General features: G+C 41.7%; 1 protein-coding gene and 1 long non-coding RNA gene across 3 annotated transcripts in view; one reads left to right on the top strand and one right to left on the bottom strand.

The window, feature by feature from the left end:
• The window catches only part of LOC122563116 (plasma membrane calcium-transporting ATPase 1-like), a 391,378-nt gene extending 342,732 nt beyond the window's left edge, over positions 1–48,646 (bottom strand). The window contains exon 1 of the mRNA XM_087973527.1: positions 48,511–48,646. The gene's annotated coding sequence lies outside the window, so the exon portion shown is untranslated. The remainder of the gene's footprint in view (positions 1–48,510) is intronic.
• A 14,728-nt stretch (positions 48,647–63,374) lies between these two features.
• LOC122563118 (uncharacterized) lies at positions 63,375–228,095 on the top strand. Of its 2 annotated transcripts, XR_015750983.1 has the most exons (4): positions 123,668–123,780; positions 151,779–151,932; positions 225,154–225,227; positions 227,640–228,095. It is a non-coding gene; the product is annotated as an uncharacterized LOC122563118 (long non-coding RNA). The 2 variants fall into 2 exon arrangements; XR_015750984.1 differs by lacking the exons at positions 123,668–123,780; positions 151,779–151,932 and adding an exon at positions 63,375–63,544.
• The last annotated feature ends 60,263 nt before the right edge of the window (positions 228,096–288,358 follow it).

Consider the following 288,358-nt stretch of genomic DNA (forward strand, 5'->3'; position numbering starts at 1 on the left):
ACTGTGGCTCCACACAAAGGCCACCTTGCTGATCTTTGAGGGGCCCTATTCTCTCCCTCGTTACCCTGTTGTCCTTAATATATTTGTAAAAACCCTTGGATTCTCCTTAATTCTATTTGCCAAAGCTATCTCATGTCCCCATTTTGCCCTCCTGATTTCCCTCTTAAGTATACTCCTACTTTCTTTATACTGTTCTAAGGATTCACTCGATCTATCCTGTCTATACCTGACATATGCTTCCTTCTTTTTCTTAACCAAACCCTCAATTTCTTTAGCCATCCAGCATTCCCTATACCTACAACATTCCCTTTCACCCTGACAGGAATATACTTTCTCTGGATTCTTGTTATCTCATTTCTGAAGACTTCCCATTTTCCAGCCGTCCCTTTACCTGCGAACATCTGCCTCCAATCAGCTTTCGAAAGTTCTTGCCTAATACCGTCAAAATTGGCCTTTCTCCATTTAGAACTTCAACTTTTAGATCTAGTCTATCCTTTTCCATCACGATTTTAAAACGAATAGAATTATGGCCACTCGCCCCAAAGTGCTCCCCCACTGACACCTCAGTCACCTGCCCTGCCTTATTTCCCAAGAGTAGGTCAAGTTTTGCACCTTCTCTAGTAGGTACATCCACATACTGAATTAGAAAATTGTCTTGAACGCACTTAAGAAATTCCTCTCCATCTAAACCTTTAACACTATGGGCAGTCCCAGTCGATGTTTGGAAAGTTAAAATCCCCTACCATAACTACCCTATTATTTTTACAGATAGCTGAGATCTCCTTACAAGTTTGTTTCTAAATTTCCCTCTGACTATTAGGCGGTCTATAATACAATCCCAATAAGGTGATCATCCCTTTCTTATTTCTCAGTTCCACCCAAGTATCTTCCCTGGATGTATTTCCGGGAATATCCTCCCTCAGCAAAGCTGTAATGCTATCCCTTATCAAAAATGCCACTCCCCCTCCTCTCTTGCCTCCCTTTCTATCCTTCCTGTAGCATTTGTATCCTGGAACATTAAGCTGCCAGTCCTGCCCATCCCTGAGCCATGTTTCTGTATTGCTATGAGATCCCAGTCCCATATTCCTAATCATGCCCTGCGTTAATCTGCTTTCCCTGTTAGGCCCCTTGCATTGAAATAAATGCCGTTTAATTTATTAGTCCAACCTTGTCCCTGCCTGCCCTGACTGTTTGACTCACTTCTGTTCTCAACTGTACCAGTCTCAGACCGATCTCTTTCCTCACGATCTCCCTGGGTCCCACCCCCCACCTTACTAGTTTATATCCTCCCAAGCAGTTCTAGCAAATTTCCCTGCCAGTACATTAGTCCCCATCCAATTTAGGTGCAATCCGTCCTTCTTGTACAGGTCACTTCTACCCCAAAAGAGATTCCAATGATCCAAAAATGTGAATCCTTCGCCCATACACCAGCTCCTCAGCCATGCATTCACCTGCTCTATCCTCCTATTCCTGCCCTCACTAGCTCGTAGCACTGGGAGTAATCCAGATATTACTACCCTTAAGGACCTCCTTTTTAAATTTATGCCTAACTCTCTGTAATCTGCCTTCAGAATCTCAACCTTTTACCTTTCTATATCGTTGGTTTCAATGTGGACAATGACCTCTTGCTGGCCCCTCTCCCCTATGAGAACATTCTGCACCCTCTCTGAGACATCCTTGATCCTGGCACCAGGGAAACAACACACCATTCTGCTTTTTCTCTGCTGACCACAGAAACGTCTGTCTGTACCTCGGACTACAGAATCCCCTAACACAATTGATCTCTTGGAAGCTGACGTACCCCTCATTGCATTAGAGCCAGTCTCAATACCACTAACCTTCGTATCATCTGTGAACTTACTGATCAACCCAACATTCAAGTTGAAGTTACTTACTTACACCACAAACAGCAAGGGCTCCAAGATTAACCCCGTTGGGACCCCGTTGGACATATGTTTCCAGTTGGAAAAAACCATCCATCATCCATCGCCCTCTGCTTCCTGCCACTCAAGTATTGTGGCACCAATTTGTCAATTTTCTTGAATCCCATGGAATCCCAATCTCTTCTATCTCGTCTGCACATCATTTTGAAAACGTTCATCAGATCTCCTCTTAGTCTTCTTCTCTCCAACAGTCCCAACTTCAATCTATCTTCAGAACTGATGTTCCTCATCTCTGAGCTATTCTTGTAAATCACTTCTGCACTCTCTTCAAAATGTTCACATACTATAGTGTGGAGCCCAGATCTCTGGACATCCCTAATCCTGATAGCCACATGGGGAAGGCGGAAACTGAAGGCCTTGTTTACTTTGGAGTAAATTGTCAGTGTGTGACACTTTGACTTTATTGTTTTCTCAAAGAAGTATAAATTAAACTGCAACAAAACTCAAAATTTTAAAGGAAATTGTACAAGTTAAATTAAAATGTCTTGATGGGGACTGCCTCTTTGTATGCTTTTGAGTAAATGATAACTAATTAGCCAATCAGTAGTTCCTTCTGTGCTTCTTTCGTGCTCAATTAACCATCTGGGTGGCACAGTCGATCAATGGTTAGCATTGCTGCCTCACAGTGTCAGGGACCGGGGTTCGATTCCAGCCTCGGGCGACTGTCTATGTGGAGTTTGCACATTCTCCCCATGTCGGCATGGGTTTCCTCCCACAATCCAAAGATGTGCAGGTCAGGTGAATTGGCCATGCTAAATTGCCCCATAGTATTAGGTGCATTAGTCAGGAGTAAATGTGGGGAATGGGTCTGGGTGGGTTACCCTTCTGAGGGTCAGCATGGACTTGTTGGGCTGAAGGGGCTGTTTCCATACTGTAGGGAATTTAATCCCATTTAATCAATCAAGTCCTTCCAAATGGAATTCAATGTGAGGTGATGCTGTTGAGCAGGACAAACAAGGTAAACAAATACATGATAAACAGTAGGAAGAACCGAAGATCAGAGGGATCTTCTTTATACCCAGAAGTGCTCTTATACACAACTGAACAGCCGTTATCCCCATCAAGGGTTTGGGTGGGGGATATGGTATTCATTCATCTATTAAACAACACCAGTAAATTGCTCATGTTTTTCCATTGACGAATTTACAATGCAAATCCTGTTAAGAGCAATGCAGACCGTCAAAGATGAGGGACAAGTAGGGAGAGAGGGAGGAGATTAAATCAAAATGGAGGTGGAAGGGGAGAGAAATCACTCTATCCACTGTGACACCCCTCTCTCTCTCTAAAGGCATTGAAAGTATTGGTCAATACCATATGCTTCCTCTCTAAGAACACCTGGGCAAGGACGTAGCTGTGGAAGAGGGGAAGACAATCAATATCCTCCTACTTGTATATATGTAACCCTCAATGGTACAATTAACAACCTGCAGTAATATAATTTAATCATGTGGCTGGAATTTGGACAAGACCAATTCCAATGAATATCTTCCAAGTATTTTTAAGAATAAAACATTCAGATGCAGGTAGCATTCACTTCTTCCAGCTGCCAGAAGTAGTGTTGGGGTGACCTGATGTGCTATAAATTGTTCAACCTTCCCTGCTTCCGACATTTCAAAAGTTACTACACTTCAGAACCACTCGATGGGTTGCAAAACATCCTAGAACATTGTACCAAGTTCATGAAAGGCGCTTCACAAAGACAAATGCTGGATAATGGGGGGAAAACATACCCAATGCCACCCTCACTCTGATGGCCAACTTTGGGTGTGGCTGTGTCAAGCTGTAAGTAGACCTTCAGTACACAAACACCAAGTGTCACCACATACTGAGGTTCTACCTGTCCCTAGTGTTACAAAGGATTGGATTGGTCTTGTTGACTCAAAACATTTAAAGTAGGGGACCGTTCCGTATTACCTGTCCTTCATGGAGAAAGTTGCAAAGAAATACACCTTTGACCACAGGTCCATCAGGAAGTGGTCAGCAAGCAGTGTCCTTGAGACCCTGTGGGTAAAGAATAGGGTGAATCCTGTTGCGTGGTTCCCTGAGCAGACTGTCAAAGTTATTTGGCAGAATACCCCATCACAGAGTGTTCCAAGCAACTCCAAGGCATCGCTTTGCTGGTTGTGAGAAGGGCACTACCTGTGAGATCCTTTTTGTATGCCTGGTCGGTCTGTGCCATTGCAAGCTGCACTTGGAGTGGTTGAGGGGAGGGTTTGAGACTGTCACACATCTCCTTCTGAAATGTGCCTTTGCAAAGGAAGGCTGGAGGAAGCTGCAGTAGTTTCTGTTGAGATTCATCCCAAGTAGCTCTGTGATGCAGGACCTTGTGCTCCATGGTCTGTTCCCTGGGATGCACATTGAGCCAGATATCAACTGCACCTGATGGACTATCAACACAGTGAAACATGTTCTTTGGTCTGCCTGAAACTTGTTGGTCTTCCAGAACAAGGAGCTGACCCTGACTGAGTGTTGCAGACTGGCACATTCTGAGGTCCAGGACTATATGCGAAGGGACACGCTAAAGCTTGGGGCAGCTGCTGCCAAGGCACAGTGGGGAAAGACCATTGTCTGAAATTTCCCTGCTGAAGTTAAATGGGGTCCATTCAGTTATCAGATCCTCCTAGTGCTTCAAATGCATGTAAATATAGTCTTGTATGTGTAAGAGAGGTGTTTGGTTTGTTTGAATAAAGTCAAAGTCCAATGTTTGTTTGTTTCCCTGATGTGCTGCTGTGTTTGTGACTACGTATAAAGATTTTTTTATGAATAAAGTATATTTTTCAAATTAAAAAAATAAAAAACGAATGCTGGTTTTAATGGGGTACTGTAGTCCTTCATTCCTTGGCTAACGTTTTAGGGGTGGGACAAGCCCAGCTACCTTCCTGACTGAAGCCTGTCAGCAGCTTTACGCTGAGATCAGTGTTAGGTGCTTTAAGGCAGACCATTTGCTCCTACCTTGCAAAGAAGCTGAGACACGAACTCGAATCATGGGCCTCAGCACTGGTCCAGTGATTCAGCTCTAATGCTGGGTCGGATCATAGGAGGAAATCCTGGCTTGGAATTCTGTCATCCAATTAACTGATTAACAGCTCTGTCATCTCAGCTGTGCCAGCTGGGAGTGATGGCCACTGTTGGAACTTCAGGCAATCCCATCACGCTGAGGAGTCGAGTTAAACTGGGGGTTAAAGGTTTTAGTGAGATGGCTATGTTCAAGAGCTTGAGATTGGGGGAGAGAGGTTGAAGAAAGGGAAGACCTTGAGAAAGAAGGTGACTCCAATGGGCTCAGGTGACCAACCAAGTTAGAGCTGCCTGCATGGCTGGATGCCATTGGCCTCCCCCTTTGGCCACAGGTGGAAGAAGGATGAGACCCTTAATCATTGGCAATTTTAGGTTCTCAGTGGGTTCAAAATTAGTGGGCTGTCTGAATCCTTCCTTGCCCACTCTGGTTATCATTTGGTGAGGGTTAGTTAGTTGCTGGGAAGGATCTTTGCTGGAATTTGTGTGTCTCCTGACTTGCACACTGTGGAAGGGGAGTCATTAAACCCAGCTTAAAATCTTCTTTTTAAGTTTTAATTTGCAACTCACCATCTGACTGTACTGAAGTTACCAGGATATGATTGTTGTGGAACCCACAAACCTCATTTACTAATTGCAACCATTCATTGTGACTGACCTTTGTCATCGACTGTAATGTCCTCTTAGCCTTCCACCTGTGCCTTGAGTAAAGCAAGATGCTGCTTGGAAATTCCTCCAGGGCAGATGCAATTGGAGCTGTATGTCCAAATGCCCCTGCCCTCAGATGTTGGGTAATGGGTGAAGGCTGGTGCAAGTTGGCAGTTGTAACACCCACCATGCAACATCCAGAGGAGGAGCTGGCACTGGTGATTTACAGTCTCTACGTTTTCTGCTGTTAATGCTTTGGTTGTAAAATTTTAAAATCTTACAGCTAAACATCTACTGCAGCTCAGTCTCAAACCCCAACATCTCTGAGAGGCAATAATGTTGTTGTTTTTCATTTGAGGTGAAAATGAGCATGTTCATCATCTGAGATGTTTGGTAGGCCTCCAGTGACTACATTGGTGACTGCTAAGGAAGATCTGTGCCCATGCAAAAATATCAGATGATAGCTCAGGGGGCAAAGCTTTCCATCGGCAAATATTTCAATATCCTGGGAATGTCCCTTAGTCTTGTATATGCTCAAGTCTCATCCACTTCTTACAAAAGCACCAACAGTAAAATGCAACAGAACTCCACACAGCTTCATGACAAGAATCTGAACCCTTTATTTTGGGATATGGATTTCTCAAAGGAATTTGTGTATTGAAATTTGATCTCCTAATTCTGAAACCTCAAGTCATTTTTGAATAATTTCTTATCCATTTTCGAATGCACTATTCCGTTGTCAAGCATACAGTAGATGACCTGCTTTTAGGTTTCTGCAAAGTTGTTCTTGAGTCAAATGCTGGAATCGATTAACTGTTTATGCGCAATGGCAAAAGTGAGGACTGCAGATGCTGGAAACCAGAGTTTAGATCAGAGTGGTGCTGGAAAAGCACAGCAGGTCAGGCAGCATCCGAGGAGCAGGAAAATCGACGTTTTGGGTAAAAGCCCTTCATCAGGAATAGAGGCAGGAGGCCTCCAGAATGGAGAGGTAATTGGGCAATGGCTCCATATCCCAAAATAAAGGGTTCAGATTCTTGTCATGAAGCTGTGTGGAGTTCTGTTGCATTTTACTGTTGGTACTTTGAGGAAAGTGGCTCATCTCAATTTGTCATGTAGGTGGGGCAGTACAGTTGGCTTCTGTGATTACTTGTTTTTCAAGGGAGGAAAATTTGATCAGGCTTTTTGGATATTTTGTTCAGTTACTCTAAGCTGCTTTTTAAGAAAAAGAATCCCCTGTACTTCCTCTTCAAAGTCAATAGCCTACAATTTGTTTCCAACTGTCTTACATCTAAAGAAAGAAAGGTGGTAAGGACAAGCCGAGGAACTATAGACCGGTGAACCTGACGTAGGTGGTGGGCAGGTTACTGGAGGGAATTCTGAGGGACAGGATGTACACGTATTTGGAAAGGCAAGGGCAGATTAGGGATAGTCAACATAGCTTAGTGCATGGGAAATCATGTCTCATGGTCTTGATTGAGTTTTTTCAAGAAGTAACAAAGAAGATTGATGAGGGCAGAGTGGTGGACGTGATCTATATGGAGTTCAGTAATATGTTTGAAAAAGTTCCCCATGGGATACTGGTTAGCAAGGTTAGATCTCATGGAATACAGGGAGAACTAGTCATTTGGATACAGAACTGGCTCAAAGGTAGAAGACAGAGGGTGGTGGTGGAGGTTGTCTTTTAGAATGGAGGCCTGTGACCAGTGGAGTGTCACAAGGATTGGTGCTGTGTCCACTACTTTTTGTCATTTATATAAATGATACGGATATGAGCATAACAGGTACAGTTAGTAAGTTTGCGGGTGACACCAGTATTGGAGGTGTAGTGGACAGCGAAGAAGGTTACCTCAGATTACAACAGGATCTTGATCAGATGGGCCAATGGGCGAAGGAGTGACAGATGGAGTTTAATTCAGATAAATGCGAGGTACTGCATTTTTGGAAAGCAAATCTTATACACTTAATGGTAAGGCCCTAGGGAGTGTTGCCGAACAAGAAGACCTTGGACTATGTACTCATAATTCCTTGAAAGTAGGGTCACAGGTAGATGGGATAGTCAAGAAGGCGTTTGGTATGCTTTCCTTTATTGGTTAGAGTATTGAGTACAGGAGTTGGGAGGTCATATTGCGGTAGTACAGGACATTTGTTCAGTACAGGAAAAGTCTGGAATATCATGTGCAATTCTGGTCTCCTTCCTATTGGAAGGATGTTGTGAAACTTGAAAGGGTTCAGAAAGGATTTACAAGGATGCTGCCAGGGTTGGAGGATTTGAGCTATAGATAGAGGTTGAATAGGTTAGGGCTGTTGTCCCTGTAGCATCGGAGGCTGAGGTGTGACCTTATAGGGGTTTATAAAATTATGAGGGGCATGGATAGGATAAATAGACAAAGTCCTTTCCCTGGGGTGGGGGTGTCCAGAACTAGAGGACATAGGTTTAGGGTGAGAGGGGAAAGATATGAAAGGGACCTAATGGGCAACTTTTTCACGCAGAGGGTGGTACGTGAATGGAATGAGCTACCAGAGAAAGTGGTGGAGGCCGGTACACTTGTAACATTTAAAAGGCATCTGGATGGCCTTTTATATGAATAGGCATATGAATCAGAAAGATTTGGAGGGCTATGGGCTAAGTGCTGGCAAATGGAACTAGATTAGTATGGGATAGCTGGTTGGCATGGATGAGTTTGACTAAATGGTCTATTTACGTGCTGTACATCTCTATGAATCTACATGACCAACATAATAATGCCTTGGAACTGTGCCCTGAATGTTTCATGTATGGACTCTTGGTGACTGCAGCACAAAGAATGTTAATAGAAAGAAAGATTCATCAGACTATGTATGGTCAAAAGTGCTCAAACTTTCAAATTGGACCCTGTGGTTTTCAGGGTAAGTGATCCTCCCATGTATAAATGTTTGATCAGATGCAACAGTAGACTACAGTATTGTTCAAACCAGTTAATAGTCTCCTGATAATGAGCCTTAAGTTTATAATTTTTGTTGTTCTTACTGAGGCTTACTTTAATCACTGGGTCCTGACACATGGCTCTCAGATGTCCAGTGGTGACTCTAAGGTGGCTGGATAAGTTCAGGCTATTTTTAAAAGTTTATTTTATCATTACCACTGGATGCAATAGCTTGGGAGCTGGTTGTGTGCACACCAATGTAAAAGCAGATTAAAACATCTATTGAAATTAAAAAAGAAACCATTGCTTTAATTACTGAGATCAAAACCAAACCATAATCATAGCATGTTCTCCTTTGCTCCTGGATTGATGGTGGTTAGTAAGTCTGATTTAATTGAAGGTGTCCCCCTGCTTCTCATAAAAGACCAGGGAGAGCCATGCTCTAAAAATAGATTTGCTGTGGTTTGAGATAGTTAGTGAGCTCAGCTTGCTGCGTAGGGTGCTGTAGATAAAGCCGAGGAAGATTCATGGAGGCATCAGCATTTTCACTCAGGCAATCCACTGATGGAGCAATGGAATAATTATCCCAAGATTGATTGCTGTTATTTAAATTTTAAAAAAAAATCTCCATCTAAAGCAACACTATGAAATAATTATACAGTTTCCAGGCCGTCTACTCCATATTTTAAAATAAAGCCCTTTAACTTTGGTGGTTTAGTGTACAATTTCCATGTGATTTATGTTTTGATGACACTAATGTTTGAGCTTGTTTCCAAAAATTAATACTGATTTGTTGGAGAAGACAGAGTATCCAGAAAAATTCCTTTCAGGATTATTATGCCGAGCTTTCCATATGTAGTTTCTCCTATGATTCAAAATGTTTTTGAAATAAAAACCTCTTAACTCTATGGTCCAGGTATTGGTGGTAGACTTGCTCCAGACCTGAACTGTGCCCTCAGAGATGATCCTGGGGAAAGGCTGAGTATTCTGTAGCAAGTGACTCACATCAAGCCTCATTTCATCATTTATTAGAAGTGTGATTGAATAAACTTCACTTGCCTTGGCGAGTATCACTACAATAGCATTCAACAAACTTGAAGAATGCTGAAAAAACAGCTTGTTTGTTTGGCAACACATCTATCAACTTAAACATTCACTTCCTCCATCACCAGTTGCAGTGTGTACTGACCACAAGATGCATTGCAGTCACTTGTTATGGCATTTTCATTTATGACTTCTAAGCTCTTGATCTCTACCAGCAATAAGGTTGAATCTTAACTGCCCTCTGGGTGAAGGAGAACAAATGCTAACATAAACCGTTTAGCCCACACTCCATGAATGAATGAAATGAACTACAGCACTGACCACATTACCACATTTCAAAGGTATTTGATTGGCTGTAAAGCAATTGAAAAATTTAATGGTTATAAAAGGCCGTTTACCAATGCATGTCATGGAATCACAGAATTGGTTTCAGCACACAAGGAGGCATGAGGTCCAACTTCCCTTTTCCTTTTTAAACAACTTCTGTGAATCAACAATGCCATTCTTTCTCAATTAACAGTGGACAAAATACACAGCTGTTAAGTGACTTGAGGGGCATTGATAGGATAAATAGACAAGGTCTTTCCCCTGGGGTGGGTGAGTCCAGAACTAGAGGGCATAGGTTTAGGGTGAGAGGGGAAAGATATAAAAGAGACCTTAGGGGAAACTTTTTCATGCAGAGGGTGGTACGTGCATGGAATGAGCTGCCAGAGGAAGTGGTGGAGGCTGGTACAATTACAACATTTAAAATGCATCTGGATGGGTATATGAATAGGAAGGGTTTGGAGGGATATGGGTCAGGTGCTGGCAGGTGGGACTAGGTTGGGTTGAGATTTCTGGTCAGCATGGACAAGTTGGAGCGAAGGGTCTGTTTCTGTGCTGAACATCTCTATGACTCTATGACTTGCCCATTATAACTTCGTATCAAGGGGAACAATGCCTTTGACAGTTCTATGAGTGTGTCTTTATACATTGGATCACTACTTTGTGCTGATGCTTTTGCCAAGTATGCTCCATTAGAGCAGTTAACACATTTTAAGTGCGGACAAGATTGCACACTGGACTTTCCTTGACCTCAGAACCAATTGAACCAGAGCAGAAGCAATTCACTGTTGATCTTAATGGACTGTCTAAGAAGAAGGTAGGCTTCATTGACATTCTCATGCTTAGAATAATGTGAGCCAAACATTATTCCTTAAAAACCCCTGCTTCTGTTTCCTACTGTGGCTTTTCTCAAACCCGACAAGAAGGTACATCATTGTAAGAAGGTGCACTTCATATGTTACCCATTGAAAGGGCCACTTTGTTTACCAAAATGTATTTGTTCTTTAAAACACAACATCTCACTAAAATGCTGCTGTGGTTATGTGTATAAAACTAAAGTACAAATGCACATCAGCATCTGGAGGAGAAAAGATAGATTTATATTCAATCTATTGGCTCTTTACTTTTGAAGATTAACCGACAGAATATTTCCAGCATTTTCTATAATTAGAGTCATAGAGTCATAGAGATGTACAGCATGGAAACAGACCCTTCGGTCCAACCCGTCCATGCCGACCAGATATCCCAACACAATCTAGTCCCACCTGCCAACACCCGGCCCATATCCCTCCGAACCCTTCCTATTCATATACCCATCCAAATGCCTCTTAAATGTTGCAATTGTACCAGCCTCCACCACATCCTCTGGCAGCTCATTCTATACACATACCACCCTCTGCATGAAAAAGTTGCCCCTTAGGTCTCTTTTATATCTTTCCCCTCTCACCCTAAACCTATGCCCTCTAGTTCTGGACTCCCCAACCCCAGGGAAAAGACTTTGCCTATTTATCCTATCCATGCCCCTCATAATTTTGTAAACCTCTATAAGGTCACCCCTCAGCCGCCGACGCACCAGGAAAAACAGCCCCAGCCTGTTCAGCCTCTTTCTGTTGTTCAGATCGTCCAACCCTGGCAACATCCTTGCAAATCTTTTCTGAACCCTTTCAAGTTTCACAACATTTTTCCGAGAGGAAGGAGACCAGAATTGCACACAATATTCCAACAGTGGCCTAACCAATGTCCTGTACAGCCGCAACATGACCTCCCAACTTCTGTACTCAATACTCTGATCAATAAAGGAAATACCAAACGCCTTCTTCACTATCCTATCTACCTGCGACTCCACTTTCAAGGAGCTATGAACCTGCACTCCAAGGTCCCTTTGTTCAGCAACACTCCCTAGGACCTTACCATTAAGTGTATAAGTCCTGCTAAGATTTGCTTTCCCAAAATGCAGCACCTCACATTTATCTGAATTAAACTCCATCTGCCACTTCTCAGCCCGTTGGCCCATCTGGTCAAGATCCTGTTGTAATCTGAGGTAAGCCTCTTTGCTGTCCAATACACCTCCAATTTTGGTGCCATCTGCAAACTTACTAACTGAACCTCTTATGCTGGCATCCAAATCATTTATGTAAATGACAAAAAGTAGAGGACCCAGCACCGATCCTTGTGGCACTCCACTGGTCACAAGCCTCCAGTCTGAAAAACGACCCTCCACCACCACCCTCTGTCTTCTACCTTTGAGCCAGTTCTGTATCCAAATGGCTAGTTCTCCCTGTATTTGCTCCTACCTTGCGAAGAAGCTGAGATCTAACCTTGCTAATCAGTCTCCCATGGGGAACCTTGTCGAACGCCTTACTGGAGTCCATATAGATCACATCTATGCTCTGCCCTCATCAATCTTCTTTGTTACTCCATCAAAAAACTCAAACAAGTTTGTACTGTTGATTAAGAACATGCAGAATACTCAGGTAGAACCTTTATTTTCTGGTCTCAATATTAGGACTTAATGCTCTTATCTTTGGCTTAGCAAAGTGGAAAAAGTACTGTGAAAGTGCTATCAGCAGATATTCCTGTGATATAACCTGTAACCACATCTTCAAAATTAATACATAAGGTAAACAGCAAAATTCAAACGCTGAGCTGAGGAATGTTATATAAATACATTTATTTTCTTTCAGTATCAGCTTCAGTAAAGAAATGACTTGCATTGTTGTATCAACTTTCAACTCATCGGGTTGTACCTAGTATTTCACAATTAATGATTTTGAAATACAGCATCATTTCATATAGCACGCCCAACAGTCAATTTAAGTACAACAAAGCCCCACAAAGATCTACTGTCATAACTGCTAGTTAACTTGTTATGATGGGAGAGGACAGTTGGAAAATGTTGGGCAGAGCAATGGGAATCCCTTTGCTGACCTTCAAATATCATCATCTAACAAGAGTAACAACTTGCATTTTTATAGTGTCAATGTAATAAAACATTCTATACTGCTGCACAGAAGTGTTTGTGAGCACTGAGTCACAGATTGGTTCTTGGTTAAAAGGGAAGGTGATCAAAAGCTTGGTCAAAGGTATGTTTTAAGAAACAACTTAAAACAAGGAGAGACATTTCTGGAGGGACACCTAGAGCCTAGGCTGACTGAATATGGAATGGTTAAATTTGGTGATGCACCAAAGGTCAGTTTTTTTTATTCATTCATGGGATGAGGACATCTACGGCCAGTCTAGTATTTATTGCCCATCCCAAAGATCAGTTTAGAATCGACCATATTGCTGTGGGTCTGGAGTCACCTGCAGGCCAGACAAGATAAGAACAGTAGTTTCCTTCCCAAAAGGTGAACCAAATGGGTTTTTTCCAACAATCATGATCATTATTAGACCCTCAATTCCAGATTTTTATTGCATTTATCCAGCTGCTGTGGTGGTATTCAAATCCAGGTCACTAGATCATGACCCAGGGCTCTGGAGTAACAGTCCAGCTATAATACAGAGGAACCTCGATTACCCAAAGAATACGGGTATTTTGTTCTGTTAATCGAATTCTGGATATTCGAATGCTGGATAACATAGTTTGGTCAAGCATTGGGACCTTGTGATCTTGCTGGATAAGCCAATATTCGGATAATCGAGGTTCCTCTGTACCACTAGGCCATTGTCACAACATATAGAGATATGAAGGGACAAGACCATGGAGAAGTTTGTAAAAAAGACTGTTACTTTAAAATTGAAGTATTGATCAAACAGGACCCCAACATAGGTCAATGGGCAGAACGGTGTTGGGTGAATGGGACTTGATATGAGATAGCATCAGATCCTTTAGAGACAACTGAACATATATATGGGACTTTGGCTCAGTGGCATATGTGAAGAGCAATAATAGGGCATTTCCTCAACCCTATATGAAGTGACTCCATATGTATTTGAATGCTGAATTAGGGCTTGGACCCATTGTTTTCTGACTCAGGTGTGTCACAGTTAATTTGACATCTTAAGAGAAGAATAGGACTTTGTCACTTTTGTGATATAAGCAAAGTTAACAAGTAATTTAGTCATAACGAGAAATGACAAGAGATTCATGCCCAGAGTATCTATTTCAGTGGTACTGGTGGAAGAATAAATGCCAGCAAGATCATCGCCCTTGGTCTTTTTAAAATTTTACTATGGGACCTTCAATATCCACTCAACAGGAAAGATAGGATTTCAGTCTAACCTCTTAGCTGAATCGTATCCATCAGTGCGGCAATCTCCCAGAGATGCATTAAAATGTCTAAATTACTTGGCAAGTTCAATTTTTATGGGGAGTGGGATGGGGAGCTAAAACTCATTATTTGTGTCTCAGAAGTGATTATGCAATTGTTATGACATCTACTTTTAAATTTAGCAGATGCCATGTGCAATATATTATGAATTTTCAGTCAACGCTTTTAAAAAAACTGTATCAAACAAGCTATTGAAATAGCTGCCAAAATTGTGTGACCATTAACATTATGCTCGAGACACTACTAAGTCTCAAGTGAACAGCTAATCAAATACAGACATTTATAGCTATCTGAGGAATTCACACATCTTTTTGTGTAAGGATGAGTCAATATAAAAGAACAATGGAATCTCAAAAATAAAATGAAAAACTCCCGATGCCTAAAATCTTAAACAAAAACAGAAATTATTGGAGAAACTCAGCAGGTCTGGCAGCATCTGTGGAGAGAAAACAGAGTTAACATTTTTAAACCAGTGACAAATCTTCAGAACTCTTCTTCTGAATGTTAATTTCAGAACGTTAACTCTGCTTTCTCTCTACAAATCTGCCAGACTTGCTGAGTTTCTCCAGCAATTTCTGTTATTGTTATGGAAGTCTGCCTGTCTCCAGTATTGATTGAAAATTAGATCAAATTCCTGGGCAGATGGGAATGCTTGGGCATTAATAACCTTTCAATGTAGCATGACTTTTCCCATCTTAAAGACATTAAACCACAACACAGGATGCTGGAATCAACATGGAACACAACACTTTATTTAGAAAGGGCTTTGGAAATGTGAAAAGTTACATGGTGAGGTAACAATGTATAATATCAGTTTTTCAAAAAATAACAAAAAGATATTTGCAGACTATTCTAACAGAAAACTGTCGAATTGAAAGTTCATTGGTCAGAAAGTTAACTCATCAACTACCTGCAAGTCCTCAAATAATGAAGATAATTAACATCAATATTTTAATGGGAGATTTGAGATCATAACCCAGAGACTGAGAGTTGCCTGTATCTATTCTATCTGTGTCTGAGTATGTGAGAAATATTGTGCTCAATTTGGGTTAACTGCATGAGATTAAATAATCTTTCTTATTTTGAAACTCTCAAAAACATTTGGTTGAAGTTATTTATTTGAGAATAACACTCAGAGTGCAAGAAAAGAGCATGTCTTTCATTTAAAAATTGCAGTGATTATGGGAAGTAAGAGAATGATAAATTTTGCCGAGGAAAAATTAAATACAGTTTTAAAATTTATTTAAATATGTCAATAAATACAACTATTCAGTTAAAATTCACACAACACCAGGTTATAGTCTAACAGGTTTATTTGGATGCACTAGCTTTCAGAGTGCTGCTCCTTCACCAGCTGGACAACCATCTGATGAAGGAGCGGCGCTCCAAAAGCTAGTGCTTCCAAATCAACTTGTTGGACGAGAACCTGGTGGTGTGTGATTTTTAATTTTGTACACCCCAGTTCAATACCAGCATCTCCAAATCAAAATTACAACTCTTCAGTGAGTTTTACTCATAACTATACATTTCTGAATTAATATCCAATGCACATTGCCATTTTATGAATGCACAGATGCTTTGGCCAACATCATAAAGGCAATGAATTCTTGCAACGTAAGAAATTATGCATCTTTTACTGCTGAGCTGAACTTCTTTGGCTGAATTCTTTGTTTTCCTCTGTGGGAAAATAGGTCAGAGCCCTAAATCCAACAGCAGGGGTTTGGGGAACATTCACTGCCCTTGGAGTTTCACTGTCTTTCACCCTTCTAATTTGTACGGCGATAGACTCCATGTCTCGTTAAAGGTAGCAAGAAGGGTGTCAAACTTGGAGGTCCAATCAGAAGCCTTTCAGCTTTTAGAGGCTGCAGCAGTATTGGCTTAATACCTAAGGCCCTGCTTCAACAGGGAGGCATCCTCTCACCAGCTTTGTCCCTGATTAAACAAAACGTAGAAAGCTCACTTATGTTGAGTGAGGTTGGGTTGGTAGAAATATAGGGTGATTCCATCAAAACAGTGGCTTTTACTTCATTGCTACTCAGCCCAGGGAAGGTGGATCCGATGGCCTATGCTGGTTGTTCACTTTTAGGTCTCATTTTGGGTGACCTTAAGGGTATGTTGAGCTCTTATTTAGCTTAGTCTCCACATTGTGATGCGAGTAGACCAGCCAGTACCCAAACTTGCCCTTTCCCAAATGGGCAACTGGCAGCAGTAATTTTGAGCTCCATTTGTCAATCTGCTTCCAAGACGCCAAAATTCCAACCGTTGTTTCTGCCTCCTAAAATTCATACATGGAGAAAAAAAACATTTGAGTGAAAGCAAAGCAAAATACTGCAGATGCTGAAAATCTGAAATAAAATCAAAACAATGGATAAACTCAGTATTTGTGGAAAGTGAAACAGAGTTCATGCTTTGACTCTAGTGTGACTTCTCTCAAGTTTTTCCAATACATTATGTCTTTAAAGCATTTCTGTGACCCGATTAACAAAGAGAATGAGTAACCACACCAGTTGAAGATGTTCCAAATATTCAAGCAATCAAGCATTGTCAGTTCAGTTCAGGCATTAAAGACATGAGGATCAATACTCAAAGTTGAAGATAACAGAGGAAGTTGGGAATTGAATCTTCTTTGAATTGCTAGGAGCCAGCTACCACAGAAACAATCGGTCAAAGGGCCTCTTGCAGTGATGTCATTTTAAGTCATTTTAAAGTCATGGGAAGGGGACCGTGGTTGAGTGCACTGTGCTAGATCCAGTTGTGGTACTGATGTATTGCAATGTCTTGTAAAAGGAAATCTTATGTACTACAGGATCTCCCTGTTTACAGAGGATAACAATGAGAAAGATGCTCAGCTTGATCAAGTGAATGAGCAGTGGTCAATCTCCTTTCTCAACAAGCTGAACAGAAATGCTTTTACACCTACTGGACCCAGAGTGTTTGTGATGCTCTGTCATTATCTTGATATTTGAAGTGCATTTGGGTCTTTCATCATTGGCACAATTTTATATAAATATATGTGCTCGAATCATTTCATTGTTCAGTTGTTAGATGCCGAAACATTGCTTCACTGGTGTTTTCTAGTGTTATGTCAATACAAATGAAAAATGCTGGCCCTTGCTGCATGCAGCAACTAGGCACAGAAAAGCACTGCAAGATTCGAAAGGTTAATGAGGAATTGATCTTGAATCTCCCAGTGGCGCATACAACAGTATAAATCATGCCATGAATTGTTGTGGATATGAAAAATATGGAATGAATAGCTGCTGTACTCATGAAGATAGAAAGTGTTGCTTCTGAGTCACTATATCAGCTTGTTTTTTGCTCAAGATGTTTAGCAAATTTGTGGTTAAAATTTGCATAAACCTCAATTAGAATATCTTTAACTTAAGGTAAAAACAATGATAGCAGATGCTGGAAACCAGATTCTGGATTAGTGGTGCTGGAAGAGCACAGCAGTTCAGGCAGCATCCGAGGAGCAGTATCTTTAACTTAAACTGTGTTGATAGGAATGAAAGCCAAGATTGAATGGGTGAAGAGTTTATGATTAGCGTAGCATAAATCAGAAGGGGTGGCACGGTGGCTCAGTGGTTAGCACTGCTGTCTCACAGCACCAGGGACCCAGCTTCGATTCCAGCATACTGTAGGGAATCTAATCTAAAAAAAAATTCCACTATCAATACAATTTGGGCAGTGATCATGAAGTTTGGATGATAACATATTGATTTATTTCTACATTGACTCTGATTTCTTCCTTGTTGAGATGTTTTATCCATGAGCGATTTCACAGCTCCACTTGAAAACCTTTAATAGGAAAATGGAAAGGATCAGATCTTTTCTGGAATAGCGGTGATGTATTCATGAGGAATGTCGTTATCAAGATAGAAATTTGCCAGCAGGTTTCAGGTGTTTAGAAGATGTGATGTGAGTGGTGAGTTTTCATGAGTTGCTTGTCCATTTGGATCATTCCACCTTTTGCTTTGCAGCTTCAGTCTTCTCCATTATTTTGAATAAATCTCTGGTTCACTGTAGGTTAGCTGCTTACTAAGCACACAGCAGTAGGTTCGGATTAGAATTTAACAGTTTAAGTATCTTTTTAATAGAATTGATCATTGTTATGGCCAGAGTTTTCTAATGAGTGCCAATCACTCATTAATGTAAAGTAAAAGGTCCGCACTTCTGAAAGGAGATTGTGATCATGGCTCACCAACTGTAGAACCAATCTGATAGGTCCCTGTGGCACAGAACAGTCAGGGAAAGCTAAATCATAGCCCTTTCTCAAAATATTGAGCTGCCTTAATCTAGAATTTAAATGTCCAGCATCACAGACAGTCACAGTGATAGCTGCTGTTAAAGTATAAATCCCCGTGAGGTAAGTGTGAGGCTAGGGTGTTGGGAGCACAGATTCCCAAATGATTGTGTGTCTGCCAGTGTGTTGTGTGCCAAGTGGGTAGGGGTAGGATGTCAGGGGATGGGTCCCAAGTTATTAGGGTATCAGGGTGCAAGAGAGTGAAGTGGGCTCCTGAGGCAGACAGGACTGTCAGGTGTGGAGCAGGGAGTGGGATCGGACCTATTCATTAGATGCTTGGTAAGATATGGTTTAGAAAGCTCATCAGGTCTCATTGTGAGAAGCCCTCCAAGGAACTCCGTGCAGCTTGGAGTTAGCCAAAGAATCAGAAAAACCAACATTCCTGATGAAGGGCTTATGCTCGAAACATCGACTCTCCTGCTTCTCGGATATTGCCTGACCTGCTGTCCTTTTCAGGCACTGCGGTTTTTGACTCTGACTCTCCAGCATCTGCAGCCATCACTTTCTCCTTAGGTTTTTTAACAGCCTAACTTTTCCGCAGTAACTATTTCTTTAACTTCAGTATTTTCCTCTGAATTCTTTGATTCAAGTAGACATCTTGGGAGGATTCCAATGGAGAGGATTTGTCCAGCAGAGTCTTCAATTTCCCACATAATTTTGTCAGAGTCTGTTGTAATGGAGATTCTGCAGGATGTCACCTACACTTCAGAAATGATAACTGGGCCAAAAGTTGTGTCAATCAACCTCACAGGTGCAGTAAGGGAACAATTTAAGCATTTCAAACATATTCTGGTGTACAGTAAATAGCACTTAGACATTTAAAAAATTATATTGATTTTTATTCTTCTCAAACCAATCATTCACTCATTCATTTAACTTCTTTCAGTATCTGATTTAATTCCATTTTACCCTCTTTCTTGCTGATCCTCTGTTTTTCTCTCTCTCAATAAATATCATCTTCAATTCTCCTGGCAATTGACCTCTGTGTGTGCCACAAAACTATTCATAGTAGTGTAACATATCTGGTCTGACTGTGTCTACCTTCACCAACCATGTTCCAGATCCCTAAGGGAGTGCTTTCTCTACTTTTTTTCTGTTGTGACGGCCAGATTGAGGCTTGAAAATTATTGCATTCCATCACTGAGAACTGCAAGAGCAGAGGAGGTGCTGTGTGGGTAGGAATCTGTTAGAGTGGGATCATAGCTGTTATAACTTGGGCAGAACTCTATGGTGGCCATCTCTGCCTCAGATTACTAGGGCCCCATAATTTCCACTCGTGACCCCATTTGGGATCCCAAACTCCACTTTGGGAAGTCCCATGTGAAGGCCTCAGATGGTGGGAAATTCTGGAGTACTGAATTCCTGTCAGGGCTCTGCCCTCAACATTAAGTGAATGGGTTTAAAAATTATTATTTGGATTAGTGGTGCTGGAAGAGCACAGTGAAGGGCTTTTGCCCCGAAATGTCGATTTTGCTGTTCCTCGGATGCTGCCTGAACTGCTGTGCTCTTCCAGCACCACTAATCCAAAATCTGGTTTCCAGCATCTGCAGCCATTGTTTTTACTGGGTTTAAAAATTACGCATGTGTCAAGTCTCACTGGCGCTGTGCACTGGAAATCAAGCCCTGCTATTCCGAGATTTGATACAAAAGTTAAATATTTGATCAAAGTGTAAAAGTGTACAAAATTCCCCAATCTACCAGTCAGTCTTGACAAAGATTGACAAAACACACAAGCGGTATTTCAGTGCTATTTATCACAAATAAATAAATTCTAGCTACAGGTTTGCAACTATGGACTGTTGATATTTCACGCTGTTATTTGGGTTTCACAATTTACAAATGCTCATAATTATGAATGCAATCCCATACTGGGGTTTAATTTTAAAAGTCCAATATATAAACATTTCCTGTACTTATGAACTGCTACTTTACATTGCCCTACATTGTGTTCTGACTTTCGTGCAAATTGACTTGCAAACAGACTTCAAAACAGAACCCATTCACAACCTAGGGAGTGCTTGTAGTTAAAACTTAAATACCCCTACACAGAAACAGAACCAGACAAATAAAAATAAATGGTTTTGCAGATGAAGTGGTACAATGGCCTCTACACAGGGTTCACTGAGATGATCCTTTTGCTTGCCAGGACTTGCTGTGTTTCGATCTCTCTTCCCCAGATACTTGTTACTTCCTTGCATCAGAGACAGAGTGACAGGTTCATAAATTATAAAGTGTCAGACTTACTGGTCAAAAACAACAGCTCACAGTAACTGATGATGGAAAACAGACTGTCTTTATTCAGGCTTAAGGCATTTTATACTGTAGAGTGCCACACCAATTCCCCTTCCAGAGGTGCAAAGGCTTCTGGCCATATTATTCTCTCTCACAAGCTTTTCTGCTACCTAGAAACCAATTACTTAATTTTTGGAAGGGAGGTGACTTTTGTCATGCACACCTGGTCACAGCATCACAAACCAACTTATTGCCAGCCAATTCTCAATTTGTACACAGCCCCTGGTGCCAGTCCATTTGCACCCAACCTTCCCATTGTTTGTAAAATGCAGCAATGTAAACACCATTTTTGACGAGTTTTGGTATCTTATTTATACAAAAATCCTTTCCACAATTATTGGTTTTTAATACAATTTTTTCCCTTTTTAGTCCACAAACATAATACAGAAAAATACAAAGATAGTCTTTACAAAGGGACTTCTGATATCTCAGAAAGACCACCAGAATGACCTCAGGTTTCTAAGATTGATTTACTATAATATGAAAAATCCTTTGCATAATACTACTGATCGATTAGAGAAAATCTGTAATTTTCCCACAGATATCCCTTTTCTTTCTAATTAATTGTGGTTTGCTGGTAGTTATGGTACTGGATTAGCAACACTGAGGTTAAATCGCATCATGAATTAAAATCAAATTCATTAAAATCTAAAGATTTGTAGACTAGCACCAGAAAATTACTGATGAGAGTTTTAATATTTAACTGATGTCCTTTTGGAAAGGCAGCTGATATCTATTAGTCTAAACCATCACTTATTAATTGGCTCTTAATGTTTCTCTGGTAATCTCATAAGAAAGCAAACTAATTGCTAAAGTTCAGTAAAAAAGAAATCAGCAACAACTCAGGTATTCTGTCATTATAGGTTTTAGGAAATTATAAATCAATGATCAGTGTTTTGGGGCCTGGTGCCTCAGTAGTAAAGTTACCCCATAGACTGGTCGGGCAACTACTTGCCATTGTCATACTCACAGAATTAGATCAGTCAACACTCCAGATTTTTCATCAGCATCCTAAAATATGGTTTGTTCTAACCTTGGGATGACTCATAGTTTCACACCTTCAGATGGGAGTCATCACTTCAGACTTATGGCTTCAAGTCAAAGAAGTCTACCTTCCTTCACTAATGAACATGCAAACTAGTTGTCTTTGTTGAGCATCTCTTGCCCTATGCAGTTAAAAAATCATGCCATTTTCCTGTCCTATAGAGAATAAAGACCAAGGATTTGCCTTTGGGTAGAGAACTGAAGAGAAATTGTATTAGTGACATTTATGAAGAAGTCTGCACCTTCAATTATCCCATCCTCCTGAGAGGAGACTGTAAAGTGACAAACAGCTCACAAGACAACCTAAAGGGGAAACAAGCATAAACGTCTTTTTACAACTCCACTATAACAGAGACTTTAAGAGAATCTAATGTGACATCATTATCTTCTCTATGTCCTTCATTCCTTTCAAAGATTAAGGACTTAATTTTGTTGAGCAGATTGGCAACAGAATGGACAGAAAACATTTTGAACTGTTTTGAAGCCTAGTCATGAAGATAATTTGAAAATTATACTGATTGTAGTAACAAATTCTAGACACTAAACCCAGTCTGTTAATAATGGAAGGATTCAACGTTACTGCCCTAGGGGCTGCTTTGCTTCTCTGTGCACAGGATATAGTCTTGAGACTAAGGAGAATGGGATATTATTATATTAATGTTCTATTGCAAACTAAATGAATGAGGAATGGGGGTTCAAGGAGCAGTTTAATCTAATGGGTATGGATTCTGCTTTTATCTCAATGCATGCCAAGATGGATTTTAGGAAATTGCAGATGTTGTATTCATGATTTCATGCTTGTTTAGTTGAATAGATGTACCTGTGAATGACTCTGATGTGATGTTGAAAGAACTTAGAAAACTCCTTATCATCTTCTCATTGGTCATCTGTGCTGGAGAGGTAATACGAACATTGGTCCTTTGTATTCACCATATCTGCTGCTCATTTTGTAGTTCTCTTTCCTTTGCTACCAAAGAAAACCAATAGAAACCTTGAGGATTTATTTATTTCAGCCTTAAATCAACTAGTTGTTAATTACAGTTCAGTTAGACATGGAAAAATATATTGTGTTATTCCTGGCATGATTTCTTCAAATCTTCTAGTGGTCTTTGGAACTAACAAAATCAACTTCTTGACCTTCTTCCCTTATTACAAACTGTTTCTGTTGGTATCCTATTGGAATGTGATATCGCTCATGGAAGAAATGTTCATTAAATCATTGGGCTAATCAGCTGAAATATTGGCCCTGATATCCTGATGACCTGATCATTATTGGGGCAGACAGGAGTTGTGTCAGGATCTGATTGAATTCCAGATGCAGCAGACTGCTTGGGATTACTTGGGAATTTGATTATTCCAATGAGCAGTTCCCCTGAAGTTCCATACCCCACCAGTCCCAATCACTCCTCCTCCCTTTGACCCCCCAACCCTGACATGTCTCCATCCCCTCCCTGGTATTACCACATGCCAGTGGCTCTGGCATCTCTAGCTGCCCCCTAACCCTACCATAAGATCTCCATCACTTACCTGACACACTACCAACCATGTATCCAATTACCTGGTACCCTACCCACCATATACCTCACTTAGCTGGCACCCTGTTCACATGGAACTGTACACACCTTAACGACTTAATCACTGCAATGTTAACCCCATACTTATCCAATATTTTGCCATTCACAGTAACTGTCAAAGTTACTAGCTGTGCAGTTCGACATTTACATCTCAGAACATAGCACACTGCTGCAAACAGGAATGTGTTTCCCTCCCCTGACACTCCTGCACTGTGAGAAACTGTGTTCGTCTCAGCTACCCCTCTCCATTTCTGGAGGAGTTGGTTCAGAATTCCTGGCTTGAAATGTGGATCTCAGAAAAAATGTGAATAGAGTGGTGATCTGACTCTGATTGCTTTTCCTGGGCCATTATTTATGTTCATGCCCTTGGGGGAATTTTAGCCCTATTCAAAAACTCTTGGTTTTCAGAAGGAGCAGATGTATGTTGATTTTTCTATATTGCAGATCTGTGACAGCAAGATGCCAACAACAGAATTGTTCTGAGTATCATTAATACACAAACACCATAAAAGTCGTTGTGTCTGGGTTTTTAACCAGACAGCATTTGACATGTTCAATTAAGCATTGCTGAATAACACATTTCGCTAACTGGAGTTTGCGCGTTGCCTAATAAAGTGCAACATTTTTACTCCATGTCATTCACTGTTTTCTTTGTACTTTTAGTCTTCTGCAATTCGTTGCTGTCCTCTTCAATAACCTCCCCTTAGCATTGGTTAACTAACTGTCTTGGGAATATGCATGCTTCATTCTATTCTCGCCCAAAGCCAACTTTTTACAGCTTGCCTCAGGCACAGTGAATAGACGCACACATTCTGTAGATGGATAGCAAAGGATCAGTTATAATTCCCTAAAGCAAACAATCTTATGTTTTAGACTCAGTAAAATTGCTTATAATGTGAATTCCCAGTAGAGTTCACAAGAAAAGAGCTGGGAATTTTGCAGTTCCTCAGCATATTTCTATATTTGTGTAATGAGCAGTTATTCTGTGTGCTGTCTGTTGTTTGTCCCCTCTAGTCACATTTTGACAGTTATTCCCATATTGCTCGCATTGTAATTGTGGTATTACTTCTTATACTGTTTTATTTTCATGATGCATTTTATGCCTCTTACCATATTTGCAGATATCTGATTGCTGCAGTGTTTCTCTCCTGGATTCCAAATAAGTGTTATTGTGGAACATGAGCTCAATGCAGAAAATGCTCCACAACTCCTTATTCTCCATCAAATGCCTTGAGGATGGCTAGTGGATGAAATGTGAATTTTGCAGTAAGCAGATGCCTTTGTCTGGTTTGGGAATGCAATGGAGGAAGAAATGCTTTGGAAAAAGGGAGTTAAAGATGGTGGAGATAAAGAATAGGTGGGAGATCTCCAAAAGAGTTTGGACTATATGCTGATGAATCATAGCACTTCAAAACAGGAATATTGATAGATATGATTGCAGAGATAGGGAGAATCAAAGCAACAGACAGACTTGAAGAGATGAACAAGGATTTTAAACTACTAGAGTTGGGGAGCGAAAGGTGATCAGAGAAAACAGATGTGAAAAGTGTATGGGGCTAATCAGTGGTGAGTGACTGAGTTAAAATTGCAGTTTATATAGAAACAGCGACTGTTATTGGTGGTGCTGAAATGGTTAAGTCTTTAAGATTAAAGAATTGGCCACTTTCAGGATAATGTGTCGACATTGGTGGATAAAGCAACAGAGTTTTAAGTAATAGTCCAAAAGGTTTATTTGGAAACACTATCTTTTGGAGAGCCCCTCCTTCATCAGGTGATTGTGGAGAATAAGATCATGATGACAGAATTTATAGCCAATGGAGTCAAGTGTTATGGAGATATGTACGTGTGCAGCACACACTTATGTGCATACTCACTTTGCTCCTACACGTGCACATATATAAGTTTATGGGGTGAATTTGTTTTTGCAGAATTACATTTTAGTTTGCTCAAAAACTGCATGAATTCATGTAAAACCCTGTATGCAGAGGGCTTGTTGTTTAACAAGCTGAGCTATCTTGAGAATGTAATTTAAATGAAGTTCTGGGATTTACGCATTGAAGAACAGAAACTAGCATATCCCACTCTAAACGATGAAGATTTGATCTAAAATTGCTTAATGTATCACATCTCCAGGACACTGGACTCCTTTGGCTATAAACCCTGTGATTATGATATTATTCTCCCCAACCACCTGATGAAGGAGCGGTGCTCTGAAAGCTAATGTTCCAAATAAACCTGTTGAACTATAACCTGGTGTTGTGTGATTTTTAACTTTACCCACGCCAGTCCAACACTGGCACCTCCAAGTCATGAGTTTTAAGTATACATTGTTGCTAATAGACTTGATGAAATTTGAAGCTCAGTCTAGGGTTGAACCTGTCATTGATATTGTATGCCATCAGCTCACATGAAGAACTTGGGATGGGGATGTAATCAAAATCTGAAGTAAAAGTTTCAGTGGAAGCTAAACTGTTGCTGATAACTGTGACAAACTTCCTGGTTTTGTGTCTATGCTAAACAACAGCATTGATATGAGTCTGTTATCTCCATCTGAGGGGCAAAGTGCAAAAAGGCAAGTTAAGGGGGATCAATGCATGGGTGACCTGAGTATCCTGGTAGGTTCAGAACAAGTGAGTGCCTTGAGAGCAAGCGAAGAGTCTGGAGATCCAGCCTTCTCCAGTCCCTTAGCTGGGTATATGACCCTGAGCAAATAGTGTCCTTGCTGCAGCATTACAAGGGTAAATGCTCATTCATCTCGTGATACAGCATTGAGAAGCAGCAGCGACCTGTAAGCGAATTGGAGATGGGCCATGAAGGTATTGAGAGATTGGCACATCAGATGTCACTGACTGAGAAGGGCTTATGCCCGAAACATTGATTCTCTTTCTCCTTTGATGCTGCCTGACCTGCTGCGCTTTTCCAGCAACACATTTTTAAGCTCTGATCCCCAGCATCTGCAGTCCTCACTTTTTCCTGAGTGTGGATGGTGCCCAAGGAATGTGCTCTGAGATGTTGGTTACTGGCCTCGAAGATGGAGGTCCTTCAGAGCAAGCTGCAAGCTGAACCTGCAGGTTCTTCTTCTGGGTTCCTTGTTGAGTTTCCCCAATATCCAGCCTGTTTGGTGTATTTGATGAGATGGGAGTTTAGAATAAAAAAAATGGAATTGTAGTATTACTGACATGTTTACTGGCAAGCAATTGCGAGCCCTCTGATGCCAAGTGAGAATCTTGCAATGTTATTTGCAAAAAGCATAAAACATACTGTGAGATCATATTGATGCGTATCCACACACATCACCTGATTTTGCTACGTATCTCACCATGGCCCAAGTTGCTTAGTCCCTTATAAAATTCCTCCCTATATTTCCTAGGCTTCTGTTTCCTCCATGGATGCACTAAAAAGGTACCTACATTCAGTCACTGCCGTTCACAGATATCTGGTAAATTTGTTTGCAATTCTCAGTCTTTGCAGACAGATTTCAGTCCCACAAGAAATAGATAGGTCATGAGCACTGCATGAGTAGTTGTCACTATGTGGTCCTGCTTTAAATCAGCTTTGATTTTGATACCTGACTTCCATTCTCCTGAGGTTATCAGGTGCTGTATTTAAAGTTAATCCATGAAACGAAATCATTTTTATTGTTATTAGAAACTTAGGAACCTATTTCTAGTTTTGATGACCATATTAATTCGGTGATAAGGAACTCTTAATGTATGGTATTAGTAATCGAGGAGGCCGAGTTGACAGGCGATTGACTTTTCATTCAAATCCCTGCTTCAGAACAGCCAGCCATCCGTACTACCCACAATATCACTCACATCATGCATAACATTACACAGGGAAAGTTATAGCCCAGGCCTGAATATGCAACTATCCTCTGCTTTCTGTACATGCTCAGGAGATGAGATGGTTACACACAGAATATATTCCGTTAATGCATACATACACATGTTATGAATACATACACAGAATAGAATAACACCGGATAACAGTGGTTAAATATTCTATCCAATTTAAACCTATATTAAGTGTTTATTTTCTTTCTAGGTTTCTCAGAACCCTTTTTCCTGTCACTTTCATCTAGTCACTTCCCAGTCACATATCTCTCATGCATTGACCTTTCATAATCATCATCCAATCCATTAGTACTCTGAGGGCCTATTACCCCAGGCTTGATTCCCACGCCCACTCTCCCCCCACCACCCCCAACCCCCTTGATTAAACCCCCACATGTCCCCGTGTCTCTCTTGGCACTCCTTGGAGTTTACAAAGACTCACATAACTACCTCCTGCTGAAAAGCAGAGTCGAATGTGCCCTGCCCTCATTCACCCACCTTTACCCTTCCTTCAGCATGCGTTCTGAGGATAAATATTGCTAACTTCCTTTCTGTCCATTCATTGTCACTGCTCCTTTGGATTCTGGCAGCTGATCTTTGTCTATCTTGACATTTCCTCCTCACTGTGTCAATTTACTTGAGCAAGACTTAACACTATGAACTCATTGTGGACACTGGAGTTGGCTTATCAATGCAGCAGTTTGCATTTACTGAAGCTTCCACACATTAGCTATGTTTTCTATCATCTACTGCACACAAGCCACTAATACCTTCTTCTCTGATTGCCTTAGATGTTCCACTGCCTCGTATTTCCTTTAAAACTCATCATCCACTCACCGTAACAAATACAGCTGAATCCTTCTTTCTGTCAGCATTGCAAATGTAGTGGTCAGGCTTTGCAGAGCTGGGTAGATCCACTAACACCCATGTTTCTTATTGGTATTTGTTCATGTTATTGATACCAGGTGGGGACGGATGTCCACATCAAATCTTTGACAGAAGACAGACTCTGGCTTGGTAAATAGTGTAAGTTTATTACACCGTATTTAATAACTTGTTACATTACATCTGATGTACACCATAGTTTCTTGTGAGACCTCAAGCTTAATTCAAGAGTAAGTACACATTACTGTTGGTTGCATGGCCTTAGCACTAGAACAACCAATTACTGAAGTTGCAAAACACTGGTTAGCTCCTCATAGGAGCTTTAAATCCTTTAAATCATTATGGATGAAGCTTATCTCGGGATGTTAGTTTTCACTTTCAGCGACTGATTGATTGATTGTCTTATACAACAAACCACTCCCACACTCTACATTCATTGTCTTTCCTCCCAGTGATATCTTCCTACTGTTGCTCCTTTGAGGTAATGCTAAAAAAGGACCACTACAACACATGAGTATACCTTCTGGCTACCAAACAAATCTTTTCTCTATCATCAATTCATCCGGACTCTCCCTGGAATTTTCTTCTCAGTCCTTGTAAAGTGGCTCAGTTTCTCCAAAGAAACTTCTTCAAAGCCAGCAGCTTACACAAGTCTAATACTGAGGCCCAGCCAGTAAGATTGTGTTGACCCCTTGCTGGTGGCATTGGCAGATGGTTTGGCTGTTCCATCCTTTGTGGATTTAAACTGAAAACCATCTCCTGTCTCCATCTTTCATTCGCTCTTTCTTATTCACTTATGAGACATAGATATCACTGGCTGGCAGTGTTTGCCCATTCCTAGTTACCCTTGAGAATGTGATGGCTTTCAGTCATTGCCCTCTTACTGTTCTGCTGCAAGACTGGGTTGGTTGTCAATACTGTTCCACCTGTTCCAATGTAGGAGTTCCACTTCTTTGTTTATTGGATATAATTTTACATTTATAAGATCTGCAGCATCCAGAGGGAGATACCTTCATTCATATTGCACCAATGAATCTTGAGTTACAAATTAAGTAATTTCACAAGTGGATTACGTCAGCACTAGATCTAAAGTACTTAAGTGAATGCAATATGTAACTTAATTAAGTGTGCTTGGGCAAGAAAGGTGGGAAATACTTTGCTTTGTTTGTGTTATCATATGATGTAAAACCACAATTGCTTACTCTCCAGAAAGATCCATTCAGACCACTGTGCTGCACATTGTTTGGTAGAGTCATCTAGAACCAGACTTGCATTCACTTTGTAAGTATAGGAGAGTTATATTCTGTTCAACAAATACAAATGCAAAATGGACTATCCATTGAAATGACTTGCAATATTCCACTTTCAAGTATCATTTCTAAAAACTGATCAATGGATAGTCCATTTTGCACTTGCATTTGTTGAACAGAATGTAATTCTCCTATACTTACAAAGTGTCAAAGTCAACTGTTAGCCTCCTAATTGTTGAGTCTACAGAGTGCATGCTCCCCAATAATGTGCACCATTGTCCGTCCCTCCACAGCAGCTTACAGGCTTTACACTGAGGCCCTGCTGGTGGAGGTTGGCTGTTTGATGGCTTCTGAGATGGTTGATAAGTCTATTGGATAATATGTAGACTCTCCACATGCAGAGCATGTTATATTGTAGTACTGAGGGTGGGTTGTTCAGATGGTTGTGTGCTCCCTCCAATGCCTTCACCTGGCTTCTGCACATGCCTGACAACATCACTCACTCTGTTCAGTGCCTTCCTGAATGAAACTCTTTCACTTAGATCATTCAAAAGGCAGGTTTTTGTTTGTGTTGGTGAGGATCTCTTCAGGAATGTTGCCTCTGCAGTCTTCCTGGGAGTCTCCTGGTATGACCAAGTTCCAGGCCTGACATATTCGAATGAAGTTCTATTTCAAATATTTTCATTACATTTTCAAGATATATTTGAGAGCTGGAACATATCTCTCTCTCTCTCTCTCTCTCACTCACTTTCATCTGGAACATACCATCACTTGATTTGCTGACTAGCTGGAATGAACAATATTGAGAATTCTCTTTAGTCTTTTTCCTTCAGAAAACAAGATTAAATTTCATTCCTTTCAATTTTGTACATTACTTTCATTCCCCTAATGCTCTGCATTCTAATGGTACAAATATTCCTTCTAAAATGATTAGCAGAAAATGTGTTCAGTACTTAAGGAGCATATTTACTCCTTTAAAAATATGCTTCAGCGATCGCTATGAAAGAAATTAAACTTTTATAGGGTGACGTAATTGCTATTCTAATGAAATATTCAGAACTGTACTGCAAGGTTTGTGTCACAAGAAAATTCTCTCCCTCTGAGGGAAAGAGGTAATATCAATCTTCACTGGAAGGGAATATTCATCAAATTAATATGGCAATTTCTCACTCTCCCCATCATTAACCACTGCAAGTTGCAAATCAGTATTTTTGGAATTTATAATGGAAAATGTAAAAAGATTGATGGCCTGAGGTATTCAGAACTCATCTATACAGAGTTGGTCAAGCCAGAGCTGATGTAGGTACACTTTTATATCCATCTGTCTTCGAGAGAATAGTTCAATGACCAAAGACAATAATGATCAAAGTCCTCTCTCTCCCTGACAACTACACGTGCAGACTTGTACAAGAATCCTAGCAATTATTTATGTGCATATCAAAATTTTAAACACAAACAGATATAGTTAGGCCGCATTTCATTTGAATGCTGAAACATTCCTTTTGTGAATAATCATACATACACAGAATGTGTTTTGACATTTTAGCCTCTGTTCATTTTATTCTAGATTCCGAAACAAAAACCGGTATCTAAATGAAAAAGATAAATGCTGAAATGTTGAAGGTGAAAAAATGCATTGTAAACAGGAAAGTGAAGTACCAGCAAATTTTAAAATATTAAAGAATACATTCACTTCCTGTTGCAAACCCATTCAACTGCTGTCAAATATGACAGTTGTATCAGCTACAAACCAAGCTAAGGTGGGAAAAAACTGACACATTGTGATGAATTAGCACATTGGAAACATGACTTGCCCTCTACTTCTATTGAAAGAATCTGCTTTTGATTTCTTTGGAAAAACTGATGAAGTAAATATTATAATATTGTTAGTACACAGAGATCAGAGCAAATCTTTCCCAATCTTTTTCCCTCTTTTACTGTAGTGATTCCCATTCCAAATCTTTGATCAAGGTGTGCCATTGGTATATTTCCCAAAACAAAAATCATTGTAGGATTGTGCAGCACACCTTTGGATTCCTTCAGATTTCTTTTTAATATACCTTGCTGTATAAGGAACCGACACACAATAGCACTAGATGAACAAATGTTTGGTAAGCTATCTGATATTTTCATTGTAATACTTGAGATTGTTCCTTAGGAATCTGAGAACCATTTTTGCTTCGTTTGACTGGAGAGTGGGTTTTTGTTAATGGCTGGACCTCATTGTGAAAGAGAAACTGCAGCATTGGCGGAAAAGTGAATTTGTAACAATACCAAAGCATTGGAATTTTTATTCTGCAGAGTAGCAGAGTATTCTCAGGTAGTGTAGGCCATTGTATGATCACTGGTATTGCCATTGTAATAACATATAACTCTTACACCTTTTGTTAACAAGGAATTTTTCTTTAGTATTAGGAGGAAGGAAGAGAAAGTGAAGGTGCAATTGAGGAACAGAAAATAGACTGTCAGTTTTCTAACATATGGTCACCTTTTATGGTGTTCAATTATTCAGTGTTTGATTATGTGAGTCTGTTTATTTTTGATGCTCACTGTGCTAGAATAATTATGTCTGGATGTGGACTGAGAGGAAAGAAAACAAATGAAAAGAAAGACTTTTACAAATACATTAAGGACAAAAGGGTAACTAGGGAGAGAATAGGGCCCCTCAAAGATCAGCAAGGCGGCCTTTGTGTGGAGCCACAGAAAATGGGGGAGATACTAAATGAGTATTTTGCATCAGTATTTACTGTGGAAAAGGACGTAGAGATATAGAATGTAGGGAAATAGAGGGTGACACCTTGAAAAATGTCCATATTATAGAGGAGGAAGTGTTGGATGTCTTGAAATGCATAAGAGTGCATAAATCCCCAGGGGATTGCTGGGCCTCTTGCTGAGATATTTGCATCATCGATAGTCACAGGTGAGGTGCCGGAAGACTGGAGGTTTGCAAACGTGGTACCACTGTTTAAGAAGTGCGGTAAAGACAAGCTAGGGAACTATAGACCGGTGAGCCTGACCTCGGTGGTGGGCAAGTTGTTGGAGGGAATCCTGAAAGACAGGATGTGTATGTATTTGGAAAGGCAAGGACTGATTCGGGATAGTCAACATGGCTTTGTGCTTGGGAAATCATGTATCACAAACTTGATTGAGTTTTTTGAAGAAGTAACAAAGAGGATTGATGAGGGTAGAGCAGTAGATGTGATCTATATGGACTTCAGTAAGGCGTTCGACAAGGTTTCCCATGGGAGACTGATTAGCAAGGTTAGATCTCAAGGAATACAGGGAAAACTATCCATTTGGATACAGAACTGGCTCAAAGGTAGAAGACAGAGGATGGTGGTGGAGGGTTGTTTTTCAGACTGGAGGCTTGTGACCAGTGGAGTGCCACAAGGATCGGTGCTGGGCCCTCTACTTTTTGTCATTTACATAAATGATTTGGATGCGAGCATAAGAGGTACCGTTAGTAAGTTTGCAGATGACACTAAAATTGGAGGTGTAGTGGACAGCGAAGAGGGTTACCTCGGATTACAAAAGGATCTGGTCCAGATGGGCAAATGGACTGAGAAGTGGCAGATGGATTTTAATTCAGATAAATGCGAGGTGCTGCATTTTGTGAAAGCAAATCTTAGCAGGACTTATACACTTAATGGAAAGGTCCTAGGGAATGTTGCTGACCAAAGAGACCTTGGAGTGCAGGTTCATAGCTCCTTGAAAGTGGAGTCACAGGTAGATAGGATAGTGAAGAAGGCCTTTATATGCTTTCCTTTATTGGTCAGAGTATTGAGTACAGGAGTTGGGTAGTCATGTTGCGGCTGTACAGGACATTGGTTAGGTCACTGTTGGGATATTGTGTGCAATTCTGGTCTCCTTCCTATCGGAAAGATGTTGTGAAACTTTAAAAAGTTCAGAAAGATTTAAAAGGATTTTGCCAGGGTTGGAGGATCTGAGCTACAGGGATAGGCTGAACAGGCTAGGGCTGTTTTCACTGGAGCGTTGGAGGCTGAGGGGTGACCTTATAGAGGTTTACAAAATCATGAGGGGCATGGGTAGGGTAAATAGGAAAGTCTTTTCCCTGGTTTAGGGGAGTCCAGAGCTAGAGGGCATAGTTATAGGGTGAGAGGGGAAAGATATAAAAGAGACCTAAGGGGCAAATTTTTTACGCAGAGGGTGGTACGGGTATGGAATGAGCTGCCAGAGGAAGTGGTGGAGGCTGGTACAATTGCAACATTTAAGAGGCATTTGGATGGGTATATGAATAGGAAGGGTTTGGAGGGATATGGGCTGGGTGCTGGCAGGTGGGACTAGATTGTGTTGGGATATCTGGTCGGCATGGAAGGGTTGGACCGAAGGTCTGTTTCCATGCTGTACATCTCTATGACTCTATGACCTGATCAGGTGTCCTCTGGAATTCTGTGGGAAACTAGGGAAGTGATTGCTGGGCCTCTTACTGAGATAGGAGAAAGTGAGGTCTGCAGATGCTGGAGATCAGAGATGGAAATGTGTTGCTGGAAAAGCGCAGCAGGTCAGGCAGCATCTACGGAACAGGAGAATCGACGTTTCGGGCATTAGCCCTTCTTCAGGAATGAGGAAAGTTGGTCCAGCAGGCTAAGATAAAAGATAGGGAGGAGGGACTTGGGGGAGGGGCATCGGAAATGTGATAGGTGGAAAGAGGTCAAGGTGAGGGTGATAGGTCAGACTGGGGTGGGGGCGGAGAGGTCGGGAAGAAGATTGCAGGTTAGGAAGGCGGTGCTGAATTTGATGGATTTGACTGAGACAGGCTGGGGGGAGGGGAAATGAGGAAACTGGTGAAATCCGAGTTCATCCCTTGTGGTTGGAGGGTTCCTAGCCGGAAGATGAGGCGTTCTTCCTCCAACCGTCGTTTCGCTGTGGTCTGACGATGGAGGAGTCCAAAGACCTGCATATCCTTGGTGGAGTGGGAGGGGGAATTGAAATGTTGAGCTACAGGGTGGTTGGGTTGGTTGGTCCGGGTGTCCCAGAGGTGTTCCCTGAAACGCTCCGCAAGTAGGCGGCCCGTCTCCCCAATATAGAGGAGGCCACATCGGGTGCAAAGGATGCAATAGATGATATGTGTGGAGGTACAGGTAAATCTGTGGCGGATATGGAAGTTTCCTTTGGGGCCTTGGAGGGAGGTGAGGGGGGAGGTGTGGGCGCAAGTCTTGCACCTCCTGCGGTTGCAGGGGAAGGTGCCGGGAGTGAGATATTTGTATCATTGATAGTCACAGATGAGGTGCCGGAAGACTGGAGGTTGGCTAACGTGGTGCCACTGTTTAAGAAGGGTGGTAAGGACAAGCCAGGGAACTATAGACCCAGTGAGCCTGACGCCGGTGGTGGGCACGTTGTTTGAGGGAATCCTGAGGGACAAAATAAACATGTATTTGGAAAGGGAGGAACTGATTAGGGATACTCAACATGGCTTTGTGAATGAGAAATCATGTCTCACAAATTTGATTGAGTTTTTTGAAGAAGTATCAAAGAGGATTGAGGAGGGCAGAGCAGTGGATGTGATCTATATGGACTTCAGTAAGGCATTCGACAAGGTTCCCCATGGGAGACTGGTTAGCAAAGTTAGATCTCACGGAATTCAGGGAGAACTGGCTCAAAGGCAGAAGACAGAGGATGATGGTGGAGGGTTGTTTTTCAGACTGTGGAGTGTCACAAGGATCAGTGCTGGGTCCACTACTTTTCATCATTTATATAAATGATTTGGATGTGAGCATAAGAGGTATAGTTAGTAAGTTTGCAGATGACACCAAAGTTGGAAGTGTAGTGGACAGCAAAGAAGGTTATCTCCGATTGCAATGGGCCAATGGGCTGGGAAGTGGCAGGTGGAGTTTAATTTAGATAAATGTGAGGGGCTGCATTTGGGGAAAACAAATTTTAGCAGGACTTACATACTTAAAGGTAAGGTCCTAGGGAGTGTTGCAGAACAAAGAGACCTTGGAGTGCAGGTTCATAGCTCCTTGAAAGTGGACTTGCAGGTAGATAGGATAGTGAAGAAGACATTTGATATGGTTTCCTTTATTGGTCAGAGTATTGAGTACAGGAGTTGGGAGGTCATGCTGCAGCTGTACAGGACATTGGTGAGGCCACTGTTGGAATATTGCATGCAATTCTGGTCTCCTTCCTATCGGAAAGATGTTGTGAAACTTGAAAGGGTTCAGAAAAAATTTACAAGGATGTTGCCAGGGTTGGAGGATTTGAGCTATAGGGAGAGAGGTTGAATAGGCTGGGGCTGTTTTCCCTGGAGCGTCAGAGGCTGAGGGGTGGCCTTATATCGTTTTATAAAATCATGAAGGGCATGGATAGAATAAATAGACAAAGTCTTTTCCCTGGGGTGGAGGTGTCCAGAACTCAAGGGCATAGGTTTAGGGTGAAAGGGGAAAGATATAAGAGACCTAAGGGGCAACATTTTCACGCAGAGTGTGGTACGTGTGTGGAATGACCTGCCAGAGGAAGTGATGGAGGCTCGTACAATTGCAACATTTAAAAGGCATCTGGATTGGCATATGAATAGGAAGGGTTTGTAGGGATATAGGCTGGGTGCTGGCAGGTGGGACTAGATTGGGTTGGGATGGACGAGCTCGATCGAAGGGCCTGTTTCCATGCTGTACATCCCTAAGACTCTATGACCCGTTAAACTGAATTGTAAGCATGAGAATAGCATTTTTATGATTGTAGAATTACTTTCAATAAAGCTTTTACCTCAAATAGAAACAAATAACATTTTTGTGCATTTCAGTTTTGTTAGTGTCCTTGCAACCATGGATACAGAAGTTAGTCCTAAACATTCCCCATATATTTTCCTCAAAAATCAGTGAAGGAACCTTTAAGTGCCATATATTAAAAGCATATTCTAGGTAACAGAGTGATATCTATAACTGTGTTTATACAACAATGCAATACAGGAACAAGGCCTTTGGCCCACCAAGCCTGCACTGATTCATAATTCATTTTTAGACCCGCTACGTATTGGCCATGTGGAGGATCTGTCCCTGTTAGTCTCCCATTCATGTGTCTATCAAAGTACGCCTTAAGTGTTGCTCATGTGCCTGCTTCCACCACCTCCACTGGCAGTGTGTTCCAGGCACCCACCACTCTCTGTGTGAAACATTCTCCCCACACCTCTCTCCTAAACATTCCCCCTCTCACCTAGAACATATGCCCTCTTGTCATTGACCTTTCCAACCTGAGAAAAGCCTCTGCCCATCCACCCTATCTATGCCTCTCATAATTTTATAGACCTCTATCAGGTCGCCTCTCAGCCTCCATCTTCCCAGTGAAAATAATCTGAGTTTATCCAACTTCTCCTTATTACTAAAATTCTCCAAACCAGACAACAGCCTGGAAAATCTCCAATCTCTCTCCAAAACATCCACATCCTTCTGGTAGTGTAACGATCAGAACTGCACACAATATTTCAAGGTGGCCTAACTAAAGTTTTGTACAGTACTAACATAACTTGCCAACTTTTGTTTTCGATGCCCTAGCCTGTATGCCTTCTTGGCCACCTTATTCTCCTGTGTTGTCACTTTCAAGGATCTGTGGTCCTGTACGCACAGATCTCTCTGTATGTTCCTGAGAGTTCTGTCATCTATTGTATGATTCACACTTGAATTTGACCTTCCAATTTGCATCACATTGCATTTTTCTGAGTTAAACTGTATCTCACATTTCTCTGCCCATATCGGCAATCTATCTATATCCTGTTGTATCCTTTGACAATCCTCCTCTCTATCTGTAACTCTGTCATTTTTGGTGTCATCTGCAAAATTACTTATATCACTCATATTTTCCTCCAGATCGTTGATGTATTTTAGAAACAACAAAGGTCCCAGCACTGATCCCTGTGGAACATCACGAGTTACTGATCTCCATTTCAAAAAGCACCCTTCCATCTCTACTCTCTATGACCAAGCCAGTTTTGTATCCATCTAGACAGCTCACTCTGGATCTCATGAGACTTTACCTTCTGCACGTGCCTGTCATGAGGTACTGTGAAATGCCTTACTAAAGTCCATGCAGACAATGTCCACTGCTCTTCCCTCATCAATCATTCTCGTCGCCTCCTCAAAAAACTCACTCAAGTTGGTGAGACATGATTTTCCTTGCACACACCCATGCTCCCTATCACTAACAAGTCCATTCGCTTCCAAATGTGTTTAAATCCTGACTCTCAGTATCTCCTCTAACAGCTTCCCCATCACTGACGTCAGTCTCACCAGCCTTTAATTACTTGGATTATCTCTGTTTCCCTTCTTAACTAAATGAACAACATTAACTATTCTCCAGTCCTCTGAAACCTTGCCTGAGGCCAAAAAGGATGCAAAGATATCTTTTAAGCCCTCAGCTATTTCCTCCTTTGCCTCCCAGTATCATGGGGTAGATCCCATCAGGCCCTGGGAACTTGTCTACCTTAATGTACTTTAAGATACCCAACACTTCCACCTTCACTATGTTAACCTGCCTGAGAGTATTCACATACCTTTCCCTAACTTTAGCATCCGTCATGTTTTTCTCTTTGCTCTTTACTGATGTAAAGCACTCAAAAAAGATCTCACCCGTTTCTCCTGGCTCCCTCCTTTATCCTTGAGCGGGCCTACTCTTTCCCTAGCCACCCTCTTTTTTCTGGCATATGTATGAAATGTCTTGAATTCTCTTTAAACCTGCTCGCCAAGGACATTTTGTAGCGTATTTTAGCCATCCTAACTCCTTGTTCATGTAGACTTGGAATATGCAAAGCCAAGTGCCTGCATGGTCCAAATTATAACATTTTTTTATTCGAGGGCATTCTAACACCTTATGAAAACATTGCACACTTTGTCCAGTTGATTCGTCCTTCAAAGTAGAAAGTGATGAAGTTAAGAATAGACCAGTTGTGGGTGTACCACCATGCACCCATCAGATATGGATATATCAGAAATTGTTACACCAAACCTTGATATGACAACATGAAAATGCTAGCCATGGGTATGCCAAATATGGACACACCAGGATGGGCATGCCATACATGAATATACCAAACATAGATTCATTAATATGCTGTGCCATCTTATTATCTACCAGCAAAATCATTTTGAACTTGATCTCAATCCTACCCTAGTTTCAGATTTTTTTCAAAGTATGATGTTAAATTTCAGAATTTCAAATTAGTCCAATATTATTTAATTCAGTGGTGATATTCCCAGAACACCAGCTAAATAATTCTTTCTTTTCTTACTGCATCAAAAGAAGTAAAGGGAAGTAAAAACAAATCCTTTTCACCCCTATTGGTAATGCTGCAGGCAATGTTGTATTGCACAGTGACCCCAACAATATGCATTGTATATGTAATATTCATGATATGCAGAATTTTCTTTACAGTTTTTAAATATTAAATGACCTGCCAGTGTTATGAACCCTGCAATATAGTTTGCTTTCACACATTTAAAATAGGTTGCTATTCCATGAACAAAATCGATATTAGTAGAGATCAAGTATTTCACAAAACATGCACCTTTTGAATAGATAATGCATCTTTTTTGCTGAAGGGAAAATACCTAGGGTTGGCATGGTGGCTCAGTGGTTAGCACTGCTGCTTCACAGCACTAGGGACCCAGGTTCGATTCCTGCCTCGGGTGACTGTCTGTGTGAAGTTTGCACATTCCCCCTGTGTCTGTGTGGGTCCGCTCTAGTTTCCTCCCACAATCCAAAGATGTGTGGGTCAGGTGAATTGGCCATGCTAAATTGCCCATAGTGTTAGGTGAATTAGTCAGAGGTAAATATAGGATAGGGGAATGGGTCTGGGTGGGCTCCTCCCTGGAGGGTCAGTGTGAACTTGTTGGGCCGAAGGGAATCTACCTGGGCTATACAATTATCCAACAACATTGCCACTGTGTTTTTCTTCAAAAAAATTGATCTGGTCGGTAGTTATCTTTGGTTTAACATTGATTTGGAGATGGCATTCCAGTGACACTGGGCATTATAACACCAAAAGACCATAAGATATAGAGTCATAGAGTCACAGAAATGTACAGCACGGAAACAGACCCTTCAGTCCAACTCGTCCATGCCGACCAGATATCCCAACCCAATCTAGTCCCACATGCCAGCACCTGGCCCATATCCGTATAAACCCTTCCTACTCATATACCCATCCAGATGCCTTTTAAATGTTGCAATTGTACCAGCCTCCACCACTTCCTCTGGCAGCTCATTCCATACATGCACCACTCTCTGCGTGAAAACGTTGTCCCTTTAGGTCTCTTTTATATCTTTCCCCTATCACCCTAAACCTATGCCCTTGAGTTCTGGACTCCCTCAACCCAGAGAAAAGACTTTGTCTATTTATCCTATCACTGCCCCTCATGATTTTGTAAACCTCTATTCGGTCACCCCTTAGCATCTGATGCTCCAGAGAAAACAGCTCCAGCCTATTCAACCTCTCCCTGTAGCTCAATCCTCCAACCCTGGCAACATCCTTGTAAATCTTTTCTGAACCTTTTCAAGTTTCACAACATCTTTCTGATAGGAAGGAGACCAGGATTGCATGCAACATTCCAACACTGGCCTAATCAATGCCCTGTACAGCAGCAACATGACCTCCCAACTCCTGTATTCAATAAAGGAAAGCATACCCAAATGCCTTCATCACTATCCTATCTACCTGCGACTCCATTTTCAAGGAACTATGAACCTGCACTCCAAGGTCTCTTGGTTCAGCAACACTCTCAAGGACCTTACCATTAAGTGTATAAGTCCTGACCAATAAAGGAAAGCATCCCAAATGCCGCCTTCACTATCTTATCTACCTGTGACTCCACATTCAGGGAGCTGTGAATCTGCACTCCAAGGTCTCTTTCTTCAGCAACACTCTCGAAGACCTCACCATTAAGTGTATAAGTTCTGCTAAGATTTGTTTTCCCAAAATGCAGCATCTTAATTGTACTAGCCTCCACCACTCCCTCTGGCAGCTCATTCCATACACAGACCACCCTCTGTGTGAAAAAATTGCCCCTTTGGTCTCTTTTATATCTTTCTCCTTTCACCCTAAACCTATGCCCTCTAGTTCTGGACTTACTCTCACAGGTATAGTAAGTAAGTTTGCAGATGACATCAAAATTGGAGGTGTAGTGGACAGCGACAAAGGTTACCTCAGATTACAATGGGATCTTGATCAGATGGGCAAATGGCATGAGAAGTGGCAGATGGTGTTTAATTTAGATAAATGCGAGGTGCCGCACTTTGGGAAAGCCAAACTTAGCAGGACTTATATACTTAATGGTAAGGTCCTAGGGAGTGTTGTTGACCAAAGAGACTTTGGAGTCCAGGTGCATAGCTCCTTGAAAGTGGAGTTGCAGGTAGATAGGATAGTGAAGAAGGCGTTTGGTATGCATTCCTTTATTGGTCAGAGTATTGAGTACAAGAGTTGGGAGGTCGGTTGTGGCTCTACAGAATATTGGTCAGGCCACTTTTGGAAAATTGCATGAAATTCTTGTCTCCTTCCTATCAGAAGGATGTTGTGAAACTTGAAAGGGTTCAGAAAAGATTTACAAGGATGTTGCCAGGGTTGGAGAATTTGAGCTACAGGGAGAGAGGTTGAATAGGCTGGGGCTGTTTTCCCTGGAGCGTCAGAGGCTGAGGGGTGGCCTTATATCGTTTTATAAAATCATGAGGGGCATGGATAGAATAAATAGACAAAGTCTTTTCCCTGGGGTGGAGGAGTCCAGAATTTAAAAGTCATCTGGATGGCTAAATGAATAGGAAGGGTTTGGAGGGATATGGGCCTGATGCTGGCAAGTGGGACTAGATTTGGTTGGGACGATAGTGAGAAGGTTAGTGAGAAGTGACTGAAAATGGATTTGATATCACATTGATATTATATCCAGCTTTTTACATTTGATGTACAGTTTAGACTGGACATTATTGACCAATTTTGTAAATGTCTGGATCGTGCATGAATCTATCTGGAAGACTCAGATTGAATTGAACTGTTGGCATTTTATTCTATCTTATTGGAAAGAATCTCGCAGCATCACCTCACATTTGGTAACAGGATGAATTGACATTCTGTTAGACCTAAGCACAGGCTTTAAACTGACGCAATAGTTTTATATAAAATATTAAAAGATTAAACAGGTAAATGAACAATTGTCAAAGTAATGCAATATATTTGCGGATTGTACAACCTTGACTATTCTTCTGAAAAAAAAACATGTTAATGTTTGTCCTGCAGCAACTTTCATGAGACACTCACTCACTTTTTTATATAGAGAACCATTGCCATAAAATGAAAGCTAGCTTGGTCTCTTTTTGACATTAGATTGACTGACTTGTCAGTGGAAACCATGTGCAGATATGTTCAGTCACAGAAGAGTTTTGAATAAACAACGGTGAATAATCAATATGTTTTCCCTTTTTACAGATCCAACTCACAAATGTGCCCAAGCGCAGCTGTTAATTAAATCTACTGCCCAAGAATGCCATTCAGTAAGGACTTTTGAAATCAAGTGGGATAGTTTAATTTTCTTGAAAATGTTTTGAATTGTTGTCTGAACAAACTGGTAGGAAAAAATAAATCCTTTGTATCTGCAAAATCACAAATTCGCCAATCCTTGCCAAAAAATAAGTAATAACAAGAATTAACATCTGTGGTCAAAAATCACGCGTCTGCAATATTTTTAACCATTTTAGCCTCTTTATAACTGGGTCCACACTCATAAGCTTCATAATTTGCGGGAGTTTTCAGGAAAGGAACTCTTGCGGCTATGTTGGAATGACTGTACAGGTAATGTGGACATTGTGTACATCATCATAAGTCTACACATACATGCATATATAGCTATACCTTGAGGCCTAATCGTAATGAAAGTTATATCCAGTTTTAAAATTTACCCACTCCTTAACTTTAATATAGATTGGTGTCCAACAATAAAAATTTTTAATAAATAATCAAACAAAGACAAGATGCTTAATTGTTATCAAATTGGGAAAGATGACCAAAATCTGGTTAACTAGGATTTAAAAAGTTTGGAGAGGGGTATCAAGGTAAGAAGTTTGGAGGAGTGCCTATTATGTAGGACAAGGTGGGTGAAGTTCTGAATCAATTGTAGGACAGAGGATCAAAAGCTTATGATAAGGTTAGATTTAGGGTTAGGGTTAGGGTTAGGGTTAGGTTTAGGGTTAGGGTTAGAATTAGGATTATGTCAGATGTGCTCTTGAAAGTTCAAGACCAAACTAGTTGTACTGCTGTGGATACCCAACCTATTAGAGATAATAATCCAGATAATTGTTTACCAATTATTTACACCTATTGTTTATTGTTTTTGTAATTAAAACAATGTTAATTCTCTTACCAGTCTCATCAGACTTGCATTTTGACTAAATGAGATGAACTTCTCGTGTGAGGAATCCAAAAATCGATTATAACATATTTGAAACTTGACCTCAGTGATCGATCTGTCACTACAAGGAATGATTCATGGTATACAACCTCTGGCTAAAGTGTCATCTTGGCTCAGTAGCATTGTGGGTTGAGATCCCACTTCAGAAACAGAAGAAGATGAATCTAGCTAGTGAAGTAATGATGGATCGTAGTGTCACGTAAAGACTTTCGGACTCTGGAGAAACCTTGCAAAGATGTCACGGAGCTTCAACTCAATGGCACGGTATGGGCCAAGTTACAGAGAAAGTAAGCCTGATGTCTAGCCATGTGAACATTAGGAACATGTGCAGAGAAGCGGGTGGAGTAGACCTACTAGTATTAAATGATAACCAGGAAGGTTAGAGCCGAGTCAATCTCTGAATATTATGTAGTGTAACATTTCTTCTTGATATGTAATGAACAGTGTTATAAAGAAGCTCAAGCTTTAAGACAGTTCTTGAGCTTGCCAACTCCTTGATTGATCTGTATTAAATCTAAACTCATGGATGTGGGCATAAAGCTACACGACAAATATTGCTGGACTGTTTGAAATGAAACCCCTTAGCCCCATGTTGTTTCTCCATTGGGGGTGTCCCATGGAACTCACCAAAGAGGAGATGACTTCTTCCTATGTCCTGGTCAACCTTTATCCCTCAACATCACTACATTTAAAAAGTACAGATGATCAAGTCATTTATCTCATTTCTGTTTGTGGCTCCTAGTTATGTGCAATTTGAATGCTGCATTTGCCAGTGAGGACACTTTGGAACTCTTTAATGGACTGTGAAATGCTTTAGGTATTATGGAGGCATCATGTAAATATAATGCCTTTTGTTCCTCTTATTGGGTCATCATGTTTTATACTAGTTTAGTCTTCAAAGAAAGGAGTGGTTTGTTCTCACTTGGTTAAAAATCACACAACACCAGTTTATAGTCCAACTGATTTATTTGGAAGCATTAGCTTTCCAAATAAACCTGTTGGACTATAAACTAATGTTGTGTGAATTTTAACTTTGTCCACCCCAGTCACGAACACTGGCACCGCCACATCATGTTCTCACTTGACCATGGGTTAGAAGCTTTAGGGATTCTAGGAATTCTTTCTCACATTTAAGAAGGATAGACGGTCCAAGTTATGAATGTTACATGCAAATACTTGGCACTTATTGTTTTGGAACAGTTTTGAATTGCTGGTGAGAAAGCAGATTTTCTATTAGTGTCCCAATTTGCTGACTGATTCATTTCACTTCTGTTGCTATTTCTGTCTCTTGATAAACATTTAATTAGTCATTTTCAGCCTGATCCATGCAGGCTGTTACCATGGTGTGTTATGGCCGTTTAGGAGTATTCGGGAGGATTTTGGAGAAAGAGCAGTGACTGTTTCTAGTGTCAATTTGAATGGAGTAAAAGACTTTGTTACTGTGAGGATGTTCATATCCTAACACTTTGAGCAATGTTTGACCACAGAAACTAACTTTATGTGACCGTGAGTTTAAAAAGTATTGGAAAGCAGCCTGACTCACCCCAGCAAGGTCATGACTTGAAGTCTGATTCATTGCTCTTTGTTTTTATGAGAAAGGATTTTGTGGTTTAATTTTTTTTTGGTTTCACTGCTGTGAACTATCAATATAATTAATGCCTATAAAATAGACCTTGCTCAGCAGTGATCTTTCCTACTCATTGTACAGCTCACAACCTTCACAAGTATTGCCAGTGGGATGTTTTTGCAAGCCATTGCTTATGACATGTACAGTAACATTGTAGTTATGTTATTGGGCTCAAAACCAGAAGGCAAGACTAATGATCCAGAGTCGAGTTTAAATCCCATTGCAGCAGCTGGGGAATCTTAACACAGTTAATTGAATAAATCTGGGAAGATGTATCCATTAAAAATACTTGATTGTTACAAAGAAAAATCTTAAGAAAGGAAATCTGCTGCCCTTACCTTAATGAAGAGTTTTTACCCAAAATGTCGATTTTCCTGCTCCTCGGATGCTGCCTGACTTGCGGTGCTTTTCCAGCACCACTCTAATCTTGACTGTAATCTCCAGCATCTGCAGTACTCACTTCTGCCACTGTCTGGCTTATATGTGCCACTGATGGACCTACAGCTTGGTGCTGAACTGCACTCTATATGGCTGAAGAAGCTATTGAATTATATCAAAGTTGCTTCATAAAATGATGATAAGAAGATAACTGGATGGACTAGCCAGCACCACATTTAGCCCATTCAGCCCTACCTATTCCATCTTGCTTCCATTTGGGAACCTCTACCAAATGTTGGAGTGACCCAACACAAACCCGTGAAAAAAATGATCCTAATACTTGCAGAAACATCATTTCAATCAACAGCTTTAACTCAACCATCACCATCACACCAGCAGGACACCAGAGGTGAAAGAATGGTGGTAAACTGTCAGTGTTCAACATTGACTCCAGATCCCATGAAATTTTGACTAACAGAGCAATGAAATACCCCACTGATTACCACTGATTGCTTTTTGAAAGCTGGTGAGTGAGTACTCCTCTCTATTGAACACTACTTGTAAGGAGCAAAGGTGGCAGACTTCAATGCAACAGCAGCTTGTAATATCATTACTGAATGAAGTGTTTGAGTGTGGAGGAAGTGGCCCCTCCACCAACTACATCTTACTCTCCCCTTCCTTTCCAGAATTGTGAATGGAATATTTTCTCCATAATACCTCGGTCCACTCCTGAGCCAACCCTCGCCTCTTCCTAAGGTAACTTTCTGTGTAAGCACAAGATCTGCAGCATCTATCCTTTTAACTCCTCCCTTCTCAACATCAAAGGTTCCACACAGAGTTCCAAGTGAAAAGTTAAAGAATGAAAAGGAGAAGAAAACAAACACTCCCTCACATGAAATAGCAATTTGTATTTATTTTATGTTAGTATACACTGCCTTCTCTGCTCAGGATGCAGTCTAGTGTGACTGCAGGGTGATCGCCTTCTGGAATGACTTCTTTTACTCCACAAACCTGATTTGAAGCTTCTTGTTATTCCTCATTTTAATTGTTCACCTGGTTTCCATTGTAACCTTTTACTTCTTTTCTCTCATTTCTAGCTTTATTCCTTCAGATTGCATTCAGTTGGCTATTGTCTAGACATTCATATCTCATTAGACTTTATTTTATTTCTTTCCTATATCTATATCACTCACTTTGTTTTTTTGGATGATGAAACCGTTTGTCCTGTAATCTCTTCCACTATGACAGACCTTCTGACTTTCCTCTTCCCCTCCCTTTCTCAAAATCTATTAGTTGTCTGGGCAGAATTTTGCGTTCTCCCCCATGTTATGTTTGGTGGTGCTGTTGGGGTGGGAGGTTGCATTTATCAGCAAGACGGTAGGTAAGAGGGCCTTGCCACCTTCCTGCCTCCACCTGTGGAGGGAAGGCCTGTGGACTATCTGCTGAGAGCTAAGCCCCTGTCCTTCCTACTGATCACACCCACCCTCCACCTCACCATGACCACCACAACCCAAACCCCATGACTCACTTCCCATCCTGACACACCCATCAAGAAGAAATGTAACACTACATGGGGCTAAGGGGTTGCATCTTGAACAGTCCAGCAATATTTGTCGTGTAGCTTTATGCCCACATCCATGAGTTTAGATTTAATACAGATCAATCAAGGAGTTGGCAAGCTCAAGAACTGTCTTAAAGCTTGAGCTTCTTTATAACACTGTTCATTACATATCAAGAAGAAATGTTACACTACATAATATTCAGAGATTGACTCGGCTCTAACCTTCCTGGTTATCATTTAATACTAGTAGGTCTACTCCACCTGCTTCTCTGCACATGTTCCTAATGTTCACATGGCTAGACATCAGGCTTACTTTCTCTGTAACTTGGCCCTTACCGTGCCATTGAGTTGAAGTTCTAAGACATCATTGCAAGGTAAGAGGACCTTGCCACCTTCCTGCCTCCACCTGTGGAGGGAAGGCCTATGGACTATCTGCTGAGAGCTAAGCCCCTGTCCTTCCTACTGATCACACCCACCCTCCACTTCACCTCGACTACCACAACCCAAACCCCATGACTCACTTCTCATCCTGACACATCATGCCCGGTTCCCTCCTCAAACTAAGGTCTAGAAGTTGGGTGCATAGTCTTAAAATTAGAGCGAGTCCATCCAGGAGAGATGTCAGGAAGCACTTCCACACACAAATGGTGGTAGATATTTGGAACTCTCTTCCACAAATGGCATTGGATGTTGGTTCAGTTGTTAATTTTAAATCTGGGACAGATAGATTTTTAAATAAAAACTGAAAGAACTGCAGATGCTGGAAATCAGAAACACAAATAGTGGGCGGCACAGTGGTTAGCACTGCTGCCTCACAGCGCCAGAGACCCGGGTTCAATTCCCGCCTCAGGTGACTGACTATGTGGAGTTTGCACGTTCTCCCCGTGTCTGCATGGGTTTCCTTCGGGTGCTCCAGTTTCCTCCCACAGTCCAAAGATGTGCAGGTTAGGTGAATTGGCCTTGCTAAATTACCCGTAGTGTTAGATAAGGGGTAAATGTAGGGGTATGGGTGGGTTGCGCTTCGGCGGGTCGGTGTGGACTTGTTGGGCCGAAGGGCCTGTTTCCACACTGTAATCTAATCTAAATAGAGATTGCTGGAAAAGCTCAGCAGGTCTGGCAGCATCTGTAGACAGAAATCAGAGTCAATGTTTTGGATCCAGATAGATAGACAGAACAGATAGATTTTTGTTAAGTAATGGGATTAAAGGATATGGACCAAACGTGGAGTTTGACCACAGACCAACCATGATCTCATTGAATGGTGGGACAGGCTTGAGGGGCTGAATGGCCTACTGCTGGCAAATGGGACTGGATTAGGTTAGAATATCTGGTCGGCATGGATGAGTTAGACCGAAAGATCTGTTTCTGTGCTGTACATTGCTATGACTTGATGACTCCTGTTCCTACGTCTCTGAAGGGTGCAGTAACAGTAGCAGCCACTGCTTCCCTGTGGCACAGTTGAGTATAGAAGTGTTGCCAAGCTCTGATTTTTTTGGCAGCTCTCAGTGGTCAGACCTCTGCCTCCAGAGGATCAAGGGCCCCGGGGTATGGCCTGCTGATGGCCTGTTAAGTGTCTGAATGGCACCAAATGCCATTCTAAAAGGAACTTAAGGTTTCCAACCCCTCCACAAGATTCAACCTTTTCCAATTTCCTCAATTCTAATCACACATTACTGTTCTGAAACATTGAATCTATTCCCCTCTGCAGTGGTGACTACTGAATTGAGAAGGAACTTCCTCATCCAGAGGGTTGTAAATCTTTGGAATTTGTTGCCCAGTGAAGTAGTTGATGCTACTTCAGTAAACGTTTTTAAAGCTAAGATCCTTTATTTTTCAAAATAAAAACTAATTAAGGGATACGGTGAGAACGTGGCTAAGTGGAGTTGAGTCCATATTTCATTTTTGTTCTGTTTTAGTTTCATAAACACTGCGGCCACAAGAACAGTTCAGAGGCTGATTTTTACAGGATAAGTGATTGACTTTCTCACACCCCAAAGCGTTTTCACAATCTACAAGGAACAAATTAGGAGTGTGATGGAATACTCTTCATTTGCCAGGATCAGTGCAGATTCAATAACTCTTATGGTAATGCTCAGCACCATGTAGGATGGTGCAGCCTCCTTAATTAGAAATCCCTCCAACACCACAAACATTCACTGCCTTCATTACCAATACACTGTGTTTAATATACAGAAGAGGAACTGTAGCAACTTACCACTGCTCCTTCAATAGCACCTTCCAAACCTGCAACCCACACATTAGAAGGACACGGGTAGTAAATGCATGGGAACATCACTGTCTGCATGTTCCTTTCCATGTCAGATGTCATCCTGATTTGGAAATATACTGTTTTGTCATTTTTGTGTCAAAATCTTCCAGTTCTCTGCTTAACAGCACAGAGGGAGCACGTTCCCTGTACAGATTGGAGCGGTTCAAAAAAGCAGCTCAAAGTAGTTAGGGATGGATAGTAAGTGCTGGGCTTTTGAGCAACACCCACATCCTGCGACTGATTAAAGAAAATGATTTCATTTTCAATTCACCTTGCTGTCTTGTATTTTCTAATTCAGTCTGGCAGCTCCCACACTGATGTGTTAGAAGTGATGTCTTATTTCAGCAATGTGGTGCATGTTTCACATCTCTGGGACAGATGGCACTCCGAGTGAGACAATCATGCAATCACAAGGTAAGGCTGTCTTCACTCATTAATTTAGAAAGAACCAGTGTCCCACCAAATTACTGCAAGGCAATAGGTACAGATGAAAAAGATTGGAAGACACCAAAAGCTCCACATCACATTGCTAGGTATGATTAAACTTGAACTCAGGCCTCCTGTGTCAGAGGTAGGGGCATTGCCACAATACCATTAGAGCTCCCCCCACTTAATAATTTTTAAAACATTATTTTTGTTGCAATTTTAACCCATTTTAAATTAACAGATTTACAATTCCATGTGATTAGAAGAGACTTCCATGTGATGCATTAACCTGTTTGACAAAACTAAATTAAGCCACTTCATGGTTGATCAATTCCTTCTCATTTATCCAGTCTGCATTGTTATTTTTATGATGAACTTGGAAAGAGAGCATGTCATTGTGAAAGTTAATGAACAATCTTGTAGTTGCTTTCACTGACTGACACAAATTACATGATTCTATCACTAGTTGTAAAGGTCTGAACTGAAGGATCTTTACTTCAGTTCAAAAAATGCTCCCAAGTGCAAGGATATAGTCAAGAAAACTGGCAAGTTGAAATGACAGCTTAAAATGCAATTGCAACTTATAATCGCCTGGGTAGAGAGCGAAATGATCTAACTCTATTGTGTCTTGACACACTATCATCTTTTGCTGTGATGTCTGTAAACACTATTTTCAACATTACTAATGCAGAAAACACAGAGTTGGAGTTGGAACTACCATTTACATATTTAATGACTGTTATCCTTGATCTAAATTGCGTGATTGAAAATAATGATCAGAGTAAGCTCTTTTGGAATTGGAAGGTAATCTAATGAACGAAAGACATTGCATCAGTGATTGATGGATTCTTCTGAGGTGGCGGTGGAAGGTTTATGAATAGCTGTGTGTACGTGGCAGATGGCTGTTTTGAAAGACAAATTTCTCCCAAATTATTTTATCTTTGTAAAACAATACACTGTCACTCAAGGTGGTGACAATGAAAAGCAGCTGGCAAATACTCTCAGTAAAGTGGCAGGATAAGCATCTGTTTTTACTCTTTCTTCAATAAAACTAGGAGGGTAATGATTGTGAGTAGCTTGGATGTTTTGTATTATAATGAGTTAGTCTAATGTTTCAGGTCTGATGAGCTTCCAACATCTTTGGTGTGGAAATTAATTACTGCCACAAACAAATTAAACACTGCAGCCAGTCAGAGAAAAAAAGAGAATTAAGTTGTAACAGTTTGGCATCAGATTGTAACAATTTGGTTCAGTACCACACCCCATACTAGATGTAAAATGTCTGCACCTTTGGTCAAAACCAAAGAAATTCTGCATCATTCTTTTCTAAACATCACAACTGCCAGAACATCATGAATAGCAACCTGTAATGTAGTTTTATATCTCAGCTGAATTTTGTCTGCATTGATACCTTACATACATGAAGAAGAATGCACAATGGACCCAAGGAGAGGGATAAACTAAAGGATTATACAGATGATCCCTTCCTTTACTGATCCAGGTTTCCCTCATCATTGATGATCTTCATTACCTATTGTCTAATTATTGTTGATAGATTGAAATAATTGATATCAACAACGTGTAAAATTATTTTGCCCTGAAATTCTTGATTCAGTGAGAGTGGAAAAAGTTTCCAGTTGATGAGGTGAGGTTTGGGACTGAACATAATGCTAGCATTCTAATATATTAACAATACTTGCTTTAGCTCTCAGTAAAGTTGTGGGACAGTTCATCTTTCTGTATCTGTTATATCAAGGGGCTGTAGCTGTTTGAGAGTTCCCAGGCTACCCCAGCAAATTCCACTCAATCTGTTATTATGATAAGGTTCTCAGGGACGCTCATATCTTAATCACAAACTCTGTGATTCTAGAGACTGTCCTGACAACATTCACATGATTCAATGCAAACATCAGGTCATCATCAATGTCCAACCAATAAATATGTAGATGACCCCATTTTCACAATTGGTAATTGTAAGCCTTTGGGTAAGAGCAAGCAGAACTTATTGTGTTACTATTAGCACAGACATTAGAAGTAAGAACAGAAATAGTCTATTTGGCTTCTCAAGCCTGCTCTGTCATTCAGTAGGATCGTGGCTGATCTGATATTCCTCATGTCTATTTTTATGCCTATTCCCCATATCTCTAGATTCCCCTACTGTTCAAGAATCTATCTATCTCAGCCTTACTATACACAAAGACTCTGCCCTCGCAGCTCTCTGTGACAAGAGTTCCAAAGACACTCAACCATCTGAGAGAAGAAATTCCTCTCATCTCAGTCTTATATTGACATCACTTTATTCTGAGAGTGTGCTTTCTGGTCCAAGACCTCCCATGAGGGGAAACATCCTGTCAGCATTGGCCCTGTCAAGTGCCTTAAGAATCCCATATATTTCAATGAAATCACCTCTCATTCTTTTAAATTCCATTGAGTAGCATCACAACCTGCTTAGCTTTTGCTCATAAAAAAATCCATATGCACCAGATATTATCCTAGTGAACCTTCTATGAACTGCCTCCAATGTAATGATATCTTTCCCTAAGTAAGGGGACCAAAACTGCTCACAGTACTCCAAATATGGTCTCACCAGCACCTTGTACAGTTTTCGTAAGACTTCCCGACTGTTATACTCCAAATCCTCTTGAAATAAGGGTCAACATTTCATTAGCCATCCTGATTACCTGCTACACCTGTGTGCTAGCTTTCAGTGTTTTGAACACAAGTACTCCCAAGGTGTTGCAGCATTACTCCATATAATTAATAATCTATTCTTTTTTTTCTCCCTTCCAAAATGAACAACTTCACATTTTCCCATATTTCAAAACAGTTACATGGTTAATAGCTAATCCATCTCTCCAGACACTCGTTAGAAGATAATATGGCCTCTCTTCTGCAAGCAACTTTTTTACAATTGAGTACCTTAATGAAATAGATGTTAGTGCTTCAAGTAGTTGTGGTAATCTCCAATTGTCGCACAGATGACGGACATATTGAATTCAATTTTATGGATTATCATGATGAGATTTGACCTTAAATTTAAGGATTGTTGATCGGATACTCTTAAAGGAATTCATTGATCTAGCCTTTACTCTGTGCATTAAAGAATGACCTTTATTGTACTTACCTACAACTGCCTAGAGTCTTTTCAGTACAGATTTCTTCTATTCCACTATGTCGCTCTCTATGTATATCGTCTTTCATCAAAGAAAGAAACAGTGGACGCTCCTCAATCAATCAAATTGAAGAATTCCTAGTCAGTCAGCCTAAATCAAATCTCTAAATTATCACACTTTTTGTCCAGCATCCAATTCTGAGCAGAAATATTTCCCAGTTAAATATTGAGAAGACTGAAGCCATTGTCTCTGAGCTCTATTTCTTCATCACGACTCCATCCCTTTCCTAGCAACTGTCTGAGGGTTTCCCAGTCTGCTGCCATGATCCCAAGATGAGCTTTCAGCTATACACCTGCAGCATTATTAAGGTCTCAATTTCTACCTCTGTTACAATACTCAACATTGTCCATGTTTCAGCTCATCTGTTGCTGAAACTTTAAACTGTGGTGCTTTGTCATCTATAGACTTGACTATGCTAACATAGTTAAAAAGTGTGGCCCTGGAAAAGCACAGCTGGTTGGGTAGCATCCAAGGAGCAGGAGAGTCAATGTTTCAAACATAAGGTCTTCATCAGGAATGTGGGGATGGGCCCAAGAGAAAAATGGGAGGGGGTGGGGCTGGGGGGGGGAAGGTTGTTGGGAATGCAGTAGGTAGATGAAAGTGTGGGGTGATGGTATTAGGTCAGAAAGGAAGGTGGAGTGGATAGGTGGGAAGGAAGATGGACGGGTAAGACAGTTCAAGAGGGTGGTGCCAAGTTGGAGGATTGGATCTGGGATAAGGTGGGGGGAGGGGAAATGAGGAATCTGGTGAAATCAACATTAATTCTGTGTGGTTGGAGGGTCCCAAAGCAGAAGATGAGGTGTTCTTTCTCCAGTCGTCAGGTGGCTAGGATTTGGTGGTAGAGGAAGCCCAAGACTTGCATCTCCTTGGCAAAGTGGGAGGGAGAGTTTAAGTATTCGTCCACCAGGTTGTGGGGTAGTTTGGTGATTGTGTATCAGAGATATTCTCTGAAACGTTCACAAGTTGGCATCCTGTAGAGCAGACCACATTGAAAGCAACGGACACAGTAGATGAGGTGTTTGGATGTGCAGGAAAATCTCTGCTGGATGTGGAAGGATCCTTTGGGGCCTTGGATGGAGGTGAGGGGGAAGGTGTGGGTGCAGGTTTTACACCTCTTGCGGTGGCAAGGCAAGGTGCCGGGAGTGGAAGGTGGGTTGATGGGGGGCGTGGACCTAATGAGAGAGTCGTGGAGGGAATGGCCTCTGTGAAATGCTGAAAGGGGTAGGGAGGGAAATATAACTCTGGTGGTGGAATCTGACTGTAGGTGGCGGAAATGGTGGAGGTTGGTGGGGTGGAAAATGAGGACTGGGGGTTTATATCCTTGTTGTGGTTGGAGAGGTGTGGTTCAAAGGCGGAGGTGCAGGAAGTGAAGGAGATGCAATGGAGGGCATTGTTGATCATGTAGGAGGGGAAATTGCAGTCCTTGAAGTAGGAGGCCATCTGAGATGTTTTGGAGTGGATTTGGTCCTCCTGGGAGCAGATGCGGCAAGGCAGAGGAATTAGGAATAAGGGATAGTGTTTTAACTGGGGTTGGTAGAAGTAGGGGAGGCGGTGTTGGGAATTGGGCGAGTTGTAGTCCAGGTAGCTGTGGGAATCAGTGGCTTTGAAGTGGATGTCCGTGTTGAGTCGGTTGCTGGAAATTGAAACAGAGAGGTCTAGGAAGGGGAGGGAGATGCTCCAGGTGAACTTGAGGTCAGAATGGAAGGTTTTTGTGAAATTGATGAACTGTTCAACCTCCTTGTGGGAGCACAAGGTGGCACTGATACAGTCATCGATGTAGTGGAGGAAAAGATGGGGAATGGTGCTGGCGTAGCTGCGGAAGATGGACTGTTCCACATATCTGATGAAGAGGCAGGCATGTGTGGGGCCCATGTGCGTGCCCATGGCTACTCTTTTAATCTGAAAGAAGTGGGAGGATTTCAAGGAGAAATTGTTGCGGGTAAGGACCAGTTGTTATGCCATGCTAACACAATCCTGACTAAACTCCCTTCTAGATTCTACCCTCTGTAAACTCAGCTAATCCAAAACTTACTAGTACCAAGTCCAGTTCAGCTATCACCCTTCTGTATGCTGACTTACATTGGCTGCATGATTTTTCAGGATTTTATCCTTATTTTCAAATTCAGCCAAGAACTTGCCTCCTTCCTTTGTCTGTCATCTAATCCTGTCTCACAATCCTCTGAATCTACATTCCTCGAACTCTAGCTTCTTGAGCACCCCCAACTTTAATCACCCTGCCATTGGTGCATGTATTTTCAGCTCCCTGGAAATCCCTCCTTAAACCTTTCCACCTCTCCCTCTTTAAGATGCTCTATAAAACTGTCTGCTTGCATAAGGTGTGGATTATCGACCATAATATTTTCTTATAGGTGCGGATTTCAGATTTTACTTCATCACATTCCTGTGAACTTAGCTGGGGCATTTCTTTACATTAGAAGAGTTACATAAATAAACATCATTATTGGCTGGACAATAAATGCTGGCCCAGCCAGCAATGTCCAAATGCCACAAATGAATTTAGAAACCACATTCATGGTGGCCATAGAGCCATGGAGACATAGAGATGTACAGCATGATAACAGACCCTTTGGTCCAACTCATCCATGCCGACCAGATATCTTAACCTCATCTAGTCCCATTTGCCAGCACTTGGTCCCGATCCCTCTAAACCCTTCCTATTCATGTACCCATCCAGATGCCTTTTAAATGTTACAATTGTACCAGCCTCCACTTCCTCTGGCAGCTCATTCCATACACGCACCACCCTCTTTGTGAATGTTACCCCTTAGGTCTCTTTTAATTCTAGTTTTGGATTCTCCCACCCTAGGGAAATGACCAGGGAACTCTAGACTGGTGAGCCTGACCTCGGTGGTGGGCAAGTTGTTGGAGGGAATCCTGAGGGACAGGATGTACATGTATTTGGAAAGGCAAAGACTGATTCGGGATAGTCAACATGGCTTTGTGCATGGGAAATCATGTCTCACAAACTTGATTGAGTTCTTTGAAGAAGTAACAAAGAGGATTGATGAGGGAAGAGCAGCAGATGTGATCTATATGGACTTCAGTAAGGCGTTCGACAAGGTTCCCCATGGGAGACTGATTAGCCAGGTTAGATCTCATGGAATACAGGGAGAACTAGCCATTTGGATACAGAACTGGCTCAAAGGTAGAAGACAGAGGGTGGTGGTGGAGGGTTGTTTTTCAGACTGGAGGCCTGTGACCAGTGGAGTGCCACAAGGATCGGTGCTGGGTCCTCTCCTTTTTGTCATTTACATAAATGATTTGAATGCGAGCATAAGAGGTACAGTTAGTAAGTTTGCAGATGACACCAAAATTGGAGGTGTAGTGGACAGCGAAGAGGATTACCTCAGATTACAACAGGATCTGGACCAGATGGACCAATGGGCTGAGAAATGGCAGATGGAGTTTAATTCAGATAAATGTGAAGTACTGCATTTTGGGAAAGCAAATCTTAACATGACTTATACACTTAATGGTAAGGTCCTAGGGAGTGTTGCTGAATAAAGAGACCTTGGAGTACAGGTTCATAGCTACTTGAAAGTGGAGTTGCAGGTAGATAGGATAGTGAAAAAGGCGTTTGATATGATTTCCTTTATTGGTCAGAGTATTGAGTACAAGAGTTGGGAGGTCATGTTGTGGCTGTGCAGGACATTGCTTAGGCTACTATTGGAATATTGTGTGCAATTTTGGTCTCCTTCCTATCAGAAAGATGTTGTGAAACTTGAAAGGGTTCAGAAAAGGTTTACAAGGATTTTGCAAGGGTTGGAGGATTTGAGCTATAGGGAGAGGCTGAGCAGGCTAGGGCTGTTTTCCCTGGAGCGTTGGAGGCTGAGGGGTGACCTTATAGAGGTTTACAAAACTATGAGGGGCATGGATAGGATAAATAGGCAAAGTCTTTTCTCTGGGGTCAGGGAGTCCAGAACTAGAGGGCATAGGTTTAGGGTGAGAGGGGAAAGATATAAAAGAGACCTAAGGAGTAACCTTTTCACACAGAGTGTGGTACGTATATGGAATGAGCTGCCAGAGGAAGTGGTAGAGGCTGGTACAATTGCAACATTTAAGAGGTATTTGGATGGGTATATGAATAAGAAGGTTTTGGAGGTATATGGGCTGGGTGCTGGCAGGTGGGACTAGATTGGGTTGGGATATCTGGTCGGCATGGATGACTTGAACCGAAGGGTCTGTTTCCGTGCTGTACATCTCTATGACTCTATGACCTTGTCTATATTTAGCTAATCCATGCCTCTCATAATTTTATAAACCTCTATAATGTCACCCCTCAGCTTCCAATGCTCTAGTGAAAGCAGCCCCAGTCCATTCAGCCTCTCCATATAGCTCAAATCCTCCAACCCAGGCAACATCCTTGTAAATCTTTTCTGAACCCTTTCAAGTTTCACAACATCCTTCCTATAGATTTCATTATTAAGGGTACAACAAAATAGGATGAGTTTTGAATGGTGAGTTTCATATTTGGTGATGAGAATATTGCACACTATCATTTGATAAATCATTTCTCCTGACAATGTTTTTTCCATATCGTCTTTTTTCAAAAATGTCATTCACAGGATGTGGGTGTCACTGGCGAGGCCAGCATTAATTGCTCATCCCTCATTGCCCAGAGGCCAGTTGTTATGGATGTTGTGAAGATGTCTGTTACCACACAGGGTAAACTCTCCTGCTTCATTTCAAATCAGCAACACAGAACAGATTTATCCCATGCAGTATCTGTTGAAATTTCGAGAGGCCAAGAACTAGTTAAAGTAAAAATTAACAAGTTTATTTCTTAAAGTATAACAGAGAATAATTAAGTAACAACTATTTACAATCTGTTACCTTCCCTTCTATAATACTAGTCCGATAAAACCCCCCATTATGATTTACAAAACAAAATTTTTTATCTCAAAACCAGGCAGCTTTTCATTTTCTCTGAATTCTAGTCTTCTTTTCTTCTTCTTAGGGATTTCTAATTCATAAGTTACTGATTGGTAAAGGTACCTTTTAAGAGAGATATTTTCCAGGAGTCTTTTTACCTGCTGGGGCTTGGCAGTTTTCCTCTCAACTGTTCAATTTTCCCCATTCTTATACCCTCAAAGCATTGGATTGTGTCATTGGCTTTAAGATTGTCAATATATTCAATTCAAACTTAATTGGATTTTCATACTTTTCAGGGTATAATTTAAACTGATTGGTCTAATTTGAATCTGTTTTGTCATTTCCAGGCAACCAGCTAATTGAGTTGTTCGACAAAATGTTACATTATATTTCTTTTCAGAATACTTGATTCTGTCACTTTTAACTCTCTTAAAGGCACAGTACACTTACATCTTACTGCAGTCCAGATGAGACAGTTTCCTTCCCTAAAGGACATTAGTGAACCAGACAGGTTATTCCTGACAATCAGCAATGGTTTTCTGGTCATCATTCGACTTCTAATTCCAAATTTCTATCAAACTCAAACCCCAACAATTGTTATGGCAGGATTTGAAGGTGGCTCTCCAGAACATTACCCTAGTCTATGGATTAATAGTTTAGCGATAATACCACTAGGTGTCATCCTCTTTGTCTGATGGTCTGCCTAAGGGAGAGGAGGAGACCATTCAATGCCTTGTGTTCAAATGGGTGGCTTATTAGGCCAACATTTTAAGCTTTTAAGATGGAAGTAGTGAGTGAGTTTTGACTTTTCCATCCTGCTGTCTATTATAAACTCTTGAGGAGGATGTGATAGTGGAAGAAACACAGTTGTATAATCCAGTCATTATAATAGCATTAACAATGCAACTGGATTAGGACAATTTATTCTGTGCTAATGCAATAAAGTTATTGGTAGATGTATGTTTCTTTCCATATTGCAAACTTGTGAATCACTTTCCTGTAAAACTTTCTTTCAGTTCAATGCATGGGATATAAAATGAATATTTGTCTTTTTTATCCAGCAACACTCAAGAAACTGGACACTATCTGGATAAAGCAGTCTGCTTAATTGGCAACCCCATCCACCATCTTCAACATGCACATTCTTCATCATCAATGCATAGTAGCAGCAAAGGGTACCATCTACAAGATATACTGCAGTGAGACACTTTCCAAAATGTGACCTTTACCATCTAGATGGAAAAAGCCAAAAAATACACAGAACACACCACCTGCAAGTTTTCCTTCAAGTCACTTACTATCCTGACTTGGAAATACATCACTATTTCTTCACAATTGATGAGTCAAAATTCTGGAACTCCCTACGAGTACTCAGAGGCTGGTGCATGTATGGAGTGAAATGGTGCCAGAGGAAATGGTGGAGGCTGGTACAATTACAACATTTAAAGGGAATATAGCTGGGTATATGAATAGCAAGGGTTTACAGGGATTTGGGCCAAGGGCTGGCAAATGCGACTATGTCAGACTAAGATGTCTGGTTGACGTGGATGAGTTGGACCGAAGGGTCTGTTTCTGTGTGTATGACTCTATTACTCTCAATGTCAAGTCAACTGCAATTGAAGGACATTTCATAATCGTTAATTTTGTTGCAAGGTACCAGGAGATGTTTCCTTTGAAGATGTTTCTTTATCCGTTTTTGTAGATTCTGGTCACGTTAAGTTAAAAACATCAACCAAGTTAGATGAAACACTGAGAATTCTGTAGACAATTAGAATCTCAGAAGCTCTTTTATTTTTCATCATTACATTTAACACATGGTGAGGAAAATACATGAGAAAGATAGTTGAATACATGGTAACAGAAATGGAGTTCCAAAGAAATTACAAACAACAACATAACTAGTTAACAAAGCCTGCATTTGCTTAATGATGAGCTAGCATAATCATGTTTGACAGATTGCAGAGGAAACCCGTTGATCAGCACAATTTAGAATCACTTCAAGAGTTGCACTCCATCATCTAGAGAACTGCAGAGACATTATTGAGCTTTCAGTCTTCTGTGAGACAATGACCAATAATCATCTCAAGAGTTAACAACAGTTAAGAATGATTACCCCAGAAATATAAGAGCTAGTGCAGTTGCACCTCTTTGTTCCGCACTAACATTGAAAGGCAATTGCAGTAATTAAGCTGCACATGTTTTCTGCTGCACTGCCAGTGGATCTCGCCACCACAGTCTCCTATTACCCAAGATTCTGATTTCCGCACGCAGAACTCAATTAACATTTGTTGATGTAACTACAGCTATTATGTCTCAGAGTGAGTCAGAGAAACACTCCTCAACAGACTGTGACAACTGACCCAGAATTGAAGAGTCACTAGACTCAAACATAAACTCTGCTTTCTTCCCACAGATGCTTCCCCACCAGGTCTGCTGAGTTTCACCAGTCATTTCTGATTTTGCTCAAATTTTCTGGATTGTCTTAACCTGTATTCAAAAATTCCCATGTTAGAAGTTGCGTGCAGTTAATTCAGGAAGAATGTTGAACTGATCCCGATGTGCAAAGAAGGTGCCTGTTATAAATGAGACACTGTCAGAAACATAGGGGCAATAATCAAACACCTCTCTGCTCACACAAATGCATGCATAGACAAGGTTCTATTAAATTCTAATTGAATGAAAATTATTGGCCATTTACTCTAGTTTTTAACATGTTAGAAGTTTTACTCTGAGGTGAAGCTTACAATCACATACATGTACTACTGTGGAAGCTCATAGTTCTGAAAGAGTTAAATTTTGAAGCTGCATCAAGCTCCACCCAATTTGATAATGTCACACAGTCTTTGAGTGAAGAATATAGCAGACTAGCACAAAATCCTGAAAGAGACAGACATATTATCTCTGGCTCCTGATAGACTTTGTAATTATGTACAACTGTTCAATGTAACTTGTACCTATTGTTATGGTATAAACAATAACATCTTCTTGTCTAAAAGAAGTGTCTTTGCTCATGAAGACTCTGTAGTGGTTTATCCTCTATCATTGCTGAATAAACTCAGCAAAAGAAGGATTATTGCTCTTGGTACTCTTACTCCAAGCACAGACCATCATTGTTTGGTGAAACAACACATACACCATAAAAAGGAAGCTATTTAGCTCAATTTGATGCATGTTTGGATTCATGCCATTATCCTGACTCTTCAACACCACAACATTCACACCCAATTATTCCACTATCCAATTGCCACATCTTCCAATTGCCCTCCTTCCTGGATACCTTTAAGAACTGATCATGCAGAAGAACCATTTCTGAAGCTCTTCAACGAGCACCACTCTTTGTTTTGACAAAACCCTGAGCTACTTATTCAGGTGCAAAGAAACACTGTTAAAACATAATTCTTATTGGCAACAAATACGTGTTAGAAAGGTACTAATGGTTACTGTGTCACAACTCAATTGGAAAGAGTGCACCAATATTGGAGCCCGACTATACTACAAGTTATTATAAATTTGCAACCATCCAATGAAACAACCAAGATGGTCAATTTACCAGGCAAACTGCTATTCAGGACAAATTAACTTCTCACTTGGTTTTGTTCTTAACAGGATAACAACTACTTAGTATAAACAAACTTATTTATTAATAAAAGGCAAATAAAGATGAATTGTTCATTACTAATATGAAACTTAAGTTATACTCATTTAAAAACACCAAACACACATACACTCACAGATAGTTTTACAGATATGTTACGGAGAGAAACATGCAGAGAAGGATCATCAAATCCTGTAAGTCAAGAGACTAGACAACAAAGATTGGATGAGTTGTTTAAATCATAGAGTCCCTATAATGTGGAAACAGGCCATTCAGCCCATCAATCCACACCGATCCTCTGGAGACCATCCCACCCAGACTCTCCCAATCCCTGCATCCATGCATTTCCCATAACTAATCCACCTAACCTACACATCCTTGGACACTATGGGCAATTTAGCATGGCCAATCCACCCAACTAACACATCTTTGGACTGTGACAGGAAACCAGAGCAACTGGAGGAAACCCACAGAGACACATGAAGAATGTGCAAACTCCACACAAATAGTTGTCCAAGGTTGGAATTGAACCTGGGTTTCTGGTGCTGTGAGTCAGTAGCGCTAACCACTGAGCTGCTGTGCTGCCCCTGATGTTTCTCATAGTTTGATCTATTGTTTGTTGTGATGTTGACATATAATGTTGTCTGTAAAATGATGATTGACCTTCAAATCAATAGCTGATCGTGTGGACTTAGGTCTTTTCTTGTGTTAGAACTCTTTCTTTTAAGGATTCTCAGATTCTGTATTTTTGACTAACAGAGTGAGGTGGTGAGAGATGCTTGTAGTTTTCAAGCTTCTTGATGTCTCTCAGTGCACTGCATTCACAGTTCTGTAACAAACTGCAGATGGACCACTCCTTCTGCTGTCATTCGTCAGTTTCTTCTTAACTCAAAGGTCCTGGCACCACTCTGTCTCAACAGTGTCCACTTCATTAATCTGAAGCTAAATAATCTTGTGCAGCTAAAATGTATGCCATACAATTCAATTTGATCCAGAAGTTGTAAAACCTTTCTTTATATTTTTAGCTGGATAGCAGTCCACTTTCCATTCTCTAGTTAATAATAGTTAAAAAGAAACTAGGCATTGGTCGAATGGTATTATTGCTTGACTACTAATCCAGAAACTCAGCTTTTCTCCTAGGACCCAGGTTTGGATCCTGCCATGGCAGATGGCAGAATTTGAGTTTTAAACAAAAAGTCTGAAATTAATGACGATGAAGGTATTGTCAATTGTCATTAAAACCCATCTGATTCTCTAATGCCCTTTTAGAGTGGCATGGTGGCTCAGTGATTAACACTACTGCCTCACAGCGCCAGGGATCTGAGTTCACTTTCATCTTCGGGCGACTGTCTGTGTGGAGTTTGCAGATTCTCTCTGTGTCTGTGACCTTCCGCAGTCAAAAGATCCTTTATTGGTCAGAGTATTGAGTACAGGAGTTGGGAAGTCATGTTGCAGCTGTGCAGGACATTGGTTAGGCCACTGTTGGAATATAGCGTGCAACTCGGGTCTCTTTCCTATCAGAAAGATGTTGTGAAACTTGAAAGGGTTCAGAAAAGAATTACAAGGATGTTGCCAGGGTTGGAGGATTTGAGCTATAGGGAGACGTTGGATAGACTAGGCCTGTTTTCTCTGGAGTGTTGGAGGTTGAGGGTTGACCTTATAAAGGTTTATAAATAGACAAAGTCTTTTCCCTGGGGTGGGGAAGTCCAGAACTAGAGGGCATAGGTTTAGAGTGAGAGGGGAAAGATATAAAAGAGATTTAAGGGGCAACTTTTTCATGCAGAGGGTACATGTATAGAATGAGCTGCGAGAGGAAGTGGTGGACGCTAGTACAATTGCAACATTTAAAAGGCATCTGGATGGGTATATGACTAGGAAGGATATGGAGGGATATGGGCCAGATGCTGGGAGGTGGGAGTAGATTGGGTTAGGATATCTGTTGGCATGGGCGAGTTGGAACCAAGGGTCTGTTTCGGTTTTGTACATCGCTATGACTCTATGTGCAGATTTGGTGGATTGGCCAAGGTAGATTGGTCATAGTGTTCAGGGATATGCAGACTAGGTGAATTAGCCATGGGGAACGCAGGGTTGTAGGAGGAGGTGGGTCAGTGTCGGGATGGGATGCTGTTCAGAGGGTTGGTGTATACTCGATCAGCTGAATGGCCTGCTTCCATACTGTAGGAATTCTAAGATTCTATGAATCCAAAGGCAGGTAAGCGTTTGTCCATTATAAGTGTCAGATTGGAGAGAACAATATTAATATTTCAATGTCCAGACAGTTTTGTTTCATTACAATTACAGCGTGTTAATGGTTAAAAATATTTTACAAGTAAGAATCAATTCCAGACATTACATTTCACAGCACTCAGAGTGTTCCTTCGCATTTATCCACAGTGCGATTAAATTTGACAGGCTGAGGACTTTTAAAATAGTTTCAGTGTGTTGTTATCACAGATCAGTTTTCAGAACATTTGAAATCTAGATAGTGCCAAAGGTGTACCGACACAGGGTGTCAGATGCTACCAGGTTTGACATCCTCACAACAGTTAAAAAACATTTCTCATTGTCGAAATTGTTTTTTGGTGTGGACTTTTTTTTTGCCTTTTATAAGGAACAATAAATAATGGATAATAAATCTTTAAATAACTCGGGGTGGTGAGCTACCGAGACTGAACCTTTCATCATCTGTGTGCTATTGCTTTCTGCCTTCGTCTTTTGTTTCTGTCAAATGTATTTCATTGCAGTTTTATGTTGTAACTTTTATTATTTGGAATGGGTTTGCGTGTATACTGATATGGAACTGGGATGAATAGATGTTACTGTGTGGTGGGATATCCTACATCAAGCCAAGAAGCTCTCAGTTTGGATGAAGACTTTGTCATTGGCATATAATGTAAGAGAATTTTTAGAGTCTTCTTTTCAAATTGGGTAACAGTGCAATATTAAATACTATTAAAAATTATGTTGTCTGACAACAGGCTTTGCAGGATAATTGAGGCACTTGTTACCTTATAGGATTCAGATTGAAGACAGAAAGAAGATCAAATTTTGAAAAAAAGAATAAAAGGCCAAGTCTATAAGTTTAACCGAATTAAATCGGTGTAGGATGTAAAAGCTAAACATTGAATGCATTGTTCATTTTGCTGTTACCTCTTTGCAATCCTTAAAAAATAAGAACATCAGGTTTTTGGAAAAAATATATATGTTCAGACTCAGTATGTTCACTTTTCAAAAATTTAGTTATAGGAATCATCAGTGGGAGTTTTAAACTTTACTGTGAAATCTGAAGTGTTGTATCTAAAATTAAATTGGAATTAAATTGTAATGAATTTCCCAAAAGGAAAAACTTAATCATCTTGATGCACTTTGAAACAATTGATGCATGAAACAGTGTATTTTTTTCATGAAAATACTCTCAATTTATTCAGGTAGCATTTAAGAATTACTGTTATGGTCGTTTTCTTTGTGGTATGTTACCTGGGGAGTGTGACGATGAAGCACAGTTAAAGTGTGGGGAATAATTAGTTAGGATTGACGCAATTCAGTCACTGTTTTAAACTCATACAGTGTTATGTTTATATTTACGTTATGCTATCCTATTGCCACATGATAAGGTAAACCCCCCATGAAAACATACAAGTTGTTCTGCTATAATGCATGCTTAGTTAATGCAAATCCGCAATAACATGAATGATGAATTGGGAACACTGTTTCTAAAATGTAAACTTTTAAAGCTTGCATTGGTTATAATAAAATTCTGTTCCCATTAGTTTAAATGATGCCGCTATTCCACAATTTTCTTATAATAGGGGATTCCATGAGAATGGAAATACCGCATATTAGCAGAACTGACTGCATTGTATTACACCACCTCAATTTGGCAAGGGGATAAAATTAGATGCTTGAGGTTTGCTGTAAAGAGAGATGTTGCTGTAAATGTTTTGTATTATGCTCTCTAGGACAAACCCAAGAATGCCATATACCAAACAGTATTAGGTTTGATATTCTTGCATTTGTTCCAGTAAGTGGAAGATGAAATATTTCAGCAATCAGCCTTTTTCTCATTGACATTCCAGTTCTGTGTTACCAAGTGATGATTATAGTTTGACAAGTTTTCATGTGTCGTTCTCATTATCAATGTGGAAACAAGGAGTCATAAGGGGAAAAGTTGACAGAAAGTGCACACAGGCATGAGACTTTTAAAAATCTAATATAAATAATTTCAAATTGGAACTGATTTGCTGAAAACTCCAGGCATTCACACTTCAGTTCAAGTTGATGAAAAGGATTATCCCTCCCCCATATAAATCAGATAAACTTACACGTTTGGCCTTTTGTAGGAGCCAAATAACAGGTTGGTTGTTTACTTTAATTACAGCACTCTGCAATACTTAACAGAGGGCAGTGCATTTGTGTTTGAACAATTTAGGTACTGGTTGCAAAGCTGGTGGCATTGCATTGAAATTCAGGTTCTCTCGCAGTGAAGAAGCAAACACATATTACTTGCTGTGATGTTTCTAGCCAACTCAGTTAATTCTAAAAGGGAATTTGAATAACAATAGTAAGTGACTATAGTTGAAAAAGCTCAGAGACAGCACAATAGGTCCTGGAGTCCAAAGCTCCTCAGCCCTAGTTGTCTGTTATTTTCCTCATTTCACTCTTCATTGAGCTAAAGGAAATGGTACAAATTTATACCTTTGTCAATGGAACAGCGAAATGAAACTAGAGAAACTTCATTTGTTTTGAGCGGAAATCTAATTTCAGAAAAGTTATTTTTCTTTTGTGCTCGATAGAAATGATAGTTTCTTCTGGAAATCTGGTTCTTCACAATAATAGGTTCAGATTTCCCTGTGAAGAAATACTTAAACATGGATGGTCCTCCATAGATGATCAGGATGGGAAATAACAATGGCTCAAGAAATCAAATTGTGGATACTACTGTCCAGAACCTTCTCTTTTTATGCCATCCTGTTCAGTCCGGTTTACATTTGTTATGCAACTGAATGATTCTTACTACCCACAGAGAACCTTATCAGTGTCACTCATGTTCCAACAAAACCCGACATTGCTGCACACTACAGTACAATGGCTTAATGTGTTCATCCAAAAGCACTCTTTCCACTTTGTTGATGGAGATATTAACTGATTTGTTTTGATCACATAATTTGATATGAACCCAAATGCAAGCTTCATGTTGCCTGACCACTTGAGTGATTTCTGCGTGCAGCTAATCACATTGCTGAATGGCTGGATGTCTAAACAAGAGGTGCAAATGCACAAAGGGTTAACTCTACATAAAATTAACCTGCATCCCTGAGAAAGGGGTGGTGCGTTCTACATGTTTCAGTGAATATATAAAGCAGGAATATCCAATGGCAGAGTGTGGCTACCAAGTGTTGTCTTCTGAAGTTGTCAGTCTGGGACAAGAACTATTATATCTGTATAAGATAATGGTTCAGAAAGAGGTAATGTTGGAGACTGATTAGACTGCACCCAGTGTGATATTGTTCAGGCTTGGGTGGGGATGAGGCAGGGCATCTTATGATCTCATGAAATGCAGAGCTATACTTACATAACCTCAGCAACTATCTTTAATAAACCAATGCGTCTACTACCAGGTTGCAATAATACAATAAACTACCACTTCTGTAGATAAGTGCCACTTCTTGTTAAGACTCAGTATTGGTGGATCCTCTACCACAGTAAGCCACATAGGTCATTAGACCCAATGAAGGAAAGAGAATTGGTGGTAGCATCCTGTTATCCACAAATTCCACAGGAGCTACTTAAATTCATCCTACAAGGTCATCTGCAGTTTCTCCCACTGGAAGTCAGCAGTCATTCTTTTGCTTTGCTTTCGATGTTGGAGCAGCGCTACATAGGGGCCAAATGCTTAGCAAAGACAAGTGGAGCACAGACAATGTATACGGTTGATTGGCTAAGTCTGGTCTGAAACTTTGCATGGCTTGAGTGCAATTGATAAAGTTCATCTGGAATATTTGTTTGGTAGAGGCTTTTATTTCTGCACTGTGGCCAAGAGGATGTTGTAATGATCGGTAACAGAGGGAAGGTAAGGTAAGCTAAGTGTGACTGTGGAATTAGAGTTGCATTCACTAGCGCTGTAATTGGATAAGCCAGTTATGGTCAGCCTGGTCTGAAGAGGATTGTGGTCACCTCCCTTTTTCTGTTCCTCCTCAGCTGCTTTTGGCTCGGAATACGGCCTTTTGGCTAAGATCAAGTGTCTGTTCTTATCAGGACAGGGGTCATGTTGCGAGTCATCAGAGCTAGTGGAGATCATCGCTGGATCGTGATTGGACGTTGGAGGATTGTTTGGTTGTGCTGACCTGCTATTGGTGGATCTTCATGCTGGCTTCAGCCTAACGCCAATTCAGGGACCAGCCAACCTCAGAGCTATGGCCTCAACAGCTGCCCGCACCCCGGGCCAGGGGGGTTGAAACACCGTCCGGATGTCTGTCAAGAAGGTGGAAGAGCGTACACCAGTCGATCGGACGGTTTCGTCAAGAAGGTGTTGTTCGAGTGCTGTGGGTTCGCCGCAGCAGACGTGTACTGCCTGCAGGGTTTCCCTGGGGCAGGCTACTTTGACGTCACCTTCAGGAGCGTGAAGCAATGCGAGCAACTCCTGGAGGTCTTCAAGGAAAAGGAAGAGGAGCTGCTGTTCTCCATCTTGTCGGCGGTCCCCTTGTGTGTGCTTCCTGCACAGAGGAGTCGGGTTGTTACGATCCACATGTACAACCCCTACGTGCCAGCAACCGATGTCCTGACGTTCCTGGGAAGATATGTGCAGGGTCGAGGGACAAAGCACCGATGTGGTTGACCCTTTCGGGATCTGGACCAGCAAACGACAGGCCAAGGTAACCCTGAGGGTTGACGCCAGCGGGAATATCCTCCACCCACCCTCTAGCTTTGCTATCGGAGGGAGCAGAGGGTACCTGACTTATGCAGGGCAGCCGAAAGTGCGCCAAACCTGTGGGAGGTCAGGCCACATGGCGGCGGACTGCAAGGTCACGATCTGTCGGAATTGCAAGAAGGAGGGTCACCCGACCAAAGTGTGCAAGGAGGAAAAGAACTGCAATCTGTGCGGGGAGGCGGGCCACGTGTACAGGGCCTGCCCAAGACGAGGGGCTGCCACCTACGCGCAGATGGCCGGAGGTGGGCCACAAAAGGACGGCAAGGCACCGCAAACCGGCAAGGGAATGGTGTCTGGGGGCACGCAACAGGAAGGACAGGCCGGAGCAGAGCAGATGACAGCTACCGGAGAGGTACAGCTGCCGAGCGAAGCTCCGACAGGACAGGCAGAGGAGGAGGAGGTGGAGAAGGGAAAGAAGGAGGCAGAGGAATGGACCGTGGTGCAAAACAGGAGGAGGAAAACCCACCCGGCCGCCAAGACCTCCCAGAAAAAGGGGAAAAGGCAGCTGCATGAGGAAGACATGGACAGCTGTTCGGAGGGTGAGGACGGGCGTAAAGAGGGTCGTCACCAAAAGAAGAGGCAGAGCGCTGCGAGGAGAAAGGAGGGCAGCACCTGCCAACCAAGGGACAAACCTCGTGAGGAAATGGGAAACTACCACCCCCCACCAGGTGAAAGCCAGGAGGGCCCCGCCGCCACACAGCTCCAGGTCACTGGGAGCAGCGACCCTCTGACAGCCCCGCTGTCAGATATAGAAACAGACAACGTGGACCCTGGTCTCGGCCCGATGACACTGAAGCGGGGAAATGGGCCGAGTGGGGAGCTGGACAGCTACCTCAGCCCTGCGAGGGTCCAGCAGTTTGTGTTCTGCATGGGGATGCAGACAGCTACCCCAGAGGGGCAGGACCAGCGACAATCGGACATGGGTAACCTTACAACCTGTTAAAAAAATGGGGTTAAAAATTGCAACTATTAATGTGCGCCGCATAAAATCTGCTGCGCGATGTGTTTCAACACTGGCCTTCCTGGCCAACGTGAAAGCCGATGTCCTGTTTCTGCAGGAGTTTGCGATACCGCACCTCAGCAGCTACAGGAGATGGTCGAGCTTGTGGGCCCATGGGCCGTCAGTGTGGTCGGGGGGCAACGATAACCGCTCCTCGGGCCTGGCTATTCTGTTACGGGGAGGCAACTTCACCATCTCCGAGGTTAAGGAGGTGGTGGGCGGGCGCCTCCTCGTTGCTGATGTTACATACAGAAACGCTCCCGTAAGACTAAACAATGTGTACGCCCCAGCGGGTAAGAGGGAACGGTTGGCCGTCCTGCAACAGCTTCCACTGTTGCTGGCTACGTCCAGGCCGGTCATTCTGGCCGGAGACTTCAACTGCATCATTGATGCAGAAGGACGATCCGGCGGGGGGGACAGTAAACTGGACGCCACGTCCAGAACCCTGATGGACACGGTCAAAGATGCCAAGCTGCACGACGTCTTCAGCACCCCTGCAGACGGAGCGCAGCGTAGATATACATGGTCACGGGCAGACGGGTGTATCCGCTCAAGGATAGATTACCTGTTTGTGTCCTGAATGCTCCCGGTCAGATCCACCGGCGTCAAACCGGTGTTCTTCTCTGACCACTGCCTCCTGCTGGCCGACTGTCACCTACAGGACGAGCAGCGGGCTGGTAAGGGAACGTGGAAGCTGAACACCAAGCTGTTGACTCCGGGAAACATTGAGGAGTTCAAGAGGGATTACGCAGGTTGGAGAACCGTGAAGCACCTCTTTGAGTCTCCAGCGGACTGGTGGGAAACAGTAAAAGGGAACATCAAGAGGTTCTTCATCCTCAAAGGTGTTCAGGAGGTGAGAGAGAGACGGGGAAAACTGTCCCAGCTCAAGGAAAGTATGCAGAACCTGCTCCTGCTGCAGACGTTGGGGGTCGATGTCACGGAGGACCTCAAGGAGGTGAAGGGTCAGCAAGCCTCGCTCTTTGTCTCGGAGGCCTCCAAGATAATCTTCCGGTCCAGAGTCCGCTCCGAGGAGCAGGACGAGATGTGCTCACGTTTCTTCTTCCAGAAGGTGCACAAATAGAGCTCCGTGCTCAGCAGCCTGAAGGAAGAAGATGGCTTGGTAACGTCATCTCAGGCTGACATCATGAGGATCAGCAAATCCTTCTATGCCAGTCTGTATGACGAGAAGCCAACCGACAGTGCGGCCTCCCAGTTGTTCCTGTCCTCTATCACGGAGGTCCTAGACGACGGAACACGAGAGAGGCTGGACCAGCCGCTATCTCTGAATGAGCTGACCAAGGCCCTCGAGTCCTTTGAAAAGAATAAAACTCCCGGAAGCGACGGCTTACCGGTCGAGCTCTATTCCGCTCTGTGGGACTTGATTGGCCAGGACCTGCTGGAGGTCTATGTCAGTATGCTTCGGGCAGGTACCATGAGTGAATCCATGAGGAAAGGCATATCACCCTCATCTACAAGCAGAAGGGGGAGAGGGAGGAAATTAGAAATTGGAGACCGATCTCACTGTTAAACACAGACTACCAAATCTTGTCAAAGGTCATCGCCAACCGGGTCAGGTCTGCTCTGGGATCGGTGATCCACCCTGACCAAACCTGTGCTGTACCAGGCAGGAAGATCGCTGAGAATCTCGCACACCGAGACGAACATCAACTGTGTCTGGAGGATCATCAACTTGGTGAAGGACGCTCTCTGGGTGGTCCGAACCCTGCTGATCTTCCAGCTGAAGGAGTTGACCCCGACTGAGTGTTGCAGACTGGCACATTCCAAGGTCCAGGACTACGTGTTGATGGACGCGCTGAAGCTTGGGGCAGCTGCCGCCAAGGCGCGGTGGGGAAAGACCACCGTGTAACATCTGCCTGCCTAAGAAGAACAGGGGGCCCACGCAGTCATTTGGGCTCCGCTGGCGCCTCAGCTCAATGTAATCGTACCATAGGAATGATTACCCTGTTTCGATACGCAAAGAAATGGAATGTTTACAGAAGGATGGTATGTCCAGTTGTATAGATCAAATATTTATGAATAAAATTTATTTTTGAAATAAAAAAAAATGTGTAGCTCCTGAGGACCAGAGGAAGAGATTCTGCTCGAGTGCTGCAGGTTCGACACAGTGGACGTGTGCTGGCTGGGGAGAAACCACGGGGATCGTGTTGCGAGTCGTTGAAGCTGCTGGAGGCCATCGCTGGATCGTGATTGGACGTTGGAGGATCGTTTGGTTGTGCTGACCTGCTCTTGGTGGATCTTTATGCTGGCTTCTTTTTTTTTATTTCAAAATATACTTTATTCATAGAAATAAATCTTTGGTACTTGTACAATTTGTCATGTCGTTCATAGATATATACATTGCATGTCTTAAACATTACAAAGAACAGATTGAATTACTCGAATTTACAGTTATCCTATTTACAGTTCCCTTTATTAACTATCCAGTCTCTTATTATTTAGCTGTGGCTTCAGCAGGACCCACCTACTGAGTGGGTGCCCTATTATACTATAGCAAATGAACCTTTTTTAATCCCAGTTTATGGGGTTACCATTGTTCATTTGACTGTCCTGTCTCTGGGGTAGCTGTCTGCATCCCCATGGTGAGCACGAACTGCTGGACCCTCGCTGGGCTGAGGTAGCTATCCAGGCTCTCACTGTGGTCATTTACCTGCTCTGGAGTCATTGAGCCAAGGCAAGGGTCCGCACCGTCCAGTTCTGTGTCTGACAATGGGACTGTCAGAGGATCGCAGCTCTCAGTTGTCTGTAGTTGTGGGGCAGTGGGTACCCCCTGGTTCTCACTGGGTGGAGGGTGGACTTCAGGAGGTCCGTTGTTTCCTGGTTGGGAGGAAATGCCCTCCTCTTTATCTACGGCGCTCTGTCTCTTCTTCTGGTGGTGATGACATTCTGTGCGCACGTCTTCACCATCCGAAGAGCTGGCCGTCCCTCCCTCGTGCAGCTGTCTTTTCCCCCTTTGCTGGGAGGCTTTGGGGGCCTGGCCGGATTTTCTCTTCCTGTTTTTAACAGGTATCCACTCCTCTGTCTGCTTGATTACCTTCTCCTCCATTGCTTCCATCTGCCCAGCTAGAGCTAGGATCAGCTGCTGTGTCTCTCCGCTGGCTGCCGCCTCCTCTACTCCAGCCTGTTCTTCTTTCTGGGTGCCACCAGACTCTGTTTCCCTGCTGTCTGGGTGCACATTACTGGTCTTTGGGGGTTCACGGTTCACATTGCTACCTCCAGCCATCTGTGCGTAAGTGGGTCACCCCCCCCCACCCCTGTCTTGGGCAGGTCTTGTACATGTGGCCCACCTCTCCACACAGGTTGCAGTTCTTTGCTTCCTGACAGTCCTTAGTCAGGTGACCCTCCTATTTGGACGCGGGACTCTGTGCTCTATGGTCTGTTCCTCAGGACGCACACTGAGATGAACATTAACTTTGCCTGGAGGATCATCAACTCGGTCAAAGACGCTCTTTGGTCTGTCCAGTTCCTGCAGATGGTCACCTTGCAATCCGCCGCCACGTGTCCCGACTTCCCGCAGGTTCGGCACACTTTCGGCTGCCCTGCATATGTCAGGTAGCCTCTGTTCCCTCCAATTGCGAAGCTCGAGGGTGGGTGAAGAATGTTCCCATTGCCATCGACCCTCAGAGTCACCCTGACCTGCCGCTTACTGGTCCAGATCCCAAAGGGGTCGATCACATCGGTGGCTTCTCCCTCAACTTGGACGTACCTTCCCAGGAAGGTCAGGACATCAGCCGCTGGAACATAGGGGTTGTACATATGGATTGTGACAACCTGATTCCTCTGTGCAGGAAGCACACACAATGGGGTTGCCGACAAGATGGAAAAGAGCGGCTCCCCTTCCTTCTCCTTGAAGACCTTCAGGAGCTGTTCGCACTGCTTCACACTCCTGAAGGTCACATCAAAGTAGCCTGCCCCAGGGAAATCCTGCAGGCAGTATACATCCGCTGCAGCGAACCCACAGCATCCCAGCAGCACTTTCTTGATAAACAGCATGCGGTCAAGCGGCGTACGATCCTCTATCTTCTTCACAGTCACCCGGACGGTGTTTCGAACCCCCTGCCCAGGGCTGCGGGCAGCTGTTGAGACCATAGCTCTGAGGTTGGCTGGTCCCTGAATTGGCGTTAGGCCGAAGCCAGCATGAAGATCCACCAATAGCAGGTCAGCACAACCAAACGATCCTCCAACGTCCAATCACGATCCAGCGATGATCTCCACTAGCTCTGATGACTCGCAACTCGACCCCTGTACCCTAGGCACACCACATGGCAAAGAAATCTACACGTCCGCTGCTTCAAACCCGCAGCACTCCAGCCCAAGGAACAGAGGGCGGATCCTGAGGAGCACCAAGACATGGCTTGGCTGGTGGTGAGAAGGACTCTGCCTGTGAGATCCTTTATGTACGTCTGGACGCTCTGCCGCACCGTACGCTGCCCATGAAGCAGCTGCGGGGGTGACAAGACTATCACACACCTCCTTATGGAATGTGCCTACGCAGAGGAAATCTGGAGAGGAATGCAGTGGTGTTTGTTGAGGTTCGTCCCGAGCAGCTCTGTGACGCGGGACTCCGTGCTCTATGGTCTGTTCCCCAGGCCGCACACTGAGATGAACATTAACTTTGCCTGGAGGATCATCAACTCGGTCAAAGACGCTCTTTGGTCTGTCCAAAACCTGTTGATCTTCCAGCTGAAGGAGCTGACCCTAACTGAGTGTTGCGGACTGGCACATTCCAAGGTCCAGGACTACATGTTGAGGGATGCGCTGAAGCTTGGGGCAGCTACCGCCAAGGCGTGGTGGGGAAAGACCACCGTGTAATGTCTGCCTACCAAAGACGAACAGGGGGCCCACTCAGTAACTCAGCTCCGCTGACGCCCCAGCTAAATATATGGATGGTAAACATACAGACTTGTATATACGAATGATTAATTCCGATCTCTGTATGTAAAGAAAGGCAAGGTGCGCCTGTGAATGGCACCACCAATTGTACAGATCATCAAAATATTTTTTATGAATAAAGTATATTTTTGAAATTAAAAAAAACAAGGACCGTGACCTCATGGCAGCCGGATAAAGTTAGAGGGAGCAGATCTTGAAGAATCCTGGGCTGACGAGTATCCAGGGCTGATCCCAGCAATGGAAGCATTATGTAAGTAGTACAATTGTCTGTGGGATGACGTTTTATTTGGTGCCAAGACTTTACTGGCACCAGATGAGCTATTGGATTGTCTGTAGATATGTTTGTTGCTCGGTAGTCACACTGTCCTTCTGATGGCGATCCCAGCATAGTTCAGTGGACTGCAGCAGATTCACGATGGCTGCTGCTTTAATGAGGACCAACTTGCACTGAATGTGGTCACTGGGCATCCTGTCATTGAGGGAGTAGAATCCCTTTCAGTTGTGGTTCTTCTCCACAATTCCATGTAGTACCTGCTAAGTGACTCGTGTGAAGTCAGAGGCATCCTGTATTGTGTGCTTCCTTCATCTTCTCTCTGGCAAGACAGGATGGAAAATGTTCAGCTTTCTTTGTATACAGAGCTTCAGTAACATCCTTTAAACAGCAGACAACATCTGTGGCAAATATCACTTGCTCCAGCCTGGGAGGAGCTTGATGCACAATGGAACTTAGTCAAGGTCATCCTTGTAGCCATTGGTAACACTATCCTCACCCTGCTTTGTGATTGAAAATCAGGCGTGGGTAGCATATTCTGGTCAGTACCTTCTTAGTAAAACAAAGAAATCTAACCCACTATTACACACCAAGGTTGAGATAGGAGGACTCAAAACACTAATTCTGCTTTCTTCCTGCCAGACCTGCTGAGTTTCTGATTTAGATTCCCTACACTGTGGAAACAGGCCCTTTGGTCCAACAAGTCCACGCTGATACATTGAAGAGTAACCCATCCAGACGCATTTCCCTCTGACTAACGCACCTAACCCATCGGCAATTTAACATGGCCAATTCACCCGATCTGCACATTTTTGGACTAGCAATTTCTGTTTTTGTTTGAGACACGAGAATTGCTCTTTGAAGAGCCAAAGTGGATATGGCCTCTTGCTAAAGATCTGTCTTCCCACCACCTCCATCCCAACCTACTCCACCTTCGAGTAGCTAATTCTCCTCTGTGTCACCTCTACCTAACATACTGTAGGACAAGCTGGATAGAAGCAACTGCACCCTCAGAGCCAGTAACCTAAGCAGAGCCCTTGAGGTCAGAACCTTTGCCTACACCCACTTACATAGCAGTTCCTGTGGACTTCAACAACTTTAAAAATAACATTCCCAGCCACCAAACCCTTCCATTATCTTTAGAAATCTATCAGTAAATAACTTCAGAATAGATGTTGATATTGGGAAGCCCTTCCTGCAGCTGAGTTAAGAGAGGGTGTTTGTTCAAAAAATCAGGACAAATAGCAGCACAAAAATTAAATAAGCATTAGGCTCATATCTCCAGTGTCAATCTCTAGCCTGTGCAAGTGCCGTTACTAAAATTATATCTGGTAGGAGAAGGACCAGAATTGTGCAACTGCACCATGGATCCCATTTTACATCCTACATGATAATCACTGCAAAAACACACTGAATTGTGTTGCCTCCAAGCAAATTGACCACTATGCTGCTGGGAAGAAAGAAACATCAACATCAACATCTTCAACCAGGCCAATATCTCCAGCATTGAGGCACTGACCACCCTCGATCAACTACAACAGGCTGGGCATGTTGTCCGCTTGACCAACATGAGACCCCAACCCCTCCAAGCAGGTGCTCTGTTCCCATTTCAGAAATGGTAAGCGAGCCCCGGGTGGGCAGAGGAAGCACTTCAAGGATACCCACAAGACCTTACTGGTGGAGTGTGGCATTCCCTCAGACACCTGGGAATAACTGGTCCAAGACTGTCGAAGGTGGATGAGGAGCATTCATGAAGGCTCTGAATATCTTGAAACTTGCCGTCGAGAAAACGTGGCAGCCGGGCGAAAGCAGTGTAAGGAGTACACTGCCACACTAACAGCCTATCCACCCCTCCCCAGACTTGCCATCTGCCCCAAATGTAACAGAGCCTGTGGTCGCTGCATAAGTCTTACAACCACCTACAGACTCAGCCTGAGAGTGGAAGAGAGTCATCCTTGTCTGTAAGGGTCTGTCGATGATGATGATGATAACCTTCAAGATAAGACATTGTAAAGAAGAATTTCAAATTAATTTAAAATGTAAGTATTTCAATGTAATTTCAGGAGGCCAGTAAATCTTGTGAACAATGCCAGAAGTGCCCCTTTTGAAAGCAGAAATAAGTAAATTTTTGGCAGCAAAATGCATTAGAGTAATGGATACGAAATGAGGAAGAAATGATGGGTGACTTATTTAATCCCTTCCTGTAGTACAAATGAAAAAAATGAAATGATCCAACATTTCAAGGACTGATTGATAGAGAAAAGGAAGAAGAGAAAAGTTGTTGCTTACCCTCAAGGAAGTACATTTATAAAATCCAATATAGAAATAGATTGGTTTATGTACTGAAGCTGTTACATTGTTAACCTTCTCTGGATTTGATGTACTAAGAATTTCATTCTTTATCTCAAAATCAAAGACTTGAGCTCTCAGTCATTCACAGGGAAGTTCAAATTCTTCTGGCATTAAATAATTCAATTCATATTGTTTCCAATTTCTTTGACCTACTTAATAGCTTTTTACATAATTTTAATTATTTAATCACACTGTTAAATTCAGCAACACTTGACTGGCATTTCATTATCAGTTGAGGCAAGTAGACTTTTACCCAACTGTAAATGTACATAAGAATATATTAACATTAGAAATAGAAGCAGGAATGCCGAGGCCATTCATCTCCTCAAGCCTGCCCTACTGTCAATAAAATCATGGTTGATCTAACTCAAGCCTCTACTCTTCTGTGCTGGTTCCTCATAGCCCACAACTCCCAATACTTCTGAAAATCAACCTATCTCTTCTTTAAATGCTTTCAGTGATCCAGCCTCCACAAGCCTCTGAAGGAGAGAATTCTAAAGTCAAAACATATGGTGCTGGAAAAGCACAGCAGGTCAGGCAGCATCCAAAAAGCAGGAGAGTTGATTCTTTGGGCAAAAGTCCTTCATCAGAAATGTGCACATTCCTGATGAAGGGCTTCTGTCCGAAACTTCGACTCTCCTGCTCCTCGGATGCTGCCTGACCTACTGTGCTTTTCCAGCACCATACGTTTCGACTCTGATCTCCAGCATCTGCAGTCCTCACTTTCTCCCAGAGCTAGACACTCACTACTCTTTGAGAGAAGAAATTCATCTTCAACTCAGTTTTAAATGAGTATCCCTTTTATTCTGAAGCTATGTCTCCTAATTTGGGATTGCCCCAAGAGTGGAGATATCTTCTCAACATCTAACCTGACAAGCCTCCTCAGAATCGTAAACAAAAACAGAAACTGCTAGAAAAATTCATCAGGTTAGGCAGCATCTGTTAAGAGAGAGGAGAGTTAACATTTGAAGTCCAATCACCTTTATTCAGAACTTCAAGTCCTGAGGAAGGGTCACTGAACTCAAAATATTATGTCTGTTTTTCTCTCTCCACAGACCTAATGAGTTATTCCAAGCACTTCTGTCTTTGTTTCAAATCTTCAGCATCCACAGTTGTTTGTTTTAGTTTCATGTCCCCTCAGAATCTTGTATGCTTAAAGAAAACCACTCCTCATTCTTCTAAACTCTAGTGAATAAAAGTCAAATCTGTTTAACTATTCTTGATAAGCCGACACCTGATCCCAGGAATCAGCTAACTGAATCTCTTTTGAACTGCATCCAATGCCAATGCTTCCTTTTTTAAATATGGGGACCAAAACTGCACACAGTACTCCAAATGTCGACTCACCAACACCCTGCATAGTTGTAACAGAACTTTCCCATTCTTAAACTCCAATCTGTAGCAATAAAGACCAAACTTTTGTTTGTTTTAATAATTATGTTGAATCACAAGATCATCCAGGTCTCACTGTACTGCACATTTTGCTCTCTCTCTCCATTTAAATAATAATCTGCCTTTTGATTATTCCTATCAACCTCACATTTTTCTAAATTAATCTTCGTCTGCCAGGTTTTTGCCCACTCACTCAATTTATCCTATATCTCCTTGCAGATTCCATATATTTTCATCAGATGTCCTCCCATTTACTTTAGCATTGCCAGCAATTTGGATATATTACACTTTTCCCCTCCTCTAAATCATTAATGTACATAGATAATAAATTAGGACCAGGGCTGAACCTTGTGGCTATTTCTTTCTTAATAATGGACTCTTTCAATTTCCTACAGCAGATGTTTGACTAACTGGTCTACAGTTTCCTGATCTCCATCTCCCTCCCATCTTGAATAGGGGCATCACATTAGTGGTTTTAAAATTGACTGGCATCTTCCTTGAATCCAGTGAGTTTTGTAATATTTCAACCATTGTCTTCACTGTCTCAGTAACCTGATCCTGTAAAATCCTTGGATACAGGCCATCAAGTACTGGTGACTTGTTTGTTTTTAGTTCCATTAGTTTGTCAAATATTTTGTCAGTCATGATAAAGTCTGTTACAAGATCTTTCGTCCTATTTGCACCCTGTTTATTTGTTATTGTTTGGGTGTTTACAGTGTCCTCCACTGTGAAGACTGATGTAAAGTATAGGTTTATTTGCAATTTCCACATTCCTTAGTATTAAATCTCCATTGCAACCTCCAAGACTCCTACACTTGCTCTAGCTACTCTCACCTTTTCCATACTTGGAGAAGCTCTTGCTGTTTGTTTTTCTATATCTTGTCTGTTCACTTTCATAATCAATTTTCTCCCTTTGTTTTAGCTTTTTACTCATCAACTATTAGCTCCAAAAAATTCTAAATCCTCTGGCCTACCATTAGTTTTGCTACTTTTTATGACTTTGGACTTTCTCTCTGACCATCTTTGTAGACCATTAGCTGGTTCATTCTTTCCATTGAAAAGTCCATTTTTAAGTTTGGAATAAATTCTTGCTGAGCATTTTGATATAACTGTTTAAATATCTGCCACTGTTCATCCTTTGACTTTTGCTTAGTCTATTTCCCAGCCTATTTTAGACAGTTCTTTCTTCATACATCTCTAATTGCCCCTAATTAAGTTGAGGATAGTGGTTTGAGACCCAAGTTACTCTTGACAAACTGCTGGGATCTTTACCTCCTCGAGGATCCTTGATATGTGATTTCTTATTAATCCGAGCTCATTACATATGACTGGATCTAAAATAGCCCATTCCTGGGTAGGTTGTGTTACATACTGCCCTAAAAAACAATCTCTAATGCATGTTACAATTTTTTCTTCCATGTTACCCTTATCCATCTGATTTTGTCCAGTCATTATGCAGATTAAAAGCACCTATAACAATTTTAGTACCCTTCTTGCGCAGTCATCTTACTTCTTGTTAGAGTTTTTCAAAACTTTCCTTCAATTGAAACCCCCTCCCCCACATATATTAGTCTAAAGTCCTAGCTACAACTTAGTTATGCAAGTTGTTAGGACACTGGTGCCAGCATGATTCAAATGAACCCTCTCACATCAGTCTCTGAGCCATTAATTTATCTCTCTAACCTATTTAGACTTCACCGATTTGCATGTAGCTCAGACAGTTACCTGAAAATTTATTCCCTTTGTGGATCTACTTTTTAATTTGTCCTCAAAATCCTTGTAACCTTCAGCAGAGTCTCTTTCCTTATCCTAACTGTGTTGTTGGTACCTATGTGGACCATGACAACCAGATTCTTCCCCTTCCACTCCAAGTTCCTCCTAAGTCCAAAAACGATGCACTGAACCTGGGCACCAGGTAGGTAACAAAATCTTTGGGATTTTTTGTCTTTGCTGTAGAGAACAGTATTTGTTCCTGTCAATATTGCTGCTACATTTATCTTCCCTCCCACCCTCCCTTGAATGGTCCTATGGATCGTGGTGCCATGGTCAGTTCACTCAACCTCCTTGCAGCCTGTGCTATCATCCATCGTGCAAACTGAAATCTTATGCCAATTGGACAAGGGCGTTGCTGAGTCTCCTCCAGTCTCCTGTCTAAGTTCCCTCCAACTGTTATAATGTGGTTGCTGAAAGTTCAAGGCAACCATTCTGTTCAAAATAATTTTGAATTTCAGTCATTAACCTGTTTTAACATTTCATCCTTCATTAATTACTCATTAAAATGCTATTTAAAAAAGGATAATTGTCCCTTCAATTGATTCTAATCAGTCTGTGTAAGAGGGCAATTCAAGGTATAACTACATTGACCTATATCAACCTGAAGCCAATCACAGTAGAATGGATTGACAAATTGAAAACTTCCCCTTCACACTTTTTCAATCAATCCATTGAGATGTGCTTTCTGTACCTTAGAAATTTCTGTGTGAAGTTATGTTTTTTGGGTAGCAGAAAGAGAAACAAAGGCTATCAAAGACAATGTTACTTTGTGTGTGTCTTTAACTCTTTGATAGGATAAGAGTGTTGAGGGCTGGCCTAGCATTATTTGCCCAGAGGAAAATGAATTCAGAGTCGACTACATTGCTGTGGGACCAGAGTCAAATGTTAACTGGACCAAGTAAGGACAGTAGATTTCTTTCCCTAAAGGACATTCGTGAACCAGTTGGGTTTTTATGAGAATCAACAATGGTTACATGGCTGTTATTAGACTAGCACTTTCTTCCAGATAGTTTTTCATAGACTTAAGATTTCACCATCAAGCATGGGGGGACTTGAACTCAGGCCCAGATAAAAATTGACTGTGAATTCTGGATTCCCAGTCCAGTGGCAGTGTATGTGAAGCTTCACATTTCTAAACAAATATGCAGTTAGAAGAACAAAGACACCAATGCCCATTCTTCAATAGTATCTTATTATTAAAATGCATTGGCTATATAACACTAACATTTTCAGAATGCTGCATCTCACAAAACTAACTTCATTTTATGCTGACTCCTTGCATTGATCAAATTACCTTCCAGGCAAAGAATAATTGAACTTTACCTATTTGCCAGACAAACCTTTTTCTTGGAAAAGCACTCTTGATTGAAACTATGATAAAACAAATGGTGCCCATACCGTAAATCTGAAAGAAAAACAAAAAGAGCTGTAAGTCTAACAAGCCTGGCAGTATCTGTGAATGGAGAACTGTTCAGAAGAAGAAAAATATTTGACTCAAAACTTTAACTTTGTTTCCTCACAGAGGATGCCAGAGCTGTTTTGTTTCTCCAGATCTGGCTGTTTTTATTTCATTTAAATTGTTTGTTGTAGGTCAGTCATCTCAGCTCCAGGACATCTCTTCAGGAGTTTGACAGGGTAATGTCCGAGATCAAACAAATCTTTAGTTGCTTCTTCAATTACCTTCCTTCCATCATAAGGTCAGAAGTGAGGTGTTTGCCAATGATTACACAATTCAGCAACATTCACGACTCCTCAGATACTGAAGCAGTCCATGTTCAAATGCAACAAGATCTGGACACTATCCAGGTTTGGCCGACAAGTGGCAATTAACATTTGCATCACACAAATGTCAGGCAATGACCATGAGACAATGTAATCACCACTCTTTGATATTCAATGGTTCTAACATCACTGAATTCCCCACTATCAATGTCCTGGGGATTACCATTTATCAGAAACTCAATTGGACTTGCCACATAAATAAAAGAGCTACAAGAGCAGGTCAGACATTAGGAATATTGCGATGAGTAACTCCATTCCTGACTCCGCAAAGTCTACGCAAGACACACGGAGAAAGTGAGGACTGCAGAAGCTGGAGATCAGAGTCAATAAGTGTGGTGCTGGAAAAATACCAGCTGGTCAGGCAGCATCCAAGGAGCAGGAGAGTTGATATTTCGAGCATAAGCTCTTCATCAGGAATAATAATGAAGAACTTATGCTCGAAATGTTGACTCTCCTGCTCCTCAGGTGCTGCCTGATTGGCTGTGCTTTTCCAGCACCACACATCTAGAAGGCACAAGTCAGGAGTATGATGGTATGCTCCCCACTTGCCTGGATGGGTGCAGTTACAACAACACTCAAGAAGCTAGACATCATCCAGGATAAAGCAGCTGCTTAATTGAAACTACATCCACGAGCATCACTCCTTCTTCTATCAATATTCTGTCGCTGCAATCTGTACTGTCTACAAGATGCATTGCAGAAATTCACCAAAGATCCTCAGACAGTGCCTTCTAACCTAATGACTACTTCCATTGAGATGAACAGAGGCAGCAGGCATGTGGGCACAGCACATTCAGGGAGGTGGTGGCCTATTGGTATTATTGCTAGACAATTACATAGAACATAGAACAGTACAGCACAGAACAGGCCCTTCAGCCCACGATGTTGTGCCGACCACTGATCCTCATGTATGCACCCTCAAATTTCTGTGACCATATGCATGTCCAGTAGTCTCTTAAATGTCCCCAATGACCTTGCTTCCACAACTGCTGCTGGCAACACATTCCATGCTCTCACAACTCTCTGTGTAAAGAACCCGCCTCTGACATCCCCTCTATACTTTCCTCCAACCAGCTTAAAACTATGACCCCTCGTGTTAGTCATTTCTACCCTGGGAAATAGTCTCTGGCTATCAACTCTATCTATGCCTCTCATTATCTTGTATACCTCAATTAGGTCCCCTCTCCTCCTCCTTTTCTCCAATGAAAAAAGTCCAAGCTCAGTCAACCTCTCTTCATAAGATAAGTCCTCCAGTCCAGGCAGCATCCTGGTAAACCTCCTCTGAACCCTCTCCAAAGCATCCACATCTTTCCTATAATAGGGCGACCAGAACTGGACGCAGTATTCCAAGTGCAGTCGAACCAAAGTTTTATAGAGCTGCAACAAGATCTCATGACTCTTAAACTCAATCCCCCTGTTAATGAAAGCCAAAACACCATATGCTTTCTTAACAACCCTGTCCACTTGGGTGGCCATTTTAAGGGATCTATGCACCTGCACACCAAGATCCCTCTGTTCCTCCATACTGCCAACTATCCTATCCTTAATCCTATACTCAGCTTTCAAATTCGACCTTCCAAAATGCATCACCTTGCATTTATCCAGGTTGAACTCCATCTGCCACCTCTCAGTCCATCTCTGCATCCTGTCAATATCCCTCTGCAGCCTACAACAGCCCTCTATACTGTAAATGACACCTCCAACCTTTGTGTCGTTTGCAAACTTGCTGACCCATCCTTCAATCCCCTCATCCAAGTCATTAATAAAAATTACAAACAGTAGAGGCCCAAGGACAGAGCCCTGTGGAACACCACTCACCACAGACTTCCAGGCAGAATATTTTCCTTCTATTACCACTCGCTGTCTTCTGTTGGCCAGCCAATTCTGTATCCAGACAGCTAAGTTCCTCTGTATCCCATTCCTTCTGACCTTCTGAATGAGCCTACCATGGGGAACCTTATCAAATGCCTTGCTGAAGTCCATATACACCACATCCACAGCTCGACCTTCATCAACTTTTCTAGTCACATCCTCAAAGAACTCGATAAGGTTTGTGGGGCATGACCTGCCCCACACAAAGCCGTGTTGACTGCATTTAATCAAGCCATGCTCTTCCAGATGGTTATAAATCCTATCCCTCAGAATCCTTTCTAATACCTTGCAGACGACAGACGTGAGACTGACTGGTCTGTAATTGCCGGGGATTTCCCTGTTTCCTTTCTTGAAGAGAGGAATTACATTTGCCTCTCTCCAGTCCTCAGGTACGACTCCAGTGGAGAGCGAGGATGCAAAGATCTTCGCAAGTGGCAAAGCAATTGTATTTCTCATTTCCCAAAGCAGCCGAGGACAAATCTGGTCCGGGCCTGGCGACTTGTCAATCTTAATGTTTGACAAAATTTTCAGCACATCAGCTTCCTCTATTTCTATCCATTCCAGCATGCACATCTGCTCTTCAAAGGTTTCATTCATTACAAAGTTCATTTATTTTGTAAAGACAGAAGCAAAAAACTCATTTAGAGCTTCCCCAACCTCCTCAGACTCCACACACAAGTTCCCTATGCTATCCCTGATCAGCCCTACTCTTTCTTTGACCATTCTCTTATTCCTCACATAAGTGTAAAATGCCTTTGTGTTCTCCCTAATCCGTTCTGCCAAGCCTTTCTTGTGCCCCCTCCTGGCTCTCCTCAGACCATTTTTGAGCTCCTTCCTTGCCTGCCTGTAATCCTCTAGAGCTGAGCTTGACCCTAGCTTCCTCCACCTTATGTAAGCTACCTTCTTCCTTTTGACGAGAAGCTCCACCGCTCTCGTCATCCAAGGTTCCTTTATCTTACCCCTTCTTGCCTGTCTCGGAGGGACATATTTATTCATCACTTGCAACAACTGTTCCTTAAACAGTTTCCACATGTCTATAGTGCCTTTACCATGGAACAATCGCTCCCAATCCATGTTTCCTAACTCATTTCTAATCGCATCATAGTTTCCTCTTCCCCAATTAAATATCCTCCCATTTTGCCTAATCCTCTCCTTCTCCATAGCTATGTAGAATGTGAGGCAGTTGTGGTCACTATCACCAAAATGCTCTCCCACCACAAGATCTGATACCTGCCTCGGCTTGTTTCCGAGCACCAAGTCTAGAATGGCTTCTCCCCTTGTCGGCCTGTCAACGTACTGAGTTAGGAAACCCTCCTGAACACACCTTACAAAAACAGCTCCATTCAAATCTTCTGCTCGAAAGAGGTTCCAATCAATATTGGGAAAGATAAAGTCACCCATTACAACAACCCTACTACACTTTTCCAAAATCTGCCGACCTATGCTTTCTTCAATCTCCCTGCTGCTATTGGGGGGCTTGTAGTAAACTTTGAAGAGAAAATGAGGTCTGCAGATGCTGGAGATCAGAGATGGAAATGTGTTGCTGGAGAAGCGCAGCAGGTCAGGCAGCATCTAGGGAACAGGAGAATCGACATTTCGGGCATTCCTGAAGAAGGGCTAATGCCCGAAACGTCGATTCTCCTGTTCCCTAGATGCTGCCTGACCTGCTGCGCTTCTCCAGCAACACATTTCCATCTCGGCTTGTAGTAAACCCCTAACGAGGTGACTGCTCCCTTGCTGTTCCTAATTTCCACCCATACTGACTCAGTAGGCAGATCTTCCTTGACAATGGAAGCTTCTGTAGCTGTGATACCCTCTCTGATTAGTAGTGCTACACCCCCTCCTCTTTACCCCCCCCCCCTTCCTATTCTTTTTCAATGCTCTAAACCCTGGAACATCCAGCAACCATTCCTGTCCCTGAGAAACCCTTGTCTCCGTTATGGCCACAACATCATAGCACCAGGTACTGATCCATGCTCTAAGTTCATCACTTTTATCCCTGATACTCCTTGCATTAAAGCAAACACACTTTAACTGATCCCTTGGTTCCTTCCCAGGAAAATCCTTCCCACTAGCTGGTCTATCTCTTGCTATTGCCTCATCTGCATTAACTCTCACCTCCGGTATACAGCTCAGGTTCCCACCCCCCTGCCATACTAGTTTAAACCCTCTCGAACTACTCGAGCAAACCTTCCACCCAGGACATTGGTCCCCTTCCAGTTCAGATGCAACCCGTCCTTCTTGTACAGGTCCACCTTACCCAGAAGGCATCCCAATTATCTACATATCTGAAGCCCTCCCTCCTACACCAGCTGCGCAGCCACGTGTTAAGCTGCACCCGCTCCCTGTTCCAAGCCTCGCTATCTCGTGGCACCGGTAGTAAACTAGAGGACACTACTCTGTTCGTCCTGCTTTGCAGCTTCCATCCTAACTCCCTGAAATCACTTTTTATATCCTCAATCCTTTTTCCGGCTATATCATTAGTGCCAATATGTAACACGATTTCTGGCTGTTCGCCCTCCCCTTTTAGAACATTATACACCCAATTGGAGATGTCCCGGACCCTGGCACCAGGGAGGCAACATACCTTCTGGGAATCCCGATCCTGACCACAAAATCTCCTGTCGATTCCCCTAATTATCGAGTCCCCTACCACGAGTACTTTTCTATTCTGCCCCCTTCCCTTCTTTGCCACAGTGTCAGGCTCAGTGCCAGAGAACTGACCGCTATGACTTTCCTCTGGTAGGTCATCCCCCCAGCAGTATCCAAAACGGTATACTTATTACTGAGGGGAATGTCCACAGGGGATCTCTGCACTGTCTGACTGTCCCCTTTCCTCCCCCTAACTGTAACCCATCTATCCTTGTCCTGAACCTTAGGAGTGACCAACTCCCGGTAACTCCTCTCAATCACCCCCTCAGCCTCCCAAATGATCCGTAGTTCATCCAGCTCCAGCTCCAATTCCCTAACACGGTTTTCAAGGAGCTGGAGTTGGGTGCACTTCCTGCAGATGTAGCCAGCGGAGACATATGCCATGTCTCCCACCTGCCACATTCTGCAGGAGGAGCAAGCAACTGCCCTAGCCTCCATACCCGACTTATCTGAACACCCACTCAGTACTAAAGTAAAAAGCTTAGTTCAAGTTGCTATAAAATTAATAACAAATTTATATTCAATAGAGGAAGTTTAGAATGAACCCTACCTTATTAACTAGGTTAGAGGAGGAGGGCTTGTGGGAGACACAGTTGTAGAGTCTCGGGTTTAGCCGCCTTGCTGATATATATACTCACTGCTTTCCTTCCCGGCTGCCCCTCTGATCCTCGTCACTTCCTCCACTGCTCCCACTCCTTCTGTGATAGGGAAAACACCGCTGTCCACTACCGGTAAGTAAGTTTAAAAAAACTGCCTTACCTTAGCTGCAGTCTTCCGGGTTCGTGTTATCTCCGCTGCTGCTCGCACTCAAAAATCCAGAATTAATCCAGAAATCGTTAACTAAATTAATCCAGACTTCTGGGGACCCGGGTTCAAATCCCACCATGACAAATGTTGGAATTTGATTTCAGTAAAAATCTGGAATTAAGGGTTTAATGATGACCATGAAACTGCTGCCAATTGTCAGGAAAAAAAAATACCATCAGGTCTTCTAATGACCTTTAGGAAAGGAAACTGCCACCTTTACCTGGTCTGGACAATGAGTGACCTCAAACCCAAAGCAATGCATGGTTGACTCTTAACTTCCTTCTGAGCAATTAGGGATGGGCAACTAATGTTGGCCTCACCAGTGATATCCAAATCCTGTGAGTGAATTAAGAACAAAGATCTTAAGAGTGAATTAAGATCTCTGTTTAGTGACTCCTCAATGCCAAACTAAAATGAATTAAAAAGCAAAAACCTACTCTTTGCCACTCAATGTTATGCAATTATGTTGCATTATATGTAATTCTTCAAATAAGTGAGGCTCAGGCACTTCTTTTAATCCTTTTTTAATGATACTTTGTGAGTTCTGAGCAACTAATTCTTTGAGATCTGCTTTTGTCCAAGTATCAAATTAGGAACCAAAATAACTCATGTCACAACACAGTGTCACGGCTAACTACCAGCAGATGTAATAAACAATAATTAAGAAATTGACTTTGCTCGCCTCTAAAATTAGAAATGCAAATTTAGCAAAAAGACCGACAAAAGAATAGCTGCATACATCTCAGATACAAATCTGAGCAAAATGGGAAAAAAAAGTCTACAAATTAAGGCAGGAGATAAAAGTGATCCATTTCAGATTATTATTTTTAAACAAAATTGCATTACTGTTCATAATTAATCAACATTGGAGCCTTGTGCTAAAGGGAATAAAAAGAGATTTTTGTGATTCGTGCCAATTTTCCTCGAGAATTGCCGAGCAGGGAGCAAAGGGTTGGATTTGGGCTTTGTTTGAAGTCTTCTGATTTGGGTTACACGTGAAGAATCGCTGCTGTATTTAGTGAGGAGGACTGTTAGGTGCAGTGGAGTTACACTGTGATGCAGCTCCTTCAGGAATGAGAGAGACATTTTGAAAAATATATGAACCGTTAACACACACTGAAGGCATTGATCTGTATTTTTTATCCTTGGGGTAGATGGCAGGAGTTGCAATGATTCCCAGCTTGGCTCACTTGTATTGAGGGGAATGCCAGGAAAGCTGGGACTAACATTCCGGGGTTTTGGGGTACTGATATGGGCTGCAGTCAGGCCAATCAATCTCGGAAATAACTCAGGCAGCAACAGCTGAGGCCGGCTTTTATATATCTCAATCATATCCGTCCTCAATCTCCTCCTGTGCAAAGGCAACAAACTCAGTCTATCCAAAATAAAATAAAGAACAGCAGATGCTGGAGATTTCTGAAACAACAACAGAAACAGCTGAAGAAACTGAGCAGGTCCCATAGCATCCATGGAAAGAAAGCAGAGTCAACATCTCAGGTTTGGTGACTTAACCAAACTCATCACTACAAATCTTCAGCCAAGACAACTTGAAAGACCAACTCTGTTTCTCTGCCAGACATGTTGAGTTTGGCCAGCATTTCCCATGTTTGTTTCAGATTTCCAGCATCTGCAGCATTTTGTTTTATTTGTATTGTAGCAATATGTACAAGTTATACTCACAAATTAAACATAATTACTAAGACTACTCGGAACAAGGGATGTCACATCCGTCAGGATCTCAAATTAGATTTCACTTTCTCCATTTCAGAATGTAAATTGGGGCCACAGAGATGTTATTACTCACTGTCATGTATGAACAGTACATAGTGAACACTAAGGACCAAAGTGAAAAACAGTCCCTTGATAAATATATAACATTATTCACTCAGGTAATGTAAAAACCTGTCAATTTGTGTAATTAAAGGGTGAGTTATTTTGGAATAAGGGACCCAAAAGTGAAAACACACCTACTGAGAAAAGGCAAACTTACACTAAGGACAGCAATTGACCAGTGCAAAAAAGCCGAGGTTGTGAATCAACAGCGAGTGTATGTTTATGGCAGAATATAGACCAGGTCTTGCATGAGGCTGAGATAATCCAGACACACAGGGCAGAACAATAATAAAGGGTAGGATGCACAATTTGCAGAAGACATCATTGAAAAAGTTCTGATGAAGAGTCACCGAACTTAAAACACTAATCTGCGTTCATCCCACAGATGCTGTCAGATGTGCTGAGTTTCTCCAGCATTTTCTGCTCTGTTAAACAAGAAGGCATGTTCAGCTGAGAGAAAGCAGTGTTCTCAAAAAAAAAGCTGAATCATTTTGCAGTCAAGATTAGAGTGGTGCTGGAAAAACACAGCAGGTCAGGCAGCGTTCGAGGAGTAGGAAAATCGACGTTTTGAACAGGAGACCTTCATCAGGATGCTGCCTGACCTGCTGTGCCTTTCCAACACCACTCTAATCTTGACTCTAATCTCCAGCACCTGCAGTCCTCACTTTTGCCTGAATTATTTTGCATACAAGCCTATGATTAATAAAAACCACAGCAAACAGTACGGATGGCCACTGGAGAGATAACAGCTGAAGATTCTGAGGAATCACTGTGTGCCTTGCAACAGCTTGGTTCAGTCAAGTCGATAGGTGAGATGTGATTTGTGACTGTTGGAATGAGGAGTTAGAAGAAAGACATCAGGTCAACATAAAATGTCAGATAGACATTGACATATCATGCAACATCATGATCTTCACAGACCTATGCAAAGTAACTCAACATGTTGATTCAAAATTGAAGGCCTTGAGTGTAAGTTTACTGTTATATTAGATTAGATTACATTAGATTACATTACAGTGTGGAAACAGGCCCTTCGGCCCAACAAGTCCACACCGACCCGCCGAAGCGCAACCCACCCATACCCCTACATCTCCCCCTTACCTCACACTACGGGCAATTTAGCATGGCCAATTCACCTAACCTGCACATCTTTGGACTGTGGGAGGAAACCGGAGAACCCAGAGGAAACCCACGCAGACACAGGGAGAACGTGCAAACTCCACACAGTCAGAGGCGGGATCTGAACCCGGGTCTCCGGCGCTGTGAGGCAGCAGTACTAACCACTGTGCCACCGTGCCACCCACAGTGATGGTACCATGCTTGTGCTGAGAAGACAGATTATGCTGAGAGACCATTACAATAATATGAATGAAGATCTGGACTTCCAGATCCATAGATACCAAGCAAATATCACTTATCAAACTGAAGCAAGTATGATGTTTACACTTGTAACTATTAACATGCCGTAACAGGTCTGGAGTGTGTCACAGCACACTAACTCATTTGCTGTGGAATGTATCCCTGGTGAGTTCAAAGATGTACTAGCAGGAGTAGATGAGAATACAAAACCAACTCAGCATCTGCCAAGGAATGTCCCAGTTGCTCTCAAAGCCAGGCTAAAAGACAAGATTGAAGGGCTGGAAAAGGGGGCAGGAATCAGGTAAGTGGCAACTCCCACAGAATGGATTTGCAGCATGGTAGCAGTGAAACAGCCCAGAAAACAGAGAAAAAATATTTCTCTAAATTCATTCACAGAATGTGGGCGTCAATGGCTGGGCCAGAATTTATTGTCCACCTCTAATTGTCCAGAAGACAGTTAAGAGTTAACTACATTGTTGTGGGGTTGGGGTCACATGTAGGCCAGACCAGGTAAGGACAGTGGTTTTCTTCCCTTAAGGGTATTAGTAAACCAGATGGGCTTTTCCTGACAATTGACAAAAGTTTCATTGTTAGCATTGAACCCTTAATTACAGATTCACCATTGAATTCAGATTCTATCATCTGCCATGGCAGGATTTGAACCTAGAACAATACCTGCATCTCTAGATTAATAATCTAGTGATAATATGTGTTGATGCTGCCTCTTTAACAAGGTTACATTGTCCTTGCTTTTTTTTCCAAGAGAGGTTGCAAAGGCAAAGGTTCTGATATGTCTGGAAAAGATTATTTTAAAATAGTGGCAGGGGAGTGGTCACTTCTCCCAGTTCAGGTATTTTTGTCTAGTTTGGTCTGTTTGAGCAAGCAGTCAAAAACCGCTGGGGACCTAGAGAAGCAGCTACAGTGAAAAGAGGTTCCATGCTTCAACAGTGGTCTTGCCTGAAGTTTCTCTCTTCCTCCGTTTCCTCTCTCTCTTTCTCCCTTTCTTCTTTCTCCTTTTCTTTTTGTTCTGCTAAAGCAATTCTGCCCTTTTTGCTCTGCTTTTAATCTTAATTCTAACTGTTTAATTTCTTTTTCTCTTTCTTTCTCGTTTGCCTATAACTCAAGCTACTTCACTTTTAAATGAATTTTAGCCATTTCTAAAAATTCTGATGGTGTTGCTAGCAATTTTGAATGCTGAACTATTACTGTAATTATCTCTTCTTTTCTCACAGATGAAAGTAACCCGAACTCCAGCTTATCTGACAATTCTGGCAGCTTTGCCTTGTTCACCTTTTGTAAAGCCCCCAAAGTCACCTCTTCCACCCCCAGAAAACTCTGTGACTGTAAGAGCCATTGCTACACCAACATTCAACCAACCAATTGGACGCCTCCTAGCAGAGCGCTTTAGGGAACATCTCCGGGACACCCGCACCAATCAACCACACCGCCCTGTGGCCCAACATTTCAACTCCCCCTCCCACTCTGCCAAGGACATGGAGGTCCTGGGCCTCTTTCTCTGCCGCTCCCTCACCATCCGACGCCTGGAAGAAGAATGCCTCATCTTCCGCCTCGGAACACTTCAACCCCAGGGCATCAATGTGGACTTCACCAGTTTCCTCATTTCCCCTTCCCCCACCTCACCCCAGTTCCAAACTTCCAGCTCAACACTGTCCCCATGACCTGTCCTACGCCTATCTTCCTTTCCACCTATCCACTCCACCCTCCTCTCTGACCCAACACCTTCATCCACACTCCCATTCACTCATTGTACTCTTTGCTACCTTCCCCCACCCTCCTCCCTGAGCTATCACCTCCATCCCCACCCCCATTCACCTAGTATACTCTATGCTACTTTCTCCCCACCCCCACCCTCCTCTCATTTATCTCTCCACCCTGCAGGCACTCTGCTTCTATTCCTGATGAAAGGCTTTTGCCTGAAACGTCGATTTTCCTGCTCCTCGGATGCTGCCTGAACTGCTGTGCTTTTCCAGCACCACTGGAAAAGACACTAACACCTACCAATCACTGCCTTGGAGTCCAACAACCCTAATCCCAAAGTGGAACTATAGAATAAATTCTGCTAAGAACCCTCAACCTGTTATTGACCAAGCCAGATCCCCTCAAAACATTTTCAGAAGGTAGCCCAGGCCATAACTTTTTATTTGTTGTAATAGCAGATGCATAGTGGCTATTCCAGGAGCGATGTGGCTAGTCAAGTCATTCAACTTTAATCAAAACAGAATGTATTTAAACACTACCGATGAAACACAAATGAAAGAAAACAGAAATAATAATAACTTAATTTATTTGATAACCCAACCGACTCAATCACAACTTAAGGAATCTGTTCCAATCCCCATAACATCCCATTAACACAGCCCTTAGCATAAGGTAAATTCAAACACACATTCCTACAGGCAGGAAAGATTTCAGACAGAAAGTTCAGACAAGACCACTGTTGAAGCATGGAACCTCTTTTCACTGTAGCTGCTTTTCTAGGTTCCCAGCAGCTTTCGACTGCTTGCTAAAGCAGACCAAACTAGACATAAAAAACCTGAACTGGGAGAATTGGCCAGTCCCCTGCCACTCTTTTAAAATAGCTATCCAGACACACTGGAATCTCTGCCTTTATGACCCCTCTTGAAAAAGAAAGGACAACATGACCTTGTTTAATGGGCAAAATCATCACAAATACCAATTAGCCATTATCTCCCCTTACAGAAACAGCAAAAGATGGTTTCAATCCATCAACCTCTAGGTTTTGAGCCCAGCATGCGTCTGCCACACCACTCTGTTCCAGATATAAAAAAAATCATTACACCAGGACAACCATTGAAGAAGTTTTGACACAACCTACAAAAGCAAAAATCTTCACTCCCTAATGTAAAGAATGGTTAATCTCAAGTAAAGCTAAAGATGTTCTATACATTCCTCAGGAGATATAGATGGTTATGTGTGCTGGTCGGCATTTCTATCGTTTCTAGAAGAATAGCAGTGCAGACATGAAACAGTTAATGATCTTCTATCGTGGAAGTGATAGTGAAGTTCATAAATGTGGAGACACAGAGGGCGAAGCCATTGTTGACCACAATCAAAATCATATATGATTGCTCTACAAAGCTCACTAGTTGAAACTGAAGCTGGAAAAGGAAAGTTCACAGTTGAAGATGCTCAAAGCCAATTACATTCGGCATATACTGTCAGCAAAAGCTCTTCACTTAGATCCCGAAAAGGTGAGAGCTTTAGCAGCAATGCAACAACCAATTCAGGTAAAAGCAGTGCAGCAATTTGTTGGATTCATCAAATAGTTGTCAAGATATTTGCCTAATTTGTCATAGGTGCGTGAACCATTATGCCAACCCATATTCAAGGATGTACAATGTTCTAAGTGTGCAGAACACCATTCATTGAAACCAAAGAATTAGTCACAGCAACAAACCACACAAATTACTCCGTCAATGGCAAAAAGCTAATGACCCCCAGGTATGAGTGGAAAAAAATCAAGGTGAAACTGCCAGAGTGAACAACTCCATATTCTCTTACATCATATTCTATCTGCCAGATTTTTGCCCACTCACTCAACATATGTCTGTCTACAACTTCCTTATATCTTCTTCACACATACTTTTCTATCTATCTTGGTGTCATCTGCAAATTCAGATGTTTAACATAACGGCTAAACCATTGCCAGAGTTGAGTGTTGGAGAGCCAGTGAGGGTATAAGCATTCAACAGTTTCAACAAAAGCCATCCCAAGGGGCAACTTGTGACCTTTGCTGCAGCTGTCACCTCAGTTGTTTGCGGTGGAAGTGAACAATCTGATATACCGGCGCAAGCACTGGCATACATGCACAAATGCAGAAGCTGTTTCTCAACTGCTTACGACTGATCAGGAAGAGATGAATTCATCACCGAACAAATCATCAGCCATCAGACCCAGAGGTTTACAGCATCTGAAATAGAACAAAGACAGCCATCGCAGCATAAACAACTCACATAGGAATGACACTCCCAGGCAAAACAAAGTCACCCAGATGAACAGTCAATGACAACATGTGCTCATGTAAAATTGAAACCAGCATGATTTAAGCATTATGTGGGCAATGCATAGACTGATGGAAATAATGAATTGCTAAGACAGAAGAATAGAACAAAGAACCAAGAAAATTTACAGCCCAGGAACAGACCCTTCGGCCCTCCAAACCTAAGCTGATCCAAATCCACTGTCTAAACCTGTCGCCTAATTCCTAAGTATTTGTATCCCTCTGGTCCCAAACTACTCATGCATCTGTTCAGACGCATCTTAAATGAACCTACCATGCCTGCCTCTACTACCTCTGCTGGCAACGCGTTCCAGGTACCTACCATTCACGGTGGCTCAGTGGTTAGCACTGCCTCGGGCAACAGGTTCAATTCCTGCCTCGGGCAACTGTCTGTGTGGAGTTTGCACATTCTCCCCATGTCTATGTGGGTTTCCTCCGGGTGCTCCAGTTTCCTCCCATAGTCCAAAGGTTAGGTGAATTGGCTTTGCTGAATTGCCCATAGTGTTAGGTGCATTAGTCAGGGGTAAATGTAGGGGAATGGGTCTGGGTGGGTTGCTCTTTGGTGGGTTGGTGTGGACTTGTTGGGCCGAAGGGCCTGTTTCCACACTGTAGGGAATTCAATCTAAAGTACTTGCTGCATGTATCCCCCTTAAACTTTCCACCTCTCACCTTGAAAGCGTGACCTCTCATTATTGAATCCTTCACCCTGGCAAAAAGCTTATCTCTATCTACCCTGTCTATACCCTCAATCAGGTCCCCCCTCAATCTCCTTTTTTCTAATGAAAACAAACCTAACCTACTTAACCTCTCTTCATAGCTAGCACCTTCCATACCAGGCAACATCCTTGTAAACCTTCTCTGCACCCTCTCCAAAGTGTCCACATCCTTTTGGTAATGTGGCGACCAGGATTGTACATAGTACTCTAAATGCAGCTGAACCAATGTTGTGTACAATTTTAACATAACTTGCCAGCTCTTATGCTCAATACCCCGTCTGATGAAGGCAAGCATACTATATGCCTACTTGACCACTCTATCCACCTGTGCAACAACCTTCAGGGTAAAATGGACCTGAACTCCCAGATCTCTCTGCTCATGAACTTTTCCCAAGGCTCTTTCGTTTACTGCATAACTCTCTCTAGAATTAGACTTCCCAAAATGCATGACCTCACATTTGCCTGGATTGAACTCCATCTGCCACTTCTCTGCCCAACTCTCCAGTCTATCTATATTCTCCTGTATTCTTTGATAATCCCCTATGCTTTCTGCTACTCCACCAATCTTTGTGTCATCTGCAAATGTGCTGATCATACCAATAGTTCCCTTTTCCAGATCATTTATGTATATCACAAACAACAGTGGCCCCAGCACTGATCCCTGTGAAAGCCACTGGTCACCTTTCTCCATTTCGAGAAACTCCCTTCAACTACTACTCTCTGCCTCCTATTGCTCAACCAGTTCTTTATCCACCTAGCTAGAACACCCTGCACACCCTTCACCTTCTCTTTTGTTTACCATGGGAAATCTTATCTAATGCCTTACTAAGGTCCATGTATATGACATTTACAGACCATCCTTCATCTATCAACCTTCCTCAAAGAACTCCATTAAGTTGGTAAGGCACAATCTACCCCACACAAAACCATGTTGCCTATCACTGATAAGCCCATTCTTTTCCAAATATAAATAGATTTTATCCCTCAGTACCTTCTCCAGCAACTTTCCCACCACTGACATCAGGCTCACTGGTCTGTAGTTACCTGCAATACCCCTACTACCCTTCTTGTACAGGGGGACCACATGAGCTACACTCTAGTCCTTCGGTACCTTACCAGTGTTTAAGGATGCTACATAGATATCTGTCAGGGCCCCAGCTATTTCCTCTCTTGCCTCCCTCAGCAACCTTGGATAGATCCCATCCAGTCCTGGGTATTTGTCCACCTTAATAACTTCTAGCCTACCCAACACCCTACCCAACCTCTATCCTACTTATGTCAACGTGATCCAGAGTAATCAAACTTCTATCTTTAATCTCAACATTCATCATGTCCCTTTCCTCAGTCAACACTGATGCAAAGTAATCATTCAGAATCTCACCCATTTTCTCAGGTTTGACACACAACCTTCCTTCCTTATCCTTTAGTGGACCAAACTTTTCTCGAATTACCCACTTGCTTCTTATATGAGAATAAAAGGCTTTGGGATTCTGTTTAATTCTGCTCGCTAAAGCTATTTCATGGCCCCTTTTAACCCACTTGATTCCTCATTTAAGACAGGTCCTACTCTTTCAATACTCCTCCGCAGCTATTTCTGTCCTTAGCTGCCTGGATCTTATGTACGTTTCCCTTTCCCTCTTGGCTAGTCATATGATTTTTCCTGTCATCCACGGTTCACGAATCTTGCCTTTCCTATCCTTTGCTTTCAATGGATAATAATAGTGCATACAGTTGTTACTTTAGTGACTAAAAACTTATACAATAATGCATGTTATTTGTTTTATAATTAAAAATCAAAGACATACAACCTCTACCATGAGGAATGCACCCTGTAAACAGACCTCGCCAGTTTCATTTCAATAAAAACTGTGGGTTGAACGTACTGCTGCTTTGTCCCCTGAAGCAGTCCATATTCAAATGCAGCAAGATCTGGAAAATATCCAGGTTTGGGCTGACAAATGACAAATATCATTCATGCCACACAAATACCAGACAATGATTATCTTCAATAAGAAGCAATCTAATCACTGCCCCTTGACATTCAGTGGTTTGACCGTCACTGAATTCCCCCACTATCAATATCCTGGGGGATACCAATGATCACCACATAAGCTCTGTGGCTACAAGAGCAGGTCAGAATCTAGAAATACTGCAATGAATAACTCACTTCCTGACTCACCAAAGCCTGTACATCATCTATGAGGCACAAGTCAGGAGTCTGATGGAATACTCCCCACTTGCCTGGATGCATGCAGCCTCAACAACACTCAAGAAGCTTGACACAATCCAGAACAAAGCAGCTCACTTGATTGGCACCACATCCATATGCATTACTCCCTCTACCATCGATGCTCAGTAACAGCAGTGTATACTATTTACAAGATGCACTGTAGAAATTCGCTAAAGATCCTCAGACAGCAGCCTCCAAACACAGGACCCCTTCTGTCTTGAAGGATAAGGTCAGCAGATACATGGGAACATCACCACTTGCAAGTTCCCCTCCAAGCCACTCACCATCCTGACTTGGAAATATATCGCCATTCCTTCACTGTCGTTGAGTCAAAATCCTGGATTTCCCTCCCCAATGGCATTGTGGGTCAAGCTACAGCAGGTGGACAGCAGTGGTTCAAGAAGGCAGCTCACCACCACCTTCTCAATGGCAATTGGTGTTGGCCAATATTTACTGGCAAGCTGGTAAAATTGCCATTCCATGGATCAAGAAAAAAATGTAACACCAAGGACTTATGTTCTTGGTTCTACAGCCTTTCTGCTCTACCTCTTCATTTTACTCCTCTTTTCCATCAAAGTTTATGGAAGATAGAGACTGTAGGGAAATAGATGGTGGCATCTTGCAAAATCTCCAGATTACAGAGGAGGAAGTGCTGGATGTCTTGAAACGGTTAAAGGTGGATAAATCCCAAGGATTTGATCAGGTGTACCCGAGAACTCTGTGGGAAGCTAGAGAAGTGATTGCTGGGCATCTTGCTGAGATATTTGTATCACCGATAGTCACAGATGAGGTGCCGGAAGAGGTTGGGAAACGTGGTGCCACTGTTTAAGAAGGGTGGTAAAGACAAGCCAGGGAAATATAGACCTCGGTGGTGGTCAAGTTGTTGGAGGGAATCTTGAGGGACAGGATGTACATGTATTTGGAAAGGCAAGGACTGATTCAGAATAGTCAACATGGCTTTGTGCATGGGAAATCATGTCTCACAAACTTGATTGAGTTCTTTGAAGAAGTAACAAAGAAGATTGATGAGGGCAGAGCAGTAGATATGATCTATATGGACTTCAGTAAGGCGTTCAACAAGGTTTCCCATGGGAGACTGATTAGCAAGGTTAGATCTCATGGAATACAGGGAGAACTAGCCATTTGAATACAGAACTGGCTCAAAGGTAGAAGACAGAGGGTGGTGGTGGAGGGTTGTTTTTCAGACTGGAGGCCTGTGACCAGTGGAGTGCCACAAGGATCGGTGCTGGGCCCTTTACTTTTTGTCATTTACATAAATGATTTGGATGCAAGCATAAGAGGTACAGTTAGTAAGTTTGCAGATGACACCAAAATTGGAGGTGTAGTGGACAGCGAAGAGGGTTACCTCAGATTACAACAGGATGTGGACCAGATGGGCCAATGGGCTGAGAAGTGGCAGATGGAGTTTAATTCAGATAAATGCAAGGTGTTGCATTTTGGGAAAGCAAATCTTAGCAGGACTTATACACTTAATGGTAAGGTCCTTGGGCGTGTTGCTGAACAAAGAGACCTTGGAGTGCAGGTTCATAGCTCCTTGAAAGTGGAGTTGCAGGTAGATAGGATAGTGAAGAAGGCGTTTGGTATGCTTTCCTTTATTGGTCAGAGTATTGAGGGAGTTGGGAGGTCATGTTGCGGCTGTACAGGACATTGGTTAGGCTACTGTTGGAACACTTCAACCCCAGGGCATTAATGTGGACTTCAACAGTTTCCTCATTTCCCCTTCCCCCACCTCACCCCAGTTCCAAACTTACAGCTCAGCACTGTCCCCATGACTTGTCCTACCTACCTATCTTCTTTTCCACCTATCCACTCCACCCTCCTCCCTGACCTATCACCTTCATCCCCTCCCCCACTCACCTATTGTATTCTATGCTACTTTCTCCCCACCCCCACCCTCCTCTAGCTTATCTCTCCACGCTTCAGGCTCTCTGCCTTTATTCCTGATGAAGGGCTTTTGCCCGAAACGTCGATTTTACTGCTCCTCGGATGCTGCCTGAACTGCTGTGCTCTTCCAGCACCACTAATCCAGAATCTGGTTTTCAGCATCTGCAGTCAATGTTTTTACCACTGTTGGAATATCGCGTGCAATTGTGGTCTCCTTCGTATCAGAAAGATGTTGTGAAACTTGAAAGAGTTCAGAAAAGATTTACAAGGGTGTTGCCAGGGTTGGAGGATCTGAGCTACTTGGAGAAGCTGAACAGGCTGGAACTGTTTTCTCTGGAGCGTCGGAGGCTGAGGGGTGACCTTATAGAGGTTTACAAAGTTATGTGGGGCATGGATCGGATCAATAGACAAAGTCTTTTCCCTGGTGTTGGGGAGTCCAGAACTAGAGGGCATAGGTTTAGGGTGGGAGGGGAAAGATTTAAAAGAGACCTTAGCAGCAACGTTTTCACACAGAGGGTGGTACGTGTATGGAATGAGCTGCCAGAGGATGTGGTGGAGGCTGGTACAATTGCAACATTTAAGAGGCATTTGGATGGGTGTATGAATAGGAAGGGTTTGGAGGGATATGGGCCGGGTGCTGGCAGGTGGGACTAGATTGGGTTGGGATATCTGGTCGGCATGGACAGGTTGGACCGATGGGTCTGTTTCCGTGCTGTTTGTCTCTATGACTCTATAACTCTCTGCCCCTTCATCATAACCTTGAATTACAAAAAGACTTTGCAAATTCTCTCTTTTTTAGTCCAAATACTTCCACTTAGCTGTCTTCACACCACATACAAACATTTCTCGCATCCTAATGCCAGCTCCTCTGAGCATCGCTTCCTTACTTCACATTTCTCACACTTAGCTTTAAGTTTATCACTTCTTCATTCTGTTTCATTCTTCTTCTCCAGCTCTCAGTCCATGCACAATATACTCGAATCTTTACATTCCACGTCTCTTTTCAGTTACAACCTCGGCAAGTCAAGATATCACATAATATGTGAAATATCTGAACAATAACCCATCCCTCAGATATATCTTGGTAAAGGTTATTGAGCTGTGTCCTGTTTATCTGTTGCTTCCCTGTTTACTCCCAGTCTTTTTCATCTGACTACTGTTACTCTGTGCCTCATCCAAATAGAGACTTTTTTGTATACTGTACATAGATTGTCGAATACATAATAAGCTTCAGAGAATTGGTAGATTCTTTAAGGGGCATTATATCGGAAGATCCCAGATCTGTTACCATGCCTCAGTGTCTGCTTCAGTCAATAATGGAACGAGTTTTCTTTGGATTTATTTTGCTCAGATACAGTGAAAGATGTCATGAACATACTTCATACAATTTTCCTGGGTAAGTTAAATAATGGGTATCTTATTGACCATAGCAGGGTAAATGCATTATGCCTGCTATTAATGGAATCTTTTTTATTCATGATGGCTGCTGGCCAGGAGCTATGCTGTGAATATGTGCATAGTCAAGGGTGCAAGAGAAATCAGTAATGGCTGCAAATCCTCAAGCTCACTCATGCTAACTGTTGAGGTCTATAGGCCAGAGCTGAACTGACTAGACCTGGCCAATAGAGCAATAGTCAATCATTAAATGCAGACATGGCAGACTCTGATATGTGGAATAGTACCCCCATAACTCTCTGAAAAGAGTGAGCAAGGAAGAAATGAAGGTTGGGTCATGATGTCTTTCACAGCCAATGGCAAAATGTGGCTTTCTGCGTTCAGCAGGCTACTGGCTTTCTTGCAGAAGGCTGCATTGGTCTGCTTTCCTTTACACAATCATTATGTCATGACATCTGCTATAAAATGCATGTGTGTGGCATAACATTAGGATACAAACAAGCTTGGCTGTGATTCCATCCATGATAAAACAACATGCAATCATACTGTCTGTGCTCATGTGTGATAAATGACAGTGTGGACTGATGTGTCATGAAGTCAATGGAACCATATTTCAGCTTGAGCTGTTACCTTGAGGAAAGGAGGGCGAGCAAATGAAGAACTTAGTTTCAATGAGCTGCTCTCAAGTTGACGTCACTCCACTCCTGTATCTTTAATTGAAGTTATAAATTTCAAAACAGGATTGTGTCTCGGTTTAAAATAACCTTGCTATCGTCTGTCACAGTAAATGAAACAGGGCCACAGTTTGGAAAATTGCTTCTGTCAATGATATGGGATAAGCAACAAAACATACATTTTGTTAATTTATGGGTGCATTAGGTTATTCTAATTCTGTTTCCCTGAATATTTATGCCATTTCTGTCTGTACTCATTCATGGCACTCCCTGAGCCTGACGTTATAATTGAGTGGGCAATGGGCAGAGAGTTTAAATAATTATTGGGTGGCAAAAATATATACTTGTGCAGACTCCCAGAACCTCTTAACCATTCTGGATTCATTCTTTCAAGTTCATAATCTTGCTGAATTTACTAAAAAACAGTTAAAGTTTGTGGATGTTGGAAAGACTAGTCAGGTTAGGCAGCATTTATGGAGAGTTAATTAGAGTTAATGGTTAAACCAATGATTTTTAAATTCTCTTCCAGTATCTACTGTGACAGTGTTATTGCTTTCGTATTTGAGTTTGTGATATGCTTATCAATGGAACTTACAGATGAAGCAATTAAATACAAGATCACAATAAGCTGACATTACTGAGTGAGATAATTCCAACAATAAAACTTTCTGGTTAAATTGGCATCCTGATATACTTGAATGTTTCTGTTTTAGAGAGACCAATTTTAATTTGAATCAGAAATGGTGCATCATGGTCCCAGTATGTACATGCTTTTGTGATGCAAAGATCTAAAGTCTCCCACAGCCCATGTACTCCTTTAGCTTCTCAGTGGTTTGGCCAGTTTCAGTCAATGCACTTTTAAACCCAAAATTATTATAATCACCTTTATTTATTGCATCCATTCAAAAGCATGCATTGTTACTTGTAAGTTGGTTCACTTAACTACGTTTGATCAGTTCTTGTTACCCAATTTAAGTGTTTTAAGCAAATCTGAAAATAGTTTATTAGGTTGATCAATGCTTATTCCATCTCAGTTTTTGACATTATCTTCAGCTATCGATAGTGAAAGTAACCAGGAGAAAGGAAAACAAATCCCAGGGGGCCATGGCAAACAATGATTCATCATTGTAAGTGCTTATGCAGCTTATTTAATCTCTCATGTCCCTCAATACAAGCACGCATTCATGAACTTCATAAGTCTTAGCACTCCCTCCACTTTTATTACTGTTGGACGCATGCTTAGGATCATAGAATCCCTACAGATCGGAAGCAGGCCATTTGACCCATCGAGTCCGCCTCAACCCTCCACACCTACCCCACTACCCCATCCCTGTTATCTTGCATTTCTCATCACAAATGCACCTAATCTGCACATCTTTGGACTGTGGGAGGAAACCGAAGCACCTGGAGGAAACCGATGCAGACACAGGGAGAACATGCAAACTCCACACAGACAGTCACCTGAGGTTAGAATCAAACCTGGGTCCCTGGTGCTGTGATGCTAACCACTGAGTCATTGTGCTACCTGCCGCACTGCTTCACCCATACATTCACCACTCTGGGCATGAAGACATGGTTGGATGTCTGCCACATCCACCTAATGAGGTGAGCAAGAAGCATAAACCACTTGGGAACATCATTTCCTTCAGTGATTCACGTCGGTTGCTGGTAGCTTACTCACGGTTAGGTCAGGAATTTGGGTGGCAGTCAGACTATTTACAGGCAGCTTGCCCTTTTTAAAGGTGTGGTACACTTAAAATTGATTTAAAACAAAATCATTCTTGACATGTGAACATCACTGGCAAGACCAGCATTTATTGACTATCCTTATTTACCATTGAGTAGATGGTAGTGAGCTGCCTTCTTGAACTGATGCAGTCTATGTGGTGTAAATATTCCCACAACACTTCGGGAGAGTGCGTCAGGTCTTTGACCCAGTGACAGTGAAGGACCAGTGATAAAGTTCTAAATCAGGATGGTGTGTGATTGGAGAGGAATGTGTGTGTTTTCAACTAATTGCTACCCTTAAACTCTTAGGTGGTTGAGGTGATAGGCTTGGGACGCATTGCTGAAGGACTCTTGGTGAGTTGCTGCAGTGCATCTTGAATATGGGACTGAAGTACTACAGCTATAATGGCATCAGGGGTCTGTAACCTTTATTGTGGGTGGATTCTATCATACTCCTGACTGGCACATAATAGAATTTGGGCAGTCACTGGGAATCAGGGAGTGAGTTACTTATTGCACAATTCTCAACCTCTGCCCATTCTGTAACCATAGTATTTTTATGTTAGTCCAGTCTCTGGTCAATACTAACCCCCAGGATTCAACTTGAAACACAATGGATCTTGTATTGCTGGGATCAAAGAAAGGCCAAATAGGTTAGATATTCTATTCACTGTAGTGGTAGAGATTTCAGGATTGAATTATACTCTTGAATTTTATTTGTTTAGTCTCAGAGATCAGGGTAAAAATATATACAAGTTTTTTTTTCTAATGTTTATATTGTGTGGAGTATACAAAAGCATACATCAAACATGGATCTGTGGAGCAAAATGAGCTTAGTGGTGTTACATTATTTCACTTAATCAGAAAATACATACCTATGTTAAAAATGTAATCTTGCTCTGAGGTCACAGATTTGAATCTCAATCACAATTATTATTCAAAAGATGTCCTGCCTCTGTACACAATTTTGAATAGTTCTTTGTTGCAACATAAATGCTAGAGCATAAATTATAATAATATGGGATGACACAATGCTATGTTGAATAAGTGGGAGGAACAGATAATATAAGTGAAAATAGCCTTCTATTTTCTTTGAAAATACATCTCCGATTGCCTGTCTCAGATCTGCATTGAACTAATGAATAAATCTAGAGCTAAATAGCACAAGGCAGAAGCAAAGCACATTTTAATAAACCAATTGCGTAATTTAAATTAAATAGTTTAGCTTTTGCAAATGAAAATTGTCAGGTAAGATCTAAAATTTTAATAATGCAAGTTATCATGAACTAATTCCGTCTAAAATTTCGAAGTTCACAAGAATAATGGAATATGGATGGTTGCAGAGAACTAAGACTTGGGCTTTACAACTGAGAGTTGTAGATATGTGTACAACTCAAGACAAAGCAGATGAATTCAGGCCACATCTAGATTCTATCACATTCCTGACTGGTGCATAATGCTAATGGAGACTTCAATGTTCAAGGTCAAGAGAATTGTAGAAAATATAACTGTTGCATTCCTGTTAGGCTGGAAACTTGAATGTCATGACAGTTCAGAACCCTGAAGTTCTGTGGACAACTTTAACCCTCCATCCCAAAATGTGGGTTTTAAAAGAGAATTGCTACAGACAAAGAAAACAATTGCATAACTAAATTCAATGGTGTTTGGCAAACTGAGGGATTAACTATAGTGCCCCTGTTGTATACCAGCAGAACTTCAATCTCATAAAGAGATGTAACAGGAAATGATAACGAGAGAGTGATTATTACCCCTGTCTCAGCAGAAGTTTGTGGACTGAAGACTTTGTGTATTCTAGTCTGCGTTTGTGCATTAGTGTGCTGTGCATGTTAAGTGGGAGAACCACCCACTAGTCACCCCTGCAATTCAGTTAAAAAGAATCACTCACTCTGAGTGTCAGATATCATGTAGCTACAATCCAGTTAAAAGGCAACAGAGTGCTGTCAGCTAACTACCATCAAAAGGACAAAAGGATTTCAACTCACTGTAAAGCCAACAAACTCAGCATCGACTATTCAACTATCAATGTTCTATTTCCTAGTTTCATGAATGGTATAGAAAGACTGATCCGTGTATCTTTTAACATTTTTTGGACTAATGTCTTATTTCTAACTGTGTTGCATTATTAAATCTTTTTGCATTTAGTAACTAATAAACTCATTCTTTTTATAATTCAAGAAAATCTGGTTAAATTGGCTTCTTTGAAAACATAAATTTATTTGGTTTGAGAGAACTGCATTCACAAGGAGGGCTCCTTTTTAAACTAACCTTGCCATGACCAATTGACAGGGATGTGAATAAAGAAGGGGAGTAGGATTATCTGTGCTCACTCGGGAGCTGAAAGATTTGGTCTGTCTGTTTGGGACCATAATAACTTGAGGAAATGTGCCCGAGCTCATGTGTTGATAGAGGTCAATCAGTTTATATCATTGAAGTTGGAGCATCTGTTTCTGTAGAATTTCTACAAAAGTCTGAACGTGCCTTCACTTGAACTTTGTCACTTTATCTTTTTTGTTACTAAAATAATGTTGACTTTTCAATATATAAGACAAAAGCATATAAATAAAGCAGAACAGAATTTAATGTAATTCATGTATTCATATCTGTGACCTTTCATCAGGTGAACAATGTTCTCCAGTTACCCTTCACTATCATTGGTTTATAAATCTTAATTGATTTTCAAAATATATCATATTGCCACTTGATTTCACCTCAGTCACTTTCTATTGACTTCTCTTCCCTTCTGACAATGGTCACCCGATCACTCCCGCCCACAATGTCTGTCACCACACAAGTCCCTGATGAATTGCTTTAGAACATTTTGCTATTTTAAAGGCACAAGTTACTGTCCCATTACATCATGTCTTTTGCAAAAGACATGATGTAATGGGACAGTAACTTGTGCCTTTAAAATAGCAAAATGTTCTAAAGCAATTCATTTTCCATCCAGTGCAATTCACAGCAAATGCCCCATTTTCAGTTGCACCCTGATCTCACTTCTTTTTCATGAATATTTTACTTACAAGAATGCTACAGTATTTTTCTTCTTGTCACTGCTACCTTCTCCTACTTTTCCATGGTTGAATGGGTAAATTTAACCTAACCTGTTCAGAGGGGGGATGAGGGCATGTGATTTTCACTTCCCATTCACTGAATGTGCAATCCCATCCAAACACCTTTGAACTATGGATGATAGTCAGCAAATGCTTCATGACCTTTTGCAGTGACAAGTTAGCTGCCTCAGTAAATTATATTTAAGAAAACACTCAACTCCTGATAGTATTACATCACTTGTTTTTAGAATATCAATGATTGTGTTCAAGGTAAGCAATTTTAATAGCAGAGGAAAGTTTTCTTTTTATCAAAGCATTTTAATCATAACGTAATTGGAACTAAACAATATTTTTGATTTGGGCGGAATATGAATATATCCATGCAAATCGAAATTATACCCTGAAATTGTTGAGTTCTGAAAGTGTTGCAGTTGTTTGGTGCTGAGATTGTGATTTATATATTCCTGAAATAACTCCACAGAGGCTAGTATACTGTCACTAAGTCACCCTATATTTACGCGTGGATAGTCCTTGACACTGATCCAACTCAAATGCCAGATCTCAGAGAGACAGGATGGCTGACACTCAGTTTTACATCTGTCAGCCAGGGCTCCCTGATTGGAACAGATTAACAGCCCCAATCAGGCAACTCACTCTATGAGGTCCACCTGGCTGACCTCATTACATTCACTACATCCCTTTCCATCTGAGTCTGAAGACAGGCCGGTTCATTTATTTGTAGCTTTTCCTGGGGCATTTTTGCACCAGGTCAGGTTCCTCCAACTCTGCCTCTGATACGAGTGGTGTATAATGCACAGTAGCTCGCTTCTTGGGCAATATCTGCTGTGTCCATTTCAGATTCCATGGTATCTTCAATGTTAACAAAGAGGGAGAACCACGGATTAACAGTTAGACAGGCTGATGAGCAGCTGGCCACGTTTTGCTCCCATTCTGTTTGCAGGTTTGCAGCTTTCATATAGTCCACATGCTTGTTCAGGACTCTCACACCTATCCAAACCTTTTACATCACAGAACCTGACCTCGCATCCACCATGGCTCTTACCCATGCAGGGCCTTTCATGTGGTTCCTACATCAAACTTTGGCCTTTGAAGTAGAGTCTCTCTCTCTCGCTCTCTCGCTCCCTCTCACTTAGCAGAGGTTGGTGTTCATGATGTCATTTCATCCTCCCCTCCAGGTCTGGGAAGATCAGATTTAACCTGGTTTGGAGGCTTGTCCCCATCAACAACTCTACTGGAGCTATCCCTGTAGTTACCTGAGTAATGATCCTATAATCAGACAGGAAATATAGACAGTTTGTTATCTAGTGAAGCTGTAGGCTGTTTCTTTAAGCCTGCTTACAAAGTTTGGACTGGTCTTTCTGCCAGGCCATTGGACGATGGATGGTATGGAGCTATCCTTATATGACAAATACCATTTGACTGTAGGAAATACTTAAATTACCTGCTGGTAAACAATGGCCCATTATCTGTGTCCAACACTACTGAGAGTCCATGTATTGCAAATAATGTGTGCAGTTTTTCTATAGTCGTCCCCATTTGTGACAAATGAACTCTATGCACGTTCATCCACTTTGTATGGGTGTCCACAATGACTAAGAACATTAATAGACAATAGACAATAGGTGCAGGAGTAGGCTATTCTGCCCTTCGGGCCTGCACCACCATTCAATATGATCATGGCTGATCATCCTTAATCAGTATCCTGTTCCTGCCTTATCTCCATAATCCTTGATTCCACTATCCTTGAGAGCTCTATCCAACTCTTTCTTAAATGAATACAGAGACTGGGCCTCCACTGCCCTCTGGGGCAGAGCATTCCACACAGACACCACTCTCTGGGTGAAGAAGTTTCTCCTCATCTCTGTCCTAAATGGTCTACCCCGTATTTTTAAGCTGTGTCCTCTGGTTCGGCACTCACTCATCAGCGGAAACATGTTTCCTGCCTCCAGAGTGTCCAATCCTTTAATAATCTTATATGTCTCAATCAGATCCCCTCTCAGTCTTCTAAACTCAAGGGTATGCAAGCCCAGTCGCTCCAGTCTTTCAGCGTAAGGTAGTCCCGCCATTCCAGGAATTGACCTTGTGAACCTATGCTGTACTCCCTCAATAGCCAGAATCTCTTTCCTTAAATTTGGAGACCAGATTAAGCCTATGCAAGGACCTGCATAGTCAATGCATCACCGAGTCTGGTGTTTACCCGCTATTCCCACAAAGATGGTGGTAATTTTTGTCCTGGCCACTAGACATAACATCTCAACTACATCTTCATTTTAGAAACCTCTGGATGACCCTGGCAGAGTTCAGCCAGTATCTGGCAGCGACCTTTCCTCAGGACCATAACTCTTGCTCCCCATAATAATATGCCATCCTCTACTGTGATCTGGTCTCTCCAGATCCAAAATGGTTTCAATTCTGGTTGCGATGACTCTTTAGTTTCCCCCATCACCACCAGCTGTTTCAGTTTTGCTAGGACCTAATCATTCTGCGTCCAAAGTCTGGTATTTTCAGCTGTCACTGGAAGTGTAAAACCATTACAGGCTCTTCCAGTGGTGGAACCACCAGTGATGCATCTGCCAACAGGAGGTGACTCAAAGCATCCACGTTTGGTCTCCCAGATGGTGTTCCAACTTATAATTTTATGCAGTTACTGTTAGAGTCTACCGTTGAATTCAGCCTGAAGCTGTGGGCAACACTGCCTTGTCCACTTTAAGTTGACCTAGCAGGTATTTGTGTGCCATTATTATTACAAATTTACATGCATAAAGCTATTGTTGGAAATTTCCTGACTCCAAATATGACCGCCAAAACTTCCTTCTCTATCTGGGCGTATTTACGCCCTGCGTTAGCCAAAGTCCTGGATGCATACTGTATTGGGCGTTGCTCTCTATTGTGCTATCTATGAGCTAATACTATCCCAATGTCATACAGGAAGGCATCGCATGCCAATACCACATCTTACTTGGGATCATACTGTGCCAACACCTTAGAGGATGATAGCTGTTTCTTCATTTCCTTGAAAGCTATGACTTGGCTATGTGACCATTTCTAAGGCTGACTCTTTTTTAGAAGATGATGCAAAGGTGCCAGGAGAGAGGCCAGGTTATGTATGAACCTTCCGTAATAATTCACCAACCCAAGGAAAGATGGAAACTCTGGTACAGACATGGGAGCTGGGGCATATTCGTTCATCCTCAGTTTATCTTCCAACAGGTGTAACTCAGTCTTGTCAAATCTGTAGCCCAGGTAGGTCACTTGGGGTGCCTGCAACACATATTTTTCCCTTCTAAGGCATACGCCTACAGGGGAGAAATATCGAAAGATTATGCCCAACTTCTTGAAATGCTCCTTATTGGTCTTTAGATTCGATTAGAATACCTACAGTGTGGAAGCAGGCCCTTCAGCCTAACAAGTCCACACCGACCCTCCGAAGAGTAACCCAGCCAGACCCATTTCCCTCTGACTAATGCACCTAACACTATGGGCAATTTAGCACGGCCAATTGACCTGAGCTGCGCATCTTTGGACTGTGAGAGGAAACCGGAGCACCCGGAGGAAACCCACACAGACACAGGGAGAATGTGCAAACTCCACACAGACAGTCACCCAAGGCTGGATTCGAATCGGGGTCCCTGGCGCTGTGAGGCTGCAGTGCTAACCACTGAGCCACTGTGCCGCCCAACAGGTGTAACTCAGTCTTGTCGGTTATTAGCACATCATTCAGATAATTGACATCCTGGGGTAGACCTTGCAAGATATTCTCTATCGTCAGTTGAAACATTGCACAGGCTGATGATGCCCCAAATGGCAGTCTTGTATATTGGTACAAACCCTTATGAGTATAAATTATAGCACACTTCTGGGAATTATCATCCATCTGTAATTGCAAGTACACATGGCTCATGTTCAAATTTGTGAAGGAGAGCTCCCCTGCCAGCTTTCTGTACAAATCCTCTATGTGAGGAATTGGGTATTTATCCAGCTGCGAAAAGTGGTTTACTGTTTGTTTAAAATCTCCACAAAGACAACCCAACCCCAGGGGCTTCCCAATCTGAATGACTGGTGCTGTCCATTCTGCAAACTGGATTGGCTTGATGATTCCTTCGCTTTCCAGCCTTCGGATTTCTACTACTACTTTTGCCCACAAGACAAATAGTACTGTGTGGGCCTGGTAGAATCATGGAATTGCTTCCTGGTCAACATGCAAAGTGGCCTGTCTCCTTTGACAGTTCCTTGAACTTGTTGAAAAAATGTCCAGATATTTCATTAGGAATTCACTTAGGCAGCCATTTTCAAATTGAAAAATGTTCAGCCAATCTCGATGAATTTTCCTGAACTAATTTGGATCCAAGCCTTTTATTACAATCAATGGTAACTGAACCAGCTGCTCCTGTTTATTAGTTTTTAAGACTCCTGTTTATTAGTTTTTCCTGTTTTTTAAAAATATTAAACAGTACAATTTACAAATGAACAATTAACATTAACAGATGCCTACAGAGAAACAGCAATTTACAGGGGAGGGGGCAGCAAAGGCAGACCCCAAACCCCACAGTTCAACCAGTTTTCAGGGAGATGAGGACAAACCTCAAATCCCACTTTTAGTCATCACAAAGGTAACAGTAACAAATACAGACAAGACCGTGCAATCAAATGAGAAACAGTGCATAGAACACACTCAATATAGCTATAAAAAAAACACCTGACACCAGTTCACACCACATACTGATTGGACCGTCCTTGGCTAGCCTTCCTGCAAAACAATCATTGGCCTTCCAGTGCACTCCGATTTAATTTTTTTAATGTTTTTTATTTTTTCATTTTTTAAGCTCCCAGAGTAAACAGAACCCCTGACACTCCTGTTTTTTTTTTCTTCTTTTTGTAGTGCTTAATTTTCCCCCACACCCATGTTGTGTGTGTGCAGGTGTGAGACACAGTGAAAGACACAAGGTGCACAAATCTTTATTCAGTTTCCACCACCAGGAAGAAAATGAAACACCCGGGTGGCCAGTGACAAGCACTGCCCTTCATGTCAAAGGGCAATGCTGTTGATCAAACAGTGAAGGGGAGGGCAGGGATTAAATCAAAATAGAATTGGATGGGGAAATAATGCACTCCACTCCCTGTGGGCACTCGGATTTATTCTTTTTTCATTTTTTTAAGAAACCAACAACAACAAAAAAATCAGTCTCCTCTTCCCTTGAGAGAGCAGAGTCGTTCCCTTCACTCCACACTAGTCCAGCTCCCTCAAGAGCCAGCTCTCAGAGTAAACAGAATTTTGGACACTCCTGTCCTTTTTTGTTTATTTCTCTTTTTACCCCCACACTACCGCCACTGGGGGTTTAAATCTGTCAGCCAGGGCCCCCGATTGGACCAGGTTAACAACCACAATCAGGAAACTCAATCTATCAGATTCACCTGGCTGACCTTGTTACAATCACTACGGTTCCAATGTGAGCTTTCTGCATCAGATTTCCTGGATTTGTCTGCTAACCAAGTCCATCTCATCATTTCATTGATTAGCTGCCATAGACCTGTACCTGCTGAGAGCACGTCCTGCAGTTTTAGAAGGTCCCAGTAAAAATACAGAAATAGGTAACCAATTAATCACACTGGGATTGAGATTAATTGTCTTTCTGTAGCTTGTCAGCTTCTCCTGAGGATGGAGTAGAAAAAAAACAACTTTGGGATTCGTTCTTTGTCTCTGTTCAGATCGCTGCAGTTTCCTGTGAGTTGGTGTCAACCCACTTTCGCCTCCTCATCGAGATGGGGTGTCTTGTCTTATGTCTATTGGCATTCTTCTTGGCTTGAATATTTAAATGATTCAGTCGCAGGATTTGGGTTGGGGCCATGGGAATAAACAGTTGGAAGTCCCAATCAATTGTACTTCTGATCCCTAGCCAAAATCAGCAGAAGTTTATGGATACATTACTAATGCACTGCTTGGAACAAGGCATTAAGTACGCCATTGCCAGCTATGGGAAATTCTTCGCTTCTCTTTCTTTAACAATTATGTTTCCTTCTTAGCCATACTAACTTCTTGAAGATAAAAGATTAGGACATAAGCTGATCAATACATCTAATATGGTAAAAGGTTTCAATAGGGTAGATGGAGAGACAATTCTTTTCTTGAACGATCAAACAAGAGCAAGCTCTTAAAATTAAAGCTAAGCTGCTACTGGAAGGATATCAGAAAGCAGTTTCTCATGCTAAAACGAGTAGAAATTAGAGCCTTCAAACCTGAGATTGATCAACTTTTGTTTTGTGGGAATATCAAGGTTATATATGGGGGAGGCAATGGCTTAGTAGTATTATCACTGGTCTATTAATCCAGAAACACAGGTCATGTTCTGGGGGCTTGGGTTCAATTCCTGCCGTGGTGGATAGTAGAATTTAAATTCAATAGATGTCTGGAATTAAGGGTCTAATGATGACCATGTATCCATTGTTGGGGGAACCCATCTGATTCACTAAAGTCCTTTAGGGGAGGAAACTTTCATCCTTCCCTGGTCTCGTCTACATGTGACTCCAGGTTCACAGCACTGTGGTTGACTCTTAACTTAGGGATGGGCAATAAATGCTGGCACAGCCAGCAATGCCCTCATTCTGTGAATTATTTAATAATAAATATATATTACACATGGGTGGATGAAGTTGACCTTGCTGTCGGCCATGATCTATTTGAATGGCAGAGCAGGCTAGAAATCTAAATGGACAGCTGTTACATTCTTATATTTTCTTGGAAATTTTAGATAACCTTCACAATGTTACTTGAACTGCTAACTCCAATATCTTTTGAATGAGTGTCTGAATTCTTGTTTGCTTTACATGCTTGCTTGGGCAACATGGTGGCTCAGTTGTTAGCACTGTTGCCTCACAGCTCCAGGGATCTGGGTTGATTCCAGCCTTGGGTGACTGTCTGGAGTTTTCACATTCTTCCTGTGTCTGCGTGGGTTTCCTCAAGGTGCTCCGGTTTCTTCCCACAATCCAAAGATATGCAGGTTAGGTCAATTGGCCATGCTAAATTGCCCACAGTGTTCGGGGATGTGTAGGTTAGGTGCATTAGTCAGGGGTAAATGTAGAGCAATAGGGGAGTGGGTCTAGGTAGGTTACTCTTTGGAGAGTCAGTGTTGACTTGTTGGGCCTAATGGTCTGTTTCCACACTGTAGGAAATCTATGATTTCATTTGTCCTATCTTCCTCTGCAATTTGCTTTGCTTGCAGGTACCTGTTAATTTCATGAGAATTTGATTGTGGAAGTGGATTAATCCAGGCTTTCACTGTAGCATTGTAGCTAGTTTCTTCATTTTGTCTTTCTTTTCATTGGTGAGACTTTCCTTTTCCTGTTTCTTGACATGGCATATCTCTTTGGCGGTTTTCCCCCTGTTAATTTATGGGTCAGATCTTCCGTAGCAAGGGTCCTAATGGCATTTGTGATTGGTCAAATTTGCTTTTGCACCCTCCACATTCAAACATCCCTTGGTTACACTTTTGCTGAAAGTGTGAGCTGATAATGGTGAAGTGAGGGAAACAGGTCAAGTGTAGTCTGGACAAGTCACTGTGTTTATTGTTATCCAAACAGACTGAGGGATTGAGCAACAACAGACTCAAAACTGAATGTAGCTTAGGTGAATTCAATGTAAAATCAAATTCACCTATTGGGTAATGAAATAACATAATAAAAAGAGATAAAGGAATACTGAATAGGAGAGGAAGAAATAGAGACAGGAAGAAAAAAAAACAAAATTATTAAATTTAAAATTTCACCTTTCTAAAAAACTCCTACTTAAAAAAAAGTGAAGGAAGAACATCTACAATAATTAATTTTCAGTGCCCAAGAAATTACTTTGTAGTAATTATCATAGTATTGTTTAAAGGGCATACATGTTACTAATGAAAAAGTGAGGACTGCAGATGCCGGAGATCGCAGTCGAGAGTGTCATGCTGGACAAGCACAGCAGGTCAGGCAGCATCCAAGCATCCTGATGAAGGGCTTATGCCCAAAACATCGATTCTCCTGCTCCTTGGATGCTGCCTGACCTGTTGTGCTTTTCCAGTACTACTCTCTTGACACATCTTACTAATTACTAGCTCTATATACGTATATATAAGGCATGCCTGTTTGTATTCATTTTGTGAATATTGTAACTTCATGCTGTGTGATGTAAGTTGGTAGTAAGGCATGTAACATTTTTTGTGGAAACTAATGATAAACTGGTGCTTTATGGTCAGTAATGTTTAGATATTCTTTGAGCTGGATATTTGCTCCTCACTCTAAATTGCTGTTAAATTCATAAATAATCGCATATATCTGTGTTCTACTAACAGCAAATTCCATCTTAACAATTTCTTTTCCTATAGTGACATGAAACTTGCCACAAAAGTAGCAATGGTTAAACAAAATTTGCAAGTTAAAAACTATTGCATCATGCAAACGAACAGTTTCACCATTCTGAGGCAATGTACAAGTAACTATGCTATACAAATTTAAGAATTGAATACAAGACACAATAAATAAATCATGGATTTAAAATATTTATTAGAATACATATCCAAGGCAATTAAATGATACAAATGTGAGGGTGAAGTCTTCCTCAGAGCATCATTTTAGCAAAATCGTAAATGCATTTAAAAAAAAACATATTTATGATTTAGCTACAAATGGTTGAAACAATCTTCATTCACATTTAACAGTTTGATTCAATATTCCCTGTGTACATTATATTAAAACAAAAACAAGACAGACACAATAGTTGTTCTGCCTGAAGCAGTGAATAACTGAGGCTTTTGAACCAATTCAATCTTCAGGCCATTTTGTGTTAGGTGATAGCAGCAAGGGTGTAAGAAACCATCTAGTGCAGCAAACTGTACTCAAAACAAGGGCTACTGTTTGTTTGTTGATCTGGCTCCTCCACATGGAAGTGTGTCCACTTGATGAAAATCAGGCTTGGTTGAGATCTAATGCCTCATTTGATTGAACAACTCACTGCCGTTCACAACAACAGAGACATAAAAAGAGGCATTGGGGGAAATTACTAGTAGCTACCTGATTTCTACAGAAGTGTATTCTCAGAACAATTGAAGGTGACCTTCAGAAGAGGACAGGATGGAACAATATATGAAAAGCATACTTAATGGTTCAGTCACAAAGTCGTTGACTTTTTCAAACGGTCAGTCCTATAAAATTCAAATTGGCCTCTGTGATGGAATGAGTCCACATGGGCCAGGGAGACAATTCATGGGCCTTGGTGCCAGACCCCTTACACCACACACAGACACCATCCTGCCCCTGCCTTTAACTCTCCCCCTTAAATCCTTTGGAATTGGGAACTGCATCAGATTAAGATGGCAGCTCATTATGGCCTTTCTCAGCACCATCAGGGATGGGCAATAAATCAAGGTAGCCAACAATGCCTACATCCCACTAATGAATAAAAACAATTGGATTTAAGTTGAAATGGAAACTACGAGAATTGTTATTTTCTTTTCTTTAAAATTTATATTAAAAAAAATTATTTTTAACGATCTTCCACAAGCAACAACTGATGATTGATCCATAGTTCATTTTAAATCTGAGGTTCACAGATGTGGGTTAACCAAGCATATTGAAGGATATGAGGTAAATGGGATGGAGGGGTTTTGAAGAATTTGCTGTCAGTAGAACACAGATATATGTGAGTATTTATGAACTTAATAGCAATTTAGAGTGAGGAGCAAATGTCCAGCTCAAAGAATATCTAAACATTACTGACCATGAAGCACCGGTTTATCATTAGTTTCCACAAAAGAAATGTTACATGCCTTACTACCAACTTGCATCACACAGCATGAAGTTACAATAATCACAAAATAAATACAAACAGGCATGCCTTATATATACGTATATAGAGCCAGTAATTAGTAATTAGTAACACATGAAGTCAGGTTTTAGACTAAATGATTGGCATCTCACTACTGCCTAGTGTGAATTTTACCAAACCGCTTGTGAAAAGCATAAAGCATGGAGTGAGATGATCTTGATTTTGAGATAGCCTTCACCGCACTGGTTGCTCAATTCCATCATCCATCTCCCTATAGTGCATGTTGCTCAGACCCCTACAAAATTCTGCCAAAAATGTTTTATTTCCAATGGTTCTAACCAGAAAATCCTTTTATATATGTTAAAAAGTCCCAGTCTATCCCCAGCAGAAATGAACAACCTCTCCCAAATCAAACAGCCAAACAGACATAAAGAAGTTATAGATGAGATTGCTTGACCATTTAAAGGCAAGATTTGTCTATGTGTCTGAAGGGCTTCATAATAAGGAGTACCATAAGTACCACAATCCATAATGATGCTGTATGGAGTTATGGGAAGAACTGCTGAGGTCATTGAAGGAGTGAGACTTAACATCTGATTCTCCTCAATGTCTCTGTAACAATGTTCATATATCAATGTAACCTATAACTAATTGCAAAAACATGAGAAACTGTATCTTGTACAGAACATGAGAGGAGACAGATCACCAAAAGCCTCCATCAAGCTCATATTTAAAAGCTACAGAGCAGGAGGCACTGAAGATCAGTTGTCTCTCAGTGTGCCTGGCCAACAAGAATTGAGGAAATGAGAGCTCCTCAGCCATTTGGTAACAGAATGAAACATGAAAAACCTCCAAACTGTGTACAGTGACCTCCCAAAAGTGTAGATGTTGAGCAGGAGTACAGCCTTCTACATATTCCTGCCATCACTAACTTCATCTAGTTCATGATTCGGAGATGCCGGTGTTGGACTGGGGTGTACAAAGTTAAAAATCACACAACACCAGGTTATAGTCCAACAGGTTTAATTGGAAGCACACTAGCTTTCGGAGCGACCCTCCTTCACCTGACAATCACCTGATGAAGGAGTGTCGCTCCGAAAGCTAGTATGCTTCCAATTAAACCTGTTGGACTATAACCTGGTGTTGTGTGATTTTTAACTTCATCTAGTTCCACCTAGACGCGAACAGCAGAATTAACAGCAACAGTCAGTCTCTTGAGCATTACTCCACCATTTGAGAGACTTCCAAAGCAAATCCAAATTTACAATAGTGGAAGTTCTTCCTCTCACTACTCTTCGTTATATGCATCTACACTTGAAGTATAGTGTCATTTTGCATTGCAAACCAGCTATCCAAGCTATATGACATCCCCATCCTTGGAGAAAAGGACATTAAAAATGCCAGGTTCTTTTCATCTTCTTCAATTGAAGACAAATTTCAATGTGAATGCTGCACAAGTTTTGCTTCATGATACATTTTGTTAGAATTAAACATATTGAAAATCACTATGGTATTCCTGGGCTGACCAAACTGATTCTTTGTAGTTGCATTGAGTATGGTCACCATGGAGATCTGGTCGTGTAGCTTGGAGTTATGAGAAAATTTTCCACCATTACTGGCAGTCCCTCCTCCAGACTGTTTACAACATCTTATTTCACTGGATGTGCATTGCCAAAGCTATTATTTTATAACAAAAGAACAAATATTCTTTTAAATACCTTGTAACCATGTGGATCTTTTCAGAATCTCAATTCAGGAATGATGGAAAAAAAAGAGCTTAGTAAAATTTCTTCATACTTAGTGTGATGATTAAAGATATATTGCTACCTTTTCTGTGAAATAAAAGATTAAAGTTTGTTCTTTTCAACACAGAAAATGAATTCCTTGCTTCTGAACTTTAGAAATGCAACTGAGAATGTTGGATGGATGCAACAAAGGTGCTGTCCTTAGAAAGCCTTAAGCTTTACAATGAGCTGAGAGAATATAGAGAACATAGGAAGGATCTCAAATGGGGAGTTCGGAACACTAAAAAAAGCTTATGAAATGTCTTTGGCAAGCAGGGTTAAGGAGAATCCCAAGGCATTTTATACGTACATTAGCAGCAAGAGGGTAGCTAGGGAAAGAGGAGGCCCATTCATGGATAAAGGAGGGAGATTCTGTGTGGAGCCAGAGGAAATGGGGGAGCTCCTTAATGAGTACTGTACATCGATATTCACCAAAAAGAGGGATGTGAGGGATGTTGAGGTGAGGGAAATGTGTGTGAATACTCTCAGGAAGGTCAACATAGTGAAGGAGGAGGTGTTGGGTGTCTTGAAGCACATTAAGGTAGACATGTCCCCAGGGACAGACAGGATCTATTCCAGAATACTGTGGGAGACAAGGGAAGAAATAGCTGAGGCATTAATAGATATCTTTCCACCTTTTTTAGCCTTAGGAAAGATTGCAGAGGATTGGAGAAAGGCGAATGTTGCTCCTTTGTTTTGAAGGGAAACAGGAATAATTCAGGTAATTGTGTTTTTGAGGAGGTGACTAGAATGTTTGATAAGGAAAGGGCTGTGGATTTTGTTTACATGGACATTTGATAATGTATCTTATGTCTGGCTGGTATAAAAATAGAGTCTCATGGGATCTGGGGTGAGTGGCTGGATGGATACAAAACTGCTTTGTTCAAGAAGACAGAGAATAATGGAGGAAGGGTGCTTTTCAGAATAGACATCAATAACTAATGGTGTTGCACAGGGATCTATGGTGGGACCTTTGTTGTTTGTAAGATATATAAATATTCTAAAGAAAAACATAGATGATCCGATTAGTAAGTTTGTGGATGACACCAAAATTGGTGGAGTTGCAGATAATGAGGAGGATTGCCAAAGGACACAGCAGGACATAGAGTCATAGAGTCATAGAGATGTACAGCATGGAAACAGACCCTTCGGTCCAACCTGTCCATGCCAATCAAATATCCCAACCCAATCTAGTCCCACCTGCCAGTAGATAGATTGCAGATTTGGGCAGAAGACTTATCAAACTGGAGGGTTCAGAAGAGATTTATTGGGATGTTGCTGGGTATGGAAGGTTTGAGTTATAAAGGAAGGCTGGATAGGCTGGGACTCTTTCCACTGGAGCATAGGAGTTGAGAGGTGATCTGAAAGAAGTTTATAAAATAATGAGAGGTATAGATAGAGTTAATTTTAGTTGTTTTTTTCACCCTAGGACTGGGGATTTCAAGATGGGGACACCTTTTAAGGTCAGAGGAGAGAGATTTAAAAAAGACATGAAAGATAATTTTTTTACACAGAGGGTGGTTTGCATGTGGATTGAACTTCGTGAGAAACTGTTGGTTGCAGGTTCAATTACAACATTTAAAAGACATTTGGATAGATACATGAATAGGAAAGGTTTGGAGGGATATGGGCAAGGAGCAGGCAGGTGGGACGGGTTTAGTTTAGGGTTATGTTCGGCATGGACTAGTTGGACCAAAGAGTCTGTTTCCACGCTGTATGACTCTATGATTCTGTGGAGTTTAATCCAGACAATGCAAAGTGATACATTTTGGAAGATAAAATTCAGGTGGGAATTATAAATCATAAAATTTATTGCAGAACCCTGAGGATCAGTGACATACTGGGATCTGGGCAGACAGATCCACAGATCCCTGGAAGTGACAACACAGTTGGAAAAGGTGATCAAGAAGGCACACAGCAAACTTCTCTTCATTGGCTGGGTCATTGAATGTAAAAGTTGACAAATTATGTTACAGCTGTACAAAATATTAGTTAGCCACATTTGGAATATTGCACTCAGTTCGGGTTGACACATTACCAAAAGGATGTGGGTGCTTTGGAGAGAATGCAGAGATGATTTACTGGGATGTTGCCTGGTCTTGAGAGTTTTACTTATGAGGAAAGGTTGAATAAACTCAAATTGTTTTCACTGGGAGGATGGAAATTGAGGGGCAATCTGGTAGAGGTCTACAAAATTATGAGAAGCACAGATAGGGTGGATAGTCAGAGGCTTTTTTCCAGAGTGGAAAGATCAACTACAGGAGAGTACATGTCCACAGCAAGAGGGGGAAACTTTAGGGGAGAAGTGTGGGGAACATTTTTCATACAGAGGGTGGTGGGTGCCTGGAACACACTGCCAGTGGAGGTAGGGGAAACCGGCATGTTTATAAAGTTTAACCAGAACTGGATGCAATATTCCAAAATAATCTTGATAGACTTATGAATGGGAGATGAACAGAGGGATAGACACCACCCATGGGCAATAAGTAGCAGGTTTAAATAAAGATTAGGCACTAGCACAGGCTTAGTGTGTCAAAGGGTGTCATGTATTGTATAAAAGATATAAAACAACATTTTTACAGTCTTTAGGTACAGTTTCTAGAAAAAGACCCTAAATAACATTATATCAATGACAGGTTGCATTTATACTGTGCCTTTAATGTACTAAAACTTTCTAAGTGACTTCACAGGGACACTAATTACTGGGTTCACTACATGCTAATATTCAGTGACTCACGGATAAGAGCATTGAGTTTCCTCTGATGCTCACAATTCTTAACTTTTCACCATGTAAAGGTGTTCTGATGTTCTTATTTTTTCTATCGAAGTGAATAACTTCATGTTTATTCACACTATATTTGATTTGCCATGTTATAGTGCCTTCCCTCCTTATAATTTACATTCTCACCCAATTTTGTGCCATTAGCAATTTTGGAAATTTTGATTTGGCACCCCCATCCAAATCCTTTAAATAGATAGTGAACAGCTGTGAACATACCACTGTTTGTGGGCTGCATGGTGGCTCAGTGGTTAGCACTGCTGCCTCACAGGGACCGGGTTTCATTCCAGCGTTGGGCGACTGTCTGTGCAGTTGCACTTTCTATTCGTATCTGCATGGGTTTCCTCTGGGTGATCCGGTTTCCTTCCACAGTCCAAAGATATGCAGGTTAGGTGGATTAGTCATGCTAAATTGGTCTGTTAGTGTTCAGAGATATGCAGATTAGGTGGGTTTACTATGGTAAATGTGAGGTTACAGGGATAGGGTAGGATGCTCTTTGGAAGGTCAGTATAGACTCAATAAGTCGAATAGCTTCTATTTGCACTATAGAGATTCGATAATCTTTACAGTATCTTTCTACCAACAGCCTGTTATCCTGAGAATGGAATAATTTGTTTATTTCTAATATCTGCTTTCTGTCTAACAACTAAGTATTAATCCATATTAGAATATTTCTCTAGTCCCATGCTTTCCAATTTTACCTACTAACATCCCCTGTGTCCTGGTCAAAAGCCTTCAGAAAATCCAAATATACCATTTCCACATCTGCCTTTGTCAATACTACAAGAATATCTTCAAAAACTGTCAACAAGCCTGCTTCCTACTATTACTCTAATTTCACTGTGGCCAATTTTACCATTATTTTCTGAACAGTTATCACATACTTTGTAATAAATTCTAACATTTTTCCTATTACTGTTACAAAATCACCAGGTCTGTTGTTTGTCATTAACTCGCTTCCTCCCTTCCTTCTAGCTTGCAGGAACTGTTTGAGAATCTATAATATTTTGAATGATAACCACCAATTAGCTCTCAATCCAACAATCTGGGATACAGCTCATCAGGTACTGTGGAATTATCTATCATCAGGGCATATACCTTTCTAACTCCTACCTCTTTACTAATACTAGTTTATTTAGTTATTAGTATCACAGGTCTGGAGAGTGAGCACAGTCTGGGTCCAGTGACAGAGTGAGCATGGGCTGGGTCCAGAGATAGAGTGAGCACAGTCTGGGTCCAGAGACAGAGTGAGCACAGTCTGGGTCCAGTGACAGAGTGAGCACGGGCTGGGCCTAGTGACAGAGTGAGCACGGGCTGGGCCCAGTGACAGAGTGAGCACGGGCTGGGCCCAGTGACAGAGTGAGCACGGGCTGGGCCCAGTGACAGAGTGAGCACGGGCTGGGTCCAGAGACAGAGTGATCATGGGCTGGGTCCAGAGACAGAGTGAACATCGGCTGGGTCCAGCGGTGGAACAGTACGAGCATGGGCCCAGTCCCACGGCAGAGTGAACAGGCACTTCCTGGAACAGTGGCACAGTGAATCCTGGATGGAGGCCGGTATGTGGAGTCAGCGTGCTCTGAGGCCTGCAGGCACTGACTGGGACGTAAGTAGTTATGGTCACTTATTATCATTCTGGACTTTTTCACTGTTTCATGCTAATCTATGTTGTTTTGTATTCTGTAACAACACTATCTTTGTACCTCTATTTGTACCCAGGTACTAGTTCCTAAGTTGGCACCATTAACGGCAGCCATTGTAAAAATGTTTCACTGTACTCCTGTACTTCTGTATGTGACAATAAAGGATAGTCGATCCTTTTGCTTTTAATAAATGGATTACTTTCAAATTCATTAAAGAAGCCTGGTAAAAGTGATTTCTGTTGTGTGTAATGTTTCACAAAGAAATCAATTTGGTGATTGCATCATATCATATCCATAGTAATGGTACAACTGGAAGAATGGTAGGCCTTGATTATTGGCACATTCCTCCCAACCTGGTCCCTCATGCTATTAAAATGGCTTCCACAGTAACTATTACCAAGATAGGCACTGCTATTAGGCATGAAAAATTCATCAGTGACAGCTGTAATAACTGCATGTACCCAATTTACCACAATATTGTAATTTTAAAAAGAAATCAGGATCTGCACATTTGCCACATAATAATGATACATTTTTGTGGCAGCTGTGATTAGAATTCGAGCTGCAAGTGCTTGCAAAACACATGGGGCTTATCTCCTTAATGCTGTCTCTACGTCAGGCTACAACTGAGCAGTTAGGTTTCCACAAGAGGCAGGTGAAACTCTGGCTAATGAGAGGTAAAATCTGATTTGTATCTCTTGCCAGACCTTGAGATTAAGTCTGCAATGTACATACAGCATTACAGGGAGCACCTTCATGAATTATACTCAATGAATCATTTAATGAATAAATGGAATATCCCTACCGAAATATTCAGCAGAAGATTTCATTGTATACTAAGTATTTTTAAAATCATTTCTATCTAACAGTGAATAATAACTGATATTTATTTTTAGTTATCTGAAACAATCTGGATTTATTTTGTTTCTAATTATGGGGGTTTTATTAAACAGCTTTTTCACATATTAAGGGTACGTACTTTCCAATGTGGATTCATTTTTCTACTTTTTTGAAGTGTTGCAAGTTAACTAAATAAATACTTAAGACACACAATGAACAGTATTTAATAATACAGCACATCTGTTACAGTATTTCCATACCATTTTTGGGCTTGGTTCCATCCATGACAAAACACAGACACCATCTCAGAGTTACAGAAGCACATCGAAACATTTCAATAAAAAGATTGATGAGAATCTGGCAGTCTTGCTTGCAGTTGCTGCATTGCAATCATCTGATGAAATGTAATTGCTCCAACAATAATCCCTGCAAAGACTGGGGGATAGTTATTTCATTCAGGGAAATTGAAATACATTCAGGATATCCCTCAGATAATTGTTCCTGTTATAGCACAGAAACATGCAGTTGGGTTAGACCCAGCAATGTCATGCCAATGTTAATGCTTCACATGAGGCTCCTCCTATCTCTCTACCTCAGTCTATTGGAATAGCTATCTATTCATTTCTTTTCTGTATTTTTCTAGTTTCCCTTAAATATATCCATACTATTTGCCTCAAGCTCTTCTTGTGGTAGCAAAATCCACCTTGGAACCATTGAATTTCCGATCGGGTTTGCTAATGATTATCTTATACTTCCAGCCTCCCAGCCTCTTGCTCAAATTGAAACAGTTGATATAAATACATTTGTTGAGCAAAAAAATGGGACCAATTGAATTGAGCAAAAAAATGAGACCAATTGAATTTCTCTACAGAAAGTAACTCAGTGAACTAAAGGGCCCTCTTCTGTGTTTAATGACTCTATGAATGTAATGAAAACCTTTTCTCCAAGTATATATTGTCAAAACCTATCTACAGACAGAAAACTCCCTCTTTGATGAACGTCTTGAAGAATGCAAGCTGACTCTACAGCCATGTTGGATTTTAATTCTTTATGTGCTTTGTGTTGTCTGAGCAATCATGCACTTAGATAAACTGTTATAAAAGAAAATCGCCTGAATGAGGATTAGCTGTTATGCCAGATCATTGATATATTAACAAATTAAAGTGAATAACAATGAGTCAGTTGGCACTGAACAGAACATGGCACAAACAGATATTAACACATTGACACGTGACTGAAATAACATGGATTTTAGATATAAATATTAATATATAAATAAATGTCACATTAAAAGTTTTGGAAACCCTTCTATTTTGCATTGCAAGCCGGAGTCAGACAGTAAGGCATGGTGGAGACCAGCAGAAAGGGCATACAAAAACTATTCACATGACAACTTTGAATAATTTATGCCATTTTAAAATTTTTATGAGCCATGTTGTGCCAGGCAATTGAAGAATCAGCCCATAGCAGCTTCTTACTATGTATTTCCAAACATGGTCTTCTGGAACTGCTTGATATTCATCTCCCTCAAATATTCTCAATGATGGGGTATCACATCATACTGCAAATTGTTTGTAAGGTAGGAAACTGTTGTGAGATTTCCAGAGATAGTATTAACATTCTTCAGGAACTGAGACCATTATAAAGCACCCAATGTCAGATCTGATATGGTGTTTGGAAAGCAGTGAGCATAATATAAGTTATTATTTATTGACTTTTTCAACATTTAAAATATGCAGCCAAATTTGACAAGAAAAGTTATTTTTTTTATTTTCTTTTGTAATTTATGTAGGTATGTTTGAATATATATTTTCTGGGAACTTTCTACAGCAATGATCCAATTGTTAATCTCTCTAATGTTTTATCAAATGCACTTGAGGGTAATTGAATTGATCACATGTTCTATGTTTCTTGGGTCAAACACCATTGTCAGTATGATATGATCTGAATCTATATGTTCGCCTATGCAACATTTACCACAAACATTGGGGTCTTGTTGGGACAGATTTCTTGAAGTTTAAGAGCAACACTATTTATACCATTTTGATATCTCAAACTTACACATTGTATGGCTCTGTGCTTACTAGCTGTTACATTTATATTACAATTACAGAACAAACTGACTGCCACATTACATGGACTCTATTGCACTGGGAAGGGAGTGCCTAAAATTGAGGATCTTTATATCAGAACACCACATGTTGTGATGTCATATAACTATCTGAAAGGTGCTTTGCCTGTCTGATCTGGAACCTGAACAATAACACAACATGTGGCCAGGAACATTGCTCAGGAACATTGTGGACTGGAAATTTGTTACCATAGTGTTGTTGTTTCAAATTGGAAAGGTCCCTTAAAACCATGGTTCACACCTGAAATTGTTTAATCAGAGAATGTTATATGTACATCTGTGATCGATCACAACTTTCTTTATCACCTGAAAATAATTTTTGAATAAAATGTTAAAGCAAAGTCTCGTATTTCTCATCATGTGACATTACAGATGCAATTGCATTGCTTGAAGCAGAGCAAGGGGTTGCTCTGTTGGACAAATCAATATTTCTTCCTTAATCTAAGTCACCGAAAGAAAAACTAACTCATCCTTTATCCTGAATGTTTTTGTTTGGGTGTTCTTGGCACAGAATTGCTGATAGATTCTGTACAAAACTGTTGTGGTATTTTACATTAAAATCACTTAGAAATATAGAAACATAGGTATTAGGAATACACTATTCACACTTTTGACCCTCTTCCACCATTCAATGTGATCATGGATGATCATTCAGCGAGTACCCCATTTTCACTTTTTTCCCATATGCTTTGGTCACTTTAGCCCTAATAACTATGTTTAGTTCTTTCTTGAAAATATTCAATGCTTCAGCCTCAGCCACTTTCTGTGGCAGAGAACTCCACGGGCTTACCAAATTTCTCCTCATCTGTATCCTAAATGGTCAATCCTGTAGCCTTAGACTGGAAGCCTTGGTTCTGGGCTCCCTGGTCATAGGGTAGATGCAGAAAGAATGCTCCCAATCTATTCTTCTGAACTCCAGCGAATTTAGTCCTAACTCATCCAGTGTTATTATGATACACATTATGTCAATGGCTCCAAGAAATCAAAATGACACATGAAGACAAATATGGCTTTCTTAAAATGTAAAAAAAAATGAGCAGTGAACACTTATTACTTATTATGAGTTTCGAGAAGATTTGTAGCTCAGGTTGTAGGTTTGCTCACTGAGCTGGGAGGTTCATTTTCAGAAGTTTTGTTACCATACTAGGTAGCATCTTCAGTGAGCCTCCCGATGAAGCACTGGTGGTGCAGCCCACTTTCTATTTGTGCGTTTAGGTTTTCTTGGAATGGTGATGTCATTTCCGGTGGTGACATCATTTCCGATGGTGATGTCATTTCCTGATCTTTTTGTCAGGGGGTGCTATATGGGATCCAAGTCAATATGTTTGTTGTTAGGGTTCTGGTTGCAATGCCATGCTTCTAGGAATTCTTGTGTGTGCCTCTGTTTGGCTTGTACCAGTCAAAGTAGTATTCTTCCTCACCCATATGTAAGGATACTGGTGAGAGTGGGTCATGTCTTTTTGTGGCTAGTTGTTGTCCATGTATCCTGGTGGCTAGTTTTCTGCCTGTTTGTCTGCCTGCCTGTAGTGTTCTTTTAAAGTCCTTGCAAGGTATTTTGTAAATGATATTAGTTTTATCTGAAAACGAACCTTCCAGCTCAGCGAGCAAACCTACATTCAGAACCTATTACTTAGGTTCCTTATTTGAAGTCCACTCAAGAATTATTAGTAGAGATGACTTGCAGCTTCAAAACAAACTGAATAAATGTGAATATCAAATGCTCTGAATTTATCTTAAATCTGTCTTTAACTGTAATGTCGATGAAGAAATTCTCAGCATATTCATGCTAGCCTGTAATCTGCTGTTTAATTCATACCAATGTTTAAAGATTGTAATAGGTGTAGTGTGTTATTGTAATTCAGGTTAATGTTGGAGTATGGAATCATCTATGTTTCATGAGTGGACTCCTCAGTGATCAACATCATATTGTTATGAAAGGAGATTGGTGTGCCCTGACATACACAAAACATGATATAATTCAGTTAACTTTAACAACATTGGTATAATCAGGAATGATCTGGGGAAAAATTGTATTCTACACCACTATCTTTGGCTTCCAAGTGGGATAAGCAAAAGGCGCGGAGATCTCACCGAGATGCAAGTTAGTACGAAAGAATGTCATAACTTTTTCCAGTATCACCCTATAAGAGCACCAGGCCATACATGCAGCAAGTTAAGGAACAGTTGGTTGGGGACAGGAGAAAGGTTGATTATGTGGGAATAGCAGAGTTGCAATAACCTCTATAGAAAGACTACCTAGTAAACTCTGCAATCTATACTTCACTGCCAGTAGCTGTTAAAATCAAAATGGTTCTCACATTGTAAGCTTTTGGTTTCTTTTAAATACTTGAAAGGGGAAATAAATTCTTCAAGTAGAAGGAATAGCTGCAGGGAAAGGAAGGAAATTGGGAATAATTGGATTTTTCTTTCCACAAGCAGGTTTCCTTTTGTGGCACAGTACTGAAATCCAGCGATTCCTTCCAGGCTGACATAGGGAATATTTACAGTATCACTCAGTTTAGTGCTTGCAGATGCATTAGGAGGAAGATGAATGTTTATTAAGCAGAGCCAACACCTTTATTATATTTGTTACTAAACAGAAGCAGTACAATGTGTCTGTCTAATTTTACCACTACAGCTGAGTCGCCAGATGTAGAAGAGGTGATTGATAGATTACAAGTTTTTAGCTGTTTAGCTCCGTCTATAATGGTGCTTTTCACATGAATAGAAAGCATTATGCTCTCTTAATGTCTACCCAGTCTGAGAGCAACAGATTCATACAGGCCGATGCTCAGCTCCACAAACAGCTTGTAAGATTGTTTATTTTCTGTCAACCATGGGAGAAGAGTTTGTTGGCCCTAACTCATGACATCATTGGCAGAACCTCAGTGCTAATGCAATGAGATCCACGCAACAGCAGGATCATCACTGACTGCATCACTGACACCCTGAAGGAAGGTTTTAAATGTCTGAACAGGAATCACATTGCAGTGCGAAAGTGTTTTTTATCATTGTGCATGTTGCCTGAAATTACTTTGTTGAAAGGCCTAAAAGAGGAGGAAAATAGACAAGAGTTCAGGATCATAAAAATGAGGAACTTGAGTTTTGCTGAAAATAAGAAAGTGGTTTCTGAAACATTACCATTGCTTAGAAGCTTGGTGCACTCTGCTCTATTGCAAGGTTCAGTTACGTAAGTGCCTCAGGGGTCATTTAAGGATCGACACCAAATAAATCAGTTCAAAGAACATCAGATGTATAATCCTCAGTACAGATCTTCCAATCCGTGTCAACTCCAGTTCTTACTTCATCATTATTCTGTACAGTCACAATCTCACTACAGTGGACACACTCAATGTCTAAAAAATGTTGCTTATTAATGAAAAAAAAATTATCAAAGCTTTACACCTTGTGCATTTGCAAGAATACCAATTTAAAGGAAAAACCATCATTTATACAGCATAGGAGGACATGGTGGTTCAGTGGTTAGTACTGATGCCTCACAGTGCCAGTGACCAACATTTGATTCCAGCCTCGGGTGACTGTCTGTGTGGAGTTTGCACATTCTCCTTGTACCTGTGTGGGTTTCCGTCAGGTGCACTAGTTTTCACCCACAATCCAAAGATTACCTGTTAGGTAGATTGGCCATACTAAATTGCCCCATAGTGTGCAGGGATGTACATACTAGATGGATTAGCCATGAGAAATGTGGGAGTAGGGGAGTGTATGGGTCTGTGTGAGTTGCTCTTTGGAGGGTCAGTGCAGACTGGGTGAGCTAAATGGTTTTTCTGCACTGTAATGATTCTATGATTCTGAAGTGCTGATTTGTTGGCAAGTGGATTCTGATTGGGAGAGGTATTGACATGGAGAATGCACAAAATAATGATTGACAGTTCACTGCCAAATTCAAAAAGTGTGGCATTGGTAAAGCACAGCAGGTCAAGTAGCATCCAAGCAGCAGAAGAGTTGACATTTCGGACATACACCCTTCATCATCCCTGCTCCTCTCCTGCTCTTCAAATGCTGCCTGACCTGCCGTGCTTTACCAGCGCCCCACCTTTTAACTCTAACTCTCCAGCACCTGCAGCCCTCACTTTCTCCTAGTTAACTGTCAAATGTTGCTTCATCGTCATAGTCACAGAGAAACAGATCCATCGGACCAACTCATCCATGCCGACCATAATCCCAAACTATATTAGTCCCAGCTGCCTGCACTTGGCCCATATCCCTCCAAATATTCCTATTCATGTACTCGTCCAAATGTCTTTTAAATATCTTTTAAATGTTGTAAATATACCTGTATCCTCTGGACGTTCATTCCACACACAAACCACTCTGAGCAAAGAAGCTGCCATTCATTTCTTTTTAAAATCTTTCTCCTCTCACCTTAAAAATATGCCCCCCCCCAGTCTTGAAATTCCCCATCCTATAGCAAAGACACAAACTATTCACCGTATCCACACCCCTCATGATTTTATAAACCTCTATAAGGTCACCCCCCACAGCCTCCTATGACCCAACGAAAAATGTCCGGTCTACCAACCTCTCCTTATAACTCAAACCTCTCCATTCCCAGAAACATCCTGGTAAATCTTTTTTGTAACCTGTCCAGCTTAATAATATTCTTGCTATAACAGGGTGATGAGAACTGGATATAGTACTCCAAAAGAAGCCTCGTCAATGTCCTGTATAACCTCAACATGACATCCCAACTCTATACTCAAAGACCTGAGCAATGAAGACCAGTGAGCCAAATGCCTTCTTAATCATCCTGTCAACAAATGAGGCAACCTTCATAAAATTATGAACCTGAACCCCTATGTCGCTCCTTTTCAAAAGACTGCCTAAGGCCCTACTTTTAATTGTATACATCCTGCTCTTGTTTGCTTTCCCAAAACGCAAGACCTCACATTTACCTGAATTAAACTCCATCTGCCACTCCTCAGCTCATTAACCCAATTGATCAAGATGCCTTGTAATCTTAGGTAACTTTCTTCAATGTCCACTATACCACCAATTTTGGTGTCATCCGCAAACATACGAACCACGTCTTCTATACTGTCATCTAAAACATTTATATAAATGACAAACAAAAGTGGACCCAGCACCAATCCCTGTGGAACACTGCTGTTGACAGGCCTCCAGTCTGAAAAACAACTCTTTGCCAACACTATGTCCCTTGCTGTTAAGCCAATTATGTATCCAATTGGCAAGCTCATCCTGATTCCAATGCAGTCTAACATTACTAATTAGTCTACCATGTGGAACTTGGTCAAAGGCTTTACCAAAACCCAAGTAAACAGTGTCTACTGTTCTGTCCTTAGGCAGATAAACTTTGATTAGTCAAGGGATTATGCTGAGAAGTGAACTGATGGATAGCTAACCTTTATTTTGTTGAGTTGAAACAGTCATAGAGTCATAGAGATGTACAGCATAGAAACAGACCCTTTCGTCCAACTCATCCATGCCAACCAGATATCCTAAATAAATCTAGCCCATTTGCCAACCCTTGGACTATATCCCTCTAAACCCTTCCTATTCATATACTCATCCAGATGCCTTTTAAATGTTGCATTTGGACCAGCCTCCATCATTTCCTCTGGCAGCTCATTCCATACATGCATCACCTTCTGTGTGAAAACGTTGCCCCTTAGGTTCCTTCTATACCTTTCCCCTCTCACCCTAAATCTATGCTCTCTAGTTCTGGACTCCCCCACACCCAGAGAAAAGACCTTGTCAGTTTATCCTATCCATGCCCCTCATGATTTTATAAACCTCTTTAAGGTCACCCCTCAGCCTTCAGCACTCCAGGGAAAATAACCCCAGTCTATTCAGTCTCTTCCTACAGCTCAAATCCTCTGACCTTGGCAACAGCTTTGTAAATCTTTTCTGAACTCTTTGAAGTTTCACAACACCCTTCTGATAGGAGGTAGACCAGAATTGTACACAATATTCCAAAAGTGACCTAATCAATGCACATTGTGCATACATGTTATTTCTAAGCATGTCCATGCTCAGACAGTCAGGTTAAAGATACATGCAATGTCTTCCTGCTTTGTGCTTTCAGCCATCCCCACTTATTGTCGGGTACGCCAGATATTTTGGGATGGTGGTCCAATAATATTGCACCTCCTCTTCCCGAAGTCTCTGAAAGTATTGTCCAATTCCTGTCTCATGCAAGTTGCTCACCTCCTTAATTCCACAGCAACCTGACTGAGTAAACAACCAGGTGGGCATTTTTCTATTTTAGGTGTTCCTGCCACCGAAGTAGAGTTCCCAGCTAATTAATTATTCACATTGCATTAGCTCAGCGAGGTGATGCCTCAATGACATTGTTGCCAGATTATTAATCCAGAGACCCAGATGATGTTCTGGGGGCTTGAGCTGAAGTCTCACCATGGCAAACAGTGAAGTTTGAATTCAATAAAAATCTGGTATTAAGGGTCTAATGATGACCAAGAAACCACTGTCAGTTATTAGAGGAAATCACTATTTAGTTCACTAATCCCCTTCAGGGAAGGAAACTACTGTCCTTATGTAGTGTGGCCTACATGCAACTCCAGATCCACAGTAATGTGGTTTACTCTTAACTGCCCTCTGGGCAAATATGGATGGGCAATAAATGCTGACCTAGCTAGTGACACTCACACAGAACCATAGAGTCATATAGCTTGGAAACAGAGCCTTTGTCTGAACCAGTCCATGCTGACCATAATCCCAAACTAAACTAGCCCCACCTGCCTCTGATTGGCTCATATACCTCCAAAACTATTTTTATCACATCTTGTGAATTAAGTTTTAAAAAAGCAAGAAGAATGGGAGTTAAAACTTGCATGCCAGATTTAGAACTGCAAGAATTACATTTTAATACCTATAAACATTTATACTACTATTGTCTCCTCTTGAATGATGCATCAATAATTTCTAAGCATGTCCCTCCCAATTGACTTAGCATCAAAGCTATCTCTGAAAAATATCCGTTACCAGCCCCTCCCCCTCCATTCCATTCCTCTCATCGACCCTCCCTTCCAGATATCAACTGGATTCATTCCTCCCATCAGCCAAGCAGGTTGTACCCTCTAGCTGTCTTCACATATTGTAACAAAACCAGTCCTTTTTTTCAAAAAGCTGTGTCTTGGCTCAAAGAGACTCTCTCCTTGATTTTTTTTCAGAGGGGTAATAAACTGGGCCAGGCTTTGATCAGTCTGGTTTGGTACAGAGATGAAAAGGATTTTGAGAGGCCTTTTGTTTATATGTAAACAGCTGAGATGTCAGGCCAATGCGGTCATGTTTTAGAAGTGACCTGTATAATGAAAGGGGAGTGGTCAGCTCTCTAGCTGAGCTGAGCAGTTTTAGTTCAGTCTTGAACTGGTTGGAAGTTCAACAGGGAGCTGCGTGGAAACTCTCTCTTTCTTTTCTGCCCTTCAACTTTAACCCGTAAGCATGTGTTCCATTTATACTCATTTTAAAGGGGGTTTGCTTATTGGGACTGTTGTGTATACTCGGAACAGCATAACTAAGTCTAGTTAGATAGGTTAAGTTCTATAGGGATTCTTTATTCTGTTCATTATGTTTCATTGTATAATTTTGCAAATAAAGTTTTGTCTGTTTTAAACTCTAGTAGTTAACCTAGCTAGCTTACGCCAGGTAATGTTCACTGTACACTTACTGAAACAAATTGCAAAGTTATGGTCGAGGGCTGCCTGCTTAAGAATGCTTTGAGTGGTCTGGCCGAGTCCATAATACTATCCCTACCTTACCACCCTGCGCCCCTCCTCCTTGACACCCGCCCCTTTATCTGCAGCTCCCCTTACACCCATCCCCAGTCCTGAAGAAGGGTTACACCCAAAACGTTGACTTCTCCACCTCCTTATGCTGCCTGACTTGCTGTGTTCCTCCAGCCTCTTGCTTGTCTACCTTGGAAAACATTTGGAGAGCAACATGAGTAGAGAAAGTGCTAGACAGTCTGGAAAATTGTGCCTGTGTTCTGCAAAGAATAAGAATGAAAGAAGATAAATAAACAAAAAGAATAATCTAGTTGGAAATAGGATAATAGCAGATTGGAAAAGTGGCATTATAAATGTAAATAAATAATGTATTTCCCTTCAATGTTTTCAGGCCCTCTTTGGTATATTGTAACACACTAACTCCCACTTTAAAAAATGTTCCTGTTCTTGATGAATGCTTGAGTATACAAAGTAGCTCTAAGTGAGTGGAAATCAATCAATGACCCACATGGAATGGAATCATAATATGCTTGGAGGGAAACAGGCCAATGACTTACTTGATTCAACTATAACTATCATCTCTCTGCTTGAGAAGCGAAATTACAAAATCGATTTTGTCCTGAATATTTACCACATAGAAATGTAATGAGTTACAAAATGAAAGAAGGATTTATCTTGTAGCAAGATCACTGCTGAAATTGGAGTTTACTAGTTTAAACTGCTCTGGTAATTTATTTGTTGCAAATGGCAGTCATTTGCTTGCAAGATGGATCATTCAGTGCAAAGTCTGCATGACAAAGTCGTGCTGAAAAATGTGTTGCTGGAAAAGCGCAGCAGGTCAGGCAACATCCAAGGAGCAGGAGAATCGACGTTTCGGGCATAAGCCCTTCTTCAGGAATCATGGTCTAATACTTTGCTACTTAAAACTGCCAGACTAATGGAAATCAATGATATTTACAATCAGAGTTTCAGTCATAGCACAATACTCCATGTAGGATTAGAACGCTTTTCCATAAATCTGTTTGATGTTTAGTCCTTCCGCATTTTGGATCAGAGAGGGAGATGGCTGTGCACCAGCTCTTCAGTTTACATTGTTTAAGATGCATCTCCTGCCTTAACAACAAGTAAATAGTTTCCCTTGTGTCAGTCTCCTCCAATCTGAACTACGAAACATTAAATGTAAAGACGCTTAAGGCAACATTGCTGAATCAGTGGCGCAACATAAATGCACGTCAGATTTTGAACTATCAATTCTTTCCTATTCGGGTAGCTCATTATTCATTCTTTTCATACGTAATTGTATTCCTCTGTTGAAGCTATTTAGCTTTTTACAGTTTCACACCAAAGCTGGACAATGATCACCTTGCAATTAGCCCCGAGTATTAACATGCGAGTAACTCGAAGCTAATCATTTAATTCCAATTTATCAACTTGTACTACTTCTTCTAAAACACATTCCTTGATGTTACTCACATTCATTTCATTTACCATCACTTCTTATCTTTGCCTCATTTCTGTTTGGAGAGATGGCCATTCTATAACATGAGCATTGAGCACGCTGTATGTGATAAGACAGCTCCATTATCACATTGCTGTATATTCTTATTTCATGTGTTTGAGCTTTTAAAAAAAAACCAGATAAATATTGGTTTGTAGATTGAGAATTTGCATTTCATAATGATAGGCAGAAGTGGGTACTGCAGATGCAGGAGATTAGAGTCAAGATCAGAGTGATGCTGGAAAAGTCCAGCAGGTCAGGCAGTATCCGAGGAACAGGAAAATTGACATTTCGGGCAAAAGCCCTTCATCAGGAGTGAGGGTGGGAGCGGAGATATAAATGGGAAGGGGGTGGGGCTGGGATGAAGGTAGTTGAGAGTGTAATAGGTGGATGAAGGTGGGGGTAAAGGTGATGGGTCAGAGAGGAGTTGTAGCGGATATGTGGGAAGGAAGATTGACAGGTAGGACAAGTCATGAGGATGGTACTGAGCTGGAAGGTTGGAACTGGAATAAGGTGGGGGGAGGGGAAATGATGAAACTGGCGAAGTCCACATTGATGCCATTGGGTTGAAGGGTTCAGAGGCAGAAGATGAAGCGTTCTTCCTCCAAGCATCGGGTGGTGAGGGAGTGGCCCAGGACCTGCATGTTCTCGGCAGAGTGGGAAGGGGAGTTGGAATGTTCGACCATGGGTGGTGGGGTTGGTTGGTGCGGGTGTCCTGGAGATATTCTCTGAAGTGCTCTGCGAGAAGGTGTCCTGTCTCCCCAATGTAGAGGAGACCGCATCAGGAGCAACGGATACAATAAATGACATGTGTGGAAGTGCAGGTGAAGCTTTGATGGATGTGGAATGCTCCTTTGGAGCCTTGGACAGAGGTGAGGGGGGAGGTGTGGGTGCAGGTTTTGCAATTCCTGCGGTGGCAGGGGAGGGTGTTGGGATGGGAGGATGGGTTGTTGGGGGCGGTGGACCTGACTGGGTAGTCACGGAGGGAACAGTCTTTATGGAAAGCAGATAGGGTTGGGGAGGAAAATATATCCCTGGTGGTGGGATCCATTTGTAGGTGGCAGAAATGTCGGCGGATGATGTGATTTTTGTGGATGTTGGTGGGGTGAAAGGTGAGGACTGGGGAGTTCTGCCCTTGCTGTGGTTGGAGGGGTGGGGTTTGAGGGCGGAGGTGCGAGATGTGTTGGAGGGCATCTTCAAACCATGTGGGAGGGGAAATTTTGGTCTTTAAAGGAGGCGGCCATATGGTGTGTTCTGTGGTGGAACTTGACGTCCTGGGAGCAGATACAGTGGAGGTGGAGGAATTGGGAGTACGGGATAGCATTTTTGCACGAGGTAGGGTGGGATGAGGTGTAATCCAAGCAGCTGTGAGAGTTGGTGGGTTTGTAGAAAATGTCTGTGTTGAGTCAGTCATCGTTGATGGAGATGGAGAGGTCCAGAAAAGGGAGGGAGGTGTCAGAGATGGTCCAGGTGAATATAAGGTTGGGGTGGAATGTATTGGTGAAGTTGATGAACTATTCATGATAGACAGATATACTTTTGTTTTATTATTGGTCCAGTTATTGAATTTCCTTTCTTTAGACTATTTTTTTCAATCTTCCATTTTATGTGGCACTCCTTCCAAATGGTTGTATTCCTGGGGTCTTGCCAATTTCTTTCTCTAGCCACCATATGAAGGCATATTGGGTAGTTGACAATACCTTTTGTGTCCCCTTCTCTCAGAAAATTTACCCTTAACTTCTATGAATGGCATGAGAGAAGAGTACTGACTGTCTCTGTCATTGCTATGAATATACTATCTCTAAACATTCTTCAGGAACTGGTTCAATATTTTATCAAGAAGCTGAAGCATCCTGAATATGTGTAACTTATGTCTGTGACACACCCAAATCCTGGCTGCAGCATTACAAAACAAACTATTCCTTTCCCAGCTTAAGCAATGTCCAATGAGAACACTTAAAAGTTGTTAACAGGCTGCTAGAGAATCACAGGTACACAAATATGTTTCTCTCCATTGGTGAATTGTGAAGTGGTAAAAGCAATCGAGAGTGTGTGGTGCTGGAAAAGCACGGAGATAAATGGGACATAAAAGAACGTAAGCTAAACAAACTTCCATGTTCTTCCCTCCATACATGGGCTTCCTTGAACCTTCTGGAATCCATTTATCTCTCTACCCTAGAGGCTCCCAGCCTCATCCCTGATGAAGGGCTCCTGCCCGAAACGTAGATTCTCCTGTTCCTTGGATACTGCATGACCTGCTGTCCTTTTCCAGCGCCACACTCTTCGACTCTGATCTCCAGCATCTGCAGTCCTCACTTTCTCCAAGTGGTAAAAGCAGTCAAGTATAGGCCATGGTGCTATGACACTGCAGCAAATCATAGAAATAGAATTGTGGAATAGTTACAGTAAAGAACACTCTCTTCAGGTCAAAGGGGTGGCTGTGGGTACCTCTGTGGGCCCGAGTTATGCCTGTCTCCTTGTGGGGTATGTGGAACATGCCTTCTTTCAGTCTTATTCCGGCCTCCATCCACAACTCTTTCTCCGGGATAGAACATAGAACATAGAACATAGAAGAATACAGCGCAATACAGGCCCTTCGGCCCTTGATGTTGCGCCGATCCAAGCCCACCTAACCTACACTAGCCCACTATCCTCCATATGCCTATCCAATGCCCGCTTAAATGCCCATAATGAGGGAGAGTCCACCACTGCTACTGGCAGGGCATTCCATGAACTCACGACTCGCTGAGTAAAGAACCTACCCCTAACATCTGTCCTATACCTACCCCCCCTTAATTTAAAGCTATGCCCCCTTGTAATAGCTGACTCCATATGTGGAAAAAGATTCTCACTGTCGATCCTATCTAAACCCCTAATCATCTTGTACGCCTCTATCAAGTCACCCCTAAACCTTCTTTTCTCCAATGAAAACAACCCCAAGTGCCTCAGCCTTTCCTCATACGATCTTTCTACCATACCAGGCAACATCCTGGTAAACCTCCTCTGCACCCGTTCCAGTGCCTCCATATCCTTCCTATAATATGGCGACCAAAACTGCACACAATACTCCAGATGCGGCCGCACCAGAGTCTTATACAACTGCAACATGACCTCAGTACTCCGGAACTCAATTCCTCTACCAATAAAAGCCAGTACGCCACATGCCTTCTTCACCGCACTATTTACCTGGGTGGCAACTTTCAAAGATCTGTGTACATGGACACCAAGATCCCTCTGCTCATCCACACTACCAAGTATCCGACCATTATCCCAGTACCCCATCTTTTTATTACTCTTACCAAAGTGAATCACCTCACACTTAGCTACATTGAACTCCATTTGCCACCTTTCTGCCCAGTTCTGCAGCTTATCTAAATCCCGCTGTAACCTGCCATATCCTTCCTCACTGTCTACAACTCCTCCGACTTTCGTATCATCCGCAAACTTGCTCACCCAACCTTCTAACCCCTCCTCCAAGTCATTTATAAAAATGACAAACAGCAATGGTCCCAAAACAGATCCTTGCGGAACACTCCAAGATGAACCTTTGCCATTAACTACTACCCTCTGTCTTCTTCCAGCCAGCCAACTCCTAATCCAAACCTCCAACTCACCCTTAATGCCATACCTCCGTATTTTTTGCAGTAGTCTACCATGGGGAACCTTATCAAATGCCTTACTAAAATCCATATACACCACATCTACCGCTTTCCCCTCGTCCACCTCCTTAGTCACCTTCTCAAAGAATTCAATAAGGTTTGTGAGGCACGACCTGCCCTTCACAAAACCATGCTGACTATCCTTGATCACATTATTCCTATCCAGATGTTCATAAATCCTATCCCTTACAATTCTCTCTAAGACTTTGCCCTCAACAGAAGTGAGACTCACCGGCCTATAGTTACTAGGGTTATCCCTACTCCCCTTCTTGAACAAAAGAACCACATTTGCTAGCCTTCAATCTTCTGGCACTACTCCTGTAGACAACGAGGACATAAAAATCAAGGCCAATGGCTCTGCAATCTCCTCCCTTGCTTCCCAGAGAATCCTAGGATAAATGCCATCAGGCCCAGGGGACTTATCTATTTTCACCCTTTCCAGAATTTCCAACATCTCTTCTTTACATACCTCAAAGCCATCCATTCTACTTAATTGTGACTCAGTACTCACATTGACAACAATGTCCTGTTCCTGATTGAATACTGATGTAAAGTATTCATTCAGTGTCTCCCCAATCTCTTCAGCCTCCACACGCAACTTCCCACTACTATCCTTGACTGGACCTATTCCTACCCTAGTCATTCTTTTATTCCTGACATACCTATAGAAAGCCTTAGGGTTTTCCCTAATCCTACCAACTAAGGACCTTTCATGTCCCCTCCTTGCTGCTCTTACCGCATCATAATTTCCCTGCCCCCAGCTATAACTCTTGCCCTGTAGTGCACACTTATCCCTCTCCATCACTAGAGTAAAAGTCACCGAATTGTGGTCACTGTCCCCAAAGTGCTCACCTACCTCTAATTCTAACACCTGGCCTGGTTCATTACCCAGAACCAAATCCAGTATGGCCTCACCTCTTGTTGGCCTATCTACATATTGTGTCAGGAAACCCTCCTGTACACATTGGACAAACACTGACCCATCTAACGAACTTGAGCTATAGCTTTCCCAATCAATATCAGGAAAGTTAAAGTCCCCCATAACAACCACCCTATTACTTTCACTCTTCTCTTGAATCATCCTCGCAATCCTTTCTTCTACGTTTCTAGGACTATTAGGAGGCCTGTAAAAAACTCCTAACAGGGTGAGCTCACCTTTCCTATTCCTAACCTCAACTCAAACTACCTCAGATGGCGAGTCTTCATCCATCGTCCTTTCCACAGCTGTAATACTATCTTTGACAAGCAATGCCACACCTCCCCCTCTTTTACCCCCACCTCTGACCCTACTAAAACATTTAAACCCTGGAACCTGCAACAGCCAATCCTGTCCCTGTTCTACCCATGTCTCCGTAATAGCCACAACATCGAAGTCCCAGGTACCAACCCACGCTGCAAGTTCACCTACCTTATTTCGTATACTTCTTGCATTGAAGTATACACACTTCAAGCCACTTTCCTGTTTACAGGCACCCTCCTTTGAAATTGATGTCATGTTCCTAACCTCCCTACACTCCAGGTCCTGCACCCTAAAGCTACAGTCTGGGTTCCCATGCACCTGCAGAGTTAGTTTAAACCACCCCCAAGAGCACTAGCAAACCTCCCACCAAGGATACTGGTGCCCCTCAGGTTCAGGTGCAGACCATCCTGTTTATAGAGGTCCCATCTTCCCCAGAAAGAATCCCAGTTATCCAAATACCGGAATCCCTCCCTCCTGCACCATCCCTGTAGCCACGCATTTAACTGTTCTCTCTCCCTATTTCTCGACTCTCTATCACGTGGCACGGGTAACAAACCAGAGACAACAACTCTGTTTGTTCTAACTTTGAGCTTCCAACCTAGCTCCCTGAAAGCCTGCCTAACATCCTCAGCGCTCCTCCTACCTATGTCATTGGTGCCAATGTGGACCACGACTTCGGGCTGCTCCCCCTCCCCCTTAAGGACCCGGAAAACACGATCAGAGACATCACGTACCCTTGCACCTGGGAGGCAACATACCAAACGTGAGTCTCTCTCGTTCCCACAAAACCGCCTATCTGTGCCCCGAACTATCGAGTCCCCAATTACTATTGCTCTGCTCTTCTCCACCCTTCCCTTCTGAGTAACGGGGACAGGCTCCGTGTCAGAGGCCTGAGCCCCGTTACTTACCCCTGGTAAGTTGTCCCCCCCCACAAGTATCCAAAACTGTATACTTGTTCTTGAGGGGAACGGCCGCAGGGGGTCCCTGCACTGGCTGCTTCCTCCCAGTCCCCCTCACTGTCACCCATCTGTCTGCAATCTTTGGAGTTACTACTTCCCTAAACTTCCGATCTATGACCCCCTCTGCCTCCCGAATGATCCTAAGTTCATCCAACTCCAGTTCCAGTTCCCTAACACGGTCTTGGAGGAGCTGGAGATGGGTGCACTTCCTGCAAGTGTAATCAGCAGGGACGTCCATGGCATCCCTCACCTCAAACATGTTGCAAGAGGAACATTGCACTGCCTTCACTGCCATCCCTCTGAAAGTAACCTTTTATTAAAAAAAAACTGGGTCCAAAGAATACAATAAGCAAAATGCAGCACTTACCTACTTACCACAACGGATCTTATTATTTAGGTTAGAGGAGGAGGGCGGGTGGGAGGCACTACCTCTGTAGTGCCTCGGGTTCTTCTCCTGCGTGCTTTTAAAGGGAAAAAAAAACCTACCCGGCTGCCCCTCCGGTCTTCGTCACTTCCCCCTGCTGCTCCGCTACCGGTAAGTAATTTTAAAACAAACTGTCTTACCTTAGCTGCTGCTCGCACTCAAAGATATCGATGATGTCATCAATGCTGCTTCCCACTCTCATCCGGAACTGGAGAAGTCTGTCAATTTCACTTCTAATTTCCACCCTGATGTCATCTTCAACTGGTCCAACTCTGACTCCTCTCTTCCCTTCCTCGGCATCTCTGTTTCCATTTCTGGGGAAAGGCGGGCCACTAATCTACACTACAAACCCCTCGACTCCTGCAGTTACCTGGACTATATATCCTCACACCCTGCTTCCTGTAAAGACACTATTCCATTCCTCTTGTTCCTCCAACTCCATCATTTCTGCTCTGATGATGCCAACTTCAACAAGGGGGCCTCTGAAATGTCCACCTTCTTCCTCAACCGAGGATTCCCCAGCACCATAGTTGATAGGCCCTCAGTTGGGTCTGATCCATCTCCCTCATTTTAGCCCACACCCCCTGTCTTCCTTGCCACAGCAACAGGCTCTCCCTTGTCCTCACCTACTATCGCACCTGGATCCACATCCAGAGAATCATTAGCCGCCATTACCGTCACCTCCAATGGGATGCTACCATCAAACACATATTCCCCTCCCCTCCCTTGCTGGCCTTTTGCAAGGACCATTCCCTCTAGGACACCCCCATCCACTCCTCCTTCATTCCCACGGCATCCTCCCCTGCATCTGCAGCAGGTGTTAACACCTGCCCATTTACTTCCTCCCCTCTCAGTCTCCAAGGGCCCTAACACACCTTCCAGGTGAAGCAGTGATTTACCTGCACTTCACTCAATCTAGTCTCCCGCATCCGCTGCTCACAATGTGGTCTCCTCTACACTGGGGGAGTCTGGGTGACCGCTTCATGCATCCCCCAAGTTCTGTCCGCAAAAAAGACCCCGAGCTTCCAGTCTCCTGCCACTTTAACACCCCACCCTGTTCCCTGGCCAACATCTCTGTCTCAGGCTTGCTGCAGTGCTCCAGCGAAGCTCAGCACAAGCTGGAAGAACAGCATCTCAATTTCTGCTTGGGAACTCTACAGCTTTCTGGACTCAATATCAAGTTCAACAATTTAAGGACTTAAAGCCTCTTCTCCCACATCTTTACCCCAACTCCCTAACCACACACAACCCATTGTTAGCCACTAATAGACCGCATTAGCAACCATTCATCCTCCTAGGCTGATCATTATTCCACTCCTTTGTCTGTCCTACTGTTCTTCTCTCTCTTTGGGCGCTATCGCCACCTAACATTTACTCCTTACCCCCTCCCCGCACTCTTTCTAATGAATAATGTCACAAAGCTGGTCCCTTTTTTCTAAAAGCTGTTCCTTTTCTCAAGGACACTGTGTCCTAGATTTTCTTTCAGAAGGGTCAGAAAACTCTCCCAGCTCCAAGGTGACTAGTTTGGTGCAGAGGTGACAAAAGACTTTGATAGGCCTTTTATTTATACATAGATAGATGAAAGTTCGGGCCAAAGTGGTCATGTTTTAGAAGCAACCTGTATATTGAAAGGGGAGTGGTCCTCTCTGGCTGATCAGTGCAGTACAGAGCTAGTTGGAAGTTCAGCATGGGACTGTGTGAACAGGTTGCAAAAACTCTTTCTCCTTCAGACCTTCTAACTTCAACCTGTAAGCATTTGTACTTTTTTTTTTAAAAGGGGGTTTGCTTATTGGGACTGTTGTGCATATTCAGAACAGTATAATTAAGTCTAGTTTGAATAGATTGAGTTCTGTAGGGGTTCTTTATTCTGTTTTTTGTGTTTCATTGTGTAATTTTGTGAATAAAGTTTTGTCTGTTTTAAAACCTGGTAGTCAACCTAGCTAATTTACTCCGGGTAATTTTCACCAAACACCTAATGAAACAAACTGCAAAGTTATGGTCTAGGCTGCCTGCTCAAGAATGTTTTGAGTGGTCTGGCCTAGTCCATAATAATAAAAGACATTTTTTTCTTAGCTACCCATCAGTTCTGAAGAACGGTCACAGGATGATTAGATTAGATTCCGTACAATGTGGAAACAGGGTCTTCGGTCCAATCAGTCCATACCGACCTTCCGAAGAGTAACCCACCCAGACCCATTTCCCTAACACTATGGGGCAATTTAGCATGGCCAATTCACCTGACCTGCACATCTTTGGATTGTGGGAGGAAACCGGAGCACACCCATGCAGACACAGGGAGAATGTGCAAACTCCACACAGACAGTTGTCCGAGGCTGGAATTGAACCTGGGACCTGGTGCTGTGAGGCAGCAGCGCTAACAACTGTGCCACCATGCCACCCTAATCTGAAACATTAACTCTGATTTCACTCCACAGATGCTGCCAGACCTGCTGAGCTTTTCCACAAATTTCAGTTTTTGTTACAGCAAGAACAAGCCAATTTAGCTCCTTGTGCCATTCTCTGTAACAGCAGGTTAGACAGCCCCACACCTCATAGTGGTACTTTTTAAAAATTCTTAAGCATTAAAGGTTGTTAGCAAATCCTTGGATCTATTATGTTAATATATCAGCCTTATTGTCAATTTTAGTGACATCAGGTATTTGGCACCAAGTTTACTAAAACTGAACTCACATTCTCAGATTGCCATGGTGAAACCGAGTCTATGTTTTCTAGATTGCTCATTCAGTGACATCAATCCAATCTCGCTATACACCAAGTTATAAAATCATAGAATCCCAACCGCGTGGGGGTTGGGTCCACACCAACCCTCCAAAGAGAATCCCACCCAGATCCATGCCCCTATCCCTTTAACCCTGCATCTACCATGGCTACTCCATGTAACCTATACATCCCTGGACAATATGGGGCAATTTACCATGGCCAATCCATTTGGCCTTCACATCTTTGGACTGTGGGAGGAAACCAGTGCACCTGGAGGAATCCTGCGCAGACATGAGTAGAACATGCAAACTCCACACAGATAGTCACTTGAAAGTAGAGTAAAACCCAGGTCCCTGGTGCTGTGAGGCAACAGTGCTGGCCACTGAGCCACTGTGCCACTCTGTCATGTTGTGTTCTTGTGCACCACCGTAGACCAGTCAGATCTATCCCGTCGGTAGCTTTGGGTGAATGCACTTTGCAGTGTTCAGATATGGAAAAATTTGCTTAATCTTTCTTCATGATGCAACGAGAGCTCACCCTCCTCCCAAGGAGTGCTGTGTAGCCACCATTGGCCTTTGTGTGAAGGATTTAGTTTTGTTGCACACTATACTCCACTGCTGAATCCTAAACTCATGTATTTTAATCCAGTATCTCGATTGGAAAAATAAATAGCCAATGCAAATGTTTTGCCATTGACACGCATCATCACAGCAAAACATCATAAATGACCCCTTTTAAATATTGAATTTCTTCCAGAATTTGCATTTTTTTAATTGCTAAAAATTATTCTGCTGTGGTGAGTGACCTCACTGGGAATAGATAGAAGATTATAAGATCCACTCTTATGATTTTCAGCTTTGGCAGCAAAGCAGAAACATCTCAGATAAAAATGCTCTGATCATTTTGAACATACAAGTTGCTCCTCCCTGCTGGTTTCCACTAGAACTTGACAATGCTTGTCAGGGTGAGGTCTCCAAGGCTCAAACCTCATGATCACTCCTTTAACATCTTGTACATTTTTAGTCTGTTCACTCGCAGCAAAGGTTAGTTAAAGTGGGACTTCATGAGTTAAGAAAAAGTTAAAATTTTGTTTCAGGAGAGTAACCATTCCTTGTCTCAGCGTGCTTAATTTTTACGTTAAATCATGCGCTTTGCAGAATGCAGAGAAAAAATATCATGAAACCCACACCCCACAACCCTGCTTCCCTGCCAGTAGAGATTCATCTTTTACTTGGACTTCTTCATTACACTCCCTCACTGGTTTGCTCGAAGCCTATCCTGCTGTCGAATTTCTTGATTACCAACCTAGGAAACATTTAGATTCACATTAGTATATGACCCCAATACTGGTCTATACATTTTATAACTCATGTCAAAATGACTCTGGAATATATTCCATTCTTTCAAAGGGTGTGAGCAGCACTCAGCACATTTTTTACTCAGCTCTATTTGTCCTTGAGAAGATGGTGATGAAACAATTCCTTAAAATACTGTCATCCATATTGCATAGATCTAACCATAGTGCTGTTAGAAATGCAAAGAATTATCAGGTGGTTGTTAAAACTTTCAAGGTCAAGTCAGGTGACTTCATCTGATGAAGGAGAAGAGCTCCGAAAGGTTGTGATTTCAAATAAACCTGTTGGATTACAACCTGGTGTCATGTGACTTCTGACCTTGACCACCCCAGTCCAAAACTGGCACCTCTCCATCAAGGTTATATTTTTCAGCTGAATGAATTTTCTTCAGCTCTAAGAAAACACCACAAAAATGGAGTCGATTTAGAACATAGAACTGTGCAGCACAGGCCTACGATATTGTGCCAACATTGATGCTTAATTAAAATAATTTCTTCTGTCTGCCCTTTGCCCATTACCCTCCATTCCTTGCATGTTTATGTGCTTGTCTGAAATTCCCTTGTAGAAAATGAATTCCATTCATATTTATGGAGAAGTGGAGACAATGCACATTGACTGGATAATGAGGGAGCAGCCTTGTTTCTGCCCGGTATTGAACCGGGGACATTCTGTGCATGTGGCAAACTTGAGAACTCCAACACTATAGAAACACAGCGCACATAATTACAACCAATATTAAGGTGAATACTTGAAAGATTCTGCCATGTTATATATTGCCAGATTAGATCAACAATATGGCACTCAATTTGCGAGCTGCTACCTCACTACATGATCTTTGTTGTCGAGGTGTGGGATACTGTAATTTGGAAGTTTTTGCCATGCTTTAATCTCCCACCAGAGAGTAAGTGGAAAACTTGGCAGAAAATAATTAGTGTGACTGATGCACCTCTGTGCCAATTAGAAAGGTTTTATTCCTAAAGCTTACATCTAACTATAGGAGAAAATTGGAAAGTTGTGTCGTGGTAGGATTGGATTCTCCCATAATGAACCTTGTTTCCTTTCATTTTTACTCAAGACATTCAGTAGATTAGATGTGCTGCAGAAACAGAGCCAGATTTTGCTGAGAAAGAGTAGAGAGGCACACTGTGAGTAAATGCATAAGTATGATTGGAGCATACTTGTACTATATTTTGGGCTCTAAGCACTGTATTGCCAAGGCTGGAAAAGTGCATTTGACAAATCAGTCTGAGAAGTACAACACTGACATTGCTTTATTGTTAGCCATCCAAGGTTTTTCTCTCCTTATTGAAATAAAAACTAAAATTGCTGGAAAAACTCAGCAGGCCTAGCAGAATCTGTGGAGAGAAAGCAGGTTGGTGTCTATACTGAAGATGGGCTGAAGGGGAGGAGTAAATGATATGTGGAGTTGGACCCCAGAGAGACAGGGAACAGCAGTTAGGCAGATAAAAGATTGGGTAATGGTCAGTCTGGGAGAATCAATAGCTGTTCAAGGGGACCATTAGAATTTGACAAGGTTAGAGAATCTGTTCACTGTCTTCTTGTATCATTGTGGGTGGCAAAGGACGGACAGAAATAACATCTGTCCACCCCAAAAAGAAATACCTCCCTCAGCATGAGGCCTCACTAAGTGACTATAGACAGTACAGATGATAGCATAAAATTACAAAGGGATATTAATACACTGTGAATAGAAAAAACAACGGTAGGTGCCTTTCAATGTAAGCAACTGTGACGTTATCCATTTTGGATCATTCAAGAGAGATGTTAGGAAGTACTTCTACACTTAAAGTGTGATAGATATTTGGAGCTCTCTTCCACAAATGGCAGTGGATGCTGGATCCATTGTTAATTTTAAATCTGAAATCAATAAATGTTTGTTTAGCAAAGGTTTTAAGGGCTATGGGCCAAAAACAGATATATGGAGTTAGGACACAGGTCAGCCGTGATCTCATTGAGTGGTGGAACAGGCTAGAGGGGCTGAATGGCCTATTGCTGTTCCTATGTTCTCACTTTCATCATTTGCTTCAATAGTGATCACAGATGAGGAAGATATGAAAATGATGTTTCCCCTTGTGAGTCCAGAACTCCTGGATACCAATTTAGCAGAGAGATGAGGAGAATTTATTTTTTCGCAGAATTATGTGCAACATTTGAACTCACTGCCTCAGAAGGCAGTGGAGATGGAGTCATATACTTGTTCAGGCAGAGATTGATAGATTTTTGTTTGGCAAAGGAATCAAAGGTTATTGGGGGTAGGGGGGAATTTGCTTTGTTAAATGGCAGAGCATGCTTCAGGGCCTGAATGGCCCACATCTGCTCCTAACCTGTATATTTGTATATTCTACAAGCAGCCTTTTTGTCTCATTCCTGAACCCCAGACATGAGGAATACGCAGTTGGGCTACATTTAAGCATTTGCCAGTCTTCATGGAAAAACAAACACAGAGGTCTCAGTGTTATTGGGAGTGAGGTTTGGAAGCAGTAGGGGCTGGCGGTGGGAAGACTAAATGATGAGGTGTTTGTTTTTTTATATATAGAGTTCCCTCCAGAGTCTTTGTAATGTTAAGTGAGGAGCTGAGCTGCAGTAGGAGAGTAACACCATTCATTGTATTATTCACTGTTCTCGTCATTTAACTGCAAATGACGGTGTTCTGTAGAACAGTGTTTCTCCTGATTATTCTAAAGAGAACCATAAAGGTTCCATCATAAACCTTTTCACATCAGCACATGTCTCAACAACAAGATTTTATGTCTCTTTCTTTACAACTTGTCACAATGCCAATTTTTAATGGCTGGAAAGGAGGAAATAGAATGACAACAGGGAGGTGGGGTAGGGTTTGATGACCTGTCAGAGGTCATTAAGATTATGAAAGCTTTTAATAACGAAGATAGATTTGATACTGAGGATATGTTGCCTCTCCTGGGGAAGAGCATAACTAGATGCCATTTATATGCGATGATCATCAAAAAATCCACTGGAACCTTCAAAAGAAAAGTCTTCACCAAAGAGTGGTAAAACTTTGATTGCTTATGACAGAGAACTGTTGATTGTACAGCTGAGATGCATTTAAGAGGAAGCAACATAAGTATTTCAGGGAGAAGGGAATGGAAGTTTACAAAGGAAGGCGACGACTGTTATAGACCAGGCATGACCCCTCAAAACATTTTTAAGCAGGTAGCCCAGACTGTAACTTTGTTATTTGTTTTAGTTAAGTGTATAGTGGATATTCCTGGAGTGAATTAGTTGATCTAACTGCCAAGTTTTAAACAAATAGAATTTATTTACAAAATTACAGAATGAAACACAAAGAACAGCAAGTTGAATACCGGATAGCTTATCCTATCTAAAACTGGACAGACTAGCCTGACTTAATGATGCCGTTCTGAAAATATTTGCAACAGTCCCAATAACACATCCCTTACTACAAAGAGTAAACATGAAATAAACCAGGGCTTACACGCTTGAAGTTAGAGAGAAAGAGAGAGAATGCACCCGCTGGATTTGCCCCATCAGCCTTTCTTCACACACACTGGTACTGAATTGATTCAAAACTCTAATCTAAACGAAGGCTAGCTACACATTAGATTAGATTACATTACAGTGTGGAAACAGGCCCTTTGGCCCAACAAGTCCACACCGACCTGCCGAAGCGTAACCCACCCATACCCCTACATTTACCCCTTACCTAATACTATGGGCAATTTAGCACAGCCAATTCACCTGACCTGCACAACTTTTGGACTGTGGGAGGAAACCGGAGCACCCGGAGGAAACCCACGCAGACACAGGGAGAACGTGCAAACTCCGCACAGTCAGTCACCTGAGGTGGGAATTGAACCCGGGTCTCTGGCGCTGTGAGGCAGCAGTGCTAACCATTGTGCCACCGTGCCACCCACTTAGCCGCCCATCTAGCTGGCCACTTCCCTTTGATTATTCCTTTTCTTTAAGACATGAAAGCCTTGAGCCAGAGGCATTATCCGTTAGGGGTAAACAAAATTGCCTCAAACAAACTTTCAAACCCAGCCTGGCCAATTACCCCATCTCTGGAAAAAACTCAAGGTCATAATAAGCTTATAAAGAACCCAGAATTGTGACAATGACTTAACGGTTTTATCACTGGATTGTTAATCCAAAGATCCAGTTAATGTTCTGGGGACCCTGGTTTGAATCCTGTCATGGCAAATGGTGGAATTAAAAGTTTAATGATGACCATGACTCCATTGTTAATTGTCGGATAAAGAGCCTATCAGGTTCACCAGTGTCCTTTAGTGAAGGAAAACTGTCACCCTTACCTGCTCTGACCTACATGTGAATCCAAACCCACATTGATGTGGTTGACTCTTAACTGACCCCTGGGCAATTAGGGATGGGCAATAAATGCGAGCGATACCCTCATGCTGTGAATGAATAAAAGAAAGGCATGTTTATCTGAGGAAAGATGTGAAGGTGGATTGAGTAGAGCATTAACACTGATATGAACTGGTTGGGTGAGAGATCCTGTGCTGTACACCCGAGAAAATTCCATTATTGAACTTCCATTACTGAAAATTAAAGTAAGAGAAACATAATGCCCAGACACTGTTGCATTGTTCGCATATACCCTGGAGTGAGAATGCCATTACATTGTCAATGAAGTTCTTCATAAAATTAAACTGGAAGCACTGGTGTCTTCAAATGTAATTTGTGTGCAAAGTGTTGCCAAATACGAGTGAACTGGTGTTATGAGATCTGCTGCATGTTACCAATATTTGAGCACTTGGGGCCTAAGCAGCACCACTGCAGGAGCAAAGGCAGCACCCAAATAAGATCCAGATTTACAATGGGACGCAGACTGCAGGTGAGTGATGGGAATTGCTGGGTGGGGTTTGGCAGCATTGGCATTGGCTGGTGCTCAGCAACAATGTTCCTCTCGCATCCTCTTCAAGAGGCTGTGTTCTTTCATCAGGTACTGAGTGTCCATTTAATGACTTCAATTGATGAAAAGCTGGGAAGGCCATCCAAGAGCTTTCCTGCTCTGACTGTAATCAGGGTAAAGGTGGGAAGGGGTTTGCATTCCACCCACCACCATCTTGCCTGATTACACTCTGCCCTCACCACCAAATTTGCAATGGGCATGAAATTCAACCCTTGATGTCTCTTTATCTAATTGCTGCACAGACTGACTATCAAATTGGCTTGCGTTGTAATAGCGACTATAATTCATATAGTCCTGATATAATTGCATTTAAATACAATGGTGGGATTTTAACCCATGTCTGAGCCTTCTGGATTACTATCCCTTGGAATCATAGAGTCATAAAGGTCTATAGCACAGATAAAAGCCCTACAGCCCACCAAGTCTACACCAGTCAAAAGCAACCACCTAAATATTCCAGTACAATTTCCCAGAGAATGGCATATAGTTTGGCATCATAAATATTCATCTAAATACATCACTCTGCCTCTACCAACTTTACAGGCAGTGTGTTTCAGATTCCCATCATCCTCTGAGTGAAAATAATTTTCCTCACATCTCAGTCTGAGATAGAGTGAGAGGCTAAACAGGCTGGGGCTGCTGTCCCTGGAGCGTCAGATGCTGAGAGGTGACCTTATAGAGGTTTATAAAATCATGAGGGGCATGGATAGGATAAATAGACAAGGTATTTTCCCTGCGGTGGGGGAGTCCAGAACTAGAGGGCATAGGTTTAGGATGAGAGGGGAAAGATTTAAAAGGGACCTAAGAGGCAACGTTTTCATGCAGAGGGTGGTACGTGTATGGAATGAGCTGCCAGAGAAAGTGGTGGAGGCTGGTACAACTGCAACATTTAAAAGGCATCTGGATGGGTATATGAATAGGAAGGGTTTAGAGGGATATGAACCAAGTGCTAGCAAATGGGAGTAGATTTATTTAGGATAACTGGTCGGCATGGATGATTGGATCGAAGGGTCAGTTTCTGTGCTATATATCTCCATGACTCTATGACTCTAAACCTCCTGTCACTTAGCTTAAATCTATGTCCTAGGTCTTTTATCCCTCCACCAAGGAGAAAAGTTCCTTCCTGTCTACCCTGTCTGTGCCCCTCATACACCCAATAACATTAAAACAATGCCATTGTCACCCACTTCAGATGCAAATAGATTATGGGGCTATACTGACCAGGAACATCTAAGGTTTGATTCTCAGGCAGCAGGGTTAACTAATGTCATTCAGGTAGACACCTGCTTTAAATCAAGCCATTTCTTCTATACAAGGGAGGTGAAAATATTTTAGCCTGTGACGTTATTTATGATAGCCCTTTGCCTGAAGATTCTGTAATGGTGGAAGCTGGGTAAAAACAGTATCAATCCCTGCAATGATTCCCTCCCCAGCCCTATACTGACTTTTGTCACCCAGCCCCATTCATAAATCTGTGGTGAGCCTTATGTTTGTTTCGGGGTCCATAGGTCTGTCAGAATCTGTGAAACTTTCACTGCCTGAAGATGAAAGGCAGTTTGGTGGCTCAGTACTTAGCACTGCTTCCTCACAGCACCAGGGGATCCAGGTTTGGTTCTAGCCTTGTGTGACTGGCTATGTGGAGTTTGCACATTCTCCCTGTGTCTGTGTGGGTTTCCTTCCACAGTCTAAAGATGTGCAGATTGGTGAATTGGCCATGGAAAATAGTGTTAAGGGATGTGTAGGTTAGATGCATTAGTCAGGGATAAATGTACTTTTCAGAGGGTCGGTGTGGACTTGTTGGGCCAAAGGGCCTGTTTCCACACTGTAGGGATTCTATGATTCTTTATGAAGGGAGAAAATTGGAAAAGAATAGCTGAAGATTAATAATTTGAAATCCCCAAGCTTTGACACAAAGCATAACGGTCGCTGTGTTTAGTCATGTTGTTTTTTTCCAAGAAGTACTGAACAAGCTACCTTCCAAAAATGATAATTTCCTCAAAACAATGTTATGATCCAAGGCAGCTATAAAAATCAATTTACCTAAAGGAACACTATGCCAGAACCAGGAATTACGTAATTTCCTTTTTATGAAATTATTCCACAAACCTCAAGTAAATTGGCGATGTCAGAAACGTCAAGGGAAAACTCAATGGCAGCAATTAAGTCATTTCTCTCACTACATCACTTGCTTTTCTCTGAATTCCAATTGCAGCTCATCATCTGTTCCTTATTCCTCTGGTCAAACCGCCCTGTAATCAGCTACTTTGCCATGACATTTCCTTCCTTCCTGGGAATTATAGCTAGTTGTGATGCACTGTTCAAACTGTGATGTTCCCCCGGGCTGGACTAAGATGGGATGGGATCAAGGGCTGAAACCTTCTCCTGAAATATCCCTCCTCCCTCCACCCCTCTTAAATCATAATTCTGTTACAAAATATAGACAACAGTGAGTGAGCAGCATGTGATTAGAATGAACTGCTCTCGTGGGCTCGATTTTCATGTTGATGGGTTTCAGCTCCACAAGACTAGGAATAGGTACGTTTCACCAATGCCTTGTTCCACTCATGCGCTCAGGAATTCTCTAGGGAACACTGAATTTAGCTAACATTCAATTTTGTGCATATCAACTTATATTTTTATAACTCAAAGCTTGATCCATTTGCACAAATCCTGCCCACATAACGTGGATGTTAAATACTTGCCTTGTTTTATCCATTCAGGGTGTTCTTTTGCTCCAAAGTTGAACTATTTGAACTTTGATGGCTGTTCCTGTATTGCCAATACTTCTGACGGCAGAGGTGATGATGATCAAGGGGATGCTGGGAGGGTCACCTGCAACAGTTTACCTGTAATCAGTGTTAACCATGGATAATGTTCTAGTGATGAAAATGGAGTGGTATTGCCAAATCATTTTGTTTTGTTCACTTTAGGACAAATACAAGATTGCCAACCATCAAGCAATCACATTACGTTATGCTACAGGACAAAGAAAGAAGTTGTGATTGTGGAAAGTTTATCCTGATACATCAAGACAAAAAGATTCAGCAACCAGTCTTTCTTTTTCAGCCGCATTCAACAGCCTTGGTATGAACTCCAGCCTGGTTTCTCTTTCTATATCTTTGCAATCTTCTGTGCTGCACATATCAGTCATCAGCAATGTCCAGGCACAAGCCTTTAAAGTTCTCCAAATGCTTCAAATTATCATATAGTCAATGGATTACTTATTAAGTGCAGCCATTGGGGTTCTGTAGGTCAATGCGATGGCTGTTCTTTGCATAAAGTGAAGTTTCACATCAGCAACTCAGTGGTAACCTGTTTCCATGCGACTGGGTGAGGGTGAGACTGGCTAGGACAATGGAAAATCTTCCAGCTCTTAAAAACTGCAATGAGTGCAATGACATGCTCTTAAATAAACAGACACTGTCATGGTTTCATACTTCAGATAAAAGACAATGCCTCCAAAAATGTCATCCTCCCTCAGCACTGCACATAAATAACACTCAAAGGATGCTCAAATCTACAGGCCCTCTGTCACTAGGGACAGGTTTTTATACAATAGGATACAGCACAGGAACAGCCCTATGGACCACCAAGCCTGCGCCGATTCCTAATCTCTATTTAGGCCTGCTACTTATGGCCGGTACGCAGTTTCTATCCCTGTATTTGCCTCTGTCCTGTGAATGGGTGCCATTGGTAGATGTGGAATCATGCACATTTTCTACTCCCCAGTTAGTTTCATCATTTTATGGTGATTTAACATTTATTGGATCTTCTGCTCCCATTTGGGGGAGTGGTGACATTTGGGGTTCAAGTGCTGTGGATCAATCACTTAACTGGCAGCTCTCTGGGAGCTGTGTCCACTCCTGAGATTGCAGATGGCCCCAAAAATGGTCCCTACTGCAGCCAGATGCAAGATATTTGGGTCCAGATTCTCACCCGGGCCAAGCTAACAGGCTGAATTCCTGGGTACTGGAGGCCAGGGTGAAAGGCCACTGGTGGCATGGGGACATGGGAGTACCTGGTGTCTGGATAGGTTCTCCAATAAAAACTGGGGACCCAGAAAGGAGACATTACTCCCTTCCCAGCTGAGCCCTGAGCAGTGCCACCTGTCAGGCTTTAAGCAATCACTAGTCACAGCGAGTTGCTTGTGAAGTTAGCAGTGGACACAGGACCTATCTCGCAAGTGGCCATTAACCTGTCACTCGAGGGCCTCAATTGGCACAGAGTTCCTCAGCAACTCCCTTCACTGCCGGGAACAGTGACAACAAGGGCTAGACTGGTTGGGTAGGTACCAGGAAAAGGCACCCATGCCAATTTACAGACCACCTGCCTGCAAAGCTGCCCACAGTAGAGCGGAGGTCTGCTGCAGCTGGCTGTGGAGTTGTTATATGCATCATATCGTATTTCAATGTCATCAAATCACCTCGTGGACTTGTCCATGTATGTTGTCAAGCAATGCAGTGTGTTCTAGGCAGCCTCATTAATATAGTCATGGAATAATAACAATCTTCTTTTCCAAGCAAGCCTCTCAGGGCAGAAATCCTAGCCTTTGCAGCTGTAGGGGATGTGAGGTATCTCTTTGGGCATTCCCTCCCTGTTTTTTTCCACTACCATCTGTGTTCGCTATTTCTCATGGTTGCTCAGAGTAGCCACAGATGTTCCCTCTTTAACTTCACAATCTAAATCCATTGGGGTGACCACCTGCATTGGGATTTGTGACCTCTCGACTGATTAATTATGGCTCTTGCAGAGAGTCTCCTCCTTCAGAAATGATTCAGAGCCACAGCATATTTTTGAGAGATGCCTGAATGAACAGATGAGCACACTGGCTGCACCGCAGCCCTTGCAATATAACATGTACGCCAATGTACACTGCACCTTGTTGTTGCCTGGGTGTCAGTGACTGAATTACTGAGCAGGAAGATAGAACAGAAACCAGAGTGTAATAACCCCGAGTGGCTTTAACCTGCCCAGCTATTTCCTACAGGGGCTCCTATACATTGGCAGACCTAATTGCCGCATAACTCTTCCTGAGTTCTGGTCTGTTACTTGGCAGATTTGCATGTGACAAGCTGAAGAACGGTTCAGATGTTGGCTGAGCCAGGAGCATGCTGCAGTCAATTGTGTGACAGGACATGAAGGAATTTGAACAGTGACTAAACTTGAGCAAAATTTCATAGGCTGTAAATTTCATTGTCCTTGCCCAAGAGAGTGTTTTCTTCCTTTATATTTTTGTGAAGTTGTTTCAGTAAAGTCCTTTTTATTATTCCAGGATATTAACAGCCTAGTGACCGGAATTAATGCCTTGTTGTAATCAGGACATGCAAAGCATGTTTTCAAAGACAACCTGAGTGTTTGACCAGGGAATAAAAGTCATTGTACATTTGGGCTTGGGCACACAGTTTGGAGGTGCATTCTTTGCCTTGTGATAAAGTTCCAGTACGTTACTTCACCTGTACTGCTGGCTTCACTTTGAGAGTATGTACCAGAGTTTTGGGCTCACCTTACTGCTGTTTCGCAGTGCCAGTCAGCACAGGCACAAAGTCACAGTTGTCAAGTCACAGAATCACAGAAGTGCTGTGGTGTAGAAAGAGGCTCTTCAAACAAGCACCGATCCAGTTACTTTCTCGCATATCACTTGTATCCAAATAATCATCCAATGTGCTCTAGAATGCCTCAAATCCCCTTTGAGGTCAAGGCATACTTTGCTTAGGGGGAGCAGAGACAGATTGAGTGTGAGATGAGGCTTTGGAGAGAAGATGCTAGCAGAGTGGAAAATATTATTGACCTTAAACTCACAATGCTGGGCATTCCTCCAGACAGCTTTAACCCAAGGGGCATCCACTGACCAGGCTAACATTGTCTAGTGTCTTGACCTCCACTGCTGTCCCTTGAGAAAAGAGAAGTCTCCTGTTGGCACCATGCCATTCAGCAGGACCTCTGGGACCCTGCTTGCAAAGTAGGGCACCAATTGCTCCCTATCTGCAATGTCAGAGGCAATTATGAGCACCCCTGGGCAGGGCAGCTCGGGACTGATAGTGCTTGTCTGGGTGCACAATGGGCTTTTAAATGGAGTACAAGGGATGCTGGTAAATTTCGGGATATCCACTAAATGGCGAGTTGTTGTGTGAATGGCTTTTGGGAAGATGGGGCATAAATTGAATATGAGATAGGTCAAAGCGGTGTGGTTAATAATTCATGAGGCGAATTTGCTAATATATAGTGAGAAAACTCTCTGAATGTCATGGTGAGAGACTCTCCAAAAAACTTAAACTTAGCCTAAAAATGCATACAGTTCAGCACAACATTTCATGTCTGATATGTTTTTTATTCAGAACTCAGATTACCAACATCTGCAGGACTTTGATTTTATATAACCTCTTCCTTAAAATCTTAAGTTTTCTCCCTTCTTCAACAGTAACTGTTTACACCTACTTCAACCGAGACTTTTGCAAAACTGAAACCGAAAGGATTTTCTTCAAGCTGTGGGTGTTTTCCCAATCCAAAAAATAAACAAGTTCTGGAACAATCTAACTGAAGCCTAATGTTTATTCTATCCACTTGTAAAACTCATTCAACTAAACAAAACACCACATTCTCCAGGAAATATTTCTCTCCCACTCTGTTCTAAAAGAAATCACCATGGCCACAGAAATACCGACAAGTTAACTATTAGCTCACTTTACAGACAGAGACCAAATCCAGATGCCACTAGTTCAACATCCAACCTCTAGGATAAATGATATCAAAATATATATATATCATCTGACATCAAACCCTCTTCCAAAGAAAATTGTCATGACAAGAGTGATATGGAGGCTGCTTTCTTAGAATTAGAAGACCACCCCACAGTGTGGAAACAGACCATTCAACCCAACACCAACTCTCTGAAGAGTAACCCACCCAGACCAATAATCTACACTATGGGCAATTTAGCAAGGCCAATTCACCTAACCCGCACATCTTTGGATTGTGGAAGGAAACCGGAGCACACCCACGCAGGCTCGGGGAGAACGTGCAAACTCTACACAGACAATCGCCGAGGCTAGAATCAAACCTGGGTCCCTGGCGCTGTGAGGTAGCAGTGCTAACCACTGAGCTGCTGTGCTGCCCAAACTAGGTCATTCAGGTTACAACAGACAGGTTGCTTTGGGGAACTCTAAGTTCCCTTTAAAAAAGAAAATTCATTCAATGTGGTTACTGGCTAGGGTGACATTTGTTGCTCAACCCCAATTGCCCAGAGGGCAGTAAAGAGTCAACCACATTGTTGTGGCTAAGGAGTCGTATGTAGACCAGACCAGGTAAGGACAGCAGATGACAATGACCATAGGTAGGCTAGTTTTCTCATTCCAGATTTTTATTAAAATTCAAGTTTTACCATTTGCCATAGTGCAATTCACATCCATGACACCAGAACATTAGCCTGAGGTACTGGATCACATTATCACTAGACCATCACCTCTCCCAAATTCTGAACCTGATCTTTGTCTCAAAAAGAGGCTATGATTGGCAACTCTAAGTGACACGTTTCCCAGGTGCACTACATCAGTATCCTGCGGTTATAAGTCCACTGAATGGTACCTCAAAATGGAACAAAATGGTAGCATTTACTCAATTGAGCTATCAAGATATGAGATCATTTGGAATTATTTGCAAACCTGGTACTTACTGTAGACACATACAATCTTCCAGAGCCTTTCATATGAATGGAAAATTCTCCATTTGAGTTCTTCGTTTCTTGAGTAATATTCTACATTATAATTTCTGTTAATTTATGCAGAAATGACTAACACGGACTAAAAGAGCACTTGTAGTGTAAGCTGTCAATTTGACTACTAAATTTAAACTGTTCAAAATTGTGCGTTAATTTGGAAGCTCTTTTGTGTTGTCTTCTGCAAATTGTGAAAGAAAAACAGTTGTACAAACATGTTAAAGGAACGGTGGCACAGTGGTTAGCGCTGCTGCCTCACAGCGTCAGAGACCCGGGTTCAATTCCCGCCTCAGGCGACTGACTGTGTGGAGTTTGCATGTTCTCCCCGTGTCTGCGTGGGTTTCCTCCGGGTGCTCCGGTTTCCTCCCACAGTCCAAAGATGTGCAGGGCCAGGTGAATTGGCCATACTAAATTACCCATAGTGTTAGGTTAGGGGTATGGGTGGGTTTCACTTCGGCCGGTCGGTGTGAACTTGTTGGGCCGAAGGGCCTGTTTCCACGCTGTAATGTAATCTAAATCTAAATGACTAACACGGACTAAAAGAGCACTTGTAGTGTAAGCTGTCAATTTGACTATTAAATTTAAACTGTTCAAAATTGTGCGTTAATTTGGAAGCTCTTCTGCAAATTGTGAAAGAAAAACAGTTGTACAAACACGTTAAAGGAACCAGTTGTATTTATAAGAGAACATTATTATTTTTAAAGACAGAAAATATTGAATGAAAAGACTAAAGCAATGATATGAGAGACCTCAGCTTTTAAAGAGGGAAGTCAAATCCAAAGTGATTGTGGATTGGATTGCTAATGCTGTGTGGCACTTACATCCTGCAGCTATATTGTTACATATATCTCTGCAAGGTCAGGAAGCTGAAATGGCTAATATTATCAATCTTGTCTCACAACCAGAATGAATTTTATTCCTTAAATGGTGTGTGGGTGTAGATTCCTCACGCTGCTGATTTGGTTATTCGATCTGACGGCTAAACAGAAATGCATCGCACGACTGAATACTCCGAACATTATTTAAATGAACCCTTGACATACTTATTTGTCAACTTGCCAAATCCCCAACAGTGGCACCCAGAAAGGAATAGAACAGCATGAACATTGAAGCCTTTTAATCACCAGCGATGAAAATACGTTTACAGGCAGAACCCTGACCTCACCCATCAAGTGATCGGTATTTAACTTAATATTAAGGTAATTTATAAGGTGTCAACAGTGTTCATTGAAGGGATTAGGTATTGGCAGGATTGTGCTTTAATGAAAATCTAATGGCCTTACCATCATCTGCCTGGTCTAGACTATGCCTTTGACCTCTCCTTTATGGTACTTTGCAGTACAGATGAAGTGTGTAGTTGAAGAGAGGAAGTTCTGGTGTTTCTAAAGTATTTGTTTCCACCATGAGATATTACAGTCCTAACTTATATCAGCTCTGACTACCTCAATATATCCCTTATGATGCTATACTATGTGAAAGGTGTAATTATAAATGCAAGTTGTTCCTGACATGAAGGTACTTTTCATCACAACAGAAATACAACAATAAGTTTTTTCGTATGAAGCAAGACTTGATGATTTACCTGATGCCCCCAGGTGAGGCGACCTTTAAAGGAAGAATGGAGTATTTAAGATATTCCAAATATTTGGGGTAATTCATTATATTACTTGTTCAAAATATGCCCATCAACCTACAGCTCATTATGTTATGTCACTGTAGGCAAGAAATGAAAATATATCAAAGTATCTGAAAGTTTACAATGCAAGTTCATTACACTATTTTAGATTATAGAGTCATACAGCATAGAAACAGACCATTTGGTCCAACTAATGCATGCCAAACATAATCCCAAACTAAACTAGTCCCACTTGCCTGCTCCTGGCCCATATTCTTTCAAACCTTTTCTATTCATGTACTGATCCAAATGTATTTTAAATGTTGTAATTGTACCTACATTCACCACTTCTTCAGCAAGTTTATTGCACACATGAACCAAAAAATGCCTCTTATGTCTTTTTTAAATCTCCCTCCTCTCACCTTAAAAATGTGCCCCTAGTCTTAAAATCCTCCATTCTAGGGAAAAGACAACTACTACTAATCTATAGCTCATTATGTAGTTCTCATTATTTTCATGTCGCCTCTCAAACTGACACGCTCCAATGAAAAAAGTTTCAGCCTGTCCAGCCTTTCTTTCCAACTCAAATCTTCCATATCCGGCAACATCCTGGTAAATCTCTTCTGAACCCTCTCCAACTTAATAATATCCATCCTATAACTGGGTGACCAGAACTGGACACAGTATTCAAAGACACCCCTAATTAAAATAAGCTCTGGAGATTTAAGTTTAAAATATTTATTTATCTGTTAAATAGAGGTTAATGAAACCACGATTGCATCATGGAACAGGAACAGATTAGAAATTCAGGTGGCATCACAAGAGTGATGCTTGAGTAGTTAATTTTGAAATTACCACAAACCTGAAATACATTTCCAATACTTTGTTATACAGTGATAAAGTCATAGAGATGTACAGCACGGAAACAGACCCTTCAGTCCAACACATCCATGCTGACCAGACATCCCACCCCAACCTAGTCCCACCTGCCAGCACCCGGCCCATATCCCTCCAAACCCTTCCTCTTCATTATCCCATCCAGATGTCTTTCAAATGTTGCAATTGTACCAGCCTCCATCACTTCTTCTTGCAGCCTATTTCACACACGCACCACCTTCTGCATGAAAATATTGCTCCTTTGGAAGCTATATTCATAAATAAAGATACCATGCCATGTAGTACTAATTTTTGATTCCTAGTCTCAGCTAATGCTGTTCATTTCAAACAGGCAGCATTTAATTTTTCTACCAAGCGTATTATTCACTGGGACATGCGTGTTGCTGGCTAGGCTAGAATTCATTTCCCATCCCTAACTGACCTTGGGAAGATGGTGAACTGCCTTCTTGAGCTGATGCAGTCCATGTGGTTCAGGTACACCTACAGAACTGTTAAAGAAGTTCCAGGTCTTTGACCTAGCCACAGCGTCTGACTTGATGCTGGGTGCTCAGTCCGGTTTCAATCTGTTAGAATCTGGTTTGATAGAACTGAATGGCTTGCTAGACCAACTCAGAGGAAAATAAGAGTCAACCACATTACTGTTTGCCTGGAATCACTTGTAGACCAGACCAAGTAACAATGACCGTAGTGAAGAAATGGGCTTTTTATGACAAATGACAATGTCTTCATTACTGAGACTTCTAATGTTAGTTTTTAATTCCAGATTTCTCAGTTAAATTTAAGCTCCATAGCTGCTATGATGGGATTTGAACTCATTCCCAGACCATGTCAGACTGCGTCTCTGGATTACTGGATCAGGGGCTATAGAAGGAAATGCTATCAGTATTGCTCCATCCGATCACAATCCTGTGAGAGCATCAAGTGTCATTCAAATAAGGTTCACTTGTGGTGACTGTCATGGTTGATTGATACTCATTACCTGGGTTCCCTTATGAAGAATGCCTACAAGGTGAAGAGTTGGCAATAACCAGTAAAATGTATAACCCCAAATAAGGCATAACTTCTCAGGAAAGAAGTGGGAGAATAATTGAAAGGGAAATGAAAAGAACTCGTCTTACTTAAATGATGCAGAATATTGCAAATCACAATGCTGAGTGAATATGTTGATCCAAAGAAACAACACAAATGAATTTGCCACTTCAAATAACCACAGTACATTTCTGGTAGCCTAATCCAAGGAATGTATTAGACAATAATAATTAGATGCAGTGTGGCCATATTCTCATTAAAAGCTTTGGGCTTTTTGAATTTCTGAGCACATTCATCCTGTGATTTTGCAGATGTAATAACTTCAATAAGTCTCCTCTGTTGTAATAAATATGAAATCTTCTCAAAATGGAGGAACACTTCCTTAAATCAATTTGGCGTTAGCCCATTTTACACGAATGACTGACAGAAACTAAATAGTAAATGTCAACACCCACATTACTTGTGCACTGCCAGCTGCACATTTTCTGATGTATTTCAATGATTTTTTTTCTTCTTTTTGCCAGATGGAACACAATGATCGATGGAGATCACGGTTTCTAAGTATTTATAGATATTTCTTACTAATGGCTATGACCTTGACTGCAAGGCACAATGCACAACTAAGAGCCGTGCTATACCGGCAGTTGTAAGTTAATTCCAGACATGTCAGAATGTGCTGTACAGCCAAGGTATTCCATGTTCTCAGAATACAAAGCTGGAGTCAAACAAAAGTCAGTACACTTATCTGAACAAAGCTTCTTGAATACCATTTATACTGATGATGTGCCTTTTTCTATAACACAACATCTCAATGGTTGCTGCCATTTATGCTGTTTACAATTAACCAGGAGAGGAAGGCTTACACAGGTAAGGCCGCACCTAACTACAAAATTACCAAAATTGCTCCTGTTATGAAAGACAATGTGCCATTCACCATGCCAGCCTATCCCAACATATAATGAAAAGACAGCTGATCTTCACCTTATCTAATCCATTCTCCATACACCTAATTCATCTATTAATCTCAATTTTGAAAATTTTATTCAATGTAAACTGTAATAATACCTTTGGGATGCAGAGTTTCAGATTGCCACCAGCATTCAAGTGAAGGTGTACTTGTTTGTAAATTCCCTAATCCAAATGATATGGAGGAAGAACAGGGCAATAGACTTCAAACAGCCAGTTACTTAGCTCAGGCTGAACCAGGGCATGGTAGTTGCGAGAACAATCCATGTGTTTTAATTTCAATGGATGGTTGACTTCACTTTCTGCACCAGTGTGTTGTGCTATAATGTTCTTATGTCACGGTGACCCTTAAATTACAGCTTCCAAATGATCAAAGCATGCTACCTTGTTGTAAATAAGCAATGGTCAAATTTAAAATATGCCACATCATCCTTCCTGGTCATGTGAGTTCACTGCCCCCCACCCATGTCCCCCAAGGAATTAGGTATTGAACAATCGACTCAGTTATTTGTAATTCCTTATATGTCTGTGAGGATTTGACCATGTTGTTGTCATGAAGTTGTGTCTTGCCAACCAGAGAGACTGAAACAAGGCCTGGACTGTGGTGATGCAAAGCAAATCAAACATTGACAGAATGGTATCCACAGAAAGGACTATTTGGCAATAATCCTGACACAAACAGACATGATGGCAGTTCAACTGAAAAGATTTTGATCTGGCTGAAACTTAACTGACAATACTACAATTGTTGAAAGTGGCTAAAATAATCTTTGATTCTACAATTTAAGCTCAGGACATTCAGTATATTAGTGTTAATGTAATGAGTGACATGTGGGAGTAATACCTACAGTTCTAAGAACCCTAGACTGAAATTATTTGTGGTAAGCTTTAACAGATTTGCCAGAATTGCAGAATTGATAAGATTAAGTTCAGTTTTAAAATTAATATCTCCTCTTATTAGAAACTTAGTCTAATGAATAAGTGAATTTCTGTAAAGATACTCCTGAATTATTAGGGCTCAATCAATCCACAACAGACATGTGTTGACAGAGTAGATAATTTGAATAGAATGAAAGGTAAGAACAAACCTCTTGCTAAAGTATAGTCTAAGCAGTTTATTTTGAAATGATTGATCCTAATTTTTTCTTGCTTTCCCCATCAGGATAAATAGTATCTCAATATCTATTCCCTCAGTACTTACCATCATGAAAAACCTTACACTAATTATGTTTCTAACTTTAATCTATAAATGTGCAGTTTGGATAACGTGCAGTCATTAATTATGGCACTTCAAGTAACTCATTAAGGGAAATTCTATTACTGTGCTCAATAACCATTGAGAGCCACTGTTACCAAAACATTAAAAAGTGAAGATTTGCATGGAACATGCCTTAATAGTGCAAATGATTATTTTGCAAGATAGTTTAAAAATCCAATTTTCAGCTGTACATAACAAATTTAGACAGGTAGGTGGTTAGCTTACTGCATTTTGTATTTTCAATCAAGCAGTTTTTCTAATGGGGTTTCACAGATGCATTAACAATTTAATACTTGCAGTGTAGATCTGCTGTCCTGTTAAGATTTGTATGATTTATTCCTGGCTTGATAGCTACAGCCCTGATCAGTAAATTGGGCAAAACATCTCTGTACACTCAGTTCCATTTATACTGAGCCATATCAATGCTCACTCATTATCAGTCTGCTCAAACACACTTTTCTTGTCTTTTCTTTCAAATTCTTCCATTCCTTTCAATCTCACTCAAACTAAAATCCCACTCTTCCAAATAGTGAGCTCTCTCTTTCTCTGTCATTAAGCACGTTGATTTCTCCAAAGGATTCACGTCTCAAAACTTGTCAGTCCCTCCTAGTCAGCTTGTTATACCTCCCTCCATTTTCTAAAAAAAAATCGTCAAAATTTTATGCATGTCTTGTTCTGTCTCCCCCTAAGTGGTGTAGTAGTACTGTCTCTACCTCTGAGCCTGGAGCCCCTGGTCTATAGCTGAGAAGGAGAGATTCACTTTGCTTTGGATGTTTGGTTGGGTGAGCCCAGGAGATAATTGTTGTCTAGAGGGGGTCAGACATGCTGTGTGTCCTACCTAGAGACAGGTAGCACCCTCCTCAGCTTGAATTCCCACAGGGCCCAGGGTGAAGGCAGAGTCAGGGCAGAAAGTCCAGCCACCTCTGCAGTGTCTTGAGAGCAGTCTTCGAAGGAGCCTTTTTGGTGGTTCCTCTTCTGGCCGTGTGTGGGGTAGGGACGACCAGAGAAAGGTCAAGGTCTCTCTCCCCTCTGTCACATTGCTGTTGGTGCTGAGCATCAATGGCTCGTGCAGTGGTGGGCACATCTTTGAGAGTGAGGGACCTGACACGCCATGGCAGCTGCCAACTTGTAGGAGCCAACCAGACTCTCATATGTCACAGGCAGCATGATGGGCATGGCAATTGTGCAGTCCTGCAACTTGTTTGACATGTTGCCAGTGTCTCTGACAAAAGGTCCTGTGTCTGCTTGCTCATTTCAATAAATAATAGCCAGCACCATCGGTCCTCTCCTGCTGGAGCTGAGCAAATGCACATCAGCAAGGGCCAGCGCTCTGGGGCATTTCTTCCTTGGCCAGCTGTAGAGATGTGATGTGACTCTTATCCTAATCTAACTAAAAGAGTCATCGCCTGAGCTGGAGGGGGATGCAGGTGGTAGCCTTGCCCGTACGTCCTCTGAGTTGAAAGGTGTGGTGTTGGAAAAGCACAGCAGGTCAGGCAGCATCCAAAGAGCAAGAGTCGAGGTTTCGGGGCATAAGTCCTTCATCAAGATTACATCCTCTGAATCATCCATGCTGTCTTCTTAAAGACGGAGAAAGCTATGTTTTGTGGTTTCTCCTTGTCACGGAGACCATGCTGATGAAGCTTGTTTCTGCAGGTGACAAAAGTGAGAATGGATTGCAAGCAAAGTGTAGAATTCTAATTTGTTGTTCTCCATAAGAACTGTGAGTTAGACCTTCCCAGATCTTAAGAAATCACTCAGAGCATGTTCTTCCTAGCAGGTGACTCGAAGTGGATGTGAAGATACTGGTAAGTTTAGCCAAAAGACTTTTCTGGCATTTAAACCTCAACAGCAGTTAAAACATTTCTGTAGAGGATATGGTGTGCACTATCACACTTTGAACTTGGACTCCGAATTAATAATTTATTGATGAGAAAACAAGCACAAAGTTGGACAAATCTACTCCAGAGAAAAAGGGAAAGAGAGAGAAAGAGGACAAGAGAAGTTAGATGAAAAGTTCAATTCTGGCACATTGGTTCCATACCATTTTGTGATTGCATAAAACTGTAATCTTTTCTAGGCCATTTATGGATTATTGAAGCCTAGAGTATTTACAACTGTGCTGAACAAGCATGTGTTTTTCAGATCTTCTTATTTCAGATGATAAACCTTTCATTGGACTGTAATCCACTTTGTAAAGTGTTAATTTTACATTAATGGAACAAAGATTGCTGCAACACCCACGTAGAAAACTTCAGATAATTTTGAAATACTGAGCGTTGTTTTGCCTTAAAAGGGGAACAGAATTCTTACGACAGGAATTTTATTTCAAAGTTCCTCCACTGCACTTTGGAAAGCAAAGTACTTGAAATATACTAATTGGGTGCCACGATGGCTCAGTGGTTAGCACTGTTGCCTCACATCGCCAGGAACCCAGGTTCAACTTCAGCTTGAGGCGACTGTCTGTGTGGAGTTTGCACATTCTCCCCGTGTCTGCAAGCGTTTCCTTCCACCGTCCAAAGATGTGCAGGTTAGGTGAATTGGCCATTCTAAATTGCCCATAGTGTTCAGGGATGTGTAGGCTAGGTGCATTAGTCAGGGAATTGGATCTGGGTGGGATACTCTTTGGAGGGTCGGTGTTGACTTGTTGGGCCAAATGGCCTGTTTCCACTCTGTAGGAATTCTATGATTCTACCGAAGATCTACAGTTGACCTGGAAACTGATGCCTTTAGGGTCCAAACCACCAACTGAATTGTCTACATTTGGGAACATTTCCTCTGTACACTATTGGCTGAGTTTTGTTGAGGGAGCAATGGCCATAACAGTGGGTCACAGGAAAGCCACACACAACCTTACTCCTTCCAGAAACCCTGATCTGTGGAATCAAGCAATTAACTGACAAGTATTTGTTCTTTATGGTCAGGGCTCTTGCCTCCTGCAACCACCAATGGGTGAGCTTTCAACTATTTCGTCTCAACAGTGCCACTCAGAGTGGTAGCTACATGTTTGAACTGCAGCTGGCCGAGAAGAACTTCATGAAACAAAGGTGAGTGTGTGAGGTGTGCTGGGATTTTGAGGAAAAACTATTAGTCAAATGATTGGAGAGCAGGGGTGGTGGGTATATTTATACAGCCCTTGCCTGAGGGGCTCTGGATCAGATAGCTCCCACTCTACACGCCCTCATGGAGGCCAAGATGTTTACAGTCAGCATCCCCCACCCAGTTTTACTGTGTGGTCTCTCCATCGGCCCTGAGTGCTGGTGGAATGCCAATGGTGGCAGGTAAAGGCAGAGGATCCCATAATTGTAATGTGACTGGACTAGTAATCCGATGGTCCAGGAATGGTCTGAGACATGGATTCAAATGACACCAAGGCAGCTGTGGGAATTTATACTCAATTAACAAAATCTGGGGCTGAATGCTCCTCAGTAATGGTGATTATAAAATGATCAATGATTGTCCTAAAAGCCCTTCTAGTTCATTAATTTCATTTAGGGAAGGAAGTCTGCCAAAAACCCAAGCGTGGGGCAGTCTTACCTTGAAACAAAGTGCAGCCGAGCAGTAGGGACCTCTACAGCCAGGGGCACAGATTGTTGCGGTGGGTGGGGATGGGTGTTCATGTGGTTGTAAAAGAGAATCCAAGATGGTATGTTGCCTCACTGGTGCCAGGGTCAAGGATGTCTCTGAGTGGGCCTGGGACATTCTCAGATGCGTTGGAAGAGTGTTTTTCTGACTGATGATCTATGACCAGTGGTGTTCCACAGAGATCAGTTCTGGGACCCCTGCTGCCTGTTTCATATACAAATGATTTTGGATCAGAATGCAAATGGGCTGAATAAAAAGTTTCAAAATGACACAAAAATTGGGGGAGCTGTGGATAGTAAGGAGGATTGCCAGAAGATACAGCAGGATACAGGTAGACTGTAAACTTGTGTGGAGAAATAGCAGATGGAATTTAATCTGAACAAATCTGAGGTGATGTATTTCGGAAGATCTAATGTAGGAAGCAAGTGTACACTAAATGGTAAAACCCTTTGAAACATTAACATACAGAGGGATCTAGACATACAGGTCCACAGATCCCTGAAAATGGCAACTCAAGTAGATAAGGTTCTCAAGTAGGCATATATGATGTTCTCTTTCATCAGTCGGGGCATAGAGTATAAAAACAGGCAAGACATGTTGCAGCTGTATATAAATTTAATTTGACTACGTTTGGAATATTGCACATAGTTCTGATTGCCACACTATCAGAAGGATGTGAAGGCTTTTGAGAGGGTGCAGAAAAGGTTTACAGGAATGTTGCCTGGTGTGGCAACATTAGCTAGACTGGGCATGTTTTCACTTGAACATTGGAGGCTGAGGGGTGATGCAATAGAAGTTTACAAAGTTATGAGAGGCATGGATAGAATCGATTGTTGACGCTTTTTTTTCCCAGGGTAGAAATGTCAATTACGAGATGAGGTAGGTTTAAGGTAAAAGGAGGGAAGTTTAAAGGAGATGTGAGAGGCAAGTTGTTTTTACACTGAGGGAAGTAAGTGTTTGGAATGTGCTGCCAGAGGAGGTGGTAGAATCTGATACATTAGCAATGTTTTGGAGACATCTTGACAGATACATACGTAGGCAGAAAAAAGGGGGATATGGACCATGTAGCAGCAAAGGGTTTTTAGTTTCAAAAGATGCCATTTGCTTGCAGAGGCTTAGTGGTAGAGGTGAATACAATTGAAAGACAGTGGACAGGTAAATGGATAGATAAGTTTAGAGGGGGCCAAACACAGGAAAATGGGATTGGATCAGTTTAAGAAACCTATTTGATATGGATGACTGGAGCCAAAGGGTCTGTGTCTGTGCTGTATGGTTCTATGACTCTAATCCAGACAGTGCTAAGAATTGCACTGGAAACCAATTTAATATTATCAGTTGGACTGGCAGTGTGGTGCATTGTGAATGCCAGAAGCCACATTTCTTAATGCAGCAAACCCTATTTCAATTCTTATGTACATTGCATTATTTTCATTGGGTAAAAATAATGTAATCAGAACAGCTAATCACTCCTGCATTCCCAAAGTAACATTCTAACCAATCAGAATCTCCGTGCTTGGTCTGAGAACTAAGATTGACAGTTAACTGTTTCTGCTGTATCTCCACACCAAAAATGGCCCGATCAATCAGCTTGGTCTCGATCAAACAATCAATGTGCTTCTCATGCTGTACAAATTGCTGGCCATTCTTTCAAGTCTGTATCTGAGGGCTCTTGTGGTGCTGCATATTGTCCCTATCTCTGAGCCAGGAGGCTTGGAGTCAAATCCCACCTACTCTAGAGGTGCGTAACAACACTATTGAACAGATTAATTAGATAATGTCTGTTTCTTGTGTCTAGTCCTGTTTACTGCTAAATGAAAATCTCTGAATGTTATCTCCTTTTAGTAAAGATTAAGTTCTGAACTATACCCTTTGGCAAAGCATTCCATGCATCTGCAACCCTCTGCATTAAAGCATTCACTTAACCTTTCACTTCAATGTCTCAGTAGAAATTTTAAATTGAGGTCTCCAAGTCAGTGACTATCAGCCAGAGGATATGGATTAATCCTACTGACCATATGAAAATCCTTCATAATTTAAAAGAAACGTCAATTAAATTTCCTCTTTGATTTTACTGCCCAAGTGATGATAGTCTCAGTAACTCAGATCTCCCCTCATAACCACAGATTTTAATCCTGGTAACACAAATTGGAAACGTAACTGAATTCTGCCTTGGATTATCTGATCATTGAAGTGAGTGGTCAGAAAATAAAGGGCGATGTGCACCTAAATTTTGATTCACTTTGCTGCTGAGTGAGAGTCTGTCTAGCAACACAAATTCAAAGCAGATGATTATGAGTTTTTTTAGGTTAAAAAGTGAAAGTCAGATTTTCTAAAAAATGAAGGGATCTAAACAGAGGTTTCTTGGTGTCATTCATTCTGCAGATTGTCTTAAATCACAGAGCAATCTGTCTGTACAGGACCTACTTGCTGACATTAAGTAAGGAAGTATTTGATACAAGGAGGCAAGATAAATACAGCAGTGCCAGCCTTTCATAAACTTCATACACTTTGTGCCTCAAGAGGAGAAATATTGCTGGTGACTGCAACAGTTTCTAATCTGTCTTCTGCATCCCTAATAGCACACTCTTGCCAAATTCTAGTCATGATTAAGGGGAATAATTGTCTGGGAATAGGCATAGCTGATGTGATAGATGTTTGCTCATATATAGTAATGTTATTTGTGCTAAATATCAGCTGTTCACTTTCATTATTTTCACCTAATTATTGATATCAATGAATAGGTTTAAATGCATTACATATACTGATCATCCACAGACTCTATCACTCTGAAGGTTATAAACATCAGACACATGGTAAAACCAGTAACTGCAAACTCCCCTCCACATAAAGCATCATCCTGCCATGCCTTCAAAATAACTCCACAGAGGCTGGTATCCCATCAGCAAGTCACCCTTTATTTACATGTGGAGAGTCCTTGACACTGATCCAGCTCCCTCAGAGCTATCTCTCAGAGAGAGCAGTATGCTCGACACTCCGGTTTTTATCTGTCAGCCAGGGCTCCCAGATTGGACCAGATTAATATCCCCAATCAGGGAACTCATATACTTGAGGTGAACCTGGCTGACAATCATTATGGCGTTCCCTCAATTCCACTGCGTCACTGGCCCTGGAACTCTCTTCCCAACAGCATTGAGAGTGTACCTACACCACATGGACTGCAGTAGTTCAAGAGGTCAGCTCAAATACAATTATGGAAGGGCAACAAAGGCTGACCTAGCCAATGACACTTAAAAATTGTGCTCCTAGGGATATACTGAGGGCTAATAGAGGGGGCTTGGTGCTAAACTCTCAGCCTTGAGGACATGCATGATGCCCATTTAAGCTGGATCTATGTGCAATGGCTGGAAGGATGAAGAAATGCATAAAATTATCAGCTTGCAGACAATGTGACAGCTGAGATACAACGAATCAATTGGCTTGAAGAGTGAAAAAAACAGGTAAAGCTGTCCTGACAGGGAAGTACCTCAAATGCTGGAAGCATTCAACTCTCTAATTGTGACACACACTCCCATTGATATCATAGTCACACATTATTTCTGTAACATATTTGCAGATGAGGTTTCAGAACTGTAAAATCTGCAAAGTTCTTTTACGAAGGCTTGTTCACAAAAGCTCATCCTGTTTCTATGAGAACCATTCGCTAATTTTACTGATGTTCAATCTCTGAACATAAAGGTATCAAGTTATATTTTTATAGGCAGGCTTTAAATTGGAAATGCAATTCGGGTGGGTATGAACTGGTTAGGAACATGAGATTGTAATGAATAGTTGTTGTAGGAGCAATCCTCACCACCGTATTGCTCACAATGGATAGGGTTGGTGTCACGATCCTCAATTAGGGCTGGGATCTACAGGAACAAAAACCAAAATCTTAAGGATAGTGGAATCAACGGTTATGGGGATAAGGCAGGAACAGGATACTGATTAAGGATGATCAGCCATGATCATAATGAATGGTGGTGCTAGCTCGAAGGGCAGAATGGCCGACTCCTGCACCTATTGTCTATTGTCTATTGTCAAAAAACTGCGGATGTTGGAAATCAGAAACAAAAACAGAAATTGCTGGAAAAAGTAAGCAGGCCTGGCAGCATCTTTGGAGAAAAAGCAAAATTAACATTTTGGGTCCAGTGACTTCTTCAGAACTGTTGGTAGCTAGGAAAAGGATAGTATTTATGTAGAAGGTGGGGTCGGTGGGAAGGAGGAGGAGTAAACAATAGGTGTAGATAGAGATCAAAGAGACTGAAAAATAGTTGGACAGACAAAGGACTGAGTAAAGGCCTTGGAGAATGAATAGCTGCTAACATACACTTTTAGTAACTGACATTGGACAGTGTGTGGTAGCATCCCCTGTGACGATAAGGCCTCATGTGTGAAGGTAGGGGTAAGTACGTCGGAGAAAGTGTTCAAGCACTAAAGTTGCTGAACTCGATACTAAATCCAGAAGGCTGCAGAGTTCCCAAGCAGAAAATGAGATGCTGTTCTTCCAGTCTACAATAGGGAACTACAGGGTGTGCTTGCCGGGAGTGGTAGAAAAACATCACGTGCTAATCTAACAAGAAGAGATTGTTTTCTCAAATGAGATGTGGTTTTTGGAAGATAGCAACTAAAGATAAGTTACATGAGAAAGTTATATGAGATAAGAAATGAGAGACACTGTTACAGAGATGAGGAGGGCCTGGATGATAGCCTCACTACTTTGACATCTCACGTTATTCTCCTTCAGGTCCATCTAGCCAATATTCCCTCTATTTGGTTTTGGTGTACAGATCTCAAAGGTCAGAAACCGGAAGTAATTTGATTGAACCTTGGAAGAGCCATGTAACCAAAGGAGAATGCTGCGTAAGACATTATTATAGTGAGTGGTGCTGAAGTCACTAGCAGTATTAGCTCTGTCATATCATTATGTGCTTAAACAACCTATAGTCAACACCGCAGCTGATCAAATACCTCTGCCCTTAAAGTAAGATTATGGCCAAACTCATCAACTCCATTTTTCTGCTCTATCACTATATCCATTGATTCTTGCAGTGTCCAAAATGTGTTTTGAATGCACTCAACAAAAGGGCAGCTGGCCCCTTGTGACGAAGAATGTCATAACTACTTGAAAAGGAAATTTCTCCTCATCTCAACCACTCATGGCTCACCATTTGTACTGTGAGTAAGCTATCTGTTGAGGGAAAATAACCTCACAGCTTCTATCCTGTCAAGGCCTCGAAGGATTTTATACATTGAGACCTTCCCTCTCATTCATCTAACTCCAGAGAATACAGAATATAGATTACAGGAGGACATATGTTGGGCTGGTCAGATGGACTGATCAGTAAAAAATGAAATTCAAATCCAAATCAATGTGAGGTGATGAACTTGGATAGGACAAACAAGGCAAGGAAATATGGGAGCCTGGAAAGCGCTGAGGTTCATAGGGACCTTCGTGTGCATATACACGGTTCCCTTAAGGTATCAGAGTAGGTGGATAAAGTGTTTAGGAAGGCATGTGGCAGAATTGCCTTTATTAGGTCAATGCAAAGAGTTTAAGAACAGGTAGCTTCTACTGGAACTGTATAAAATGTTGGTTACGCCAGGGCGAGATTATTATGTGCAGGTCTGGAATTCATATCATGGGAGGAATGTGACAGCACTGGAGAAGGTAGAGAGAAGATTTACAGGATGTCCCTTAGGCTGGAGAGTTCCAGTTATGAAGAAGGTTTGGATAGACTGTGGTCTTTTTTTTCCTGGAGAGCAGATTGAGAGAGGACATGATTGAGATATATAAAATTATGAAGGGCATAGACAGGAAGGGACATTTCCACTTAATGGAGGAACCAACGACCAGGAGGTATGGATTTAAGATAATGTGAGGAGATGTGAGGAAAAGCTTTTTCACCCAGAGGCTGATGGGAATCTGGAACTCACTAGCTGTAAGGATGGTAGAGGCAGAAACCCTCATCACATTTAAGATATTTTCAGAGGTACAGTTGTGATACCAAGGCATACAAGTGCTATGGGCCAAGTGCTGGAAAATGGGATTAGAAGAGTTAGGTGGCATTTTATGACCAGCATCAATGCGATCGGCTGAAGGGCCTTTTTCCTGTGCTGCAGATCCCTTTGACTCTAATATGGGCTCATTCTACTAACATTCAGCTCCGAGGAATCAATCTTTGCTGCACCTCTCAAAGGCAAACATATCCTTCCATTGGCACAGAGACTAGACTGTACACAGAGCAAATAACAATTCAAACAAAGTGTTCGACTAGAGCATTCTCCGCCAGTTTAGACCCAGTGGAGAAACTAACTAGTCTGCATAGCAATCATTATGGTTCTATTTTCCTTTTAAAGTCAGTGTCATCGATAAATAGCATGAAATTGGTGGAGAGAACTCAGCTGCTGACCTTAACCTTTCTGCACTAAATGGAACCATAAAAAACAGCACTGACATCTGGGAGTTTTTATGTTGAGCTAAAAATTCAAGAGCACTTGCAAATGGGTGTGATGCTCGATTAACCCACATCCATTCAAAATCATACAGGCAGCAGACACATTTTGTGCTGTCTCTTCAACTGGGGATACATAGCCCAATGCTGAACGTGCCTCAGTGGAGGACACAGGTCCAGCACTACTTTAAGCGAACCTGCACTACTTAAAGCCAAGTTTCAATTCTTTATGAGGAGGCGTTTTCTGCCGCAGCAGGCACTTGTTGGAGGTTGTAGCTGACGGTGTTTGACCAACAGAACAGAACGACGATGATGATGCAGAATGGTGGTAGATTCTGATGCACTTGAAGTTCTGGCATGGAAGGTAGCCAGGAGGAAAGAAATCCTTCATCCACAAAAGCTCAGGGGTGCTTGCAGCCAAGGATAGGAGTAGGAGCATTTAGCCACAGAGATCATTGTGAACAAGGTTTAATGAACAGACATGAATGGCCAAAGACAATAGATTCACCTTTAAATCCCTTACACCTAAACTGCTGAACCATTCACATCTCCTGATACATCACACAGCTATTGCTGCACTACTATATCAAGCTGATTTAAAAGTACACGCAGACTCACACCTCACTTTCACACACTTACATGTAAATGTACAAGTTATGATCAGGATTTGGGGTGGGGGGGGGGGGGGGTTGCATGGCCAGTCAGGCTTTCTCTTGATTCATTAAGATCATGTTTGATCAGATAGCTCCATTTTCCTACCCCGATAATCTTTCACCTTCTCATTTATCAAAAATCAGCCTCTTCCCTCATACTATTCTAGCCCTCACACTTACATTTCACAGTGGCAGTTCAACCATGACAGCCACGTCATCCAAGAGCATGGTGCCTCACTCCCTGTCACACAACAAACTTCTTCACAGGAGAAGGTGGTGCAGGTCTTTCCCAACAAAAGTCAGAGGCTTTCCAGCCACTCTATAGTCGCTTGAAAAGCACTACACTGGATCATGAGGGCAGACAGCACAGGCACTGAGATAATGTAAAGGGGCATTTGCTGAGCTGTGTATGGATTATTGAATGAAGCTGGTAAGGAATGTGTTTTTTGGTTGCGTTAATTTCAGCATGGTCAGCAATATTGTCATTTGTGACTGCGCAACGGTAAGGTTTGGGACAGTGGTGCAATGGGGACTGTAATTTTGTTCACAGGGACCAAAGCTGAATGAGGAGATTATGCATAATTCCCCTGGCGAATGGATGTGCTGGTTGCCTCCTCTTTCGCTTCTCCTCCTCGTACTCCTCCACCTAAGGTTACCACTAAATCCTTGGTACTGGCCAATGTGATGTTATGATGTCCAAGTCGTGATAATGCAGCAGACCACCATGAAGTTGGGCATCTGATCCACTGAATCCTGAAATGCTCCTCCAGTCTGATCGAGACAGTGGAACTGCTGCTTCAGCAGCCCCATGATCTGCTCAATGATGTTGCTTGTTGAGCATGACTCTCACTGTAGATATGCTGAATATCACATGGTTGTGGAGTAGACTTTTGAGTCAGGAGTAGAGGGATAGCATATGAATGCCATAGAACTCAACTTTGCAGCTAAGGTATATTTTGATTCTGAAAATCAGCATTTACCTCTTCTGCTTTCGAATTGTTCAATGGAGAACACCTCAACCCAACCCTTTCTGGGCTGCAAGGATTCAAAGTGAGATGCAGCAACATCAGGGGTCTGAAGTACCAAAACCCTTCCTGAACATGATATTAAATGACATGCTTTTGGAATGTCAAGCTCACAATACCCTGTCTGCAAAGACTACCTAGAGTTCAGGCTCGAACAGAGGAACATTTCCATGATATTTTCCATTCATTCCACACTGCTAAATTTAACAAGCCGAAACCAAACTTTTGATAAATCACATACTCAATGGCTTCCACGCATTTTCTCCTGACCACTGGAAATGGGATTATTTTTATCTTCGTTCAGGGAGCATGCTGTTTCCACTCACACAGACAGCAGAAAATCCGCTCTGATGTAATTAATAGTCAAAGTTTGGGGGAAATTAACCTTTTTTTCCGAAGATGGTTGATGGCTATTAGCTGAATCTGGAGACGTTCCAAGCAGCTTGGTATCGTTTAGCTTATATAAAACTTGCTGCCTTCACAGAACTGAAAGTGAACACATTAAACAGTGGAAGCAGCTGGATTGAATTCAGCACTCAGAAATAGTTAGAGTAGGAGTGGGATGAAAATAAATATTGTCTTTTAAAAGGCCATCTGTCATTGTCTGTTGGACATTATTTTTGAGAATCAAATGTCATCCAAACCATATGATAGCCTAATCATTAACATCATAAAATACATATGGGGGAATATTGATGCCATTGCAAAATGGCAATTCAGAGTAAAATCATCCTCTGCCAGGAAAGCTGAGTCTCAGATTCTTAGGATAGGCATTAACACCTAAAATCAGGCCCTACCATGGAACACAAATTATAGTCAGGAACCACATGGTTAAGATTTTGAAATAGAACTTGATTTACTCTCTCCCCATGATAACCCAACATCATAATTTATCTTTTTCCATATCATTTCATTACAGCAAACTGGTGTTTAACTTAATTGGCAAAAGAAGGGAGTGATGAAGGGAACCTTTTTGAAACACGGGCGAATTATTATATTCTGGAATGTGCTCTCTGACAAAGGCAGTGGAGGCAGATTCCACAGTAACTTTCAAGGGGAATTGATTATATATTTGAAAAAGGAAAATAATTGCAGGGGTCTTGGCAAAGAATATGGGAGTGGGACTGAATGAATAGTTTTTTCAAAGGGCTGGCACAGTGTGATGGACTCAATGTCCTCGTTCTGAGCCGTGAAATGCAATGGTTGTGTAAGTACTGTAAATAGAAAGAACAAGGGATGAATGGCTGAAACACTGGCTTATGAGGAAAGTAGCATTGTAGACGCGTTCTAATGCGGAGAGATCTCATAGAAGCCTATAAAATTCTATCAGCACCAGACAGGGTAAACGCAGGAAGCATGTTCCTGTTGATCAGGGAGTCAAAAAAAAGGGTCACCACCTAAGGATATGGGATAGGATTCAAATAAGAAATTTTTGAAACCAGAGAATGGTGAGCCTGTGGAATTCTCTATCACTGAAAGCAGTTGAGGACAAAACATTAAATGTTTTTGAGAAGGAGGTAAATATAGTTCTTAGGGCTAAAGAGTCAAAGATTACAGTACGAAATGGGAACAGGGTCTTAGTGGAATGATCAGCCATGATCACAATGAATGGCATAACAGGCTTGAAGGGTTGAATGGCCTGTTCCTATTTTCTATGTTGCTATGTGTGAAAGCATCTATGTGGTAATTACCAACATGTGGTACTGGGTTAGGAGTCATTAAGGTACACTCCTGTTACCAAACCTCCTTCATCTACACTGGGTCTTGGGTTTGTCTAATTTTGAGTGGAAGGATGGATCGCTGGTGAGTCTAAGTGGAAGTGCTGCTTGTTACACTTGGCAAGATGGTTTACTGCATGATATCCATATGCACAGTTTACATTGTGGGAGAGATATAATGACAAAGGGCTCTCATGGGGCAGAACTCAAACATTCTCCAGGTAAAGACAATGTGATATTGTCAGATTGGGTGGAGTTAAATGTAACATGAACATTAATCCCTTCAGAATCATTATAGGGTATGGCAAAGTGCTTATGCTTTCTGTAGATATTGTGTTCCTATCTCAGTCATGGGAATGTATGGAAAATACGTGGGGGAAGCTGCAAATGCTCAGATCAGAGGAGAAACAGAAGTCAAATCGGTTATTTATGGTCCAGAGACCACCCCCTTTCATAAATTTCTGAAATACCATAAGAATTTGGTAGTGGATGATTCAGAAGCGTCCTCCCCAATGTCTTGTAGAATCTCAACATGATGTCCCACCTCCTATTCTCAAAGATCTGAGCATTGAAGGCAAACATGCTAAACACCCTCTTAACCACCCTGTCTACCTGTGACATAGATTTCAAAAAATTATGTACCTTTAAGTCTGTCTGTTTTACATCACAACCCAGGGTCCTACCATTAATTGTATAAGTCCTGCCCTTGTTTGTTTTACCAAAATGATATACCTTGCATTTATCCAAATTAAACTCCAGCTGCCACTCATCAGCCTATTGACCCAATTGATCAAGATCTCTTTGTAATCTTAGATAACCTTATTCATTGTCCAGTATGCCACCAATTTTGGTGTCATCCGCAAGCTTACTAACCATGCCTCCTATATTTGCATCATTTATATTATGATGAGAAAAATTTAAGTATGAGACCTTCCAGCCATCACCCATAAACCCCATCATCCCATGACCCACTCCCATGGCTATTAAATCCAACCCACCCAACACTATTAACAACCTCCATGCCAACTTATGTGGTTTTTGCCTACGCAGACCTTAGAAAAATCTTTAGATGAAATAAAATAAAGGTCTAAATAATTGTTATTGTCTTTACTATAGTGAAGTATAATTCCTATTTATGGAAGCCCATTTCAAACTTATAAATCTTCAAGTTTTTAAACACATAAAATCAAACAGTCCATACTCATAACCATATAACATTACATCATGCAATAAGTCTTGAGTTGTCAAGTAAACTGTAAATGTTGAATGCCTAGGTGACCTAATTATAAATTTTGGAAAGCGGTCAAGCACTAATAATGACATAATGGAGAAATGTCAACAAGCAGTTATTGAAACAGCTTTTTTTTTAACCCTCGCTGATACAGGCAGTCTTTTCTAAATTTTTAGGTGTTGGTGATCTTAATAATTCCACAGGCTGAGCTTGATTACCTCTCACTGACATAGATAAGTGGTTTCTTCTTTCCTTTTAATGAGAAGGGTATTTAATTAGCTTCACAACTTGACAGCTTTACAGACATTATCAAGCCTTTACAAGGATGTAAGGCTATTCCATAAAATCTCGATGTCATTGCTGCAAGTGAAAGCTCTTGAAACAACCAAACTATACTCAGCTTTGAGTTCACATTGGGTTCGGGTTTCCTTCTTGTGTGACTGAGTCATCACTCAGTCCTCTACTGGGGAGAATGGGACCTGTCAGAAAAGGGATAGGAGTCCTGAGTCCAAACCCAACTGCCATTTTAAAAATTTAGTGATATCTTGCTGACTCTAAATATGAGCTATGGAATCATTAAATAGCTCTTTCAGAAAGTTGATATAGACACATATAGCTGATGGACTTGTTTTAAGGTGTATTATTGAAAGTAGATGGAACCAATTTTAGAAACACTCCATTACATCTTGAAACAGCTGTTTTTATTTACATTTTGTGAGAGCACTTAACTGTTGTTTTTGATTCATTGAGGCATCTTTTAGCAAGTAGCAAAACTTATGGCATTCTCTTGAAAAGCAGTGATCTATGTACTTCAAATATTTTCAATCAATTAAGTGACTGATGCGGCAGAAATACTACTTTAGAAAATGGTGGGTTGAAGCAATGTGTAAACAGCAACAAAACTAGGTATAGTCAATGAGAACTATTTTCAGAAATGTGCAAATTCTCACAAATGGAAGAGGAATCTGTGGCATGTTGATTATGCAGTCATTATGGGCAGACAACAGTCCTGTAAGTTTACTGAACTAATTCAACTTGGCAATCCACTCTCATGTTTTGATTCATGTCTTGAAAATATTTTTTTAAAAAGCATCAACAGACCAGATACACAAAATCATTTACAGTTATTGTTTCACTACAGTATTTCTTTTTTGTAATGGTGGCAGAAGGACTTGCTGCAAAGTGGAAATCTTACAAACCAGATCCCAAAACACAGGAAAAAACATCATCTCAAGCTGTTTAAATGGCAGAGCAGGCCTCACTCTTGTGTTTACACTGGCACAGCAAACAGTTTACTCGGCATTCAGAGCTACTGAATTGGTAAATGTTGAAAATGTCACTGAACTGTTTGCCCAGTTACCACGGTTACTCCAGAGGGCCAGATGCACAGCACATTTCATTTCTCATCTATAATCTTCTTCCGCTTTGACTTCTGTAGTGAACCAAATCCCTATTCCTTCCACTGGCTTCTCTAAGCCTCTCTAATCGATATTTATCCAACGATTTAATGTTCATGTTTTAAATGGTAATTTAGAGATTTAGAGACCTGTCTGGAAAATCTATTTTAAATAAGAGGTGTGACTGGAATTAAAAACTACAGCTCTTGCAAAGCTGAAATGAAACAAAAACTGTTTCTAAATCTAAGGGAAATTTCATTGGAAGAAAATTGAAGTGCAAAAAAAGGACATGAATTAGTGATGGGAGTAGATAATTTGGCCCTTGAATCTTCTCTGTCATTTGATAGGGTCATGGCTGATCTGATTTTGACCTTAATACCCCTGTTGCCTTTGACTTAGTTTTTGATCAAAATCTATCCAACCTATCCCTGAATACATTCATTGATTTAGCTTCCACTGTCCTCTAGGGAGGAGAATCTCAGAGATGAAGGACTTCTGGGAGACAATAAAAAAAGTTCCCATCTCAGTCTTAAAAGAGAATTTTTTTAAACTGTATTTTCTGGTTCCAGACTCCCACACAAGATAAAACAACCACTCAACATCCCCACAGCAAAGTCCGCTTGGAATATTGTACATTTCAGTGAGATCATCGCTCAAGTCCAAATGGGTATGCGGATCCAAATTCTTTAACTATTCCTCATAAATTAACTCCATTCATCCCCTCATTATAAAGGAGGGAATGTTTTGCTGCAATTATGCAGCTTTAGAGGTAGTTCAGAGAGGTTTCACTCAACTGGGGTTAAGAGGTTTTCTTATGAGGAAACGTTTGGGCCTGTATCCAATGAGAGTTGTGTAGAATGAGAGATGATCATATTGAAACACAGAAGATCCTGAGGGGAGTTGACAGGATGGATGTTAATTGGACTGAATAGAACTCAGTGATACAATTTAAAATATGTGGCCTTGTATTTAAGACAGAGATGAGGAGACATTTTTTCTCTCAGAGGTTGTTAGTCTGTGAAATTTTCTTTTCAAAGATCAGAGAGGGCAAATTAATTGAATACTTAAAACGTTGAGTTAATTGGATTTTTGATTGCAAAGGGGAGTCAAACAGCTTGTTTATTCATTCATTCATGGGATATGGGTTTCGCTTGCTGGCAAGCAGTTATTGATTGTTCCTAATTGTCCTTGAGAAGGTGGTAGTGAGCTGCTTTCTTGAAACGCTGCAGTCCATGCGCTGTAGGTAGACTGATAATTCCATTGGAGGGAATTCCAGATTTTGACCCAGCGACAATGAAGTAACGGTGACATATTTCCAAGTCAGGATGATGGTGGTGGTGTTCCGATGTATCTGCTGCCATTGTCTTTCTAGGTGGAAGTGATTTGTGGATTGGAAAGTACTACGTAAGATGTTTTGATGAATTTGTGCAGTGAATCTTATGCACGATGGTGAAGGGAGCGATGTTTTTTAGATGTGGTGCCAATCAAATGGCCTGCTTTGTTCTGGATAGTGTCAAGCTTCTCGAGTGTTTTGGAGCTGCACCCATCCAGGCAAGTGGGGAGTATACCATCACACTCTTGACCTGTGCCTTCATGGACAGGCTTTGGGAAGTCAGGAGGTGAATTACCTCACTGAAGTATTTCTGGTTCCAGACTCCCACACAAGATAAAACAACCACTCAACATCCCCACAGCAAAGTCCGCTTGGAATATTGTACATTTCAGTGAGATCATCGCTCAAGTCCAAATGGGTATGCGGATCCAAATTCTTTAACTATTCCTCATAAATTAACTCCATTCATCCCCTCATTATAAAGGAGGGAATGTTTTGCTGCAATTACCCGACCTGCTCTTGTAGCCACCGTGTTTATGTGGTGAGTCACATTGAGTTCTGGTTAATAGTAATCCCCAGGATGTTGATAATGGGAGATTCAGTAATGGTAATGCAATAGAATGTCAAGGGCAATGTTAGATTGCCTTTTACTGGAGATGGTCATTGTCTGTTATTTGTGTAGCATGAATGCTACTTACAGTGTTTCAAACCAAGTCTGGATATTATCTGATTTTTGTTGCAGTTGGGAATGGACTGCTTCACTACATGCAGAGTTGTGTTTGGTGCTGAACATGTGCCTTCATCAGTGAACATTCCATTTCTGGCATTATGATGGATGAAAGGTCATTGATGAAGCAGCTGAATATGGTTGGGCCAAGGACACTGCCCTGAAGAACTCCTGGAGCTAAGATGACTGACTGACCTCCAACATACACAAGCATCTTCTGATGTGCCAGGTATGACTGTAACCTGTGGAGAGTTTGCCCCTGATTCCCATTGATTCCAATTTTGTTCGAGCTCCTTAATACAACACTTGGTCAAGTAAGGAGTAGATATGGAAGTATCAAACTGGGCATGCTATATCAGCTGACAAATACAGTAAACTTGTGGATGCTAGAAAACTGAAACAAAAACAGAAATTTCTGGAGAAACTCAACAGGTCTGGCCACATCGAAGGAGAGAAGTTCTGAAGAAGAGTTGCTGGACTTGAAATGTTAACTCTACGTTCTCTCCATAGAGGCCACCAGACCTGCTGGGTTTCTCCAACAGTTTCTGTTTTGGTTTCACTGGACAGATGGTTGGGTCCCTTTGACGGGTCACTGTCAATAAAGAAATTATAAAAATAAAACATTAACATTTTCTGTTTGATTGAACCTCAGATTGTTTGTTAATGTTTTATTTTTATAATTTCTTTATTGACAGTGACCCGTCAAAGGGACCCAACCATCTGTCCAGTGAAACCAAAACAGAAACTGTTGGAGAAACCCAGCAGGTCTGGTGGCCTCTATGGAGAGAATGTAGAGTTAACATTTCAAGTCCAGCAACTCTTCTTCAGAACTTCTCTCCTTCGATGTGGCCAGACCTGTTGAGTTTCTCCAGAAATTTCTGTTTTTGTTTCAGTTTTCTAGCATCTACAAGTTTACTGTATTTGTCAGCTGATATAGCATGCCCAGTTTGATACTTCCATATCTACTCCTTACTTGACCAAGTGTTGTATTAAGGAGCTCGAACAAAATTGGAATCAATGGGAATCAGGGGCAAACTCTCCACAGGTTAGTCATACCTGGCACATCAGAAGATGCTTGTGTATGTTGGAGGTCAGTCAGTCATCTTAGCTCCAGGAGGTCTTCAGGGCAGTGTCCTTCACCCAATCTTAATCAGCTGCTTCATCAATGACCTTTCATCCATCATAATGTCAGAAATGGGGATGTTCACTGATGATTGCAGATGTTCAGCACCATTCACAACTCCTCATAGAGTGAAGCAGTCCATTCCCAACTGCAACAAAAACCAGACAATATCCAGACTTGGTTTGAAACACTAAGTAATATTCGTGCCACACAAATAAAAGATAATGATCATCTCCAGTAAAAGACAATCTAACATTGCCCTTGACATTCAATTGCATTACCATCACTGAATCTCCCATTATCAACATCCTGGGGATTACTACTAACCAGAACTCAATTTGACTTGCCACATAAACACAGTGGCTACAAGAGCAGGTCAGGGGCTAGGAATACTTCAGTGAGGTAATTTTATTTTTATGGTCAATTGTATAATAACTCACCATCCTGACTTGGAAATATATCACCATTCCCCCTCTGTCACTGGGTCAAAATACTGGAGCTCCCTCCCTAAGGGTTTATCAGTCTACCTACAGTAAATGGACAGCACCAGTTCAAGAAGGCAGCTCATTGCCACCTTCCCAAAAGGATGGAAAGGAATAAATGCTAGTTCAGCCAGTGAAGCCCAAATCCCCTGAATAAATAAATCAAAAGCAGTTCAACCAAAATTTATCATTAGTCTTGCAGCTCCCAGCTTTTCCTTCATTGGAAAAGTTGCTATATTTTTGACATATAATTTATTTTTTAGAAGAGACATATATTAATTAACGTTAAAGAGAAAACAATTGTGTCAGTATTGAAATGTTAAGAATTCCCCAAGCAGTGAAGAATGTATTCAATCGGTCTTCTAGAATGGTGCCAGACATGATTTAAATTTCCAATACTTGCAAGCCAATTGGAACCAATCGTTCTTTGTGTTGCATTTATTTTTTCGACAGCTAAGCACACGTCCACATTGAAGGAACTTCAATCACTGGCAATATGACAAGGCTGTAACTCTTCCACCTCAAACTGAACACAGCTGATCTGACTTGGTCATATAGTATGACAAAGCAGTATCAAAATAATGGTATGGTGTACATTTCAATCGTTTAAGATTCAATACCAGCATATCTTGTTCTGACATTTTGACATCATTTTTGCATTTGAACACATAGGGTTTGTTGCTTCACTTATAACCTGCAAATTGTACATGCCTTAGAGATTATCCCAGAATTTTTATGACGCAGAAGGAGACCATTCAACCCACCATGCCTGCACCAGTTATATTAGCAGGTGACATGGTGGCTCAGTGGTTAGCACTGATGCCTTGCAGTGCCAGGGACCTGGATTCAATTCCAGCCTTGGGTGACTGTGTGTGTGGAGTTTGCACATATCCCCTGTGTCTGTATGGGTTTCCTGTGGGTGCTCCAGTTCCCTTCCATGATCCAAAGATGTGTAGGTTAGATGAATTGGCCATGCAAAATTACCCATAGTGTTCAGGGATGTGTATGTTAGTTACATTGTTCAGGGGACACACAGGGTCTGGGTGGGTTACTCCTCAGAGGGTCAGTGGACTTGTTGGGCTGAAGAGCTTGTTTCCACAAAGTAGGGATTCTACTCTATTGCCTTTCTCCTGCTTTTTTCCCAACATCCCTGCATAACATTTCGATGTAAATCATTGCCTGATGCTCCCTTAAATGTTTATGATATTGATCTTTCCAAAAATCTCTTTTTTAAAAAAATCCCGATGTATTTAGTAACATGTTAATGTATGAAATTCAGTTACAAAACTGTGGAGCCAACTTTAGCAAGTCCACCTCCACATTAATCATTTCATGAAATTAAAACCTGCCATAATTAATTAGGGGATTTTCAGTTGGAGTTTTTCAGCCCAGACATTGCATCTCCCTGTAATCATTCATGCTGTTTGTTACGATATGATTTAAAGTCTCGTGTATACTTAAAGCACAGTAAGTATAAACCAGAATTATCAATCATCTTAGTTAAATACACACTTCTTGTCTTCTCAACACCTTTACAATATTGCAGCTTTGTTTGATCTAATGTTTATACACTTTTCGGGCCTTAATTTATATTCTCATGCAGTACTATTAATGATTATTAACTTCAAATGAAAATTCCTGGAAGCAGTGTGGGATTTTTACTATTCTTACAGGAAATGTTATCAAAAACTGTGTTCAATTTTTGAAGGATTATGATGGATAAAGTAGAAACTAGCGAGCAAAGGACACATTTAAAGGACCTAGGGGAGCTGAGGAGAACATTTGGTTTATATCATGATTTCAAATGCACTAGTGGAAAGCATGGTGGAAGCAGATTTAATAGTAATCTTTGAAACAGTTGAGACAAATACTTGAAATTCTTTTAGAAAAAGCAAGGAAATGGGACTAATAAGGAGGAGGAAAGGGTGTTCCTTCTGTGCTGTATAGTTTTACTGGTATATTGGTTTTACAAAACACACAGAGTCATAGGGGTGTACAGCATGGAAACAGACTCAATTCATCCATACTGACCAGATATCCCAACCTAATCGAATTCCACCTGCCAGCACCTGGTCCATATCCCTCCAAATCTTCCTACTCATATACCCATCCAGATACCTCTTAAATGTTGCTAATTTACCAGCCTCCACCACTTCCTCTGGCAGCTCATTCCATACACACACCACCCTCTATGTGAAAAATTTGCCCCTTAGGTCTCTTTTATAACTTTCCCCTCTCACTCTTAACCTAAGCCCTCTAGTTTTGGACTCCCCCGTCCCAGGGAAAAGACCTTGTCTATTTACCCTATCCATGCCCTTCATGGTTTTATAAACCTCTATAAGGTCACCCCTCAGCCTCCGACGCTCCAGGGAAAACAGCCCCAGGCTGTTCAGCCTCTCCCTATAGCTCAAATCCTCCAACTCTGGCAACATCTTTGTAAATCTTTTCTGAACCCTTTCAAGTTTCACAACACTCTTCTGATTGGAAGGGGACCAGAATTGCATGCAATATTCCAAAAGTGGCCTAACCAATGTCCTGTACCTTCCAACTCCTATACTCAATACTCTGACCAATAAAGGAAAGCATACCAAATGCCTTCCTTGTTATCCTATCTACCTGTGACTCTACATTCAAGGAGCTATGAACCTGCACTCTAAGGTCACTTTGTTGCATTATGTCTGACTATGATGCCTCACACCTCCTCAAGCTGCTGGCCAATAAGAGACTGGAAACCAATTGGCATCAGGGGGTCAAGACTGTTGGCTGCACTGTGATACCAAAGACCTGGGACAGCAGATGAGGGTTCAGCAATTTCTTAGCATGTTGGTTGGCATCATGGTTTGGGCAGTATGGTGAGATTAATGTTGGACAGTCGGAGGCAAAAGCAAGGGGAGTTGGTTTCAGCAGCCCCTCACCCGCCTCGATCTGAGCTCACAATCATCCCCAGGTTGGGGCAGATCGAGGACGCTGCCAACCTGGGAGCCAGGACACCATTTTCTATTTACTGAAAATCAGCAGAGGTTCAAGTAAAATACAAGCAACACCCAGACCTGGTGCGCAAGAGCATAAGAAATAGGATCAGGAGTTGACCAACTGGCCACTTCAGTATCCTCCATCATTCTTTTTTTTTAATTCACTCATTGGAGACGGGCATTACTGGCTGGCTAGCATTTGTTGCCCATCCCTAGTTGCCCTTGAGAAGGTGGTGGTAATAGCTCTTCCAACCACTGCAGTCCACATGCTGCAGATACACCCACAATGCCATTGGGAGGGAATTCCAGGGTTTGACCTCATGACAATGAAGAAACAGCAATATATTTTCAAGTCAGGATGGTGAGTGGCTTGAGGGGAATTGGCAGCTGGTGGTGTTCCCATGTATCTGCTGCCCTTGTCCTTCTAGATGGAAGTGGTCAAGAGCTGAAAAACGCTGTCTCCAGCTCTCTGATGAAATAGATCGTACATATTGCTACTGTTGAATATCAGTGGAGCAGGGAGTGTATGCTTGTGGATGTGGTGCTAATCAAGTGGCTTGCTTGTTCTGGATGGTATCAAACTTCTTGAGTGTTGTTTGATCTGCTCACATCCAGGCAAGTGGGGAGTATTCCATCACACTCCAGACTTATAGATGGTGGATAGGCTAGAAGGGGCTTGGAGCTGAGTTGCTCAGTGGGGTATTCCTAGCCTCTGGGAATGCTGCACTGAGTACCTCAATACATAATTGGATCTTAGCTGATCTTCTGCCTCAACTCCACTTTCCCCAGATCAACTCTCTCTTTCTTGTCCTTCCAATTGAGGAAAGATGAAAGGATCCATTCTTTTTAACCCCCTTAGGCAGCCTTAACAAAGATTTTTAATTCTGTTCAGCATACAGCTATATTGCATTTCATTTAAACTGCAGAACTAGAGTAAGTGAAATAATCCAGCTATAAGGTTTTCTTGAGAGGAAGAAAAATGAATTTTATTACTTATTAACACTGAGTGAAATAATAAAGCAATATATTAAACACACATATACAAACACTGGTATAAAGTTTAAAAGGAAAAGGCATCTGAATCAAAAAAATGTCAAGAATAGTCTTGGAGAGTCCTGGGCTAAAATAAAATGCCGAAAGTTGAATATTGATCATCCATGTTTACCTCCATCACACTTTTACAGAATTGCTTTACTTTGAAATTTAGATTCAAATAATTTATGATCTTATGGAAACTGTTCATGAGCTTACCCATGTTCTTGGACCCACAAATAATCTCACTGTTTACACATTATAAAATAATGGAGAATCCTCAACTCTGCTCTCCTTTGGGATTTATATTGATTAACAACAGAATTAGATCAAAACATAATGAGAAGGTTTATATTCCTTTCAAACAAAAGCAAAAGCAAAGTTTGCTTTGTTAGCTCATATTCTACAAACCAGTATTTTTTCATTGTATTCTAATTCTAGAGATATGTGAACTTTGTACTCACAAATGAACTAGATTCAGAGAGATGGAGGCTAAGCATGTTGTTAGGTGATAAATAAAAATACAAACAACATGAATTTGATGTTGAAAAATGTTCTACTCAGATTTAAATAATTGATGGCTTTATAGAAAGTGTTCATGAGTTTACCCACAATAATCTTGCTATTTGCATATTATAAAATAATGGAGAATTCACAAATTTACTCTCCTTTAGGGATTTATATTGATTAACTAAGAGATAAATGGAATACCTAGTTATCTTACTGTCACGTTTTCCTGATGAAATCCTATAGAATAATAGAACATTAGGAAGACTCAGCCAAAAATATCTTAGTGGCACAGTGGTTAGCACTACTGCCTCATGGCGCCAGGGGCCCAGGTTTGATTCCCACCCCAGGCGACTGTCTGTGTGGAGTTTGCATATTCTCCCTGTGTCTGCATGAGTTTCCTCCAGGTGCGCCAGTTTCCACCCACAATCACAAAGATGTGTGGGTCAGGTGAATTGGCCATGCTAAATTGCCCATAGTGTTTGGTGCATTAGTCAGGGGTAAATATAGGGTAGGGAAATGGATCTGGGTGAGTTACTCTTCAGAGGGTCGGTGTGGATTTGTTGGGCCAATTGGCCTGTTCCCATACTGTAGGGAATCTAATCTAATCTGATAACATTCATAATCCATTAGTGAACTATTCAGTGGCCCTTGGAACTTCACCCTATCCCCATTTCTCCTATTCCAAAGTCGCTCTTTCCTTGTGCCTATCGACAGATCAAATTGCAAGACAAATCTCAAACATTGCGATTAAATAACAATTACCGATCTATAAGAAAGAATATTTTGAGGCAAAGAGGGATTGCAGCTGGCCCCAAGGAGTGGTTACTATCTCCTTAGCCCTAATCACATTCTGTTTGTTTTTTTCAACTGTGCTATTTGCAGAAATATTCATTTGTCTCGTGATATCTCTTTACCCTGAACAGAAATCTTTTTTTTAGCAAAAAAGACTATCAGTTGCTTCTGAATTTATTTATTTTCTGTCAATTAAAGAGATTTGAATTACAAAATGATTGAAATAAATATCCTTAAATTGTTCCACGATTGAACTATGTGCAATCCAAGTAATACTTCGAATAAATTTGCTGAGTTAAAAGGAATCCTGAATGAACAAGGAACAGAACTGAGCAGCCTTCCTACACGTTGGCAATGCATATTGAAATATAACACTGGAGGACTGGGGCTACCTTATCCACTAATGGAGCAGGTGAAAGATCCTGATCCTATAAACAATAAGCTTATAAAATAGCCACAGTCAGTGAAACTTCATAAAATAGGTATAGAGGAAAACTATTTAGACTGTCCTTTTCTTATCCATCCAGATCGCTCCATGATATTTGAATTCTTCCCAAGTTTGCCTCTGCAATCCCAAGTCAAATGCATACGTCAACCAATTTTTGTACTGAGAAAAACTTGACATCAATTGCAAACTGATCTTCTGTCAATTTGAACTTCTGGTCCCTATCACCATGCTTTAGTTTGAAGTACTCTTTCAGATTTTGTTCTGCATCATGCACTAACTTATATGCGTCCTTGTGTTCTTTACATGTCATCACAATGCATCAAATCAAAAGATAAACTTGAGTTGTTTACATTATGAAAATTTTGTGATCTCTGTGAATGTTAAAACATAAATGATAAAAAAAAACACAAGTGGGATCTGTAAAATACAATTAGAGGATTAATGATTTAATGATTCTCTCTAGAGATAATAGGAATGGCGTACTCTGCGTGGGTAAGATAAACAGTATTTGGAAGTTTAATTCTGAATGTACAGCCCTGTCATAAAGAAACCTCAAAGTGGATGAGATAAATGCTGCAACTAGCTGTTATATTCATGTATGAGTGAATTTAGGAGATTTTCGACTTTTAAGGCAGCCATGGTAATAAAAGTTCAGAAGGGATGTAAAAAGAGAATTTAGGAGAAGGAATTGCAAATCTGTCCATGTTATAAACGCCTTAATTATAACACAAATGTTGAAACAAAAGTTCTTTGACTTTGCTGTTGGTTTGCTTTGCTTTGGAAACCAGGGATTGATTTTAATGATGACTCTGAGAGTGGGAGAAATGGTAGGCGGAGTGAGTGACAGATTTCTGAACTGGTCTGCTCTCACAATCTGTCATAGATGCAGTGATTTCTTTATATATTCAGCAGGGCATTTGTACCCAATGAGATAATAATTACATTAGCTCCCGTAACATAAGAATGAGATATGGATAACATTGTACTGAGAGTTTTAAGAGGTTTATTATAGTTCTTAGTATCTACATATATTACACTCAAAGGCACTGACATGTCTGTGCTAGTATTGAGAAAATGAGTTATGAACTATTGCATGCTCCAAGATGTTATCTCCCCTTTGTTCTCCCAACTCCCTATCCCCAGCCATCCTCTTCCCCCAGGTGCCTCATCCCTCCTCACACAAAAGGTTCTGTTTTGCTTTTCTCTGTAAGACCCATATTTTCTTTCTCATGGGCATTCGTTGCAGATCAAGCAATGGCCACTACTCTTTCCTGGGGCTGCTCGGAAAGCAATTAGCCAATCACAGGCCAGGACAACATTCCAATGGTGCTAGAAGAGGAGGTTCACTTGTCAGTGTGTTAAGGCCACCCACAGCACGATGTGGAGCACCCTTGACTTAAAGTCAGTTCAATCATGACTGACTTCTCTTCAGGATGTTTGAGAGCAGGGAGGTGAGCAATATTCATGCCAACTCCTTCAGTGAAATTCATGCTTTGGAATTTGTATGGGCCATTGGCATATAAGAGGAAGTAAATGTGTTTTGCTTCACAGGTGTTGAGTGGAAGAACTGGAACCTTTCTTGCTGTATTCAGATATGCATTCACTGTTGGAGGCTTATGTTCTGCAGAAACAGTAGGCAGACTATGCGACTTCTTTGCAAGGAATGAATAAAACATTAACTGGAATCTGGTGCACAGGGTTCCCTGCATTATGTTTAGTTTAGAATGGTATTACGATGTTTAAGCACATTTTAAAAATGCTCTTATTCCTATATAATGCATATTTCTGTTCTGAGAGCGTAAGAAATCAAATATTTTCTATCAATTCAGTTTTGATTCAGTTGCCTGGATGTTAGTTATATACAAAAACAGATATGCAGGGAGTGGGTCTTACACAGAATACATCTATTAGTGTTGTTCTAAGCTATATACAATATTTAGATGCCTAGAATCATATAAATTTGCACTGTGACACGAGTGTTACTGACTGGCCAGCATTTATTGCCCATCGCTAGTTGACCTTGAGAAAGTGGTGGTGAGCTGCCTTCTTGAACCACTGCTGTAGATTGACTCACAATGCTTTAGGGGGAGGAATTCCTCGATTTTGATTCAAGTGGAGGAATGGTGATATATTTCCGAGTCAAGATGATGAGTGGCTTGAAGGGGAACTTGCCCAACCTCATCTGATTGGAGGAGCCAATAAGGCTCAGGCCTGGTTTGTATTTGGATGGGAGACCACATGAGAAAATCAAGTGAAGTAGACTTAACAGTCATGTGACAGAATGGTTGTGCTCTTGTCTCTGGGCTAATAGGCTTGGGTCTGATTCCCACCTACTCCAGCGATGTGTCATAACATTGCTAAGCAGTTTGACGATAAATATCTACAGATTGTCCTGTGGTATAAAATCCTTAGGGTTCTTGTGGTGTCATGGTAGTCTCTATACTCCTGACCCAGATGTCTGGGTTCAAGTCTCACTTTCCCAGAGATGTGTATATATCATGTCTAAATAAGTTGATTAAAAATATTTACAACATTCCAATAGCCTGCTTGTTATCATAAATAAAATGTTTCTCCAGCACCCTACACAATACTGATTGACTTCATACTTGTTTGTAATAGTTTAGAACAGTTAAGAAATAGGGGTAAGATCTTAGTGTTAAAGTTACATCCCAGATGTGTTTGGTTAGACCCCCGAAGCTTAGAAAGTCTAAGCTCAGTTGGTTGACTATTCAGGGATGAGGTTACCAAACTTTCAAGACAGGGAATTGAATGAAACATTAAACCTGTAGGTGTGATCGAGAAACAAACCCTCTGTCCTGTTTGTTTACTGCATAACTATATTCAGATAGACAGGATTGTACCTTACTGTTTGTTTTGAGCTCTTCGAACTTGCATTACATGTAAAGGGCATGATATATTCCATTTTATCTTTTCTTTTGCATAACAAACTTCAGTGTTATTGTTAAAATCAAATCTGCAGTATTGTGTGCTTGTGTTTCAGTGAATGACCATTTTGTTAATCTTTAAAAAAATCTTTTAGCTAAATTTCAGTCAGGGATTTAACTGTTCCAGTCATAATATTAGCTAGGATCAGAACAAAATAAAGAAAAATTATGTTAGATTCTAAGAGTTAATTGCAGTAAGTTTGGAGCTGTGTAGAAACTGCAGGAGTGAAGTTTAAAAAGCAAAGATGAAAAAAGATTGATTGGCAAAATTATGGAAGATTCAAATATGTTTTGTAAATAGATAGAAGGAGAAAAACTAAGGAGGAAGGAGAGTCAGTTAAAAACCAAAAAGATCACTTATGGTAGAGATGGTAGATATGACATTTTTCTTAATGAATAATTCATAGTTGTTCTCACAAAAATGAGGGGTGAAGCAGATGCTATGGTAAGAAGAAGGATTGTGAAATATCGGGAAGGATAAACAAATTGAACGATGAATTGTTAAAAATCACCTGATGAAGATGAAATGTATCCCAGCCTGATAAGAGAAGCAAAGGGAGAACAATCATAAGCTTGGAAAATCATTTTCGAATTACCTCTGGTTAAAATGGTGTGTGATGATGAGAGGGATGCTAACGTTGTTCTATTGTTCAAACAAAAAGGAAGAAAAGTCCAAATAGTTAGAACATAGAACATAGAACATAGAAGAATACAGCGCAGTACAGGCCCTTTGGCCCTCGATGTTGTGCCGATCCAAGCCCACCTAACCTATACTAACCCACTATCCTCCATATACCTATCCAATGCCCGCTTAAATGCCCATAAAGAGGGAGAGTCCACCACTGCTACTGGCAGGGCATTCCATGAACTCACGACTCGCTGAGTGAAGAACCTACCCCTAACTTCAGTCCTATATCTACCCCCCCTTAATTTAAAGCTATGCCCCCTTGTAATACCCGACTCCATACGCGGGAAAAGGTTCACGCTGTCAACCCTATCTAACCCCCTAATCATCTTGTACACCTCAATCAAGTCACCCCTAAACCTTCTTTTCTCTAATGAAAACAGCCCCAAGTGCCTCAGTCTTTCCTCATACGATCTTCCTTCCATACCAGGCAACATCCTGGTAAACCTCCTCTGCACCCGTTCCAGTGCCTCCACATCCTTCCTATAGTATGGCGACCAAAACTGCACACAATATTCCAGATGCGGCCGCACCAGAGTCTTATACAACTGCATCATGACCTCAGGACTCCGGAACTCAATTCCTCTACCAATAAAAGCCAGTACGCCATATGCCTTCCTCACCGCACTATTTACCTGGGTGGCAACTTTCAGAGATCTGTGTACATGGACACCAAGATCCCTCTGCTCATCCACACTACCAAGTATCCGACCATTAGCCCAGTACCCCATCTTTTTGTTATTCCTCCCAAAGTGAATCACCTCACACTTAGCTACATTGAATTCCATTTGCCACCTTTCTGCCCAGCTCTGCAGCTTCTCTATATCCTGCTGTAACCTGCCACATCCTTCCTCACTGTCAACAACTCCTCCGACTTTCGTATCATCCGCAAACTTGCTCACCCAACCTTCTAACCCCTCTTCCAGGTCATTTATAAAAATGACAAACAGCAATGGTCCCAAAACAGATCCTTGCGGAACACCACTAGTGACGGCACTCCATGAAGAAACTTTGCCATCAACAACTGCCCTCTGTCTTCTTCCATCCAGCCAATTCCTAATCCAAACCTCCAACTCACCCTCAATGCCATATCTCCGTATTTTCTGCAGTAGCCTATCATGGGGAACCTTATCAAACGCCTTACTAAAATCCATATATACCACATCTACCGTTTTCCCCTCATCAACCTCCTTCGTCACCTTTTCAAAGAATTCAATAAGGTTTGTGAGGCACGACCTGCCCTTCACAAAACCATGCTGACTATCCTTGATCACATTATTCCTATCCAGATGTGCATAAATCCTATCCCTTACAATTCTCTCTAAGACTTTGCCCACAACAGAAGTGAGACTCACCGGCCTATAGTTACTAGGGTTATCCCTACTCCCCTTTTTGAACAAGGGAACCACATTTGCTATCCTCCAGTCTTCTGGCACTACTCCTGTAGACAAAGAGGACATAAAAATCAAGGCCAATGGCTCTGCAATCTCCTCCCTTGCTTCCCAGAGAATCCTAGGATAAATGCCATCAGGCCCAGGGGACTTATCTATTTTCACCTTTTCCAGGATTTCCAACACCTCTTCTCTACATACCTCAAAGCCATCCATTCTACTTATTTGTGACTCAGTATTCACATCGACGACAATGCCCTGTTCCTGAGTAAATACTGAAGAAAAGTATTCATTCAGTGTCTCCCCAATCTCTTCAGCCTCCACACGCAACTTCCCACTACTATCCTTGACTGGACCTATTCCTACCCTAGTCATTCTTTTATTCCTAACATACCTATAGAAAGCCTTAGGGTTTTCCCTAATCCTACCGACTAAGGACCTTTCATGTCCCCTCCTTGCTGCTCTTAGCTCTCTCTTCAGGTCCTTCCTGGCTACCCTATAACTCTCAATTGCCCCAATTGAACCTTCACGTCTCATCTTGAGATAGGCCGCCCTCTTCCATTTAACAAGGGATTCCAATTCCTTATTAAACCACGGCTCCCTCGCACGACCCTTTCCTCCCTGCCTGACAGGTACATAATTATCAAGGACACTCAATATTTGCTCCTTGAACAAGCTCCACATATAATTTACAGTTGCAGACTGGTCAGCCTCAGTGGTGGCGAAATTATTGGAAAAAATTGGAGAGTCAGTCTAAACTGTGTTAAAGAGGCAAGGATTGACCAAGGACAGTCAGCATGGCTACGAATGTGTTTGAATTTTTTTGAGAAAGTAGGAGGAAGTTTTAATCAGTGAATTGTGTTTCATATGGATGTCGATGAGGATGTTGGCAAGGATGTTGGCAAAAAACTTTCTCTGTGTCAGTTGGTAAGGTGGTAAGTGTTTTCTTTTGTGTTTCATTTTTTCAGTGGTCTATCTGGGAATTTAGAATAGTGGGAATGGAGGTTAGGACAGTTGAGTGTTCGTCCTGCAGTATGTGGGAGGTAAGGGTCACCTTTAGTGTCCCTCCTGACTTCATTTGTGGGAAGTGCACACAACTCCAGTTTCTCGAGAACTGTGTTAGGGAACTGGAGCTGGGGCTAGACGTACTTCGGATCATTCGAGAGGCAGAGCGGGTTATTGAGAAGAGTTACAGGGAGGTAGCTACTCCACAGCCATGTGAAGAAGGTAGATGGGTTACCGTCAGTGTTGGGAAAGGGAACCGGCTGGCAGGGCAGAGATCTTGTGTGGTGGTTCCCCTCAACAACAAGTATACCGTTTTGGATACTGTTAGCGGGAAGGTGGTGGGGTTGACCTACCAGGGGGAAGCAATGGGGCACAGGTCTCTGGTGCAGAGTCTGTCCCTGCTGCTCAGAAAGGAAGGGGGAAGGGGAGCAGAGCTTTAGTCATTGGGGACTCCATAGCTAGGGGGACAGATAGGAGGTTTTATGGGAACGAGAGAGAACCACGATTGGTGTGTAGCCTCCCAAGTGCCAGGGTTCGTAATGTCTCGGATTGTGTTTTGGGATCCTTGTCGGGGAGGGAGAGCAGCGCCAAGCTGTGGTCCACATAGGCACCAATGGCATAGTTAGGAAGAAAGGTGGGGATCTAAGGCAGAAATTCAGGGAGCTAGGGTGGAAGCTTAGAGCTAGAACAAACAGAATTGTTATCTCTGGTTTGTTGCCCATGCTATGTGCTAGTGAAGCGAGGAACAGGGAGACCGCGGAGCTGAGCATGTGGCTGCAGGAATGGTGCAGGAGGGAGGGTTTTTGATTCTTGGATAAATTGAACTCTTTCTGGGGAAGGTGGGACCTCTACAAACAGGATGGTCTTCACCTGAGCCAGAGGGGTACCAATATCCTTGGGGGGGAAATTTGCTAATGCTCTTCGGGGGATTTTAAACTAATGCAGCAGGGGGATGGGAACCTGAATTGTAGTTCCAGTGTACAGAAGGTTGAGGGTATTGAGGTCAGGGATAGGTTTACAAGGTCGCGAGGGGGCACTGGCAACCAGAATGTTTGTTTGAAATGTGTCCACTCCAATGCCAGCAGCATCCAGAATAAGGTGGGTGAACTTGCAGCATGGGTTGGTATCTGGGATTTCAATGTTGTGGCTATTTCAGAGATATGACTTGAGGAGGGACAGGAATGGTTGTTGCACATTGCAGGATTTAGATGTTTCAGCAAGAACAGAGTTGATGGTAAAAGTTGGAGGGGGGAGGATGGCATTGTTCATCAAGGGTAGTATGACAGCAGCTGAGAGAAGGTTTGAGGACTCATCCACTGAGATAGTTTGGGCTGAGGTTACAAAGAGGAAAGGAGAGGTCAACCTGTTGGAAGTTTTCTATCGGCCTCTAAATTGATACTGGGATATAGAGGAAAAGATAGCAAAGATGATTCTTGGTAGGAGTGTTGGGGAACTTTAACTTCCCCAATATTGACTGGGAATACTATAGTTCAAGTAGTTTAGATGGGTCAGTTTTTATTCAACATGTACAGGAGGGTTTTCTGACACAGCATGTAGACATGCCAACAAGGGGTGATGCCATATTGGATTTGGTACTGGGAAATAAACCCGGCCAGATGTTAGATTTGGAGGTAACTGAGCACTTTGTCAATAGTGGCCATAATTTGGTTAAGTTTACAACAGCAATGGGCAGAGATAGGCATATACCACAGGGAAAGAGGTATAACTGGGGGAAAGGCATTTATGATGTGATTAGGCAAGATTTAGGATGCATAGGATAGGGAAGGAAACTGCAGGGGGTGGACACTCTTGAAATGTCCCTTCAAGGCTCATTCAAGGAACAGATACTACGGGTCCTTGATAAGTACATACCTATCAGGCAGGGAGGTAATTGTTGAGAGAAGGAGCCAAGCTCTTGTCAAGAGGAAGGAGGAGGCTTATGTGAGGATGAGGTGTGAAGGGTCAGTTAGGGGGCTTGAGTGTTATAAGTTAGCCAGAAAAGATCTAAAGAGAGAGCTAAGAAGAGCCAGGAGGGGACATGAGAAGTTGTTGGTGGATAGGATGAAGGAAAACCTTGGTGGGCGGCACGGTGGCACAGTGGTTAGCACTGCTGCCTCACAGCGCCAGAGACCCGGGTTCAATTCCCGCCTCAGGCGACTGACTGTGTGGAGTTTGCACGTTCTCCCCGTGTCTGCGTGGGTTTCCTCCGGGTGCTCCGGTTTCCTCCCACAGTCCAAAGATGTGCAGGGTCAGGTGAATTGGCCATACTAAATTGCCCGTAGTGTTAGGTAAGGGGTAAATGTAGGGGTATGGGTGGGTTTCGCTTTGGCGGGTCGGTGTGGACTTGTTGGGCCGAAGGGCCTGTTTCCACACTGTAATGTAATCTAAAAAACCCCAAGGCCTTCTAAGCCGGTGTTATTTTCTGGTTCTGTAGATTGTGAAGGAGCAAAAATGGCCATTAGTACAGTGATATGTACTTCTTGTCAGATGTGGTAGTTTAAAGAGAGTTTAAGGGTTACTGCGGATTATATCTGCCATAAATGCTTTTGGATGTGAATCTTATCTGATCGAATGGATCGGTTGGAGAGACAGTTAGAAGCAATGTGGAATTTGCAACGGCACCAGTATGTGATGGATGGCAGTTATAGGAAGGGGGATGTCTTAGATACAGTCATAAAGATGGGTTAACTCTAGGAAAGGTAAGAGACGTAGGCACCTAGGGCAGGGGTCTTTTGTGGATATACCCATTTCAAACAGGTATGCTGTTTTGGAAAATATAGGGGGTGATGGATTCTCAGGGGAAAGTAGCACAAACAGCCAAGTTTCTGGTATTGAGACTGGCTCTAATTCAACGAGGAGTACGTCGGCTTCCATGAGATCAATTGTGTTCGGGGATTTTGTAGTCTGAGGTACAGACAGACGTTTCTGTGGCCAGCAGAGAAAAAGCAGAATGTGTGTTGTTTCCCTGGTGGCAGAACCAAAGATGTCTTAGAGAGGGTGCAGAATGTTCTCATGGGGGAGAGGGGCCAGCAAGAGATCATTGTCCACATTGGAACCAAGGAAGGGAAAAAGTTGAGATTCTGAAGGGAGATTACAGAGAGTTAGGCAGAAATTTACAAAGGAGATCCTCAAAGGTAGTAATATCTGGATTACTCCCGGTGCTATGAGCTAGTGAGGGCAGGCATAGGAGGCATATCTGTAAGAATAATAGGTGGTTCTGGTAGGGGATTTTAACTTTCCAAACATCAACTGGGACTGCCATAGTGTTAAAGGTTTAGATGGAGAGGAATTTATTAAGTGTTTACAAGACAATTTTCTGATTCAGCATGTGGATGTACTTACTAGAGAAGGTGCAAAACTAGACCTACTCTTGGGAAATAAGACAAGGCAGGTGACTGAGGTGCCAGTGGGGGAGCACTTTGGGGCCAGCGACCATAATTCTATTTGTTTTAAAATAGTGATGGAAAAGGATAGACCAGATCTAAAAGTTGAAGTTCTAAATTGGAGAAAGGCCAATTTTGACGGTATTAGGCCAGAACTTTTGAAAGCTGATTGGAGGCAGATGTTCGCAGGTAAAGGGACGGCTGGAAAATGGGAAGCCTTCAGAAATGAGATAATGAGAATCCAGAAAAAGTATATTCCTATCAGGGTGAAAGGAAAGGCTGGTAGGTATAGGGAATGCTGGATGGCTAAAGAAATTGAGAGTTTGGTTAAGAAAAAGAGGGAAGCGTATGTCAGGTATAGACAGGATAGATCGAGTGAATCCTTAGAAGAGTATAAAGGAAGTAGGAGTATACTTAAGAGGGAAATCAGGAGGGCAAAAAGGGGACATGAGATAGCTTTGGCAAATAGAGTTAAGGAGAATCCAAAGGGTTTTTACAAATACATTAAGGACAAAAGGGTAACTAGGGAGAGAATAGGACCCCTCAAAGATCAGCAAGGCAGCCTTTGGGTGGAGCCGCAGAAAATGGGGGAGATACTAAAGGAGTATTTTGCATCAGTATTTACTGTGGAAAAGGATATGGAAGATATAGACTGTTGGGAAATAGATGGTGACAGTTTGCAAAATGTCCAGATTACAGAGGAGGAAGCGCTGGATGTCTTGAAACGGGTAATGGTGGATAAATGCCCAGGATCCCCCTGATCAGGTGTACCCGAGAACTCTGTGGGAAGCTAGAGACGTGATTGCGGGGCCTCTTCCTGAGATATTTGTATCATCAATAGTCACAGGTGAGGTGCCAGAAGACTGGAGGTTGGCAAACGTGGTGCCACTGTGTAAGAAGGGTAGTAAGGACAAGCCAGGGAACTATAAACCGGAGAGTCTGACCTCGGTGGTGGGCAAGTTGTTGGAGGGAATCCTGAGGGACACGATGTACAGGTATTTGGAAAGGCAAGGACTGATTAGGGATAGTCAACATGGCTTTGTGCATGGGAAATCATGTCTCACAAACCTGATTGAGTTTTTTGAAGAAGTAACAAAGAAGACTGATGAGTCAGAGCAGTAGATGTGATCTATATGGACTTCAGCAAGGCGTTCAACAAGGTTCCTCATGGGAGACTGATTAGCAAGGTTAGATCTCATGGAATACAGGGAGAACTAGCCATTTGGATACAGAACTGGCTCAAAGGTAAAAGACAGAGAGGGTGATAGTGGAGGGTTGTTTTTCAGACTGGAGGCCTGTGACCAGTGGAGTGCCACAAGGATCGGTGCTGGGTCCTCTACTTTTTGTCATTTACATAAATGATTTGGATGCGAACATAAGAGGTACAGTTAGTAAGTTTGCAGATGACACCAAAATTGGAGGTGTAGTGGACAGCGAAGAGGGTTACCTCAGATTACAACAGGATGTGGACCAGATGGGCCAATGGGCTGAGAAGTGGCAGATGGAGTTTAATTCAGATAAATGCGAGGTGCTGCATTTTGGGAAAGCAAATCTTAGCAGGACTTATACACTTAATGGTAAGGTCCTAAGGAATGTTGCTGAACAAAGAGACCTTGGAGTACAGGTTCATAGCTCCTTGAAAGTGGAGTCGCAGGTAGATAGGATGGTGAAGAAGGCTTTCCTTTATTGGTCAGAGTATTGTTACAGAAGTTGGGAGGTCGTGTTGCGGCTGTACAGGACATTGGTTAGACCACTGTTAGAATATTGCATGCAATTCTGGTCTCCTTCCTATCAGAAAGATGTTGTGAAACTTGAAAGGGTTCAGAAAAGATTTACAAGGATTTTGCCAGGGTTGGAGGATTTGAGCTATAGGGAGAGGCTGAATAGGCTGGGGCTGTTTTCTCTGGAGCGTCGGAGGTTGAGGGGTGACCTTATATAGGTTTACAAAATTATGAGGGGCATGGATAGGGTAAATAGACAAGGTCTTTTCCCTGGGGGTGAGAGGGGAAAGATATAAAAGAGATCTAAGGGGCAACATTTTCACGCAGAGAGTTGTAAGTGTATGGAATGAGCTGCCAGAGGATGTGGTGGAGGCTAGTACAATTGCAACATTTAAGAGGCATTTGGATGAGTATGTGAATAGGAAGGGTTTGGAGGGATATGGGCCGGGTGCTGGCAGGTGGGACTAGATTGGGTTGGGATTTCTGGTCGGCATGGTTGGGTTGGACTGAAGGGTCTGTTTTCGTGATGTGCACCTCAATGACTCTATGACATATATCAGGAATAAAAGAACGACTAGAGTAACATTAGGGCCAATCAAAGATAGTAATGGAAAGTTGTGTGTGGAATCTAACGACATAGGGGAAGTGCTTATTGAAATCTTTTTGTCAGTATTCACATTGTAAAAGGGCAATGTTGCTGAGAATACGGAGATACAGGCTATAAGATTAGATGAGATTGAGCTTGACAAAGAGGAGGTTTTAGCAATTTTGGAAGATCTGAAAATAGATAAGACCCTGGGCCAGATGGGATTTATCCTCAGATTCTCTGGGAAGCCAGGGAGGAGATTGCAGAGCATTTGGCTTTGATCTTTATGTCATCATTGTTGATAGGTGTAGTGCTAGAAGACTGGAGGATAGCAAATGTTGTTCCCTCGTTTAAGAAGGGGAGCTGGTAATTATAGGCCAGTGAGCTTTATTTCGGTTGTGGGTAAGGTGTTGAAAAATGTAATAAGAGATAGGACTTATAATCATCTGGAAAGGAGTAATTTGATTAGGGATAGTCAACACAGTTTTGTGAAGGGTAGGTTACCTTATTGAGTTCTTCGAGAAGGTGACAAAAGATGTGGATGAAGGTAAAGCGGTTGTATATGGACTTCAGTAAGGCATTTGATAAGGTTCCACATGGTAGGCTGTTGCACAAAGTACGAAGTTTCAGGATTGAAGGTGATTTAGCGGTTTGGATCAGAAATTGGCTATCTGAAAGAAGACAGAGGATGGTGGTTGATGGAAAATGTTCATCCTGAAGCTCAGTTACCAGTGGTATGCCACAAGGATCGGTTTTAGGGCCACTGCTGTTTGGCATGTTTCCAAATGATCGGGATGTGGGCGTGGAAGAGTGGGTTAGTAAGTTTGCGGATGACATTAATGTAGGCAGAGTTGTGGGTAGTGCTGAAGGATGTTGTGGGTTACAAAGGGACATAGATAAGATGCAGAGCTGGGTTGAGAAGTAGAAAATGGGGTTTAATGTGGAAAAGTGTGAGGTAGTTCACTTCAGAAGAAATAACAGGAATGCAGAGTACTAGGCAAATGATAAAATTGTAGATGAACAGAGAGATCTCTGTTCAGGTGCATAAATCCCTGAAATTTGCCACCCAGGTTGACAGGATTGTTAAGAAGGCATATGGTGTGTTGCCGTTTCTTGGTAGGGGGATTGAGTTTCGGAGCCACTAGGTCATGCTACAGCTGTATATGATACTAGTAAGGCCACATCTGGAGTATTGTGTGCAGTTCTGGTCACCGCATTATAGGAAGGATGTGGAAGCTTTGAAAAGGGTTCAGAGGAGATTAACTAGGATGTTGTCTGGTACGGAAGGGAGGTTTTACAAGGAAAAGCTGAGGGAACTGAGGCTGATTTTGTTGGAGACAAGAAGCTTGAGAGGTGACTTAATCGAGACGTGTAAGGTAATCAGATGGTTAGATAGGGTGGACAGTGAGAGTCTTTTTCCTCAGAGAGTGAAGGGTAACACAAGGGGACATAGTTTTAAATTGAGGGGTGATAGATTTAGGACAGATATCGGGGGTAGTTTCTTCACTCAGAGAGTAGTGGGGGTTGGAAATACCTGCCTGCACCAGTAATAGACCCTCCGACGTTAAGGGCATTTAAGTGGCCATTGGGCGTACACATGGATAATAATGGAACGGTGTAGGTTAGATGGACATCAGATTATTTTCACAAGTTGGTGCAACATCGAGGGCCAAAAGGCCTGTACTGTGCTGTAAAGTTCTAAGTTCTATGTTCTGTGAGTTTGACAAGGTCCCAATATGGCAGGCTGGTTAGAAAATGCACAATCCACAGAATCCAAGAGCAAATGGCAAGTCAAAATGGATTTAGTGGCAAGAAGGAAAGTGTCAGAATTGACTAAAATTTATAATTTAATCCTAAATTTATGATTAAGATGTCTTGTATGACATGGACATTGACTAATTGGTAGATCGTGAGAAGGAAGCTATAGACAGCAAAAAGATATTTAATATTGCCTAGAAAGTAATAAATCCAGAGAAGTGTGATGTAAGGGTGAGGAGACAAACCAGGGGAGGAAAAGCATAATAACTGGCAGGATTGTGAGATGCTTAGAAGAGAGGGACCCTGTGTTGTTGCATGATCACAGATTCTTGAATTGCAGCAGCTCAGAATCAGTGTTAGGAAATGGAAAATTTTAGATGTTAGGAAAAGGTTGGATCAGCCTGATTTCTTCTCTTTGCAAATGAGGACGCTGAGGAGGTTTGGCTGAAATGTATCAGATTGTAAGCTGCTTTTATAGACTGGTGAATAAAGGAGTGTTTCTATTAAGAGAGAGTTAAAAAATCTGAAACATTGATTAAAAGTAATCGATGGAAGGAGTAAGGGGGAGGTAAGTTATTTTATTGAGAGGATGAAGAATTCTGGAACTCATTGTCTGAAGGGATGATACAGGTAGAAACCCTCCTTCCATCGAAAAAAGAACTTAGACATGCACTTGAGATGCCAACTACAGAGCTACAGATCAAAAAATGGTAAATGGTTTAAGATTGAAAACTTTTTCTCATGATTTAGAGTAGATGGGCCAAAATACTGTATATGTGTACAATATGAGACATTTATCCATCAACATGAACAGTGAAGAACAACAACAACCTGTAACAAATGCTAAACAAATTTCAAGCATCTGTCATTAATTCAGCATTTCTGTAAGCACTGAGTTCCTGCACCAAGACATGCTTCAGGATACTTTGCAACACAGATTGCACTACATAACTACTACAATTAAATACCTTTTGAGAGCCTAAAGCTGTCTCCTGTAAAACAGAAAGTCTTTCAAAGTCAAACATGCTGATATTAGCCCATTAACTATTATCCATTACTCGATGGGGAAATGTTATTGCTGATGTAGTAACTTATAAAACGTGGAGACAATCAAAAACATACAGACTAGTGTGGCTGTCATAAGACTAACAAGCAACAAAATGAGACTGGAGTAAAGACATTTTTTGTCAATATTTAGAAAATATAATTAGACAAATAAATCCAAATCTGCTGAGTATTTTGAACAGTTTTGATTATGCTTAACTAACAATACTCCCTCCAACTAAAGAAGTTTAATGCATTCTTCAGGATTCCTAACTCCCAAATACACAAACTGTTAAGTAGACTAACTAGATGAATGACAAATTGTGTGCTCCAACTCTTTATTATGAACAGATGCTGTTACTGAGGAGGTGGGAAGACAAGGTCCCTGCTATTCAGCCAAGTAGCACCACTAATTAACAGGGAGTCATTTTTGCCTTCCCCTTAATGAGTCGCCCACCTGAAGGTCGACACCATGAACTTATTATCCATAGAAGCTATTATCCATAACAAACTTACTCTCAGCCAAAAGAGAGCTAACACTAACAAAATAGAAAAAACTGTTACAAGATCAGGTTTGCTTTCAGGTGAGTGAGCATTACTTGGCTTCACAGAACAAGAGGTGGTATGCCAAGACAGCTGTAGAAGTCCACAGACTTAGACACTAGCTGCAAGCAATCTGGCATCACAATGACATAGCTCCGGACACACATGATCAGAAATTTATGGCGGATCTTCTTCGCCACAGAAACCTATGCTGTTATTGAAGGATAGAGTCAAAACTCTCACATAAAATTTGTTGCTAGTGAAAGCATCTCAGTGGGATTGGAAGAAACAGATTGGTCCATTAGAAATCTCTCCTTTCAAATCTTCACAATAACCCAAAGTAAAAGTACTTTCTAAATGTATTTACTGTTGTACAAATAAAAAAAAAGGACCCACCAATTTGCATCCCAAGAGTAATTCAATAAGCCAAATAAATTGGATGAATAATAACACTATTGAAATGGCAAAAGAAAACAATTCAGATTCCTTTGGGGTAGACCAATGACTGGAAAGGGAGCAAAAGAGAAAATGCTGGAAAATCTCAGCAGGTCTGCTCTTATCGACTAGAAAGATAGACCTAACATAAATTTTAAATGGTATTTTTCACTTCTTTCTTTTCATTTCCTCGATTTTCACCACTCATCTATACTGCAATTTCCTCTTTCAAACACCCTGTCTCCTGTGAAAGACCTACTGGATAGACACTTACATTAACTTGATAATGACAATATGGAACTCAGCCAGACAAAACCCTACAGCCGTCAGGGTAATAGTCCCTAGAAGGTTGATGTTAAATCTTTGAACCTAATAGTGTTGAATGCATGGATGACTTGCGTGAAACGTTCGTTGTTTGAACTTTATGAAGAATATAAAGAACTACCTTTTCACATTGGAGTAGCTTTTAAACTCTCACCGCTTCATCCAGATCTAAAACATCTCAATCAGATTTTTTGTTGTGCCTTTTAAAGAGCCCAGAATAAGCTTCCCACAGCTTATTTGCACTATCATGAATACTATCACTTTCCCCTCTGCAAAATTGCTTGATTCAGCCCATCTCAGTTCATGTGTTGCTGAAATCTTCATCCATGCCTGTAGATTCCACTAGTTAATGTACTCCTGGCTTGTACCTCACATCCTACCTTCTGTAAACTTCAAGTCATCCCCAACTCTGCTGAACATAGAACATTGCAGCAAAGTACAGGCCATTCGACCCTCAATGTGTGCCGGCCTTTTATCCTACTCTAAGCTCAGACTAACCTACATACCGGGTAAAAGCCCTGATGAAGGACTTTTGCCCGAAACGTCGATTTTACTGCTCCTCGGATGCTGCCATAACTGCTGTGCTCTTCCAGCACCACTAATCCATAACCTACATACCCTCCATTGTAGTATCTTCCATGTGCCTTTCCAAGAGTTGCTTAAATGTCCCTAATGTAGCTCATCTTTATTCACAGCAAAATCCAATTCCTCGATCATCCTTGTGCTTGCTGACCTATATTTATTCCTATTCAAGCAAAATTTTGATTTTAAAATTCTCATCCTTGTTTGCAAAACCCTCCATGGCCTCACCTCTCTATAATCTCCTCAAAACCCTCCTGGATATCTGTGCTCCTCCATTTCTGGTCCCTTATTATCTTCAGTTTAATCACTCCAATTTTGTTGGCCATACCTTTAGTTGTTTTGGCTCTTAGCCTTAGAAATACCAAAGTTTGGGAGAAGATTTGTAGCTCGGGTGCTCATTGTTGTGGTTCTGTTCACCAAGCTGGGAATTTGTGTTGCAGATGTTTCGTCCCCTGTCTAGGTGACATCCTCAGTACTTGGGAGCCTCCTGTGAAGTGCTTCTGTGATGTTTCCTCCGGCATTTATAGTGATTTGTATCTGCCGCTTCCGGTTGTCAGTTCCAGCTGTCCGCTGCAGTGGCCAGTATATTGGGTCCAGGTCGATGTGCTTTTTGATTGAATCTGTGGACGAGTGCCATGCCTCTAGGAATTCCCTGGCTGTTCTCTGTTTGGCTTGTCCTATAATAGTAGTGTTGTCCCAGTCGAACTCATGTTGCTTGTCATCTGAGTGTGTGTAGTGTACAAAATCTCATGCAAGGACTGCACAAAACACTACATAGGACAAACAGGAAGACAGCTAACGATCCGCATCCATGAACACCAACTAGCCACGAAACGACATGACCAGCTATCCTTAGTAGCCACACACTCAGATGACAAGCAACATGAATTCGACTGGGACAACACTACTATTATAGGACAAGCCAAACAGAGAACAGCCAGGGAATTCCTAGAGGCATGGCACTCATCCACAGATTCAATCAATAAGCACATCGACCTGGACCCAATATACCGGCCACTGCAGCGGACAGCTGGAACTGACAACTGGAAGCGGCAGATACAAATCACTATAAATGATGGAGGAAACATCACAGAAGCGCTTCACAGGAGGGTCCCAAGTACTGAGGATGTCACCTAGACAGGGGACGAAACGTCTGCAATGCAAATTCCCAGTTCGGCGAACAGAACCACAACATCTAGAATAACCTTCTCACCACTCTCCACCTCATTCTCCTCCTTTACTTCTTTCTGCTTTGACCAAGGTGTTGATGATCAGATCTAAAATCTTATTATGAGAGTTTGGGTCATACTAAGTGTAGGTTAATGGATATGTTCATTAGGCTAATGAAACTTATATATCATTTGCAATGCCTGTAGATGTGAGGGTCACACATGGAACTAGGACAGTGTTCTCGTGCTTCTCTCCCTTACCCACATGTGTATATGGTGGAAATAGTTCATGCAGTTTCCTGTTCACCAGAATATGGATAGATACACTTGTCTCTACACCTTCTTTGTTATTTACAACATGGTGGCAACGGACTCCTCATTAGATAAAACTTCCCAGCCATGATTGATGGTGGGAATATTTGAAACAGTCAACAGCACAAGATGATCCCTCAGGGAAGGCCCGAGTCAGAGTCTGTGAAACAATCTCGGCCTTCGTCTAAGCTTGGGTAGAGACATGCTCTAAAGTTAATCAGCCAGATAATATGAGAATTCCTACAGTGCAGAAGCAGGCCTTTCAGCCCAAAGGGTCCACTCTGACCCTCGAAAGGAAATCCCACTCAGACCCACCCTATTCTCATAACCCTGCATTTCCCATGGCTAATCCATCTAAACTGCATTCCTTTGGACTGTGGGAGAAAACCCACACAAAGCATGTGCAAACTCCACACAGACATTCACCTGAGGGTGGAATTGAACTCCAGTCCCGGGCGCTGTGAGGCAGTAGTGCTAACCACTGAGCCACTACACTGGCCCAGGCCAGGCCTTTCAGTGGATAAATTTGTGCTGATTGTTTACCTTACGCCACATTACCTCAGGCCTCGTTTTCGTATCTGATATAGACCAGGGTAGTGTACTTCTATATGCTCATCCAGAACTTTGTCGATGTTGTTCTTGCCCAACTCAAGAGAGAGGAAGAAATGGCAAAATACAAAGATTTCATGAAGCCTATTGACACCTATTTTGCTGTAAGGTGTGACATAGTTATTGACTATGCTAGATTTTCTGAAAAATCGAGAAAACATAACAAAGTATAGGCTTTCATATGTAATTTTGTTAATGCCATGACAACCCATCTTAAATTAGATATCGGGCATTGTGTACAATGGCTCAAAACTCACCTTCTTTAACCCTCTTACATCTGACTGTGAAGCACAGGAGGTATTTCAATGAAATTCAAGAGTAACTGCATGCCACGCTTTGCTGTAATGGATGCAAGTTTCAGTTTTTTTTTATGGATCTACCATTCCCTTTTCAGGACAGGCTATATGCAACTGCACAGGATAGTGACCAGTTGCAGGATGAGACCAGCACTTGCTCCTTGATACAGAGAATGTGAGAAGGAAGAAGCCACCATTTCTGATGATTTGATAGAGAGGGAGATCTGATATTTAACCAACCTCTTTCAACACATTACACAGATCGACAGCTGGCATATTGTCTCTTTTGGCCACCGTCAGCCCTTTGCTGATTACACTGCCTTTTCTTCACAATCCCAATGAACGCGAGATGTCCCACACAGCCAGAGCAACATATGTCAAAGCAACCCTCTGTGATAATGCAGAATACTCAGGTTTGATGCCCCACCCAACACTCTTGCCTACTAGGTGCCTGAGTACAGAACCAAGTCCTCTGAGTCACCCACTATATGCATGAGTCAGTGTACTTCAGCATATTCCAAGCATTATTTGATTGAAATAATTAATTTTACAAGTCAGTACTGCAGCAACAGGTTTCCTTTAAGCAAGCCTTCCTTTTAGCTTGAAACCTTCTTCACCTTCAAGCCTGTTAACAGATGTATCTGTTATAGAACCTCTTTATGCTGAAGTGATAGTCTATTGTTGCATTGACTCTTATGAGTTCTTTGATCAGCTTCTTAAAGTCCTCCTCTTCAACTTTCTTCGGTCTCCTTTGACTGCAAGCAAGGCTACGTCTCAAGACACTGCAGAGGTGCTTCATATTCATGCTTCATACTCTCAATACATCTATGTCACTATTATAACTCACAAAAATACCTTATTCTGATCATATCCCTGCTGAGTTCACCTTCTTTAGATTTTGTTGATAGTATCTCAAGGCAATGAATTACTGAGGTCTTCCACAGTTTCCCATGCACCATAATTCAAGAATTTTGACATCTTTCAAGGTGCAGCCAAAACTTCAGGGATGTGCATCAGTCTCGCTGTGCCTGCTGACAAACCAATCTTTCCAAAGGACCCACTCTTGTTTTGTGGCTTCCCTGGAGGATGCACATCAGTCGTAGTTTTGCCATTGTCTAATAAGGAGATACCCCAATCCTGGATTCAGGCTGATTGCTCTCCACTCTATAGTACTCCAAGATCCTGAATGTGAACACGCTATGCCACACCAAAATGTGTCCAGCCCAATGCACAGGACAGAAATCATAGATCTGGGTGCTGCCCCTGACCCAGGCCCCACTCTTTCCACTGTGCACAGTGTCACACCCCCAGGTGAAGCCCAGCCAGTCCCCATCCCCAACCCAAGAAAGGCTCCCCCAATCCCATTCTGGCCCCCTTGAAAGGAGATCAGAGCTCCCTTTGTCAGCAGGCACAGCGAGACTGATGCACATCCCTGAAGTTTTGGCTGCACCTTGAAAGATGTCAAAATTCTTGAATTATGGTGCATGGGAAACTGTGGAAGACCTCAGTAATTCACTGCCTTGAGATACTATCAACAAAATCTAAAGAAGGTGAACTCAGCAGGGATATGATCAGAATAAGGTATTTTTGTGAGTTATAATAGTGACATAGATGTATTGAGAGTATGAAGCATGAATATGAAGCACCTCTGCAGTGTCTTGAGACGTAGCCTTGTAACTTCAGTCTGGGGCCCATGTCCAGGGTCCTGATCTGTCTTAATAGTCCATGCACAGCTCAAGCAGTTTTTGGCTTGACCACCATCCTTCCTTTTATTTCCCAGAGGTGGAGTTTGTTTTGGGGGTTCTGTAAGAGATAGGTGTGAAACATCAACTTCCTGAATCTGTTCTTGATATTTCTCCATGGGGCATGGAGTACAAAAAGGACTCAAACAACAGCCACCTTCTTTCCCCTTGTTATCTTTTCTTCAACCAGGTGCTGACAGTTTGCCTCCTGAGGCAACACTTTGTTCACACCCTTCACTTAGAGAGCAGTGTAAGTGTCACACAGTAGTTATAATGGGGAACATTAGTTACCTGAATGTAGTCTGGGATAGTGTTAGTGTAAAAGGCAGTGGGAGGAAAGTGTCGCTAGATTGTGTTCTAAGGAATTTCCGACAGCAACATATGTTACATCACACAAGAAAGGAAGCACTGTTAGACTGGATTCTTGGAATGATATGGGACAAGATGATAAATGAAAGTGTGGGAACATTTGGAGGATAGTGATCATTGTATCCCAAGGTTTCAGATGATGATGGAAAATGATATCTAGAGTAAGAATAATCAACTGGCCAAAAGCTGACTTTAATGAGGCAAGAGCAGAACTGGGTTGGATAGACTGAAATTAGTGGGATAAACAGAAACAAAATAAAGGCTGCTTTAATGAAGAAATGGCTCAGGCACAGTCTGGGAATATTCTCTCAATAGAGAATGGTAAACCATCTAATTCAGGGCTCCCTGGATGGCAGTCAAGAAGACAATTAAGTTAAAATGAAGAAAAGATGGATTATCCAATCCAGGCAACATCCTTGTAAATCTTTTCTGAGCCCTTTCAAGTTTGACAACATCTTTCCTGTAGAAAGGAGACTAGGTTTGAATGCTGAAGCCTTCTTCATAAAATGCAATGTCCCCAATGAATTGTAGGTTTCTCCTGACAGTAATCACCCAAAATTGTAGTCTGTGCCCATGTGCCCATTGTTTTCAGTACCTCCATCAGGCCTAGGTGAGTTCAGGTGCAAACAGAAATTGTGTAAAATCCTGAACATCCCACCCACTTGCCTGTTTAAACAAACATCACTTGTCCCACCTGCGGCTGTGATTGTGGGCAACATTGGGCATGTGTCAAAGTTGGGAGGTCATGTTGCAGCCACACAGGACACTGGTGGGACCACTTTTAGAATACCAGGTTAACAGCCCCAATCAGGGAACTCATATTGTATGAAGTCCACCTGGCTGACCTCGTTACAATCACTATAGGAGACATGGTAAAATATTATTCCATGGGGAAAGAATCACTCAACCGTAGTAAAATAACAAAGGAAAGAGTCTCGAGGGACTAGGCAGCATGTTACAATGGGCCATGTGATTTGCTTTCCACAATCCTGCTACCTGTTGAAATGTTAACTTGCTGTTTTAGGGAGGCAAGTGAGACATTCATCAGAAGGCAATGGCTCTGTCGTTTTTAATCAAGCTCTGTTATATAAACAGGACACCACTGCACTTCTATTCAAAGGTCTATGTATCATTTGTAGATCTGAGCTAGAAGAGAGCCACACTCACTGTAAAATTATTTTTGTCTTTGCTTTTTTTGTGGGCCAAGATCCTTACAAAGTTCGCAAGGATCTAAAATCCAGGCTTATGGATTCAGATAACTCACTGTCTGTAGAGGATAGACCATCATATGGAGTATCTACAGAAGAAGCATTGCTCATAGACAGCAATATGGTTTATTACACAGCAACAATAAATAGAATTACATTTAGCAAGGCATAACCAATATAACCTTCAACAGCCAGTACTGAGCATTCCAAAATTTAGAGTACGGTTCCTTGTTGCTATCCACAGACTGTGTATGACATTAGTATTTTGGGTGGAACTGGGAGGTGAGAGGGCGTTTGGATCAAGTGAGATGGGGGCATGGGTGAGGGAGTTGGGGAGGTCTGTTTTTGGCTGGGTCTGATGGCTGGTGGTCAGGTCAGGCAGATCTGTCTGAGAGGTTGTTAGTCAAGGTCTGGAGGGTGATCTGGGGAAGGTGTCGTTGGTAGTGTGTTACCCCCAAAAGTCTCTAAATTAAATGGAGAATATTTGAAGTTCCCAGGAATAGAGGAATTGCACACTGAAAAGTTCAATTTCCTGGGGAGTTCCTGCTACAATGGGAATCCACAGGGTTCCCATGTGCACAACCACCCACGCTGGAATAATTACTAGACATTGACAATCTGAACCAGTTGATCAGACAAATCAGATGGGCAAGAGTAATGTGGAAGATGAATTTGTCAAGTGAACCAGGGATTGTTTCTTACAGCAGGACATTGCATAACCTACCAAGAACAGGTTATTTTTGGATCTAGTAATGTGTGATGAGTTAGGATTAATAAGACATCTCACAGTTAAGAAAGGTGGTCAGGGAGAATATCCAATCAACATTTATGCATATAAAGCCATAAGAACTAGTAGCAAAAATAGAATTTGGGATTGGGAATTTTTAAGGACCCAGCAGCAGTTGACTAAAAGGTAAAAAAAAATGGAGAAAATTGATAATGAAAGTAAATTTGCAAGAAATGTAATAATAAACACCAAGAGCTTCTGCAGCTACATAAAAGAAATATCAAGTGTAGAACCCTTGGAGCATGTGAGAAGAGAATTAAGATTTTAAGATTTCTGGTCACCACACCACTGACTGAGTCCAGGCTCTACCACTGACAATGCCAAAATGTCTCAGGTGTATTCCTTTCAATAACATTTCCTGCAGGCATGCTGGAATAACTAGTCTTTTCACGAATGTCAATACGTCATCCATGATTATGAAATGTAGTTGGTGCTCAAAATATATGTTCTCAGCCAAATTGATGGACTCTTGGTCTGGCCATCCTTCAACACAGTGCTGGCAAGTGGTAGCACAGTGCTGGTTACTCTTTTGTTCCAGTCTAATTCGGTTGAGTTTTTTTGCCTGGTTGGCCAATGTTTCGTCTCGACCATATGAAAGGTTCCTTTTATGCCATTATTGGTGATCTTAATAGATACTTTCTTCTTTTTGATTCAGTCATGGGTCTAACAAGCTCAACGAAACCTTCAACTGATGGCCCCTTGACTGATTTGCTGACAAAGGTTTGTTTTCAGACCAATGGCTTGGCAATTGCTTATTCCTCTTGGAACTATTGGAACTTTTATAAAAGTTGAAATCTTGGACCTCCATGTCTCAAACATGAGAAGTGTTGATTGTGAATTATGTACGTACTTCTATCGGCTTTATGCTCCTTGTGTTGCAGCATCACTGAAAGCATTTCTATGCTCCTGACAGCCTCTCCCCAATTCACATGCCCTCATCTCTGTAGGTTGGAGTTTCTTCATCTTTAGCCACAGTCTGATAGGATGGTGACTTCAGCACTGGCAGCAATGGAATATCCCCCATTGACAAAAATGGGTTCTTAGATTAGATTACATTACAGTGTGGAAACAGGCCCTTCGGCCCAACAAGTCCACACCGACCCGCAACCCACCCATACCCCTACATTTACCCCTTACCTAACACTACGGGCAATTTAGCATGGCCAATTCACCTGACCTGCAAATCTTTGGACTGTGGGAGGAAACTGGAGCACCCGGAGGAAACCCACGCAGACACGGGGAGAACGTGCAAACTCCACACAGTCAGTCGCCTGAGGCGGGAATTGAACCCGGGTCTCTGGCGCTGTGAGGCAGCAGTGCCAACCACTGTGCCACCGTGCCATTCACAGAACCCATTTAGGGTTCTGTGAATCCCAAATCATTTGAATTGCTAATTTCCCCTCAAAATGTCCTGTTTGTCTCTTCTAAAGGAGATTTCCGGACTATAATGAGTTCTATGTGCATCAATTCCTCCTTCAGCTCTGTAACCATGTCCTACTTTTGCATTTCGTATTGATTTTGAGGTCAGGCTATGTCTTAAGAGCTGGCATCTCTATCATGTCAATTCTTGCATTTTGTATAGTCCACTTCTGAGTTTGAATCTATAAAATGGTTTCAAATCTTTTTCCATTTATTCTCAAAATGTTGATAAACCTTATTACGATAAAGCTTTAAAAATTTATCGTTGCAATATTGCTTGTAATCTGCTGTTCCTTAAGTTTGTATTTTTATATTCAGTAATGTTTCTACCGATTGAATTACTTTAGACTTTACTAGACTATATTGAATTTCTCTTTATTTACCAGGCATTTGAATTCTGTGTTACTGTATGACCATTAAGTTCTTTACTAAAACTTTAAATTTACAGACTGCTGTTCTGCGGTGGCTTACTGCTTTGAAGCTTTTAAAAGTCTGTTCATTTGGAATACTATATCTCTGTAAGTCACGAAATTAAAACATATTGCTCCACTTTGTGCCATTTGATAAGAAAAATGCTTGTTTGCACTAAGTAGATTTGTTTTCCTGTTATTGATAAAACCTGGTGTGAATTGCTTTTATCCTGAATAGCAGTCAATCAGGGAAATTTACCATCTTGGTTGTTTCATTCGGCACTTACACATTTGTCATAGAGATAACTTATAGAATAGTGAGGCTCGATTATCAGTGACCTCGTTCCCCATTGGGTTGCGACATTATTTACACTATGGAGAAGACCTTCTTACAGTAGGCATTAATGCCTTTATCTGCTCCAGGTATGACATTTTAATCGCGCATGATTCCTGAGGCTGGACTAACCTCATTGGACATCTGAGAGCTTATTTGTGTATTCATTAAACACACCCTGTACGTCTTCTAATTTCTTTTGATTGTGCGAATTGTTTAAATATTCTTTGTGTATGAGCATGCACACAGTAATTTAAAGTGGTAAAACTTATTCATGACCTGCGTAGGAACTCTTAGGTTACTGCTTGGCTAGGCAACTTAGTGTGAACATCAGTATGGGGAAAATGCAGGGAAATGGAATCACATGGATAGCTTTTTCAGACAGACACAGAAATGGTTAGCTGAGTGACCTTTTATCGAGTGTATAATTCTATCCCTCAATGAAAAAAAAACCGTGGTCTTGAAAATGACTTCTAATTATTGTTATCAGCATTGTGATCCAACTGGATACAGACCAAGGCTCATGATGGTGGCCGAAGATGTTTGAGCTTAAAGTCATTATAAGGTAGAAAAAAAAACACTCCTTGAATGAAACTGAATGTAGATTGTATTTTTTTTTTACGTGCAGTTATTTTTTAAATAACGTGATTGATTATATTGGATTGCATAACGCTTTAGTTCTGTTTTCTACATCATTGTTCGGCCCACGGTAAGTTTAATTGAAAATAAAGCACTCACAGTGATAACGACCTAACTCTGACGCAGCCCACCCACCACTTCTACAGGCATGTACATATCACATCTACACCCACACAGGGTTAGAGCAATTGAAATGCTGAACTGGAGTTCACAGGAGTCTGGGGGGAGGAGAAAATTGTGGGAGAAGGAGGGGGAGGAGGAGAAGGAAATATTAAGGAGAGAGTCATAGTAGTATGAAGAAAAACAGCCGTCTTGAAATTAACGGTCAAATGCTGCATTAGAATCTCCTGGTTACACGAATTAAAATGTCATAAATAACCCTTTATAATTTTTATACTTTTCCTCTGAATTGTTTCTCCAGCAATTTGAAGCTACTCTTTTATAAATCCCTGGATTAACACATGCATTTTCTTCAGTAAAAGGTCATTAAAGATACTTATTAATACTTACCAAGCCAAATAAAGAGGAATTCTATCTCGCGGCTGTAATGAAAGCTGCTACTGAAGCTCTAGGAGAAAGGCAGCACTGCTACAAAGATCTTCCATTCTTCAAAATACATGGCAGTCGAGCATTAGGTGCTTGCAGTTTGTTTTTCATTCATGGGATGTGGGCATCAATTATTGCCTGTCCAAAGTTGCCCTAGAGGAAGCAATGGTGCCTTCTTGAGTTACTGCAGTCCATTTGCTGCAGGTGTACCCACAATGCTGTTAGGAAAGTAATTCCAGTATTTTAATCCAGTGACGCCAAAGGTATGGCAAAACATTTTAAGAAGGCAAGCGTCTTGGTGGGGAATTTGGTGGTGCCCTTATAACTCTGCCCAGTCAATGGTGGAGGGAATGGATACTTGTGAATGTGGTGTCAATCAAGCAGACTGCTTTGTGCCTAATCCATGTCAAGTTCTTCAGTGTTGTTGGAACTGCACCCATCCAGGAAAGAGGGGAGTATTCCATCACTCTCTTGACTTGTGTCTTATTAGTTTTGAGAAGGCTGGAAGTGAGTTACTCACTGCGGATTCCCAGCCTCTAACTTGTTCTTGTACTGACAGTATTATATGACTAGTCCACTTCGGTGATGATAATGCCATTAAATGTCAAGGGGTGATGGTTAAATTCTCTTTTGTTGGAGAATCTGTGGCCCACTTGTCAGCCCTCACCTGAATATTTTCCAGATCTTGCTGTATCTATTTGAGTATGGACTGCTTCAGTATTTGAGAAGTTGTAAATGGTACTGACCATTGTGTAAGCATCAATGAACACCTCCTTATATTGGAAGGCCACTAATTGATGAAGTGGTTGAAGATGGCTGGGCCAAGGTCACTACCCTGAGAAACTTCTTCAGAAATGTCATGGAGCTGAGATGACCGACCTCCAAAACCCATAACCATGACAAGACCTTCATATTTTTATACTTAATTCCCTTTGAAATGAAGGCCAATAGTATATTTGCCTTCTTTATTACCTTTTGAGCTTTCATGCTAGCTTTCAAGTATTCATGACTCAGGACTCACTAATCCCCCTATATTGCAGTTTTGTTTAGTTTGCTTACATTTAAATAATATTCAACTCTTCTACTTTTTCTGTCAAAGTGCTTATCCTCACATTTTCCCACATTATACTCCATCTGCCAAAATTTTTACCCACTTACTTAACTCGGCTGTAAGATTCTGTAGACTCTTTGTATCATCTTCATTACTTGTCTTCCCACTTATTTTTGCTGCATCCACAAACTTGGTGATAATTCATCCACTTCTGTCATCCAAGTTACTAATAATAATTATTTTGCCAGCAATGGTTTCTTATAGCAATGGTACTTGCTACATGTTTTAGTCCAATGTCTTGTTGTGGAGCATAGCTTACATAATTCATGGAATGCTGGACATTGTCTTTGTAGGTGAGACAAACTACGGCTCATTCAAGATTTAGATGATGGACTTGATGGCCACAACAGTTGCAGAGTCAATTACTTGTAGATGCTGATGGCCTGCTACAATTGCTTTGTACTTGCTTCCTTTTATGAGTACACTGTGATGGTATGCACAGAAAAGTTGTTCTGTATGATTTGATAATTGTAGTGGCAATATCAAATTCCAAAAGCCTTTCAATTCAATTTCCTGAGGTGAGACCACATTTTGAGCCTTTGTATTGACACCTGCCTATGAATTGGTAATATCACATTGCTGTTTGTGAGTTTTGTTGTGTATGAATTTATATCCTGCATTGTATAGCTTCACTTCAAAAGCACTTCATCGGCTGTAAGGCATAATGTAAAGTCCTGAGGTCATGATGAGTGCTCTATAAGTGCAAATCTTTTCTCCTGTGCCAATTTTCCCAAATGGCAAGCAAATTGGATGCAATTTCTTGAAGCAAATTAAAGAAAACCACAATAAACATGAGGTTATTGAACGGAAATATATGTGCATACACTTTATTTTTCCTTGCTGATTAGAGTGAATGATAATATAGTGTTTCACATTGCCTGATGGGAAATGCAGCAAATATTCCACTAACCTGTGACTGAAAACAATGTTATCCAAGCTGCCTGAGAAACAGATGATTGGGTAAGAAGGATCTGAGTTTACAACCACTCAAAAGCTGCAGACAACAAGAATTTCATTACAGTGATTGTGAAGTTATATCAAGAGCAGGGTTAACTTACCAGCAGAGCTTTCTTTCCATACAGGAGTAGGTAGAAGGTAGAATAAGGAGACTTTGTTTTAAAATTAGGGTTTGCTGTTTTTGGACAGAGGTGAAGGGAATTTTGTTTTGGCTCGGTGGGATTGGGAAACTTTGAAACTTCCTGTCTCAGAACATAGTTGAGGCAAGGTCATTGAATATATTTAAGAATGAGGTAGACAAATTTTTGTCAGGCAAAGGAATCAAAGATTGTTGGGTGTAAATGGGAACATAAAATTCAAAATACGAACAGATCAGCCGTGATCTTGTTGGATGGTGGAGCGGGATTAAAATAATTTGTTACTTCGCTTTCACTTTTGTACATACATAGTATGTTCTTAAAGTCACACATAGTCAAGAAATGGAATCGAATTTTCAGCTGAGTTCAGGAAAACCTGTTCTGCACACTTTCGCTGCTAATGAAATACTTTTCCAATCCATTTGAAATTATTATGAAGGATCTTTGTCCTTTTCATAAAATTTGGGTTTGTTGTGCATCTTGTGAGCTGTTCATTTCTGAATACAGCACCAAGACAGAAGGCAGCAAGTTTAAAACGAGTGCAGACTGGGGAGTTGTTTCTTTCTGAACACAGTGCAGAGAGAGGAGGCACAAAGTTGAAAGAATATGGTGAGTGGGGAGTCGTTGCATGTGAAAACGTCCAAACCTGTAAATTGGGAAATCTGTCATTTTATTGGTTAGTGAGAAATTGACAGATCTTAGTGGCTTAAAAGTAAAGAAAAGCTATTATTTATTTTAAAAGAGTCATGGTTACCTGGCTTTTAGGAAGGAACACTAACTCATAAGAAAGGGGGCAAAATTAATCAAGACAGAATAAAATGAGAAAGAAAAATTGAAAGAAAACAAAGTTAACTTAAGTGAAGTAAAGGGTAAAAGATAGTTTTCAGAGTTATGGGATAGCAACACAGCAGGGATAAGTGGAGTGTACATCCTGTAGTCTGTGTGAAGTCATGGACACACCATGTATCTCAGGCAAACACATCTGCAGGAAGCATCACTAACTGCACAAGCTGGAGCTCCAGGTTCTGGAAGCTGTGCAGAGGTTGCAGTTACTGTTGTGTATTCATGAGGCAGCAGACTACTTAGATAGTACATATAGGGAAACGCTGACGCCACAGATTAGAAGCACACAGGCAGAGATGGAATAGGTGACTACTAGGCAATCTAATAAAACCAGGAAGGTAGCGTAGAAGTCTATTGTGCTTGCCAATTGGTATTCCATTTCGGAAAGTAATTTCCTTGGGTGAGTGCCAACTGAGACAAGTCAAATCGTACCAGGAACATCTCATCTGTACAGGAGAAAGAAGGATGTATGGAAGGACAATAATGAATTCCATAGTCAGTGTATCAGACAGACGTTTCTGCAGCATGCAGTTGGTGATGGGACATAGAAAAGCCCTGAGGGACAGGAGAAACAAAGCTGAGCATTGAGTATGCCTTGAATGTGGAATAATGTCAAAATGATAAAGATGATGAGGAGGTGCCAGTGTTGAACTGGGGTGGACAAAATTAAAAATCACACAACACCAGATTATAGTCCAACAGGTGCTTTTGGAACTAGCTTGCGGAGCGCTACTCCTTCATCAGGTAGTTAGTGGGGCATGATCAAAAGACACAGAATTTAGAGCAAAAGATCATAGAGTCATACAACTGATATGATATATTGAACAAACCTAGATCGCTATTACATCTTTCATCTTTTAGAATGGGTTGTAGGTTTCGATTCATTAATATGTATATGCCAAAACTTCTTTTAAGTCACATTCCCAAGAAAACTTAAGTTTGATTAATGCTCAGACAATGCGTTAAAGGTGTGAGGTTAGTCTGTTTGTATTCCAATCTTGAATCAGACTGGTTCTATTTCCAAAGTAGGAATTATAAAATGTTACATGGATTAACTGAATGCATTGACTGCCTGCAGGTTGTGTGCTTTTTGAGCAAAATAGAATGTATCTTCAAATACAGCTCTGCAAATACAAATTCACTGCACAGACTTACATGTGGGTCTGCATGCATATGTGGGTGGGAGGTGGAAAGAGCGAGAGAGAGAAGAAAAGAGAGAGTGTGTGTGTATATATATATGCAGGGAGTGCGAGTGTGACTGTGCATGTGTGTGCCTGCATGAGTGTGTGCATGTGAGTGTGTGTGTAATTCATTCTGAAGCAACAGTGTTCATTTTGAATTATGAAGGCATGAGAAGGCATAAATTGGTTGAGCTGGATTAGTAAAATACATTAAAATGTCAAGACTGTACATGGGTGAAGTAAAAATACGTATAACTTGAAAACAAAAGATTTTTAAAATGGTCAGAAATACTAATAAATCTGAGGATTGGGAAGTTTCTAAAATGCAGCAAAGGAGGACAAAGAAACCAATAAGGAAAGGAAGAGAAGAATACCAATGCAAACAAATTTAAAAAAACATAAAAATACACTGTAAAAGCTTTGACAGGTACATGAGAAAGGAAATGTTTGCCTAGACAAATGGACTCCATTAAAACAGAGTCTGCAGAATTTCTAGTGAGAGTGGAGAAATGGCAGAGAAGCAAAATGATTACTTTGTGACATGTTTCACCAAGGAAGCTTAAGGCATCTCCCAAAAATAGAGATCCAGGTGACTAGGAAAAATGGGGATTTAAAAAAATGTATTAATAAAAAAGTTGCATTGAAGATGTTAATGAGGTTGAAGGTTCATAGGTTGAGACGTAAGTCCCCATTCCAGAGTTTTGAAGGAGATTGTTGTTGAGAGAATTGATACCTTAGTAATCATCTCTCAAAATTCCATAGATTTTGGAATGATTCCTGCAGATTGGAAGTTTGCAAATGTCATGCCACTATTTAAGAAAGGAATAAGGGACAAAGAATACAGGGAACAATGGCCCATCAGCCTTACAACAGAAATAGAGAAAATGCCAGAATCAACCACAAAGGACATAATAGATGGACACTTGAGTAAAAATGATTTAATTATGTATAGATTGAGCATGGATTTGCAAATAGAAAACCATGTTTGACAAACTGCTTGGAATGTTTTGAGGATAATACGAACAACATTTACAAAGGAGAGTCAATGGATGTAGAATATTTAGATTTGCAGAAGGAACTTGATGAGGTCCCTCTGGGAGATTGGTTAGCAAAATTAAACACATGGGATGTAAGGTAATTTTGTTAAGGATTGGCTAACAGACAGAAAACAGAGAGTAGAAATAAATGGGGAAATCTCATGTTTGCAGACTGTGACTAGGGGGATACTGCAAGGATCAAAATTTGGACTCCAGCTGTTCATGATATATACAAAGATTTGGATGTGGGGACCAAATATAATATTCTCAAATTTGCAGATAATCCCAGACAAAGCAAGAATGTGCTTTGCGAGGAACATGCAAAATGATTTCAAGAGGGCCTAATAATTGGGCGAGACATGGCACATGAAATATAATCTGGAAAGATGTGAGGTTATTCAGATGGTAGGATGAACTGCTGTGCAGAATATTTCTTACAAGGTAAATGGTTAGAAAGTGTAGATGTGCAAAGACATCTGGGTGTCCTTGTCAATAAGGTTAATGTTTAGGTACAGCAAATTATTAGGAAGGCTAATGGAATGCATTTGATAATAGGAGCAGTGAAGTCTTACTTCAGTTGTATAGGATGTTGGTTAGACTGTACCTGGAGTACTGTGTATAGTTTTGGTCTCCTCATCTCAGGAAAGATATTATTGCCACAGAGGGAGAGCAATGAGAGTTCACCAGAATTATTCCTGGGATGGCAGGACTGTCCAATGAAGAGAGGTTCTGCACACTGGGCCAGTATTCTCGAGAAGATTGAAGACTGAGAGGTGATCTCAGTAAAACCTACAACATAAGTCAAGGAATAGACAGGGTAGATGCAGGTAAGATATTTCCCCTACTAAGGGAATCTAGAAACAGAGGGCACAATTTAAAAATAGAGGAGATACCAATTAATGCTGAGCTGAGGAGACATTGTTTTACACAGAGGGTGTTGAATCTTTGAAATTCTCTATCCGAGAGGGCTGTGGAAGCTCAGTATGAGTATAAGTAGAGATTAGGAAATTACAGATTATCAATGGTAAGAATAGTTATGAGGATATTGTGGGTAGGTAGTATGGGTAAAAGGCGTTGAAGTATTTGATCAATCATGATTGTATTAAATAACAGAATGTGTTTTATGGGCTGAATACTCCTGTTACAATGTTCTAGGGAGTGCTAAAAGAACACTTCACTGTGCCTCTTTCCCCATGCCTCAAAGGGTTAAACTGTGGATGTAGGTTAGCTCACTGAGCTGGAAGGTTTGTTTTCAGATGTTTTGTCACCATACTAGGTAACATCTTCAGTGAACCTCCACATAGAGCACTGGTGGTGTAGCCTGCTTTCTATTCATATGTTTGGATTTCCTTGGGTGGTAATGTCATTTCCTGTGGTGACATCATTTCCTTTGGTGATGCCATTTCCTGTTCTTTTTCTCAGGGGGTGGTGAATGGGATCTAAGTCAATGTGTTTGTTGATAGAGGTCCGGTATTATTGATGGTCTTGAAGGTTTCCTCTAATTTGTTTTGTTTAGTGATGAGAAAGGTGTCATTCACTCAGCGGACCCAAAGTTTGGGTTGAATGGTTGGCAGAGCTGTTTGAGTCTTTTTGACGGTCATTTGAAATCAAATAGACTACATTGAGAAAGACCATCAATAGTACCCTTACTGGCATAAAATTCACTAAAGTGGAGGAAAACAACAACAAACTGCCATTCCTAGATGTCGCAGTAGAGTGAACAGCCAATGGGGAACTTCAAACAGGTGTCTACAGGAAAACAACACAAACGGACCAAATATTGAACTACAGAAGCAATCATCCCAAATGAAGCTGCATTTGAACATTACTCCAATGAGTCATCACACACTGCAGCACAGAGGAACTACACAGAGCAGAAGAAAATTACTTATACCGTGTATTCAAAAAGAATGGGTACCTAATGAACACAGTCCGCCGATTTCTCAGCAACAAACCCAACAATCAGACAAAACATATCCCGAAACCCTAGCCACTCTGCCCTACATCAAAGGCTGCCCTACATCTCGGAAATGACTGCCAGACTATTCAGACCCCTTGGCACAAACCTACCAACTAAAACAGCAGCTAATGAACATGAAAGACCCAATACAGACAACAAGCAAAACTAACGTCACTTACAAAATACATTGCAAGAACTGTGACAAACACTACATTGGACAAACAGGCAGAAAACTACCTACCAGGATACATGAACCTCAACTAACCACAAAAAGACATGACCCATTCTTACTATATCCTTACATATGAATGAGGAAGGACATGTGTTTGACTGGGACAACATATCCATCCTAGGACAAGCCACACAGAGACATACACGAGAATTCCTAGAAGCATGGCATTCCAAACGGAACTCTATCAACAAACACACTGACTTGGATCCCATTTATGAACCCCTGAGAAAAAGAACAGGAAATGACATTACCACAGGCAATGATGTCGCCATAGAAAATGGCATTACCAACCCAAGGAAATCCAAACATATAAATAAAGTGGGCCATACCACCAATGCTTCATTTGGAGGCTCACTGAAGATGTTACCTAGTATGGTGACAAAACATCTGGAAATGAACCTTCCAGCTCAGCGAGCAAACCTACATCTAGAACCTCAACCTGAACTCCAACTCTTCTCAAAAAAAGGGCTAAACTGTATTATATTAATTAGTATCCATCTTCCAACAGCATTTAAGAGTTTCCTAAAACTCACTCTTCATCAGGCTCAACCTCCACCCAACTCTATGCCATTCCAAACCCCCGACCTTCTCATGTCACCTCATATTCTCACGCTTCACCATGACACCACCGTGCCCCCCACCTTCTCCCATGAATCCAGATAAGCCACTTATCCAGAATCACGATGTACAATTCCCATAGCAGTGGGAAATCTGTTAAAGTTATTGAATTGCTAACAATCTAAGAAAGCCCTGCCTCTTCCGTGTATCAGTCTCTTACAAGTTCAAACCCAGCAGTACTTTACACAAAGAATTGCATTGCATGATTTCTCAATCTCCTTGTCTATTATATGTTGTAAAAGACATTTTTCACATTCTCTTAGTTATTGTTGTAGCTAAGATGATTGTTCCAGCCATTAACCCTTTGAATGATCCGTCCTTCATGTTGATGATAAAATGAATGGCTCAGTTCATACATCTGGGAGGTCATTATGTCTTCAAAATGTCTGACTCTATCCCAAGGATGTGTTTGTTATCTGGCTATTACAAAATGCTGGCATCTAGTTTCAACAATCTTAGGTTTCAGTTAATGTTCTTTGATTTAGTTGGAAAATGCTTTTCTTAAAAGAGCTGCCCATGTGGAAAGTTGATGAAATTCATACTTTGCATGGCACAGTTTTGGAACAGACAGCTAATATCTGTTGAGTGACTCCCTGAAGAAATCCAACAAAACTGAACAAAGACTGGGTAAATACTCAAGCTTCAGGACTTTGCTGTAGGTTAGCCTGACAAGCTCGTTTTTCTTTGAAGCCTTACTTTTCCTTCTTCCTGTTCAACTCCAAAAGCCTTCCGAAACATATTTGAGAGTCACAACTAATGAGGCAAGCAATCTAAAATAGGCTAGAAGCTTCTGGAAGTACAACAAATCATGACGTCTCCTTTTAATTATTCAACTGATGCTTAAGTCTTCATCTCAATTAGGCTTCAGGCCTAGTTATTCAGGCACTGGTATAATCTCTTAATCTAATTCAGGAAGAAATCTAATTTTTAGCTCTGGTTGAGCATGGTGAATCAGTTATCCTTGAGACTTTAAAACCTAATAAAATCCTTAAGTTAGCTCCATGTGGCACTAATTTGGTCATCTGACTCAAAAAGGGCCTAAGGATAGACATTTTCTGAAACGTTAAGAAAGATCATACTGTTTTCATTTAACATTATGATTGGGAGACATTCAGAAGGATTTCCAGAATAAATTGCAGACTGTCCAAAAAGCTTTTTTTCTTATCTCTGCAAATGATCTTGGAGATGGGGGGGGGAAGAAGACATTCTTAAGGCTTCTGTGCCTGTCTCTATTAAGAAGTCAGAGCAACACCACGTGCACAAATGCTGCTCCTTTTCAAAGCACTGCACAGAAATCTGCAAGATATTTCTGTGGCGGCAATTGTTATGTTCTCTTTATAATTGCACATCATCAAACTAATGGTTTTTTTGGCAAAATAAATCCACAGCAGAATTTACATCTTCCCACTGGAGGCTTTGCTCACGCAGACAGCTACTGACCAATCTAATTGCCGGAAACTCTATTGTGCCAGCAGTAGCCAGGACAGGGAATACAAGCAATCCGCAGTATTTACGTCCTGGAGTCCATGACCACATTCATGGTGTCTTACATGGGAGGGAAACTGCACCTTGGGTTGGTTTAGAGGATATTTCAGGGATGGCACAGTGGTGGCATAGTGTATTGTGGGAATGCAGTATTAGAAGGTGAGGGTGGTTGGAATGGCAGTAAGGTTGGATGGAGATTGAGGGGGATAAGGAGCGAGTTTTAAGGAACTTTCAAATGCTATTGGAAGCTATACACCATATTGATGTAGAAGCTATGGGGAGTGCAGACACCCAGTGGTCAGAACTTTAGGGGGCTGTACCTGATGCAGGATGGCATCTCTTGAGGGAGCTACACCCTCCATCCATCACATCCAAGGTGACCTGCTGGTATCACTCGCTGCCTTTGAACTTCTCCTGCTAGTTTCAAAATTGAGTCTGGGCAGGAATGGTCCTTAAGTGGTCAATTATAATGGCCTCAATTTGGGCTTGAGAAGGTCATGCTAGGCCTTGCCTACCTCAATGTAAAACCTAGCCTACCCAAGGTTAATTTGTACGTGGGTTAAGGTGACTGGCAGAGAGATGGGAGGCCACCAGGAGAATTTACAGGTAGCAGCAGCCTCATACCTTTCATCCCACAATCCCTATTCCTTCCCAGTGAATGTACAGGTGGGGGATTGTGAAATTCTGCTCCTGGAGCAAGATTCTATGATTAAGAATCTCTGAACTCTTTGCAGTTCCAGTCCTAACTACTGCTGCCATTTGCATTACTTGGACTATAGAGCCGCCAGATAATCAGATTGACTGCCAGTTCTCTGAGGCAGCTCTCCGAGTGAAGGGCAAAGATTTTGTCTCCAGCCGGGATGTACTCTCCTGGACTGTTAAATACCGTGGAGCTGTGTGATTGGCAGGGGCATCTACCCACTGCTTTTTGTTACTGGGAGGCCTCACCATCCAAAATATTGCCCAACATCACACTATACATTGCATTGAGTTTTGCTTTATTTTTGTTCCTCTCTTTCTATTTCCTACCGAACTGCAGAAATCATCGTCAGTCAGAGAGTGGAAATGTGAAGTGGCAGTGAGGTTCTATCACTGCTTCAGAAAACTATTTCTAGCAATAAGTGTAACTTCTTCATATCACAAAGACTGAAAAAGTTGTCTGAGAGACAGTTTGTTCTCAGCATCTGACATGACTGACATTTATTACACATTCCCTAGGTGCATTGGAGAAGGTCTTGCGAATCCTTCTTCTCGTCCCACTGCATTGTGGGTGGTGAAGGTGCTCCAAGCAATTTAGATGCTTTTTGGGTTTTGACTCACCAATCAATGAAGGCTATTCCTACAAAGGGAAACACAACAGACACATCTGGACGCACACTTTCTGGGACATTGCCCTGAGGCTCCAAACATCTGTGAAGCTACACTGCTAGATTCAGTTTAAACTTTAAAGAGCATTTTATTGATTTATGTCATGTTTAGCTATGTACAATGCTCTGGCATGCCTTTTGTGTTCTCTTTATTCCTGTTTTTATTTCCATTTCTCTTGAAGATTAACCCCATGCTGCACAACATATTTCTCTGCTTCCTGTGGCCCATCAAACTGAAGACCTGCATTCATACATGGTAAGCAAAAAGAAATTCTAGGATAATAGGAGTAAATTGGAGTATTGCAATCATTATTTTCAATGTCATTTGGCTGCATTCCAGTTTACTGCAAAATTAATTTCCTTAAAATACTGACTTAATTTATTAAAATCAAATGGCTTTCCATTTTGATATTATGATAGCATTACTAGTTTCTATCATGCTGTTCGTTCCTACTCATCATCAAGGAGGAATTAACTGCCTAAGCCTTTGCCTCACAGTGAGGCCGATCAGGATGTTAATTTTCCAAAGTGCAACCTAGAAACGTCAACATTGTAAATTTGCATTTATATAACACAATGATAAATCTGCCCACCTGCTAAGACTGGGACATAGAGAAGGTCCTTATCCCCAACCATCTGGGTTTTGACTTCAGTTCTTGGTAGAAATGGGACAGTGCTCTGCCAAAGTCAGGAGATTGTCTCTGTGGTCAGTTGGCCAAACAGACAAAATTTTCCACTTCTGGAGAATGGGCCCCATGCTTTAAGAGACAAACAGCTGCACATAATGAAACGTGAAAATTTTGATTTACAAAATTAAAAATATCAATTACATTCTATTCATTTTCTGCAACAGACCATTTCCTTTTTGTCTCTGCCGTTCTGCTATTACAGGATTCATTCTGCACGCACAGTCACAGCTCTGGAAACCCAGTCTGACTGGCCGCTATCATAAATTGCACCTGTATGTGTGTGCCTGGAATTACAATCGTCTCAATGGATATCTGATTAAAGCAATATGCAGGGTTATGAAAGCAATGTAAAATCCTTCATGAACCCACCACATCTGCCTTCATCTCCTGCCAGATTGCAGAGCACAGTAATCCGGTTTATCCCAATAGATTGACAGAAAACAGATCAATAAAGCCATAATTAAATCATTTCACTTCAACAGAAATGGTCATGAAAATCAAAATGCATTCAACGGCACTGTCAATTATTCAATATACAGGAGCTGCACTGTGAAAATGATGAGTCATTGACTGGATCACATGGAGGTGAAAATTGTTCAGCAATCCCCATGGTTGGAAATGAATTACACAGCAGCTGCGTATGCATCGTTATCCATAATTTTATCAGCTTGTGTGTATTAAGGGTACAAACAACACAACTAATTCTAACAGGAAAGGTTGAACAGAATTCAGTATCCTTAGAGGTTCAGTCATTTGAGATTACTTTTCATGATTTAAAATGATGTGCAAATGAGGGAAGGGCGATTTGAGGAAAATGTATTATTTGTGCAGTGTGTTGTTTGGATATGGAATACACTGCCTGGAAATGTGGTGGAGGCAGGTTCAATTGAGGCATTCATGATTGCTTTTGCATAGTAATGGTGCACATGGATATTTGGGAAAAGGCAGAAGATTGGTATTGGGTAATGGAGCCCAGGCAGGCACAATAGTCTAAATGTGCTGAAGTGATTCTGTGAAGATATGGATTAGTAACCTGCAAACCTAAGTTCAGTATATTATTTGTTTGGCTCTCAACCTGCCATTTTGGATTTCCCAGGTATAGTAATGTTATCTCTTAAACAAACACAACCAGTTGTCGACTTTAACTGTATGAAGTATACAGTCTACTCCTCACTCGTGTTACTTAAAGGTATCAGTATGGAATGTTTGGATGAAGTTCATATTTTTCTTTTGAAACTGTAGAGTTAGTGGAAGTACTGTATGCTGTGTTGTTAGAGGAGCTCATCACAAGTTGTGTGACTCAGAATGGAATGGTTCTGGAGCTTTGAGTTTCGTTGAGTGATCTTATCCAAATGAAGCCAATTATTTTGCTGTACACAGCGAAATAGTGCTGGTCATGCCTGCAATCCCCAATACTGCCCAGACAGAGATAGCAACCCCCAAAGAAGAGCACAAACAGGTCAGTGCAGCGTTGTACATTACTGTTGCTGGCAAGCTAATGATTATTGCAATTAATTTCCAAGGTAATGTTGTTTTTTCAGCAAGAAGTAATGGATCATTAAGATGGCAGATGCAGTGTTAATTTCATTTTTATCACTGATGTATTGTAAATCAGTGAGCCTGAATGACTAAATAATCTCACCTAAAGTTTGTAGTTAATCCTCATCAGTGTTGTCTTTGAATCTTATGTGTAGCATACTCAGTACTGGTTTTATGTACAGGTAAAACTGGTAGCTGGTATTAAAATACCACAGGGAGTAAAAGGAATAATGCATGTGACCAAAGGACAAATTCATTATTCATCAAGCCATTGGCTATTGGAATCTTGGTGCCTGACAAACTGAAGGGGAACCAATTTTATTGGAGGCGACCTAGAGGATGCAATTGTTCTCAGCAGGTGCTTAGCTTGGAGGCCTCCTGGCACTGGTTGTGAACTCCTTGATGGATTTCATGCTTACCTTTGTCCTCTTTCTTCACAGCATAATTCACCAAACATTTCCAGACTGAAGAGGAAATGTGCATAAAAGAACTTGAAAAAATTCATAATATCCAAGAAAATCAAGACCACAATGAACGACAAAAATGCCATGAATCGTGCAACGTGGAAGTTTAAATTATACTTAAGTCATTTATTTTCAATAGCTGCGTCCATTTAACTTGTTCGCAGTTTAACTGTGTTTATTTATTCATCTTGTGGTTGGTTTCTGCCTGTACTTTAGCTGCATTGAAGTGCTTTGATTGTGAAATTTTCCATATTTAACTGATTGGGAGGCAAATCATCCTCTCTGTAATGTATGTAATGTACAGTTTGTATTGTGAGAGCTGTATTTAACATTTTGCCTGTATGGCTATGTTAACTTTTTGGTTTCCAGACTGTTTATTTGCCTTTTGCTTTGTGTATTTTTTGTGTTTATATGCCTGAAAATAAAATTGGAAACTTACAGAACAGTCCATTCATGACTGATCCTCAGCATTCACAGACATAGCGTATTTTTCTTTTATTTATTATGTGAATGAAGTGGGTGATTTAATTTTCTAGATGTCCCCTTTTCAAGTGTTCAATATGCATTTGCATGGTAACTTTGCCTATATTTTAAGGGATTATCCCTTGATCTGTCCAGTAAAATGCAAAAGTATCATAGAATACCTATGGTGTGGAAGCAGGCCATTCAGCCCATTGAGTCCACTCTACCCGTGTAAACCTGCATTTCCCACACCTAATCCACATAATCTACACATCCCTGGACACTATGGGCAATTTAGCATGGCCAATCCACTTAACCTATCTTTTGTCCCATATTTTCCTATATTTATAACAAATAGATTCTGGTAGTCTCCAGGGTTTGAGTCATTCAAGTGGGGCTGTGAGAGAGTGAGCCAGCCAACAGAGAAATGATAATATTGTGACTCAGCAAGATAAGCTGTAAGTTTTAGTTGAAAACTCTAGCCCCTGCTTTATGATCTTAAGAATCCTCCTACTTTCTAAACTCCGACCACTGCTCTCATTGTCACTGAAACCCCCTCTACACCCCAACACCAACCTGATCCCAAAGTTGAATCCCACCTTGTTAAGTTTTTTAAGAGTTGGTCATCATGGATACAGAACTGGCTCAAAGTTAGAAGACAGAGGGTGGCGGTGGAGGGTTGTTTTTCAGACTGGAGGCCTGTGACTAATAGAGTGCCACAAGGATCGGGTCCACTGCTTTTCGTCATTTATATAAATGATTTGGATACGAGTATAAGAGGTATGTTAGTAAGTTTGCAGATGACACCAAAATTGGAGGTGTGGTGAACAGCGAAGAAGGTTACCTCAGATTAAAACAGGATGTTGATCAGATGGGCCAATGGGCTGAGAAGTGGCAGATGGAGTTTAATTCAGATAAATATGAGGTACTACGTTTTGGAAAAGCAAATCTTAATAGCACTTATGCATTTAATAGTAAGGTCCTAGGGAGTGTTGCTGAACAAAGAGACCTTGGAGTGCAGGTTCATAGCTCCTTGAAAGTAGAGTTGCAGGTAGATAGGATAGTGAAGAAGATGTTTGGTATGCATTACTTTATTGGTCAGAGTATTGAGTACAGGGGTTAGGAAGTCATGTTGCGGCTGTACAGGCCATTGGTTAGGCCACTGTTGGAATATTGCGTGCAATTCTGGTCTCCTTCCTGTCGGAAAGATGTTGTGAAACTTGAAAGGGTTCAGAAACGATTTACAAGGATGTTGCCAGGGTTGGAGGATTTAAGCTATTGGGAGAGGCTGAACAGGCTGGGGCTGTTTTCCCTGGAGAGTCGGGGGCTAAGAGGTGACCTTATAGAGTTTTACAAAATTATGAGGGGCATGGATAGGGTAAATAGACAAAATCTTTTCTCTGGGATTGGGGAGTCCTAACTAGAGGGCATAGGTTTAGGGTGAGAGGGGAAGATATAAAAAAGATCTAAGGGGCAACGTTTTCACACAGAGGATGGCACGTGTATGGAATGAACTGCCAGAGGAAGTGGTGGAGGCTGGTACAATTGCAACATTTAAGAGGCATTTGGAAGGGTATATGAATAGGAAGGGTTTGGAGGGATATGGGCCGGGTACTGGCAGGTGGGACTAGATTGGGTTGGGATATCTGGTCGGCATGGACGGGTTGGATCGAAGGGTCTGTTTCCGTGCTGTACATCTCTATGACTATGACTCTATGTGTAGTTGACCTTGAATGGAATGAGTTGGGCCAGTCAATTTAACTGAAGGTAAACTGGTCACAATTTGAAAATTCTCAACCGGAAACCAATTTAACTGCCCAGCCAGAAGCTATTTAACTGGTCAAGTGAAACCAGTTCCACTGAATCCCTTACTTCAGTTTCCATTAAGAACTTGTTGCAGTTCACCTGTTGAGAACGGGTTTAGATTCTTTTGAAATCCTTGAACTGGTTTTGTTCATGGGTCTGTAATTACAGTCTCTTTTTTAAGGCTACAGCAAGATGGGAGATGAAGTACAGGAATAAGAGGAGAAACTGGAAGCTGTGTGCAGATAAAGGAGGAGGAAGAGGTCTTTTAACACAGGGTCATATTCATCTCGGATATTCATCACCTTCATCACAGCTTGAATCAATATCTGAGATGGCTAAGTTTTACCAGCATTGGCAGCACTGATGTATGAAGAGAACCTGGATTGGTTAGGCCTATAATTAACTGAAATTTAGGAGACTAAAGGGGGATCACATAGAAATCTATAAAATTCTAACAAGACTACGCATGGTAAACACACTCTAAATGATGTTCCTAATGGCTGGGAAGTTCAGAACCAAGGGTCACAGTTTAAGGATATGGGGTAGGCTAGTTAGGACTGAGATGAGGAGAAATTTCTTCACCTAGAGAGTGGTGAATCTATGGAATTCACTGCCATAGAAAGCTGTGAGGGACATAATATTGAAAGTTTTCAAGAAGGAAGTAGTTATAATTCTTTTGGGTAAAGGGATCAAAGGGACAAAGCAGGCGTAGGATACTGAATTGAATGATCAGTCATGACTATATGGAATGGTGGAAAAGGCCCACATGATCCATTGATCTACTCCTGGTCCTATTTGCTATAGTTCCCCGGGAGCTGGCCATTGAATTGCACCACAACAACCAATGGGATTTTTGGAGAAGGATAAGGACGGCTTTGCCACAGTGACCGTGGATGTCGCCTTCTAAACATCAGCATGCACTGGACTGCAGCCTGTGTCATTTTTGACAAGAAAGCTATTCTACTCACCCTGACCATGCTGTAGCCTGTTGGATTCACTGCACTGTAATTTGCCAGCTATACATGAGGATGTGTTGGGGTAGGCGTGGAACTCTGTAAAGTGTTGAGTAAGGTATCCGGAGCAGATAATTGTGCCCACAGCTTTCCCTCCACAATATCATCAGTGATGAGGAAAGTGGCAGATGACTTCCACCCAGAGCTCAATTGAACCACCAAAGTGGCTTTCTAAGTGTTTCTGTCTATTTCCATGAAGACTGAGCCAATGGTAAGGTGTTGGTGAAGCAGAGTTCTCCAACACTGAGTGATAAATGTAAAGTCCAGCAAGTAATGGTTTACACTCGCATGCTTATCAAACCATAAAAGGTTGTCTTGGTGGTGATGAGCATTCCTACTGCAGCAGTGACACTTGCCTGAAAGTTATTTCTGAAAATTTCCCACTTTTTTGGAATTGACATTCCTCACCATGAATGGCAGCATCTTCTTTAGCCTTTCTAAGGCTTTCCTGAAGTGTGTTGCCCAGAGTTGTCCACATTATTCCAGCTGCTGCCATAGAGTCATAGAATGACACAGCACAGAAACAGACCCTTTGGTCCAATTCGTCCACGCTGACCAGCCATCCAAATCTGACGTAGTCCCATTTGCCAGCACCCGGCCCATATCTCTCTAAACCCTTCCTATTCATATACCCATCTAAAAGAATTATAAATGTTGTAATTGTACCAGCCTCCACTACTCCCTCTGGCAGCTCATTCCATACACACACCACCCTCTGCATGAAAACATTGCCCCTTAGGTCCCTTTTAGATGTTTCCCCTCTCACCCTAAACTTATGCCCTCTAGTTCTGGACTCATCCACCCTAGGGAAAAGGGTGAACCTTATGTCTATTCACCCTATCCATACCTCTCATGCTTTTATAAACCTCTATAAGGTCATCCCTCAGCCTTCAAGACTCCAAGGGAAAAAAACCCAGCCTATTCAGCCTGTTCCCATAGCTCAAAGCCTCCAAACCTGGCAATATCCTTTAAATCTTTTCTGCACATTTCAAGTTTAACAATAAACTCAATGCAATATTCCAAAAGTGGCCTCACCAATGTTCAGTACAGCCGCAACATGACCTCCCAACTCCTACACTAAATGTTCTGACCAATGAAAGCAAATCCAATCAGTGCTTTAGAAATTTCTAGCTTTGAGTGCTTTGTGTAACATCACAGTCACACAGTCAGCAATTACGAAGTTTGGATACTTTATTAATATAAACAGGTGTGGCAAATAATATATTTTTATGTGATGACTGTAAGGATGAATTTAATGATGAATACTAGAACCCTAGTCGAACTCTTGGTTGTTAAATATAGCACATCAGTCTGCTAGCATCAGTCTTAACATAGTGCAAGTGAGGCATCTGCCTCTCTGGCACAGGAAGTTCCATCAATCAGAGCTGTCAGTCAATCAGATTGGAGGAAATAATGGCTAATGCTGGAACTACAGATAGTCTTGAGAAGAAGGAAGATATCTCTTAGATCTAAGGTGTTCCTAGGGAGTCTGGTTAGGGGATTTAGGACTGCTAGGGAGAAGAATTGGGTGTGGGGTAGGGTGAGAGAGGATATTAGAGGCTGGAGGGTGGAGGCAGACAGACCAGTGTCAACTTGGTTAGGCAGGGTTGGCCATGATGGGCTTCCCCCTGTAACAACAACCCCCCTACCACCTCCCCCCGCGCCCCCCCCCCCCTCCAATACTCACCACCTTGCTTCCCAGCTTTGAGTCCAAGCTGTCAAAGTTATGAGCTGGCCACTTTTTAACCGTTTTCCCCTACATCCAGTATTGTTGTGGAGGAGGTGAAAAGAGGCCCTTAAGTGGACATAAGTGAGGTCTGTCTAAAACCCGGTCACTGTGGTTTGATGAGAGTTGTGGTCCAGTTGTGGTAAGGAGAGATAGTACTATAAACAGTAAAGATTTGGAACACGCTGCCAGCACCAACCCAAATGGCGAATTCCTGCTCCCGTAAAATGGGGGACAGTGCAAGGAGTGGGCTGAAGGGTGATGGGCTGGCCACCTGCTTTAGTTTTATGATCCCCCTTCCCCCCTTCATCATAGATGGCAGAAAAAAATCACCCCTTTATATGTTTCCTGGTGTGAAGTATCTAAAAGAATTAGTGCACTGTAAGGCCAAAGTTAGACAACTAAAATACACAGCATGAGCTTTTCTCCTGTACAGAAGCTGATGGAGAGTTATATTTTAATTTGCTTGTATTCATAATTGGCTGTTGAGATAAATAGTCACAAGAGCATTCTGAATTCAATTGAAGGGGTTTAGGATTGAATGACTTCCCATGAGTTTAATAGTGTTCCTGGCTTATTGCTGAAGCCACAGAGCATATTTTCTGATTTTTTTTTTGTGAATTATGGTTCATTTCCCCCATTTCATGAGTTTTATGTGAACCAAAAATCCAAATGGCAGGAGTGCCAACTTTTGATGCAGATGAACTCAGTCAATACAAGTTGTTCAGTGGTAATGAAAGTAAATTGGCTAGACACAGGACACCCTGCCTGAAGCAATGTTTTCACTTCTCAACCAGCAATATTGCTATTTAATCAGTATCAATGACAAGTGCCTCATCCATCCAGGGTGGAGTTTGAACTTTTTATTCATAGTGACAGACTAAAAATTGAGAAAATCCTGATTCACCCATTGGATTCGATCCTGCCAGTAAGTGTGTTGCGAATCTGTAATGTTTATGTAATGTCTCTCCTTGACTGTATCACAACTCCTATCAAATCACAAAGATAAGCACTGCATATCTCAAATGGAAAAAAAGGAGCTGTCAGAATTCTTCAGTATTCAGGTGTTAAAAAGTACAATAAAACCTTATTCATAGATTTATGCCTGTTTTATTTATATTACTGATGTAAAAATATTGGAAATATTGGTTTACAGTGACATTAAGTTTCAAAGAAAAACAACATTAAAGTGCTGATCTACTGTCAAACAGTGACCCAGATTTTGTGATTATAATAATGGAGAAGACATGAGTACCAATGAGAAATGACCTAACTTTCAACAAGCAGTGGACATTTGTTGGTGGAATAGCATGGATATGGAAGAATATTACTCTACCAACTAGACAAAGTAAGAGGAAGCAGTGCTTGACTATGTAATTCTCTAGGCAGATCCTAAAGGAGGGCTGATTTTGTCAGTTCCACTTTAATTGGGGCATGGATTACCATGATTTTCCCGAATTTCTGAAAAGCACACCTACCAAGTGGGTGTGTCTCCCTGCTGAGAGCATAAATTAGTAAAATCACACTTTCAAACATGGGATATGGTGTCACTGAGACAAAAGAGAGATGTTCAAACCCCTGGTGACAATGCAGCCGACAACTACAAGAATGTTTGCCCAATCACCCCCAGGCTTAATACTAGAAAAATGAACAATAATGGACAATGTGAGCGATTTGGACTTGTCTGCTCGAAGAAGGAATGCTCAACAGCTGACCTGTGGTTATAGGTAGCAATTTGAACAAACAATGCAAATTCAGTCCAGCAGAACAATATGACAGCAAAAGAAAAAAGGCATGGCTCAGGTGAGTGTGCAGCATTCTAATTCAAACTGACACACGAAAATGAATGTTCAAGGATATCGTTAAAAAGTTTAAGATTAAGATATCTAGCTCGCCACATTGCAAAACAGATAATGAAAATGTGAGATATCGATGAGGTTGAAGACATTGTTTACTTTTCACATTGTCATTTTGAGGTCATAGTTCTGAATTGAGGCATTCACAAAATAATATTAATACGATATTATAATCTAGTGTTAAGATTGTAATATTATACATGACCTCTACCAATGCAGCGTCAGTATGGGTTAGTGGTAGATTCTTATTTCAGAGTCACTTATAATTGGAGGACCAAGTTCAGCACAAACCCTAAGCTGACACTTCAGTACATTTCCGAAGCAGTGCTGCAATATAGGTGACTCATTCTTTCAGTCCATGCACTATCCAGGCCACTATTTGAAGGACACAATTTTCCTAAGTGTCTAAAATACATACCTCAACCAATTCACCAAAACTGTACCTTAGAATTATTCATCTCATTGTTGCTGCATATGTCCCCAAAGTAACAGTAACTACAGTTCAAGAGTAACTCACAGAACATCACTGTTTTTTGGAATGTCCCAAAGTTGTGAAAAATTACTTATAAATGCAATAAGGCGTGGGGAAATGGTAAAATAATGGCAATATCTGCTGACTAGAAACCACAAGCCTCGGCTAATATTCAGACAATTTTGATAAAAATCCCACCAGGGCAACTAGTAGAATCTATAGCTCATCTCAGTGTTAGTGGTGGTAGTTGGTTTACTCGTATCCTTTAGGGATGAAATGCAGCATCCTTACTTGATCTGGCCTACTGCGACCCAGTACAATGTGCTTGATTCTGAAATGACCTCGTAAGCTATTTGCTGAGGATGGGCAACAAAACCTGGCCTTGTGAGTGACCTCCAATGATACAATAAGATTAAAAAAACTCTTGCTTTGCACCCTTGCCCTCAGGTGACAGTGACACTTTTGGCCAGATGCATTGTTTCAATAAAATTCCCTCCTTTTACTTGTTACATTCTTTAACTATTTTCTCATTAGAATTCAGTCATAGTCATTTCTATGGAAGAATTGAAAAGCTCATTGTTGTCATAAAGTCACACAGCACGGAAACAGACCCTTCTGTCCAACTCATCCATGCTGACCAGATATGTATAGTGATCTAGTCTCATTTTCCAGCATTTAGCCCATATTCCTCTAAACCATTCCTATTCATATACCCATCTAGATGCCTTTTAAATATTGCAACTGTACCTATGTCCTCTGGTAGCTTATTCCATATACACCACCCTGTGTGTGAAAAAAGTCACCCTTCAGGTCGTTTTTAAATCTTTCCCTTCTCACCTTAAGCCTATGCCCTCTACTTTTGGACTCTCCTACCTCTGGGAAAAGACCTTGGCTATTCACCCTATCCATGCCCCTCATGACTTTAAAAGCTTCTAGAAACCTCAGCCTCCAATGGTCTCGATGGAAACGGTCATGCTCATGTGTTAAAATGCAACCTGAAAGCAGTTCTTAAATAAGTTGAAATGAATTCTGCCCCATTGGTGAACAGTGTAACGCATCACGATTTCTAGTTGGGCAAAGCAGTTGGAATGATAGGATAATTACTATTTCCATAGAGGTATCCGAAAGACACAAGCAAATTCTGAGCTGCTTTAATCATCCTTATATAACTCGTTGAACTGGTAAACATTCAGACTCATAAAATACCCAGTAATTTATATCAAGAAAATAAAAGTCAAAGAATGTTGTAAGTTTTACCACAGTTTATGGTCAAGGAAATAGCTGTTTTGAAGTGGCTATGTCAATGAGCTCTTTAAATGAGAAAAAAAAGTAAAATTATGTTAAAAGGGAAGGTAATGCTTGGTGTTACACAATCGTTCACACCCAGTTAATTAATAATAATTAACAAATCTTAGGAATAATCCCAATGATTCTTAGTTTGTGCTCATTTGGATGATGAGGTGATGGTTGACTACTACACTAGGCTCCCAGGCTCTTAAACTAGGCATTTGAGGGCAGAATGTGGGGATTGGAGAGAGTTTGTTTGGGGAGATCAATTCTTTCTCCAAGAGTTGTGCTGAGTGACTCCTTCCTCTGTGGTTGTTGGGCAAGAATTTGATTTGGCTGCAAGATGACTGAGTTAGAAGGTAAGAAAGCAAAATTTTAGGCTTTTCAGCCCTGGAAAGTAGCAATTGAGAAACAGCTACATAATATGGAACTAAGAGAAAGATAATTTGGCAAAGGACAAGCCTTGGATGAATGCTAAGACACTTGCCTTCAGACAAGATGTTATCAATGAGTAAAATGCTAGAGAGAAACAATTAAGCAGACAACTCTTTTAGAGAGTTGGTGCAGTGAGCTAAACAGTCCTCTCCAAAACTGTGCAATGCATCAAAATGGATTTTCATGTAATGAATGGAAAACAAACTCCCTGCTATCTATTTGAGGAAGGTTGGATTTCATTAAGTGAAAACTGCAAGTTCTTTCGGTGTTCGAATTTGGATGGGTCAAATGGCCTTCATCGTCTATGTTGATCTTGTAACTGCCATAGACAAAGCATCTACTGAGATTGCGCAGTGTCACATGGCTGTTTCAAGAAAATACCAGAAAATTAAAGTTGCCTGAGGAACAGATCTGGCCCCACTCCTATCTTCTACACTCTCCCTTTTTTGGGGAATGAGGTATGGAGGATAAAACAAAAAGGGATACCAACTGTAACTGTGGTTACAGATCTACTCTGGATAAAGCTGCATTTGTTTGCTTGGTCAGAGGAGCTCAGGCAGATTCAAGACAAGGAGAATTCTAGACAATGAGCTTAATCAGCATTGTAGGTATCAGTGTGAGATATTTATTGTCTAGGTTCTATTCAAAGTATTGCTTTAGTAAATAGTTAGGAGAGAATTAATCTGCAAAGCAATCTATGACTGGTATACAAACAGATCATCATACAGATAACAGTGACACAGAGCCTAATCAAACTGCCCCATATTCACCTCATTCATTACCTGACAATATACATCAATATAAACCTAAGAGAAACCTATGGCTAAATAGTAAAGTCACCATGTTTACGGGTTTGTCTGTCTTATTGCTTTGGGATCAGATCCCCCTTGTATTAGCCACCATTGCACTGCAGCATCCTAGTCCAATGCTGAGACGAATAAGGAGTTTATCTGAGTTTCTTACTGCAGTAGTTTGTAGAGACCCTCACCTCTTTTATTTTTACCCCATTTCTTTTGGGTGGAACTGTAAGTTGAGCTTAGGGTTATTTAACTTTTCAAAGAGAAGGAAACAAACACAAAGGTTTGCGGTCAGTGTCTGGCCTGGAAGGTAATGCAATTTAATGACTAAACTGAGGAGCACTGTGGTGGATGATTCAATACTGTGTGGTGCCATACCCAAGGGTTGGCAGCTAGTTGGATGTTGTGTTGGTCAATCAAGGGAGGACTGATGAGAACCAGCCAACCTCGGAGAATATTGGTTTAAAAAAAATATGAAAAACAGTTCTGACTGGTGGATTTTTGGAAGATTCTGGATTGGTTGTTATTACTTTCTTTAGACTTCTGTCCAGTTAAAGAATTATTGCATGAAAGCTTTGCATTCGTTGTTTGAAATCTGTTCATTGAAATGGCAAATTATAAATTTAAAAGAAAATGTAAGAATTATATCTGAGCTGTGTCTGTTAGTTTGTCTCTGAGTATAAGTAGAGCTATAATCAAAAAGTTTGGGTTTAAATCATAGATATCACTTTGATTACCTTATTGTTTTGCTTTGTTCTGCTGAAGTTAAAGTAAGGTGTTGGTAATGTGATAGAACAAAGAAACCGAATGGTTCAGGTATATAATTCTTTGAAGTTTGTGTCACATGTAGGCAGGGTGATCAAGAAGGCATTTAACATGCTTGCCTTCATTGCCCAGACCTTTGAGTGTAGGAGTCGGGACGGTAAGTTGATGTTGTTCAGGATGTTGGTGAGGCTTCTTCTAGCCTACTGTGTTCAGTTTTAGTTACCCTGTTACAGGAAGGTTATTATTATGTTGGTTTTGAAAATATTTACCAGGATGATGCTGGGAATCAAGGGTTTGAATTATAAGGAAAGGCTGGATAAGATGAGATTTTTCTTACTGCAGCATAGGAGGTTGAGGGGGTGACCTTATAGAGTTTTATAAGAACATGAGGGGTATGGATAGGCTGAATGGCAGATGTCTTTTCCCTTGGGTGGGGGATTTCAAGAGTAGGGGGCATGTTTTTAAGGTGAGAGGAGAATGATTTAAAAAAGATATGAGGGGCAACGTTTTTTACACAGAGAGTGATTCATGTGTGGAATGAACTTCGAAAGGAAAAGGTGGATGCAGGTACAGTTGAAATGTTTAGATGACACTTGGGTAATTACATGAATAAGAAATGTTTGAAGGGATATAGGCCACACACAGGCAGGTGGGACTAGTTGAGTTTGGGATTGTTGTCCACATGGACTGGTTTGGCCAAAGGATTTGTTTCCATGCTGTATGACTTTATGACTGCATTAATAATAATTTGTTAATTTGATCTATTATTCATAGAGTCTGTTGAAGAACAACTGGGCAAATTCTGAGAGTCATTGAATATTTTAATTTCTCTGAGTTGCAAATCCAGTGATAATAAGGCAGATTTGATTTGCCTAGCTATCCCTGTGTCATAACAGATTCAGGGAAGCCAGAGCAATGTATTGTTCCTCGAATATTTAATTGAACTGCCAGAAGATAAAGATGTCAAGATAACCATAGGGGAGTGATGTACGGGTCTCTATTTTCTTGAAAGTAATATGATTATTATAATTTGGTCTCGCTATCAGCATATTTTCAGGTTTAGTGATGTCATTTCCTTTCTTAATCTGTCCGGTATCTGATTTTTATCAGGGTTGACACATATTACCCTGAAATTACCTATATGATAGAATGACCCGAGGGTGTATCTACAACAGTTTTTCCTATCAGGAACACAATCTTATATCATCTGCTTGTGTTTCTCTTTTGTAGGTGAAATGAGTTAACACAAGATAAGGCTCAGTTAGAATTGAAATAATTAAACTGCTTTAATTCACAGAGAGGTTGATCTATTGAACAAAATGTACACTACAATCCCTCAATTAATTTTTTATAACTTTCTTATCTTAAGAATATAAATTAAAGAGCATTCCAGATTTTGGACTGTAGTATATTATCCTAATTTCAGCAAGAGTTCTCCCAAATGTCTGCCAGCGTTCCAAAATTATTTGCCTTAGCTAAGCGCCCTCATATATTTGCCTCCAACAATACTCACTGTCCTTGAAGCCGGTGTCATTTGCCTCAAAGCCTGTCTCCTGTTGTGTTTTTTGAGAGGCTTGATGCTGAAGCTAGCCTTTAGTCATCAGCCTAATCTGTCATTGTTGAGGAAATATGATTATTACAGCAGCAAAGTGTGCGAATGATCAGTGAAATGGCAAATGATCTTTCATGGTCTGCAGGATACTGGTCTCGACAGTGCACCTGAAAATCCGCATTTATCTACCAGCTCTATTTGCTTGTAATTTAACCTTTTGAGTACCAGTTTAATTACATTTTGCCCATCTTCAAAGACTCTCAACATGTATCGAAATATTAGAAATCCTAAAATGTGATGACTACCATTACAATAGTGAACATCCCTCTTAATATTTGTGATATGCAATGAGATTGCAATCCTTTGAGAATCTGCAAATCATGGATGTGGATCCCAATCATTATTCCTTTCGCTCCACAAATTGACTTAATAGTGGTTCTTTATAACAACAGTTGTGACAAAGTGTGGGCTGTCTAATCATTCGATATACAATTAACCTTATCAAGACTCACTATACTGTTTCCTATACTGATCAAACCAAAACTTTACTCACGGCTTCAAAAAGCCTGGACTTGTTTCCTAGCTTAACCTTCATATTGCAACCTTTTGAAGCTGTATACTATATTTGTATCACCTGAGAATTACTTCCTAAATTATTCTCTATGTCTGCTACTTTTTAACAACCCTGGTGAGGTTTTGTGTTACCAGCCACAGTGCTTCACCCAAATTTCCCTGTAGCAGTAAAGAAAATGCTATTCTTAACCATCTCGGTTGCTAGTCCTTTGAAAAACCAATTAATTCAAAGGTTCAGTGGGTTTTATGTTTCATGTCACTGCATGTGTTACGGTATCAATTACAGCCCTGTTACTTCCTTAGTTAAATTATAACTATGTTCTATAAATGAACCCTTTGAAGACAACAGGATTGTTTTCATCCTCGAAACTGAAAATATAACATGATTACATGCTTTCCTTTCACTCCAAGGGTAAATTAAACTTTCCATTTGGTACAATTCTCTAATGATAGAATAAAGTACAGAAAATCATTTCTTGATGTTAGATTAAAGCAAAGGAAGTTTAATGTAAACTGAACAGATCTTTGAGTCACCACTAAAGAAGGACTGAGAAAACACTGGAAAATTCCACCTCCCAGCATGACTGTACATTAAAACTAAGATCAATGCTCAAAAAATAATACAAGCTCTCCTTGGTATTATTACTTTTAATTGCATAGAGACAAGAGCAGATTACAAGGAGAAAGCTTCTCATGTGATATGTTACAGTGAATTTCATTATTTACATTTACTGCTCATTCAACCATTGTTGCATTAACCACACTGGAATGATTCCAGTTAGGTCATACCTTGAATGCAATAAAATGCTTCAACACGTTCACAAGGAGCATTATGAAATGGTAGCCACCAAGCCACATGAGGAGATAATAGATCATGTGATCGAAAGCTTGTTCAAAGAGGTAATTTTAAAGAGCATCTTAAATGACAAATCAGAGACAGAGAGCGAAGGAGATCTGGGGAGGGAATTCTAGAGCTTAAAATCTATGAAATTGAAGGCATGACCAACAATAGTGGAGGAATTGAAATCAGCAATTTTCAAGAGGCCAGACTTTGATGAGCCCTGATATCTTGGAGAGTATTAGAGCTGGAAGAGACTAAAGATTTACAGTAAGTGAAAAAATATAAATGGAATGGAGTTTAAATCTTGTAATGATGTTTCTCTCCACTTGATCTCAATACTTAACCTGGGCTGGCCGAAATATATATTTGTGAATTACTTTCGTGCCAAAGACAACACAGTAAATACAATAATTGGAAAATTTAGTGTGTGAATGATTGCAAATACAATTTTAAAATTGGCAATATGCTCTCTTATAGTTGTATATTGGTATTTCCTCAGTATCAGTACACTGCCAGTTGTTGTAAACAGAGTTCACATTTCCTTTGATTTTCAGTGCCTTCGTTTTGATCTGGATCCAAGATAAAGGTAAATAAAAATCACACAACACCAGGTTATAGTCCAACAGGTTTAATTGGAAGCACACTAGCTTTCGGAGCGACGCTCCTTCATCAGGTGATTGTCAGACAATTGGAGCGTCGCTCCGAAAGCTAGTGTGCTTCCAATTAAACCTGTTGGACTATAACCTGGTGTTGTGTGATTTTTAACTTTGTACACCCCAGTCCAACACCGGCATCTCCAAATCATGCTTGTAAAGGAGCCTTCTCAGTATCCTGGCTACTAGTATGGATCAGGTGTTGTACTTGAATTCTATTTTCTTTATCTAAGAGAGCACTAAAGCGTCACTTTAAGACACAGACTTTGAAGCAATAAATTGTTCTATCTACATAAGATACATCAGCAAGCAATCCATTGTTTGACAGAATGAAACGTACTACCTGAAACATGTGCCCTTAAACCGAAGATTCACTCTCTACATAATAGGGCCTTGGAAAAGCTCACCAAGGGTGTTGTTATTTCAAACACTGACTTCTCTCAGTCTGCCTATTGAGCTGCGACACAATTGTTGATCAGTCACTCTACCATGGAAGTTTATTGTTTGGACTGGAGCAGAGGGTGCTATCTTTTGACCAGCTACTGTATGTTATGTTTGCCAGGTTAGATAGCCATATTAAGCTATTCCATAATGCTTCTGGAGAACTGTTGTTGACAATAGCACCAAAAAACTGGGATATATCTATAATCCTTCATCCAGTTACACCTCAGCTGCTGAATGATCGACCAGTTAAGTATTGGCAATTCTGATCTAATTCACTGCAGTTTCAAAAGTAATCTATTGTAATTACACTCTTAACGATTTGTATTCAGATGCTACAGCAATGAATGTAGCAAAGTACTAAATTACATTGCATAGAATGTACAGATAATTAGCTGAACTTGGCCTGTACTTTACTGTAGGTACTGATGCCACAAAGTCCCAGAGAAAATCACGCCCTGAGGCCACACTTAGTGGTAGCAGGACTGGCAGCTTTCTAATAGGCCGTTGTAATTGTCCAGTACCAGATGGCAGGCAAGGTCTTGATATTTCTGGCAATTCCGGCTCCATCAAAGGTCTGGAAGCTCTGGGGGAGGTGGTCACTACTGAGAGAGGCAAGAACTCTTGATCTTCCAGCAGGTAAGTTTAGAAAAATCATGAATAACTCTCAGCACTAAGTGTTTAGTGTGGAATCCCATTTAGGGAAGATTACTGGAAACACGTGGATCTGCCACTGGCTCTGATGACCTCCTTGGCTTCTGCGAGGCTGTGGCTTACCTCCATTGAGCTGATGTCTTGTCCATGCAACAGGGCGACTGCTTCATTATTGGCAAAATGGCAGAAACTCCATGCTTTGACTTGGGTATTTCATTATTTTATTTGGCTGCCTACCACCTTGGAATCATGGATCACTGTTGGAAAAAGCTCCAAGTGGCAGGATTACATTAAGGAACCAACATGACTCCCCATGCTCACCCAATCCCAACAACCCACTTCCCAGGGGCCTATAAAATTCTGGTCACTGCTTCTGTTGAATAGGAATGATAACATTTTCCCCACAATAGTTATGCACTTTCGAGTTGGAATCTTTCATTTGCTAGACCTGTGTTTTGGTTAACAATTTCCTTTGTTTAGATATTCCTGTTAGTAAGCGCATTGTCAGATATCTATTGCTATCTGACAATTAGCTATTAGAACATAGAATATTACAGTGCAGTACAGGCCCTACGGCCCTCATGTTGTGCCGACCTATGAAATCAATCTGAAGCCTATCTATCCTACACTATTCCATTTTCATCCATATGTTTATGCAATGACCATTTAGATGTCCTTAAAGTTGGAGAGTCTACAACTGTTAATGGCAGGGCATTCTATGCCTCTACTATTCTCTGAGTAAAGAAACTAATTCTGACATCTGCCCTATATCTATTACCCCTCAACATAAAGCTATGTCCCTTCATGCTAGCCATCACCATCCGAATTAAAGGGCTCTCACTGTCCACCCTATGTAACCCTCTGATTGTTTTATATGTCTCAATTAAGTCACCTTTGATCAGGTGACTTAACTGAGATGCCCCAACTGAGCCTTCATGTCTCATCCTGGTATAAGTCTTCTTATACCTCTTGACAAGAGATTCAGCTTCCTTAGTAAACCATGCTCCTTCACTAACCACTTCCTTCCTGCCTGAAAGATACATACTTATCAAGGACACACAGTAACTGCTCCTTGAATAAGCTCCACATTTCAATTGTGCCCATCCTCTGAAGTTTTCTTCCCCAACAATTTATTAATTGTTCCCCGATTAATTCCCCAACTACTAAGAACTTTGAATGGTCATTGGAACTTACTGACTTTTGTGGACTGGCATCCACATCTTTGTGGGAAGATTGACATTATTGAACAAACTGGCATTGGGAAGACTGGAACACTTCAAAAGAAACCTTATTTAACCACCTTTATTGACAACACTGTCTATGTTTCTGGTCTGAGCACTTCCAAAAATCCCAGATTTTGTCCTTAACACAAAATAAAATGAGTAATGGGGGAAATCAATTTTCTAAATCTTTAGTTGGAGAATTACATCAACAATAAAGCTGTAGCATTTATTGGTACATTGCTGTGATATTGCAGAAGATGCTGCCTTGCAACACTGATTGAAATAAGAAACCCATTCAATCTGGCAGGCAGTAATAATCTGCATTAGGAGGGAGGATTATAGTGAGTTGTGTTCTGCTAATGGAATCAGTTAAACCACACTGCAGTGCTGATTTCACACCAGTTCATCAGTTGGAGGCTCACTAATCTCATATTTATTCACTCCATTAAATTTCATTGTCTTTGAAAGTGAAGCTGTCACTGGGAAAGAGTATCCATGATGCCAACTATAAATTGTGGTAAAAATATTCCAATCTGATTAATTGTTATAACAGTTTTGTGAAGTAGCACAGACAACTTAAAGCAACATCATCAATTTATTACAATTATGACTGCATGAAGGACACTAGGTCAAACCCATTGAGTGAAGGACACAAGCCCATGTTAACTCTTTAAGAATTGCAATTTCTGAGCATTGACTAAAAGCATAGGAATAATGTCCAATGTTGATACATTGGAGTAAATTTTCTCATACAAAGAGCCTGGCAATAGAACCACTGAGGCTGTGAAAGTTTACAGTGCCGCATTGCCACAGAAATGGCCTGGGAATCCGATTGACTGCCTGCTCAACATGGCAAGTAGCCAATTACGCTTTTACGATCAGATCCTGTGTAAGGCTCCCCAGGTTTTTACAAATCCAATTCAGTAAGTCCAGAGTGAGGAGAGTGAAATCGACACCCTTCTTCATTCATCTGCTCTCTCAGTTGATTGCAACAAGATTGATTTAGAAAGGGTCCCTCCCAAGTTGATTTATGTTTTAAAAGGAGTCAACTTTGACCAGGCTTTCTTGAGTTGACAAAAGAATGGGTCTATTCATTAATAAACATGAAAATAATTAATTAAATGTAGAAGTGGGTCTAGAAAAAAGATAAAAGTTAAAAAGATTTATAGATCAGTCCTTTTGGGTTGTCTGTGAAGAGCAGACAGTGGAAGGTTGATATTGAATAATCAATTTTGGGATTGTTGGCTTTGGAGTCAGTGGAATTCCTTTTGTCCTGTTTCCTTTTATGATGGTTGGTGCCTCGATCTTAGAGTAAGAGAGTCTTTTTACCTGCAATGCACGGGTGGGTAATTCTTTGACTGTGACCTTCGTAGCACACAAATGTTCAAACCCAGATTAGTACACATGAAACTCCTTTCCCTAGCACACTTTCTCTCACTAACACACTTTCTCCCATAAAGACCAGGGTTGTAATTGATCTTTAACCCTTTTATCCGTGTATTATTTATAAGGATAAAACACAAAAAAATCTGCTAAAGCTGGCTTTCTGCTTTGGGGATGGGTAGATTGTGTTGAGTGTGCAACACAGCAGTACGTTTAACATAAGGACTTCACTGAGCTGAAGCTTGAGATGTCTGCCTACAGGGTGTGTACATCATGATAGAGGTCACATGACTACAGCAAGTTAGAAAGGACATTTATGCATGATTACATTTCAATTCAAACTGACATAGTCAGTCCCATCATTATGTTTTTCTGTCATGTCTCCTTCTCGCTCTCTGTTTGGAGTTTCCCAGACACTACAGGTACATTATTTCACAAATTCCACTTAAGATTTTGCCAGATGGCTCTGAATTTACATTCACAGTCTTTTCCTCATCTCTTTTCAAAAACATGTTTTGGAATTAGAAGTTAAATGTCCATGGGGTTTCTGATCAATTATCATGAGGATTGGTTTTGATGCAATTTTCTGCCAGCATCATGCCCCCACCCCCATTTGCAAGTGGAGGCTCCCAGTTTAATGGAGGATCCTCCCTCTGAATGACCAGGAGACCATCAAATCCAGAATTATCTGGTGTAGCAATGTAGTCCTGAGTTTGTGAGATTACAATTGTTGCTGAGCCCAATTCAGCAGAGGGGTTTTACCTCCTTTACTGTGTGGATAGTTGAAACTGGATTAATTCTGTGGGGTGCAGTCCATGCAACCTGGGGACGTGGTAGCATCCTACTTGAGGGACAGTTTCTCTGTTGCATCAGTTCTGATGCTACGATTGGCATCCTCAGAAATTCCACCTTTTTTTTAAACCAAGGTTGAAAGTACCCTCAGCCATATCCGATACATTTTCTGAACTTTTATCCTCACCCCTTCTCTTCCCTCCCACATCAATGATGGGGTCCCTCTGGTCTTTGCGATATGTTGCACCAGCCTCTGTGTTCAAAGGATCATAAGATACCTTTTCCACCACCTCCAGCAAGATGCCACCACCAGGCACATATTCTCCTTCACTCCTTTGTCAACATTCCACTGGGACTGTTCCCTCCTGGACACCCTGATCCACTCCTTTTCCAATACCAATCCCCATACTCCTACTACACCTTCCAACATAATGGCAGCAAGTGCAACACTCCCTCCTCACCATTCAAAGCCCCAACACATTTCCAGTTAAAGCAGTAATTTAACTGCACTTCACTCAATTTAGTCCATTGTTCTTGCTGTTCACAATGTGGTATCCTCTACACTGGGGACATAAGACGCTGACTGGGTGACCACTTTGCAGAATATCTACACTCAGTCCATAAAAATGACCCTGAACTTCCAGTTGCCTATCACTTCAACACACTGCTGTGTTCCCATTACAGGCAGTTCTGTCATAGCGTGTCTTTCATTAACACGAATTAGCTGTAATGTAATTGGGTGAATAGGGAATGCTATATCTAAAGCATGAACTTTTAGAGTGCGTGTTGGCTATGATGTGATTAAATCTCCAAAACTGAAGTACTGTTTTCTATGCGCGATTTTTATAGCACAGCGACACGCAGGAATGCAACTATCGCGTTCTGGAAGAACTGCCCCAAACAATATTTCTGTCTCAGGGGTGCTGCAGGGCTTCAGTGAGGATCAACACAAGCTGGGGGAACAACACCTCATCTTCTGGTTAGGTACCTTACAACCTTCAGCACTCAACATTGAGCTTAACAATTTCAGATTGTAAACACCTTCTTCCATGTTGGTTATCCTCCCTCACATCTTTAAATCCCATGTTGCAGGGTTTCTCCCTGCACAGCCAACCCATTTTCAATTATTTATACTTCTCATCAACACCTTATCTAATATTTCTCTGCCACTCAGCTTATCATCAGTTATCTCTTTGTTTGTCTCTACCATTTTCTCTCTTGGCTCCCTCCTGTACAAATAACTGTAGTGGGCAGCACGGTGGCACAGTGGTTAGCACTGCTGCCTCACAGCATCAGAGACCTGGGTTCAATTCCCGCCTCAGGCGACTCTCTGTGTGGAGTTTGCACGTCTGTGTGGGTTTCCTCCCACAATCCAAAAATGTGCAGGTTAGGTGAATTGGCCATGCTAAATTGCTCGTAGTGTTAGGTGTAGGGATCTGGGTGGGTCGCGCTTTGGCGGGTTGGTGTGGACTTGTTGGGCCGAAGGGCCTGTTTCCACACTGTAAGTAATCTAATCTATTCAGTTCCTAACTTGGCTAGCTATTGCCAGTTCTGATGAAGGGTCACTGGACTCGAAGCATTGGCTGTTTTTCTCTCAACATAGACTGCTAGACCTGCAGGACTCTGTTTTGGTTTCAGATTTCCAGCATTCACAGTTCTTTGTGCTTATTACAGTAGAAGATATATCTTGGTCTTTTTTGGTGAATTACTGTTTTTTTTTCCCAAGGCAAGAGTGACATTGTTGGGGATTGGATTATGTCTCTCCTTCCTTCATAAAGGACAACTTTCCTCTTTAAATTAATAAAAATGGAAGTGTTTGTTTTTTTTTCTCTCTGTAAGTCATGACCTCCTAATGAAATTGGGACAATCTATATGTCTTTGGAATGTGTGCAGTTCTGCGTCATAGTTCAGAATAAGCTATTCTTGTATTTTTCATCCAAAGAGGAATTTCACCCCTCAGTATAAGTACTTTAACCCTGCCATTAAGAACTCCCTGTGCTAACTAACATGAACTTTTCAGTTTACTAATGTCTGGTGTTATCTTTTTATATTGACTTATGAATATTTCTGTGCTGTGTACCTATCATTTTAAAGAGATTCACGACAGCTTTCCTAAGAGCATTTCTAATGAAAGCCACTGAACATAATCAGGAAAGAGCTAAACACTGGAAATAAATGGTGAATGTGATTTATAGTCTCATCGACTGGCTGATGATCAATCTTGTTTAGGTCAGGTCGAAATTCCACATGTTACTGAACAGCCTCAGGTAACATGGATAAACATCCGACAGAATGTAGAGAATAGTACTCAACTGTTCAAAGGATTGTCCAAACTTTGTGCTTCTGCCCTTGTTACCTTGTCTTACAAGTAATTTAGTATTAAAATTGTTGATTATTACTGTAATTATTGGCCCAGATCTTCTAGTCTCTTGAATAGTGCACAGTGGCTCAGTGGTTAGCATGGCTACCTCACAACATCAGAGACCCAGGTTCGATTCCAGCCTTGGGCAACAATCTGTATGTTGTTTGCAAACTCCCCCTGTGTCTGTGTGGATTCTCTCTGGGTACTTCTAAAAGGTGCGCAGGTTAGGTGGATTGATCATACTGAAACAAATTGCCCCATAGTGTCCAGGGTTGTGCAGGTTAGGTGAGTTAGCTATGGTTTAAAAAAAACCCTGTCTAGGGTTATGGTGATGGGGTAGGGGTGTGAGTCTGAGTGGGAGCTCTTCAGAGGGTTGGTGCAAACTTGATGGCTGAATGGCCTCTTTCAGTCAGAATTCCATGACTGTCGAAGATTGGACTTAGCTCTCAAGGTGTGCATTTGCACCTGGTGGAAATCCCAAAGTACTGACATTTGTGGGAATTGTCCTGCTTCCCAGGAATCCCCACAATAGTCTCGGAGTGTGAGTTGGAGAATGTGGACAATTACATGGGACTTATTTGATAGTTCGCGAGAAAACATTAGACAGATTAAAATTTTGTCTAACACCTGGATAAGTACAGAACTGATCCAAGTTCACTTACACAGCCTCCTTGACAGCCTTTGAGGAGAAAGTGAGGTCTGCAGATGCTGGAGATCAGAGCTGAAAATGTGTTGCTGGAAAAGCGCAGCAGGTCAGGCAGCATCCAGGGAACAGGAGATCAGTATGATCTCCTGTTCCCTGGATGCTGCCTGACCTGCTGCGCTTTTCCAGCAACACATTTTCAGCTCCTTGACAGCCTGGCTATCCCATCAATTCTGTCACTTGACCCAACCATCCCTCAGAGACACATTAACCCCCAATCATGTGATTACATCTTTGACCAAACGTGACAACCTTGAACCACTTGATTAGTCCCGATCTGATTTCAAGACTCCACCAACTTGACCTGGTTACCCCCATCTCATCACTGACCTCCCCCGACCTATCCTGAGTTGCTCCTGATCTGACTACTCCTTCCAACAAAACCTGACCAAACTAGCCCTGCCAATCGCCACTTATTAACCTACCCACCTCGACATCTGACCGCTTCTCCACCTGCCACACTACTCTCATACATCACCCCCAAACCCACTTACACTCTTATTTCATTCGTCCACTATCCAACTGTAACCATTCAATCATTCATTTGCTCACCCATTTATCAATGTTAGTACTGGATAGTTATGATTATTAAACAATTCTGAAGAAGGGTCAATGGACCCAAACATTAAGTCTGCTTTCTCTCCGCAGATGCTGCTTGACCTGAATTTTTCCAGTAATTTCTGATTTTGTTATTTATAATTACTATATGGCTTCTAATGCTCTAAATAATATGTGGACCCTCCCTTTGGCCTGACCACTCTGCTGTTTCATTGCTCTTCAATGGGTGAAGCATTCTGCATTTCTAGAGAAGTCGGGCTTGGAAGACGTGGCAAGAAATGCAGAGAATACAAGAAGAGTTGTTAGGATATCAATTCACCAATGTTTGGCTTTCTGTGGAATACCTGGGCCATTGGCTTTTTAAAGCTGTTGATAGACCCAAGCGCACAATTTACTGCACCAAGAGCTCACACACAAAGATTGGGAACTTACAATCAGAGTCAAAACAATCAGCTCACCTGTCTGGGATCACTTCAGATCCAATAACCTTGACAGCTTGTTTTGAGGATATAAGCTAAAGGTTAGAAAGGTTACAGCACAGAAAGAAGTCATTTGAAAATGGGGCCATCTGTTTCTTCTGGTTTTCTATGAGAGCAATGCAATTGTTCCTATCCTGTTATATTTGCCCTTTGTCCTGCAATTACTTTCTGTTTGGATAAGTATTCAATTTACCTTTGAGAGCCCAAGTTGAAATGACCTTCTCAGGTTTTGCATACTTGATCCTAACCATTCACTGCCTCAGAAACATATTATTCAGCACAACGTAGATCCTTTTTGCTTCTACCTTAATCAATGTTCTCCGGTACTCAATTCTTCTGTCAATGACAATAGCATCTCCTCATCTAACTCAGAAAGGAGCCCCTTCTGATATTGGACGCTTCTATCAAATCTCCAAATAGGTTTGAGGGGGGAGTAGGTAACCTGATAAGGTCAGAGTTTTTCTGCAATAAAAGCATTACTTATTTGGATATGTTTTTAAATTCAATTCAGCAGTTGCACAGACATCATTACTGATAAAAACCATAAGAACAGTTGATGCTGTAAATGGGAAATGAAAATAGCAGTTGCTTGAAAAGCTCAGCACGTCTGGCAGCATCTGTGAAGAGAAATCAGTATTAATGTTTTGGGTCTGGTGACTATTCCTCAGATTGACCCCATGCCTGTGGATTATTTGTTTAAAGCTGAAAATGTGTTGCTGGAAAAGCGCAGCAGGTCAGGCAGCATCCAGGGAACAGGAGAATCGACGTTTCGGGCATAAGCCCTTCTTCAGGAATGAGGAAAGTTTGTCCAGCAGGCTAAGATAAAAGGTAGGGAGGAGGGACTTGGGGGAGGGGCGTCAGAAATGCGATAGGTGGAAAGAGTTCAAGGTGAGGGTGATAGGTCAGACTGGGGTGGGGGCGGAGAGGTCAGGAAGAAGATTGCAGGTTAGGAAGGCGGTGCTGAGTTCGATGGATTTGACTGAGACAAGGTGGGGGGAGGGGAAATGAGGAAACTGGTGAAATCCGAGTTCATCCCTTGTGGTTGGAGATTATTTATTTAAACCTCTGGAAATACTAGTTTAGTAACATAACCATTATTTTCTCAAATCCATCGTAAAAATTACCATGTGATAGATTTGACAGTGGATACGACTAACATCCAGAACTATCTGGGGCTACAGCAATGTTGTCATCAGTGAAAGGATAACTCTGAAATCTGTAGAATTTAATTAACAATTGATCACTGCTTAGAAAAAAATGAATGAATGAATTTCAACACATTGGTACTCATTGTTTGGTACAAAGGAGCAATGATAGAAATGGGAATAGGCTTCGAGATATGATGACCAGGATAGAGTTGTGATACTCAGAAGCATGTCAGACATGAATTAGCTTATATTTTGCTGTTGAAGCACGCTGGGGTAATGACATCTCTGTACTGATGTTAAATTTCGACTAATTAACTGCTCTTACAATAGACACAATGCTCGATGAAAAATTGGTTACAATCTCTCCATTGGGTTGCTTGTCAGTTTTAATATCCTTAAGGATCATTATTCATTATGCTGTCCAAAGATTTCCAGAATTAATGTTTATAATCAGGGTATTACAATATGCAAGATTTAAACTTTGCCCATCTTGTGTTTTTAAAAAGGCTTTTTTTGGCATGTTCAAGTTTTACTGCAAGTGTGTTGGAAATGTTTTGTGTAGCAGAAATGTGGATTAATTTAACAAAGATTGCCAGAATATTATATATTACATATGCCTGATCTTGTTGACATTGCAATAGTTTTTACTTTTAAATCAAAGTATGATGAAGCTTTAGTATGGATTCTAAAGAGCTATATCCCCAAAACAATATTTCTAACTAATTACACGTGCAGTTTGTGGTTGAAATTGGAGGCAGAGGGATGACTCATGGCCCATTGATTTGCAATGAGGTACCTGAACTTAGGCAGTCCTAACATTTATTCTCAGTAAGTGGCATCATCATTGGCAGTGAATGAACATCAACACTGGTCTGGACTGGGGACCTTACCATTAGTGGACTGATTTGGAGGTGCCAGTGTTGGACTGGGGTGTACAAAGTTAAAAATCACACACCACCAGTTTATAGTCCAGCAGGTTTATTTGGAAGCACACTAGCTTACGGATTGCTGCTCCTTCATCAGGGGGTTATCCTGATGAACGAGCAGCGGTCCGAAAGCTAGTGCTTCCAAATAAACCTGTTGGACTATAACCTGGCGTTGTGTGATTTTTAACTTAGTAGTGGACTGACCTCATGCTGTAGTTGAAACTACATAACTCCTTGTCTAATACTAAACATTGTATTACAGTAGTACACATTGGAGAAAGTGAGGACTGGAGATGCTGGACATCATTGTAAATACTGGTTTCCGAAATAACTCCACAGAAGCTGGCATCCCATCAGCAAGTGACCCTTTATTTACATGTGGAAATAATGAAGAGAAATCAATGTTAGATGGTTGAAGAAATCCAATGATATTCTTGAACTAGGTTGACTTTCCATTCCCATCATATTGTACTGTTTTCAGATTTTCCTTGTACCACTATCCGAATAACTCTTTCCAATATGTGTTCCTCCTTTGATTATGAAATATCTGAAAGTGAAAAATTCTAATGACAATTCTGTCTCAAATTAGCTCTCGTTAACACTGGTCCAGCTCCCTCAAAGCCAGCTCTGAGTATCAGGGTGTCTGATGCACTTCTTTCTTTCTGTAAGCCAGGGCTCCCTGATTGGGCCAGATTAACCACCCTAATTAGGGTGGTTATCTAAAAAGTGAAAAGTTCTGATGACAAATCTGTCTCAAATTAGTTCTGTAATTATGATGATTATGAGTATTAGTAAATATATAATACATTAATAAATGATCATAATCACAACATTCTGACAATATGTAAATTGTGTTCTGACTTTGTATATAACAACAAAGTTGTTAATTGGTTCTCTAGGAAGCTGAATTGATCTGTTAAATCTTACTTTCTCTGTAATGCAGTTAGTACTTGATTTAAAATATTCGTAAAATTCTCTCATGATATTATTAAATGCATTTGTCTCTTTTACATTTTGCAACTTTAAAGCATGATCTGTAATCAAATCGAAAGGTGTTGCATTTTAAATATTTGTACAAAATGGAGGAAAACATGGTTTTGCATGGTTTCTCCTTCTCTGATTTTCACAACTTTTCTCCAGTGTTATGGAAGATTTGTGCCTTTCCCAAATCTTCTCTGAGCTTTTAGCACCATTTTACCCTGGAAAACAAAACTCAGCAATACTATGATCGCAAATCTTAAAGCAATAATTTCAGTTACACAATAAAAAAAATTTTTCCATTCAAAACATATTGTTTTAATAAACTCTTCTGAGTTCAATTTTTTTCATGTTAAGTAATTGATTAATATTGTTAGTTAAAACAAGTTTCTTCACAAGTGTCCTTCCTCGATAAACAATTTTCATACAGGCTTTACCAATTCTAAAATAATTTAACTACATTCATCCACTTAATGTAGCTTTGAAGGCTCTGTCAGCTTCTCAGCCTGGAATTTTCATTTCAAATGCAAAACTTTCCACTAAGGGACTTATCTGATATCATGTTTCTGGTATCAATTGTTGAATCCTAAGATTACAACTTGGATTATTCCTCTTGAGACTTCACTCAGTTTTTCATCAGCTTTTTTCAATACTTTTCATGGTTTCTAAGTGATTTGAGTTTTTACAGGTGGGCATAGAGCAGCTATAGCTCCTGCAAGCTAGCTGCTGTTTACACAGAAGCTGACAGGCTCTGTATGCTGTTCAGTATTTAAACATACCCTCACAGTTTTCTGGCTGGAATTCTTCCTCTCTTTCTTTTCCTCCTTTAATGGAACTAATTCTTGATTTCAGGCTAGCACTGTGTAGTTGAAATCTGCACTATGTTCACCATATTGTAACATTGAGGCAAGATGGAGTCTTCCAATCTCACCACTGCGTCCATATTGTAATGTTGCATGCCAGTGCTACTGGCATATGGAAAATAATGCAGGAATCAACTGGGATATCTGGGTAGATTAATCACAACAATTGGCATTAGTAAAGCCAATTATGGTGGTATTATGTGGGCAGGAGTACCCATACAATGCCTTACACAGAAAATAGCCTGTGACTTGATTAAGCAGCAGAGGTTCATTATGTACTTCTTAGTAATCATGATTTGGAGATGCCGATGTTGGACTGGGGGTGTACAAAGTTACAAATTACACAACACCAGGTTATAATCCAACAGGTTCAATTGGAAGCACTAGCTTTCGGAGCGCCGCCCCTTCATCAGATGATGTGGGAACTCAGGTTCAAATCCTGCCATGGTGGATTTTAATTGATTTCAATAAAAGTAAATCTGAAATTAAAAATCATATAATGACTATAAACCCATTGGTGATTGTTACTAAAAAACCCATCTGGTTCCCTAATGTCCTTTAGGGAAGGAAAATGCCATCCTTACCTGGTCTGGCCTACAGGTGATTCCAGAATCACAACAATGTGATTAACTCTTAACTGTCCTCTGGGCAACTAGGGATGGGCAATAAATGCTGGCCTAGCTAGCAACATCCTCAAGCACTGAATGAATAAAAAAATACTCCAGGGCCCTCTGCAATTCTTGGAAAACTCCTTATGACAATGGTGAGCTCTGCCGAGCAACAGATCTCTATATACTGATAAGTGGAGCTTATCTTGTGATATCAATTAACCCTTTCAGGTACTTAACTGCCTTATACAACATTCCAAATCACTGAAAACCTTTACAGATGTAAAACCTTCCATAGTGTCTTGAGGCTAAGATAAGGAGAGAATCTCATGTGTAAGATAATGGAACTCAGTATTGAGCTGTGCTTCACTTATTCTGATTAACTATGGCTTGCCAAAGCTCATCACTTCAGCTCAAACAACAAGAATACCCACTTGACTGAGGTACTGCCACCTCCACACATTTGAGAGATTGGTTGACAAATGAAGAGCGTGCTGAACTTTTCTGGAGGAGGTCCAGCTATATCACTTTTATGAACATAAGATGGATGAAGCAAAGCCCAATTTTGGCTACCAAAGTCTTGTCTGTGGATTTCTGAAAATAGCTAAACGTGAAACTAGATAGAAGCAATATTCAGATATCGCTGGTTGGTGCTTGAAATTGGATTATGTTGTTTTTCACAAATAATTGCAAGGCTTAATTCCCAATTTAGATCAGCTCATGAAATTGGAAACCAGTGAGTCAGATGGGAATTAGGTTTGGCCCTGTCTTGGAAATTTCATGATTTGGAGATGCCGGTGTTGGACTGGGGCGTACAAAGTTAAAAAATCACACAACACCAGGTTATAGTCCAACAGGTTTAATTGGAAGCACACTAGCTTTCAGAGTGACGCTCCTTCATCAGGCGAAGGAGCGTCGCTCCGAAAGCTATTGTGCTTCCAATTAAACCTGTTGGACTATAACCTGGCGTTGTGTGATTTTTAACTTGGAAATTTCAGGGCACCACATGCGGCTAAGAGAACCTGAGGTTGGTTCCTCACAGAAATGTCCTCAGTCAACTATCTTAAAGTAAGGTCATTTTTGGAGTAGTTTATTTGTAAGATCATAAGTCATGCTGTTCTTGCAGAGAATTCCAGTATTCGGTTCCATTTTTAACTCTTCTGTGAAAGAAGCAGCCCATGCCAGTTGATATCAGAAGCTGAATCAAAGCACTGAGTCCAGGGATGGCCAGTGAAAGGTATAAGTTTGGCCACAGAAAGACTAGATAATGTGCACCTTGAGTAGGAGGAAGCCCAAACATCTATCCTGGACCTTCAGCACTGCACAACCAGCATTAGGTTCTCTTCATCAAAATGTGGAAAGTCACCATTATAAAGGAGCTAACTTGAAGAATCAGATCAGTGTCATAGCCATGCCAATAAGAAAGATATCATATCATATCCTTTAATCAAGGAGGGCATCCCTTGAGTCTAAATTCTTACCAAGAAGCTAGCTATAAAATGTACGACCTATACGAGACATACAAGATGATCAGAGGATTAGATAGGGTAGACAATGAAAGTCTTTCTTTTTCCTAGGATGTTGATGTCAGCTTGTACGAGGGGGCATAACAACAAATTGAGGGGTGATAGATTTAAGACAGTTGTCAGAGTCAGGTTCTTTACTCAGAGAGTGGTAAGGATGTGGAATGCCCTGCCTGCCAGTGTAGTTAACTCAGCAACATTAGGGAGGTTGAAACAATCCTTGGATAAGCACATGGACGATGATGGGATAGTGTAGGGAGAAGAGCTTAGATTAGTTCACAGGTTGGCGCAACATCGAGGGCCAAAGGGCCTGTTCTGCATTGTATTGTTCTATGTTCTGTGCTTTATACTTGCCTGGATAGATATAACCAAAAAAGCTGTCAAGGTCAGATCAGTGACCTTGCCAATGCATTTACTATTCATATCCATCATCAGCTCACTCAGGTCACGGTGAATTCACTCCAGGAGATTCGTTGCTGCAACCAATCAATTTTATTTCAACAATATCTCCCTCCCATTGTATTTCCTATCACCTTGAATGATGAAAGCTGCAATTACATGAGAATTCCAGCACCTCCAAGTTAAACACTACCTTTCTTTTTGTTGCACCAATATCCTGGAGTTCTTTGAAGAACACCATCGTGAGAGCATTATCAGCATAATGACTCCATACGGAAAAACTATAATGACCATCTCTGTATAACGAGGAAGGGACACTTTATGCAGTCTTGCCAATGACACCCATACCTTGAGAACATTTTTTGTCTTTCATTAAGAGGAGGTCGGCATTCGAATTTTTTAAAAATAAAAAGCAAGTACAGTTTCGCAGTGGTCTATTCAAGGACGTGGCTAATACAAACCTTTTCCCCAAAGTATATTCCTTTTGTACTGTTTCAGTAATTTGAGCAAGAATGTTCTATTCGGAAAAAAAGCAAGATGAGAGAACAAGATAGTCTTTTGATATCTTTTGACTTGTGCAATAAATGACAATGCTTTTCGAGTTAAAAAATGTGGCGCATTAATATTTTTAAATTCTTAGTTTTTGAATGAACTCAGCAAATGTCTCTGATGGGGATAAAGGGCACATATTTTGCAGTTATTTCAGGCTTTCTATTTCCCCAGTCAAGGCTGTTTTCATTTACATTTTGGACTACCATCCACCCTTTTTCCTATTATTGATATGGAATTAAAAAGTGTCTTATTGCCTCTGGGTAAAGTTTCCAAGAGTACTTGGAACAAGCCACTTCATAATATCTTCTGCCAAGCTACAATCTTGACGTCAAACTTGGAATTGACGGTCTGAGGTGTATTTGTTTTAATGTCAGGAGTATCATGGGTCAGGCAGATGAATTTAGAGCCTGAATTAATACATAATACTATGATGTTGTACCGGTTACAGAGACTTGGAGTTGAGAGAAGGATGAGACTGGCAGCTTAATGTTTTGGGATTTGGATGTTTCAGGCTAGATGGAGAGCAATGTAAAAGGAGCAGGGGAATTGCATTACTGATTGATATCACAGCAATTCTGAGTGAGGACACATTGGTGGGTTGATCCAGAAAGACCATATGGTTAGAGGTTAGGAATAGGAAGAGTGCAAACACTATGATAGGATTGTAAAGCAGGACTCCCACCAGCTGGCAGGAGATAGAGGAACAGATATGTGGACAGATTATGGACTAATGCAAAAGCAAAAGTGTTATTGTGGTAAGTAATTTTAATTTCCCCTATATTGACTGGGATTCACTTAGCGCCAGGAGTTTAGAGGGTGTGTGTGTGTGTGTGGGAGGGGGGGTTGGAATTTTCCTAAGTGCAAACAGGGTTTTGTTTTGAAACAATATGTAAATAGTCCAACTAAGGAAGGGGCTATTTTAGATCTGTTACTGGGGAATGAGTTTCGATCAGAGTGGTGCTGGAAAAGCATAGCAGGTCAGGCAGCATCCGAGGAGCAGGAAAATCTACATTTCGGGCAAAAGCTCTTCATCAGAAAGCCTCCGGGGTGGAGAGATAAATAAGACCATAAGACATAGGAGCGGAAGTAAGGCCATTCGGCCCATCGAGTCCACTCCGCCATTCAATCGTGGCTGATGGGCATTTCAACTCCACTTACCCGCATTCTCCCCGTAGCCCTTAATTCCTTGCGACATCAAGAATTTATCAATTTCTGCCTTGAAGACATTTAGCGTCCCAGCCTCCACTGCACTCTGTGGCAATGAATTCCACAGGCCCACCACTCTCTGGCTGAAGAAATGTCTCCGCATTTCTGTTCTGAATTTACCTCCTCTAATTCTAAGGCTCCCACCAGCTGGCAGGAGATAGAGGAACAGATATTTGGACAGATTATGGACTAATACAAAAGCAAAAGTGTTATTGTGGTAAGTAATTTTAATTTCCCCTATATTGACTGGGATTCACTTAGTGCCAGGAGTTTGGAGGGTGTGGGGGGAGGCTGGAGAGAAGGTAACAAAGAGTACATGGGGGATGGGGGTGGGGATGGAGGTGATAGGTCAGAGGGGAGGGTGGAGCAGATAGGGGGAAGGGAGATTGGCAGGTATTGGGGAATGAGTCCAGCCACATGATTGAAGTTTCAATGGGAGAACATTTAGGAAATAGTGACTATAAACTGTTAGCTTTAAGTTATTTATGGATAAGGATAAGAGTAGATATCAGGTGAAAGTAGTAAGCTGGGGTAAGGATAACCACCACAGCATTTGACGGAAACTGGGGAATGTAGACTGGGGGCAGCTCTTTGGGGGTAAATCCACATCTGGCATGTGGGAATCTTTCAAAGGCCAGTTGATTAGAGTTCAGGACCAGCACGTTCCTGTGAAAATGAAGGACAAGTTTAGCAAGATTTGGGAACCTTGAATGATGAGAGAAACTGTAAGCTGAATAAAAAAGTAAAAGGAAGCATATGTGAGGTTTAGGAAATGGAGTTCAGACAGAGCTTTTGAAGAATACAAAGATAGCAGAAAATAAGTCAAGCAAGGCATTAGGTTGGTTAACAAACATAAAATGTCTTTGGCAAAAAGGGTTAAGGAAAATTCCATTTTCTAAAATATGAAGTAAGAGGGCAGTTAGGGAAAAGATAGGTCCACTCAAGGACAATGGAGGGAATTTATGTATGGCGATGGAGGAAGTGGGAGATATCCTTAATGAATATTTTGCATTGCTATTCATAAAGGAGAAAGATATGGTGGATGATGAGTCTTGGGAGGGGTATGCTAATATTCTGGGGCATGTCAACATAAAAAAGCAAGCGGCGTTGTGTGTTTTAAAAAGCATTGTCCATGTCACCAGGGCCTGATGTGATCCATCCTAGAATACGGAAGAAGGTAGGTAAGGAAATTGTTGAAGCACAATGCAAAATCTTTGTATTCTCTTTTGTTACAGGAGAGATACCAGAGGACTGGAGAATATGTAATGTTGTTCCCTTGTTTAAGTGGAGCTACAGGGATAATCCAGGAAATTACAGACTTGTGAACCTTTTGCCAGTGATAGGGAAATTATTGGAGAGAAATCTTAGAAATACAATTTACTCACATTTGGAAAATGTGGAACAATTAGTTATAGGCAGCCTGCCTTTGTGTGGAAAGGTTATATTCACAAACTTGATTGAGTTTTTGAAGAAATTACAAAGATGATTATGAGGGCAATGCCATAAATGTTGTCTCTATCAACTATTAGAAAGGCCTTTGACAGGCTGCTAGAGAAGGGAAAGTCTCATGGGATCCATGATGAGCTGATAAGATGAATACACAACTGTCTTGGTCATAGAAGATGGAGATTGGCAGTGGAAGAGTGCTTTTCTGACTGGAGATCTGTGACCAGTGATGTTCTGTTGTTTCAAATATATATCTATGACTCGGAGGAGAATGAAGGTGGCCTAATTAGTAAATTGTGGATGATACAAAGATTGAGGGAGCTGTGAATAGTGAGGAGGATTGTCAGAGGAAACTCATCCTCCCACGCTGCCAAGGACATGCTGGTCCTGGGCCTCTTCCATCGCCAAACCCTAACCACCCAATGCCTGGAGGAAGAATGCCTCATCTTCTGCCTTGGGACCCCCCCCCAGCCACATGGGGTCAATGTGGATTTCACCAGTTTCCCCTTTCCTCTTCCCCCCACCTTATTCCAGTCCCAACCTTCCAACTCATCGCCAGTCTCTTGAATGGTCCAACCTGTCCATCTTTCTTCCCACCTATCTGCTCCACCCTCCTCTCCGACCTATCACTTTCACACCTACCTATCACATCCTTAGACGAGCATAAGGGAAATAGGAGTATACTTAAGAGGGAAATCAGGAGGGCAAAAAGGGGGCATGAGATAGCTTTGGCAAATATAATTAAGGAGAGTCAAAGGGTTTTTACAAATACATTAAGGATAAAAGGGTAACTAGGGAGAGAATAGGGCTCCTCCAAGATCAGCAAGGCTTCCTTTGTGTGGAGCAGCAGAAAATGGGGGAGATACTAACTGAGTATTTTGCATCATTATTTACTGTGGAAAATGATATGGAAGATATGGACTGTCGGGAAATAGATGGTGACATCTTACAAAATGTCTAGATAACAGAGGAGGAAATGTTGGGTGTCTTGAAATGGTTAAAGGTAGATAAATCCCCTGTACCTGTTCTAGAAGCCAGAGAAGTGATTGCTGGGCTTCTTGCTGAGGTATTTGTATCATCGATAGTCACAAGTGAGTTGCCGGAAGACTGGAGGTTGGCTAACATAGTGCCATTGTTTAAGAAGGGTGGTAAGGAAAAGCCAGGGAACTATAGACCAGTGAGCCTGACGTCGGTGGTGGGGAAGTTGTTGGAGGGAATCCTGAGGGACAGGATGTACATGTATTTGGAAAGGCAAGGACTGATTAGAGATAGTCAACATGGTTTTGTGCTTGGGAAATCATGTCTCACAAACTTGATTGAGTTTTTTGAAGAAGTAACAAAGAAGATTGATGAGGGCAGAGCAGTAGATGTGATCTATATGGACTTCAGTAAGGCGTTCGATAAGGTTCCCCATGGGAGACTGATTAGCAAGGTTAGATCTCATGGAATGCAGGGAGAACTAGCCATTTGGATACAGAACTGGCTCAAAGGTAGAAGACAGAGGGTGGCGGTGGAGGGTTGTTTTTCAGACTGGAGGCCTGTGACCAGTAGAGTGCCACAAGGATCGGTGCTGGGTCCTCTACTTTTTGTCATTTACATAAATGATTTGGATGCGAGCATAAGAGGTACAGTTAGTAAGTTTGCAGATGACACCAAAATTGCAGGTGAAGTGGATAGCGAAGAGGGTTACCTCAGATTAGAATAGGATCTTGATCAGATGGACCAATGGGATGAGAAGTGGCAGATGGAGTTTAATTCAGATAAATACGAAGTGCTGCAGTTTGGGAAAGCAAATCTTACCCGGACTTAGACATTTAATGGTAAGGTCTGAACAAAAGAGACCTTGGAGTGCAGGTTCATAGCTCCTTGAAAGTGGAGTCACAGGTAAGTAGAATAGTGAAGAAGGTGTTTGGTATGCTTTCTTTTATTGGTCAGAGTATTGAGTACAGGAGTTGGGAGGTCATGTTGTGGCTGTACAGGACATTGGTTAGGCCACTGTTGGATTATTGCATGCAGTTCTGGTCTCTTTCCTATCGGAAAGATGTTGTGAAACTTGAAAGGTTCAGAAAAGACTTACAAGGCTGTTGCCAGGGTTGGAGGATTTGAGCTCAAGGAAGAGGCTGAACAGGCTGGTGCTGTTTTCCCTGGAGCGTCGGTGGGTGAGCGGTGACCTTATAGAGGTTTACAAAATTATGAGAGGCATGGATAGGGTAAATAGGCAAAGTCTTTTCCATGGTGTAGGGGAGTCCAGAGCTAGAGGGCATAGGTTTAGGGTGAGAGGGGAAAGATATAAAAGAGACTAAGGGGTAACGTTTTCACACAGAGGGTGGTACGGGTATGGAATAAACTACCAGAGGAAGTGGTGGAGGCTGGTACAATTGCAACATTTAAGAGGGATTTGGATGGGTATATGAATAGGAAGGGTTTGGAGGGATATAGGCCGGGTGCTGGCAGGTGGGACTAGATTGGATTGGGATATTTGGTCGGCATGGACAGGTTGGACTGAAGGGTTTGTTTCCATGCTGTACATCTCTATGACACTATGACTCTATGACATTCCCATCTACCTTCATCCAAGCCCCACCCCGTCCCATTTATCTCTCAGCACCCCCCGGCACACAAGCCTCAGTCCTGATGAAGGGCTTATGCCTGAAACATTGATTCTCCTGATCCTCGGATGCTGCCTGACCTTCTGTGTGTTTCCACCACTACACTCTCGACTCTGATCTCTAGCATCTGCAGTCCTCACTTTCTCCTGTCAAAGAAAACAGCAGGGTACAGATAGACTTGGTGGAGAAATGGCAGATGGAATTTAATCCAGACAAATATGAGGTGATGCATTTTGGAAGATAGAACGCAGTAAATGGCAGAACCCTTAATTGCATCATTGTATGGGGGGATTGAGATGTATAGGTCCACAGCTCACTGAAATGTGCAACACAAGTGGATAAGGTGGTCAAGAAGGCATAGAACTTGCTTGCCTGCATTGATCAAAGCTAAGAGTATAAAAAGCTGGTAAGTCATTAGTAGCTACATGGAACATTATTTAGGCTAAATTTGGAATATTGCATGTAATTCTGGTCACCACATTACTAGAAGGAAGTGGAGACTTTGGAGAAGGTACAGAAATGGTTTACCAGGATGCTGCCTGGTTTGGAGGATATTAACTATGAGGTGGGATTGGACAAACTTGATTTGTTTTCACTTGAACATTGAAGGGTGAGGGGTGACCTAATAGAAATTTACAAAATTATGATAGGCATGGATAGAATGGATAGTCGGAGTTTCTTTTCCCACAGGTAGAAATGTCAATTACTAGGGGACATAGGCTCAAGATGAAACGGGGTAAGTTTAAAGGAGATGTGAGAGGCAAGTTTTTTATACAGAGTGCCTGGAATGTGCTGGCAGAAGGGATGATGGAGCTAGATACAATAGCAATGTTTGAGAGGCTTCTTGACAGACAAATATGAATAAACAGGAAATAGAGGCCGATGTACTGCATAGAGGCAAAGGTTTTGGTTTAGAAAGGTATCATCTCTTGGCATCATCAGTCTTGGAGAGCCAAAGAGCCTGCTCCTGTGCTGCATTGTTTTTTGTCTTTTTTTGAACCCATAGTGACAGAAATTTGGTCTCAGGATTTGCTAAGCATTCCTGGAGCATTGCCTGGTGCTTCCTAATTGTGGAGAAAGTGAGGTCTGCAGATGCTGGAGATCAGAGCTGAAAATGTGTTGCTGGAAAACCGCAGCAGGTCAGGCAGCATCCAGGGAACAGGAGAATCGACGTTTCGGGCATAAGCCCTTCTTCAGGATTGCCTGATGCTTCCTAATTGTGGTCGTCATTTTAATCAATCATTCTGTTCAGATGGTCCATCAGTCACTGCTGGAGCAGATAGAACTTGAACCCAGGCCTCCTGGCTCAGAGAAAGGGACAATACCACAGTGCCATAAGAAACCTCAACTGTGGTGTGTTTTATATTCTTGATCTCATTGTGCCATTAAAGAATATTTAGAGTTTGTTGAAGTAAGGAAAACATTAATTCTATTTAAGTCACATCTCACTGTGGCTTTATTTTGCCACATAGCTGCTATCAGTGAATCAGAGGGACTTGTATATTCTTCTGCTATTGCAGGTTCTCAACTCCAATGTAAAACTGACCACAAATTTCAAAACAAATTCCCTACAGCAGCAGAAGCACTGGAAGCCAGTGATACATATACATTAATTGCATCTAGCATTTCTTATGGACCATATCTGACTCCATAAGACCATAAAACATAGGAGCAGAAATTAAGCCATTCAGCCCATTGAGTCTGCTCCACCATTCAATCATGGCCGATAAGTTTCTCATTCCTGTTCTCCCGCCTTCTCCTCATAACTCTTGCTCCCATTGAGAATCAAGAACCTATCTATCTCAGTCTTAAACATACTCGAGGATCTGGCCTCCACAGCCTTCGGTGGCAGTGAATTCCATAGATTCATGACTCTCTGGCTGAAGAAGTTTCCCCTTATGGCAGCATGATGGCTCAGCGGTTAGCATTGTTGCCTCACAGCACCAGGGTCCTGGGTTTGATTCCCACTTGGCTGTGTGGAGTTTGCACATTCTCCCTGTGTCTGCATGGGTTTCCTCCGGGTGATCCGGTTTCCTCCCACAATCCAAAGATGTGCAAGTCAGGTGAATTGGCCATGCTAAATTGCCCACAGTGTTAGGTGTGTTAGTCAGGGTTAAATAGAGGGTAGGGGAATGGGGTTGGGTGGGTTTCTCTTCGGAGGTGCGGTGTGACTTATTGGGCCGAAGGGCCTGTTTCCATATTGTAGGGAATCTAATCTTATCTCCATTCTAAAATGTCTTCCTTTTACTCAAAGGCTATGCCCTTGGGTTCTAGTCTCTTCTACCAATGGAAACATCTTCTCATCATTCATCCATCCATCCCCCTCAAAATATTTTAAGAAGGTAACACTGACCCTAACTCTTTCTTATTTTGAAGGCAAATCTAAAGTATCTGTTCCAGACGCATTGTGACTGGTCAAACCACTTAACATTAATTTACTTAAACACTGTAGTTAAAATACAACCAAAGAAAGAGGAATTTAGAATAACAACTCCATTGGAAAACTTAACAGACTCATAAGTACTGTACCTATTACTAATTAACTGTTCCAATATAATAACATTCCAAAAGCACACACATTGGCAAAAGAAGAGAAAAATTCAGGCACAGATTCTCACATGCAGTTCTCCAGTTCAGGAAGAAAACATGGAGAAATTCAGAGAGAATACCAGCCAGGAGACATTCACTGAAGCTTCCAACTCTTTTGAGACCCCAATAGCTTCTGCTGCTATTCAGAAATCTTGGGCTGTGAGAGCTGGCCACACCCATTCAAGCTGCATTTAAAAAACCCAAGGCCTCCCAAGCTGTTTACTCAAGCGGTCTTCAGTAGCTTTACAACCTCACATCAAAACAAGCCAGGACAAAATAATCTCTTAAAGTGACAGCACAGCATCATCATACATTGTTAAGGCTGTCCGTGAGGAAAATGTAGTGGTGCATTAATTTCTTACTATTCTGATGATCATCCTTGTTATATGAGGCTGTATCGTGGATTTCTCTTTGAAAATGTTGGTGTTTTGGAAGAAGCTGAATTGAACAGGTTACTGCCAGATCAGGAATGCTATTCATTCTGCATTCATTTCACCCAATGGAACATAGCGTTCTGAAAATGTCCTCCATATCTCCAGGAACATTATAAGCTATGTCTTTCAAACTGTCAACTATTTTTCATCCACAACTGCGGTTTATCATGTTCTGTAAGTGTTGGAAAGAAAGTACTTGACTTTATATCATATCTGACATGTCTCAGTATGTCCCAAAGTTCATCACAGCCAATGAAGGACTTTGCAGCATTCAGATCATGTCTAATTTATGGACAACAATGTCCTATCATAAATGACCAGAGTTTGGTCAAGGGATAAATATTGACTGTGACATTGGGAGGTTTTCCCGGCTCTTAAATTTCAAGTTCATATGAGGAACATTTTTCATTCACGTGAAGGGGGAGATAGGGGCACAATTTAATGCCTCACCTATTGTTATATTTCACCAGTTGTGCGAGGCTTAGATAAAATCCTCTGGAATGTGACTTGAACAGATAGCCATCTGTCTTGGAATCAAGGGGAGTATTCTTCAGCTCATTGGGCTTTCGATAGCTTGCAATCATGAGCAGGCAAGCTGGAAACATTATCCCATATTAGTTTCCAAATCCAACTGCAACGACCAATACCTACCTCAGCTCAGATCAGATACCAATCGTTGAAGTTTCTTTAAGAATGAGGGAATGCGATAAAGGTCACAGAAGAGAATTTTGTTATGTTTAAGCATGTGTAGTGGAGAATATCACAGAGTCATAGAGCAGTAGAGATATACAGCACCGAGACAGATCCTTCGGTTGAATTCATCCATGCCGACTAGATATCCTCGATTAATTTAGTCCCATTTGCCACTTTTGGCCCATATCCCACTAAACTCTTCCTTTTCATATACCCATCCAGATGCCTTTTAAAATGCTATAATTCAACCAGCCTCTACCACCTCCTCTGGCAGCTCATTCCATACACACACCACCCTCTGTATGAAACAATTGCTCCTTAGGTCCCTTTTAAATATCCCCCTCTCACCTTCAATCTATGCCAGCTAGATCTGGACTCCCACCCCCACCCCAGGGAAAAGACCTTGTCTATTTATCCTATCCATTACCATCATGATTTTATAAATCATTTTATAATGATTTCATAAGGTCACCCCTCAGCCTACGACACTCCAGAGAAAATAGCCCTAGTCTATTCAGCCTCTCCCTATAGCTCAAACCCTCCAAACCCAGCAACATCCTTGTTTATCTTTTTTGATCCCTTTCAAGATTCACATCTTTCCATTAGCAGAGAGACCAGACTGAATTCAGTATTCCAAAAGTTGTCTAACAAATGTCCTGTACAGCTGCAACATGACCTTCGAACTCCTATACTGAATGCACTGACCAGTAAAGGCAAGCGAACGAAACATCGCCTTCACTATCCTGTCTACCTGTGATGCCAGTTATATTATGAACAATGAACCTGCACGTCAAGGTTTCTTCATTCGGCAACAGTCCTCAGGACCTTACCATTAATTTGGTGGTAAGCATTTCCCAGTGATCGCATGTCACAATCTAAAAGGGTTGCATTCTAATCAATAAGCAGTTCTGTTAAATTCATGCAACTCAGTCAGCGTCAATGGGGTATTCCAAACACAGGCAGCTTGGGCGTTGAGAAATAAGCTCATGCAAGCCCTTTAGCCCAGCTGTGTTGGTCTCTCATTGAGATGTGAATGAGACAGGCGGAAACTAACCGCTTATCTGAAAACACACTTAAGCAGTCTGAACTTGCAAAGGGTTAACATATTGGCTCAACTTCCTGTAAATTCCAGTCACATATTCAGAAATGATTAATTGTCAGAGCTGGTTAAAGCTGCACAGTCCAGCAGAGGCACAGATCCACCCCGGGGAAAGCTGTGTGATTTGTATGGTGATTTATCAGACAAATAAATTACTTTCAGGTTCCTCAGCATGCTTTTTCCATTCCTTTTTATGAGCTTACTCTATTAGAACCATTGGATATTATTCCCTCCCATTTATATCCTGTCATGATACACATCTACCCAGTTACAACTGCTAAGCTCAGGACTCCACATGTCAATTGCAATGTTCTTAATGAGCTTTATTACTAAAATGGAAATGTTGCTGGTAAAACATCATACATAAATGAATTTGACCCACTGAGAGTCGAGGACTTTTAATGTCTTTAGGAAAACTCTGACTGAATTTCACGTTAACTGCTGGATTCCTTCCAAAGTATATACTCAAGGGAATGACAAGCATTTTAGCTGTTTCACTAATATATCCATATGGCATCTTAAATTGATGTATTAGTCTAGGAACTTGGAGCAAGGGTAAGATAATAAGCTACCCCTCTCTCCCCAACAACTAACCACTCCCTCCTGGATACAAACCAACACAAGCTACAGGACGATTGATGTCACTCCATCATTAACCTAATAAAATCAGTGTCAAGGAATGGATGCATTCGTTACAAATTAAATGCACTGCAAAATGTCAGGGCTGGTACTTAAGCGCCTCTTAATTGTGCGATTCATGTTTCAGCAAGGCCGTTTGATCTTCTAGCCCAGAAATGAAGAATTGTTGTGGTTCTTCGAGGCTTTTAACATTTAAAGTTCTGTTGTTCCTCTATTTCTGTTTGAATACTTCTATTGGTTAATGAGACAGACTGTCCATCCCATCATTTACTAAGGATTCCCAATGCCCCATTATCCTCCACGTGCCATCATTTGTTCACACTTTCTTCAATTTGCACCACGGAAAGCTATTGCTGAAGAGTGAGGTAAAAATCTAATCTTGGCCACTCAACAAATTCCCCACTCCGGCAAAATCTGGACAAGTATTTCTGCGCCAGTGTGATGCACATTGCTTTGTTTGTTGTAAAAACCTGAAATGCTGGAAACACCCAAGAGATAGATACAGAAATAAGGCCAATAACCTTGCATCAGAATTAAGAAATGTTACAAATGTAATTGTTTTTTAAGCAATTACAATGGATGATTGTGGGGGTAAAGAGTCAACAAGGAGTGGACGATGGAAAGACAAAGTGCCAAAACCAGTTGGTGGGACATGACCAAAGGGTTAGGATGGAAATGATTCAAGTAAAACTACCATTCACACCTTCTCTGAGTAAATCTTCTGTTCCTTTACTTGTTTTAGTATGTTAGATTTCTAACTTGCCTGAGTTCTGATAAACAACCATTAACCTGCAAAGGTAGTACCATTTTTCCTTTCTGAGATGCTGCAAGAACTGCCAAGTATTTTCTGTCTTGAGTTCAGATTTCCAACATCTACAGTGTTTCGCTTTTGCTTTGCTTATTCCTGTCTTTAGAGGTTTTGTTCATTCAACTCTATTGCAATGCAGATTTCAGTAACTCTCCACCTGTAGCGTCAAGCTCACAAGTTAGTGGAAATCATCATGCTGTATGTCACTTAACAACTCCATGATTGCACGTTCAACCCAAGCACTGTCTGCCTTGTGTCTCAGTGCCCTGTGTGGAGCAACCTTCCCAAGCAAGATCTGCCAGCAGACATCTTTTGGATTGAGGAATGGGAAATTACCATCAGGTTCCTTGTGACTAATGCCATTTGTAGAATTGCAGGCTTTGAACTAGCACAATGAGAGTGGTCCTCGCCAAACACGTTCAGGGAGTCTAGGAATCCTGCACAGTAAACCTGAACCTTTGGACAATCTGTACAAACTCCTTATGCACTTGTACCTACCACCACACAAGTTAAGAGATAGGGTAGGCCATTCAGCCTATCGAGTCTGCTACACTATAAAATCATGGTTGATTGATTGTAACTTCAAATCCATATTCCTGCATAGCCCTGATAACTTTTCAAACCCTAGCTGAATGAGAGTCTATCAACCTCTGGCTTAAAAATGTTCAAGAATTCCAGTCTCAAGTCCTTTCCACAAAGAGAATTCCAAAGACTCATGATCCACTTAGAGAACACTTTTTTTTGAAAGTCACAAGGAATGCTGCACATCACCAAAGAATGACCACCTATAAATTTAGAAGTGGACGAATCACATTAAAGCCAGCAATGAGGAGGCAGTTGCATGCCACTGGAGGTTTTCACTCATTAGATACATAAAATCATGGCCTCTTTAAGAGCACTAACCCTACTCCTTACTGATCAAACAGGTGAGCTTATTGACTATGAATTTATGAAGGAATATATTAACAACGTGGAAGATTTTCTGCTTAGCATGAGAAAATCCTCAAAAAAGATATCAGGATTCAGGAGATACCTTCAGCCTCTTCTTATTCCTGATGAAAGGCTTACGCCTGAAACGTGGACTCTCCTGCTCCTCAGCTGCTGCTTGACCCGCTGTGCTTTTCCAGCGCTACACTTTTTGACTCTTCTTAGACCTAAAAGACCTTCTTTACCATCTGTTGCTTCTGGGAAGCCTTTATGTTCTTTATTCTTTCATGGGATGTGGGTAACATTAGCTAAGACAATGTTTGTTACCGTAACTAATTGCTCTTGAATTGAATGGTTTTCTAGACCCATTGCTGAGGGTCTGGAGTCACATGTAGGCCAGACCAGGTAACGATGGTGGTTTTCCTTCCCTAAAGGATATTAGTCAATGAGATGGATTGTTATGACAATCAATGGTAGTTTCATGGCATTGTTACTTGATTAGTTTTATATTCCATGTTAATTAATTGAATTTAAAATCCACCAGCTGCTGTGCTGCACCCTGAGCCTGAGGCCTCTGGACTACTCCACTGTCGTCATCATGACGTCATCACCTCCTCTTTCCTTTAGGTAGTGCCACATCATGTTACGAACTCTTATCCTGCCATCAGCAAAATTCTGATTGCACCATAAAACAGCCCTCAATAGGGCCACTGTTTATAGAAATTAGCTACTTGTTTGTTGGGACAGGCCTGATGGTAGGACTGCAATGTGTAGCCAATCAGACTCAGTACTGAAAAGCAGTTTTGCCTCACAGTGCCAGGGACCAGGGTTTAATTCCAGTCTTGAGTGAGTGTCTGTGTGGAACTTGCATGTTCTCCCAGTGTCTGCATGGGTTTCCTCCAGATGCTCCAGTTTCCTTCCACAGATGAAGGATTTGCAGATGAGGTGGATTGGCCATGCTAAATTGCCTTCTGGTGTTCAGAGTTGTGCAGGCTAGGTGGGTTAGCCATGGTAAATGCAAGGTTATGGGGATAGTGTGGGTCTGGAGGATGCTCTTTGTAGGGTCAGTGCAGACTGGATGGGCCAAATGGCCTCTATCTGTTTTATAGGGATTCTATATTTCTACTTCATGATTTTCTCAGCCCTCTTTGATCCTCCCTTTCTGCCTCCTTAGAAGCTGGTAAAATGCACCCTTGATTCTACAGACAAAAGAAATTTAGTTGATTCAGCGGATATGTTCTAATTTACAAGAGCACCAGAAAACAATTCCTTATTGAATTCTATTCTTACTATTATCCCGTATTCTATTTCTGAAGGTCTAGTAATTGGATCTTGCAAACATTAAACTTCAGGTTCTTTACTGGTGAATGACTGCTGTGGGGACACGCCTAGGCATAATTGCATGATAAAAGGGTAATCAGTGGTGGCACCATTTTGAGCATTTCCAGCTTGAGGTCTTTGAAAATGTGAAATGCAGAGCAACAAAACAACTCTGCAGGAAGCAATACTCAAAACACTGACTAAAAATAGGAGCTGATGGGCCCTCATCTGCATCAGTTACGCAAACAATGTCACCTTTTTGCCAACTACAGAAGAATCCAAACAATGCCACGCTACTTCTGCAACTAGCTGTAACATGCCTGAGCTACCACCGCAGGAACTGCAAAACCTGCGCCCACACCTCCTCCCTTACCTCTATCGAAGGCCCTAAAGGAGCCTTCCACATCCATCAAAGTTTTACTTGCACATCCACTAATATCATTTATTGTATCCGTTGCTCCCGATGCGGTCTCCTCTACATTGGGGAGACTGGGCGCCTCCTAGCAGAGCTCTTTAGGGAACATCTCCGGGACACCCGCACCAATCAACCACAACGCACGTGGCCCAACATTTCAACTCCCCTTCCCACTCTGCCGAGGACATGGAGGTCCTGGGCCTCCTTCACCGCCGCTCCCTCACCACCAGACGCCTGGAGGAAGAACGCCTCATCTTCCGCCTCGGAACACTTCAACCCCAGGGCATCAATGTGGACTTCAACAGTTTCCTCATTTCCCCTTCCCCCACCTCACCCTAGTTCCAAACTTCTAGCTCAGCACTGTCCCCATGACTTGTCCGGACTTGTCCTACCTGCCTATCTCCTTTTCCACCTATCCACTCCACCCTCTCCTCCCTGACCTATCACCTTCATCCCCTCCCTCACTCACTCATTGTACTCTATGCTACTTTCTCCCCACCCCCACCCCCCTCTAGCTTATCTCTCCACGCTTCAGGCTCACTGTCTTTATTCCTGATGAAGGGCTTTTGCCTGAAACGTCGATTTCGAAGCTCCTTGGATGCTGCCTGAACTGCTGTGCTCTTCCAGCACCACTAATCCACAATCACAGATCATGCGGGGGTTCATCTTCATTTGTCATTAGGCACATTTCAATAAAAGCCATGATTAGAGTGCATTTCTTTTAGGTCAGTTTTACAAAAGTCCAATTCTACAACCTTCTAGGATCCTTGATTCTGCTTTCCCCTTGTGGTCTTGTTTAATTCATTCACAGGATATGAACTTTACCAACTGGGCATTTATTGCCCATCACTCATTACCCTTGACAAGATGGTGGAGCTGCCTTCTTGAACTACTGCGTTCCATTTGGTGTGGATAGACCAACAATGCTGAAAGTGAGGGAGTTCCAAGGTTTGAACCAGTAGCGCTGAAGGAATTGTGATATATGTCCAAGTCAAGATGGCGAGTGGAGGGGAACTTGCAGATGATGATTAAAACTGTTCAGGTTATTAAAAGTCTAAACTCCCAAATGTGTGGAATATCAATGGAAAAGGCCTGACCAGAACTACGCACAATATTCCAAATTCTAACAAAATTCTTATACAGCTGCAACATGATTTGCCAACTTTTATACTCAATGCCCTGACAATGAAGGCAAGCTTGCCGTATGCCTTCTTCACTACCTTATCCAATTTAGTGTTGCTACTTTCAAGGAGTTATGGATTTGGACTGTAAAAGCCCTCTGTACATTGATGCTCTCAAGAGTCCTGTAAATTTACTCTAAGTTTTTCTCTTTGCATCTGAACTGCCAAAATGCTTCCCCTCACACTTCTGTAACAATTCTATCATCCTTGGCACTGATAGCTTCTAAATACAATGAACTTGAGGAGAAAGCAGCCCTGAATATTGCCCTTCGTATATGCTAATTAGTCATTCAGCATCAGTCAAAACTTGAATTTAACTTGAAAAATGCAGCAATAGGATGAGGAACAAGTTTCCAACATTGTCTGTAATAAATGCAAACTTTCAATGTTTCTCAAATTTGTTTTGTCACAGTCTACTCAGATGGTGCAAAAGTCCCTTTAAGTCATCTACCAGGTCTACCATACCCCCTTAACTTTCTGTTCACTCCCACTGTAAAAAAACTGTTTCATAGTTAGGGGATACTGTAAATACTTTGCAGTTTTTTTTGCTACTTAATGCAATATGTTTGCGAGCTGTAATTTTAAAAATTAAATATCATAAATAAATTATTAATTCTATGCAGAAACAAATGTACAAACATTTTCATATTACAACCATTCATACTTTAAGTAAACATTTATTTGAAACATTCTAATATGTGTTATGTAATCATCACTGTAATCTCCTTCCGACAAGTTAATATTTATTTTGCATCTATATTAATTGTCAGTAAAACAAAGCTTCCTTAAAGAAAAGAATGACCTGGCTTTTGCTCAGGTTGCAGCACAGAGCAACCAGTCTGGTTACATGACATCATGTGAGAGGTGAGGCTAAGGGTTCTGACTGGTTCTCTCACATGGTTTTGGCTGTGGTGTTATGAATCACAACTTGCATTTTGGAGCAGCCCATGGACAACCAGTAACACATGGATCACTGTAGACATCATGGACTGTTCTTCCAGCAATGATTTAGTACTTAGATTTCTTCGAAACCTCTATCTGTGTCCTGCATATGAATGTATAAACATGGATCAGGTGTAGGTTATTTGGCCTGTTGAGCTTGTTCATGGTTAATCTGAATTCTGATTTGGAATTTTTGTCTAATCTAATCTTTTCAGAGGAAAATGGATCTGGGTGGGTTACTCTTCGGAGGGTCAGTGTGGACTGGTTGGGCCGAAAGGCCTGTTTCCACACTTTAGGGGAATCTAATCTAATCTGATCTACCCTCAGGTCCACATTGTCACCTACCCCAATAACCTACCACCTCCTTGATTAACAAGAATCTATCTACCTATGCCTTACAAGTATTTAAGAGCTCTGCCTCCAACATCTTTCCAGGAAGGGTGTTCCAAAGACTCAACCCTCTTGGAAGAAAAACAATTCACCTCTTTTAAATGTTTTAAATGGCAATCCTGATTTTTAAACAATGGTTCATAATTCTTGATTCTCTGAGAAGAGGAATCATCCTCTCCAAATCAAGCCACTAGATTCCTTAGGGCCTTAACGTGTTTCAAAGCAGACAGACAGTAACCATTAACTTGACCAGTTGACTCACTCTATGTGCCATAAATGATCTATTCCCAAACATAATTGTTTAACACACAATGAAATTACTCAGATTTCGCTTGATGTAGAACTCAAAATTGAAGAAGAAATAGGAGTGATGGGCCTGATTTTATTTATTTTTTGTCAGACTGGATGACAGAAATTTTATGTAATGTGTGAATATTCCATAGCTGCAGGTGTCTGCTGCTGATAGTTTTTCCAAGTTCAGTAAGATGCTACAACTTGCATTTATATAGGGCCTTTAATGTGATTAAACAAAATAAAGTGTTTCACTGAAATAAAACTCAGATCTGCTACGATGACACAAAATATAGACTATTGGTCTGCTCACTGATTGGACAGTAATGGTTTTAAAAAAGGAGCAAATTACTGAAGATACAAAATGGCCACAGACATTACCTGCCGAACACAGCTAACTAAATTTAATGAGACTGACATGGATTAAACAAAAGACATTCTGAGCAGAAATCAACATTTTACACAAGGGTAAGGCCCCATGAGAGGCATGAAAAGATTGTCATCTCCTACTTGGTTTGTATCACTCTGAGAATATTCATGTTGGAAATAAAATGTCACGTGGAGTGATTAAACTGGGGCACAAGAAACTCAACATTCATTCACAAATCAGCTGCTATTTCAAAGGGGTTCTTTGACAGTGGAGAAAAGATGGATTTTAGATTGCAGAACTGGAGAAGGGGAGGTGATGTCCTAGTGGTATTACGCTGGACTGTTAGTCCAGAGACCCAGATAACGTTCCTGGGGATCTGGGTTTGAATCCCACAATGGCAGATAGTGGAATTTAAATTCAATAAAAATCTGGAATTAAGAGTCTAATGATGAACAAAAATTGATTGTTGGGTGAACATGCACCTGGTTCACTCATGTTCTTTAGGGAAAGAACCGCCATCCTTACCTGGTTTGGTCTTCAGACTTCACATAGCAATGTGATTGACTCAACTGTCCTCTGCCCAATAGGGGGGGACAATTGATGACGATGCCATCATATAAATGAATGATAAAAAATGAAGGATACCTCTGATCCTTTTCTTAAGAAGAAAAGCATCTGGAGGCAACATTGTCGAGAAAGATTATGAAACCAAGAACTTAAAAGATAAATGCAATATATGCTACCACTTGTACTCCAATAAACACTTACCAGTTGGAGTCCCAGGTTCAACCTCTGCCTCAAAGAAAATCACAGAACCTCTAAACTGTATTTTTAAAAATCTTCCTTTTGTACTGGCTGCTACCTCCTTTCAAGTGGGTGCTTTTATGTATGCCCAATGACTGTACAAGGTTTATGCTTGAAGTTGCATCGCTATTCATTTTTCTGGGGATGAGCAGGGAACAACCTATTCTTTTTTCACACAAGAAAACCTTACGGTTGACTCCTGCTGCAAAAAAATTAATGTACTGCATTTTAATTACATTTGTCTTCAAAGTAAAACAAAAGTTAAAGCTTAGTTGTGAGCAACCAAGAAGGTTGAAAATTACAGAGCCACTTCACTCCTTTTCAGCTAGTCATAACAACACCAGGACTCAAAAAGATATTATGACAGATATCCAGACATTTGGTCAAAGAGATCAGATTTAAAGAAGATGGGATAGAGAGAGAGAGAGAGAGAGAGAGAGACAGAGAGAAATTTCAATTTAGGATAGAAATATCTAAACATATGACCTAAGTGGCTACAGCCATCAATCGTGGAGCTATAAAAATCAGGGATGTGCATGATATTCCTATTGAATTTTTCTGCATTAGCAATGTAACTATAATATAATTTAGGAATTTCTATTGCAGACCATCAGATTTCTGCTCATATAATTCAGCACTTATATTGTGATGAATTACAACATGGCCAAATCACAGTACGTCTTACACTGCTCAATAGGATTTACTTATATTCTGGATTAGTGGTGCTGGAAGAGCACAACAGTTCAGGCAGCATCTGAGGAGCAGTAAAATTGACGTTTCGGGCAAAAGTCCTTCATCAGGAATAAAGGCAGAGAGCCTGAAGCGTGGAGAGATAAGATAGGGTCGATTTTACTGCTCTTCGGATGCTGCCTGAACTGCTGTGTTCTTCCAGCACCACTAATCCAGAATCTGGTTTCCAGCATGTGCAGTCATTGTTTTTACCTAGTTGATTTTAATCTTACTGCGATTCCTCTTGCAAGGATGCCTGCCCTGAAGAACTTTTCCCTCCTCTCTCTACAAGAATCTCAGGGAGTCCCTCTCCCAATGCAACTCCCAGGTCATTTCCTGAAGCTCCCAGGTCATTCCCTGAAGCTCTTTAACATGTCCTGAAACAAAGTCGCTACCACAGCCACATTTGCTTCCTCAGTGCCTGCCTTCGTAACCAACTCATCCCACACGGACTCTGGACCACTTTTAAACCAGCAGAGTTCGGACCCGAACAGGACAAACAGTACAGACTACAGATTCAAAAACAGATTCAGCAACAGTTCTCCTTCAAGATCCTCCACTCCACACTTGCAGCAATGCGCCAGCACCTAACCTATCTACAGTCAGCCCTGCCTCAGCTGAGGGCCACACTCTCTCAGAATTGCAAAGGACCCACTCTGCACTACATCCTCAGGAGAATTCATACTCCCAAGAAATAGTATTTCAATTCCATCTCAAATATCAAAAACTAAGTACAACAACTTTTATCTACCCATCTCCATAACCAGCGCCCCTCAAACATTCCAAAACATTCCCCCGGCCTCTGGAACTGCTCGGACGCCATTAGCCAAGCGGCTGGTGCAGCTGCCACCCCCACGCTGATTGATGATGTCACTTCCGCTCCCATCATGGCCGCTCCCACAACCACTCCAACCCCTCACAATTCCTCATGCATCACATGTGACATCACTTCTGCCCCTCACATCATCGCTGATGTCACACGCTCAGTGAATTCTGCCACCCCTACTGCCGTGTCTGCCACCACTTCCGCCCCCACCAATGCCACTCACCTGCATTCTGCTGACACGCCGCCCCCACAGATCCCACTGTCACCATTCCCAGCCCCCAGAACCCTGAGGGGAACACCACCCCTGCTCATGACTCCACCCCCATTCCCCCCACCATCACACCCACTCCAGTTACTGGCTCCGCCCCCACTCCCAGCTCCACACCCACACCAGATCCCAGCTCTCAGCCCTGCCGAGTTTTCACCATCCCTCCAGACCTTCCCCTCACTGAGGACGAATGATCAGTCCTCAGCAAAGGACTCACCTTCATCCCCCTCCGTCCACGCATCAATGAATTTAATACATGACGTCGAACACTTCTTCCACCGCCTCCGCCTCCAGGCTTACTTTCACAATCAGGACTCCCGCTCACCTTCCGAGGACCCCATCGCCCACCTCCAACACACTCCATCCACCTGGACACCCCGCGCTGGCCTATTACCTGCCCTCGACCTCTTTATTTCCAACTGCCGCCGGGACATTAACTGCCTCAACCTGTCTACACCCCCCTCCCCCACTCCAACCTCTCACCCTCACAACGCGCAGCCCTCCAATCCCTCTGCTCCAATCTCAACCTCACCATAAAGCCAGCAGATAAAGGGGGCGCAGTGGTAGTCTGGAGCACTGACCTCTACACCGCTGAAGCCAAACGCCACCTTGAGGACACCTCTTCCTACCGCCCCCTCGATCATGACCCCACCCCCCATCACAAAACCATCATCTCCCAGACCTTACAGAACCTCATCACCTCAGGAGATCTCCCACCCACAGCTTCAAACCTCATAGTCCGGGAACCCTGCACTGCCCGGTTTTACCTGCTTCCCAAGATCCATAGGCCTGACCACCCTGGCCGACCCATTGTCTCAGCATGCTCCTGCCCCACTGAACTCATCTCTACCTACCTCGACACTGTCCTATCCCCCATAGTCCAGGAACTTCCCACATACATTTGAGACACCACCCATGTCCTCCACCTCCTCCAAGACTTCCGTTTCCCTGGCCCCCAATGCCTCATCTTCACCATAGATATCCAATCCCTCTACAGCTCCATCCGCTATGACCAGGGCCTCCAAGCCCTCCGTTTTTTCCTCTCCAGACGTCCCCAACAGTACCTTTCAACTGACACTCTCATTCGTTTGGCTGAACTGGTCCTCACCCTTAACAATTTCTCCTTCGAATTCTCCCACTTCCTCCAGACCAAAGGGGTAGCCATGGGCACATGTATGGGCCCCAGCTATGCCTGTCTCTTTGTTGGCTATGTAGAACAGTCGATCTTTCGTAATTACACCGGCACCACTCCCCACCTCTTCCTCCGCTACATTGATGACTGCATTGGCGCCACCTCGTGCTCCCGCAAGGAGGTTGAGCAATTCATCAACTTCACCAATACATTCCACCCTGACCTTAAATTTACCTGGACCATCTCTGACACCTCCATCCTCTTCCTGGACCTCTTCATCTCCATTAATGACGACCGACTTGGCACTGACATTTTTTACAAACCCGACTCCCACAGCTACCTGGATTATACCTCTTCCCACCCTACCTCTTGCAAAAATGCCATCCCGTATTCTCAATTCCTCCGCCTCCGCCGTATCTGCTCCCAGGAGGACCAGTTCCACCACAGAACACACCAGATGGCCTCCTTCTTTAGAGACTGCAATTTCCCTTCTCACGTGGTTAAAGATGCCCTCCAATGCATCTCATCCACATCCCGTACCTCCGCCCTCAGACCCACCCCTCCAACCATAGCAAGGACAGAATGTCCCTGGTGCTCACCTTCTACCCTACCAACCTTCGCATAAACCAAATCATCCGCCGACATTTCCGCCACCTCCAAAAAGACCCCACCACCAGGGATATATTTCCCTCCCCACCCCTTTCCGCCTTCCGCAAAGACTGTTCCCTCTGTGACTACCTGGTCAGGTCCACGCCCCCCTTCAACCCACGCTCCCATCCTGGCACCTTCCCCTGCCACCGCAGGAACTGCAAAACCTGCACCCACACTTCCTCCCTCACCTCCATCCAAGGCCCTAAAGGAGCCTTCCACATCCATCAATGTTTTACCTGCACATCCACTAATATCATTTATTGTATCCGTTACTCCCGATGCGGTCTCCTCTACATTGGGGAGACTGGACGCCTCCTAGCAGGGCGCTTTAGGGAACATCTCCGGGACACCCGCACCAATCAACCCCACCGCCCTGTGGCCCAACATTTCAACTCCCCTTCCCACTCTGCCGAGGACATGGAGGCCCTGGGCCTCCTTCACTGCTGCTCCCTCACCACCTCATCTTCCGCCTCGGAACACTTCAACCCCAGGGCATCAATGTGGACTTCAACAGTTTCCTCATTTCCCCTTCCCCCACCTCACCCTAGTTACCAACTTCCAGCTCAGGACTGTCCCCATGACTTGTCCTACCTGCCTATCTCCTTTTCCACCTATCCACTCCACCTTCCCCCCTCCCCCGACCTATCACCTTCATCCCCTCCCCCACTCACCTATTGTACTCTATGCTACATTCTCCCCACCCCCACCCTCCTCTAGCTTATCTCTCCACACTTCAGGCTCTCTGCCTTTATTCCTGATGAAGGGCTTTTGCCCAAAACGTCGATTTTACTGCTCCTCGGATGCTGCCTGAACTGCTGTGCTCTTCCAGCACCACTAATCCAGAATCTGGTTTCCAGCATCTGCAGTCATTGTTTTTACCTAGGAGTTACTTATATGCCACCTGAGTTTATGCATAGTTAGTATTCAATGCTTGACATATGCCTACACTGTATTTGGAGCGATTACCTTTATGAGTAACCTTCTCACTATTCCAATCTTTTACTCAGAACCGAGAGGAAGGTCACTCCGCCTTTTTAGATCACACCATGCTGTTGTAAGCAGAAGAATGCACTTTATTGCAGGCAGACAAATATTTTCCTGGCAATTAGCAATTGTTTTAATTTACATGGAAACAATGAGAGACAGTAATTCAGGTACACAGTGCTAAGGAAGCATTACTAAGAGCTACAGTGAAGTCAATAATAGTCATGGAAAACAGAGTTAAATTTAGTGTTCTTGCAGCAAACCAGATAATTATCAACACCCTTTCTCCTTCAGCACTTCACTGCCTCCCCCAACATTGCAACATTGCAAAATGCTGTCCCATCCACTCTTCACGTCAGCTTTAATGAAGAGCTATCTAGACTTGAAATGTAGTTTTGCTCTCTCTCCTTGGATACTGCCAGACCTACTGTGATTTCCAGCATTTTTTGTGTTCAGATAATTAGATCAAATTTTGTTGTCAATTGGCCATTCAACCTAGCCAGTGGTTATACAGTGTTCCCCCCCCCTCCCCCTTATCTTGGCCCATTTCTATTAGGGAGTGGAATTGGCAAAGCCTCTGAGTGAAATTATGTGAAATTTGGATGAATTGCAGGAGATGTTGAGCAAGGCCTTTCTTGATGCCAAGACTTGACAAGTCATATCTTCCATCAAACCCTGAAAGTTGAGATGAGCTTCTTGTCAGTGAGCAGCGAAAGACCCTACTAATGAGGGTCATCGCTCATTATCATCTTGGCATTACTCTCTAATCTCTGCTCATGCACATGCGGTCTCTCATTCTCCCACCTGCCAGATAGAAACTAGATGTCAAGAATTCTCAGCATGAAAGTCTGAACGGGTGACTCCAATTCATTGATTACTCCTCTGGAACTCTATCTTGGACTGACAGTGGCAAAGTCTCAGGGCATGTTCCCTTGGCAGCAGCTGTACATCCCCAGGTACTGACAGTGGATGCATGCCAGCGTCTCTGCATCAGCATAGCTGCAATTCCCTTATAGTTTGCTTCCAGCCTTCAACGGTGCACTTTTGAGTACACTGGGACTTTTTGTTGCAATGCAGCAAGGAAAGATTACATACAGAAACGGGTACAAAGTCAAAAAGTGTGGGACTGGAAAAGCACAGCCGGTCTTCCATCAAACGTTGAGATGAGATTCTTGTCAGTGAGTAGCAAAAGGCCTACCAATGAGGATCATCGTTCATTATCATCTTGGCATTGGTCTCTAATCTCAGCTCATGCACATGTGGTCTCCCATTCTCCCACCTGCCACATGTTTTGACTCTGATCTCCAGCACTGCAGACCTCACTTTCACCATACAGAAACAGGCATCCAGCTCACAAATTGGACATGAGAGTATGTCAGCGCTGGTAAAAACAATGACTGCAGATGCTGGAAACCAGATTCTGGATCAATGGTGCTGGAAGAGCACAGCAGTTCAGGCAGCATCGAGGAGCTTCAGCAAAATCGACGTTTTGGGCAAAAGCCCTTTCTCCCCACCCCCACCCTCCTCTTATTCCTGATGAAGGGCTTTTGCCCGAAACGTCGATTTTGCTGAAGCTCCTCGATGCTGCCTGAATTGCTGTGCTCTTCCAGCACCATTGATCCAGTATGTCAGCGCTGCTTAGTCATGCTCTGGGCATGCATTCACTTGGCAGCTCACAGCATCCCTGCCTTGTTTTGCATTTTAGTGCTTTATCCCTCAGGTCACCTTAAAGTCTCATAGTCATTCTGCCTTGTCTTGCGGTTTAGTGCACACACAAAGTTAAGGAACTTGTCATGGCTGTCAGTAATCATTGGTCAAGGGGCTGGATGTTATATTGAATGGTATTGTAGTCAAGCAATCACAGAACCAGAGTTGGACAATCTAAATTAACCCTCAGGCGGAGAAATTGACCCTGATAGAAGGTTGGCCAAACTAAACGGCAGCTATTAGCCACAGAGAACAATGGGAACCAAAGTTAAAGAGATCAGAAAGGCTCGTGGGGAACCATTTACAACTAGCTTGGGACTCGTATTGGAGAAATGCCAATCAGACTTTCTAGAACCTTGACATCCAGCCAATGATGTGCACTTTATACCACCCCGGCATAACAACAGTGAAGGATGCTGGCATGACCCCATTGGATGCTTTGAACCCAGCTCATTATCCCATTGGACACAATCCACAGAACATTCTGGAAGGTCTGGGGTGAGGGGGATGAAAACACACACCTGGAAGCAACGACCCCCCCCATTGAAGGCTCACAATAAAACCCGTGGCAGTTGCCTTCCATCATGCTGCAAATAACAAGTGTGGAATGCTGGGAAAAATAGCTGCCAGCTGGTGCGGTGGATTTTTCATTCTGTGAAGGGGGAGGGGGGGCTTCAATTTTGAGCACTGTGAGGCCCTTCAAAGACCAACATCATTACACACCTACCCATAAGGTAAAGCTGAAATGCACTGTGTGTGACACATCCTTTGTGAACTTTAGACATTAGCCTACTGTCTGCAATCTAAATCCTTGTCCCAAGCATTTCCGACCACATCATATAAGATAAAGACTGAATCCTACACTTGCCTGTGGTGCCATATCTATGTTTGTCTATCTGGAAAGACAGAGCTGAGGGCTGCTTGAGTAGCAATCACCTACAATTCACCCACTTTGTGCAAACAGTGCAGGAACTATTCACTGCATACCTTGCACCATTGAACATTGTATAGTGTTTGGAACTGGTGGGCTCCATAGCTTCAGTGTTGTAGTGGCTTCAGGGTAGAGACTCACACAGAGAGATGGTGGAAAATGTGAACATACATTTACAAATATGAACATTTATTTACATTCACATATCATGCATGTTCTCATCATTCTTTCTCTCACTCACTCTGTCTCGATGAACTCCTAGGTTATGTAGCTGGAGAGGAGGAAGCCTATTGGCTTGAGATTTTCGTCAGGTAACCCCAAAAGACTATCGGGCCCAGAGGTGCTGAGTGTGTCCGACTTCACAGAATTTCGATCCTCCTTGGTTTTAACTCTCCTTAGTGGGCAGCACGGTGGCACAGTGGTTAGCACTGCTGCCTCACAGCACCAGAGACCCGGGTTCAATTCCCGCCTCAGGCGACTCTGTGTGGAGTTTGCACGTTCTCCCTGTATCTGAGTAGGTTTGCTCCAGTTTCCTCCCACAATCCAAAAATGTGCCGGTTAGGTGAATTGGCCATGTTAAATTGCCCATAGTGTTAGGTGAAGGGGTAAATGTAGGGGAATGGGTCTGGGTGGGTTGCGCTTCGGAGTGTTGGTGTGGACTTGTTGGGCCGAAGGGCCTGTTTCCACACTGCAAGTAATCTAATCTAAACTCTCACTACTCTGAGGGCAGCTGGAAGGTAGAGCATCTCACAACCTATTGTGTGTCCTAAAAAGACTTTCAGGTGTTAGTGTGTTCTGTGTACCACCACCCCTGTCTTTTTGTGAGGAAGATGTACCTGGAGTGAGCTCAATGTCCCTTGACCCTCTGTTGTTTTGCTGTTGGTGTTGAGGACCAATGGCTAGAGTAATGGAGTGCAGTTCTGTGCACATATCCAGCAGACTGAGAATGCTGGGTCCAGCTTTTCAAAATCATGTTTACTTGAAATTCCTAAAGCTGGGGGTTGGTAATGTCAGCAACTGCTGCCCATTTTGTCCATCCAGGTTGGGGGTGGACTTGGGGATGGGTAAAGCATAAGGGGTTGATTGGAGGAGGTAGGGGTGGGTGGGGGGAGAGCTGTGTGGAAGGAGGCTTTTGGTGTTTCATGAACATGGAAAGGCTGAGCCTATGAATCTGTGTTTGAGGAATGACTACAGTTGCTTTCTACCATGCTGCAAATAACAAGTGCAGAATGCAGAGAAAAATAGCTGCAGACTGCCTCACTCTTCATGGAAGCTGCCAGATTGTTGCAAGACTGAGACAGCAGGGTCAGAAATCCAGTGCTGCAACCCTGCAGCCTCTGTATTCAGTTTCTCATTGTCCCCTGATGAAAATGCCTGCTGCTCCTTATGGATACGTATGATGTCCCGAATTGCTGACAACTCCAGGTCCTGTCCTACCAGGGATGGAGTGTGTACCTGGTCTCTGAGAGTCATAAGAGAGCAGCGGAGATGTGGTATTGATGTGTTCACCAGCATACGATCCTGACTCACATTCAGATTAAATACTCACTAAGGTATCAGTGTCAGAGCTCCATGTGGTTGGGATTGGAGAAGGCTTGCTTGCTGGTCTTTCCATTGAGGCATCTGTATTCAATTTCTCAGAGATGGAGGAGGGCACATCTTGCTAAATAACCCTCTTGGCCTTGACCACTATGTTAAAAGTCACACAACACCAGGTTATAGTCCAACAAGTTTATTTGGAAGCTTTCAGAGCGCTGCTCTTTGTCAGACTACAACTGAGTGTACAACCTGATTTTTAAAACTTAATCCATTCCAGTTCAACACCAGCACCTCTGGTGGCTACCATTGACCATTGTGCACATCCCACTGAGAGAAATAAAAACACTTTTGCTTCACACTTTTTGTTTCTCCTTCAGATTTCCAGCATCTGCAGTATTTTCTTTTTGTTTTACAGTATCTGTCACCATGTAGTCCTGGACCTTGCGGTAGGCCAGTCTGCAATACATGGGAATGGACATTTCTTCACAACAGAGAAAATGCGGGTCATGAACACTGAGTAGAAGTTGTAGTACATTAACAATAAATTCACAGCGGGGGATAATGGGAGAGCATTACAGCAATGAACCATGATTCTCACTTGGTTATGGGAGAAGGAGGGTTCTGCAGTTCCAATGGCTATCAGGACCCAAGATTCTCTCATTGTACGGGATGAGGAGATGACTATCTGTCATCCCGCTACCCAACCTGGCTCTTCAACTATTACAGACTGCTTTCTCCTCTAACAAGAAAAAAGAAGGGATGGAGTGAGGTGAAAATGGATGGCACGACTGTTAGCTGATGAGAAAAAAGTGCTTCAATATCCTCACAGAGTGACTAAGCGACACAGAGGCCACGTAGGAGGGTTAGTGATGTGGGGAACTTGAGAGTCATAGAATCCCACCAGCATGGAAACAGGCCATTTGGCCCATTGAGTCCACACCAACCCTCTGGAGAACACCCCACCCAGAAGAACTGCTAATCCACCTGGTCTATACATCCCTGGACACAACAACACAATTTAGTATGGCCACATAACATGCACATCTTTGGACTGTAGGAGGAAACCCATGCAGACATGGGGCAAAAGTGCAAAATCCACACAGACAGTCGCCTGAGGGTGGGATTGATCCTGGGTCCCTGGCACTGTGAAACAGCACTGAAACACCATGTCACCCTTAATTGAGTGAGGAAAGATGTTTTATGCAATAGTGAGAGTGGTCAAGCATGAGGCTTGGAGGGAGGTGGGTGCAGAGATAAAGAGACTGTGAGTTTGCAGAACGCAGATGATAATACTCACCATAGTGAAGCAGGCAAGGTCACTGAACTACATCCTGTGTTGCTGGATATTTCGTTGGAATGTGACACTGCACTGACCAGGCCATGACCTCAAATCAGACTACAGTACATGGTTTTTTCCTCCCTCCAAAACTATACTTTATTGTTAATGTTTGTAAAAGAACATTACATTTCAAATTTGATATTCTAGAAACAATGAGACAGGTGGGTTTTCTTTTTCTATATGGTATATGACACTCTGAGAGCCCTCATTCTGCTTGCAGTTACATTTCTCAAATTGCCATTACCACATTTTTGTAGTGCATTCATCACAAGGGATTTCACATGTTTTTGAGTCCTCTCATTAAAAGGTGGGAAGCACTGAGATAGTTGGCTTCCTTGGTTGACCCTTGGTTACAGCTGCTCTGAGCTTTCATTCTGTTCCGCTGAGCAGTCATCACTGACTTGAAACAATAGCTCTGTTTCTCTTTAGGATGCTGCCTGAGCTGCGTAGCACTTTTTGTTTCTCCTTCAGATTTTCAGCATCTGCAGTATTTTCTTTTGTCTTACTGCATCCGTCATCATGTAATCCTGGACCTTGCAGCAGGCAAGTCTGCAATACATGGGCATTGCCATTTCTTCACACTGGAAGATCAACAAAATTAGGGCAAAGAAGGAATAGAACATATGTCACTGAGTCAATAGCCCTCAAGTTGTAGTTGATATTTGCCTTGATCTGTGTCCTTAGATATAGAGCACATATTCCTGCAGCATGTTGCTGTTTGGGATGAACATTGACAAAAAATATCCCTCCTCACTGAGCTGGTAGTCCTCTAGCACCAGTGGGGAAGGGGAAGGGGAAGGAAAAACCCAGGGCACCCATATACACATCCTTAACATTTGCATCTTCATAACTTCGACCATCATGTTAACTGATGAAATCTTAACACTTTGAATTTTTCTTTTCAGTTCTTTTCTCTTGTTTGTTTATGTTACTGGTCTGAGTTATCTCCTGATGTTGCATGATTTCTCTCATTACATGTAACTCTACCCAATTTATATCCACTGGTTTGTGGACCTATTTCCTGCCAAGTTGCTTTATAAGTTATTTGGTGCTCCCAGTGACATCATAATTTTCTGAAATCAAGTGCTGACCTGTTGACTGAAGCCCTCAAACCCAGATAATTGAAAGAAGCAGGGAATAAATTGGCATGCTTTGCTAACACACAGCTCCTATTTAACACCTAGTTTATTGTAGCATAAAATCAGGATGGAAATTATTCAATGACAATTACCATTTCTGCTGGTGCTTGATGAATAAAATGAAGTTAAATTTATTCAGCTGACAAACGTTAGCCTGTCATGATCTCCCGTCAGTTGCAAGTTATTTAAAATTAGAGTTTTCCCCGGCGCCTTTGTGATAGCAAATGTAGAGAATTCAGTGCAGTAAAATGTGATTTTCCAATTTATTGTTTCTTAATTGTGGAATTTCTGCAGTGATAGCTCTGATACTCAAATACAATATAGTTTTATCCTTCTATCTGAAAGGTCATTAAGACTATAAAATTGTCTACAGCCATGATTTAGCTTGGATTTGGCACCTTACCAGGTTAACTTTGGTCCCTTGCCTACTGTTTACTGCTCAGTATAATGGGGAGAAAGAAGACACTTAGATCAGCACTATTTGCAGTTATTGATCCCATGGGGACCATCCCACTGCAGAAGTTCCAAAGTTAGCTTTTAGAGTTCACTTGATGAGCAATTTGCTCCATTCACTGGCTTTTGGGGTCACTGAACTCTTCAGTTCAAACACCAACAGTTCATCTCCACTTCATCCTCTCACAGATTTCAAAAACATAATAGACTCAGATACAGGGACAGAAAGAGAAATACATCAATAATGTATTAACATGCCAACAAAACATCTCCGAGTACTTTACTTTTTTTTTCTTTTGCGTATATTGGCATAGAAATATGAATCACCTGTTCAATGGCTTGATTCCATCCACTAGATCATAACTAGTCTGCACTACACTCCATATACCACAACACCTTTACTTAAAAAAATCAGTTAACGTCAGTGTTCGAAACTTCAGTTAACCCAGTGAAATGTTAAGGGAACTAAATATTTATGTTTACAAATTGCTAAGGTACTTTGAAATGTATAAAACATGACCAACAAAGCTAATGGAATAAAAACAGAAATTCCTGGAGAAACTCAGAACATCTGTAAAGACAAATTAGAGTTAACATTTTGAGTCCAGTGACCTTTCCTCAGAAATTCAGAACTATTTCTGAAGAATGTTAGTGGGACTTGAAATGTTAACTCTGTTTCTATCTCCACAGAAGCTGCCAGACCTGCTGAGTTTCTCCAACAATTTCTGGTTTTGTTTCAGATCTTAAGCATCTGCAGTACTTTATTTTACTTTAAGGCTAATTGAATGTTGCCTTTTATTATGAAGGCTTTGGACAGAATCTTCCCAAGCCATGAATGACGTGGGCCATAACATTATGGGAGACGCGTGTGAAATGTTGAGAGAGTTTCTCAATGCTGAGGCTGCCAAATTGCATTTTCCACCAAATCCCCGAAGTTGAGATGAGATTGTCACACACCAGTGGCTAGAGGCCTATTAATGAGGATTATCGCTCATTATTACATT

Source organism: Chiloscyllium plagiosum, unplaced genomic scaffold, assembly GCF_037043375.1.
Source record: "Chiloscyllium plagiosum isolate Xiang-an unplaced genomic scaffold, Cpla_swu_hap1 HiC_scaffold_26, whole genome shotgun sequence".
Taxonomy (NCBI): Eukaryota; Metazoa; Chordata; class Chondrichthyes; order Orectolobiformes; family Hemiscylliidae; genus Chiloscyllium; species Chiloscyllium plagiosum.